Source organism: Atractosteus spatula, unplaced genomic scaffold (assembly GCF_055471065.1).
Source record: "Atractosteus spatula isolate fAtrSpa1 unplaced genomic scaffold, fAtrSpa1.hap1 Scaffold_56, whole genome shotgun sequence".
NCBI lineage: Eukaryota > Metazoa > Chordata > Actinopteri > Semionotiformes > Lepisosteidae > Atractosteus > Atractosteus spatula.
The window spans coordinates 1-218,712 of NW_028296886.1; the positions used below are offsets into that span (position 1 = coordinate 1).

General features: G+C 56.3%; 100 non-coding genes and 4 pseudogenes across 100 annotated transcripts; all 104 read right to left on the reverse strand.

The window, feature by feature from the left end:
- Window positions 1-160: 160 nt before the first annotated feature.
- LOC148806163 (U2 spliceosomal RNA) lies at window positions 161-351 on the reverse strand. The gene has a single exon (XR_016089683.1). It is a non-coding gene; the product is annotated as a U2 spliceosomal RNA (small nuclear RNA).
- A 6,367-nt stretch (window positions 352-6,718) lies between these two features.
- LOC148806164 (U2 spliceosomal RNA) lies at window positions 6,719-6,902 on the reverse strand. The gene has a single exon (XR_016089681.1). It is a non-coding gene; the product is annotated as a U2 spliceosomal RNA (small nuclear RNA).
- Window positions 6,903-13,290: 6,388 nt separating this feature from the next.
- LOC148806165 (U2 spliceosomal RNA) lies at window positions 13,291-13,481 on the reverse strand. Its single transcript, XR_016089638.1, has one exon. It is a non-coding gene; the product is annotated as a U2 spliceosomal RNA (small nuclear RNA).
- Window positions 13,482-14,270: 789 nt separating this feature from the next.
- Window positions 14,271-14,461, reverse strand: LOC148806166 (U2 spliceosomal RNA). The gene has a single exon (XR_016089699.1). It is a non-coding gene; the product is annotated as a U2 spliceosomal RNA (small nuclear RNA).
- A 785-nt stretch (window positions 14,462-15,246) lies between these two features.
- LOC148806167 (U2 spliceosomal RNA) lies at window positions 15,247-15,437 on the reverse strand. The gene has a single exon (XR_016089710.1). It is a non-coding gene; the product is annotated as a U2 spliceosomal RNA (small nuclear RNA).
- Window positions 15,438-16,210: 773 nt separating this feature from the next.
- On the reverse strand, window positions 16,211-16,401 carry LOC148806168 (U2 spliceosomal RNA). Its single transcript, XR_016089721.1, has one exon. It is a non-coding gene; the product is annotated as a U2 spliceosomal RNA (small nuclear RNA).
- Window positions 16,402-17,174: 773 nt separating this feature from the next.
- Window positions 17,175-17,365, reverse strand: LOC148806169 (U2 spliceosomal RNA). Its single transcript, XR_016089732.1, has one exon. It is a non-coding gene; the product is annotated as a U2 spliceosomal RNA (small nuclear RNA).
- Window positions 17,366-18,138: 773 nt separating this feature from the next.
- LOC148806170 (U2 spliceosomal RNA) lies at window positions 18,139-18,329 on the reverse strand. The gene has a single exon (XR_016089644.1). It is a non-coding gene; the product is annotated as a U2 spliceosomal RNA (small nuclear RNA).
- A 783-nt stretch (window positions 18,330-19,112) lies between these two features.
- On the reverse strand, window positions 19,113-19,303 carry LOC148806171 (U2 spliceosomal RNA). Its single transcript, XR_016089655.1, has one exon. It is a non-coding gene; the product is annotated as a U2 spliceosomal RNA (small nuclear RNA).
- Window positions 19,304-20,076: 773 nt separating this feature from the next.
- On the reverse strand, window positions 20,077-20,267 carry LOC148806172 (U2 spliceosomal RNA). Its single transcript, XR_016089666.1, has one exon. It is a non-coding gene; the product is annotated as a U2 spliceosomal RNA (small nuclear RNA).
- A 783-nt stretch (window positions 20,268-21,050) lies between these two features.
- Window positions 21,051-21,241, reverse strand: LOC148806173 (U2 spliceosomal RNA). The gene has a single exon (XR_016089677.1). It is a non-coding gene; the product is annotated as a U2 spliceosomal RNA (small nuclear RNA).
- Window positions 21,242-22,014: 773 nt separating this feature from the next.
- Window positions 22,015-22,205, reverse strand: LOC148806174 (U2 spliceosomal RNA). The gene has a single exon (XR_016089686.1). It is a non-coding gene; the product is annotated as a U2 spliceosomal RNA (small nuclear RNA).
- A 771-nt stretch (window positions 22,206-22,976) lies between these two features.
- LOC148806175 (U2 spliceosomal RNA) lies at window positions 22,977-23,167 on the reverse strand. Its single transcript, XR_016089694.1, has one exon. It is a non-coding gene; the product is annotated as a U2 spliceosomal RNA (small nuclear RNA).
- A 771-nt stretch (window positions 23,168-23,938) lies between these two features.
- Window positions 23,939-24,129, reverse strand: LOC148806176 (U2 spliceosomal RNA). The gene has a single exon (XR_016089695.1). It is a non-coding gene; the product is annotated as a U2 spliceosomal RNA (small nuclear RNA).
- Window positions 24,130-24,902: 773 nt separating this feature from the next.
- Window positions 24,903-25,093, reverse strand: LOC148806177 (U2 spliceosomal RNA). The gene has a single exon (XR_016089696.1). It is a non-coding gene; the product is annotated as a U2 spliceosomal RNA (small nuclear RNA).
- Window positions 25,094-25,875: 782 nt separating this feature from the next.
- LOC148806178 (U2 spliceosomal RNA) lies at window positions 25,876-26,066 on the reverse strand. The gene has a single exon (XR_016089697.1). It is a non-coding gene; the product is annotated as a U2 spliceosomal RNA (small nuclear RNA).
- Window positions 26,067-26,837: 771 nt separating this feature from the next.
- LOC148806179 (U2 spliceosomal RNA) lies at window positions 26,838-27,028 on the reverse strand. The gene has a single exon (XR_016089698.1). It is a non-coding gene; the product is annotated as a U2 spliceosomal RNA (small nuclear RNA).
- Window positions 27,029-27,797: 769 nt separating this feature from the next.
- Window positions 27,798-27,988, reverse strand: LOC148806180 (U2 spliceosomal RNA). The gene has a single exon (XR_016089700.1). It is a non-coding gene; the product is annotated as a U2 spliceosomal RNA (small nuclear RNA).
- Window positions 27,989-28,761: 773 nt separating this feature from the next.
- On the reverse strand, window positions 28,762-28,952 carry LOC148806181 (U2 spliceosomal RNA). The gene has a single exon (XR_016089701.1). It is a non-coding gene; the product is annotated as a U2 spliceosomal RNA (small nuclear RNA).
- Window positions 28,953-29,737: 785 nt separating this feature from the next.
- Window positions 29,738-29,928, reverse strand: LOC148806182 (U2 spliceosomal RNA). Its single transcript, XR_016089702.1, has one exon. It is a non-coding gene; the product is annotated as a U2 spliceosomal RNA (small nuclear RNA).
- Window positions 29,929-30,701: 773 nt separating this feature from the next.
- Window positions 30,702-30,892, reverse strand: LOC148806183 (U2 spliceosomal RNA). Its single transcript, XR_016089703.1, has one exon. It is a non-coding gene; the product is annotated as a U2 spliceosomal RNA (small nuclear RNA).
- Window positions 30,893-31,679: 787 nt separating this feature from the next.
- Window positions 31,680-31,870, reverse strand: LOC148806184 (U2 spliceosomal RNA). The gene has a single exon (XR_016089704.1). It is a non-coding gene; the product is annotated as a U2 spliceosomal RNA (small nuclear RNA).
- Window positions 31,871-32,643: 773 nt separating this feature from the next.
- Window positions 32,644-32,834, reverse strand: LOC148806185 (U2 spliceosomal RNA). Its single transcript, XR_016089705.1, has one exon. It is a non-coding gene; the product is annotated as a U2 spliceosomal RNA (small nuclear RNA).
- Window positions 32,835-33,617: 783 nt separating this feature from the next.
- On the reverse strand, window positions 33,618-33,808 carry LOC148806186 (U2 spliceosomal RNA). The gene has a single exon (XR_016089706.1). It is a non-coding gene; the product is annotated as a U2 spliceosomal RNA (small nuclear RNA).
- Window positions 33,809-34,583: 775 nt separating this feature from the next.
- On the reverse strand, window positions 34,584-34,774 carry LOC148806187 (U2 spliceosomal RNA). Its single transcript, XR_016089707.1, has one exon. It is a non-coding gene; the product is annotated as a U2 spliceosomal RNA (small nuclear RNA).
- A 787-nt stretch (window positions 34,775-35,561) lies between these two features.
- LOC148806188 (U2 spliceosomal RNA) lies at window positions 35,562-35,755 on the reverse strand. Its single transcript, XR_016089691.1, has one exon. It is a non-coding gene; the product is annotated as a U2 spliceosomal RNA (small nuclear RNA).
- Window positions 35,756-38,983: 3,228 nt separating this feature from the next.
- On the reverse strand, window positions 38,984-39,174 carry LOC148806189 (U2 spliceosomal RNA). The gene has a single exon (XR_016089708.1). It is a non-coding gene; the product is annotated as a U2 spliceosomal RNA (small nuclear RNA).
- A 773-nt stretch (window positions 39,175-39,947) lies between these two features.
- LOC148806190 (U2 spliceosomal RNA) lies at window positions 39,948-40,138 on the reverse strand. The gene has a single exon (XR_016089709.1). It is a non-coding gene; the product is annotated as a U2 spliceosomal RNA (small nuclear RNA).
- A 781-nt stretch (window positions 40,139-40,919) lies between these two features.
- On the reverse strand, window positions 40,920-41,110 carry LOC148806191 (U2 spliceosomal RNA). Its single transcript, XR_016089711.1, has one exon. It is a non-coding gene; the product is annotated as a U2 spliceosomal RNA (small nuclear RNA).
- A 773-nt stretch (window positions 41,111-41,883) lies between these two features.
- Window positions 41,884-42,074, reverse strand: LOC148806192 (U2 spliceosomal RNA). Its single transcript, XR_016089712.1, has one exon. It is a non-coding gene; the product is annotated as a U2 spliceosomal RNA (small nuclear RNA).
- Window positions 42,075-42,855: 781 nt separating this feature from the next.
- LOC148806193 (U2 spliceosomal RNA) lies at window positions 42,856-43,046 on the reverse strand. Its single transcript, XR_016089713.1, has one exon. It is a non-coding gene; the product is annotated as a U2 spliceosomal RNA (small nuclear RNA).
- A 773-nt stretch (window positions 43,047-43,819) lies between these two features.
- On the reverse strand, window positions 43,820-44,010 carry LOC148806194 (U2 spliceosomal RNA). The gene has a single exon (XR_016089714.1). It is a non-coding gene; the product is annotated as a U2 spliceosomal RNA (small nuclear RNA).
- Window positions 44,011-44,783: 773 nt separating this feature from the next.
- Window positions 44,784-44,974, reverse strand: LOC148806195 (U2 spliceosomal RNA). Its single transcript, XR_016089715.1, has one exon. It is a non-coding gene; the product is annotated as a U2 spliceosomal RNA (small nuclear RNA).
- Window positions 44,975-45,748: 774 nt separating this feature from the next.
- Window positions 45,749-45,939, reverse strand: LOC148806196 (U2 spliceosomal RNA). The gene has a single exon (XR_016089716.1). It is a non-coding gene; the product is annotated as a U2 spliceosomal RNA (small nuclear RNA).
- Window positions 45,940-46,716: 777 nt separating this feature from the next.
- On the reverse strand, window positions 46,717-46,907 carry LOC148806197 (U2 spliceosomal RNA). Its single transcript, XR_016089717.1, has one exon. It is a non-coding gene; the product is annotated as a U2 spliceosomal RNA (small nuclear RNA).
- Window positions 46,908-47,680: 773 nt separating this feature from the next.
- Window positions 47,681-47,871, reverse strand: LOC148806198 (U2 spliceosomal RNA). The gene has a single exon (XR_016089718.1). It is a non-coding gene; the product is annotated as a U2 spliceosomal RNA (small nuclear RNA).
- A 769-nt stretch (window positions 47,872-48,640) lies between these two features.
- On the reverse strand, window positions 48,641-48,831 carry LOC148806199 (U2 spliceosomal RNA). Its single transcript, XR_016089719.1, has one exon. It is a non-coding gene; the product is annotated as a U2 spliceosomal RNA (small nuclear RNA).
- A 775-nt stretch (window positions 48,832-49,606) lies between these two features.
- Window positions 49,607-49,797, reverse strand: LOC148806200 (U2 spliceosomal RNA). The gene has a single exon (XR_016089720.1). It is a non-coding gene; the product is annotated as a U2 spliceosomal RNA (small nuclear RNA).
- Window positions 49,798-50,570: 773 nt separating this feature from the next.
- Window positions 50,571-50,761, reverse strand: LOC148806201 (U2 spliceosomal RNA). Its single transcript, XR_016089722.1, has one exon. It is a non-coding gene; the product is annotated as a U2 spliceosomal RNA (small nuclear RNA).
- A 773-nt stretch (window positions 50,762-51,534) lies between these two features.
- Window positions 51,535-51,727, reverse strand: LOC148806202 (U2 spliceosomal RNA). The gene has a single exon (XR_016089670.1). It is a non-coding gene; the product is annotated as a U2 spliceosomal RNA (small nuclear RNA).
- Window positions 51,728-52,497: 770 nt separating this feature from the next.
- Window positions 52,498-52,688, reverse strand: LOC148806203 (U2 spliceosomal RNA). Its single transcript, XR_016089723.1, has one exon. It is a non-coding gene; the product is annotated as a U2 spliceosomal RNA (small nuclear RNA).
- Window positions 52,689-53,461: 773 nt separating this feature from the next.
- LOC148806204 (U2 spliceosomal RNA) lies at window positions 53,462-53,652 on the reverse strand. Its single transcript, XR_016089724.1, has one exon. It is a non-coding gene; the product is annotated as a U2 spliceosomal RNA (small nuclear RNA).
- Window positions 53,653-54,427: 775 nt separating this feature from the next.
- LOC148806205 (U2 spliceosomal RNA) lies at window positions 54,428-54,618 on the reverse strand. The gene has a single exon (XR_016089725.1). It is a non-coding gene; the product is annotated as a U2 spliceosomal RNA (small nuclear RNA).
- A 781-nt stretch (window positions 54,619-55,399) lies between these two features.
- On the reverse strand, window positions 55,400-55,590 carry LOC148806206 (U2 spliceosomal RNA). The gene has a single exon (XR_016089726.1). It is a non-coding gene; the product is annotated as a U2 spliceosomal RNA (small nuclear RNA).
- Window positions 55,591-56,364: 774 nt separating this feature from the next.
- LOC148806207 (U2 spliceosomal RNA) lies at window positions 56,365-56,555 on the reverse strand. The gene has a single exon (XR_016089727.1). It is a non-coding gene; the product is annotated as a U2 spliceosomal RNA (small nuclear RNA).
- A 783-nt stretch (window positions 56,556-57,338) lies between these two features.
- Window positions 57,339-57,529, reverse strand: LOC148806208 (U2 spliceosomal RNA). Its single transcript, XR_016089728.1, has one exon. It is a non-coding gene; the product is annotated as a U2 spliceosomal RNA (small nuclear RNA).
- Window positions 57,530-58,314: 785 nt separating this feature from the next.
- LOC148806209 (U2 spliceosomal RNA) lies at window positions 58,315-58,505 on the reverse strand. The gene has a single exon (XR_016089729.1). It is a non-coding gene; the product is annotated as a U2 spliceosomal RNA (small nuclear RNA).
- Window positions 58,506-59,278: 773 nt separating this feature from the next.
- On the reverse strand, window positions 59,279-59,469 carry LOC148806210 (U2 spliceosomal RNA). The gene has a single exon (XR_016089730.1). It is a non-coding gene; the product is annotated as a U2 spliceosomal RNA (small nuclear RNA).
- A 773-nt stretch (window positions 59,470-60,242) lies between these two features.
- Window positions 60,243-60,433, reverse strand: LOC148806211 (U2 spliceosomal RNA). Its single transcript, XR_016089731.1, has one exon. It is a non-coding gene; the product is annotated as a U2 spliceosomal RNA (small nuclear RNA).
- Window positions 60,434-61,216: 783 nt separating this feature from the next.
- LOC148806212 (U2 spliceosomal RNA) lies at window positions 61,217-61,407 on the reverse strand. The gene has a single exon (XR_016089733.1). It is a non-coding gene; the product is annotated as a U2 spliceosomal RNA (small nuclear RNA).
- Window positions 61,408-62,170: 763 nt separating this feature from the next.
- Window positions 62,171-62,361, reverse strand: LOC148806213 (U2 spliceosomal RNA). Its single transcript, XR_016089734.1, has one exon. It is a non-coding gene; the product is annotated as a U2 spliceosomal RNA (small nuclear RNA).
- A 763-nt stretch (window positions 62,362-63,124) lies between these two features.
- Window positions 63,125-63,315, reverse strand: LOC148806214 (U2 spliceosomal RNA). Its single transcript, XR_016089735.1, has one exon. It is a non-coding gene; the product is annotated as a U2 spliceosomal RNA (small nuclear RNA).
- Window positions 63,316-64,078: 763 nt separating this feature from the next.
- Window positions 64,079-64,269, reverse strand: LOC148806215 (U2 spliceosomal RNA). Its single transcript, XR_016089736.1, has one exon. It is a non-coding gene; the product is annotated as a U2 spliceosomal RNA (small nuclear RNA).
- A 763-nt stretch (window positions 64,270-65,032) lies between these two features.
- Window positions 65,033-65,223, reverse strand: LOC148806216 (U2 spliceosomal RNA). Its single transcript, XR_016089737.1, has one exon. It is a non-coding gene; the product is annotated as a U2 spliceosomal RNA (small nuclear RNA).
- A 763-nt stretch (window positions 65,224-65,986) lies between these two features.
- On the reverse strand, window positions 65,987-66,177 carry LOC148806217 (U2 spliceosomal RNA). Its single transcript, XR_016089639.1, has one exon. It is a non-coding gene; the product is annotated as a U2 spliceosomal RNA (small nuclear RNA).
- Window positions 66,178-66,940: 763 nt separating this feature from the next.
- Window positions 66,941-67,113, reverse strand: LOC148806218 (U2 spliceosomal RNA; annotated as a pseudogene).
- Window positions 67,114-73,195: 6,082 nt separating this feature from the next.
- On the reverse strand, window positions 73,196-73,386 carry LOC148806219 (U2 spliceosomal RNA). The gene has a single exon (XR_016089640.1). It is a non-coding gene; the product is annotated as a U2 spliceosomal RNA (small nuclear RNA).
- A 763-nt stretch (window positions 73,387-74,149) lies between these two features.
- Window positions 74,150-74,340, reverse strand: LOC148806220 (U2 spliceosomal RNA). Its single transcript, XR_016089641.1, has one exon. It is a non-coding gene; the product is annotated as a U2 spliceosomal RNA (small nuclear RNA).
- Window positions 74,341-75,103: 763 nt separating this feature from the next.
- On the reverse strand, window positions 75,104-75,294 carry LOC148806221 (U2 spliceosomal RNA). The gene has a single exon (XR_016089642.1). It is a non-coding gene; the product is annotated as a U2 spliceosomal RNA (small nuclear RNA).
- Window positions 75,295-76,057: 763 nt separating this feature from the next.
- On the reverse strand, window positions 76,058-76,248 carry LOC148806222 (U2 spliceosomal RNA). Its single transcript, XR_016089643.1, has one exon. It is a non-coding gene; the product is annotated as a U2 spliceosomal RNA (small nuclear RNA).
- A 763-nt stretch (window positions 76,249-77,011) lies between these two features.
- Window positions 77,012-77,202, reverse strand: LOC148806223 (U2 spliceosomal RNA). Its single transcript, XR_016089645.1, has one exon. It is a non-coding gene; the product is annotated as a U2 spliceosomal RNA (small nuclear RNA).
- Window positions 77,203-77,965: 763 nt separating this feature from the next.
- Window positions 77,966-78,156, reverse strand: LOC148806224 (U2 spliceosomal RNA). The gene has a single exon (XR_016089646.1). It is a non-coding gene; the product is annotated as a U2 spliceosomal RNA (small nuclear RNA).
- A 763-nt stretch (window positions 78,157-78,919) lies between these two features.
- LOC148806225 (U2 spliceosomal RNA) lies at window positions 78,920-79,110 on the reverse strand. The gene has a single exon (XR_016089647.1). It is a non-coding gene; the product is annotated as a U2 spliceosomal RNA (small nuclear RNA).
- A 763-nt stretch (window positions 79,111-79,873) lies between these two features.
- On the reverse strand, window positions 79,874-80,064 carry LOC148806226 (U2 spliceosomal RNA). The gene has a single exon (XR_016089648.1). It is a non-coding gene; the product is annotated as a U2 spliceosomal RNA (small nuclear RNA).
- Window positions 80,065-80,827: 763 nt separating this feature from the next.
- On the reverse strand, window positions 80,828-81,018 carry LOC148806227 (U2 spliceosomal RNA). Its single transcript, XR_016089649.1, has one exon. It is a non-coding gene; the product is annotated as a U2 spliceosomal RNA (small nuclear RNA).
- A 763-nt stretch (window positions 81,019-81,781) lies between these two features.
- Window positions 81,782-81,972, reverse strand: LOC148806228 (U2 spliceosomal RNA). Its single transcript, XR_016089650.1, has one exon. It is a non-coding gene; the product is annotated as a U2 spliceosomal RNA (small nuclear RNA).
- A 763-nt stretch (window positions 81,973-82,735) lies between these two features.
- On the reverse strand, window positions 82,736-82,926 carry LOC148806229 (U2 spliceosomal RNA). Its single transcript, XR_016089651.1, has one exon. It is a non-coding gene; the product is annotated as a U2 spliceosomal RNA (small nuclear RNA).
- A 763-nt stretch (window positions 82,927-83,689) lies between these two features.
- On the reverse strand, window positions 83,690-83,880 carry LOC148806230 (U2 spliceosomal RNA). Its single transcript, XR_016089652.1, has one exon. It is a non-coding gene; the product is annotated as a U2 spliceosomal RNA (small nuclear RNA).
- Window positions 83,881-84,643: 763 nt separating this feature from the next.
- Window positions 84,644-84,834, reverse strand: LOC148806231 (U2 spliceosomal RNA). The gene has a single exon (XR_016089653.1). It is a non-coding gene; the product is annotated as a U2 spliceosomal RNA (small nuclear RNA).
- Window positions 84,835-85,597: 763 nt separating this feature from the next.
- LOC148806232 (U2 spliceosomal RNA) lies at window positions 85,598-85,788 on the reverse strand. The gene has a single exon (XR_016089654.1). It is a non-coding gene; the product is annotated as a U2 spliceosomal RNA (small nuclear RNA).
- A 763-nt stretch (window positions 85,789-86,551) lies between these two features.
- On the reverse strand, window positions 86,552-86,727 carry LOC148806233 (U2 spliceosomal RNA; annotated as a pseudogene).
- Window positions 86,728-92,811: 6,084 nt separating this feature from the next.
- LOC148806234 (U2 spliceosomal RNA) lies at window positions 92,812-93,002 on the reverse strand. Its single transcript, XR_016089656.1, has one exon. It is a non-coding gene; the product is annotated as a U2 spliceosomal RNA (small nuclear RNA).
- A 791-nt stretch (window positions 93,003-93,793) lies between these two features.
- LOC148806235 (U2 spliceosomal RNA) lies at window positions 93,794-93,975 on the reverse strand. Its single transcript, XR_016089678.1, has one exon. It is a non-coding gene; the product is annotated as a U2 spliceosomal RNA (small nuclear RNA).
- A 6,228-nt stretch (window positions 93,976-100,203) lies between these two features.
- Window positions 100,204-100,397, reverse strand: LOC148806236 (U2 spliceosomal RNA). Its single transcript, XR_016089675.1, has one exon. It is a non-coding gene; the product is annotated as a U2 spliceosomal RNA (small nuclear RNA).
- A 3,282-nt stretch (window positions 100,398-103,679) lies between these two features.
- LOC148806237 (U2 spliceosomal RNA) lies at window positions 103,680-103,870 on the reverse strand. The gene has a single exon (XR_016089657.1). It is a non-coding gene; the product is annotated as a U2 spliceosomal RNA (small nuclear RNA).
- Window positions 103,871-104,689: 819 nt separating this feature from the next.
- On the reverse strand, window positions 104,690-104,880 carry LOC148806238 (U2 spliceosomal RNA). The gene has a single exon (XR_016089658.1). It is a non-coding gene; the product is annotated as a U2 spliceosomal RNA (small nuclear RNA).
- Window positions 104,881-105,697: 817 nt separating this feature from the next.
- LOC148806239 (U2 spliceosomal RNA) lies at window positions 105,698-105,890 on the reverse strand. The gene has a single exon (XR_016089688.1). It is a non-coding gene; the product is annotated as a U2 spliceosomal RNA (small nuclear RNA).
- Window positions 105,891-112,314: 6,424 nt separating this feature from the next.
- On the reverse strand, window positions 112,315-112,499 carry LOC148806240 (U2 spliceosomal RNA). Its single transcript, XR_016089682.1, has one exon. It is a non-coding gene; the product is annotated as a U2 spliceosomal RNA (small nuclear RNA).
- A 6,424-nt stretch (window positions 112,500-118,923) lies between these two features.
- Window positions 118,924-119,114, reverse strand: LOC148806241 (U2 spliceosomal RNA). The gene has a single exon (XR_016089659.1). It is a non-coding gene; the product is annotated as a U2 spliceosomal RNA (small nuclear RNA).
- Window positions 119,115-119,927: 813 nt separating this feature from the next.
- On the reverse strand, window positions 119,928-120,120 carry LOC148806242 (U2 spliceosomal RNA). Its single transcript, XR_016089672.1, has one exon. It is a non-coding gene; the product is annotated as a U2 spliceosomal RNA (small nuclear RNA).
- Window positions 120,121-126,978: 6,858 nt separating this feature from the next.
- On the reverse strand, window positions 126,979-127,167 carry LOC148806243 (U2 spliceosomal RNA). Its single transcript, XR_016089671.1, has one exon. It is a non-coding gene; the product is annotated as a U2 spliceosomal RNA (small nuclear RNA).
- Window positions 127,168-133,238: 6,071 nt separating this feature from the next.
- Window positions 133,239-133,432, reverse strand: LOC148806244 (U2 spliceosomal RNA). Its single transcript, XR_016089676.1, has one exon. It is a non-coding gene; the product is annotated as a U2 spliceosomal RNA (small nuclear RNA).
- Window positions 133,433-136,714: 3,282 nt separating this feature from the next.
- Window positions 136,715-136,905, reverse strand: LOC148806245 (U2 spliceosomal RNA). The gene has a single exon (XR_016089660.1). It is a non-coding gene; the product is annotated as a U2 spliceosomal RNA (small nuclear RNA).
- An 819-nt stretch (window positions 136,906-137,724) lies between these two features.
- LOC148806246 (U2 spliceosomal RNA) lies at window positions 137,725-137,915 on the reverse strand. The gene has a single exon (XR_016089661.1). It is a non-coding gene; the product is annotated as a U2 spliceosomal RNA (small nuclear RNA).
- An 817-nt stretch (window positions 137,916-138,732) lies between these two features.
- On the reverse strand, window positions 138,733-138,925 carry LOC148806247 (U2 spliceosomal RNA). Its single transcript, XR_016089689.1, has one exon. It is a non-coding gene; the product is annotated as a U2 spliceosomal RNA (small nuclear RNA).
- A 6,424-nt stretch (window positions 138,926-145,349) lies between these two features.
- Window positions 145,350-145,540, reverse strand: LOC148806248 (U2 spliceosomal RNA). Its single transcript, XR_016089662.1, has one exon. It is a non-coding gene; the product is annotated as a U2 spliceosomal RNA (small nuclear RNA).
- Window positions 145,541-146,353: 813 nt separating this feature from the next.
- Window positions 146,354-146,544, reverse strand: LOC148806249 (U2 spliceosomal RNA). Its single transcript, XR_016089684.1, has one exon. It is a non-coding gene; the product is annotated as a U2 spliceosomal RNA (small nuclear RNA).
- Window positions 146,545-152,947: 6,403 nt separating this feature from the next.
- On the reverse strand, window positions 152,948-153,141 carry LOC148806250 (U2 spliceosomal RNA). Its single transcript, XR_016089690.1, has one exon. It is a non-coding gene; the product is annotated as a U2 spliceosomal RNA (small nuclear RNA).
- A 2,580-nt stretch (window positions 153,142-155,721) lies between these two features.
- Window positions 155,722-155,912, reverse strand: LOC148806251 (U2 spliceosomal RNA). The gene has a single exon (XR_016089663.1). It is a non-coding gene; the product is annotated as a U2 spliceosomal RNA (small nuclear RNA).
- Window positions 155,913-156,729: 817 nt separating this feature from the next.
- LOC148806252 (U2 spliceosomal RNA) lies at window positions 156,730-156,920 on the reverse strand. The gene has a single exon (XR_016089664.1). It is a non-coding gene; the product is annotated as a U2 spliceosomal RNA (small nuclear RNA).
- An 817-nt stretch (window positions 156,921-157,737) lies between these two features.
- LOC148806253 (U2 spliceosomal RNA) lies at window positions 157,738-157,940 on the reverse strand (annotated as a pseudogene).
- Window positions 157,941-164,002: 6,062 nt separating this feature from the next.
- LOC148806254 (U2 spliceosomal RNA) lies at window positions 164,003-164,194 on the reverse strand. The gene has a single exon (XR_016089674.1). It is a non-coding gene; the product is annotated as a U2 spliceosomal RNA (small nuclear RNA).
- Window positions 164,195-170,872: 6,678 nt separating this feature from the next.
- On the reverse strand, window positions 170,873-171,063 carry LOC148806255 (U2 spliceosomal RNA). The gene has a single exon (XR_016089665.1). It is a non-coding gene; the product is annotated as a U2 spliceosomal RNA (small nuclear RNA).
- Window positions 171,064-171,876: 813 nt separating this feature from the next.
- Window positions 171,877-172,060, reverse strand: LOC148806256 (U2 spliceosomal RNA). Its single transcript, XR_016089693.1, has one exon. It is a non-coding gene; the product is annotated as a U2 spliceosomal RNA (small nuclear RNA).
- Window positions 172,061-177,917: 5,857 nt separating this feature from the next.
- Window positions 177,918-178,108, reverse strand: LOC148806257 (U2 spliceosomal RNA). The gene has a single exon (XR_016089667.1). It is a non-coding gene; the product is annotated as a U2 spliceosomal RNA (small nuclear RNA).
- An 817-nt stretch (window positions 178,109-178,925) lies between these two features.
- LOC148806258 (U2 spliceosomal RNA) lies at window positions 178,926-179,120 on the reverse strand. The gene has a single exon (XR_016089685.1). It is a non-coding gene; the product is annotated as a U2 spliceosomal RNA (small nuclear RNA).
- A 6,379-nt stretch (window positions 179,121-185,499) lies between these two features.
- LOC148806259 (U2 spliceosomal RNA) lies at window positions 185,500-185,690 on the reverse strand. The gene has a single exon (XR_016089668.1). It is a non-coding gene; the product is annotated as a U2 spliceosomal RNA (small nuclear RNA).
- An 817-nt stretch (window positions 185,691-186,507) lies between these two features.
- On the reverse strand, window positions 186,508-186,693 carry LOC148806260 (U2 spliceosomal RNA). Its single transcript, XR_016089687.1, has one exon. It is a non-coding gene; the product is annotated as a U2 spliceosomal RNA (small nuclear RNA).
- A 6,286-nt stretch (window positions 186,694-192,979) lies between these two features.
- LOC148806261 (U2 spliceosomal RNA) lies at window positions 192,980-193,175 on the reverse strand. The gene has a single exon (XR_016089692.1). It is a non-coding gene; the product is annotated as a U2 spliceosomal RNA (small nuclear RNA).
- Window positions 193,176-199,582: 6,407 nt separating this feature from the next.
- LOC148806262 (U2 spliceosomal RNA) lies at window positions 199,583-199,767 on the reverse strand. Its single transcript, XR_016089673.1, has one exon. It is a non-coding gene; the product is annotated as a U2 spliceosomal RNA (small nuclear RNA).
- A 6,379-nt stretch (window positions 199,768-206,146) lies between these two features.
- LOC148806263 (U2 spliceosomal RNA) lies at window positions 206,147-206,339 on the reverse strand. Its single transcript, XR_016089680.1, has one exon. It is a non-coding gene; the product is annotated as a U2 spliceosomal RNA (small nuclear RNA).
- A 6,381-nt stretch (window positions 206,340-212,720) lies between these two features.
- LOC148806264 (U2 spliceosomal RNA) lies at window positions 212,721-212,912 on the reverse strand. Its single transcript, XR_016089679.1, has one exon. It is a non-coding gene; the product is annotated as a U2 spliceosomal RNA (small nuclear RNA).
- Window positions 212,913-215,984: 3,072 nt separating this feature from the next.
- LOC148806265 (U2 spliceosomal RNA) lies at window positions 215,985-216,175 on the reverse strand. Its single transcript, XR_016089669.1, has one exon. It is a non-coding gene; the product is annotated as a U2 spliceosomal RNA (small nuclear RNA).
- An 817-nt stretch (window positions 216,176-216,992) lies between these two features.
- On the reverse strand, window positions 216,993-217,195 carry LOC148806266 (U2 spliceosomal RNA; annotated as a pseudogene).
- Window positions 217,196-218,712: the final 1,517 nt, after the last annotated feature.

A 218,712-nucleotide genomic window follows, 5' to 3' on the forward strand; every position in this document is an offset into this window, starting at 1 on the left:
CGAGGCGCGGGAAAGTGCACGGAGGGAGCACGGGAACGGGGAGGGGGAGAGAGAGAGACACAGAGACGCACAGATGGACGAGAGACGAGACCGGAGAGGAAGGAGCTCCGGTCCACCTCGCTTGCTTGCTAGCTACGTCTGTCTTTTCACCGCTGAGAGAAGGTAGTGCACCGTTCCCGGAGGCGCTGCAATACCGGGCCGATGCGTGGAGAGGACGGAGCAAGCTCCTGATCCAGCTCCCTGTTCCAAAAATCCGTTTAATATGTGGTCCCCCGATGGGGGACGTATCAGATATTAAACTGATAAGAACAGATTTTTTTTTTTTTATGTTTTTATTACAAAAATAACAAACTACAACACACCAAGGTAAGACAACAACAACATTTCCACCATTCAAACAAAAAGAACAAATCAGCCCCCCCTTGGAACAATAGCAACACCCCATATGATATTACACTCCACAGTCAAGATCAAAAATCAGAAAGCCACAAAGTATAAATAAGACAATATTCATATGAGTTCAAACAGAAACCCTCCAAAACACAGTCACCGAAAATATTTACACAAATTCCTTACATTACCATAATCCCGCCCAGTATGCAAAATTAATCCCTCCTCCATCCCCAACATTTCCATTATTATTATAAAACCAAGAAATACAGAAACAAAACCATACACAGAAAAACAATTCAACACCCCAAAGAAATTAACCCCTTCCACCTTTCTTTTGCCGCTGCAAAACCCCACCTCAGGATGTCCCACCGGACACGTCTGCTGACATCGTTTTTGACTTTACAAATTACCGACACGGCTGTAACACTACCGCCGTGCTCCACCAGCTCCTTCCTAGCTGCCCATATATAAAACTTAACTAAACTTAGTATAAACCATAACAAAAATTCTTTGTTCCATTTCCTCGCTCCCTTTATTCCTCGAATCACCACCCGGCTCGTTAAAACAAAATCAAGGGCGACTTTCTGCAAGAGCTCCTCGCAGTGACCCCACACCCTTTGGGCGAAAACACAACCCCAGAATACATGTAGTAGGGTCTCCACCTCAGAACAGTCGGGATGCGGGCACTTGTCCTGCCTGGACAATCCATGCCTGTGGAGCGTGTCCCTCACGGGCAACCTGTTCCAGAGCAACCGCCAGTTGAGGTCCTTGAGTCTGTGTTCTAGACCCACCGGCTGGATCTGCCTCCACTCCTCCTCCGACACCCCCACGACCGCAGGTTCCCCCTTCTCCATAATAACCCTATACATTTGCCTATGGTCCGTTGAACCCAAGCCCTTCCTGAACTCCGGATGTTTCTGGAGCCACACCACAGCATGCCTATAATGCCAAGGCAGCTTTTGTGCCTTCGGCGTTGTGTTCGTCCACACTACCAGGTGTTTCATCGTAGCTGCGAACCACAAACGAATAAAACAAACACAGAGGTGATCCGGGTCTTCGTATAGGGTTTTACACAGATTTGCAATGAAAATAGTGTCTAACTTCAACGGGAAGTCCGGAACAGCCCTACCACCCCCCTCCACTGGCCTGCACATGTCCGCCCTCCTTATATACTCATGCGTTCCACTCCAAACGAAGTGGAAGACCGCCCTCACCAGGTCTCGGCGGAGCCGAGCAGGCAGGGGGAACACGCAGGCCAAGTGAAGCAGCAGTGGCAGTACGTCCACCTTTAAAACTAGCACTTTCCCCGTGTATGTCAGCGACCTATTCAACCACAGGCCCATCTTTTGCTTAACCTTCCCCATCCTCAGGTCCCAATTGATCCTGGCCGAGTCCTGTGTATGGTAGAGAACTCCCAAAATCTTCACCGGCCCCGTCACCAAGGTAAGACCACCCGCCACATCTTGTCGTTCTTTCCACTTGCCAAAATATTTAACAGTACATTTTGACGTGTTCAAAAAAGCACCTGTCCCTCTGGTCTGACTCTCTACTATCTGTAGTACTTGTGAAAGACTGCTGTCAGTGGTAAGAAACAACGAAATATCGTCCGCATAGGCAGCTATTTTTGCCTGTGCTCCCCCACTCCCCGGGACCACCACCCCTTCCACCCGGGGATCACCTCGAATCAGATGTAGAAAGGGTTCTATGTAGAGCACGTACAATAAGGGGGACAGAGGGCATCCTTGCCTCACCCCGCACCTGACTGGAATACCCATGCCTAGCTTACCATTAATGCATACCCTTGAGATGACATTGTTATACAAAACCTTGATCCATCTAATGAAGCCTTCGTCCAACCCCACTCTTTCCATCACCTCCCAAAGGAAAGTGTGATGTACCCGATCGAAAGCCTTGTTCTGATCAAGGTTCACAAGCATCATCTCAAGGTTCCTGTCTTCCACCCATTCTATCACGTCTCTGATCAACTGCAGGTTCCACTTTACGTTTCTGCCCTCCACACTGCAGGTTTGATCCCTACTCACCAGATCCGGCATCACCTTCCTCAGCCGTCTCCCCAATACTCTGGCCAAGATCTTATAATCGGTGCAGAGTAATTGGATCGGCCTCCAGTTCTCCAGATCTTCTTTATCCCCTTTCTTATAAACCAGAGACATGATACCAGTCCTCATCGTTCTTCCTAACTCACCCTCCTTCAGGACTTCATTATAGACCTCCAACAGCACCGGTAGTAACCTGTCCCGGAAGGTGACATAAAAATCTGTAGGAAGCCCGTCAATCCCAGGGGTAGTACCTTTTCGCAGGCCACCAATGGCTTCTCCTATCTCCGTCAGTGTTAGATCCCCACACACACCTTCCACACCAACCGTCTTCCTGTCGAAACCCACCAACCACTCATCCCACAAGCTCGCATCCACTGGTTTCTCTGAAAATAAAAACCTGTAAAAATTAGTTGCACACCTCACCATGCCTTCTATATCTCTGACAATGGACCCATCTTCTCTCCTCAGACCCTCAAAGAGAGTCTTCTTCTGTCTGGCTCGGACCGAGCCGAAGAACTGAGCTGAGCACTTCTCCTCGCCCTCCATCAGGGTGCCCTTAAGCCTAAACAAAAAATCCTTCGCTCGCTCTAACCAAAGTTCTTTCAGCCTGAGCTTGAGCTCTGAAACTTTTGCCATATCAAAAGCACCGCCCTGGTTGGAAGCCACATACAGATCTTCAAGTTCCTGCTGCAATCTCTCAAGCTCTCTTCTCTCTGCTACTTTCTTTTGGCAACAGTAGGAAATAGAAGCTTTGGAGATAGCCCTTTTACAGGCCTCCCACCAAAGAACCGCTGTCGGGTACCTCCCCCTCTGTAACTGGAAGCGTTCCAAAAGCGCAACTATCATGCTCTGATAATCGGCTTCCAATAACACTTTCGTGTTCAGCTTCCAGTAATTTGATTTAGGGTCCATACCATCTGGTATCAGATCAACCGACAGCAACAGATGATCTGAAAACCAAACCGGGGTAACCTGTGCCGCCTGTGTCAACCCACGCAGGGTGGTGAAGATATAATCCAGTCTTCTAAAAACACCCCTTCCGTTACTCCATGTGTGCATTCTCCCTCTCTGACTAAGATCTTTATGACCGTCCTTTAAATGAAACCGTGATATTAATTCCTTAAAACTACCCACACTCGCACCACTCACGTCACACACATCCATATTAAAATCCCCTCCCATCACCACCACCCTATTAGTAAACAGATGTGGCTCAAGATCTCTTAAAAACGCCGCCTGGAGCCGCCTTTCGGCAGGCCCGTAGACAGCTATCAGACGGACCTGCAGTCCGTCCCATACACCATCTACGACCATAAGCCTTCCCGGGACTATGATATTGACATCGTTAGCCGTGAAATTCGGGGTTCCACAAAGGATCCCAATTCCAGACGAGTGCACTCCCCCTACGCTCCACCAAGACTCCCCTTTAACCCAATCTCTCTTAAAGGTGGCAATATCACCTCTCGTGCCTAAATGTACCTCCTGCAGGAAACAAAAGCCGAATTGGCGCGCTTCTAAATATTTAAAGACGCCAATCCGCTTAACATGATTTTTAAGCCCTCTGGCGTTAACCGTACATACTGTGCGACTCATGTTGGATCAAAAGGAGTCCGCAGCTGTAACCCGTCTCCCAAACTAAAGTCACTTTGTATTCCGATAGGGCTAAGGACATTCTCCATCCCACTTGGAACCTGCGGGGACCCCTCCCCCAGGGATGATGGACTTACCCCAGGATCATCGGAGGTCAGAAGGTGGGTACCGCCGTCTTTCCCGGACTGTTCTGAGGTCTCCGAAACAGAAACTTCCTGTTCCACCACTATGTCCCCTTGGCCCGGGGGTATGGGGTCATCGAGCGTACTAACCGCGGCTGAGGCTTCCAAGGGGTCAGCCTCCTTACCCAGCTCTTCACCCCCCTCCCTCTGTTCCCCTTCCTCCCCACCCCCCCCTTCCCTGCCCCCTTCCCCTTCCCCTTCCCCCTCTACACCCTCCTCCACCCCTTCCTCCTTCCTACCCCCTTTCTTACCCTCCCCCCTCGCCCTCTTTACAGCAATCGCCTTTTTACGTCTCGGCCTTCTCTGTCCACTCTCTCCATCTTCTACCTTCTGGACCTCGACGTCGCTGGTTTCCGAGTCCTCCTCGGAATCTAGGACCTGGAAACGATTGGTCACCGTCTCAAACAAGCACACGTCAGACCTCATTCTTCTCTTTTCAGCCGCCGACTTCCTCTTTGTGGCCCTGCTCGGCTGGATGGACCACTCCGGCGACCCCGATTCTGCCTCCTCCACCTGTTCGGCCCATGATGAGGTCCCCGGACGCGCCTCTTCAGGTACCTCGGTCGCCGTTGCTGGCTCCTCTGGTCTATCGCCTCTGTCCTCTCTTACGTCTGCACAAGGCCTCTGGGTGGTCGCAGCCTTCTGCGGTGGTCTGGTCTCGTCTCCCCTCGAGCCCTCCGCCGAGGTCCGCACCACATCTGCAAAACTCCGGCTCTTCCTCGGACAGACCCTGTAAACATGGCCTTCTGCCCCACATAGGTCACATGTCAAAACCTTGGTGCAATCCTTTGTGTCATGAGTTGTGGCCTTACACTTTCGACACACACCACCGGGACAGTTCATAGCCACATGTCCTCTCTGAAAACATTTCTTACATGTCACAGGTTGGCCCGGGTAAAAGAGGTAACCCCTATTAGGCCCTATTGAAAAATAAGCCGGGGGGTGAACCACACCCTCGCCCTCAGACGGCTTAGGTCTCAGCCTCACCGTATAGCGCCTCTTACCAGTCCACACTCTGAGGACGTCTAAATCTTTCTGGCCTTCTCCCTGGACATCCACGAACCTGGATAAAAAGGTAATTATGTCCCTTTCTGGTACCCGGTGGTTAAACAAATGAATTGTCAAAGTCCTGAGTTCCCTGGCGAACAACGGCTCTATCAGGAACTCATTAAGTGGAGCCACCTCCTTTCCCTCGCACACTCTCTCCCAAGCCTTCTCACAAAGTTCGTCGCTCGCGAGAGACAGGTCGTAAATCCCTCGAACCGGGAAGTCTTGCAAACAATCGATGTCCTTCAACTCGATCCCCAAAGCCTTCATCAGGACCACTCGTTCAAACCGCTCACGGTTCATCCAGTCCTTCTTCCTCTCCGCATCCTTCACCACAAAGCGCACTGTGCACCGCATCAGCCCCTCACGGGACAGAGGGTGCACAGCCGCCGGACCGCGGGCCCGCTCACCACCGCCGACCGCCGTCATCTTGGAGGCCCCACTTCGCCCCCTGGGCTCAACCCAGGGCGACTACCCGTGGTGACCTTTGGTGGACGTCTGCTCCGGTCTTCTGGTGGTAAGGATCCGCCCGTCTGGTCTGGTCTGGTTCCGCCGTTCGTCGTCTTCTCCTTCTCCTCCTCGCCTTCGTCGTCTTCACCTTTTGACAAGTCCTCGGACCGCGGTCATGCCACGTATCGTCGGAACTTGGCCAAAAGGCCGAGAAGCGATGCCCGACGCCGGCCTTGGGCGGGCGCGCGGGCGTCCGGCTGGCGCGCAGCGGCGCAGGCCGACGCCTCTGGAGCCCGGTCCGCACGCGGCTGCCGGCCGCCCGGACTCCGCTCTCCCCCTCTCTTGCCTGCCTGCTTGCTCGCCTGCCTGCCCGCCAGTCCCGGGCGGGGGCCCTGCTCTTTGATCTCCTGTCAACGGCCCGACAACGACCGCAGCCGCGGGGGGCGCCAGCCGGCCGGCCTCCTTAGCTTAGGCCCCTCCCACCAGCAGCAGCCGTGCCGAGTGAGCTGCAAGCGAAAGCGGACCGTCGGCACCTGCGGGCAGAGGCAAGGGGCAGCGCTCTCTCGGGAGGGACGGGGACACACACACACCTGCCTGCCTGCCGAAAAAAAGAAAGAAAAGGTGTATATACTAAGTTTTTTGGAGGGAAAACGGCCGGCTGTCGAAAGGGGCCCGCCTGCAAGGACGGGGACACACACACACACACACACACACACACACACACACACACACACAAGCCACGCCTGCCTCCCTGGAAAAAGGAGGAAAAAACTAAGTTTTTTGGAGGGAAAACGCACGGGAGCCGAAAAGGGGGCCGGCCTGCTTGCCGAGAGAGTCGAGGCGCGGGAAAGTGCACGGAGGGAGCACGGGAACGGGGAGGGGGAGAGAGAGAGACACAGAGACGCACAGATGGACGAGAGACGAGACCGGAGAGGAAGGAGCTCCGGTCCACCTCGCTTGCTTGCTAGCTACGTCTGTCTTTTCACCGCTGAGAGAAGGTAGTGCACCGTTCCCGGAGGCGCTGCAATACCGGGCCGATGCGTGGAGAGGACGGAGCAAGCTCCTGATCCAGCTCCCTGTTCCAAAAATCCGTTTAATATGTGGTCCCCCGATGGGGGACGTATCAGATATTAAACTGATAAGAACAGATTTTTTTTTTTTTTTTTTATTACAAAAGTATAAAACTTACATCAAAAATACATATACAGAGTCCAAGACATTAAACATTACCATCGTACATCATTGAAACAGAAAAACAGGGTTCAACACAAAATTACATACATATTCTTACAACAAAACTAAACCCTTCCACCTCTCCCGGGCAGCGTGATATCCCCACCTCTGTGTATCTCTTTTTATTCGGCATTTTATTTCATGTAGTACTTTCTGATAGACGCTGTGCACCGTTATTACTTTCCCCTTTTTAATCAGAATGTCCCGAGCCGTCCACATCTCTGCTTTAATCATACTTATTATCAACCATAGTAAAAAGTTGACGCTGCCCACTTTGCCCCCCCCCTTTATTCCATACAGCACTACTGCCATTGAGATACTAAAAGATTCGTCCAACAGCCTGAAGAAGCGATTACATTTCTTCCAAACTTTTTGTGCAAAACCACACTCCATTAAAGCATGTTTAATTGTCTCAGGGCTCTTACATCCCTCTCTTGGACATGTTGCAGACCTTGTCAATTTGTGCTTATAGAGCACTTCTCTAACCGGCAATCTTCCCCACACAATTCTCCAATTAAGATCAATAAACTTATGGTCCAAACCCCGTGGCTGGATTCGGGACCACACAGCTTCTTTTCCTCTCCGCTCTGCCGGAACCTTGGTTGTCTCTATTATTTGCTGGTATAGACATCTGTGTTTCAGTAATATCGAGGCGTCCCCCTTGTCCCAATATTTCCTCATCCACCCTGTTGCATGTTTATAATACCAGGGGAGGTCTCCCCCGTGCGGCACAGCGTTCGACCATGTCACCACCATTCTCATATGCTGCGCCAGCCAAAATCTCACAAAATACTGATAAGCATGATTCACAGGTGAGTTCAAAGCAACACACAGGTTAGACACATAGATACAGTCCAACTTCATTGGAAAGTCAGGGACTTCTCTGCCACCCTGTTCTATTTGTCGAACCATATCCACTCTTTTAATGTATTCGTATTTCCCTCCCCATATAAAACGAAACACCTCACCAACTAAAAGGCGTCTGTACCTTGCCGGCAGTGGGTACACGTATACCAAATACACTAAAAGCGGTAAAATGTCGACTTTCAAGATTAAAACCTTCCCAACTAGGGTCAGCTTTAACTTGCTCCATAATCCCAGCTTCCTTCTGACTTCCTTGATTCTAGAGGCCCAGTTGCATTGCCCCGATCCCCTCCGTAAAAAGTCAAGACCCAAGATCTTGATGGGTCCTGTACATAATCTAAAACCACTGGCCCACTGCTGTGATATCTCGCTAGAACCAAAAGCCTTCACCGTACTTTTCTCTGCATTTAGACAGGCGCCCGATGCTCTCGCAAAGACTTTAAAAACATCCAAAGCGAAGGTCAAACTAGATGTTGTGCCTGCTAATAAAGTTACATCATCTGCATACATGGTTAATTTAACTCTTTCGCCTCCGCTCCCAGGCAAGATCAAGCCATCTATTTTGTCCTCTCTTCTAATTGCACATGCGAAAGGCTCTATGTAGATCGCAAATAACAAAGGCGAGAGAGGGCAACCTTGCCTCACTCCGGCTTTCTGGTTGATAAAATCTCCTATCCAACCATTCACTGCCGCTCTGCTCCCCACGTCGTTGTATAGGGTTCTGATCCAGCTGATCACCGTTGGTCCAAAACCTAAGTTCTCCAAAACCAGCCATAAGAATTTGTGCGAGACCCTGTCAAAAGCCTTCTCCAGATCTAAGTTGGCTAATAATAGAGGAACCTTCCTCTGTTCAGCCCATGATACAGCATCCCTTAATAACTGCAGGGTCCATTTTCCCGACCTCCCTTTCACTCCACTAGTCTGGTCCTTGCCTATTATGCTCGGCATCACCTGAGCTACACGATAGACAAGCGCTTTTGCCATTATCTTATAATCAGCGCATAAAAGCGTTAGGGGCCTCCAGTTTTTCAAGGACGTACGGTCTCCTTTCTTAAAAATCAGGGTTAAAATGCCTTCCCTCATGGACTTACCCATACGTTCCTTGCTAAAAATCTCTTTTATTAGTTCCAAAAGAAAAGGGCCTAAAATTCTCCAGAAAGTGCCATAGAACTCTACTGGAATTCCATCGACCCCCGGCACCTTCCCCCTTTTCAGAGACTTCATCGCCTCTTCCAGCTCAAGCAGTTCAAAAGGTTTTTCCAAATCAGCTTTCTGTTCTTCTGACAGGGTTGTCTGCAAGTTCTGAAGTATCGCTCCCGCTGCTTCCCTTTCACTTACCTTTTCTGAAAAAAGGTTCCCATAAAAACTAGATACTTCTCGCAGCATTCCCTCTTGATCTGTAATCTGTCCACCACCAGAGTCAGAGACAGCTTGTAATACTCTCTTCTCCTGCCTCTTTCGAATCTTGTTAAAGAAAAAGGTAGAACATGTCTCATATTTTTCTAGAAACTCCACCCTCGCTCTGAACAGAAAATCTCTTGCCCTCTTCTCATAATACTCCTTTATCTGTTTGACAAGAGTTGTAACTTTTTTCTCACTAGAGGGCGCTGTACCATTTCCACTGTTATAGGCTTTCTCCAAATCTCTCTCGAGATTCTCTAATTCCTCCTTCTCCTCCTTCCTCCTCTCCCTACAGTATTTCCTGGAGATCTTTCCTATCACCATCTTGGCTTCTTCCCAGATCTCTACTAGAGATCTGTCGTCCGGTCTTTTATTCAGAAACCTTGTTAAAAACCTTTCCATCTTCTTTATGTACTTCGTTTCTTCCAGAACCGAACAATTTAATCTCCAGACCCCTCTTCCAAAATTAATTCCAAAATCCACTATCCCAACATTCACAACACAATGGTCAGAGAACCAAACTGGAGTGACTTTAACGGTTCCCACCTTGATTGTGCTAGATACGAAAACATAGTCTAGTTTTCTGCACACACCCCTCGTGTTGCTCCAGGTACATCCCACTTGGGGTGGGATACTCATTTTATGACTGTCCTTCAAACTGTACATTCTCAAAATATTCTTTACCTTTCGGGCATCCCCATCCTTCTCATTATCAATATCAATATTAAAATCCCCGCCAATCACTACAGCCTTGTTTGTCACACATAAAGGACCCAAATTAGTCAAGAAATCCCTCCTTTCCCTAATTGCAGCTGGAGCATACACACACACAAACCTACCGTCTATCCCGTTGACCCTCGCATCCACACACAACAACCTTCCCGGCTCACTCACCCTCACCTCTCCGCATTCCGTTTGAGGGTTCCCGAACAGGATCCCTACCCCGGTAGAGTTTACCTTTCCAATGCTCCACCTTGAGGGGCCACGGTCCCACAAGGCGGACAGCGTCTCCTTATCTCTTTCATCCTTGATATGTACCTCCTGTAAAAAACACACAGTCGGTTTCAAATCTCTGATATATTCAAAAACAGCCACTCTCTTAGCCCTATCACGCAGCCCTCGCACATTAATTGTCAAGATGCTGCTCATTGAAAAAAAGGGTTAAGTCCAGGCTTTTTGGGCTCTCCCCTCACCCTCTTTGATATATGCCTGTAATTCTGATCCGCATCTAATCACGTCCTCCTTCTTTTTACCTTCAAGGCTCATCCCCAGCACTTCCCTTCCACTATGATCAAAAGTGATCTTAACACTGCTGAACTGCCTGAGGATGTCCTTAATTTTCTCAAACCCTTTCGGGTATCTCACCCCCTCCCTGTACCATGTAGTTTGCTTAAGGAAAGCACTGGTGGTCTCGATATCAAGCCTCCAGAGGCTTCCTGTCTGCCACACCTTCCGGCGTAACTCCTCATACCTCCGCTGGCGGTCTTTCCTAGCTAAATCCCCAGCCTTTTGGGCCTCCCTATCCTTAATTAGGTCCACCAGAACCTGCTGCGCAGCCATAGCGGACTTCTGTTCCCTACTTGTGATCCTAATTAGGTTTTTGCCCTCTACTTCAAAGACCACGCCCTCTTGTACTAATTTAACCAAATTTGGGACAGATGTAAAATCAATCTGCCCCTCCTCATTTATTTTCTGCTCAGACAGAAAGTCCTCTGTCGCAGCCACTATCAGTCCAACTAAGCCACAGGGTCGTTTACTGTGGCCCAAAAAACTTTCTGTCTGTTTTTCAGGTTCCATACTTGTCTGAGGAGCCGTGTCAGCAACCACCTCAGGGGTTGAGACCTCCTCGCTACTTCCTCCCATTTCTAATTTCCTTTTTGCAGTTCCACCAGTTCGTTCCACCTCTTCTCTGACCCCTATGGTTTGCTCAATGTTGCTCATTATGTCCTGCATGGCCTCAAGGTTTTTGGCCGTCCGAGCAGCAATGTCCTCTACTGTTGCTGAACCATCTTCCGCGTCTACCTCTGGATCCGGGGTGGGACTTCTGCTCTCTAGCTCCCGATCTTCCACCGATTTCTGCCTCCCCCCGTCTGCTGCTTCTCTCCCTGTATCCTCCTCTGTTTCTTCTGACACTCCAGTCGCCTCCTCTCCCTTCTCTGTACCTGAAACAGAAAGGGACAAAGAAGGCCCAGCAACCCCAGACACGCCCCCTGCTGCCTCCCTGCTTACCGAGATATGGCTCAGAGGGCAGTCCTTATACAAATGGCCATTCTCCCCGCACAGGTTGCATGTCTTTGTCGCCTTGCAGTCTGCTCCCAGATGTCCCGTTTTCCCGCAGCGTTTGCACATCAGCTCCCTGCAATTAGCTGCGAAATGTCCCTCACCTCCACACCTCCTGCATGTCAGTGGTTGTCCCGGGTAACTGAGGTATCCACGATTCGCTCCAATAAAAAACATCGCAGGGGGATGCAAAAAACCGTCTTCTTGAGTGCTGGCAGTCCTCAAACGGGCAAAAAACCTAATCTTCCCTGTCCAATACCTATTTCTGTCCATTATTTTGGTTCCTTTGGCTGTTAAGTCCACAAAACGCTTCAGAAATACCTCAATGTCTTCTTCGGGCACATAGGGATTAAACATCTGGACAATCAGAGGTCTGTTTTCTCTTATAAACAAAGGTTCCACAATATAATCACATAATGGCTTCTCCTCTTTTTTAGTTTTGGCTGTCTCCCAGACTTTTTGGCAAACCGCTCTGCTGGTCAAGAACAGGTCATAGGTCTTTTTCCCCAAAAAATCTTGAAAACAATACACATCAGTGGGACTCAGACCAAAGACACCACGAATGATATCATCCCCAAAAATTTCTCTGTCCCTCAAAACTCTTTCTCCAGCTTCTTCCTTCTGCACAAACCTAATTGTGTGTCTCAACTGACCTTCACGACTGCCAGCGCCCTCTAGTGGTCTTCCCGCCGAACTTCTAGATGAAGCCGCAGCTGCTGCATAACTTCTTCCTCCCTCCTTCGCAGGTCCTTTTCCAGTTCTTCCACGGTCTTCTCCGGCCAGGGTCCTCCCTGCCGTATCAAAAGCGCCTTCAGGAGCCGGCTCCATCCCTCCGTCCTCTCCGCTCCGCCGCTCCATCTGGTGGGTTGTAGAAATCGTCCGCCGCCGCTGCCGCCGCCGCCGATGCTCTCCTCTCTCCTCTCCGCCGCTGCTCTCTCGGTCTCCCAGCTAAGTCCTCAGACCGCGGTCATGCCACGTATCTTCAGATCTTAGCCAAAAGGCCGAGAAGCGATGCCCGACGCCGGCCTTGGGCGGGCGCGCGGGCGTCCGGCTGGCGCGCAGCGGCGCAGGCCGACGCCTCTGGAGCCCGGTCCGCACGCGGCTGCCGGCCGCCCGGACTCCGCTCTCCCCCTCTCTTGCCTGCCTGCTTGCTCGCCTGCCTGCCCGCCAGTCCCGGGCGGGGGCCCTGCTCTTTGATCTCCTGTCAACGGCCCGACAACGACCGCAGCCGCGGGGGGCGCCAGCCGGCCGGCCTCCTTAGCTTAGGCCCCTCCCACCAGCAGCAGCCGTGCCGAGTGAGCTGCAAGCGAAAGCGGACCGTCGGCACCTGCGGGCAGAGGCAAGGGGCAGCGCTCTCTCGGGAGGGACGGGGACACACACACACCTGCCTGCCTGCCGAAAAAAAGAAAGAAAAGGTGTATATACTAAGTTTTTTGGAGGGAAAACGGCCGGCTGTCGAAAGGGGCCCGCCTGCAAGGACGGGGACACACACACACACACACACACACACACACACACACACACACACAAGCCACGCCTGCCTCCCTGGAAAAAGGAGGAAAAAACTAAGTTTTTTGGAGGGAAAACGCACGGGAGCCGAAAAGGGGGCCGGCCTGCTTGCCGAGAGAGTCGAGGCGCGGGAAAGTGCACGGAGGGAGCACGGGAACGGGGAGGGGGAGAGAGAGAGACACAGAGACGCACAGATGGACGAGAGACGAGACCGGAGAGGAAGGAGCTCCGGTCCACCTCGCTTGCTTGCTAGCTACGTCTGTCTTTTCACCGCTGAGAGAAGGTAGTGCACCGTTCCCGGAGGCGCTGCAATACCGGGCCGATGCGTGGAGAGGACGGAGCAAGCTCCTGATCCAGCTCCCTGTTCCAAAAATCCGTTTAATATGTGGTCCCCCGATGGGGGACGTATCAGATATTAAACTGATAAGAACAGATACTACACTTGATCTTAGCCAAAAGGCCGAGAAGCGATGCCCGACGCCGGCCTTGGGCGGGCGCGCGGGCGTCCGGCTGGCGCGCAGCGGCGCAGGCCGACGCCTCTGGAGCCCGGTCCGCACGCGGCTGCCGGCCGCCCGGACTCCGCTCTCCCCCTCTCTTGCCTGCCTGCTTGCTCGCCTGCCTGCCCGCCAGTCCCGGGCGGGGGCCCTGCTCTTTGATCTCCTGTCAACGGCCCGACAACGACCGCAGCCGCGGGGGGCGCCAGCCGGCCGGCCTCCTTAGCTTAGGCCCCTCCCACCAGCAGCAGCCGTGCCGAGTGAGCTGCAAGCGAAAGCGGACCGTCGGCACCTGCGGGCAGAGGCAAGGGGCAGCGCTCTCTCGGGAGGGACGGGGACACACACACACCTGCCTGCCTGCCGAAAAAAAGAAAGAAAAGGTGTATATACTAAGTTTTTTGGAGGGAAAACGGCCGGCTGTCGAAAGGGGCCCGCCTGCAAGGACGGGGACACACACACACACACACACACACACACACACACACACACACACACACACACACACAAGCCACGCCTGCCTCCCTGGAAAAAGGAGGAAAAAACTAAGTTTTTTGGAGGGAAAACGCACGGGAGCCGAAAAGGGGGCCGGCCTGCTTGCCGAGAGAGTCGAGGCGCGGGAAAGTGCACGGAGGGAGCACGGGAACGGGGAGGGGGAGAGAGAGAGACACAGAGACGCACAGATGGACGAGAGACGAGACCGGAGAGGAAGGAGCTCCGGTCCACCTCGCTTGCTTGCTAGCTACGTCTGTCTTTTCACCGCTGAGAGAAGGTAGTGCACCGTTCCCGGAGGCGCTGCAATACCGGGCCGATGCGTGGAGAGGACGGAGCAAGCTCCTGATCCAGCTCCCTGTTCCAAAAATCCGTTTAATATGTGGTCCCCCGATGGGGGACGTATCAGATATTAAACTGATAAGAACAGATACTACACTTGATCTTAGCCAAAAGGCCGAGAAGCGATGCCCGACGCCGGCCTTGGGCGGGCGCGCGGGCGTCCGGCTGGCGCGCAGCGGCGCAGGCCGACGCCTCTGGAGCCCGGTCCGCACGCGGCTGCCGGCCGCCCGGACTCCGCTCTCCCCCTCTCTTGCCTGCCTGCTTGCTCGCCTGCCTGCCCGCCAGTCCCGGGCGGGGGCCCTGCTCTTTGATCTCCTGTCAACGGCCCGACAACGACCGCAGCCGCGGGGGGCGCCAGCCGGCCGGCCTCCTTAGCTTAGGCCCCTCCCACCAGCAGCAGCCGTGCCGAGTGAGCTGCAAGCGAAAGCGGACCGTCGGCACCTGCGGGCAGAGGCAAGGGGCAGCGCTCTCTCGGGAGGGACGGGGACACACACACACCTGCCTGCCTGCCGAAAAAAAGAAAGAAAAGGTGTATATACTAAGTTTTTTGGAGGGAAAACGGCCGGCTGTCGAAAGGGGCCCGCCTGCAAGGACGGGGACACACACACACACACACACACACACACACACACACACACACACACACACACAAGCCACGCCTGCCTCCCTGGAAAAAGGAGGAAAAAACTAAGTTTTTTGGAGGGAAAACGCACGGGAGCCGAAAAGGGGGCCGGCCTGCTTGCCGAGAGAGTCGAGGCGCGGGAAAGTGCACGGAGGGAGCACGGGAACGGGGAGGGGGAGAGAGAGAGACACAGAGACGCACAGATGGACGAGAGACGAGACCGGAGAGGAAGGAGCTCCGGTCCACCTCGCTTGCTTGCTAGCTACGTCTGTCTTTTCACCGCTGAGAGAAGGTAGTGCACCGTTCCCGGAGGCGCTGCAATACCGGGCCGATGCGTGGAGAGGACGGAGCAAGCTCCTGATCCAGCTCCCTGTTCCAAAAATCCGTTTAATATGTGGTCCCCCGATGGGGGACGTATCAGATATTAAACTGATAAGAACAGATACTACACTTGATCTTAGCCAAAAGGCCGAGAAGCGATGCCCGACGCCGGCCTTGGGCGGGCGCGCGGGCGTCCGGCTGGCGCGCAGCGGCGCAGGCCGACGCCTCTGGAGCCCGGTCCGCACGCGGCTGCCGGCCGCCCGGACTCCGCTCTCCCCCTCTCTTGCCTGCCTGCTTGCTCGCCTGCCTGCCCGCCAGTCCCGGGCGGGGGCCCTGCTCTTTGATCTCCTGTCAACGGCCCGACAACGACCGCAGCCGCGGGGGGCGCCAGCCGGCCGGCCTCCTTAGCTTAGGCCCCTCCCACCAGCAGCAGCCGTGCCGAGTGAGCTGCAAGCGAAAGCGGACCGTCGGCACCTGCGGGCAGAGGCAAGGGGCAGCGCTCTCTCGGGAGGGACGGGGACACACACACACCTGCCTGCCTGCCGAAAAAAAGAAAGAAAAGGTGTATATACTAAGTTTTTTGGAGGGAAAACGGCCGGCTGTCGAAAGGGGCCCGCCTGCAAGGACGGGGACACACACACACACACACACACACACACACACACACACACAAGCCACGCCTGCCTCCCTGGAAAAAGGAGGAAAAAACTAAGTTTTTGGGAGGGAAAACGCACGGGAGCCGAAAAGGGGGCCGGCCTGCTTGCCGAGAGAGTCGAGGCGCGGGAAAGTGCACGGAGGGAGCACGGGAACGGGGAGGGGGAGAGAGAGAGACACAGAGACACACAGATGGACGAGAGACGAGACCGGAGAGGAAGGAGCTCCGGTCCACCTCGCTTGCTTGCTAGCTACGTCTGTCTTTTCACCGCTGAGAGAAGGTAGTGCACCGTTCCCGGAGGCGCTGCAATACCGGGCCGATGCGTGGAGAGGACGGAGCAAGCTCCTGATCCAGCTCCCTGTTCCAAAAATCCGTTTAATATGTGGTCCCCCGATGGGGGACGTATCAGATATTAAACTGATAAGAACAGATACTACACTTGATCTTAGCCAAAAGGCCGAGAAGCGATGCCCGACGCCGGCCTTGGGCGGGCGCGCGGGCGTCCGGCTGGCGCGCAGCGGCGCAGGCCGACGCCTCTGGAGCCCGGTCCGCACGCGGCTGCCGGCCGCCCGGACTCCGCTCTCCCCCTCTCTTGCCTGCCTGCTTGCTCGCCTGCCTGCCCGCCAGTCCCGGGCGGGGGCCCTGCTCTTTGATCTCCTGTCAACGGCCCGACAACGACCGCAGCCGCGGGGGGCGCCAGCCGGCCGGCCTCCTTAGCTTAGGCCCCTCCCACCAGCAGCAGCCGTGCCGAGTGAGCTGCAAGCGAAAGCGGACCGTCGGCACCTGCGGGCAGAGGCAAGGGGCAGCGCTCTCTCGGGAGGGACGGGGACACACACACACCTGCCTGCCTGCCGAAAAAAAGAAAGAAAAGGTGTATATACTAAGTTTTTTGGAGGGAAAACGGCCGGCTGTCGAAAGGGGCCCGCCTGCAAGGACGGGGACACACACACACACACACACACACACACACACACACACACAAGCCACGCCTGCCTCCCTGGAAAAAGGAGGAAAAAACTAAGTTTTTGGGAGGGAAAACGCACGGGAGCCGAAAAGGGGGCCGGCCTGCTTGCCGAGAGAGTCGAGGCGCGGGAAAGTGCACGGAGGGAGCACGGGAACGGGGAGGGGGAGAGAGAGAGACACAGAGACGCACAGATGGACGAGAGACGAGACCGGAGAGGAAGGAGCTCCGGTCCACCTCGCTTGCTTGCTAGCTACGTCTGTCTTTTCACCGCTGAGAGAAGGTAGTGCACCGTTCCCGGAGGCGCTGCAATACCGGGCCGATGCGTGGAGAGGACGGAGCAAGCTCCTGATCCAGCTCCCTGTTCCAAAAATCCGTTTAATATGTGGTCCCCCGATGGGGGACGTATCAGATATTAAACTGATAAGAACAGATACTACACTTGATCTTAGCCAAAAGGCCGAGAAGCGATGCCCGACGCCGGCCTTGGGCGGGCGCGCGGGCGTCCGGCTGGCGCGCAGCGGCGCAGGCCGACGCCTCTGGAGCCCGGTCCGCACGCGGCTGCCGGCCGCCCGGACTCCGCTCTCCCCCTCTCTTGCCTGCCTGCTTGCTCGCCTGCCTGCCCGCCAGTCCCGGGCGGGGGCCCTGCTCTTTGATCTCCTGTCAACGGCCCGACAACGACCGCAGCCGCGGGGGGCGCCAGCCGGCCGGCCTCCTTAGCTTAGGCCCCTCCCACCAGCAGCAGCCGTGCCGAGTGAGCTGCAAGCGAAAGCGGACCGTCGGCACCTGCGGGCAGAGGCAAGGGGCAGCGCTCTCTCGGGAGGGACGGGGACACACACACACCTGCCTGCCTGCCGAAAAAAAGAAAGAAAAGGTGTATATACTAAGTTTTTTGGAGGGAAAACGGCCGGCTGTCGAAAGGGGCCCGCCTGCAAGGACGGGGACACACACACACACACACACACACACACACACACACACACAAGCCACGCCTGCCTCCCTGGAAAAAGGAGGAAAAAACTAAGTTTTTGGGAGGGAAAACGCACGGGAGCCGAAAAGGGGGCCGGCCTGCTTGCCGAGAGAGTCGAGGCGCGGGAAAGTGCACGGAGGGAGCACGGGAACGGGGAGGGGGAGAGAGAGAGACACAGAGACACACAGATGGACGAGAGACGAGACCGGAGAGGAAGGAGCTCCGGTCCACCTCGCTTGCTTGCTAGCTACGTCTGTCTTTTCACCGCTGAGAGAAGGTAGTGCACCGTTCCCGGAGGCGCTGCAATACCGGGCCGATGCGTGGAGAGGACGGAGCAAGCTCCTGATCCAGCTCCCTGTTCCAAAAATCCGTTTAATATGTGGTCCCCCGATGGGGGACGTATCAGATATTAAACTGATAAGAACAGATACTACACTTGATCTTAGCCAAAAGGCCGAGAAGCGATGCCCGACGCCGGCCTTGGGCGGGCGCGCGGGCGTCCGGCTGGCGCGCAGCGGCGCAGGCCGACGCCTCTGGAGCCCGGTCCGCACGCGGCTGCCGGCCGCCCGGACTCCGCTCTCCCCCTCTCTTGCCTGCCTGCTTGCTCGCCTGCCTGCCCGCCAGTCCCGGGCGGGGGCCCTGCTCTTTGATCTCCTGTCAACGGCCCGACAACGACCGCAGCCGCGGGGGGCGCCAGCCGGCCGGCCTCCTTAGCTTAGGCCCCTCCCACCAGCAGCAGCCGTGCCGAGTGAGCTGCAAGCGAAAGCGGACCGTCGGCACCTGCGGGCAGAGGCAAGGGGCAGCGCTCTCTCGGGAGGGACGGGGACACACACACACCTGCCTGCCTGCCGAAAAAAAGAAAGAAAAGGTGTATATACTAAGTTTTTTGGAGGGAAAACGGCCGGCTGTCGAAAGGGGCCCGCCTGCAAGGACGGGGACACACACACACACACACACACACACACACACACACACACACACACACACAAGCCACGCCTGCCTCCCTGGAAAAAGGAGGAAAAAACTAAGTTTTTGGGAGGGAAAACGCACGGGAGCCGAAAAGGGGGCCGGCCTGCTTGCCGAGAGAGTCGAGGCGCGGGAAAGTGCACGGAGGGAGCACGGGAACGGGGAGGGGGAGAGAGAGAGACACAGAGACACACAGATGGACGAGAGACGAGACCGGAGAGGAAGGAGCTCCGGTCCACCTCGCTTGCTTGCTAGCTACGTCTGTCTTTTCACCGCTGAGAGAAGGTAGTGCACCGTTCCCGGAGGCGCTGCAATACCGGGCCGATGCGTGGAGAGGACGGAGCAAGCTCCTGATCCAGCTCCCTGTTCCAAAAATCCGTTTAATATGTGGTCCCCCGATGGGGGACGTATCAGATATTAAACTGATAAGAACAGATACTACACTTGATCTTAGCCAAAAGGCCGAGAAGCGATGCCCGACGCCGGCCTTGGGCGGGCGCGCGGGCGTCCGGCTGGCGCGCAGCGGCGCAGGCCGACGCCTCTGGAGCCCGGTCCGCACGCGGCTGCCGGCCGCCCGGACTCCGCTCTCCCCCTCTCTTGCCTGCCTGCTTGCTCGCCTGCCTGCCCGCCAGTCCCGGGCGGGGGCCCTGCTCTTTGATCTCCTGTCAACGGCCCGACAACGACCGCAGCCGCGGGGGGCGCCAGCCGGCCGGCCTCCTTAGCTTAGGCCCCTCCCACCAGCAGCAGCCGTGCCGAGTGAGCTGCAAGCGAAAGCGGACCGTCGGCACCTGCGGGCAGAGGCAAGGGGCAGCGCTCTCTCGGGAGGGACGGGGACACACACACACCTGCCTGCCTGCCGAAAAAAAGAAAGAAAAGGTGTATATACTAAGTTTTTTGGAGGGAAAACGGCCGGCTGTCGAAAGGGGCCCGCCTGCAAGGACGGGGACACACACACACACACACACACACACACACACACACACACAAGCCACGCCTGCCTCCCTGGAAAAAGGAGGAAAAAACTAAGTTTTTGGGAGGGAAAACGCACGGGAGCCGAAAAGGGGGCCGGCCTGCTTGCCGAGAGAGTCGAGGCGCGGGAAAGTGCACGGAGGGAGCACGGGAACGGGGAGGGGGAGAGAGAGAGACACAGAGACACACAGATGGACGAGAGACGAGACCGGAGAGGAAGGAGCTCCGGTCCACCTCGCTTGCTTGCTAGCTACGTCTGTCTTTTCACCGCTGAGAGAAGGTAGTGCACCGTTCCCGGAGGCGCTGCAATACCGGGCCGATGCGTGGAGAGGACGGAGCAAGCTCCTGATCCAGCTCCCTGTTCCAAAAATCCGTTTAATATGTGGTCCCCCGATGGGGGACGTATCAGATATTAAACTGATAAGAACAGATACTACACTTGATCTTAGCCAAAAGGCCGAGAAGCGATGCCCGACGCCGGCCTTGGGCGGGCGCGCGGGCGTCCGGCTGGCGCGCAGCGGCGCAGGCCGACGCCTCTGGAGCCCGGTCCGCACGCGGCTGCCGGCCGCCCGGACTCCGCTCTCCCCCTCTCTTGCCTGCCTGCTTGCTCGCCTGCCTGCCCGCCAGTCCCGGGCGGGGGCCCTGCTCTTTGATCTCCTGTCAACGGCCCGACAACGACCGCAGCCGCGGGGGGCGCCAGCCGGCCGGCCTCCTTAGCTTAGGCCCCTCCCACCAGCAGCAGCCGTGCCGAGTGAGCTGCAAGCGAAAGCGGACCGTCGGCACCTGCGGGCAGAGGCAAGGGGCAGCGCTCTCTCGGGAGGGACGGGGACACACACACACCTGCCTGCCTGCCGAAAAAAAGAAAGAAAAGGTGTATATACTAAGTTTTTTGGAGGGAAAACGGCCGGCTGTCGAAAGGGGCCCGCCTGCAAGGACGGGGACACACACACACACACACACACACACACACACACACACACACACACACACAAGCCACGCCTGCCTCCCTGGAAAAAGGAGGAAAAAACTAAGTTTTTGGGAGGGAAAACGCACGGGAGCCGAAAAGGGGGCCGGCCTGCTTGCCGAGAGAGTCGAGGCGCGGGAAAGTGCACGGAGGGAGCACGGGAACGGGGAGGGGGAGAGAGAGAGACACAGAGACACACAGATGGACGAGAGACGAGACCGGAGAGGAAGGAGCTCCGGTCCACCTCGCTTGCTTGCTAGCTACGTCTGTCTTTTCACCGCTGAGAGAAGGTAGTGCACCGTTCCCGGAGGCGCTGCAATACCGGGCCGATGCGTGGAGAGGACGGAGCAAGCTCCTGATCCAGCTCCCTGTTCCAAAAATCCGTTTAATATGTGGTCCCCCGATGGGGGACGTATCAGATATTAAACTGATAAGAACAGATACTACACTTGATCTTAGCCAAAAGGCCGAGAAGCGATGCCCGACGCCGGCCTTGGGCGGGCGCGCGGGCGTCCGGCTGGCGCGCAGCGGCGCAGGCCGACGCCTCTGGAGCCCGGTCCGCACGCGGCTGCCGGCCGCCCGGACTCCGCTCTCCCCCTCTCTTGCCTGCCTGCTTGCTCGCCTGCCTGCCCGCCAGTCCCGGGCGGGGGCCCTGCTCTTTGATCTCCTGTCAACGGCCCGACAACGACCGCAGCCGCGGGGGGCGCCAGCCGGCCGGCCTCCTTAGCTTAGGCCCCTCCCACCAGCAGCAGCCGTGCCGAGTGAGCTGCAAGCGAAAGCGGACCGTCGGCACCTGCGGGCAGAGGCAAGGGGCAGCGCTCTCTCGGGAGGGACGGGGACACACACACACCTGCCTGCCTGCCGAAAAAAAGAAAGAAAAGGTGTATATACTAAGTTTTTTGGAGGGAAAACGGCCGGCTGTCGAAAGGGGCCCGCCTGCAAGGACGGGGACACACACACACACACACACACACACACACACACACACAAGCCACGCCTGCCTCCCTGGAAAAAGGAGGAAAAAACTAAGTTTTTGGGAGGGAAAACGCACGGGAGCCGAAAAGGGGGCCGGCCTGCTTGCCGAGAGAGTCGAGGCGCGGGAAAGTGCACACGGAGGGAGCACGGGAACGGGGAGGGGGAGAGAGAGAGACACAGAGACGCACAGATGGACGAGAGACGAGACCGGAGAGGAAGGAGCTCCGGTCCACCTCGCTTGCTTGCTAGCTACGTCTGTCTTTTCACCGCTGAGAGAAGGTAGTGCACCGTTCCCGGAGGCGCTGCAATACCGGGCCGATGCGTGGAGAGGACGGAGCAAGCTCCTGATCCAGCTCCCTGTTCCAAAAATCCGTTTAATATGTGGTCCCCCGATGGGGGACGTATCAGATATTAAACTGATAAGAACAGATACTACACTTGATCTTAGCCAAAAGGCCGAGAAGCGATGCCCGACGCCGGCCTTGGGCGGGCGCGCGGGCGTCCGGCTGGCGCGCAGCGGCGCAGGCCGACGCCTCTGGAGCCCGGTCCGCACGCGGCTGCCGGCCGCCCGGACTCCGCTCTCCCCCTCTCTTGCCTGCCTGCTTGCTCGCCTGCCTGCCCGCCAGTCCCGGGCGGGGGCCCTGCTCTTTGATCTCCTGTCAACGGCCCGACAACGACCGCAGCCGCGGGGGGCGCCAGCCGGCCGGCCTCCTTAGCTTAGGCCCCTCCCACCAGCAGCAGCCGTGCCGAGTGAGCTGCAAGCGAAAGCGGACCGTCGGCACCTGCGGGCAGAGGCAAGGGGCAGCGCTCTCTCGGGAGGGACGGGGACACACACACACCTGCCTGCCTGCCGAAAAAAAGAAAGAAAAGGTGTATATACTAAGTTTTTTGGAGGGAAAACGGCCGGCTGTCGAAAGGGGCCCGCCTGCAAGGACGGGGACACACACACACACACACACACACACACACACACACACAAGCCACGCCTGCCTCCCTGGAAAAAGGAGGAAAAAACTAAGTTTTTGGGAGGGAAAACGCACGGGAGCCGAAAAGGGGGCCGGCCTGCTTGCCGAGAGAGTCGAGGCGCGGGAAAGTGCACGGAGGGAGCACGGGAACGGGGAGGGGGAGAGAGAGAGACACAGAGACACACAGATGGACGAGAGACGAGACCGGAGAGGAAGGAGCTCCGGTCCACCTCGCTTGCTTGCTAGCTACGTCTGTCTTTTCACCGCTGAGAGAAGGTAGTGCACCGTTCCCGGAGGCGCTGCAATACCGGGCCGATGCGTGGAGAGGACGGAGCAAGCTCCTGATCCAGCTCCCTGTTCCAAAAATCCGTTTAATATGTGGTCCCCCGATGGGGGACGTATCAGATATTAAACTGATAAGAACAGATACTACACTTGATCTTAGCCAAAAGGCCGAGAAGCGATGCCCGACGCCGGCCTTGGGCGGGCGCGCGGGCGTCCGGCTGGCGCGCAGCGGCGCAGGCCGACGCCTCTGGAGCCCGGTCCGCACGCGGCTGCCGGCCGCCCGGACTCCGCTCTCCCCCTCTCTTGCCTGCCTGCTTGCTCGCCTGCCTGCCCGCCAGTCCCGGGCGGGGGCCCTGCTCTTTGATCTCCTGTCAACGGCCCGACAACGACCGCAGCCGCGGGGGGCGCCAGCCGGCCGGCCTCCTTAGCTTAGGCCCCTCCCACCAGCAGCAGCCGTGCCGAGTGAGCTGCAAGCGAAAGCGGACCGTCGGCACCTGCGGGCAGAGGCAAGGGGCAGCGCTCTCTCGGGAGGGACGGGGACACACACACACCTGCCTGCCTGCCGAAAAAAAGAAAGAAAAGGTGTATATACTAAGTTTTTTGGAGGGAAAACGGCCGGCTGTCGAAAGGGGCCCGCCTGCAAGGACGGGGACACACACACACACACACACACACACACACACACACACAAGCCACGCCTGCCTCCCTGGAAAAAGGAGGAAAAAACTAAGTTTTTGGGAGGGAAAACGCACGGGAGCCGAAAAGGGGGCCGGCCTGCTTGCCGAGAGAGTCGAGGCGCGGGAAAGTGCACGGAGGGAGCACGGGAACGGGGAGGGGGAGAGAGAGAGACACAGAGACACACAGATGGACGAGAGACGAGACCGGAGAGGAAGGAGCTCCGGTCCACCTCGCTTGCTTGCTAGCTACGTCTGTCTTTTCACCGCTGAGAGAAGGTAGTGCACCGTTCCCGGAGGCGCTGCAATACCGGGCCGATGCGTGGAGAGGACGGAGCAAGCTCCTGATCCAGCTCCCTGTTCCAAAAATCCGTTTAATATGTGGTCCCCCGATGGGGGACGTATCAGATATTAAACTGATAAGAACAGATACTACACTTGATCTTAGCCAAAAGGCCGAGAAGCGATGCCCGACGCCGGCCTTGGGCGGGCGCGCGGGCGTCCGGCTGGCGCGCAGCGGCGCAGGCCGACGCCTCTGGAGCCCGGTCCGCACGCGGCTGCCGGCCGCCCGGACTCCGCTCTCCCCCTCTCTTGCCTGCCTGCTTGCTCGCCTGCCTGCCCGCCAGTCCCGGGCGGGGGCCCTGCTCTTTGATCTCCTGTCAACGGCCCGACAACGACCGCAGCCGCGGGGGGCGCCAGCCGGCCGGCCTCCTTAGCTTAGGCCCCTCCCACCAGCAGCAGCCGTGCCGAGTGAGCTGCAAGCGAAAGCGGACCGTCGGCACCTGCGGGCAGAGGCAAGGGGCAGCGCTCTCTCGGGAGGGACGGGGACACACACACACCTGCCTGCCTGCCGAAAAAAAGAAAGAAAAGGTGTATATACTAAGTTTTTTGGAGGGAAAACGGCCGGCTGTCGAAAGGGGCCCGCCTGCAAGGACGGGGACACACACACACACACACACACACACACACACACACACACAAGCCACGCCTGCCTCCCTGGAAAAAGGAGGAAAAAACTAAGTTTTTGGGAGGGAAAACGCACGGGAGCCGAAAAGGGGGCCGGCCTGCTTGCCGAGAGAGTCGAGGCGCGGGAAAGTGCACGGAGGGAGCACGGGAACGGGGAGGGGGAGAGAGAGAGACACAGAGACGCACAGATGGACGAGAGACGAGACCGGAGAGGAAGGAGCTCCGGTCCACCTCGCTTGCTTGCTAGCTACGTCTGTCTTTTCACCGCTGAGAGAAGGTAGTGCACCGTTCCCGGAGGCGCTGCAATACCGGGCCGATGCGTGGAGAGGACGGAGCAAGCTCCTGATCCAGCTCCCTGTTCCAAAAATCCGTTTAATATGTGGTCCCCCGATGGGGGACGTATCAGATATTAAACTGATAAGAACAGATACTACACTTGATCTTAGCCAAAAGGCCGAGAAGCGATGCCCGACGCCGGCCTTGGGCGGGCGCGCGGGCGTCCGGCTGGCGCGCAGCGGCGCAGGCCGACGCCTCTGGAGCCCGGTCCGCACGCGGCTGCCGGCCGCCCGGACTCCGCTCTCCCCCTCTCTTGCCTGCCTGCTTGCTCGCCTGCCTGCCCGCCAGTCCCGGGCGGGGGCCCTGCTCTTTGATCTCCTGTCAACGGCCCGACAACGACCGCAGCCGCGGGGGGCGCCAGCCGGCCGGCCTCCTTAGCTTAGGCCCCTCCCACCAGCAGCAGCCGTGCCGAGTGAGCTGCAAGCGAAAGCGGACCGTCGGCACCTGCGGGCAGAGGCAAGGGGCAGCGCTCTCTCGGGAGGGACGGGGACACACACACACCTGCCTGCCTGCCGAAAAAAAGAAAGAAAAGGTGTATATACTAAGTTTTTTGGAGGGAAAACGGCCGGCTGTCGAAAGGGGCCCGCCTGCAAGGACGGGGACACACACACACACACACACACACACACACACACACACACACACACACACAGCCACGCCTGCCTCCCTGGAAAAAGGAGGAAAAAACTAAGTTTTTGGGAGGGAAAACGCACGGGAGCCGAAAAGGGGGCCGGCCTGCTTGCCGAGAGAGTCGAGGCGCGGGAAAGTGCACGGAGGGAGCACGGGAACGGGGAGGGGGAGAGAGAGAGACACAGAGACACACAGATGGACGAGAGACGAGACCGGAGAGGAAGGAGCTCCGGTCCACCTCGCTTGCTTGCTAGCTACGTCTGTCTTTTCACCGCTGAGAGAAGGTAGTGCACCGTTCCCGGAGGCGCTGCAATACCGGGCCGATGCGTGGAGAGGACGGAGCAAGCTCCTGATCCAGCTCCCTGTTCCAAAAATCCGTTTAATATGTGGTCCCCCGATGGGGGACGTATCAGATATTAAACTGATAAGAACAGATACTACACTTGATCTTAGCCAAAAGGCCGAGAAGCGATGCCCGACGCCGGCCTTGGGCGGGCGCGCGGGCGTCCGGCTGGCGCGCAGCGGCGCAGGCCGACGCCTCTGGAGCCCGGTCCGCACGCGGCTGCCGGCCGCCCGGACTCCGCTCTCCCCCTCTCTTGCCTGCCTGCTTGCTCGCCTGCCTGCCCGCCAGTCCCGGGCGGGGGCCCTGCTCTTTGATCTCCTGTCAACGGCCCGACAACGACCGCAGCCGCGGGGGGCGCCAGCCGGCCGGCCTCCTTAGCTTAGGCCCCTCCCACCAGCAGCAGCCGTGCCGAGTGAGCTGCAAGCGAAAGCGGACCGTCGGCACCTGCGGGCAGAGGCAAGGGGCAGCGCTCTCTCGGGAGGGACGGGGACACACACACACCTGCCTGCCTGCCGAAAAAAAGAAAGAAAAGGTGTATATACTAAGTTTTTTGGAGGGAAAACGGCCGGCTGTCGAAAGGGGCCCGCCTGCAAGGACGGGGACACACACACACACACACACACACACACACACACACACAAGCCACGCCTGCCTCCCTGGAAAAAGGAGGAAAAAACTAAGTTTTTGGGAGGGAAAACGCACGGGAGCCGAAAAGGGGGCCGGCCTGCTTGCCGAGAGAGTCGAGGCGCGGGAAAGTGCACGGAGGGAGCACGGGAACGGGGAGGGGGAGAGAGAGAGACACAGAGACACACAGATGGACGAGAGACGAGACCGGAGAGGAAGGAGCTCCGGTCCACCTCGCTTGCTTGCTAGCTACGTCTGTCTTTTCACCGCTGAGAGAAGGTAGTGCACCGTTCCCGGAGGCGCTGCAATACCGGGCCGATGCGTGGAGAGGACGGAGCAAGCTCCTGATCCAGCTCCCTGTTCCAAAAATCCGTTTAATATGTGGTCCCCCGATGGGGGACGTATCAGATATTAAACTGATAAGAACAGATACTACACTTGATCTTAGCCAAAAGGCCGAGAAGCGATGCCCGACGCCGGCCTTGGGCGGGCGCGCGGGCGTCCGGCTGGCGCGCAGCGGCGCAGGCCGACGCCTCTGGAGCCCGGTCCGCACGCGGCTGCCGGCCGCCCGGACTCCGCTCTCCCCCTCTCTTGCCTGCCTGCTTGCTCGCCTGCCTGCCCGCCAGTCCCGGGCGGGGGCCCTGCTCTTTGATCTCCTGTCAACGGCCCGACAACGACCGCAGCCGCGGGGGGCGCCAGCCGGCCGGCCTCCTTAGCTTAGGCCCCTCCCACCAGCAGCAGCCGTGCCGAGTGAGCTGCAAGCGAAAGCGGACCGTCGGCACCTGCGGGCAGAGGCAAGGGGCAGCGCTCTCTCGGGAGGGACGGGGACACACACACACCTGCCTGCCTGCCGAAAAAAAGAAAGAAAAGGTGTATATACTAAGTTTTTTGGAGGGAAAACGGCCGGCTGTCGAAAGGGGCCCGCCTGCAAGGACGGGGACACACACACACACACACACACACACACACACACACAAGCCACGCCTGCCTCCCTGGAAAAAGGAGGAAAAAACTAAGTTTTTGGGAGGGAAAACGCACGGGAGCCGAAAAGGGGGCCGGCCTGCTTGCCGAGAGAGTCGAGGCGCGGGAAAGTGCACGGAGGGAGCACGGGAACGGGGAGGGGGAGAGAGAGAGACACAGAGACACACAGATGGACGAGAGACGAGACCGGAGAGGAAGGAGCTCCGGTCCACCTCGCTTGCTTGCTAGCTACGTCTGTCTTTTCACCGCTGAGAGAAGGTAGTGCACCGTTCCCGGAGGCGCTGCAATACCGGGCCGATGCGTGGAGAGGACGGAGCAAGCTCCTGATCCAGCTCCCTGTTCCAAAAATCCGTTTAATATGTGGTCCCCCGATGGGGGACGTATCAGATATTAAACTGATAAGAACAGATACTACACTTGATCTTAGCCAAAAGGCCGAGAAGCGATGCCCGACGCCGGCCTTGGGCGGGCGCGCGGGCGTCCGGCTGGCGCGCAGCGGCGCAGGCCGACGCCTCTGGAGCCCGGTCCGCACGCGGCTGCCGGCCGCCCGGACTCCGCTCTCCCCCTCTCTTGCCTGCCTGCTTGCTCGCCTGCCTGCCCGCCAGTCCCGGGCGGGGGCCCTGCTCTTTGATCTCCTGTCAACGGCCCGACAACGACCGCAGCCGCGGGGGGCGCCAGCCGGCCGGCCTCCTTAGCTTAGGCCCCTCCCACCAGCAGCAGCCGTGCCGAGTGAGCTGCAAGCGAAAGCGGACCGTCGGCACCTGCGGGCAGAGGCAAGGGGCAGCGCTCTCTCGGGAGGGACGGGGACACACACACACCTGCCTGCCTGCCGAAAAAAAGAAAGAAAAGGTGTATATACTAAGTTTTTTGGAGGGAAAACGGCCGGCTGTCGAAAGGGGCCCGCCTGCAAGGACGGGGACACACACACACACACACACACACACACACACACACACACAAGCCACGCCTGCCTCCCTGGAAAAAGGAGGAAAAAACTAAGTTTTTGGGAGGGAAAACGCACGGGAGCCGAAAAGGGGGCCGGCCTGCTTGCCGAGAGAGTCGAGGCGCGGGAAAGTGCACGGAGGGAGCACGGGAACGGGGAGGGGGAGAGAGAGAGACACAGAGACGCACAGATGGACGAGAGACGAGACCGGAGAGGAAGGAGCTCCGGTCCACCTCGCTTGCTTGCTAGCTACGTCTGTCTTTTCACCGCTGAGAGAAGGTAGTGCACCGTTCCCGGAGGCGCTGCAATACCGGGCCGATGCGTGGAGAGGACGGAGCAAGCTCCTGATCCAGCTCCCTGTTCCAAAAATCCGTTTAATATGTGGTCCCCCGATGGGGGACGTATCAGATATTAAACTGATAAGAACAGATACTACACTTGATCTTAGCCAAAAGGCCGAGAAGCGATGCCCGACGCCGGCCTTGGGCGGGCGCGCGGGCGTCCGGCTGGCGCGCAGCGGCGCAGGCCGACGCCTCTGGAGCCCGGTCCGCACGCGGCTGCCGGCCGCCCGGACTCCGCTCTCCCCCTCTCTTGCCTGCCTGCTTGCTCGCCTGCCTGCCCGCCAGTCCCGGGCGGGGGCCCTGCTCTTTGATCTCCTGTCAACGGCCCGACAACGACCGCAGCCGCGGGGGGCGCCAGCCGGCCGGCCTCCTTAGCTTAGGCCCCTCCCACCAGCAGCAGCCGTGCCGAGTGAGCTGCAAGCGAAAGCGGACCGTCGGCACCTGCGGGCAGAGGCAAGGGGCAGCGCTCTCTCGGGAGGGACGGGGACACACACACACCTGCCTGCCTGCCGAAAAAAAGAAAGAAAAGGTGTATATACTAAGTTTTTTGGAGGGAAAACGGCCGGCTGTCGAAAGGGGCCCGCCTGCAAGGACGGGGACACACACACACACACACACACACACACACACACACACACACACACACACACAAGCCACGCCTGCCTCCCTGGAAAAAGGAGGAAAAAACTAAGTTTTTGGGAGGGAAAACGCACGGGAGCCGAAAAGGGGGCCGGCCTGCTTGCCGAGAGAGTCGAGGCGCGGGAAAGTGCACGGAGGGAGCACGGGAACGGGGAGGGGGAGAGAGAGAGACACAGAGACACACAGATGGACGAGAGACGAGACCGGAGAGGAAGGAGCTCCGGTCCACCTCGCTTGCTTGCTAGCTACGTCTGTCTTTTCACCGCTGAGAGAAGGTAGTGCACCGTTCCCGGAGGCGCTGCAATACCGGGCCGATGCGTGGAGAGGACGGAGCAAGCTCCTGATCCAGCTCCCTGTTCCAAAAATCCGTTTAATATGTGGTCCCCCGATGGGGGACGTATCAGATATTAAACTGATAAGAACAGATACTACACTTGATCTTAGCCAAAAGGCCGAGAAGCGATGCCCGACGCCGGCCTTGGGCGGGCGCGCGGGCGTCCGGCTGGCGCGCAGCGGCGCAGGCCGACGCCTCTGGAGCCCGGTCCGCACGCGGCTGCCGGCCGCCCGGACTCCGCTCTCCCCCTCTCTTGCCTGCCTGCTTGCTCGCCTGCCTGCCCGCCAGTCCCGGGCGGGGGCCCTGCTCTTTGATCTCCTGTCAACGGCCCGACAACGACCGCAGCCGCGGGGGGCGCCAGCCGGCCGGCCTCCTTAGCTTAGGCCCCTCCCACCAGCAGCAGCCGTGCCGAGTGAGCTGCAAGCGAAAGCGGACCGTCGGCACCTGCGGGCAGAGGCAAGGGGCAGCGCTCTCTCGGGAGGGACGGGGACACACACACACCTGCCTGCCTGCCGAAAAAAAGAAAGAAAAGGTGTATATACTAAGTTTTTTGGAGGGAAAACGGCCGGCTGTCGAAAGGGGCCCGCCTGCAAGGACGGGGACACACACACACACACACACACACACACACACACACACACAAGCCACGCCTGCCTCCCTGGAAAAAGGAGGAAAAAACTAAGTTTTTGGGAGGGAAAACGCACGGGAGCCGAAAAGGGGGCCGGCCTGCTTGCCGAGAGAGTCGAGGCGCGGGAAAGTGCACGGAGGGAGCACGGGAACGGGGAGGGGGAGAGAGAGAGACACAGAGACGCACAGATGGACGAGAGACGAGACCGGAGAGGAAGGAGCTCCGGTCCACCTCGCTTGCTTGCTAGCTACGTCTGTCTTTTCACCGCTGAGAGAAGGTAGTGCACCGTTCCCGGAGGCGCTGCAATACCGGGCCGATGCGTGGAGAGGACGGAGCAAGCTCCTGATCCAGCTCCCTGTTCCAAAAATCCGTTTAATATGTGGTCCCCCGATGGGGGACGTATCAGATATTAAACTGATAAGAACAGATACTACACTTGATCTTAGCCAAAAGGCCGAGAAGCGATGCCCGACGCCGGCCTTGGGCGGGCGCGCGGGCGTCCGGCTGGCGCGCAGCGGCGCAGGCCGACGCCTCTGGAGCCCGGTCCGCACGCGGCTGCCGGCCGCCCGGACTCCGCTCTCCCCCTCTCTTGCCTGCCTGCTTGCTCGCCTGCCTGCCCGCCAGTCCCGGGCGGGGGCCCTGCTCTTTGATCTCCTGTCAACGGCCCGACAACGACCGCAGCCGCGGGGGGCGCCAGCCGGCCGGCCTCCTTAGCTTAGGCCCCTCCCACCAGCAGCAGCCGTGCCGAGTGAGCTGCAAGCGAAAGCGGACCGTCGGCACCTGCGGGCAGAGGCAAGGGGCAGCGCTCTCTCGGGAGGGACGGGGACACACACACACCTGCCTGCCTGCCGAAAAAAAGAAAGAAAAGGTGTATATACTAAGTTTTTTGGAGGGAAAACGGCCGGCTGTCGAAAGGGGCCCGCCTGCAAGGACGGGGACACACACACACACACACACACACACACACACACACACACACACACACACACACAAGCCACGCCTGCCTCCCTGGAAAAAGGAGGAAAAAACTAAGTTTTTGGGAGGGAAAACGCACGGGAGCCGAAAAGGGGGCCGGCCTGCTTGCCGAGAGAGTCGAGGCGCGGGAAAGTGCACGGAGGGAGCACGGGAACGGGGAGGGGGAGAGAGAGAGACACAGAGACACACAGATGGACGAGAGACGAGACCGGAGAGGAAGGAGCTCCGGTCCACCTCGCTTGCTTGCTAGCTACGTCTGTCTTTTCACCGCTGAGAGAAGGTAGTGCACCGTTCCCGGAGGCGCTGCAATACCGGGCCGATGCGTGGAGAGGACGGAGCAAGCTCCTGATCCAGCTCCCTGTTCCAAAAATCCGTTTAATATGTGGTCCCCCGATGGGGGACGTATCAGATATTAAACTGATAAGAACAGATACTACACTTGATCTTAGCCAAAAGGCCGAGAAGCGATGCCCGACGCCGGCCTTGGGCGGGCGCGCGGGCGTCCGGCTGGCGCGCAGCGGCGCAGGCCGACGCCTCTGGAGCCCGGTCCGCACGCGGCTGCCGGCCGCCCGGACTCCGCTCTCCCCCTCTCTTGCCTGCCTGCTTGCTCGCCTGCCTGCCCGCCAGTCCCGGGCGGGGGCCCTGCTCTTTGATCTCCTGTCAACGGCCCGACAACGACCGCAGCCGCGGGGGGCGCCAGCCGGCCGGCCTCCTTAGCTTAGGCCCCTCCCACCAGCAGCAGCCGTGCCGAGTGAGCTGCAAGCGAAAGCGGACCGTCGGCACCTGCGGGCAGAGGCAAGGGGCAGCGCTCTCTCGGGAGGGACGGGGACACACACACACCTGCCTGCCTGCCGAAAAAAAGAAAGAAAAGGTGTATATACTAAGTTTTTTGGAGGGAAAACGGCCGGCTGTCGAAAGGGGCCCGCCTGCAAGGACGGGGACACACACACACACACACACACACACACACACACACACACAAGCCACGCCTGCCTCCCTGGAAAAAGGAGGAAAAAACTAAGTTTTTGGGAGGGAAAACGCACGGGAGCCGAAAAGGGGGCCGGCCTGCTTGCCGAGAGAGTCGAGGCGCGGGAAAGTGCACGGAGGGAGCACGGGAACGGGGAGGGGGAGAGAGAGAGACACAGAGACACACAGATGGACGAGAGACGAGACCGGAGAGGAAGGAGCTCCGGTCCACCTCGCTTGCTTGCTAGCTACGTCTGTCTTTTCACCGCTGAGAGAAGGTAGTGCACCGTTCCCGGAGGCGCTGCAATACCGGGCCGATGCGTGGAGAGGACGGAGCAAGCTCCTGATCCAGCTCCCTGTTCCAAAAATCCGTTTAATATGTGGTCCCCCGATGGGGGACGTATCAGATATTAAACTGATAAGAACAGATACTACACTTGATCTTAGCCAAAAGGCCGAGAAGCGATGCCCGACGCCGGCCTTGGGCGGGCGCGCGGGCGTCCGGCTGGCGCGCAGCGGCGCAGGCCGACGCCTCTGGAGCCCGGTCCGCACGCGGCTGCCGGCCGCCCGGACTCCGCTCTCCCCCTCTCTTGCCTGCCTGCTTGCTCGCCTGCCTGCCCGCCAGTCCCGGGCGGGGGCCCTGCTCTTTGATCTCCTGTCAACGGCCCGACAACGACCGCAGCCGCGGGGGGCGCCAGCCGGCCGGCCTCCTTAGCTTAGGCCCCTCCCACCAGCAGCAGCCGTGCCGAGTGAGCTGCAAGCGAAAGCGGACCGTCGGCACCTGCGGGCAGAGGCAAGGGGCAGCGCTCTCTCGGGAGGGACGGGGACACACACACACCTGCCTGCCTGCCGAAAAAAAGAAAGAAAAGGTGTATATACTAAGTTTTTTGGAGGGAAAACGGCCGGCTGTCGAAAGGGGCCCGCCTGCAAGGACGGGGACACACACACACACACACACACACACACACACACACACACACACACACACAAGCCACGCCTGCCTCCCTGGAAAAAGGAGGAAAAAACTAAGTTTTTGGGAGGGAAAACGCACGGGAGCCGAAAAGGGGGCCGGCCTGCTTGCCGAGAGAGTCGAGGCGCGGGAAAGTGCACGGAGGGAGCACGGGAACGGGGAGGGGGAGAGAGAGAGACACAGAGACACACAGATGGACGAGAGACGAGACCGGAGAGGAAGGAGCTCCGGTCCACCTCGCTTGCTTGCTAGCTACGTCTGTCTTTTCACCGCTGAGAGAAGGTAGTGCACCGTTCCCGGAGGCGCTGCAATACCGGGCCGATGCGTGGAGAGGACGGAGCAAGCTCCTGATCCAGCTCCCTGTTCCAAAAATCCGTTTAATATGTGGTCCCCCGATGGGGGACGTATCAGATATTAAACTGATAAGAACAGATACTACACTTGATCTTAGCCAAAAGGCCGAGAAGCGATGCCCGACGCCGGCCTTGGGCGGGCGCGCGGGCGTCCGGCTGGCGCGCAGCGGCGCAGGCCGACGCCTCTGGAGCCCGGTCCGCACGCGGCTGCCGGCCGCCCGGACTCCGCTCTCCCCCTCTCTTGCCTGCCTGCTTGCTCGCCTGCCTGCCCGCCAGTCCCGGGCGGGGGCCCTGCTCTTTGATCTCCTGTCAACGGCCCGACAACGACCGCAGCCGCGGGGGGCGCCAGCCGGCCGGCCTCCTTAGCTTAGGCCCCTCCCACCAGCAGCAGCCGTGCCGAGTGAGCTGCAAGCGAAAGCGGACCGTCGGCACCTGCGGGCAGAGGCAAGGGGCAGCGCTCTCTCGGGAGGGACGGGGACACACACACACCTGCCTGCCTGCCGAAAAAAAGAAAGAAAAGGTGTATATACTAAGTTTTTTGGAGGGAAAACGGCCGGCTGTCGAAAGGGGCCCGCCTGCAAGGACGGGGACACACACACACACACACACACACACACACACACACACACACAAGCCACGCCTGCCTCCCTGGAAAAAGGAGGAAAAAACTAAGTTTTTGGGAGGGAAAACGCACGGGAGCCGAAAAGGGGGCCGGCCTGCTTGCCGAGAGAGTCGAGGCGCGGGAAAGTGCACGGAGGGAGCACGGGAACGGGGAGGGGGAGAGAGAGAGACACAGAGACACACAGATGGACGAGAGACGAGACCGGAGAGGAAGGAGCTCCGGTCCACCTCGCTTGCTTGCTAGCTACGTCTGTCTTTTCACCGCTGAGAGAAGGTAGTGCACCGTTCCCGGAGGCGCTGCAATACCGGGCCGATGCGTGGAGAGGACGGAGCAAGCTCCTGATCCAGCTCCCTGTTCCAAAAATCCGTTTAATATGTGGTCCCCCGATGGGGGACGTATCAGATATTAAACTGATAAGAACAGATACTACACTTGATCTTAGCCAAAAGGCCGAGAAGCGATGCCCGACGCCGGCCTTGGGCGGGCGCGCGGGCGTCCGGCTGGCGCGCAGCGGCGCAGGCCGACGCCTCTGGAGCCCGGTCCGCACGCGGCTGCCGGCCGCCCGGACTCCGCTCTCCCCCTCTCTTGCCTGCCTGCTTGCTCGCCTGCCTGCCCGCCAGTCCCGGGCGGGGGCCCTGCTCTTTGATCTCCTGTCAACGGCCCGACAACGACCGCAGCCGCGGGGGGCGCCAGCCGGCCGGCCTCCTTAGCTTAGGCCCCTCCCACCAGCAGCAGCCGTGCCGAGTGAGCTGCAAGCGAAAGCGGACCGTCGGCACCTGCGGGCAGAGGCAAGGGGCAGCGCTCTCTCGGGAGGGACGGGGACACACACACACCTGCCTGCCTGCCGAAAAAAAGAAAGAAAAGGTGTATATACTAAGTTTTTTGGAGGGAAAACGGCCGGCTGTCGAAAGGGGCCCGCCTGCAAGGACGGGGACACACACACACACACACACACACACACACACACACACACACACACACACACACAAGCCACGCCTGCCTCCCTGGAAAAAGGAGGAAAAAACTAAGTTTTTGGGAGGGAAAACGCACGGGAGCCGAAAAGGGGGCCGGCCTGCTTGCCGAGAGAGTCGAGGCGCGGGAAAGTGCACGGAGGGAGCACGGGAACGGGGAGGGGGAGAGAGAGAGACACAGAGACACACAGATGGACGAGAGACGAGACCGGAGAGGAAGGAGCTCCGGTCCACCTCGCTTGCTTGCTAGCTACGTCTGTCTTTTCACCGCTGAGAGAAGGTAGTGCACCGTTCCCGGAGGCGCTGCAATACCGGGCCGATGCGTGGAGAGGACGGAGCAAGCTCCTGATCCAGCTCCCTGTTCCAAAAATCCGTTTAATATGTGGTCCCCCGATGGGGGACGTATCAGATATTAAACTGATAAGAACAGATTTTTTTTTTTTTTTTTTTTTTTTTTTATTGAAAAACAGGTCATATATAAACAAACATCAATATTACAACCATACAATTCCATGAACAACCACAGAATTTAACATCCCTAAAAAGGACCTTAACAAAACCAAACACACCGTAAAGACAACCACACTAACAACCACAACTAACCAAGTCAGGGTGCCAAAAACCCCTCGCAACCAAAAAAAAAAACTTACATCGGATCCCCATATTGCACAAAACGAAACATTGTAATTCAACCAAGGAAAATACGTAACAAAAACAAGGGAAAGACTTTAAAAATCCCATAACCCGTAGGCATAACCCCCCAACTTAGAGCCCTCCACCCAACATTACCATAACCCCGCCCCTTCCTCAATCCATCCTCACCCCATCACTTCCTAACCAACCCCTCCGACAATTCCCGTGTCGCTGCCTCACATTCCTCCTTAGTCAAACTTAACAGTCGCACAGCAACCATCGCAACCCCCGATACCATATACTCAAATCTCATCGTCGGATGACGCCGCTCAAGATAATCAGTCAACCTTATCCACCCTTCATCCTGGACACTACACTGAAAACCCACCTCACAAACGAGTGAGAAATTCTTAACAGCCGGCCAGTCACCTAAAGCATACTCCCATCTGCCATCCCCTGAAACCTGAACCCGACCCCGCCTACGCTCTCCCCATTCCCCCAAAACCGAAACCTCTTTGCTAATCCCCGACCCCTCCCCAGTACTCCGTAGCGCCTCCTTATGCTTAGTTCCTTGCACCACTCCCGAATCACTAACCCCAGAAACTTCTACCCCACTTCCCAGCACTACTCCCACAGAGGAGAGACTACCGCTCTCCACTATCTCCCCTGTCTCCCCTCCAATACTCTCACCGACACTCCCTCCCTGACTCATCCCATCACTACCAGCCCCCCCCACCTCACTTCCCCCCTCCAAGGACCCGGGGTCCAACACCCCAAAGGGGTTGGGGTCCCCCCCAACTGTCCTACCTCCTTTAGCCTTGCACTGTTCAGCTACTGCCACTAATTTCCTCTTACTCTTCTGCTTCCGCTTCGCAAGGACGTCCCGTGCCCCCCTCTTTTCCTCATCAGACACCACCTCTCCCCAATCCATCCTCTCTCTCCCCTCCTCCCCCACCACCAGCTGTTTCTGCTTCCCCTCACCCTCCTTAATCACCCCCCCTGATGCTTCTGCCAAACCCACGACCATCGCCAAAGTCCGCGATAAACCCCCCTCACCCGACTCCCCCCCCAGTGTTCCAACTGTCTCTGGTACGACGTCCATTCCCTCACTCCCCGAATCACCGGCCCGGTCTATCACCTTCACCTCATCCAAGACCCGTTCCCTAGAAACCCGTGAACCCCTCCCACCCAAAGGCTCTGCTACACTCACTGCCCTCCGCTCAACCCGTCCCGACTGTTCCTCGAAAGACACTGGCTTTGTGGACACAGCCTGTGCATATGTCCTAACCCTCCCAGGGCACTTGCTATACATGTGCCCCCGTTCCCCACACAAGTTACACGCAGGCTCTGCCGTACAGCTTGCCACCACGTGCCCCTCTTCCCCACACCGACGACAAACCATACTCGGACAATTTACAGCAACATGCCCCTCCTTGCCACATCTGTGACAACCTCCTGGCTGGCCAGGGTAAAACAAATACCCATTATTAGCCCCTATCGCAAAGGTTGCAGGGGGGTGCACCACAGCCCCTCCCAAGGCCGCACTGGTCCGGAAGCGCACCAGGTACCTCCGCCTGCCATTCCAATACCTGCCCGGGTCCAAAACTCTTTGCCCCGTGCCCTGAACATCAACAAAACGTCTCAAAAAGAAGACAACCTCTTCGTCTGGCACAAAGGGGTTGAACAAATGTACTTGCAATGGTCTCAGTTCCCGTTCAAACAAAGGTTCCACAAAAAACACATCCAAAGGCGCACTATCTTTACTTGCCAAGACCTTTTCCCACACTCTCCGGCAAATAGCCTCCGATGCCAGTGTCACGTCCAGTGTCCCTTTGCCCACAAAGTCCTGAAAACAAAACACCTCTTCAACTTTCAAGGAAAAAAACTCCACCAAAATCCGGCGCTCAAAAACAGCCCGATCCAAAAACTCTCTTCCGACATCCATCCTCCTCAGCACGAAGCGCACAGAATCTCGCATCCGTCCCTCTCGAGACCGAAGGTCCTCCGCCGCCATTCCGCCCCTCTGCTCGCCCGCCATCGCCGTCGCAAAAGGAGATCCGCCAACCAAGTAACCTCCACGCCCTCCGCCTCCACCGCTCTCCTTGCTCAGCAGTCCTCCGGCCCAGGTCCTCCGCAAAGAAAACTCCTCGCCAGCTCCTCGCCAACTCCCCGGCAGCAAACAGTCCGCTCCTCCCGTCGCCTTCCCGACCCCCTGGACTAAGACCTCGGAATTGCGGGCTTGCCGGCTTAAACCTTGATCTTAGCCAAAAGGCCGAGAAGCGATGCCCGACGCCGGCCTTGGGCGGGCGCGCGGGCGTCCGGCTGGCGCGCAGCGGCGCAGGCCGACGCCTCTGGAGCCCGGTCCGCACGCGGCTGCCGGCCGCCCGGACTCCGCTCTCCCCCTCTCTTGCCTGCCTGCTTGCTCGCCTGCCTGCCCGCCAGTCCCGGGCGGGGGCCCTGCTCTTTGATCTCCTGTCAACGGCCCGACAACGACCGCAGCCGCGGGGGGCGCCAGCCGGCCGGCCTCCTTAGCTTAGGCCCCTCCCACCAGCAGCAGCCGTGCCGAGTGAGCTGCAAGCGAAAGCGGACCGTCGGCACCTGCGGGCAGAGGCAAGGGGCAGCGCTCTCTCGGGAGGGACGGGGACACACACACACCTGCCTGCCTGCCGAAAAAAAGAAAGAAAAGGTGTATATACTAAGTTTTTTGGAGGGAAAACGGCCGGCTGTCGAAAGGGGCCCGCCTGCAAGGACGGGGACACACACACACACACACACACACACACACACACACACACACACACACACAAGCCACGCCTGCCTCCCTGGAAAAAGGAGGAAAAAACTAAGTTTTTGGGAGGGAAAACGCACGGGAGCCGAAAAGGGGGCCGGCCTGCTTGCCGAGAGAGTCGAGGCGCGGGAAAGTGCACGGAGGGAGCACGGGAACGGGGAGGGGGAGAGAGAGAGACACAGAGACACACAGATGGACGAGAGACGAGACCGGAGAGGAAGGAGCTCCGGTCCACCTCGCTTGCTTGCTAGCTACGTCTGTCTTTTCACCGCTGAGAGAAGGTAGTGCACCGTTCCCGGAGGCGCTGCAATACCGGGCCGATGCGTGGAGAGGACGGAGCAAGCTCCTGATCCAGCTCCCTGTTCCAAAAATCCGTTTAATATGTGGTCCCCCGATGGGGGACGTATCAGATATTAAACTGATAAGAACAGATACTACACTTGATCTTAGCCAAAAGGCCGAGAAGCGATGCCCGACGCCGGCCTTGGGCGGGCGCGCGGGCGTCCGGCTGGCGCGCAGCGGCGCAGGCCGACGCCTCTGGAGCCCGGTCCGCACGCGGCTGCCGGCCGCCCGGACTCCGCTCTCCCCCTCTCTTGCCTGCCTGCTTGCTCGCCTGCCTGCCCGCCAGTCCCGGGCGGGGGCCCTGCTCTTTGATCTCCTGTCAACGGCCCGACAACGACCGCAGCCGCGGGGGGCGCCAGCCGGCCGGCCTCCTTAGCTTAGGCCCCTCCCACCAGCAGCAGCCGTGCCGAGTGAGCTGCAAGCGAAAGCGGACCGTCGGCACCTGCGGGCAGAGGCAAGGGGCAGCGCTCTCTCGGGAGGGACGGGGACACACACACACCTGCCTGCCTGCCGAAAAAAAGAAAGAAAAGGTGTATATACTAAGTTTTTTGGAGGGAAAACGGCCGGCTGTCGAAAGGGGCCCGCCTGCAAGGACGGGGACACACACACACACACACACACACACACACACACACACACAAGCCACGCCTGCCTCCCTGGAAAAAGGAGGAAAAAACTAAGTTTTTGGGAGGGAAAACGCACGGGAGCCGAAAAGGGGGCCGGCCTGCTTGCCGAGAGAGTCGAGGCGCGGGAAAGTGCACGGAGGGAGCACGGGAACGGGGAGGGGGAGAGAGAGAGACACAGAGACACACAGATGGACGAGAGACGAGACCGGAGAGGAAGGAGCTCCGGTCCACCTCGCTTGCTTGCTAGCTACGTCTGTCTTTTCACCGCTGAGAGAAGGTAGTGCACCGTTCCCGGAGGCGCTGCAATACCGGGCCGATGCGTGGAGAGGACGGAGCAAGCTCCTGATCCAGCTCCCTGTTCCAAAAATCCGTTTAATATGTGGTCCCCCGATGGGGGACGTATCAGATATTAAACTGATAAGAACAGATACTACACTTGATCTTAGCCAAAAGGCCGAGAAGCGATGCCCGACGCCGGCCTTGGGCGGGCGCGCGGGCGTCCGGCTGGCGCGCAGCGGCGCAGGCCGACGCCTCTGGAGCCCGGTCCGCACGCGGCTGCCGGCCGCCCGGACTCCGCTCTCCCCCTCTCTTGCCTGCCTGCTTGCTCGCCTGCCTGCCCGCCAGTCCCGGGCGGGGGCCCTGCTCTTTGATCTCCTGTCAACGGCCCGACAACGACCGCAGCCGCGGGGGGCGCCAGCCGGCCGGCCTCCTTAGCTTAGGCCCCTCCCACCAGCAGCAGCCGTGCCGAGTGAGCTGCAAGCGAAAGCGGACCGTCGGCACCTGCGGGCAGAGGCAAGGGGCAGCGCTCTCTCGGGAGGGACGGGGACACACACACACCTGCCTGCCTGCCGAAAAAAAGAAAGAAAAGGTGTATATACTAAGTTTTTTGGAGGGAAAACGGCCGGCTGTCGAAAGGGGCCCGCCTGCAAGGACGGGGACACACACACACACACACACACACACACACACACACACACACACACACAAGCCACGCCTGCCTCCCTGGAAAAAGGAGGAAAAAACTAAGTTTTTGGGAGGGAAAACGCACGGGAGCCGAAAAGGGGGCCGGCCTGCTTGCCGAGAGAGTCGAGGCGCGGGAAAGTGCACGGAGGGAGCACGGGAACGGGGAGGGGGAGAGAGAGAGACACAGAGACACACAGATGGACGAGAGACGAGACCGGAGAGGAAGGAGCTCCGGTCCACCTCGCTTGCTTGCTAGCTACGTCTGTCTTTTCACCGCTGAGAGAAGGTAGTGCACCGTTCCCGGAGGCGCTGCAATACCGGGCCGATGCGTGGAGAGGACGGAGCAAGCTCCTGATCCAGCTCCCTGTTCCAAAAATCCGTTTAATATGTGGTCCCCCGATGGGGGACGTATCAGATATTAAACTGATAAGAACAGATACTACACTTGATCTTAGCCAAAAGGCCGAGAAGCGATGCCCGACGCCGGCCTTGGGCGGGCGCGCGGGCGTCCGGCTGGCGCGCAGCGGCGCAGGCCGACGCCTCTGGAGCCCGGTCCGCACGCGGCTGCCGGCCGCCCGGACTCCGCTCTCCCCCTCTCTTGCCTGCCTGCTTGCTCGCCTGCCTGCCCGCCAGTCCCGGGCGGGGGCCCTGCTCTTTGATCTCCTGTCAACGGCCCGACAACGACCGCAGCCGCGGGGGGCGCCAGCCGGCCGGCCTCCTTAGCTTAGGCCCCTCCCACCAGCAGCAGCCGTGCCGAGTGAGCTGCAAGCGAAAGCGGACCGTCGGCACCTGCGGGCAGAGGCAAGGGGCAGCGCTCTCTCGGGAGGGACGGGGACACACACACACCTGCCTGCCTGCCGAAAAAAAGAAAGAAAAGGTGTATATACTAAGTTTTTTGGAGGGAAAACGGCCGGCTGTCGAAAGGGGCCCGCCTGCAAGGACGGGGACACACACACACACACACACACACACACACACACACACACAAGCCACGCCTGCCTCCCTGGAAAAAGGAGGAAAAAACTAAGTTTTTGGGAGGGAAAACGCACGGGAGCCGAAAAGGGGGCCGGCCTGCTTGCCGAGAGAGTCGAGGCGCGGGAAAGTGCACGGAGGGAGCACGGGAACGGGGAGGGGGAGAGAGAGAGACACAGAGACACACAGATGGACGAGAGACGAGACCGGAGAGGAAGGAGCTCCGGTCCACCTCGCTTGCTTGCTAGCTACGTCTGTCTTTTCACCGCTGAGAGAAGGTAGTGCACCGTTCCCGGAGGCGCTGCAATACCGGGCCGATGCGTGGAGAGGACGGAGCAAGCTCCTGATCCAGCTCCCTGTTCCAAAAATCCGTTTAATATGTGGTCCCCCGATGGGGGACGTATCAGATATTAAACTGATAAGAACAGATACTACACTTGATCTTAGCCAAAAGGCCGAGAAGCGATGCCCGACGCCGGCCTTGGGCGGGCGCGCGGGCGTCCGGCTGGCGCGCAGCGGCGCAGGCCGACGCCTCTGGAGCCCGGTCCGCACGCGGCTGCCGGCCGCCCGGACTCCGCTCTCCCCCTCTCTTGCCTGCCTGCTTGCTCGCCTGCCTGCCCGCCAGTCCCGGGCGGGGGCCCTGCTCTTTGATCTCCTGTCAACGGCCCGACAACGACCGCAGCCGCGGGGGGCGCCAGCCGGCCGGCCTCCTTAGCTTAGGCCCCTCCCACCAGCAGCAGCCGTGCCGAGTGAGCTGCAAGCGAAAGCGGACCGTCGGCACCTGCGGGCAGAGGCAAGGGGCAGCGCTCTCTCGGGAGGGACGGGGACACACACACACCTGCCTGCCTGCCGAAAAAAAGAAAGAAAAGGTGTATATACTAAGTTTTTTGGAGGGAAAACGGCCGGCTGTCGAAAGGGGCCCGCCTGCAAGGACGGGGACACACACACACACACACACACACACACACACACACACACACACACACAAGCCACGCCTGCCTCCCTGGAAAAAGGAGGAAAAAACTAAGTTTTTGGGAGGGAAAACGCACGGGAGCCGAAAAGGGGGCCGGCCTGCTTGCCGAGAGAGTCGAGGCGCGGGAAAGTGCACGGAGGGAGCACGGGAACGGGGAGGGGGAGAGAGAGAGACACAGAGACACACAGATGGACGAGAGACGAGACCGGAGAGGAAGGAGCTCCGGTCCACCTCGCTTGCTTGCTAGCTACGTCTGTCTTTTCACCGCTGAGAGAAGGTAGTGCACCGTTCCCGGAGGCGCTGCAATACCGGGCCGATGCGTGGAGAGGACGGAGCAAGCTCCTGATCCAGCTCCCTGTTCCAAAAATCCGTTTAATATGTGGTCCCCCGATGGGGGACGTATCAGATATTAAACTGATAAGAACAGATACTACACTTGATCTTAGCCAAAAGGCCGAGAAGCGATGCCCGACGCCGGCCTTGGGCGGGCGCGCGGGCGTCCGGCTGGCGCGCAGCGGCGCAGGCCGACGCCTCTGGAGCCCGGTCCGCACGCGGCTGCCGGCCGCCCGGACTCCGCTCTCCCCCTCTCTTGCCTGCCTGCTTGCTCGCCTGCCTGCCCGCCAGTCCCGGGCGGGGGCCCTGCTCTTTGATCTCCTGTCAACGGCCCGACAACGACCGCAGCCGCGGGGGGCGCCAGCCGGCCGGCCTCCTTAGCTTAGGCCCCTCCCACCAGCAGCAGCCGTGCCGAGTGAGCTGCAAGCGAAAGCGGACCGTCGGCACCTGCGGGCAGAGGCAAGGGGCAGCGCTCTCTCGGGAGGGACGGGGACACACACACACCTGCCTGCCTGCCGAAAAAAAGAAAGAAAAGGTGTATATACTAAGTTTTTTGGAGGGAAAACGGCCGGCTGTCGAAAGGGGCCCGCCTGCAAGGACGGGGACACACACACACACACACACACACACACACACACACACACAAGCCACGCCTGCCTCCCTGGAAAAAGGAGGAAAAAACTAAGTTTTTGGGAGGGAAAACGCACGGGAGCCGAAAAGGGGGCCGGCCTGCTTGCCGAGAGAGTCGAGGCGCGGGAAAGTGCACGGAGGGAGCACGGGAACGGGGAGGGGGAGAGAGAGAGACACAGAGACACACAGATGGACGAGAGACGAGACCGGAGAGGAAGGAGCTCCGGTCCACCTCGCTTGCTTGCTAGCTACGTCTGTCTTTTCACCGCTGAGAGAAGGTAGTGCACCGTTCCCGGAGGCGCTGCAATACCGGGCCGATGCGTGGAGAGGACGGAGCAAGCTCCTGATCCAGCTCCCTGTTCCAAAAATCCGTTTAATATGTGGTCCCCCGATGGGGGACGTATCAGATATTAAACTGATAAGAACAGATACTACACTTGATCTTAGCCAAAAGGCCGAGAAGCGATGCCCGACGCCGGCCTTGGGCGGGCGCGCGGGCGTCCGGCTGGCGCGCAGCGGCGCAGGCCGACGCCTCTGGAGCCCGGTCCGCACGCGGCTGCCGGCCGCCCGGACTCCGCTCTCCCCCTCTCTTGCCTGCCTGCTTGCTCGCCTGCCTGCCCGCCAGTCCCGGGCGGGGGCCCTGCTCTTTGATCTCCTGTCAACGGCCCGACAACGACCGCAGCCGCGGGGGGCGCCAGCCGGCCGGCCTCCTTAGCTTAGGCCCCTCCCACCAGCAGCAGCCGTGCCGAGTGAGCTGCAAGCGAAAGCGGACCGTCGGCACCTGCGGGCAGAGGCAAGGGGCAGCGCTCTCTCGGGAGGGACGGGGACACACACACACCTGCCTGCCTGCCGAAAAAAAGAAAGAAAAGGTGTATATACTAAGTTTTTTGGAGGGAAAACGGCCGGCTGTCGAAAGGGGCCCGCCTGCAAGGACGGGGACACACACACACACACACACACACACACACACACACACACAAGCCACGCCTGCCTCCCTGGAAAAAGGAGGAAAAAACTAAGTTTTTGGGAGGGAAAACGCACGGGAGCCGAAAAGGGGGCCGGCCTGCTTGCCGAGAGAGTCGAGGCGCGGGAAAGTGCACGGAGGGAGCACGGGAACGGGGAGGGGGAGAGAGAGAGACACAGAGACACACAGATGGACGAGAGACGAGACCGGAGAGGAAGGAGCTCCGGTCCACCTCGCTTGCTTGCTAGCTACGTCTGTCTTTTCACCGCTGAGAGAAGGTAGTGCACCGTTCCCGGAGGCGCTGCAATACCGGGCCGATGCGTGGAGAGGACGGAGCAAGCTCCTGATCCAGCTCCCTGTTCCAAAAATCCGTTTAATATGTGGTCCCCCGATGGGGGACGTATCAGATATTAAACTGATAAGAACAGATACTACACTTGATCTTAGCCAAAAGGCCGAGAAGCGATGCCCGACGCCGGCCTTGGGCGGGCGCGCGGGCGTCCGGCTGGCGCGCAGCGGCGCAGGCCGACGCCTCTGGAGCCCGGTCCGCACGCGGCTGCCGGCCGCCCGGACTCCGCTCTCCCCCTCTCTTGCCTGCCTGCTTGCTCGCCTGCCTGCCCGCCAGTCCCGGGCGGGGGCCCTGCTCTTTGATCTCCTGTCAACGGCCCGACAACGACCGCAGCCGCGGGGGGCGCCAGCCGGCCGGCCTCCTTAGCTTAGGCCCCTCCCACCAGCAGCAGCCGTGCCGAGTGAGCTGCAAGCGAAAGCGGACCGTCGGCACCTGCGGGCAGAGGCAAGGGGCAGCGCTCTCTCGGGAGGGACGGGGACACACACACACCTGCCTGCCTGCCGAAAAAAAGAAAGAAAAGGTGTATATACTAAGTTTTTTGGAGGGAAAACGGCCGGCTGTCGAAAGGGGCCCGCCTGCAAGGACGGGGCACACACACACACACACACACACACACACACACACACACACAAGCCACGCCTGCCTCCCTGGAAAAAGGAGGAAAAAACTAAGTTTTTGGGAGGGAAAACGCACGGGAGCCGAAAAGGGGGCCGGCCTGCTTGCCGAGAGAGTCGAGGCGCGGGAAAGTGCACGGAGGGAGCACGGGAACGGGGAGGGGGAGAGAGAGAGACACAGAGACACACAGATGGACGAGAGACGAGACCGGAGAGGAAGGAGCTCCGGTCCACCTCGCTTGCTTGCTAGCTACGTCTGTCTTTTCACCGCTGAGAGAAGGTAGTGCACCGTTCCCGGAGGCGCTGCAATACCGGGCCGATGCGTGGAGAGGACGGAGCAAGCTCCTGATCCAGCTCCCTGTTCCAAAAATCCGTTTAATATGTGGTCCCCCGATGGGGGACGTATCAGATATTAAACTGATAAGAACAGATACTACACTTGATCTTAGCCAAAAGGCCGAGAAGCGATGCCCGACGCCGGCCTTGGGCGGGCGCGCGGGCGTCCGGCTGGCGCGCAGCGGCGCAGGCCGACGCCTCTGGAGCCCGGTCCGCACGCGGCTGCCGGCCGCCCGGACTCCGCTCTCCCCCTCTCTTGCCTGCCTGCTTGCTCGCCTGCCTGCCCGCCAGTCCCGGGCGGGGGCCCTGCTCTTTGATCTCCTGTCAACGGCCCGACAACGACCGCAGCCGCGGGGGGCGCCAGCCGGCCGGCCTCCTTAGCTTAGGCCCCTCCCACCAGCAGCAGCCGTGCCGAGTGAGCTGCAAGCGAAAGCGGACCGTCGGCACCTGCGGGCAGAGGCAAGGGGCAGCGCTCTCTCGGGAGGGACGGGGACACACACACACCTGCCTGCCTGCCGAAAAAAAGAAAGAAAAGGTGTATATACTAAGTTTTTTGGAGGGAAAACGGCCGGCTGTCGAAAGGGGCCCGCCTGCAAGGACGGGGACACACACACACACACACACACACACACACACACACACACACACAAGCCACGCCTGCCTCCCTGGAAAAAGGAGGAAAAAACTAAGTTTTTGGGAGGGAAAACGCACGGGAGCCGAAAAGGGGGCCGGCCTGCTTGCCGAGAGAGTCGAGGCGCGGGAAAGTGCACGGAGGGAGCACGGGAACGGGGAGGGGGAGAGAGAGAGACACAGAGACACACAGATGGACGAGAGACGAGACCGGAGAGGAAGGAGCTCCGGTCCACCTCGCTTGCTTGCTAGCTACGTCTGTCTTTTCACCGCTGAGAGAAGGTAGTGCACCGTTCCCGGAGGCGCTGCAATACCGGGCCGATGCGTGGAGAGGACGGAGCAAGCTCCTGATCCAGCTCCCTGTTCCAAAAATCCGTTTAATATGTGGTCCCCCGATGGGGGACGTATCAGATATTAAACTGATAAGAACAGATACTACACTTGATCTTAGCCAAAAGGCCGAGAAGCGATGCCCGACGCCGGCCTTGGGCGGGCGCGCGGGCGTCCGGCTGGCGCGCAGCGGCGCAGGCCGACGCCTCTGGAGCCCGGTCCGCACGCGGCTGCCGGCCGCCCGGACTCCGCTCTCCCCCTCTCTTGCCTGCCTGCTTGCTCGCCTGCCTGCCCGCCAGTCCCGGGCGGGGGCCCTGCTCTTTGATCTCCTGTCAACGGCCCGACAACGACCGCAGCCGCGGGGGGCGCCAGCCGGCCGGCCTCCTTAGCTTAGGCCCCTCCCACCAGCAGCAGCCGTGCCGAGTGAGCTGCAAGCGAAAGCGGACCGTCGGCACCTGCGGGCAGAGGCAAGGGGCAGCGCTCTCTCGGGAGGGACGGGGACACACACACACCTGCCTGCCTGCCGAAAAAAAGAAAGAAAAGGTGTATATACTAAGTTTTTTGGAGGGAAAACGGCCGGCTGTCGAAAGGGGCCCGCCTGCAAGGACGGGGACACACACACACACACACACACACACACACACACACACACAAGCCACGCCTGCCTCCCTGGAAAAAGGAGGAAAAAACTAAGTTTTTGGGAGGGAAAACGCACGGGAGCCGAAAAGGGGGCCGGCCTGCTTGCCGAGAGAGTCGAGGCGCGGGAAAGTGCACGGAGGGAGCACGGGAACGGGGAGGGGGAGAGAGAGAGACACAGAGACACACAGATGGACGAGAGACGAGACCGGAGAGGAAGGAGCTCCGGTCCACCTCGCTTGCTTGCTAGCTACGTCTGTCTTTTCACCGCTGAGAGAAGGTAGTGCACCGTTCCCGGAGGCGCTGCAATACCGGGCCGATGCGTGGAGAGGACGGAGCAAGCTCCTGATCCAGCTCCCTGTTCCAAAAATCCGTTTAATATGTGGTCCCCCGATGGGGGACGTATCAGATATTAAACTGATAAGAACAGATACTACACTTGATCTTAGCCAAAAGGCCGAGAAGCGATGCCCGACGCCGGCCTTGGGCGGGCGCGCGGGCGTCCGGCTGGCGCGCAGCGGCGCAGGCCGACGCCTCTGGAGCCCGGTCCGCACGCGGCTGCCGGCCGCCCGGACTCCGCTCTCCCCCTCTCTTGCCTGCCTGCTTGCTCGCCTGCCTGCCCGCCAGTCCCGGGCGGGGGCCCTGCTCTTTGATCTCCTGTCAACGGCCCGACAACGACCGCAGCCGCGGGGGGCGCCAGCCGGCCGGCCTCCTTAGCTTAGGCCCCTCCCACCAGCAGCAGCCGTGCCGAGTGAGCTGCAAGCGAAAGCGGACCGTCGGCACCTGCGGGCAGAGGCAAGGGGCAGCGCTCTCTCGGGAGGGACGGGGACACACACACACCTGCCTGCCTGCCGAAAAAAAGAAAGAAAAGGTGTATATACTAAGTTTTTTGGAGGGAAAACGGCCGGCTGTCGAAAGGGGCCCGCCTGCAAGGACGGGGACACACACACACACACACACACACACACACACACACAAGCCACGCCTGCCTCCCTGGAAAAAGGAGGAAAAAACTAAGTTTTTGGGAGGGAAAACGCACGGGAGCCGAAAAGGGGGCCGGCCTGCTTGCCGAGAGAGTCGAGGCGCGGGAAAGTGCACGGAGGGAGCACGGGAACGGGGAGGGGGAGAGAGAGAGACACAGAGACACACAGATGGACGAGAGACGAGACCGGAGAGGAAGGAGCTCCGGTCCACCTCGCTTGCTTGCTAGCTACGTCTGTCTTTTCACCGCTGAGAGAAGGTAGTGCACCGTTCCCGGAGGCGCTGCAATACCGGGCCGATGCGTGGAGAGGACGGAGCAAGCTCCTGATCCAGCTCCCTGTTCCAAAAATCCGTTTAATATGTGGTCCCCCGATGGGGGACGTATCAGATATTAAACTGATAAGAACAGATACTACACTTGATCTTAGCCAAAAGGCCGAGAAGCGATGCCCGACGCCGGCCTTGGGCGGGCGCGCGGGCGTCCGGCTGGCGCGCAGCGGCGCAGGCCGACGCCTCTGGAGCCCGGTCCGCACGCGGCTGCCGGCCGCCCGGACTCCGCTCTCCCCCTCTCTTGCCTGCCTGCTTGCTCGCCTGCCTGCCCGCCAGTCCCGGGCGGGGGCCCTGCTCTTTGATCTCCTGTCAACGGCCCGACAACGACCGCAGCCGCGGGGGGCGCCAGCCGGCCGGCCTCCTTAGCTTAGGCCCCTCCCACCAGCAGCAGCCGTGCCGAGTGAGCTGCAAGCGAAAGCGGACCGTCGGCACCTGCGGGCAGAGGCAAGGGGCAGCGCTCTCTCGGGAGGGACGGGGACACACACACACCTGCCTGCCTGCCGAAAAAAAGAAAGAAAAGGTGTATATACTAAGTTTTTTGGAGGGAAAACGGCCGGCTGTCGAAAGGGGCCCGCCTGCAAGGACGGGGACACACACACACACACACACACACACACACACACACACACACAAGCCACGCCTGCCTCCCTGGAAAAAGGAGGAAAAAACTAAGTTTTTGGGAGGGAAAACGCACGGGAGCCGAAAAGGGGGCCGGCCTGCTTGCCGAGAGAGTCGAGGCGCGGGAAAGTGCACGGAGGGAGCACGGGAACGGGGAGGGGGAGAGAGAGAGACACAGAGACACACAGATGGACGAGAGACGAGACCGGAGAGGAAGGAGCTCCGGTCCACCTCGCTTGCTTGCTAGCTACGTCTGTCTTTTCACCGCTGAGAGAAGGTAGTGCACCGTTCCCGGAGGCGCTGCAATACCGGGCCGATGCGTGGAGAGGACGGAGCAAGCTCCTGATCCAGCTCCCTGTTCCAAAAATCCGTTTAATATGTGGTCCCCCGATGGGGGACGTATCAGATATTAAACTGATAAGAACAGATACTACACTTGATCTTAGCCAAAAGGCCGAGAAGCGATGCCCGACGCCGGCCTTGGGCGGGCGCGCGGGCGTCCGGCTGGCGCGCAGCGGCGCAGGCCGACGCCTCTGGAGCCCGGTCCGCACGCGGCTGCCGGCCGCCCGGACTCCGCTCTCCCCCTCTCTTGCCTGCCTGCTTGCTCGCCTGCCTGCCCGCCAGTCCCGGGCGGGGGCCCTGCTCTTTGATCTCCTGTCAACGGCCCGACAACGACCGCAGCCGCGGGGGGCGCCAGCCGGCCGGCCTCCTTAGCTTAGGCCCCTCCCACCAGCAGCAGCCGTGCCGAGTGAGCTGCAAGCGAAAGCGGACCGTCGGCACCTGCGGGCAGAGGCAAGGGGCAGCGCTCTCTCGGGAGGGACGGGGACACACACACACCTGCCTGCCTGCCGAAAAAAAGAAAGAAAAGGTGTATATACTAAGTTTTTTGGAGGGAAAACGGCCGGCTGTCGAAAGGGGCCCGCCTGCAAGGACGGGGACACACACACACACACACACACACACACACACACACACACAAGCCACGCCTGCCTCCCTGGAAAAAGGAGGAAAAAACTAAGTTTTTGGGAGGGAAAACGCACGGGAGCCGAAAAGGGGGCCGGCCTGCTTGCCGAGAGAGTCGAGGCGCGGGAAAGTGCACGGAGGGAGCACGGGAACGGGGAGGGGGAGAGAGAGAGACACAGAGACACACAGATGGACGAGAGACGAGACCGGAGAGGAAGGAGCTCCGGTCCACCTCGCTTGCTTGCTAGCTACGTCTGTCTTTTCACCGCTGAGAGAAGGTAGTGCACCGTTCCCGGAGGCGCTGCAATACCGGGCCGATGCGTGGAGAGGACGGAGCAAGCTCCTGATCCAGCTCCCTGTTCCAAAAATCCGTTTAATATGTGGTCCCCCGATGGGGGACGTATCAGATATTAAACTGATAAGAACAGATACTACACTTGATCTTAGCCAAAAGGCCGAGAAGCGATGCCCGACGCCGGCCTTGGGCGGGCGCGCGGGCGTCCGGCTGGCGCGCAGCGGCGCAGGCCGACGCCTCTGGAGCCCGGTCCGCACGCGGCTGCCGGCCGCCCGGACTCCGCTCTCCCCCTCTCTTGCCTGCCTGCTTGCTCGCCTGCCTGCCCGCCAGTCCCGGGCGGGGGCCCTGCTCTTTGATCTCCTGTCAACGGCCCGACAACGACCGCAGCCGCGGGGGGCGCCAGCCGGCCGGCCTCCTTAGCTTAGGCCCCTCCCACCAGCAGCAGCCGTGCCGAGTGAGCTGCAAGCGAAAGCGGACCGTCGGCACCTGCGGGCAGAGGCAAGGGGCAGCGCTCTCTCGGGAGGGACGGGGACACACACACACCTGCCTGCCTGCCGAAAAAAAGAAAGAAAAGGTGTATATACTAAGTTTTTTGGAGGGAAAACGGCCGGCTGTCGAAAGGGGCCCGCCTGCAAGGACGGGGACACACACACACACACACACACACACACACACACACACACAAGCCACGCCTGCCTCCCTGGAAAAAGGAGGAAAAAACTAAGTTTTTGGGAGGGAAAACGCACGGGAGCCGAAAAGGGGGCCGGCCTGCTTGCCGAGAGAGTCGAGGCGCGGGAAAGTGCACGGAGGGAGCACGGGAACGGGGAGGGGGAGAGAGAGAGACACAGAGACACACAGATGGACGAGAGACGAGACCGGAGAGGAAGGAGCTCCGGTCCACCTCGCTTGCTTGCTAGCTACGTCTGTCTTTTCACCGCTGAGAGAAGGTAGTGCACCGTTCCCGGAGGCGCTGCAATACCGGGCCGATGCGTGGAGAGGACGGAGCAAGCTCCTGATCCAGCTCCCTGTTCCAAAAATCCGTTTAATATGTGGTCCCCCGATGGGGGACGTATCAGATATTAAACTGATAAGAACAGATACTACACACTTGATCTTAGCCAAAAGGCCGAGAAGCGATGCCCGACGCCGGCCTTGGGCGGGCGCGCGGGCGTCCGGCTGGCGCGCAGCGGCGCAGGCCGACGCCTCTGGAGCCCGGTCCGCACGCGGCTGCCGGCCGCCCGGACTCCGCTCTCCCCCTCTCTTTGCCTGCTTGCTCGCCTGCCTGCCCGCCAGTCCCGGGCGGGGGCCCTGCTCTTTGATCTCCTGTCAACGGCCCGACAACGACCGCAGCCGCGGGGGGCGCCAGCCGGCCGGCCTCCTTAGCTTAGGCCCCTCCCACCAGCAGCAGCCGTGCCGAGTGAGCTGCAAGCGAAAGCGGACCGTCGGCACCTGCGGGCAGAGGCAAGGGGCAGCGCTCTCTCGGGAGGGACGGGGACACACACACACCTGCCTGCCTGCCGAAAAAAAGAAAGAAAAGGTGTATATACTAAGTTTTTTGGAGGGAAAACGGCCGGCTGTCGAAAGGGGCCCGCCTGCAAGGACGGGGACACACACACACACACACACACACACACACACACACACACAAGCCACGCCTGCCTCCCTGGAAAAAGGAGGAAAAAACTAAGTTTTTGGGAGGGAAAACGCACGGGAGCCGAAAAGGGGGCCGGCCTGCTTGCCGAGAGAGTCGAGGCGCGGGAAAGTGCACGGAGGGAGCACGGGAACGGGGAGGGGGAGAGAGAGAGACACAGAGACACACAGATGGACGAGAGACGAGACCGGAGAGGAAGGAGCTCCGGTCCACCTCGCTTGCTTGCTAGCTACGTCTGTCTTTTCACCGCTGAGAGAAGGTAGTGCACCGTTCCCGGAGGCGCTGCAATACCGGGCCGATGCGTGGAGAGGACGGAGCAAGCTCCTGATCCAGCTCCCTGTTCCAAAAATCCGTTTAATATGTGGTCCCCCGATGGGGGACGTATCAGATATTAAACTGATAAGAACAGATACTACACTTGATCTTAGCCAAAAGGCCGAGAAGCGATGCCCGACGCCGGCCTTGGGCGGGCGCGCGGGCGTCCGGCTGGCGCGCAGCGGCGCAGGCCGACGCCTCTGGAGCCCGGTCCGCACGCGGCTGCCGGCCGCCCGGACTCCGCTCTCCCCCTCTCTTGCCTGCCTGCTTGCTCGCCTGCCTGCCCGCCAGTCCCGGGCGGGGGCCCTGCTCTTTGATCTCCTGTCAACGGCCCGACAACGACCGCAGCCGCGGGGGGCGCCAGCCGGCCGGCCTCCTTAGCTTAGGCCCCTCCCACCAGCAGCAGCCGTGCCGAGTGAGCTGCAAGCGAAAGCGGACCGTCGGCACCTGCGGGCAGAGGCAAGGGGCAGCGCTCTCTCGGGAGGGACGGGGACACACACACACCTGCCTGCCTGCCGAAAAAAAGAAAGAAAAGGTGTATATACTAAGTTTTTTGGAGGGAAAACGGCCGGCTGTCGAAAGGGGCCCGCCTGCAAGGACGGGGACACACACACACACACACACACACACACACACACACACACAAGCCACGCCTGCCTCCCTGGAAAAAGGAGGAAAAAACTAAGTTTTTGGGAGGGAAAACGCACGGGAGCCGAAAAGGGGGCCGGCCTGCTTGCCGAGAGAGTCGAGGCGCGGGAAAGTGCACGGAGGGAGCACGGGAACGGGGAGGGGGAGAGAGAGAGACACAGAGACACACAGATGGACGAGAGACGAGACCGGAGAGGAAGGAGCTCCGGTCCACCTCGCTTGCTTGCTAGCTACGTCTGTCTTTTCACCGCTGAGAGAAGGTAGTGCACCGTTCCCGGAGGCGCTGCAATACCGGGCCGATGCGTGGAGAGGACGGAGCAAGCTCCTGATCCAGCTCCCTGTTCCAAAAATCCGTTTAATATGTGGTCCCCCGATGGGGGACGTATCAGATATTAAACTGATAAGAACAGATACTACACTTGATCTTAGCCAAAAGGCCGAGAAGCGATGCCCGACGCCGGCCTTGGGCGGGCGCGCGGGCGTCCGGCTGGCGCGCAGCGGCGCAGGCCGACGCCTCTGGAGCCCGGTCCGCACGCGGCTGCCGGCCGCCCGGACTCCGCTCTCCCCCTCTCTTGCCTGCCTGCTTGCTCGCCTGCCTGCCCGCCAGTCCCGGGCGGGGGCCCTGCTCTTTGATCTCCTGTCAACGGCCCGACAACGACCGCAGCCGCGGGGGGCGCCAGCCGGCCGGCCTCCTTAGCTTAGGCCCCTCCCACCAGCAGCAGCCGTGCCGAGTGAGCTGCAAGCGAAAGCGGACCGTCGGCACCTGCGGGCAGAGGCAAGGGGCAGCGCTCTCTCGGGAGGGACGGGGACACACACACACCTGCCTGCCTGCCGAAAAAAAGAAAGAAAAGGTGTATATACTAAGTTTTTTGGAGGGAAAACGGCCGGCTGTCGAAAGGGGCCCGCCTGCAAGGACGGGGACACACACACACACACACACACACACACACACACACACACACAAGCCACGCCTGCCTCCCTGGAAAAAGGAGGAAAAAACTAAGTTTTTGGGAGGGAAAACGCACGGGAGCCGAAAAGGGGGCCGGCCTGCTTGCCGAGAGAGTCGAGGCGCGGGAAAGTGCACGGAGGGAGCACGGGAACGGGGAGGGGGAGAGAGAGAGACACAGAGACACACAGATGGACGAGAGACGAGACCGGAGAGGAAGGAGCTCCGGTCCACCTCGCTTGCTTGCTAGCTACGTCTGTCTTTTCACCGCTGAGAGAAGGTAGTGCACCGTTCCCGGAGGCGCTGCAATACCGGGCCGATGCGTGGAGAGGACGGAGCAAGCTCCTGATCCAGCTCCCTGTTCCAAAAATCCGTTTAATATGTGGTCCCCCGATGGGGGACGTATCAGATATTAAACTGATAAGAACAGATACTACACTTGATCTTAGCCAAAAGGCCGAGAAGCGATGCCCGACGCCGGCCTTGGGCGGGCGCGCGGGCGTCCGGCTGGCGCGCAGCGGCGCAGGCCGACGCCTCTGGAGCCCGGTCCGCACGCGGCTGCCGGCCGCCCGGACTCCGCTCTCCCCCTCTCTTGCCTGCCTGCTTGCTCGCCTGCCTGCCCGCCAGTCCCGGGCGGGGGCCCTGCTCTTTGATCTCCTGTCAACGGCCCGACAACGACCGCAGCCGCGGGGGGCGCCAGCCGGCCGGCCTCCTTAGCTTAGGCCCCTCCCACCAGCAGCAGCCGTGCCGAGTGAGCTGCAAGCGAAAGCGGACCGTCGGCACCTGCGGGCAGAGGCAAGGGGCAGCGCTCTCTCGGGAGGGACGGGGACACACACACACCTGCCTGCCTGCCGAAAAAAAGAAAGAAAAGGTGTATATACTAAGTTTTTTGGAGGGAAAACGGCCGGCTGTCGAAAGGGGCCCGCCTGCAAGGACGGGGACACACACACACACACACACACACACACACACACACACACACACACACAAGCCACGCCTGCCTCCCTGGAAAAAGGAGGAAAAAACTAAGTTTTTGGGAGGGAAAACGCACGGGAGCCGAAAAGGGGGCCGGCCTGCTTGCCGAGAGAGTCGAGGCGCGGGAAAGTGCACGGAGGGAGCACGGGAACGGGGAGGGGGAGAGAGAGAGACACAGAGACACACAGATGGACGAGAGACGAGACCGGAGAGGAAGGAGCTCCGGTCCACCTCGCTTGCTTGCTAGCTACGTCTGTCTTTTCACCGCTGAGAGAAGGTAGTGCACCGTTCCCGGAGGCGCTGCAATACCGGGCCGATGCGTGGAGAGGACGGAGCAAGCTCCTGATCCAGCTCCCTGTTCCAAAAATCCGTTTAATATGTGGTCCCCCGATGGGGGACGTATCAGATATTAAACTGATAAGAACAGATACTACACTTGATCTTAGCCAAAAGGCCGAGAAGCGATGCCCGACGCCGGCCTTGGGCGGGCGCGCGGGCGTCCGGCTGGCGCGCAGCGGCGCAGGCCGACGCCTCTGGAGCCCGGTCCGCACGCGGCTGCCGGCCGCCCGGACTCCGCTCTCCCCCTCTCTTGCCTGCCTGCTTGCTCGCCTGCCTGCCCGCCAGTCCCGGGCGGGGGCCCTGCTCTTTGATCTCCTGTCAACGGCCCGACAACGACCGCAGCCGCGGGGGGCGCCAGCCGGCCGGCCTCCTTAGCTTAGGCCCCTCCCACCAGCAGCAGCCGTGCCGAGTGAGCTGCAAGCGAAAGCGGACCGTCGGCACCTGCGGGCAGAGGCAAGGGGCAGCGCTCTCTCGGGAGGGACGGGGACACACACACACCTGCCTGCCTGCCGAAAAAAAGAAAGAAAAGGTGTATATACTAAGTTTTTTGGAGGGAAAACGGCCGGCTGTCGAAAGGGGCCCGCCTGCAAGGACGGGGACACACACACACACACACACACACACACACACACACACACACAGCCACGCCTGCCTCCCTGGAAAAAGGAGGAAAAAACTAAGTTTTTGGGAGGGAAAACGCACGGGAGCCGAAAAGGGGGCCGGCCTGCTTGCCGAGAGAGTCGAGGCGCGGGAAAGTGCACGGAGGGAGCACGGGAACGGGGAGGGGGAGAGAGAGAGACACAGAGACACACAGATGGACGAGAGACGAGACCGGAGAGGAAGGAGCTCCGGTCCACCTCGCTTGCTTGCTAGCTACGTCTGTCTTTTCACCGCTGAGAGAAGGTAGTGCACCGTTCCCGGAGGCGCTGCAATACCGGGCCGATGCGTGGAGAGGACGGAGCAAGCTCCTGATCCAGCTCCCTGTTCCAAAAATCCGTTTAATATGTGGTCCCCCGATGGGGGACGTATCAGATATTAAACTGATAAGAACAGATACTACACTTGATCTTAGCCAAAAGGCCGAGAAGCGATGCCCGACGCCGGCCTTGGGCGGGCGCGCGGGCGTCCGGCTGGCGCGCAGCGGCGCAGGCCGACGCCTCTGGAGCCCGGTCCGCACGCGGCTGCCGGCCGCCCGGACTCCGCTCTCCCCCTCTCTTGCCTGCCTGCTTGCTCGCCTGCCTGCCCGCCAGTCCCGGGCGGGGGCCCTGCTCTTTGATCTCCTGTCAACGGCCCGACAACGACCGCAGCCGCGGGGGGCGCCAGCCGGCCGGCCTCCTTAGCTTAGGCCCCTCCCACCAGCAGCAGCCGTGCCGAGTGAGCTGCAAGCGAAAGCGGACCGTCGGCACCTGCGGGCAGAGGCAAGGGGCAGCGCTCTCTCGGGAGGGACGGGGACACACACACACCTGCCTGCCTGCCGAAAAAAAGAAAGAAAAGGTGTATATACTAAGTTTTTTGGAGGGAAAACGGCCGGCTGTCGAAAGGGGCCCGCCTGCAAGGACGGGGACACACACACACACACACACACACACACACACACACACACACACACACACAAGCCACGCCTGCCTCCCTGGAAAAAGGAGGAAAAAACTAAGTTTTTGGGAGGGAAAACGCACGGGAGCCGAAAAGGGGGCCGGCCTGCTTGCCGAGAGAGTCGAGGCGCGGGAAAGTGCACGGAGGGAGCACGGGAACGGGGAGGGGGAGAGAGAGAGACACAGAGACACACAGATGGACGAGAGACGAGACCGGAGAGGAAGGAGCTCCGGTCCACCTCGCTTGCTTGCTAGCTACGTCTGTCTTTTCACCGCTGAGAGAAGGTAGTGCACCGTTCCCGGAGGCGCTGCAATACCGGGCCGATGCGTGGAGAGGACGGAGCAAGCTCCTGATCCAGCTCCCTGTTCCAAAAATCCGTTTAATATGTGGTCCCCCGATGGGGGACGTATCAGATATTAAACTGATAAGAACAGATACTACACTTGATCTTAGCCAAAAGGCCGAGAAGCGATGCCCGACGCCGGCCTTGGGCGGGCGCGCGGGCGTCCGGCTGGCGCGCAGCGGCGCAGGCCGACGCCTCTGGAGCCCGGTCCGCACGCGGCTGCCGGCCGCCCGGACTCCGCTCTCCCCCTCTCTTGCCTGCCTGCTTGCTCGCCTGCCTGCCCGCCAGTCCCGGGCGGGGGCCCTGCTCTTTGATCTCCTGTCAACGGCCCGACAACGACCGCAGCCGCGGGGGGCGCCAGCCGGCCGGCCTCCTTAGCTTAGGCCCCTCCCACCAGCAGCAGCCGTGCCGAGTGAGCTGCAAGCGAAAGCGGACCGTCGGCACCTGCGGGCAGAGGCAAGGGGCAGCGCTCTCTCGGGAGGGACGGGGACACACACACACCTGCCTGCCTGCCGAAAAAAAGAAAGAAAAGGTGTATATACTAAGTTTTTTGGAGGGAAAACGGCCGGCTGTCGAAAGGGGCCCGCCTGCAAGGACGGGGACACACACACACACACACACACACACACACACACACACACACACACACACACAAGCCACGCCTGCCTCCCTGGAAAAAGGAGGAAAAAACTAAGTTTTTGGGAGGGAAAACGCACGGGAGCCGAAAAGGGGGCCGGCCTGCTTGCCGAGAGAGTCGAGGCGCGGGAAAGTGCACGGAGGGAGCACGGGAACGGGGAGGGGGAGAGAGAGAGACACAGAGACACACAGATGGACGAGAGACGAGACCGGAGAGGAAGGAGCTCCGGTCCACCTCGCTTGCTTGCTAGCTACGTCTGTCTTTTCACCGCTGAGAGAAGGTAGTGCACCGTTCCCGGAGGCGCTGCAATACCGGGCCGATGCGTGGAGAGGACGGAGCAAGCTCCTGATCCAGCTCCCTGTTCCAAAAATCCGTTTAATATGTGGTCCCCCGATGGGGGACGTATCAGATATTAAACTGATAAGAACAGATACTACACTTGATCTTAGCCAAAAGGCCGAGAAGCGATGCCCGACGCCGGCCTTGGGCGGGCGCGCGGGCGTCCGGCTGGCGCGCAGCGGCGCAGGCCGACGCCTCTGGAGCCCGGTCCGCACGCGGCTGCCGGCCGCCCGGACTCCGCTCTCCCCCTCTCTTGCCTGCCTGCTTGCTCGCCTGCCTGCCCGCCAGTCCCGGGCGGGGGCCCTGCTCTTTGATCTCCTGTCAACGGCCCGACAACGACCGCAGCCGCGGGGGGCGCCAGCCGGCCGGCCTCCTTAGCTTAGGCCCCTCCCACCAGCAGCAGCCGTGCCGAGTGAGCTGCAAGCGAAAGCGGACCGTCGGCACCTGCGGGCAGAGGCAAGGGGCAGCGCTCTCTCGGGAGGGACGGGGACACACACACACCTGCCTGCCTGCCGAAAAAAAGAAAGAAAAGGTGTATATACTAAGTTTTTTGGAGGGAAAACGGCCGGCTGTCGAAAGGGGCCCGCCTGCAAGGACGGGGACACACACACACACACACACACACACACACACACACACACAAGCCACGCCTGCCTCCCTGGAAAAAGGAGGAAAAAACTAAGTTTTTGGGAGGGAAAACGCACGGGAGCCGAAAAGGGGGCCGGCCTGCTTGCCGAGAGAGTCGAGGCGCGGGAAAGTGCACGGAGGGAGCACGGGAACGGGGAGGGGGAGAGAGAGAGACACAGAGACACACAGATGGACGAGAGACGAGACCGGAGAGGAAGGAGCTCCGGTCCACCTCGCTTGCTTGCTAGCTACGTCTGTCTTTTCACCGCTGAGAGAAGGTAGTGCACCGTTCCCGGAGGCGCTGCAATACCGGGCCGATGCGTGGAGAGGACGGAGCAAGCTCCTGATCCAGCTCCCTGTTCCAAAAATCCGTTTAATATGTGGTCCCCCGATGGGGGACGTATCAGATATTAAACTGATAAGAACAGATACTACACTTGATCTTAGCCAAAAGGCCGAGAAGCGATGCCCGACGCCGGCCTTGGGCGGGCGCGCGGGCGTCCGGCTGGCGCGCAGCGGCGCAGGCCGACGCCTCTGGAGCCCGGTCCGCACGCGGCTGCCGGCCGCCCGGACTCCGCTCTCCCCCTCTCTTGCCTGCCTGCTTGCTCGCCTGCCTGCCCGCCAGTCCCGGGCGGGGGCCCTGCTCTTTGATCTCCTGTCAACGGCCCGACAACGACCGCAGCCGCGGGGGGCGCCAGCCGGCCGGCCTCCTTAGCTTAGGCCCCTCCCACCAGCAGCAGCCGTGCCGAGTGAGCTGCAAGCGAAAGCGGACCGTCGGCACCTGCGGGCAGAGGCAAGGGGCAGCGCTCTCTCGGGAGGGACGGGGACACACACACACCTGCCTGCCTGCCGAAAAAAAGAAAGAAAAGGTGTATATACTAAGTTTTTTGGAGGGAAAACGGCCGGCTGTCGAAAGGGGCCCGCCTGCAAGGACGGGGACACACACACACACACACACACACACACACACACACACACAAGCCACGCCTGCCTCCCTGGAAAAAGGAGGAAAAAACTAAGTTTTTGGGAGGGAAAACGCACGGGAGCCGAAAAGGGGGCCGGCCTGCTTGCCGAGAGAGTCGAGGCGCGGGAAAGTGCACGGAGGGAGCACGGGAACGGGGAGGGGGAGAGAGAGAGACACAGAGACACACAGATGGACGAGAGACGAGACCGGAGAGGAAGGAGCTCCGGTCCACCTCGCTTGCTTGCTAGCTACGTCTGTCTTTTCACCGCTGAGAGAAGGTAGTGCACCGTTCCCGGAGGCGCTGCAATACCGGGCCGATGCGTGGAGAGGACGGAGCAAGCTCCTGATCCAGCTCCCTGTTCCAAAAATCCGTTTAATATGTGGTCCCCCGATGGGGGACGTATCAGATATTAAACTGATAAGAACAGATACTACACTTGATCTTAGCCAAAAGGCCGAGAAGCGATGCCCGACGCCGGCCTTGGGCGGGCGCGCGGGCGTCCGGCTGGCGCGCAGCGGCGCAGGCCGACGCCTCTGGAGCCCGGTCCGCACGCGGCTGCCGGCCGCCCGGACTCCGCTCTCCCCCTCTCTTGCCTGCCTGCTTGCTCGCCTGCCTGCCCGCCAGTCCCGGGCGGGGGCCCTGCTCTTTGATCTCCTGTCAACGGCCCGACAACGACCGCAGCCGCGGGGGGCGCCAGCCGGCCGGCCTCCTTAGCTTAGGCCCCTCCCACCAGCAGCAGCCGTGCCGAGTGAGCTGCAAGCGAAAGCGGACCGTCGGCACCTGCGGGCAGAGGCAAGGGGCAGCGCTCTCTCGGGAGGGACGGGGACACACACACACCTGCCTGCCTGCCGAAAAAAAGAAAGAAAAGGTGTATATACTAAGTTTTTTGGAGGGAAAACGGCCGGCTGTCGAAAGGGGCCCGCCTGCAAGGACGGGGACACACACACACACACACACACACACACACACACACACACACACACACACAAGCCACGCCTGCCTCCCTGGAAAAAGGAGGAAAAAACTAAGTTTTTGGGAGGGAAAACGCACGGGAGCCGAAAAGGGGGCCGGCCTGCTTGCCGAGAGAGTCGAGGCGCGGGAAAGTGCACGGAGGGAGCACGGGAACGGGGAGGGGGAGAGAGAGAGACACAGAGACACACAGATGGACGAGAGACGAGACCGGAGAGGAAGGAGCTCCGGTCCACCTCGCTTGCTTGCTAGCTACGTCTGTCTTTTCACCGCTGAGAGAAGGTAGTGCACCGTTCCCGGAGGCGCTGCAATACCGGGCCGATGCGTGGAGAGGACGGAGCAAGCTCCTGATCCAGCTCCCTGTTCCAAAAATCCGTTTAATATGTGGTCCCCCGATGGGGGACGTATCAGATATTAAACTGATAAGAACAGATACTACACTTGATCTTAGCCAAAAGGCCGAGAAGCGATGCCCGACGCCGGCCTTGGGCGGGCGCGCGGGCGTCCGGCTGGCGCGCAGCGGCGCAGGCCGACGCCTCTGGAGCCCGGTCCGCACGCGGCTGCCGGCCGCCCGGACTCCGCTCTCCCCCTCTCTTGCCTGCCTGCTTGCTCGCCTGCCTGCCCGCCAGTCCCGGGCGGGGGCCCTGCTCTTTGATCTCCTGTCAACGGCCCGACAACGACCGCAGCCGCGGGGGGCGCCAGCCGGCCGGCCTCCTTAGCTTAGGCCCCTCCCACCAGCAGCAGCCGTGCCGAGTGAGCTGCAAGCGAAAGCGGACCGTCGGCACCTGCGGGCAGAGGCAAGGGGCAGCGCTCTCTCGGGAGGGACGGGGACACACACACACCTGCCTGCCTGCCGAAAAAAAGAAAGAAAAGGTGTATATACTAAGTTTTTTGGAGGGAAAACGGCCGGCTGTCGAAAGGGGCCCGCCTGCAAGGACGGGGACACACACACACACACACACACACACACACAAGCCACGCCTGCCTCCCTGGAAAAAGGAGGAAAAAACTAAGTTTTTTGGAGGGAAAACGCACGGGAGCCGAAAAGGGGGCCGGCCTGCTTGCCGAGAGAGTCGAGGCGCGGGAAAGTGCACGGAGGGAGCACGGGAACGGGGAGGGGGAGAGAGAGAGACACAGAGACACACAGATGGACGAGAGACGAGACCGGAGAGGAAGGAGCTCCGGTCCACCTCGCTTGCTTGCTAGCTACGTCTGTCTTTTCACCGCTGAGAGAAGGTAGTGCACCGTTCCCGGAGGCGCTGCAATACCGGGCCGATGCGTGGAGAGGACGGAGCAAGCTCCTGATCCAGCTCCCTGTTCCAAAAATCCGTTTAATATGTGGTCCCCCGATGGGGGACGTATCAGATATTAAACTGATAAGAACAGATACTACACTTGATCTTAGCCAAAAGGCCGAGAAGCGATGCCCGACGCCGGCCTTGGGCGGGCGCGCGGGCGTCCGGCTGGCGCGCAGCGGCGCAGGCCGACGCCTCTGGAGCCCGGTCCGCACGCGGCTGCCGGCCGCCCGGACTCCGCTCTCCCCCTCTCTTGCCTGCCTGCTTGCTCGCCTGCCTGCCCGCCAGTCCCGGGCGGGGGCCCTGCTCTTTGATCTCCTGTCAACGGCCCGACAACGACCGCAGCCGCGGGGGGCGCCAGCCGGCCGGCCTCCTTAGCTTAGGCCCCTCCCACCAGCAGCAGCCGTGCCGAGTGAGCTGCAAGCGAAAGCGGACCGTCGGCACCTGCGGGCAGAGGCAAGGGGCAGCGCTCTCTCGGGAGGGACGGGGACACACACACACCTGCCTGCCTGCCGAAAAAAAGAAAGAAAAGGTGTATATACTAAGTTTTTTGGAGGGAAAACGGCCGGCTGTCGAAAGGGGCCCGCCTGCAAGGACGGGGACACACACACACACACACACACACACACACAAGCCACGCCTGCCTCCCTGGAAAAAGGAGGAAAAAACTAAGTTTTTTGGAGGGAAAACGCACGGGAGCCGAAAAGGGGGCCGGCCTGCTTGCCGAGAGAGTCGAGGCGCGGGAAAGTGCACGGAGGGAGCACGGGAACGGGGAGGGGGAGAGAGAGAGACACAGAGACACACAGATGGACGAGAGACGAGACCGGAGAGGAAGGAGCTCCGGTCCACCTCGCTTGCTTGCTAGCTACGTCTGTCTTTTCACCGCTGAGAGAAGGTAGTGCACCGTTCCCGGAGGCGCTGCAATACCGGGCCGATGCGTGGAGAGGACGGAGCAAGCTCCTGATCCAGCTCCCTGTTCCAAAAATCCGTTTAATATGTGGTCCCCCGATGGGGGACGTATCAGATATTAAACTGATAAGAACAGATACTACACTTGATCTTAGCCAAAAGGCCGAGAAGCGATGCCCGACGCCGGCCTTGGGCGGGCGCGCGGGCGTCCGGCTGGCGCGCAGCGGCGCAGGCCGACGCCTCTGGAGCCCGGTCCGCACGCGGCTGCCGGCCGCCCGGACTCCGCTCTCCCCCTCTCTTGCCTGCCTGCTTGCTCGCCTGCCTGCCCGCCAGTCCCGGGCGGGGGCCCTGCTCTTTGATCTCCTGTCAACGGCCCGACAACGACCGCAGCCGCGGGGGGCGCCAGCCGGCCGGCCTCCTTAGCTTAGGCCCCTCCCACCAGCAGCAGCCGTGCCGAGTGAGCTGCAAGCGAAAGCGGACCGTCGGCACCTGCGGGCAGAGGCAAGGGGCAGCGCTCTCTCGGGAGGGACGGGGACACACACACACCTGCCTGCCTGCCGAAAAAAAGAAAGAAAAGGTGTATATACTAAGTTTTTTGGAGGGAAAACGGCCGGCTGTCGAAAGGGGCCCGCCTGCAAGGACGGGGACACACACACACACACACACACACACACACAAGCCACGCCTGCCTCCCTGGAAAAAGGAGGAAAAAACTAAGTTTTTTGGAGGGAAAACGCACGGGAGCCGAAAAGGGGGCCGGCCTGCTTGCCGAGAGAGTCGAGGCGCGGGAAAGTGCACGGAGGGAGCACGGGAACGGGGAGGGGGAGAGAGAGAGACACAGAGACACACAGATGGACGAGAGACGAGACCGGAGAGGAAGGAGCTCCGGTCCACCTCGCTTGCTTGCTAGCTACGTCTGTCTTTTCACCGCTGAGAGAAGGTAGTGCACCGTTCCCGGAGGCGCTGCAATACCGGGCCGATGCGTGGAGAGGACGGAGCAAGCTCCTGATCCAGCTCCCTGTTCCAAAAATCCGTTTAATATGTGGTCCCCCGATGGGGGACGTATCAGATATTAAACTGATAAGAACAGATACTACACTTGATCTTAGCCAAAAGGCCGAGAAGCGATGCCCGACGCCGGCCTTGGGCGGGCGCGCGGGCGTCCGGCTGGCGCGCAGCGGCGCAGGCCGACGCCTCTGGAGCCCGGTCCGCACGCGGCTGCCGGCCGCCCGGACTCCGCTCTCCCCCTCTCTTGCCTGCCTGCTTGCTCGCCTGCCTGCCCGCCAGTCCCGGGCGGGGGCCCTGCTCTTTGATCTCCTGTCAACGGCCCGACAACGACCGCAGCCGCGGGGGGCGCCAGCCGGCCGGCCTCCTTAGCTTAGGCCCCTCCCACCAGCAGCAGCCGTGCCGAGTGAGCTGCAAGCGAAAGCGGACCGTCGGCACCTGCGGGCAGAGGCAAGGGGCAGCGCTCTCTCGGGAGGGACGGGGACACACACACACCTGCCTGCCTGCCGAAAAAAAGAAAGAAAAGGTGTATATACTAAGTTTTTTGGAGGGAAAACGGCCGGCTGTCGAAAGGGGCCCGCCTGCAAGGACGGGGACACACACACACACACACACACACACACACAAGCCACGCCTGCCTCCCTGGAAAAAGGAGGAAAAAACTAAGTTTTTTGGAGGGAAAACGCACGGGAGCCGAAAAGGGGGCCGGCCTGCTTGCCGAGAGAGTCGAGGCGCGGGAAAGTGCACGGAGGGAGCACGGGAACGGGGAGGGGGAGAGAGAGAGACACAGAGACACACAGATGGACGAGAGACGAGACCGGAGAGGAAGGAGCTCCGGTCCACCTCGCTTGCTTGCTAGCTACGTCTGTCTTTTCACCGCTGAGAGAAGGTAGTGCACCGTTCCCGGAGGCGCTGCAATACCGGGCCGATGCGTGGAGAGGACGGAGCAAGCTCCTGATCCAGCTCCCTGTTCCAAAAATCCGTTTAATATGTGGTCCCCCGATGGGGGACGTATCAGATATTAAACTGATAAGAACAGATACTACACTTGATCTTAGCCAAAAGGCCGAGAAGCGATGCCCGACGCCGGCCTTGGGCGGGCGCGCGGGCGTCCGGCTGGCGCGCAGCGGCGCAGGCCGACGCCTCTGGAGCCCGGTCCGCACGCGGCTGCCGGCCGCCCGGACTCCGCTCTCCCCCTCTCTTGCCTGCCTGCTTGCTCGCCTGCCTGCCCGCCAGTCCCGGGCGGGGGCCCTGCTCTTTGATCTCCTGTCAACGGCCCGACAACGACCGCAGCCGCGGGGGGCGCCAGCCGGCCGGCCTCCTTAGCTTAGGCCCCTCCCACCAGCAGCAGCCGTGCCGAGTGAGCTGCAAGCGAAAGCGGACCGTCGGCACCTGCGGGCAGAGGCAAGGGGCAGCGCTCTCTCGGGAGGGACGGGGACACACACACACCTGCCTGCCTGCCGAAAAAAAGAAAGAAAAGGTGTATATACTAAGTTTTTTGGAGGGAAAACGGCCGGCTGTCGAAAGGGGCCCGCCTGCAAGGACGGGGACACACACACACACACACACACACACACACAAGCCACGCCTGCCTCCCTGGAAAAAGGAGGAAAAAACTAAGTTTTTTGGAGGGAAAACGCACGGGAGCCGAAAAGGGGGCCGGCCTGCTTGCCGAGAGAGTCGAGGCGCGGGAAAGTGCACGGAGGGAGCACGGGAACGGGGAGGGGGAGAGAGAGAGACACAGAGACACACAGATGGACGAGAGACGAGACCGGAGAGGAAGGAGCTCCGGTCCACCTCGCTTGCTTGCTAGCTACGTCTGTCTTTTCACCGCTGAGAGAAGGTAGTGCACCGTTCCCGGAGGCGCTGCAATACCGGGCCGATGCGTGGAGAGGACGGAGCAAGCTCCTGATCCAGCTCCCTGTTCCAAAAATCCGTTTAATATGTGGTCCCCCGATGGGGGACGTATCAGATATTAAACTGATAAGAACAGATACTACACTTGATCTTAGCCAAAAGGCCGAGAAGCGATGCCCGACGCCGGCCTTGGGCGGGCGCGCGGGCGTCCGGCTGGCGCGCAGCGGCGCAGGCCGACGCCTCTGGAGCCCGGTCCGCACGCGGCTGCCGGCCGCCCGGACTCCGCTCTCCCCCTCTCTTGCCTGCCTGCTTGCTCGCCTGCCTGCCCGCCAGTCCCGGGCGGGGGCCCTGCTCTTTGATCTCCTGTCAACGGCCCGACAACGACCGCAGCCGCGGGGGGCGCCAGCCGGCCGGCCTCCTTAGCTTAGGCCCCTCCCACCAGCAGCAGCCGTGCCGAGTGAGCTGCAAGCGAAAGCGGACCGTCGGCACCTGCGGGCAGAGGCAAGGGGCAGCGCTCTCTCGGGAGGGACGGGGACACACACACACCTGCCTGCCTGCCGAAAAAAAGAAAGAAAAGGTGTATATACTAAGTTTTTTGGAGGGAAAACGGCCGGCTGTCGAAAGGGGCCCGCCTGCAAGGACGGGGACACACACACACACACACACACACACACACAAGCCACGCCTGCCTCCCTGGAAAAAGGAGGAAAAAACTAAGTTTTTTGGAGGGAAAACGCACGGGAGCCGAAAAGGGGGCCGGCCTGCTTGCCGAGAGAGTCGAGGCGCGGGAAAGTGCACGGAGGGAGCACGGGAACGGGGAGGGGGAGAGAGAGAGACACAGAGACACACAGATGGACGAGAGACGAGACCGGAGAGGAAGGAGCTCCGGTCCACCTCGCTTGCTTGCTAGCTACGTCTGTCTTTTCACCGCTGAGAGAAGGTAGTGCACCGTTCCCGGAGGCGCTGCAATACCGGGCCGATGCGTGGAGAGGACGGAGCAAGCTCCTGATCCAGCTCCCTGTTCCAAAAATCCGTTTAATATGTGGTCCCCCGATGGGGGACGTATCAGATATTAAACTGATAAGAACAGATTTTTTTTAACAAAATTTATTTCACACACAGCAAATCAACACACCAACAGTACAACACTATACAGAAACAAAGGTCCACCTATTAGAATTCAAAAAGGCTTTTCCACTTCTCCCTGGCAGCAAAATAGCCATATTTCTGCACATCCCTCAAAACCCTCCCTCGCACCAACCCCTTTACCCTCCCTACTGCCCTCCCCACCGACCACTCGACATTCCTCTTGACTGTGTCTTCACGGGAGTCCCAAACCACCTGTTTAACTAGGCTTACAAGCAGCCAGCCCAGAAATCTTGTTGTCAATGAAACATTAGTGCACACGAACCCCCATCTTATAACATCAAATGACAAAACAAAAAGAGGACACAGTTGTAACAGTACATCTTGACATTCCCCCCATAGTCCCCGAACAAAAACACATTCCCAAAAAGTGTGCCGCACTGTTTCCTCTGCAGAACACCCCTCCCTTGGACAAGTTCTAGTTTTAGACAGCTTATGCCTATAAAGCACCTGCCGCACTGGCAATCTGTCATGGACGATCCTCCAGTTCAGATCCATCAAGCCGTGATCTAACCCCTTAGGCTGAACACGGGTCCACACCTCCGTCCGTATACCCAATACTACCGGAGTAACCTTCCGAGTCTCCATCACCAATGTATACAGTTTCCTATGGTCCTGGCAGACATCCTTGTCCCCAAAAGGAAACGTTTCTTTCCTCAACTCTCTCGCTCTCCTATAATGAGCGGGAGCTGACGCTGCATGCGGCCTCGCATTCGACCACCCATACACTGTCCTCATACACTCTTCAAACCACAGACACACAAAACTCTTGCACCGCCCCCCAGCACCTCCACCAAGAACCCTACACAACCCTGAAAAAAACACACAGTCTAGTTTGAGGGAGAAGTTGGGGACCCCCCTCCCACCTTCACTGACCTCCATATACATGATGTCCCTCCTGACGTATTCATATTTCCCTCCCCACATGAACTCAAAGACCATCCGTGTCAACAGTCTCCTAAAGGTCTTTGGCAGTGGATATACATAAGCCAGATACATTAAAGCTGGCAAAACGTCGGCTTTCAAAACAATCACCTTCCCCAAGAAGGACAACCGCCGTGACTTCCACAACCCAAACTTCACCCTCACTCGTGCAAACACCAAGTTCCAATTAAGCAACTCGTTCCCTTTCTTTTGAAAAACTACCCCTAAAATCTTTACCCCATTCTCAGATTCTTGTAGCCCGCCCGGCACCGACCACACTGTACTCCACCCGCCACACCCCATTGCCACCGACTTCTGCACATTAAGCTTGGACCCAGAGGCAGCTGCGAACTGCCCGAACCTGTGCAGCGCTTGCCTCACACCACTCTCAGATGTCAAAAACAGTGTGGCGTCGTCTGCGTACTGCAGGATTTTAAGTACCTCACCTCCGCTCCCTGGTAGCCACAACCCATGCACCGCCGGGTCTGCCCTCAAGCAACATGCCAAAGCCTCTACAAACAGCACATACAACAAGGGGGACAGAGGGCACCCTTGCCTCACCCCAGAAGACTGCAAAAACCACTCCCCCCTATGCCCATTAACCACCACCCTGCTACCTACCTCTGTGTACAAAATCCTTAACCAACGCAAAAAAAAATCCCCAAACCCTAAATGTGCCAAAATCCTAAATAAAAACCCGTGATGAACTCTATCAAAAGCCTTCTCCTGATCCACGTTCACCAGCAACAAAGGGATCCTCTGAGCTTCCACCCATGCGATCACATCTCTGACCAGAACTAGGTTCCAAAAAATCGATCGCCCCGGGACTCCGCAGGTTTGGTCCGAATGTACCAAATCCGGCATCACAGTCCTCAAACGGCTCACGAGGACCTTAGCAACCAGCTTGTAATCCGTGGACAACAAGGTGATTGGTCTCCAGTTCTTTAAGTCCGTCATATCCCCCTTTTTAAACAAAAGCACTATCGAACCATCCCTCATAGTCCTACTCAACTTGCCATCCCTGTAGATCTCATTCAGGACAGCAAGGAGCTCTGGTCCCAGCAGATCCCAAAAGGCGGCATAGAACTCCCTAGGGAGCCCATCCACCCCTGGGACCTTCCCATCCTTGAGAGACTTTAGAGCACTTTCCAATTCCTCTAAAGTGAGGGGCTTCTCCAAGGTCTCCTTCACACTGCTAGACAACCGGTTTCTCAGAAAACTCAAGAAATAATTCCCCAGTCCTTCATCAACCACTTTCTCCTCAAACAGCTTGGAATAAAATTCTGTTGCACACTCCACCATCTCTGTGTTCGTATGCACCACATCACCGTCCCTAGTGCGCAATGCTTTAATCACTGTCCCCCTCTGTCTCACCCTCACCTGCTGAAAGAAGAAGGCAGAACACGTCTCATGCTGGTCAATATAATTCTGGCACCTACGTACCAAAAATCGCCGAGCTTTGTCTTCAAAAAGGGTTCTCAAACGGGCTTTTAAGGCCCTCAATAAACCGTGATCCATGGCTTGCCCTGCATTCTCCCTAGTATACAACATCTCGATCCTCTTCACAGCTTTCTCCACCTCTTTCATATCCTTCCTCCTAACACTTCTACAAAAATCCCCAACAAACACCCTGATCTTTCCTTTAACACATTCCCACCAATCAACCAAAGATGAAAAACAACCTTGCAACCCAACCCATTCCCTGAACCATGCCCGAAACTGCCTCCTGAAATTCTCATCCTGCAAAACTGTCACATCCATCCTCCACACATCTCTTCCGAAGCTCAACGTGCCGAGCTCCAACTCACACAGCACCCCATCGTGATCAGAGAACCACGATGGGCGCAAGACCATGCCCACCACCCGCACCCCCTGGGGCACAAACCAGTAATCTAATCGGCTCCTGACACCCCGCGAGTTCCTCCACGTACATCCCTGCTGGTTAGGGAAAAGACACCTATACGCGTCTTTCAGGCCAAACTCCCTCACTACCCTCCCCCAAAACTGTCCTGTAAAATCCACCTCACGCCCCTTATCCAAACACACATTAAAATCTCCCCCCAACAACACCACACGGTTTGTATAAAGCAGTGGCGTTATGGCTTCAAAACATTCCTTCCTCTCCTTAAGGTTCACTGGGGCATAAACATTGATTAACCGCAAGCACACGCCCATCCACTCCGCATCCACACACAGCACTCGGCCTGGCCACACAGACATTGCATCGCCCACCGCCCACCCCCTCCCATTAAACACCATCCCCACTCCCGACGAACGGACCCCACCCACACTCCATCTGGCTTCCCCCTCCTTCCATTCCTCAGAAAAAAACCCTATATCTCTCCTATCCTGTAAATGAACCTCCTGTAAGAATGCAACCGAAAAAACCACGGACTTCAAAGATATAAAAAACGCCGTCCTTTTCACCTTATCCTGCAACCCTCTCACATTTGCAGTAAAGGCAAAAAAACCCATTGTTGCATTATTAACTAAAATCCGCACTACTCAAAAATTCCTCTATATTAGCCGTGTCGTGTGTTGGACCCTCATAACTGCCTACGCTACTCGGAGAGCTAGCAGACCAGATATGACCTATCTGGCTTCCGCCCCACTCCCCCAACCTATCTTCTGTATTACCCCAACTCTCGCCCCCTACAGCTGGGGCCTCCATAGCAACACCTCCACCCTCACCCGCTTCCTCCCTTCCTATAACTTTCGTTATTGACCTGGGAGGCGAGAGCGACTCCCCTCCAGGCTTGTCCTTCTGTTTCCGCTTCCTTTTTTTCTTTTTCCCCACCACTGTTTCAAAGTCATCTCCCCCGCTTCCCTCTTCTGCTGTACTGTCACCATCACTCATCTCCATATCCTGCAGATCCCCAGAACCCACCCCCCCCCCCACCTCTCCCAAATCTCCCCTGTCCCCAGATTCCCCAGTGCCCTCTACCCTATCGCTCACCAAACCACTACCCCCCGCCCCATCCCCCTTATCTTCAGCTACTTCTCTCTCAACCTCACTCCTCTCTCCCCCCTCCACCGGTAACCCAGCTCCCTTATCTCTATCCTCCCCCACTGTAACCCCTTCCCCACCCCTTCTAAACCCGTCCCCCTCTTCCCTCGCCCTCCCCCTACCCTTTTTCTTTTTCTTGCCCCTCCCTGCGCCCCCTACCTTCCTAACTTCCTCCTCTGTACCACCCAATTCCATATCCCCACCTTCCTGCACTCCCTCCTCCTCCTCCTCGCTCGTCCCTTCGTCTTCCTGGAACCCTGCTAGTCCGGTGCGAAGAGCTATTACCCTCTCCGGCTGCCGTTCAAAACAATCTTTAAACAAATGTCCCGCCTCATTACACAAGGAGCACCTCGGCCTCTCCTCGCAATCCCTCACCTCGTGTCCCTCCTTCCCACACCTCCGACAAATCATCTTAGTGCAATTTGCCACCAAGTGACCCTCCCCCCCACATCTTCTACACAGTTTCGGTTGCCCTGCATAAAACAAATAACCCTGATTGGAACCCAAGAAAAAATTAGCCGGTGGATGCCTGAAACCATCCTTCGACGAATTGTCCGGCTGAAACCGGACTCTATACTGCCACCGACCCGTCCATACCCGCACCCCATCCCTCAACATCCACCCATCGTTCAAGATTTCCACATACCGACTCAGAAAAGCATAAATGTCCGTTTCCAACACAAAAGGGTTGTGCATGTGCACCGTCACCACTCTGTCCTCTTGTGCCCAAAGTCCCACCACTTCAAAGTTCTCCAATTGTCCAGCATCCTTTTTTTCTCTGGCCGCCCGAAACACATTCCAGTACATCGTTGCAGATTCAAAGGTCACATTGAAAAATCGCAGAGAGACATAACTCTGCACGCAAAACACATCCTTCAAATCCACGCTCAAAACTCGCATCAACACATGCCGGGAGAAGTCCTCTCTCCCCGGCATCAGGCCAACATCACCCAACCACCGGAACTGGATGGTGTTCTTCAGTCCAGGCCCTGCTGCAGGCTGACCCCTCCAGTTCCTAGCCTCCATGTCGCCGGCAAAAGAAAGTCACAAAAGCCCCGGGAAATCGCCTGGCTCCCCAGCACAGGGTAACCCCTGAGCTGAGGAGAACCCAGGCCGCGCTGCAAGGTGACGATCGCCTTCACCAGTCCTTGGAGACGCCCGATCCTTCCAAAAGAAAAAAGACTCCGACCCTCCTCCTGGCTCGTCTGTATCCCGGACTTCAAAAAAGGTTCCGCCGCGCCTTCTCTCCTCTTCCTCTTCTCCGCCGTCGCCCTTCTCGTCCCCCAGCCAAGTCCTCAAGCCGCGGGCCTGCCACGTACTTTTTGGATCTTGGCCAAAAGGCCGAGAAGCGATGCCCGACGCCGGCCTTGGGCGGGCGCGCGGGCGTCCGGCTGGCGCGCAGCGGCGCAGGCCGACGCCTCTGGAGCCCGGTCCGCACGCGGCTGCCGGCCGCCCGGACTCCGCTCTCCCCCTCTCTTGCCTGCCTGCTTGCTCGCCTGCCTGCCCGCCAGTCCCGGGCGGGGGCCCTGCTCTTTGATCTCCTGTCAACGGCCCGACAACGACCGCAGCCGCGGGGGGCGCCAGCCGGCCGGCCTCCTTAGCTTAGGCCCCTCCCACCAGCAGCAGCCGTGCCGAGTGAGCTGCAAGCGAAAGCGGACCGTCGGCACCTGCGGGCAGAGGCAAGGGGCAGCGCTCTCTCGGGAGGGACGGGGACACACACACACCTGCCTGCCTGCCGAAAAAAAGAAAGAAAAGGTGTATATACTAAGTTTTTTGGAGGGAAAACGGCCGGCTGTCGAAAGGGGCCCGCCTGCAAGGACGGGGACACACACACACACACACACACACACACACAAGCCACGCCTGCCTCCCTGGAAAAAGGAGGAAAAAACTAAGTTTTTTGGAGGGAAAACGCACGGGAGCCGAAAAGGGGGCCGGCCTGCTTGCCGAGAGAGTCGAGGCGCGGGAAAGTGCACGGAGGGAGCACGGGAACGGGGAGGGGGAGAGAGAGAGACACAGAGACACACAGATGGACGAGAGACGAGACCGGAGAGGAAGGAGCTCCGGTCCACCTCGCTTGCTTGCTAGCTACGTCTGTCTTTTCACCGCTGAGAGAAGGTAGTGCACCGTTCCCGGAGGCGCTGCAATACCGGGCCGATGCGTGGAGAGGACGGAGCAAGCTCCTGATCCAGCTCCCTGTTCCAAAAATCCGTTTAATATGTGGTCCCCCGATGGGGGACGTATCAGATATTAAACTGATAAGAACAGATACTACACTTGATCTTAGCCAAAAGGCCGAGAAGCGATGCCCGACGCCGGCCTTGGGCGGGCGCGCGGGCGTCCGGCTGGCGCGCAGCGGCGCAGGCCGACGCCTCTGGAGCCCGGTCCGCACGCGGCTGCCGGCCGCCCGGACTCCGCTCTCCCCCTCTCTTGCCTGCCTGCTTGCTCGCCTGCCTGCCCGCCAGTCCCGGGCGGGGGCCCTGCTCTTTGATCTCCTGTCAACGGCCCGACAACGACCGCAGCCGCGGGGGGCGCCAGCCGGCCGGCCTCCTTAGCTTAGGCCCCTCCCACCAGCAGCAGCCGTGCCGAGTGAGCTGCAAGCGAAAGCGGACCGTCGGCACCTGCGGGCAGAGGCAAGGGGCAGCGCTCTCTCGGGAGGGACGGGGACACACACACACCTGCCTGCCTGCCGAAAAAAAGAAAGAAAAGGTGTATATACTAAGTTTTTTGGAGGGAAAACGGCCGGCTGTCGAAAGGGGCCCGCCTGCAAGGACGGGGACACACACACACACACACACACACACACACAAGCCACGCCTGCCTCCCTGGAAAAAGGAGGAAAAAACTAAGTTTTTTGGAGGGAAAACGCACGGGAGCCGAAAAGGGGGCCGGCCTGCTTGCCGAGAGAGTCGAGGCGCGGGAAAGTGCACGGAGGGAGCACGGGAACGGGGAGGGGGAGAGAGAGAGACACAGAGACACACAGATGGACGAGAGACGAGACCGGAGAGGAAGGAGCTCCGGTCCACCTCGCTTGCTTGCTAGCTACGTCTGTCTTTTCACCGCTGAGAGAAGGTAGTGCACCGTTCCCGGAGGCGCTGCAATACCGGGCCGATGCGTGGAGAGGACGGAGCAAGCTCCTGATCCAGCTCCCTGTTCCAAAAATCCGTTTAATATGTGGTCCCCCGATGGGGGACGTATCAGATATTAAACTGATAAGAACAGATACTACACTTGATCTTAGCCAAAAGGCCGAGAAGCGATGCCCGACGCCGGCCTTGGGCGGGCGCGCGGGCGTCCGGCTGGCGCGCAGCGGCGCAGGCCGACGCCTCTGGAGCCCGGTCCGCACGCGGCTGCCGGCCGCCCGGACTCCGCTCTCCCCCTCTCTTGCCTGCCTGCTTGCTCGCCTGCCTGCCCGCCAGTCCCGGGCGGGGGCCCTGCTCTTTGATCTCCTGTCAACGGCCCGACAACGACCGCAGCCGCGGGGGGCGCCAGCCGGCCGGCCTCCTTAGCTTAGGCCCCTCCCACCAGCAGCAGCCGTGCCGAGTGAGCTGCAAGCGAAAGCGGACCGTCGGCACCTGCGGGCAGAGGCAAGGGGCAGCGCTCTCTCGGGAGGGACGGGGACACACACACACCTGCCTGCCTGCCGAAAAAAAGAAAGAAAAGGTGTATATACTAAGTTTTTTGGAGGGAAAACGGCCGGCTGTCGAAAGGGGCCCGCCTGCAAGGACGGGGACACACACACACACACACACACACACACACAAGCCACGCCTGCCTCCCTGGAAAAAGGAGGAAAAAACTAAGTTTTTTGGAGGGAAAACGCACGGGAGCCGAAAAGGGGGCCGGCCTGCTTGCCGAGAGAGTCGAGGCGCGGGAAAGTGCACGGAGGGAGCACGGGAACGGGGAGGGGGAGAGAGAGAGACACAGAGACACACAGATGGACGAGAGACGAGACCGGAGAGGAAGGAGCTCCGGTCCACCTCGCTTGCTTGCTAGCTACGTCTGTCTTTTCACCGCTGAGAGAAGGTAGTGCACCGTTCCCGGAGGCGCTGCAATACCGGGCCGATGCGTGGAGAGGACGGAGCAAGCTCCTGATCCAGCTCCCTGTTCCAAAAATCCGTTTAATATGTGGTCCCCCGATGGGGGACGTATCAGATATTAAACTGATAAGAACAGATACTACACTTGATCTTAGCCAAAAGGCCGAGAAGCGATGCCCGACGCCGGCCTTGGGCGGGCGCGCGGGCGTCCGGCTGGCGCGCAGCGGCGCAGGCCGACGCCTCTGGAGCCCGGTCCGCACGCGGCTGCCGGCCGCCCGGACTCCGCTCTCCCCCTCTCTTGCCTGCCTGCTTGCTCGCCTGCCTGCCCGCCAGTCCCGGGCGGGGGCCCTGCTCTTTGATCTCCTGTCAACGGCCCGACAACGACCGCAGCCGCGGGGGGCGCCAGCCGGCCGGCCTCCTTAGCTTAGGCCCCTCCCACCAGCAGCAGCCGTGCCGAGTGAGCTGCAAGCGAAAGCGGACCGTCGGCACCTGCGGGCAGAGGCAAGGGGCAGCGCTCTCTCGGGAGGGACGGGGACACACACACACCTGCCTGCCTGCCGAAAAAAAGAAAGAAAAGGTGTATATACTAAGTTTTTTGGAGGGAAAACGGCCGGCTGTCGAAAGGGGCCCGCCTGCAAGGACGGGGACACACACACACACACACACACACACACACAAGCCACGCCTGCCTCCCTGGAAAAAGGAGGAAAAAACTAAGTTTTTTGGAGGGAAAACGCACGGGAGCCGAAAAGGGGGCCGGCCTGCTTGCCGAGAGAGTCGAGGCGCGGGAAAGTGCACGGAGGGAGCACGGGAACGGGGAGGGGGAGAGAGAGAGACACAGAGACACACAGATGGACGAGAGACGAGACCGGAGAGGAAGGAGCTCCGGTCCACCTCGCTTGCTTGCTAGCTACGTCTGTCTTTTCACCGCTGAGAGAAGGTAGTGCACCGTTCCCGGAGGCGCTGCAATACCGGGCCGATGCGTGGAGAGGACGGAGCAAGCTCCTGATCCAGCTCCCTGTTCCAAAAATCCGTTTAATATGTGGTCCCCCGATGGGGGACGTATCAGATATTAAACTGATAAGAACAGATACTACACTTGATCTTAGCCAAAAGGCCGAGAAGCGATGCCCGACGCCGGCCTTGGGCGGGCGCGCGGGCGTCCGGCTGGCGCGCAGCGGCGCAGGCCGACGCCTCTGGAGCCCGGTCCGCACGCGGCTGCCGGCCGCCCGGACTCCGCTCTCCCCCTCTCTTGCCTGCCTGCTTGCTCGCCTGCCTGCCCGCCAGTCCCGGGCGGGGGCCCTGCTCTTTGATCTCCTGTCAACGGCCCGACAACGACCGCAGCCGCGGGGGGCGCCAGCCGGCCGGCCTCCTTAGCTTAGGCCCCTCCCACCAGCAGCAGCCGTGCCGAGTGAGCTGCAAGCGAAAGCGGACCGTCGGCACCTGCGGGCAGAGGCAAGGGGCAGCGCTCTCTCGGGAGGGACGGGGACACACACACACCTGCCTGCCTGCCGAAAAAAAGAAAGAAAAGGTGTATATACTAAGTTTTTTGGAGGGAAAACGGCCGGCTGTCGAAAGGGGCCCGCCTGCAAGGACGGGGACACACACACACACACACACACACACACACAAGCCACGCCTGCCTCCCTGGAAAAAGGAGGAAAAAACTAAGTTTTTTGGAGGGAAAACGCACGGGAGCCGAAAAGGGGGCCGGCCTGCTTGCCGAGAGAGTCGAGGCGCGGGAAAGTGCACGGAGGGAGCACGGGAACGGGGAGGGGGAGAGAGAGAGACACAGAGACACACAGATGGACGAGAGACGAGACCGGAGAGGAAGGAGCTCCGGTCCACCTCGCTTGCTTGCTAGCTACGTCTGTCTTTTCACCGCTGAGAGAAGGTAGTGCACCGTTCCCGGAGGCGCTGCAATACCGGGCCGATGCGTGGAGAGGACGGAGCAAGCTCCTGATCCAGCTCCCTGTTCCAAAAATCCGTTTAATATGTGGTCCCCCGATGGGGGACGTATCAGATATTAAACTGATAAGAACAGATACTACACTTGATCTTAGCCAAAAGGCCGAGAAGCGATGCCCGACGCCGGCCTTGGGCGGGCGCGCGGGCGTCCGGCTGGCGCGCAGCGGCGCAGGCCGACGCCTCTGGAGCCCGGTCCGCACGCGGCTGCCGGCCGCCCGGACTCCGCTCTCCCCCTCTCTTGCCTGCCTGCTTGCTCGCCTGCCTGCCCGCCAGTCCCGGGCGGGGGCCCTGCTCTTTGATCTCCTGTCAACGGCCCGACAACGACCGCAGCCGCGGGGGGCGCCAGCCGGCCGGCCTCCTTAGCTTAGGCCCCTCCCACCAGCAGCAGCCGTGCCGAGTGAGCTGCAAGCGAAAGCGGACCGTCGGCACCTGCGGGCAGAGGCAAGGGGCAGCGCTCTCTCGGGAGGGACGGGGACACACACACACCTGCCTGCCTGCCGAAAAAAAGAAAGAAAAGGTGTATATACTAAGTTTTTTGGAGGGAAAACGGCCGGCTGTCGAAAGGGGCCCGCCTGCAAGGACGGGGACACACACACACACACACACACACACACACAAGCCACGCCTGCCTCCCTGGAAAAAGGAGGAAAAAACTAAGTTTTTTGGAGGGAAAACGCACGGGAGCCGAAAAGGGGGCCGGCCTGCTTGCCGAGAGAGTCGAGGCGCGGGAAAGTGCACGGAGGGAGCACGGGAACGGGGAGGGGGAGAGAGAGAGACACAGAGACACACAGATGGACGAGAGACGAGACCGGAGAGGAAGGAGCTCCGGTCCACCTCGCTTGCTTGCTAGCTACGTCTGTCTTTTCACCGCTGAGAGAAGGTAGTGCACCGTTCCCGGAGGCGCTGCAATACCGGGCCGATGCGTGGAGAGGACGGAGCAAGCTCCTGATCCAGCTCCCTGTTCCAAAAATCCGTTTAATATGTGGTCCCCCGATGGGGGACGTATCAGATATTAAACTGATAAGAACAGATACTACACTTGATCTTAGCCAAAAGGCCGAGAAGCGATGCCCGACGCCGGCCTTGGGCGGGCGCGCGGGCGTCCGGCTGGCGCGCAGCGGCGCAGGCCGACGCCTCTGGAGCCCGGTCCGCACGCGGCTGCCGGCCGCCCGGACTCCGCTCTCCCCCTCTCTTGCCTGCCTGCTTGCTCGCCTGCCTGCCCGCCAGTCCCGGGCGGGGGCCCTGCTCTTTGATCTCCTGTCAACGGCCCGACAACGACCGCAGCCGCGGGGGGCGCCAGCCGGCCGGCCTCCTTAGCTTAGGCCCCTCCCACCAGCAGCAGCCGTGCCGAGTGAGCTGCAAGCGAAAGCGGACCGTCGGCACCTGCGGGCAGAGGCAAGGGGCAGCGCTCTCTCGGGAGGGACGGGGACACACACACACCTGCCTGCCTGCCGAAAAAAAGAAAGAAAAGGTGTATATACTAAGTTTTTTGGAGGGAAAACGGCCGGCTGTCGAAAGGGGCCCGCCTGCAAGGACGGGGACACACACACACACACACACACACACACACAAGCCACGCCTGCCTCCCTGGAAAAAGGAGGAAAAAACTAAGTTTTTTGGAGGGAAAACGCACGGGAGCCGAAAAGGGGGCCGGCCTGCTTGCCGAGAGAGTCGAGGCGCGGGAAAGTGCACGGAGGGAGCACGGGAACGGGGAGGGGGAGAGAGAGAGACACAGAGACACACAGATGGACGAGAGACGAGACCGGAGAGGAAGGAGCTCCGGTCCACCTCGCTTGCTTGCTAGCTACGTCTGTCTTTTCACCGCTGAGAGAAGGTAGTGCACCGTTCCCGGAGGCGCTGCAATACCGGGCCGATGCGTGGAGAGGACGGAGCAAGCTCCTGATCCAGCTCCCTGTTCCAAAAATCCGTTTAATATGTGGTCCCCCGATGGGGGACGTATCAGATATTAAACTGATAAGAACAGATACTACACTTGATCTTAGCCAAAAGGCCGAGAAGCGATGCCCGACGCCGGCCTTGGGCGGGCGCGCGGGCGTCCGGCTGGCGCGCAGCGGCGCAGGCCGACGCCTCTGGAGCCCGGTCCGCACGCGGCTGCCGGCCGCCCGGACTCCGCTCTCCCCCTCTCTTGCCTGCCTGCTTGCTCGCCTGCCTGCCCGCCAGTCCCGGGCGGGGGCCCTGCTCTTTGATCTCCTGTCAACGGCCCGACAACGACCGCAGCCGCGGGGGGCGCCAGCCGGCCGGCCTCCTTAGCTTAGGCCCCTCCCACCAGCAGCAGCCGTGCCGAGTGAGCTGCAAGCGAAAGCGGACCGTCGGCACCTGCGGGCAGAGGCAAGGGGCAGCGCTCTCTCGGGAGGGACGGGGACACACACACACCTGCCTGCCTGCCGAAAAAAAGAAAGAAAAGGTGTATATACTAAGTTTTTTGGAGGGAAAACGGCCGGCTGTCGAAAGGGGCCCGCCTGCAAGGACGGGGACACACACACACACACACACACACACACACAAGCCACGCCTGCCTCCCTGGAAAAAGGAGGAAAAAACTAAGTTTTTTGGAGGGAAAACGCACGGGAGCCGAAAAGGGGGCCGGCCTGCTTGCCGAGAGAGTCGAGGCGCGGGAAAGTGCACGGAGGGAGCACGGGAACGGGGAGGGGGAGAGAGAGAGACACAGAGACACACAGATGGACGAGAGACGAGACCGGAGAGGAAGGAGCTCCGGTCCACCTCGCTTGCTTGCTAGCTACGTCTGTCTTTTCACCGCTGAGAGAAGGTAGTGCACCGTTCCCGGAGGCGCTGCAATACCGGGCCGATGCGTGGAGAGGACGGAGCAAGCTCCTGATCCAGCTCCCTGTTCCAAAAATCCGTTTAATATGTGGTCCCCCGATGGGGGACGTATCAGATATTAAACTGATAAGAACAGATACTACACTTGATCTTAGCCAAAAGGCCGAGAAGCGATGCCCGACGCCGGCCTTGGGCGGGCGCGCGGGCGTCCGGCTGGCGCGCAGCGGCGCAGGCCGACGCCTCTGGAGCCCGGTCCGCACGCGGCTGCCGGCCGCCCGGACTCCGCTCTCCCCCTCTCTTGCCTGCCTGCTTGCTCGCCTGCCTGCCCGCCAGTCCCGGGCGGGGGCCCTGCTCTTTGATCTCCTGTCAACGGCCCGACAACGACCGCAGCCGCGGGGGGCGCCAGCCGGCCGGCCTCCTTAGCTTAGGCCCCTCCCACCAGCAGCAGCCGTGCCGAGTGAGCTGCAAGCGAAAGCGGACCGTCGGCACCTGCGGGCAGAGGCAAGGGGCAGCGCTCTCTCGGGAGGGACGGGGACACACACACACCTGCCTGCCTGCCGAAAAAAAGAAAGAAAAGGTGTATATACTAAGTTTTTTGGAGGGAAAACGGCCGGCTGTCGAAAGGGGCCCGCCTGCAAGGACGGGGACACACACACACACACACACACACACACACAAGCCACGCCTGCCTCCCTGGAAAAAGGAGGAAAAAACTAAGTTTTTTGGAGGGAAAACGCACGGGAGCCGAAAAGGGGGCCGGCCTGCTTGCCGAGAGAGTCGAGGCGCGGGAAAGTGCACGGAGGGAGCACGGGAACGGGGAGGGGGAGAGAGAGAGACACAGAGACACACAGATGGACGAGAGACGAGACCGGAGAGGAAGGAGCTCCGGTCCACCTCGCTTGCTTGCTAGCTACGTCTGTCTTTTCACCGCTGAGAGAAGGTAGTGCACCGTTCCCGGAGGCGCTGCAATACCGGGCCGATGCGTGGAGAGGACGGAGCAAGCTCCTGATCCAGCTCCCTGTTCCAAAAATCCGTTTAATATGTGGTCCCCCGATGGGGGACGTATCAGATATTAAACTGATAAGAACAGATACTACACTTGATCTTAGCCAAAAGGCCGAGAAGCGATGCCCGACGCCGGCCTTGGGCGGGCGCGCGGGCGTCCGGCTGGCGCGCAGCGGCGCAGGCCGACGCCTCTGGAGCCCGGTCCGCACGCGGCTGCCGGCCGCCCGGACTCCGCTCTCCCCCTCTCTTGCCTGCCTGCTTGCTCGCCTGCCTGCCCGCCAGTCCCGGGCGGGGGCCCTGCTCTTTGATCTCCTGTCAACGGCCCGACAACGACCGCAGCCGCGGGGGGCGCCAGCCGGCCGGCCTCCTTAGCTTAGGCCCCTCCCACCAGCAGCAGCCGTGCCGAGTGAGCTGCAAGCGAAAGCGGACCGTCGGCACCTGCGGGCAGAGGCAAGGGGCAGCGCTCTCTCGGGAGGGACGGGGACACACACACACCTGCCTGCCTGCCGAAAAAAAGAAAGAAAAGGTGTATATACTAAGTTTTTTGGAGGGAAAACGGCCGGCTGTCGAAAGGGGCCCGCCTGCAAGGACGGGGACACACACACACACACACACACACACACACAAGCCACGCCTGCCTCCCTGGAAAAAGGAGGAAAAAACTAAGTTTTTTGGAGGGAAAACGCACGGGAGCCGAAAAGGGGGCCGGCCTGCTTGCCGAGAGAGTCGAGGCGCGGGAAAGTGCACGGAGGGAGCACGGGAACGGGGAGGGGGAGAGAGAGAGACACAGAGACACACAGATGGACGAGAGACGAGACCGGAGAGGAAGGAGCTCCGGTCCACCTCGCTTGCTTGCTAGCTACGTCTGTCTTTTCACCGCTGAGAGAAGGTAGTGCACCGTTCCCGGAGGCGCTGCAATACCGGGCCGATGCGTGGAGAGGACGGAGCAAGCTCCTGATCCAGCTCCCTGTTCCAAAAATCCGTTTAATATGTGGTCCCCCGATGGGGGACGTATCAGATATTAAACTGATAAGAACAGATACTACACTTGATCTTAGCCAAAAGGCCGAGAAGCGATGCCCGACGCCGGCCTTGGGCGGGCGCGCGGGCGTCCGGCTGGCGCGCAGCGGCGCAGGCCGACGCCTCTGGAGCCCGGTCCGCACGCGGCTGCCGGCCGCCCGGACTCCGCTCTCCCCCTCTCTTGCCTGCCTGCTTGCTCGCCTGCCTGCCCGCCAGTCCCGGGCGGGGGCCCTGCTCTTTGATCTCCTGTCAACGGCCCGACAACGACCGCAGCCGCGGGGGGCGCCAGCCGGCCGGCCTCCTTAGCTTAGGCCCCTCCCACCAGCAGCAGCCGTGCCGAGTGAGCTGCAAGCGAAAGCGGACCGTCGGCACCTGCGGGCAGAGGCAAGGGGCAGCGCTCTCTCGGGAGGGACGGGGACACACACACACCTGCCTGCCTGCCGAAAAAAAGAAAGAAAAGGTGTATATACTAAGTTTTTTGGAGGGAAAACGGCCGGCTGTCGAAAGGGGCCCGCCTGCAAGGACGGGGACACACACACACACACACACACACACACACAAGCCACGCCTGCCTCCCTGGAAAAAGGAGGAAAAAACTAAGTTTTTTGGAGGGAAAACGCACGGGAGCCGAAAAGGGGGCCGGCCTGCTTGCCGAGAGAGTCGAGGCGCGGGAAAGTGCACGGAGGGAGCACGGGAACGGGGAGGGGGAGAGAGAGAGACACAGAGACACACAGATGGACGAGAGACGAGACCGGAGAGGAAGGAGCTCCGGTCCACCTCGCTTGCTTGCTAGCTACGTCTGTCTTTTCACCGCTGAGAGAAGGTAGTGCACCGTTCCCGGAGGCGCTGCAATACCGGGCCGATGCGTGGAGAGGACGGAGCAAGCTCCTGATCCAGCTCCCTGTTCCAAAAATCCGTTTAATATGTGGTCCCCCGATGGGGGACGTATCAGATATTAAACTGATAAGAACAGATACTACACTTGATCTTAGCCAAAAGGCCGAGAAGCGATGCCCGACGCCGGCCTTGGGCGGGCGCGCGGGCGTCCGGCTGGCGCGCAGCGGCGCAGGCCGACGCCTCTGGAGCCCGGTCCGCACGCGGCTGCCGGCCGCCCGGACTCCGCTCTCCCCCTCTCTTGCCTGCCTGCTTGCTCGCCTGCCTGCCCGCCAGTCCCGGGCGGGGGCCCTGCTCTTTGATCTCCTGTCAACGGCCCGACAACGACCGCAGCCGCGGGGGGCGCCAGCCGGCCGGCCTCCTTAGCTTAGGCCCCTCCCACCAGCAGCAGCCGTGCCGAGTGAGCTGCAAGCGAAAGCGGACCGTCGGCACCTGCGGGCAGAGGCAAGGGGCAGCGCTCTCTCGGGAGGGACGGGGACACACACACACCTGCCTGCCTGCCGAAAAAAAGAAAGAAAAGGTGTATATACTAAGTTTTTTGGAGGGAAAACGGCCGGCTGTCGAAAGGGGCCCGCCTGCAAGGACGGGGACACACACACACACACACACACACACACACAAGCCACGCCTGCCTCCCTGGAAAAAGGAGGAAAAAACTAAGTTTTTTGGAGGGAAAACGCACGGGAGCCGAAAAGGGGGCCGGCCTGCTTGCCGAGAGAGTCGAGGCGCGGGAAAGTGCACGGAGGGAGCACGGGAACGGGGAGGGGGAGAGAGAGAGACACAGAGACACACAGATGGACGAGAGACGAGACCGGAGAGGAAGGAGCTCCGGTCCACCTCGCTTGCTTGCTAGCTACGTCTGTCTTTTCACCGCTGAGAGAAGGTAGTGCACCGTTCCCGGAGGCGCTGCAATACCGGGCCGATGCGTGGAGAGGACGGAGCAAGCTCCTGATCCAGCTCCCTGTTCCAAAAATCCGTTTAATATGTGGTCCCCCGATGGGGGACGTATCAGATATTAAACTGATAAGAACAGATACTACACTTGATCTTAGCCAAAAGGCCGAGAAGCGATGCCCGACGCCGGCCTTGGGCGGGCGCGCGGGCGTCCGGCTGGCGCGCAGCGGCGCAGGCCGACGCCTCTGGAGCCCGGTCCGCACGCGGCTGCCGGCCGCCCGGACTCCGCTCTCCCCCTCTCTTGCCTGCCTGCTTGCTCGCCTGCCTGCCCGCCAGTCCCGGGCGGGGGCCCTGCTCTTTGATCTCCTGTCAACGGCCCGACAACGACCGCAGCCGCGGGGGGCGCCAGCCGGCCGGCCTCCTTAGCTTAGGCCCCTCCCACCAGCAGCAGCCGTGCCGAGTGAGCTGCAAGCGAAAGCGGACCGTCGGCACCTGCGGGCAGAGGCAAGGGGCAGCGCTCTCTCGGGAGGGACGGGGACACACACACACCTGCCTGCCTGCCGAAAAAAAGAAAGAAAAGGTGTATATACTAAGTTTTTTGGAGGGAAAACGGCCGGCTGTCGAAAGGGGCCCGCCTGCAAGGACGGGGACACACACACACACACACACACACACACACAAGCCACGCCTGCCTCCCTGGAAAAAGGAGGAAAAAACTAAGTTTTTTGGAGGGAAAACGCACGGGAGCCGAAAAGGGGGCCGGCCTGCTTGCCGAGAGAGTCGAGGCGCGGGAAAGTGCACGGAGGGAGCACGGGAACGGGGAGGGGGAGAGAGAGAGACACAGAGACACACAGATGGACGAGAGACGAGACCGGAGAGGAAGGAGCTCCGGTCCACCTCGCTTGCTTGCTAGCTACGTCTGTCTTTTCACCGCTGAGAGAAGGTAGTGCACCGTTCCCGGAGGCGCTGCAATACCGGGCCGATGCGTGGAGAGGACGGAGCAAGCTCCTGATCCAGCTCCCTGTTCCAAAAATCCGTTTAATATGTGGTCCCCCGATGGGGGACGTATCAGATATTAAACTGATAAGAACAGATACTACACTTGATCTTAGCCAAAAGGCCGAGAAGCGATGCCCGACGCCGGCCTTGGGCGGGCGCGCGGGCGTCCGGCTGGCGCGCAGCGGCGCAGGCCGACGCCTCTGGAGCCCGGTCCGCACGCGGCTGCCGGCCGCCCGGACTCCGCTCTCCCCCTCTCTTGCCTGCCTGCTTGCTCGCCTGCCTGCCCGCCAGTCCCGGGCGGGGGCCCTGCTCTTTGATCTCCTGTCAACGGCCCGACAACGACCGCAGCCGCGGGGGGCGCCAGCCGGCCGGCCTCCTTAGCTTAGGCCCCTCCCACCAGCAGCAGCCGTGCCGAGTGAGCTGCAAGCGAAAGCGGACCGTCGGCACCTGCGGGCAGAGGCAAGGGGCAGCGCTCTCTCGGGAGGGACGGGGACACACACACACCTGCCTGCCTGCCGAAAAAAAGAAAGAAAAGGTGTATATACTAAGTTTTTTGGAGGGAAAACGGCCGGCTGTCGAAAGGGGCCCGCCTGCAAGGACGGGGACACACACACACACACACACACACACACACAAGCCACGCCTGCCTCCCTGGAAAAAGGAGGAAAAAACTAAGTTTTTTGGAGGGAAAACGCACGGGAGCCGAAAAGGGGGCCGGCCTGCTTGCCGAGAGAGTCGAGGCGCGGGAAAGTGCACGGAGGGAGCACGGGAACGGGGAGGGGGAGAGAGAGAGACACAGAGACACACAGATGGACGAGAGACGAGACCGGAGAGGAAGGAGCTCCGGTCCACCTCGCTTGCTTGCTAGCTACGTCTGTCTTTTCACCGCTGAGAGAAGGTAGTGCACCGTTCCCGGAGGCGCTGCAATACCGGGCCGATGCGTGGAGAGGACGGAGCAAGCTCCTGATCCAGCTCCCTGTTCCAAAAATCCGTTTAATATGTGGTCCCCCGATGGGGGACGTATCAGATATTAAACTGATAAGAACAGATACTACACTTGATCTTAGCCAAAAGGCCGAGAAGCGATGCCCGACGCCGGCCTTGGGCGGGCGCGCGGGCGTCCGGCTGGCGCGCAGCGGCGCAGGCCGACGCCTCTGGAGCCCGGTCCGCACGCGGCTGCCGGCCGCCCGGACTCCGCTCTCCCCCTCTCTTGCCTGCCTGCTTGCTCGCCTGCCTGCCCGCCAGTCCCGGGCGGGGGCCCTGCTCTTTGATCTCCTGTCAACGGCCCGACAACGACCGCAGCCGCGGGGGGCGCCAGCCGGCCGGCCTCCTTAGCTTAGGCCCCTCCCACCAGCAGCAGCCGTGCCGAGTGAGCTGCAAGCGAAAGCGGACCGTCGGCACCTGCGGGCAGAGGCAAGGGGCAGCGCTCTCTCGGGAGGGACGGGGACACACACACACCTGCCTGCCTGCCGAAAAAAAGAAAGAAAAGGTGTATATACTAAGTTTTTTGGAGGGAAAACGGCCGGCTGTCGAAAGGGGCCCGCCTGCAAGGACGGGGACACACACACACACACACACACACACACACAAGCCACGCCTGCCTCCCTGGAAAAAGGAGGAAAAAACTAAGTTTTTTGGAGGGAAAACGCACGGGAGCCGAAAAGGGGGCCGGCCTGCTTGCCGAGAGAGTCGAGGCGCGGGAAAGTGCACGGAGGGAGCACGGGAACGGGGAGGGGGAGAGAGAGAGACACAGAGACACACAGATGGACGAGAGACGAGACCGGAGAGGAAGGAGCTCCGGTCCACCTCGCTTGCTTGCTAGCTACGTCTGTCTTTTCACCGCTGAGAGAAGGTAGTGCACCGTTCCCGGAGGCGCTGCAATACCGGGCCGATGCGTGGAGAGGACGGAGCAAGCTCCTGATCCAGCTCCCTGTTCCAAAAATCCGTTTAATATGTGGTCCCCCGATGGGGGACGTATCAGATATTAAACTGATAAGAACAGATTTTTTTTTTTAACAAAATTTATTTCACACACAGCAAATCAACACACCAACAGTACAACACTATACAGAAACAAAGGTCCACCTATTAGAATTCAAAAAGGCTTTTCCACTTCTCCCTGGCAGCAAAATAGCCATATTTCTGCACATCCCTCAAAACCCTCCCTCGCACCAACCCCTTTACCCTCCCTACTGCCCTCCCCACCGACCACTCGACATTCCTCTTGACTGTGTCTTCACGGGAGTCCCAAACCACCTGTTTAACTAGGCTTACAAGCAGCCAGCCCAGAAATCTTGTTGTCAATGAAACATTAGTGCACACGAACCCCCATCTTATAACATCAAATGACAAAACAAAAAGAGGACACAGTTGTAACAGTACATCTTGACATTCCCCCCATAGTCCCCGAACAAAAACACATTCCCAAAAAGTGTGCCGCACTGTTTCCTCTGCAGAACACCCCTCCCTTGGACAAGTTCTAGTTTTAGACAGCTTATGCCTATAAAGCACCTGCCGCACTGGCAATCTGTCATGGACGATCCTCCAGTTCAGATCCATCAAGCCGTGATCTAACCCCTTAGGCTGAACACGGGTCCACACCTCCGTCCGTATACCCAATACTACCGGAGTAACCTTCCGAGTCTCCATCACCAATGTATACAGTTTCCTATGGTCCTGGCAGACATCCTTGTCCCCAAAAGGAAACGTTTCTTTCCTCAACTCTCTCGCTCTCCTATAATGAGCGGGAGCTGACGCTGCATGCGGCCTCGCATTCGACCACCCATACACTGTCCTCATACACTCTTCAAACCACAGACACACAAAACTCTTGCACCGCCCCCCAGCACCTCCACCAAGAACCCTACACAACCCTGAAAAAAACACACAGTCTAGTTTGAGGGAGAAGTTGGGGACCCCCCTCCCACCTTCACTGACCTCCATATACATGATGTCCCTCCTGACGTATTCATATTTCCCTCCCCACATGAACTCAAAGACCATCCGTGTCAACAGTCTCCTAAAGGTCTTTGGCAGTGGATATACATAAGCCAGATACATTAAAGCTGGCAAAACGTCGGCTTTCAAAACAATCACCTTCCCCAAGAAGGACAACCGCCGTGACTTCCACAACCCAAACTTCACCCTCACTCGTGCAAACACCAAGTTCCAATTAAGCAACTCGTTCCCTTTCTTTTGAAAAACTACCCCTAAAATCTTTACCCCATTCTCAGATTCTTGTAGCCCGCCCGGCACCGACCACACTGTACTCCACCCGCCACACCCCATTGCCACCGACTTCTGCACATTAAGCTTGGACCCAGAGGCAGCTGCGAACTGCCCGAACCTGTGCAGCGCTTGCCTCACACCACTCTCAGATGTCAAAAACAGTGTGGCGTCGTCTGCGTACTGCAGGATTTTAAGTACCTCACCTCCGCTCCCTGGTAGCCACAACCCATGCACCGCCGGGTCTGCCCTCAAGCAACATGCCAAAGCCTCTACAAACAGCACATACAACAAGGGGGACAGAGGGCACCCTTGCCTCACCCCAGAAGACTGCAAAAACCACTCCCCCCTATGCCCATTAACCACCACCCTGCTACCTACCTCTGTGTACAAAATCCTTAACCAACGCAAAAAAAAATCCCCAAACCCTAAATGTGCCAAAATCCTAAATAAAAACCCGTGATGAACTCTATCAAAAGCCTTCTCCTGATCCACGTTCACCAGCAACAAAGGGATCCTCTGAGCTTCCACCCATGCGATCACATCTCTGACCAGAACTAGGTTCCAAAAAATCGATCGCCCCGGGACTCCGCAGGTTTGGTCCGAATGTACCAAATCCGGCATCACCGTCCTCAAACGGCTCACGAGGACCTTAGCAACCAGCTTGTAATCCGTGGACAACAAGGTGATTGGTCTCCAGTTCTTTAAGTCCGTCATATCCCCCTTTTTAAACAAAAGCACTATCGAACCATCCCTCATAGTCCTACTCAACTTGCCATCCCTGTAGATCTCATTCAGGACAGCAAGGAGCTCTGGTCCCAGCAGATCCCAAAAGGCGGCATAGAACTCCCTAGGGAGCCCATCCACCCCTGGGACCTTCCCATCCTTGAGAGACTTTAGAGCACTTTCCAATTCCTCTAAAGTGAGGGGCTTCTCCAAGGTCTCCTTCACACTGCTAGACAACCGGTTTCTCAGAAAACTCAAGAAATAATTCCCCAGTCCTTCATCAACCACTTTCTCCTCAAACAGCTTGGAATAAAATTCTGTTGCACACTCCACCATCTCTGTGTTCGTATGCACCACATCACCGTCCCTAGTGCGCAATGCTTTAATCACTGTCCCCCTCTGTCTCACCCTCACCTGCTGAAAGAAGAAGGCAGAACACGTCTCATGCTGGTCAATATAATTCTGGCACCTACGTACCAAAAATCGCCGAGCTTTGTCTTCAAAAAGGGTTCTCAAACGGGCTTTTAAGGCCCTCAATAAACCGTGATCCATGGCTTGCCCTGCATTCTCCCTAGTATACAACATCTCGATCCTCTTCACAGCTTTCTCCACCTCTTTCATATCCTTCCTCCTAACACTTCTACAAAAATCCCCAACAAACACCCTGATCTTTCCTTTAACACATTCCCACCAATCAACCAAAGATGAAAAACAACCTTGCAACCCAACCCATTCCCTGAACCATGCCCGAAACTGCCTCCTGAAATTCTCATCCTGCAAAACTGTCACATCCATCCTCCACACATCTCTTCCGAAGCTCAACGTGCCGAGCTCCAACTCACACAGCACCCCATCGTGATCAGAGAACCACGATGGGCGCAAGACCATGCCCACCACCCGCACCCCCTGGGGCACAAACCAGTAATCTAATCGGCTCCTGACACCCCGCGAGTTCCTCCACGTACATCCCTGCTGGTTAGGGAAAAGACACCTATACGCGTCTTTCAGGCCAAACTCCCTCACTACCCTCCCCCAAAACTGTCCTGTAAAATCCACCTCACGCCCCTTATCCAAACACACATTAAAATCTCCCCCCAACAACACCACACGGTTTGTATAAAGCAGTGGCGTTATGGCTTCAAAACATTCCTTCCTCTCCTTAAGGTTCACTGGGGCATAAACATTGATTAACCGCAAGCACACGCCCATCCACTCCGCATCCACACACAGCACTCGGCCTGGCCACACAGACATTGCATCGCCCACCGCCCACCCCCTCCCATTAAACACCATCCCCACTCCCGACGAACGGACCCCACCCACACTCCATCTGGCTTCCCCCTCCTTCCATTCCTCAGAAAAAAACCCTATATCTCTCCTATCCTTTAAATGAACCTCCTGTAAGAATGCAACCGAAAAAACCACGGACTTCAAAGATATAAAAAACGCCGTCCTTTTCACCTTATCCTGCAACCCTCTCACATTTGCAGTAAAGGCAAAAAAACCCATTGTTGCATTATTAACTAAAATCCGCACTACTCAAAAATTCCTCTATATTAGCCGTGTCGTGTGTTGGACCCTCATAACTGCCTACGCTACTCGGAGAGCTAGCAGACCAGATATGACCTATCTGGCTTCCGCCCCACTCCCCCAACCTATCTTCTGTATTACCCCAACTCTCGCCCCCTACAGCTGGGGCCTCCATAGCAACACCTCCACCCTCACCCGCTTCCTCCCTTCCTATAACTTTCGTTATTGACCTGGGAGGCGAGAGCGACTCCCCTCCAGGCTTGTCCTTCTGTTTCCGCTTCCTTTTTTTCTTTTTCCCCACCACTGTTTCAAAGTCATCTCCCCCGCTTCCCTCTTCTGCTGTACTGTCACCATCACTCATCTCCATATCCTGCAGATCCCCAGAACCCACCCCCCCCCCCACCTCTCCCAAATCTCCCCTGTCCCCAGATTCCCCAGTGCCCTCTACCCTATCGCTCACCAAACCACTACCCCCCGCCCCATCCCCCTTATCTTCAGCTACTTCTCTCTCAACCTCACTCCTCTCTCCCCCCTCCACCGGTAACCCAGCTCCCTTATCTCTATCCTCCCCCACTGTAACCCCTTCCCCACCCCTTCTAAACCCGTCCCCCTCTTCCCTCGCCCTCCCCCTACCCTTTTTCTTTTTCTTGCCCCTCCCTGCGCCCCCTACCTTCCTAACTTCCTCCTCTGTACCACCCAATTCCATATCCCCACCTTCCTGCACTCCCTCCTCCTCCTCCTCGCTCGTCCCTTCGTCTTCCTGGAACCCTGCTAGTCCGGTGCGAAGAGCTATTACCCTCTCCGGCTGCCGTTCAAAACAATCTTTAAACAAATGTCCCGCCTCATTACACAAGGAGCACCTCGGCCTCTCCTCGCAATCCCTCACCTCGTGTCCCTCCTTCCCACACCTCCGACAAATCATCTTAGTGCAATTTGCCACCAAGTGACCCTCCCCCCCACATCTTCTACACAGTTTCGGTTGCCCTGCATAAAACAAATAACCCTGATTGGAACCCAAGAAAAAATTAGCCGGTGGATGCCTGAAACCATCCTTCGACGAATTGTCCGGCTGAAACCGGACTCTATACTGCCACCGACCCGTCCATACCCGCACCCCATCCCTCAACATCCACCCATCGTTCAAGATTTCCACATACCGACTCAGAAAAGCATAAATGTCCGTTTCCAACACAAAAGGGTTGTGCATGTGCACCGTCACCACTCTGTCCTCTTGTGCCCAAAGTCCCACCACTTCAAAGTTCTCCAATTGTCCAGCATCCTTTTTTTCTCTGGCCGCCCGAAACACATTCCAGTACATCGTTGCAGATTCAAAGGTCACATTGAAAAATCGCAGAGAGACATAACTCTGCACGCAAAACACATCCTTCAAATCCACGCTCAAAACTCGCATCAACACATGCCGGGAGAAGTCCTCTCTCCCCGGCATCAGGCCAACATCACCCAACCACCGGAACTGGATGGTGTTCTTCAGTCCAGGCCCTGCTGCAGGCTGACCCCTCCAGTTCCTAGCCTCCATGTCGCCGGCAAAAGAAAGTCACAAAAGCCCCGGGAAATCGCCTGGCTCCCCAGCACAGGGTAACCCCTGAGCTGAGGAGAACCCAGGCCGCGCTGCAAGGTGACGATCGCCTTCACCAGTCCTTGGAGACGCCCGATCCTTCCAAAAGAAAAAAAGGACTCCGACCCTCCTCCTGGCTCGTCTGTATCCCGGACTTCAAAAAAGGTTCCGCCGCGCCTTCTCTCCTCTTCCTCTTCTCCGCCGTCGCCCTTCTCGTCCCCCAGCCAAGTCCTCAAGCCGCGGGCCTGCCACGTACTTTTTGGATCTTGGCCAAAAGGCCGAGAAGCGATGCCCGACGCCGGCCTTGGGCGGGCGCGCGGGCGTCCGGCTGGCGCGCAGCGGCGCAGGCCGACGCCTCTGGAGCCCGGTCCGCACGCGGCTGCCGGCCGCCCGGACTCCGCTCTCCCCCTCTCTTGCCTGCCTGCTTGCTCGCCTGCCTGCCCGCCAGTCCCGGGCGGGGGCCCTGCTCTTTGATCTCCTGTCAACGGCCCGACAACGACCGCAGCCGCGGGGGGCGCCAGCCGGCCGGCCTCCTTAGCTTAGGCCCCTCCCACCAGCAGCAGCCGTGCCGAGTGAGCTGCAAGCGAAAGCGGACCGTCGGCACCTGCGGGCAGAGGCAAGGGGCAGCGCTCTCTCGGGAGGGACGGGGACACACACACACCTGCCTGCCTGCCGAAAAAAAGAAAGAAAAGGTGTATATACTAAGTTTTTTGGAGGGAAAACGGCCGGCTGTCGAAAGGGGCCCGCCTGCAAGGACGGGGACACACACACACACACACACACACACACACAAGCCACGCCTGCCTCCCTGGAAAAAGGAGGAAAAAACTAAGTTTTTTGGAGGGAAAACGCACGGGAGCCGAAAAGGGGGCCGGCCTGCTTGCCGAGAGAGTCGAGGCGCGGGAAAGTGCACGGAGGGAGCACGGGAACGGGGAGGGGGAGAGAGAGAGACACAGAGACACACAGATGGACGAGAGACGAGACCGGAGAGGAAGGAGCTCCGGTCCACCTCGCTTGCTTGCTAGCTACGTCTGTCTTTTCACCGCTGAGAGAAGGTAGTGCACCGTTCCCGGAGGCGCTGCAATACCGGGCCGATGCGTGGAGAGGACGGAGCAAGCTCCTGATCCAGCTCCCTGTTCCAAAAATCCGTTTAATATGTGGTCCCCCGATGGGGGACGTATCAGATATTAAACTGATAAGAACAGATACTACACTTGATCTTAGCCAAAAGGCCGAGAAGCGATGCCCGACGCCGGCCTTGGGCGGGCGCGCGGGCGTCCGGCTGGCGCGCAGCGGCGCAGGCCGACGCCTCTGGAGCCCGGTCCGCACGCGGCTGCCGGCCGCCCGGACTCCGCTCTCCCCCTCTCTTGCCTGCCTGCTTGCTCGCCTGCCTGCCCGCCAGTCCCGGGCGGGGGCCCTGCTCTTTGATCTCCTGTCAACGGCCCGACAACGACCGCAGCCGCGGGGGGCGCCAGCCGGCCGGCCTCCTTAGCTTAGGCCCCTCCCACCAGCAGCAGCCGTGCCGAGTGAGCTGCAAGCGAAAGCGGACCGTCGGCACCTGCGGGCAGAGGCAAGGGGCAGCGCTCTCTCGGGAGGGACGGGGACACACACACACCTGCCTGCCTGCCGAAAAAAAGAAAGAAAAGGTGTATATACTAAGTTTTTTGGAGGGAAAACGGCCGGCTGTCGAAAGGGGCCCGCCTGCAAGGACGGGGACACACACACACACACACACACACACACACACACACACACACACACACACACACACACAAGCCACGCCTGCCTCCCTGGAAAAAGGAGGAAAAAACTAAGTTTTTTGGAGGGAAAACGCACGGGAGCCGAAAAGGGGGCCGGCCTGCTTGCCGAGAGAGTCGAGGCGCGGGAAAGTGCACGGAGGGAGCACGGGAACGGGGAGGGGGAGAGAGAGAGGCACAGAGACACACGGATGGACGAGAGACGAGACCGGAGAGGAAGGAGCTCCGGTCCACCTCGCTTGCTTGCTAGCTACGTCTGTCTTTTCACCGCTGAGAGAAGGTAGTGCACCGTTCCCGGAGGCGCTGCAATACCGGGCCGATGCGTGGAGAGGACGGAGCAAGCTCCTGATCCAGCTCCCTGTTCCAAAAATCCGTTTAATATGTGGTCCCCCGATGGGGGACGTATCAGATATTAAACTGATAAGAACAGATTTTTTTATATTTTTATTAGAAAAAAGTTCGTTAACAAATCATAAAACAGTCCCACACCAACACCCCCCTAATGTCCCGTGCACAAATCCTTCCAGCGCTCTTTTGCTGCGGCAAACCCCCATCTATGAATGTCCCACTGGACCCTCCTGGCCACCTCCTCCTTCACCCTCCGCAGGATCCCAAAAGCAGGCTTCTCCACGCCGTGCTTCACCAGGTCTGTCCGGGCATCCCAGATGAAGGCCTTGACCAGGCTGACCAGTAGCCACAGCAGGAATTTCCGGTTCCGGCCCCGGATGCCGGCGATCCCTCTCAGGACGGACGCTGGCGTGATGGGGGAATCGGGGCTTACCTGTGCAAAGAGGGTCCCGCACGATCTCCACACCCTCTGGGCGAAGGCACACTCCCAGAAGACGTGACCCACCGTCTCTTCGCCCGCGCAGCCGTGTCGCGGGCACAGGCTCTGTCTGGAGAGCCCGTGCGCATGCATGACGGCCCTGACCGTCAGCCGACCCCACACGCAGAGCCAGTTCAGGTCCTTCAACTTGTTATCCAGCCCCTCCGGCTGGACCCGCTGCCAGATGATCCGGGACACACCCGGGATCGCCGGCCGTTCTTCCGCCTTCACCATCCTGTACATGGTCCTGTGATTCAAACAGTTCGTCCCTTCCTTGATCCCCGGGTGTGCCCGCAGCCACCGCACTGCGTGGCGGTAGTGCAGCGGGAGCCGCTCTGCTTTGGGGGTCGTGTTGGTCCAGACCGTCAGGTGCCGCATGCTCGCCGCCAGCCAGAGACTGACAAACCGGCTGCACAGGTGGGCCGGGTTGTCGTGCAGGACCGTGCACAGGCTCGCTATGAAGGCGCAGTCCAACTTCGCCGGGAAGTCCAAGATCCCCCGACCCCCATCGGCCAGGGGTCTGTACATATCACACCTCTTCACCCGTTCGTAGGTGTGACCCCAGACGAAGTTGAAGATGCTCCTCACCAGATCTCTCCGCTTCCGGACCGGCAGGGGGTACACTACCGCCAGGTGGAGAAGCAGAGGCAGGACTTCCGCCTTCAGTACCAGCGCCTTCCCGATCCAGGTTAGCGATCGTTGCTGCCACAGGCCTAGCTTCCGGTTGACTTTCCGGAACCCGGCCTCCCAGTTGACACCTCCAGGATCTGTGGAGTGAAAGCTCACCCCCAGGATCTTCAGCGGCCCAGTCGTCCGTGACAGACCGCCAAAGTCCCGCGGCTCGCTCGGCCAGGTCCCGAAGACCTTCACTAAGCTCTTGGCCCTGTTCAGTCGGGCGCCGGTACCTCTTGAGAAATCCTCGACAATGCTGAGCGCCCTCCCCAGGCCGCCTTCAGAGCCCAGGAAGAGCGTGACGTCGTCTGCATATGCCGCGATCTTCGCCATCTGCCCTCCTCCACCTGGCACCAGGATCCCATCCACTCCCGGATCCCTCCTGAGCTGGTCCAGGAGGATCTCTAGGAAAAGCACATACAGCAGGGGCGAGAGAGGACAGCCCTGTCGCACACCACACCGCACTGGAATATGCCCGCCCAACGCTCCGTTGACGCATACCCGGGATGCCACCCCGTTGTACAAGGTCCGGACCCACCTGACAAACCCGTCCGGCAGACCCTTCCTCTTCAGGAGTGCCCACAGAATCTCGTGATGGACCCGGTCAAAGGCCTTGGTCTGGTCGAGGCTCACCAGCAGGAGCGGCAGGCCTCTATCTTCCACCCACGCGATGACGTCGCGGATCAGCTGCAGGGTCCAGCTGATCTTGCGGCCTGCCACACCACACGTCTGGTCAGCCTGCACCAAGGCCGGCATCACTGTTCTCAGGCGGCCGCCCAGCACCCTGGCCAAGATCTTATAGTCAGTGCACAGGAGCTGGATTGGCCGCCAATTCCCCAGGTCTGCCTTGTCACCTCCCTTATGGACGAGGGAGATGACACCGATCTTCATGGTGGCACCGAGCCCATCACGATCCAGCACCTCGTTGAATACCTGCACCAAGAGCGGCTCCAGCTGGTCAAAAAAGGTGAGGTAAAACTCGGTCGGTAGACCGTCTATGCCAGGGACAGTGCCCTTCTTCATCCCCATCAGGGCAGATCGGATCTCTGCCCCTGACACTGCCCCGCCCAGAGCAGCGGGGTCGTCTACCGCCGGCTCCACTCCGTCCAGGAGCCTGCTCCTGATACCGGCGTCGGTCTCCTTCTCAGCAAACAGGGTGCTGTAATATTCTGTGGCACACTCCAACATCCCGGGTATGGAAGTGGCTACAGACCCGTCCGTCCTCCGAACGCCGTCAAAGAAGCCTCGCTCTTGTTGCCTCCTCACGGCGCCGAAGAACTGGGACGAGCAGCTTTCGTCATTCTCCCTCCAGACTCCACGGAGCCTGAAAAGAAAGTCCTTAGCCCACTGCAGCCACTTACCCCTAAGCAGGCTCTTGATGTGGGCGATCTTCTCCCCCTCGTAAGCGCCCCCTTGGTTCAGCTGCGCATACAGTGCCTCGAGCTCCTCCTGGAGCTTGGTGCACTGGCGGTCCTCCAAGCTGCGGCGGATCCTGCAGTACTTCTTCGTCACCACCGCGATGGTGCGCTTACAGGACTCCCACCAGTGCACCGCCGAACTGAAGGCGTCCCTCCTCTCCGCACATGCCCTCAGCACTGTAGCGATCTTCCTCTGGTATCTCGCCTCCTGCAGGACTTGCCTGTTCAGCTTCCAGTATCCGGCCTGGAAACGAGGGTCCTCAACACCAAAGGAAGCCGTCAGCATGTGATGGTCGGAAAACCAAGTAGGGGTCGCTTGCCTGCTTAGGGTCGTCCAGTTCGCCGAAGTGAAGACATAATCCAGCCGCCTGAAGGTCCCCCTTCCGTTGTCCCAGGTGTGATGTGCGACATTCTGAAATCCGTCCCGCAGGCCAAAATCTGCAATCAGAGACCGTAACCCATGGGCACCCTCACCTTGTGAGTCCCCCAGGTCGATGTTAAAATCCCCGCCGATGATCAGCTCTCTGTTTGTGTACAGCAGGGGCTCCAGATCTTTCAGGAAGGAGCCCTGCTGCCGCCGGTCCGCCGGGACATACACACCGATCAGCCGGGTCCGCACCCCGTGCCGGGTCCCGTCGACCACCAGCAGGCGCCCGGGGACCACAGAGCTGACCACCTGTGCCGCAAACCCTGGGGAACCACACAGGATGCCCACGCCAGAGGAGTTCACCCCCCCAACGCTCCACCACGAGGGCCCCTTTGTCCACTCCTTCTGGTAAGCGAGCACATCGTCGTGGTCTTTCAGATGGGTCTCCTGCAAAAAGCAAATATCCAAAAGCCTTTGGGACAAATATCGGAAAACTCCAGCTCGTTTCTCCCGGTTCCGCAGACCCCTCACATTAGCCGTGGCCACTGTGAAGGTCATGGCTGCTCCGGGGGGCTGTCACTCTCCATACCGTCGCTGGAGCTAGAGCTGAGTGGATGCTCTGCCCCTGCTGCACTGACCGAACTGTCGGTGTCTGTCCCCTCGATGTAGGTGACCGAAGGGACTGGGCTCACGCCCACCTCCATGTCAGAGACGGGGTCGGGCCCGGGATCGAGAACAAATCCGGGGCTGGGACCGAGGCCGGGGTCGGGGCCCCGGTCAGGGTGGGGGTCGGGGTCGGGATCGGGGGGAGGGGGGTCGGGAGAGGGGTTGGGGCTGGAGCCCGGGTCAGGGTCAGGCCGGCGCGAGTACTCGCGGTCCGGGGTGTCGACCTGGCACGTCACCACAGGGCTCCCCTCACCTGAAAGGCACTGCGCCACAGAGAAGGGGCCCCGTGCCATGACTCTGTCTCCCTGCCCAGGGGGGAGGGAGCCTGCGGTGTCCCCCAGCTCCTGACCGTCCTGCGTTGACGCTGGCGCTGCCCCCTCCTCCATCTCCTCCTGGTCTGCCATCACCTCCCGGTCTGCCATCACCTCCTGCTCTGGCGCCGTCACCAGAGCTGCTACCGTCTCCGGGACGAGCTCCGCCTCCCCGTAGTACTCCCTGGATGTCTTCTTCTTCTTGTCGCCCGTCTCCATCTGTCCCTTGCCAGCCTGCGACCGCTTCCTAGGCTTCTTCCTCAACACAGGCATGTGGTGCATCTCCTCCTCCTCCTCACCTGCCCCCCGTGCTGCGGTTGGTCCTGCGTCTGCTCGGGCGGGGGGGGGGGCCTTCACCACATCCGCCCAGCTCCCGACCACCCCGTCCTCGACCCGAGATGGTCCCTCCTGCGGATCGTCGCCGTCCTCCTCATGCTGCCTCCCCTTCCCCTTCCCTTTCCGTCTCGGCCGCACCACCACCGTCCATCCGGCATCCTTCCCGGCTCCCCCAGGGACCGCTCCACCACCATCCTGATGTTCGTCCTCGGTGTCCCCAGCCTCACTGCCGTCCGACTCCGTTTCTCCCACCGCCAGGCCGGATCCGTCATGGACAGCTCTGGCATACTCGGCGTTCCTAAGGAGGCAGTTGCGATACAAATGGCCAGTGTTGCCACACAAGGAACACTCTTTAACGGGGCAGTTCCGGGCCTGATGACCCCGCCGGTGGCACTTCCCACACTCCGCCGCGTTACACTCGGCCTCCCGGTGCCCGGACTCCCGACACTTCCGACAGAACGGCGGCTGATTCCCGTAGAACAAGTACCCCCTACCTGGACCAATGGCGAAAGTGGCAGGCGGGTGGGCGAAACCATCCTTACTTCTGTCGTCTGGCCTCAGCTCAACGTGATACTGCCTCTTCCCGGTCCAGACCTTGTAGGGGTCCATGATGATACGAGGGGGGTCCAACACGTCGACGTAACGACGGAGGAAGGTCGTGACGTCACTATCGGGAACAAAGGGGTCAAACATGTGCAGAATCACTGACCTTTCATTGTTGCTCTGGAGCCCCAGACACACGTAATTCTCCAGCCTGCCACTTTCCTTAGCCTTCATGATCTTCTCGGAAGCGCCGCGATGTCCTTTCTCCTCCACGAACGAGAGATCCATATAGCGCTGCGCCCGATTCCCCTGCAAGCACTTGATATCCGCCACGTCCAAACCCAGGATCCCAAAAAGGATCTCCTCTTCGAAGACGTCCCTCCCCGGCATCTCTCCATCCGGCTTCCAGATGAAGCGGATGGTCTTCCGGATCTTGGGACCCTCCTCAGCCGTCCTCGCCGCCCCGGGATCCGCAGCCATCGTTCCGCAGCCTTTGCGGCTGCCGAAGCAGCCTTCTCACCAAAACCGAAGTCTTCTGGTGTCCAAGCGTCCAATCCAGGAAACGAAAATCCGAAGCGCAGTCCAGGCCAATCCAAAGTCCAAATCCGGCAAATCCAGCAGCGTAGTCTCCTCCAGGCGGTGTCCTCTCCGGTCTTCTCTCCCCGGTCTTTTGGTGTTACCTCAGCCGCGGGCCTGCCACGTACTAAGGATCGCAGCCAAAAGGCCGAGAAGCGATACCCCCAAAGGCGCGGACCGACGCGCGGGCGTTCCGCTGGCGCACAGTGGCGCAGGCCGACTCTCCTCTGGAGCCCGGGACCCGCGCAGCTGCCGGCCTCCCTGCAGCCAGAGGCCTGCCGCCGGACTCTGCTCCCCCTCTCTCTTGCCTGCCTGCCTTCCTGCCAGTCCCGGGCGGGGGCCCTGCTCTTTGATCTTCTGTCAACGGCCCGACAACGACCGCAGCCGCGGGGGGCGCCAGCCGCCCGGCCTCCTTAGCTTAGGCCCCTCCCACCGGCAGCAGCTGTGCCCAACCAGCTGCAAGCGAAAGCGGACCGCCAGCACCTGCGGGCAGAGGCAAGGGGCAGCTCTCTCTCTCGGGAGGGACGGGGACGCGCGCGCACACACACACGCCTGCCTGCCTGCCTGCCTGCCTGCGGAAAAAAAAGAAAGAAAAGGTGTATATACTAAGTTTTTTGGAGGGAAAACGCCCGGCTGTCGAAAGGGGCCCGCCTGCAAGGACGGGGACACACACACACACACACACACACACACACACACACACACAAGCCACGCCTGCCTCCCAGGGAAAAGGAGGAAAAAACTAAGTTTTTTGGAGGGAAAACGCACGGGAGCCGAAAAGGGGGCCGGCCTGCTGGCCGAGAGAGTCGAGGCGCGGGAAAGCGCACCGAGGGAGCACGGGAACGGGGAGGGGGAGAGAGAGACACAGAGGCACAGAGACACACGGATGGACGAGAGACGAGACCGGAGAGGAAGGAGCTCCGGTCCACCTCGCTTGCTTGCTAGCTACGTCTGTCTTTTCACCGCTGAGAGAAGGTAGTGCACCGTTCCCGGAGGCGCTGCAATACCGGGCCGATGCGTGGAGAGGACGGAGCAAGCTCCTGATCCAGCTCCCTGTTCCAAAAATCCGTTTAATATGTGGTCCCCCGATGGGGGACGTATCAGATATTAAACTGATAAGAACAGATTTTTTTTTTTTTTTTTTTATTACAAAATACAAAAATCCATAAATCCAAACTCGGTATAACCAGAAAACCCCAAATATCAAACCCAAATCACAAATACACCAAACTTAAATCAACCAGTCATTAGCATAACCCCGCCCTGTATACAAATTAATCACTCCCCTAAATCTAAATTATTCCCATACTCAAACCACATAAACCCACAAAACCCATTATTCACATCTTCAAGCTTTTGCATAATGCTCCATACAACATCTTGCTAATCAGTTTACATTCCTCCCTCGTCTCCCCACCTATTCGAAACCCACCCGGAGTATCCCCTTCCTTCACAAGTTCTATGCAGCACCCTGGAAACTTCCGTTCCACTTCTTGCACTGTGGCCAAACATGTCTTCTGTTTAACCTTTATCTGTTTCTGCCACTCCTGGTTTAAGTCAACCTTCTTCCACTCTTTGCAGACATTGCTCTCCTTCCCCGGTTGTTGTCCCGCTATACGCCCTCTTCCACTTACATGCCCACCCTTGCTCTCATCTTTCCCAATACCCTCTACTGCAGCTAGTCCCGTCCTCATACCTTTCCTCCCCCCCCCGGCCCCTGCGGACCCCAAGGGTGGAAAGTTCTCCTCATTTAATTCCACTTCTGGCACCCTCTCTGCAGGTAAAAAGCCCCACTGGACACCCGGCAACGGTACATCGATGTACCCTTCCTTCTCCCATTCTCTTTTATATTGTGTCACACATTCTGCAAACTCTCTCTCCACGTCGCTGTCTGTAAGCTCCCCGGTATGCCTTCTTCCCTCTTCGGTACTGCTACTTCTTCCTGTCACACCTGCCGTTGTAACTGCTCCTCTCACCTCCTCTGCCCGCACGCTCCTCTCCATTTGTACGGTTTCCGTACCTGCCTCCCTAATCTCTCCATCTCTGGATACCACCTCTTCCTCGTTTTTCCCTTTTCCCTTTTCAACATTCTCGCCCGCACCCCCCACACATCCTTCAACTTCCATACTTTCCACAACATCTCCTTCCAACATCTCCACTTGCACACCGTCCGTCAGCACCTCCACGTGTTTACCCTTAACTCCCACAGTGCCCCCTCCCACACCCTCCTTATCTAGGTCCCTAACCACACTAGCCTCCTTACCCGTACTCGTCTTCCCTACATCCTGTACCGCCGGTGTCGTGGCTTGTGCACCCTCCTTCACCTCCACCACCAGCTCACAAGTACCCCTCACCACCCTCTCATCCCCACCCTTCTTGTCTGATTCCTTGACAACACTGCCCCCTACTGTTTCCTCTACACCTGACTCTTCATTCAATTTACTCTCTTCCCCCACACCATTAACATCTACACCTATTCCTCCCTCTTCGTTTCCCCTCAATCCCCCCCCACACTCTCCTTCACACATCCTCCCCACCTCCTCCACTTGCACACAGTTCATGTTATTCAACACTCCTGTCCCGTCAACTACCCTTTCCTTTTCGTCTAACCTATCCTGTTCAGCCCTAACCCTCCTTCTCCCCACACAGTTTTTATATGCATGGCCTATATCCCCACATGAGAAACATCGGACCTCTTTCTTGCAATCCTTCGTCACATGTCCCCGTTCCTTACACCGACTACACACCACCATCCCACATTTTGCAGCATAGTGACCTAAAACCCCACATTTCCTACATGCAAGGGGCTGCCCTGGATAAACCAGGTATCCCCTCTCTGTCCCGATCTCAAAAAACGCAGGGGGATGCAACACCCCCCCATCTTCCATACCCCCAAACCGTAACCTCATCCAATAAACCCGCTTGCCCGTCCAAACCCCCTCAGAATCTCGTTCCCTCTCCCCCTTCCCCTGCAACAACACAAAACTATTCAAAAAAACATCAATGTCCTCTTCTGGAACAAATGGATCAAAAACAAAAACCGTCATCTTCCGTAACCCTCCAGCAAACATAGGACTTGCACGGAAAAGGCTCAACGGAGCCTCTCCCTTTCTCTCTGAAATCCTCTTCCATAAGTCAAAACAAAGTTCACTCGAAATCAAAGTTAACTCAAAAATCCCCCGATCGCAGTAATCCTGTAAACATAAAATGTCCGACAGCTGCACATCCAGAACCCTTTTCAAAACAAAGGTCTTGAACTTATCTCTAGTCCAAGTCTTGGGTTCTCCTCGGTCCCGCAAGGTGAAACGGATGGAATCCTTCCGCTGCTCCTTCCTCGCCCAAGGATGACCCGCCTCCATCTCCAGCCACCGATCCGAACCGCACTTCCAAGTCACAGGAACGCTCCGCCACCGTCTCCAGTTCGCATCCACTGGCCAGCAATTCCGCTCGTCGCCTCCGCCGCCTCGGTCCTCCAAACTCCAGCCCAACACTCCGCCGCTCCAGCCAATCCTTCTCCTGTTGCGTCGCTCCTTCCAGTCCTCCCGCCGCCTTCCCGACCCTCTGACTAAGACCTTGGAATTGCGGGCTTGCCGGCTTAAACCTTGATCTTAGCCAAAAGGCCGAGAAGCGATACCCCCAAAGGCGCGGACCGACGCGCGGGCGTTCCGCTGGCGCACAGTGGCGCAGGCCGACTCTCCTCTGGAGCCCGGGACCCGCGCAGCTGCCGGCCTCCCTGCAGCCAGAGGCCTGCCGCCGGACTCTGCTCCCCCTCTCTCTTGCCTGCCTGCCTTCCTGCCAGTCCCGGGCGGGGGCCCTGCTCTTTGATCTTCTGTCAACGGCCCGACAACGACCGCAGCCGCGGGGGGCGCCAGCCGCCCGGCCTCCTTAGCTTAGGCCCCTCCCACCGGCAGCAGCTGTGCCCAACCAGCTGCAAGCGAAAGCGGACCGCCAGCACCTGCGGGCAGAGGCAAGGGGCAGCTCTCTCTCTCGGGAGGGACGGGGACGCGCGCGCACACACACACGCCTGCCTGCCTGCCTGCCTGCCTGCCTGCGGAAAAAAAAGAAAGAAAAGGTGTATATACTAAGTTTTTTGGAGGGAAAACGCCCGGCTGTCGAAAGGGGCCCGCCTGCAAGGACGGGGACACACACACACACACACACACACACACACACACACACACAAGCCACGCCTGCCTCCCAGGGAAAAGGAGGAAAAAACTAAGTTTTTTGGAGGGAAAACGCACGGGAGCCGAAAAGGGGGCCGGCCTGCTGGCCGAGAGAGTCGAGGCGCGGGAAAGCGCACCGAGGGAGCACGGGAACGGGGAGGGGGAGAGAGAGACACAGAGGCACAGAGACACACGGATGGACGAGAGACGAGACCGGAGAGGAAGGAGCTCCGGTCCACCTCGCTTGCTTGCTAGCTACGTCTGTCTTTTCACCGCTGAGAGAAGGTAGTGCACCGTTCCCGGAGGCGCTGCAATACCGGGCCGATGCGTGGAGAGGACGGAGCAAGCTCCTGATCCAGCTCCCTGTTCCAAAAATCCGTTTAATATGTGGTCCCCCGATGGGGGACGTATCAGATATTAAACTGATAAGAACAGATACTACACTTGATCTTAGCCAAAAGGCCGAGAAGCGATACCCCCAAAGGCGCGGACCGACGCGCGGGCGTTCCGCTGGCGCACAGTGGCGCAGGCCGACTCTCCTCTGGAGCCCGGGACCCGCGCAGCTGCCGGCCTCCCTGCAGCCAGAGGCCTGCCGCCGGACTCTGCTCCCCCTCTCTCTTGCCTGCCTGCCTTCCTGCCAGTCCCGGGCGGGGGCCCTGCTCTTTGATCTTCTGTCAACGGCCCGACAACGACCGCAGCCGCGGGGGGCGCCAGCCGCCCGGCCTCCTTAGCTTAGGCCCCTCCCACCGGCAGCAGCTGTGCCCAACCAGCTGCAAGCGAAAGCGGACCGCCAGCACCTGCGGGCAGAGGCAAGGGGCAGCTCTCTCTCTCGGGAGGGACGGGGACGCGCGCGCACACACACACGCCTGCCTGCCTGCCTGCCTGCCTGCCTGCGGAAAAAAAAGAAAGAAAAGGTGTATATACTAAGTTTTTTGGAGGGAAAACGCCCGGCTGTCGAAAGGGGCCCGCCTGCAAGGACGGGGACACACACACACACACACACACACACACACACACACACACACAAGCCACGCCTGCCTCCCAGGGAAAAGGAGGAAAAAACTAAGTTTTTTGGAGGGAAAACGCACGGGAGCCGAAAAGGGGGCCGGCCTGCTGGCCGAGAGAGTCGAGGCGCGGGAAAGCGCACCGAGGGAGCACGGGAACGGGGAGGGGGAGAGAGAGACACAGAGGCACAGAGACACACGGATGGACGAGAGACGAGACCGGAGAGGAAGGAGCTCCGGTCCACCTCGCTTGCTTGCTAGCTACGTCTGTCTTTTCACCGCTGAGAGAAGGTAGTGCACCGTTCCCGGAGGCGCTGCAATACCGGGCCGATGCGTGGAGAGGACGGAGCAAGCTCCTGATCCAGCTCCCTGTTCCAAAAATCCGTTTAATATGTGGTCCCCCGATGGGGGACGTATCAGATATTAAACTGATAAGAACAGATACTACACTTGATCTTAGCCAAAAGGCCGAGAAGCGATACCCCCAAAGGCGCGGACCGACGCGCGGGCGTTCCGCTGGCGCACAGTGGCGCAGGCCGACTCTCCTCTGGAGCCCGGGACCCGCGCAGCTGCCGGCCTCCCTGCAGCCAGAGGCCTGCCGCCGGACTCTGCTCCCCCTCTCTCTTGCCTGCCTGCCTTCCTGCCAGTCCCGGGCGGGGGCCCTGCTCTTTGATCTTCTGTCAACGGCCCGACAACGACCGCAGCCGCGGGGGGCGCCAGCCGCCCGGCCTCCTTAGCTTAGGCCCCTCCCACCGGCAGCAGCTGTGCCCAACCAGCTGCAAGCGAAAGCGGACCGCCAGCACCTGCGGGCAGAGGCAAGGGGCAGCTCTCTCTCTCGGGAGGGACGGGGACGCGCGCGCACACACACACGCCTGCCTGCCTGCCTGCCTGCCTGCCTGCGGAAAAAAAAGAAAGAAAAGGTGTATATACTAAGTTTTTTGGAGGGAAAACGCCCGGCTGTCGAAAGGGGCCCGCCTGCAAGGACGGGGACACACACACACACACACACACACACACACACACACACACAAGCCACGCCTGCCTCCCAGGGAAAAGGAGGAAAAAACTAAGTTTTTTGGAGGGAAAACGCACGGGAGCCGAAAAGGGGGCCGGCCTGCTGGCCGAGAGAGTCGAGGCGCGGGAAAGCGCACCGAGGGAGCACGGGAACGGGGAGGGGGAGAGAGAGACACAGAGGCACAGAGACACACGGATGGACGAGAGACGAGACCGGAGAGGAAGGAGCTCCGGTCCACCTCGCTTGCTTGCTAGCTACGTCTGTCTTTTCACCGCTGAGAGAAGGTAGTGCACCGTTCCCGGAGGCGCTGCAATACCGGGCCGATGCGTGGAGAGGACGGAGCAAGCTCCTGATCCAGCTCCCTGTTCCAAAAATCCGTTTAATATGTGGTCCCCCGATGGGGGACGTATCAGATATTAAACTGATAAGAACAGATTTTTTTTTTTTTTTTTTTTTTTTTTTATTACAAAAGTATAAAACTTACATCAAAAATACATAAACAGAGTCCAAGACATTAAACATTACCATCGTACATCATTGAAACAGAAAAACAGGGTTCAACACAAAATTACATACATATTCTTACAACAAAACTAAACCCTTCCACCTCTCCCGGGCAGCGTGATATCCCCACCTCTGTGTATCTCTTTTTATTCGGCATTTTATTTCATGTAGTACTTTCTGATAGACGCTGTGCACCGTTATTACTTTCCCCTTTTTAATCAGAATGTCCCGAGCCGTCCACATCTCTGCTTTAATCATACTTATTATCAACCATAGTAAAAAGTTGACGCTGCCCACTTTGCCCCCCCCCTTTATTCCATACAGCACTACTGCCATTGAGATACTAAAAGATTCGTCCAACAGCCTGAAGAAGCGATTACATTTCTTCCAAACTTTTTGTGCAAAACCACACTCCATTAAAGCATGTTTAATTGTCTCAGGGCTCTTACATCCCTCTCTTGGACATGTTGCAGACCTTGTCAATTTGTGCTTATAGAGCACTTCTCTAACCGGCAATCTTCCCCACACAATTCTCCAATTAAGATCAATAAACTTATGGTCCAAACCCCGTGGCTGGATTCGGGACCACACAGCTTCTTTTCCTCTCCGCTCTGCCGGAACCTTGGTTGTCTCTATTATTTGCTGGTATAGACATCTGTGTTTCAGTAATATCGAGGCGTCCCCCTTGTCCCAATATTTCCTCATCCACCCTGTTGCATGTTTATAATACCAGGGGAGGTCTCCCCCGTGCGGCACAGCGTTCGACCATGTCACCACCATTCTCATATGCTGCGCCAGCCAAAATCTCACAAAATACTGATAAGCATGATTCACAGGTGAGTTCAAAGCAACACACAGGTTAGACACATAGATACAGTCCAACTTCATTGGAAAGTCAGGGACTTCTCTGCCACCCTGTTCTATTTGTCGAACCATATCCACTCTTTTAATGTATTCGTATTTCCCTCCCCATATAAAACGAAACACCTCACCAACTAAAAGGCGTCTGTACCTTGCCGGCAGTGGGTACACGTATACCAAATATACTAAAAGCGGTAAAATGTCGACTTTCAAGATTAAAACCTTCCCAACTAGGGTCAGCTTTAACTTGCTCCATAATCCCAGCTTCCTTCTGACTTCCTTGATTCTAGAGGCCCAGTTGCATTGCCCCGATCCCCTCCGTAAAAAGTCAAGACCCAAGATCTTGATGGGTCCTGTACATAATCTAAAACCACTGGCCCACTGCTGTGATATCTCGCTAGAACCAAAAGCCTTCACCGTACTTTTCTCTGCATTTAGACAGGCGCCCGATGCTCTCGCAAAGACTTTAAAAACATCCAAAGCGAAGGTCAAACTAGATGTTGTGCCTGCTAATAAAGTTACATCATCTGCATACATGGTTAATTTAACTCTTTCGCCTCCGCTCCCAGGCAAGATCAAGCCATCTATTTTGTCCTCTCTTCTAATTGCACATGCGAAAGGCTCTATGTAGATCGCAAATAACAAAGGCGAGAGAGGGCAACCTTGCCTCACTCCGGCTTTCTGGTTGATAAAATCTCCTATCCAACCATTCACTGCCGCTCTGCTCCCCACGTCGTTGTATAGGGTTCTGATCCAGCTGATCACCGTTGGTCCAAAACCTAAGTTCTCCAAAACCAGCCATAAGAATTTGTGCGAGACCCTGTCAAAAGCCTTCTCCAGATCTAAGTTGGCTAATAATAGAGGAACCTTCCTCTGTTCAGCCCATGATACAGCATCCCTTAATAACTGCAGGGTCCATTTTCCCGACCTCCCTTTCACTCCACTAGTCTGGTCCTTGCCTATTATGCTCGGCATCACCTGAGCTACACGATAGACAAGCGCTTTTGCCATTATCTTATAATCAGCGCATAAAAGCGTTAGGGGCCTCCAGTTTTTCAAGGACGTACGGTCTCCTTTCTTAAAAATCAGGGTTAAAATGCCTTCCCTCATGGACTTACCCATACGTTCCTTGCTAAAAATCTCTTTTATTAGTTCCAAAAGAAAAGGGCCTAAAATTCTCCAGAAAGTGCCATAGAACTCTACTGGAATTCCATCGACCCCCGGCACCTTCCCCCTTTTCAGAGACTTCATCGCCTCTTCCAGCTCAAGCAGTTCAAAAGGTTTTTCCAAATCAGCTTTCTGTTCTTCTGACAGGGTTGTCTGCAAGTTCTGAAGTATCGCTCCCGCTGCTTCCCTTTCACTTACCTTTTCTGAAAAAAGGTTCCCATAAAAACTAGATACTTCTCGCAGCATTCCCTCTTGATCTGTAATCTGTCCACCACCAGAGTCAGAGACAGCTTGTAATACTCTCTTCTCCTGCCTCTTTCGAATCTTGTTAAAGAAAAAGGTAGAACATGTCTCATATTTTTCTAGAAACTCCACCCTCGCTCTGAACAGAAAATCTCTTGCCCTCTTCTCATAATACTCCTTTATCTGTTTGACAAGAGTTGTAACTTTTTTCTCACTAGAGGGCGCTGTACCATTTCCACTGTTATAGGCTTTCTCCAAATCTCTCTCGAGATTCTCTAATTCCTCCTTCTCCTCCTTCCTCCTCTCCCTACAGTATTTCCTGGAGATCTTTCCTATCACCATCTTGGCTTCTTCCCAGATCTCTACTAGAGATCTGTCGTCCGGTCTTTTATTCAGAAACCTTGTTAAAAACCTTTCCATCTTCTTTATGTACTTCGTTTCTTCCAGAACCGAACAATTTAATCTCCAGACCCCTCTTCCAAAATTAATTCCAAAATCCACTATCCCAACATTCACAACACAATGGTCAGAGAACCAAACTGGAGTGACTTTAACGGTTCCCACCTTGATTGTGCTAGATACGAAAACATAGTCTAGTTTTCTGCACACACCCCTCGTGTTGCTCCAGGTACATCCCACTTGGGGTGGGATACTCATTTTATGACTGTCCTTCAAACTGTACATTCTCAAAATATTCTTTACCTTTCGGGCATCCCCATCCTTCTCATTATCAATATCAATATTAAAATCCCCGCCAATCACTACAGCCTTGTTTGTCACACATAAAGGACCCAAATTAGTCAAGAAATCCCTCCTTTCCCTAATTGCAGCTGGAGCATACACACACACAAACCTACCGTCTATCCCGTTGACCCTCGCATCCACACACAACAACCTTCCCGGCTCACTCACCCTCACCTCTCCGCATTCCGTTTGAGGGTTCCCGAACAGGATCCCTACCCCGGTAGAGTTTACCTTTCCAATGCTCCACCTTGAGGGGCCACGGTCCCACAAGGCGGACAGCGTCTCCTTATCTCTTTCATCCTTGATATGTACCTCCTGTAAAAAACACACAGTCGGTTTCAAATCTCTGATATATTCAAAAACAGCCACTCTCTTAGCCCTATCACGCAGCCCTCGCACATTAATTGTCAAGATGCTGCTCATTGAAAAAAAGGGTTAAGTCCAGGCTTTTTGGGCTCTCCCCTCACCCTCTTTGATATATGCCTGTAATTCTGATCCGCATCTAATCACGTCCTCCTTCTTTTTACCTTCAAGGCTCATCCCCAGCACTTCCCTTCCACTATGATCAAAAGTGATCTTAACACTGCTGAACTGCCTGAGGATGTCCTTAATTTTCTCAAACCCTTTCGGGTATCTCACCCCCTCCCTGTACCATGTAGTTTGCTTAAGGAAAGCACTGGTGGTCTCGATATCAAGCCTCCAGAGGCTTCCTGTCTGCCACACCTTCCGGCGTAACTCCTCATACCTCCGCTGGCGGTCTTTCCTAGCTAAATCCCCAGCCTTTTGGGCCTCCCTATCCTTAATTAGGTCCACCAGAACCTGCTGCGCAGCCATAGCGGACTTCTGTTCCCTACTTGTGATCCTAATTAGGTTTTTGCCCTCTACTTCAAAGACCACGCCCTCTTGTACTAATTTAACCAAATTTGGGACAGATGTAAAATCAATCTGCCCCTCCTCATTTATTTTCTGCTCAGACAGAAAGTCCTCTGTCGCAGCCACTATCAGTCCAACTAAGCCACAGGGTCGTTTACTGTGGCCCAAAAAACTTTCTGTCTGTTTTTCAGGTTCCATACTTGTCTGAGGAGCCGTGTCAGCAACCACCTCAGGGGTTGAGACCTCCTCGCTACTTCCTCCCATTTCTAATTTCCTTTTTGCAGTTCCACCAGTTCGTTCCACCTCTTCTCTGACCCCTATGGTTTGCTCAATGTTGCTCATTATGTCCTGCATGGCCTCAAGGTTTTTGGCCGTCCGAGCAGCAATGTCCTCTACTGTTGCTGAACCATCTTCCGCGTCTACCTCTGGATCCGGGGTGGGACTTCTGCTCTCTAGCTCCCGATCTTCCACCGATTTCTGCCTCCCCCCGTCTGCTGCTTCTCTCCCTGTATCCTCCTCTGTTTCTTCTGACACTCCAGTCGCCTCCTCTCCCTTCTCTGTACCTGAAACAGAAAGGGACAAAGAAGGCCCAGCAACCCCAGACACGCCCCCTGCTGCCTCCCTGCTTACCGAGATATGGCTCAGAGGGCAGTCCTTATACAAATGGCCATTCTCCCCGCACAGGTTGCATGTCTTTGTCGCCTTGCAGTCTGCTCCCAGATGTCCCGTTTTCCCGCAGCGTTTGCACATCAGCTCCCTGCAATTAGCTGCGAAATGTCCCTCACCTCCACACCTCCTGCATGTCAGTGGTTGTCCCGGGTAACTGAGGTATCCACGATTCGCTCCAATAAAAAACATCGCAGGGGGATGCAAAAAACCGTCTTCTTGAGTGCTGGCAGTCCTCAAACGGGCAAAAAACCTAATCTTCCCTGTCCAATACCTATTTCTGTCCATTATTTTGGTTCCTTTGGCTGTTAAGTCCACAAAACGCTTCAGAAATACCTCAATGTCTTCTTCGGGCACATAGGGATTAAACATCTGGACAATCAGAGGTCTGTTTTCTCTTATAAACAAAGGTTCCACAATATAATCACATAATGGCTTCTCCTCTTTTTTAGTTTTGGCTGTCTCCCAGACTTTTTGGCAAACCGCTCTGCTGGTCAAGAACAGGTCATAGGTCTTTTTCCCCAAAAAATCTTGAAAACAATACACATCAGTGGGACTCAGACCAAAGACACCACGAATGATATCATCCCCAAAAATTTCTCTGTCCCTCAAAACTCTTTCTCCAGCTTCTTCCTTCTGCACAAACCTAATTGTGTGTCTCAACTGGCCTTCACGACTGCCAGCGCCCTCTAGTGGTCTTCCCGCCGAGCTTCTAGATGAAGCCGCAGCTGCTGCATAACTTCTTCCTCCCTCCTTCGCAGGTCCTTTTCCAGTTCTTCCACGGTCTTCTCCGGCCAGGGTCCTCCCTGCCGTATCAAAAGCGCCTTCAGGAGCCGGCTCCATCCCTCCGTCCTCTCCGCTCCGCCGCTCCATCTGGTGGGTTGTAGAAATCGTCCGCCGCCGCTGCCGCCGCCGCCGATGCTCTCCTCTCTCCTCTCCGCCGCTGCTCTCTCGGTCTCCCAGCTAAGTCCTCAGACCGCGGTCATGCCACGTATCTTCAGATCTTAGCCAAAAGGCCGAGAAGCGATACCCCCAAAGGCGCGGACCGACGCGCGGGCGTTCCGCTGGCGCACAGTGGCGCAGGCCGACTCTCCTCTGGAGCCCGGGACCCGCGCAGCTGCCGGCCTCCCTGCAGCCAGAGGCCTGCCGCCGGACTCTGCTCCCCCTCTCTCTTGCCTGCCTGCCTTCCTGCCAGTCCCGGGCGGGGGCCCTGCTCTTTGATCTTCTGTCAACGGCCCGACAACGACCGCAGCCGCGGGGGGCGCCAGCCGCCCGGCCTCCTTAGCTTAGGCCCCTCCCACCGGCAGCAGCTGTGCCCAACCAGCTGCAAGCGAAAGCGGACCGCCAGCACCTGCGGGCAGAGGCAAGGGGCAGCTCTCTCTCTCGGGAGGGACGGGGACGCGCGCGCACACACACACGCCTGCCTGCCTGCCTGCCTGCCTGCGGAAAAAAAAGAAAGAAAAGGTGTATATACTAAGTTTTTTGGAGGGAAAACGCCCGGCTGTCGAAAGGGGCCCGCCTGCAAGGACGGGGACACACACACACACACACACACACACACACACACACACACAAGCCACGCCTGCCTCCCAGGGAAAAGGAGGAAAAAACTAAGTTTTTTGGAGGGAAAACGCACGGGAGCCGAAAAGGGGGCCGGCCTGCTGGCCGAGAGAGTCGAGGCGCGGGAAAGCGCACCGAGGGAGCACGGGAACGGGGAGGGGGAGAGAGAGACACAGAGGCACAGAGACACACGGATGGACGAGAGACGAGACCGGAGAGGAAGGAGCTCCGGTCCACCTCGCTTGCTTGCTAGCTACGTCTGTCTTTTCACCGCTGAGAGAAGGTAGTGCACCGTTCCCGGAGGCGCTGCAATACCGGGCCGATGCGTGGAGAGGACGGAGCAAGCTCCTGATCCAGCTCCCTGTTCCAAAAATCCGTTTAATATGTGGTCCCCCGATGGGGGACGTATCAGATATTAAACTGATAAGAACAGATTTTTTTTTTTTTTTTTTTATTACAAAAGTATAAAACTTACATCAAAAATACATAAACAGAGTCCAAGACATTAAACATTACCATCGTACATCATTGAAACAGAAAAACAGGGTTCAACACAAAATTACATACATATTCTTACAACAAAACTAAACCCTTCCACCTCTCCCGGGCAGCGTGATATCCCCACCTCTGTGTATCTCTTTTTATTCGGCATTTTATTTCATGTAGTACTTTCTGATAGACGCTGTGCACCGTTATTACTTTCCCCTTTTTAATCAGAATGTCCCGAGCCGTCCACATCTCTGCTTTAATCATACTTATTATCAACCATAGTAAAAAGTTGACGCTGCCCACTTTGCCCCCCCCCTTTATTCCATACAGCACTACTGCCATTGAGATACTAAAAGATTCGTCCAACAGCCTGAAGAAGCGGTTACATTTCTTCCAAACTTTTTGTGCAAAACCACACTCCATTAAAGCATGTTTAATTGTCTCAGGGCTCTTACATCCCTCTCTTGGACATGTTGCAGACTTTGTCAATTTGTGCTTATAGAGCACTTCTCTAACCGGCAATCTTCCCCACACAATTCTCCAATTAAGATCAATAAACTTATGGTCCAAACCCCGTGGCTGGATTCGGGACCACACAGCTTCTTTTCCTCTCCGCTCTGCCGGAACCTTGGTTGTCTCTATTATTTGCTGGTATAGACATCTGTGTTTCAGTAATATCGAGGCGTCCCCCTTGTCCCAATATTTCCTCATCCACCCTGTTGCATGTTTATAATACCAGGGGAGGTCTCCCCCGTGCGGCACAGCGTTCGACCATGTCACCACCATTCTCATATGCTGCGCCAGCCAAAATCTCACAAAATACTGATAAGCATGATTCACAGGTGAGTTCAAAGCAACACACAGGTTAGACACATAGATACAGTCCAACTTCATTGGAAAGTCAGGGACTTCTCTGCCACCCTGTTCTATTTGTCGAACCATATCCACTCTTTTAATGTATTCGTATTTCCCTCCCCATATAAAACGAAACACCTCACCAACTAAAAGGCGTCTGTACCTTGCCGGCAGTGGGTACACGTATACCAAATACACTAAAAGCGGTAAAATGTCGACTTTCAAGATTAAAACCTTCCCAACTAGGGTCAGCTTTAACTTGCTCCATAATCCCAGCTTCCTTCTGACTTCCTTGATTCTAGAGGCCCAGTTGCATTGCCCCGATCCCCTCCGTAAAAAGTCAAGACCCAAGATCTTGATGGGTCCTGTACATAATCTAAAACCACTGGCCCACTGCTGTGATATCTCGCTAGAACCAAAAGCCTTCACCGTACTTTTCTCTGCATTTAGACAGGCGCCCGATGCTCTCGCAAAGACTTTAAAAACATCCAAAGCGAAGGTCAAACTAGATGTTGTGCCTGCTAATAAAGTTACATCATCTGCATACATGGTTAATTTAACTCTTTCGCCTCCGCTCCCAGGCAAGATCAAGCCATCTATTTTGTCCTCTCTTCTAATTGCACATGCGAAAGGCTCTATGTAGATCGCAAATAACAAAGGCGAGAGAGGGCAACCTTGCCTCACTCCGGCTTTCTGGTTGATAAAATCTCCTATCCAACCATTCACTGCCGCTCTGCTCCCCACGTCGTTGTATAGGGTTCTGATCCAGCTGATCACCGTTGGTCCAAAACCTAAGTTCTCCAAAACCAGCCATAAGAATTTGTGCGAGACCCTGTCAAAAGCCTTCTCCAGATCTAAGTTGGCTAATAATAGAGGAACCTTCCTCTGTTCAGCCCATGATACAGCATCCCTTAATAACTGCAGGGTCCATTTTCCCGACCTCCCTTTCACTCCACTAGTCTGGTCCTTGCCTATTATGCTCGGCATCACCTGAGCTACACGATAGACAAGCGCTTTTGCCATTATCTTATAATCAGCGCATAAAAGCGTTAGGGGCCTCCAGTTTTTCAAGGACGTACGGTCTCCTTTCTTAAAAATCAGGGTTAAAATGCCTTCCCTCATGGACTTACCCATACGTTCCTTGCTAAAAATCTCTTTTATTAGTTCCAAAAGAAAAGGACCTAAAATTCTCCAGAAAGTGCCATAGAACTCTACTGGAATTCCATCGACCCCCGGCACCTTCCCCCTTTTCAGAGACTTCATCGCCTCTTCCAGCTCAAGCAGTTCAAAAGGTTTTTCCAAATCAGCTTTCTGTTCTTCTGACAGGGTTGTCTGCAAGTTCTGAAGTATCGCTCCCGCTGCTTCCCTTTCACTTACCTTTTCTGAAAAAAGGTTCCCATAAAAACTAGATACTTCTCGCAGCATTCCCTCTTGGTCTGTAATCTGTCCACCACCAGAGTCAGAGACAGCTTGTAATACTCTCTTCTCCTGCCTCTTTCGAATCTTGTTAAAGAAAAAGGTAGAACATGTCTCATATTTTTCTAGAAACTCCACCCTCGCTCTGAACAGAAAATCTCTTGCCCTCTTCTCATAATACTCCTTTATCTGTTTGACAAGAGTTGTAACTTTTTTCTCACTAGAGGGCGCTGTACCATTTCCACTGTTATAGGCTTTCTCCAAATCTCTCTCGAGATTCTCTAATTCCTCCTTCTCCTCCTTCCTCCTCTCCCTACAGTATTTCCTGGAGATCTTTCCTATCACCATCTTGGCTTCTTCCCAGATCTCTACTAGAGATCTGTCGTCCGGTCTTTTATTCAGAAACCTTGTTAAAAACCTTTCCATCTTCTTTATGTACTTCGTTTCTTCCAGAACCGAACAATTTAGTCTCCAGACCCCTCTTCCAAAATTAATTCCAAAATCCACTATCCCAACATTCACAACACAATGGTCAGAGAACCAAACTGGAGTGACTTTAACGGTTCCCACCTTGATTGTGCTAGATACGAAAACATAGTCTAGTTTTCTGCACACACCCCTCGTGTTGCTCCAGGTACATCCCACTTGGGGTGGGATACTCATTTTATGACTGTCCTTCAAACTGTACATTCTCAAAATATTCTTTACCTTTCGGGCATCCCCATCCTTCTCATTATCAATATCAATATTAAAATCCCCGCCAATCACTACAGCCTTGTTTGTCACACATAAAGGACCCAAATTAGTCAAGAAATCCCTCCTTTCCCTAATTGCAGCTGGAGCATACACACACACAAACCTACCGTCTATCCCGTTGACCCTCGCATCCACACACAACAACCTTCCCGGCTCACTCACCCTCACCTCTCCGCATTCCGTTTGAGGGTTCCCGAACAGGATCCCTACCCCGGTAGAGTTTACCTTTCCAATGCTCCACCTTGAGGGGCCACGGTCCCACAAGGCGGACAGCGTCTCCTTATCTCTTTCATCCTTGATATGTACCTCCTGTAAAAAACACACAGTCGGTTTCAAATCTCTGATATATTCAAAAACAGCCACTCTCTTAGCCCTATCACGCAGCCCTCGCACATTAATTGTCAAGATGCTGCTCATTGAAAAAAAGGGTTAAGTCCAGGCTTTTTGGGCTCTCCCCTCACCCTCTTTGATATATGCCTGTAATTCTGATCCGCATCTAATCACGTCCTCCTTCTTTTTACCTTCAAGGCTCATCCCCAGCACTTCCCTTCCACTATGATCAAAAGTGATCTTAACACTGCTGAACTGCCTGAGGATGTCCTTAATTTTCTCAAACCCTTTCGGGTATCTCACCCCCTCCCTGTACCATGTAGTTTGCTTAAGGAAAGCACTGGTGGTCTCGATATCAAGCCTCCAGAGGCTTCCTGTCTGCCACACCTTCCGGCGTAACTCCTCATACCTCCGCTGGCGGTCTTTCCTAGCTAAATCCCCAGCCTTTTGGGCCTCCCTATCCTTAATTAGGTCCACCAGAACCTGCTGCGCAGCCATAGCGGACTTCTGTTCCCTACTTGTGATCCTAATTAGGTTTTTGCCCTCTACTTCAAAGACCACGCCCTCTTGTACTAATTTAACCAAATTTGGGACAGATGTAAAATCAATCTGCCCCTCCTCATTTATTTTCTGCTCAGACAGAAAGTCCTCTGTCGCAGCCACTATCAGTCCAACTAAGCCACAGGGTCGTTTACTGTGGCCCAAAAAACTTTCTGTCTGTTTTTCAGGTTCCATACTTGTCTGAGGAGCCGTGTCAGCAACCACCTCAGGGGTTGAGACCTCCTCGCTACTTCCTCCCATTTCTAATTTCCTTTTTGCAGTTCCACCAGTTCGTTCCACCTCTTCTCTGACCCCTATGGTTTGCTCAATGTTGCTCATTATGTCCTGCATGGCCTCAAGGTTTTTGGCCGTCCGAGCAGCAATGTCCTCTACTGTTGCTGAACCATCTTCCGCGTCTACCTCTGGATCCGGGGTGGGACTTCTGCTCTCTAGCTCCCGATCTTCCACCGATTTCTGCCTCCCCCCGTCTGCTGCTTCTCTCCCTGTATCCTCCTCTGTTTCTTCTGACACTCCAGTCGCCTCCTCTCCCTTCTCTGTACCTGAAACAGAAAGGGACAAAGAAGGCCCAGCAACCCCAGACACGCCCCCTGCTGCCTCCCTGCTTACCGAGATATGGCTCAGAGGGCAGTCCTTATACAAATGGCCATTCTCCCCGCACAGGTTGCATGTCTTTGTCGCCTTGCAGTCTGCTCCCAGATGTCCCGTTTTCCCGCAGCGTTTGCACATCAGCTCCCTGCAATTAGCTGCGAAATGTCCCTCACCTCCACACCTCCTGCATGTCAGTGGTTGTCCCGGGTAACTGAGGTATCCACGATTCGCTCCAATAAAAAACATCGCAGGGGGATGCAAAAAACCGTCTTCTTGAGTGCTGGCAGTCCTCAAACGGGCAAAAAACCTAATCTTCCCTGTCCAATACCTATTTCTGTCCATTATTTTGGTTCCTTTGGCTGTTAAGTCCACAAAACGCTTCAGAAATACCTCAATGTCTTCTTCGGGCACATAGGGATTAAACATCTGGACAATCAGAGGTCTGTTTTCTCTTATAAACAAAGGTTCCACAATATAATCACATAATGGCTTCTCCTCTTTTTTAGTTTTGGCTGTCTCCCAGACTTTTTGGCAAACCGCTCTGCTGGTCAAGAACAGGTCATAGGTCTTTTTCCCCAAAAAATCTTGAAAACAATACACATCAGTGGGACTCAGACCAAAGACACCACGAATGATATCATCCCCAAAAATTTCTCTGTCCCTCAAAACTCTTTCTCCAGCTTCTTCCTTCTGCACAAACCTAATTGTGTGTCTCAACTGACCTTCACGACTGCCAGCGCCCTCTAGTGGTCTTCCCGCCGAGCTTCTAGATGAAGCCGCAGCTGCTGCATAACTTCTTCCTCCCTCCTTCGCAGGTCCTTTTCCAGTTCTTCCACGGTCTTCTCCGGCCAGGGTCCTCCCTGCCGTATCAAAAGCGCCTTCAGGAGCCGGCTCCATCCCTCCGTCCTCTCCGCTCCGCCGCTCCATCTGGTGGGTTGTAGAAATCGTCCGCCGCCGCTGCCGCCGCCGCCGATGCTCTCCTCTCTCCTCTCCGCCGCTGCTCTCTCGGTCTCCCAGCTAAGTCCTCAGACCGCGGTCATGCCACGTATCTTCAGATCTTAGCCAAAAGGCCGAGAAGCGATACCCCCAAAGGCGCGGACCGACGCGCGGGCGTTCCGCTGGCGCACAGTGGCGCAGGCCGACTCTCCTCTGGAGCCCGGGACCCGCGCAGCTGCCGGCCTCCCTGCAGCCAGAGGCCTGCCGCCGGACTCTGCTCCCCCTCTCTCTTGCCTGCCTGCCTTCCTGCCAGTCCCGGGCGGGGGCCCTGCTCTTTGATCTTCTGTCAACGGCCCGACAACGACCGCAGCCGCGGGGGGCGCCAGCCGCCCGGCCTCCTTAGCTTAGGCCCCTCCCACCGGCAGCAGCTGTGCCCAACCAGCTGCAAGCGAAAGCGGACCGCCAGCACCTGCGGGCAGAGGCAAGGGGCAGCTCTCTCTCTCGGGAGGGACGGGGACGCGCGCGCACACACACACGCCTGCCTGCCTGCCTGCCTGCCTGCGGAAAAAAAAGAAAGAAAAGGTGTATATACTAAGTTTTTTGGAGGGAAAACGCCCGGCTGTCGAAAGGGGCCCGCCTGCAAGGACGGGGACACACACACACACACACACACACACACACACACACACACAAGCCACGCCTGCCTCCCAGGGAAAAGGAGGAAAAAACTAAGTTTTTTGGAGGGAAAACGCACGGGAGCCGAAAAGGGGGCCGGCCTGCTGGCCGAGAGAGTCGAGGCGCGGGAAAGCGCACCGAGGGAGCACGGGAACGGGGAGGGGGAGAGAGAGACACAGAGGCACAGAGACACACGGATGGACGAGAGACGAGACCGGAGAGGAAGGAGCTCCGGTCCACCTCGCTTGCTTGCTAGCTACGTCTGTCTTTTCACCGCTGAGAGAAGGTAGTGCACCGTTCCCGGAGGCGCTGCAATACCGGGCCGATGCGTGGAGAGGACGGAGCAAGCTCCTGATCCAGCTCCCTGTTCCAAAAATCCGTTTAATATGTGGTCCCCCGATGGGGGACGTATCAGATATTAAACTGATAAGAACAGATACTACACTTGATCTTAGCCAAAAGGCCGAGAAGCGATACCCCCAAAGGCGCGGACCGACGCGCGGGCGTTCCGCTGGCGCACAGTGGCGCAGGCCGACTCTCCTCTGGAGCCCGGGACCCGCGCAGCTGCCGGCCTCCCTGCAGCCAGAGGCCTGCCGCCGGACTCTGCTCCCCCTCTCTCTTGCCTGCCTGCCTTCCTGCCAGTCCCGGGCGGGGGCCCTGCTCTTTGATCTTCTGTCAACGGCCCGACAACGACCGCAGCCGCGGGGGGCGCCAGCCGCCCGGCCTCCTTAGCTTAGGCCCCTCCCACCGGCAGCAGCTGTGCCCAACCAGCTGCAAGCGAAAGCGGACCGCCAGCACCTGCGGGCAGAGGCAAGGGGCAGCTCTCTCTCTCGGGAGGGACGGGGACGCGCGCGCACACACACACGCCTGCCTGCCTGCCTGCCTGCCTGCGGAAAAAAAAGAAAGAAAAGGTGTATATACTAAGTTTTTTGGAGGGAAAACGCCCGGCTGTCGAAAGGGGCCCGCCTGCAAGGACGGGGACACACACACACACACACACACACACACACACACACACACAAGCCACGCCTGCCTCCCAGGGAAAAGGAGGAAAAAACTAAGTTTTTTGGAGGGAAAACGCACGGGAGCCGAAAAGGGGGCCGGCCTGCTGGCCGAGAGAGTCGAGGCGCGGGAAAGCGCACCGAGGGAGCACGGGAACGGGGAGGGGGAGAGAGAGACACAGAGGCACAGAGACACACGGATGGACGAGAGACGAGACCGGAGAGGAAGGAGCTCCGGTCCACCTCGCTTGCTTGCTAGCTACGTCTGTCTTTTCACCGCTGAGAGAAGGTAGTGCACCGTTCCCGGAGGCGCTGCAATACCGGGCCGATGCGTGGAGAGGACGGAGCAAGCTCCTGATCCAGCTCCCTGTTCCAAAAATCCGTTTAATATGTGGTCCCCCGATGGGGGACGTATCAGATATTAAACTGATAAGAACAGATTTTTTTTTTTGTTTTTTATTACAAAAATACAAAATACAACAAACCAAAAAACACATGGACATCCGAAAAACAAAATCCAAAACCAAAAAGTCACAAAACATGTCAAACTAACAGAAACCATTCATTATCATAATCCCGCCCCTTATGCAAAAACCAGTCCCTCCCCAATCCTCAAATTACTCCCGCATCCTCAGAAAAGACAAAAAATACAAACACAAAAAACCTTCAATACAGAAACTGCACACCAAAAAACACCCCAATGAAAAACAACCCCTCCCGATGGTCTTTCGCCGCTGCGGAACCCCTCCTCTGAACGACCCATTGGATGGGTCTTGCGCTGTCCTGCCACACCTTCCAGGCGATGCCTTCTACCGTGTCGCCCCTTCTGTGGCTGACCAAGTCCTCCCGGGAAGCCCAAAGATGAAACCTGACAAGGCTAATAGTCCATCTTCAAAAGAGTTCACAGAAACCTTGTCAAACAGCAAAATCAAACATACAGAAACACAAATAACAAAAACAAAACCCCGCGAGAAGCCTATCAAATCATGAAATAACAAAACAGCAGTAGTCAGGCATCGGCCAATACCTTCCACTTTTCCTTAACAGCGTGGAAACTCCACTTCCTTTTATCTGCAGCCACCATACATCTAACATCCCAGAGGACCTTGCTCCACACCCCCCCCACATCACATGTCACTCCCTTCTTCACCAGCAAATTTCTTGCGGCCCACAGTTCAATTTTCACAAAACTCATTAATAACCACAACAAAAAACACACACCTTTCGTTCTTCCCCCCCTCCTCACACCAAACATTACTGTTGCGAGGTTCACTGCAAAAGTGCCATCTATGGCTCCCAAAAGAGCGCTGCTCTTCCCCCACACTTTTTGAGCAAAATTACACGACCAAAAAACATGCTCGATACTCTCCGCACAATGACATCCGGTTCGGGGGCACCCGACCTGTTTGGTCAACTTATGCTTATATAACACAGTTCTTACAGGAAGCCTCTTCCATACCGTTAACCAATTAAGGTCCAGACAGTCCAGACGCAAACCCTTAGGCTGCACCCTTCCCCAGATCTCGTTTGCGACGCCCCCCACAACCCTGGCTTCTGCTCTTTCTATTATAGCGCAATACAGTGCCCTGTGGTCCAGCAGCTCCGACTCATCCACCGACTCCAGATGCTTTCTCGTCCAGGACACTGCATGCCTGTAATGCCAGGGCAGATCTTCTCCGTGAGGGACGTCGTTCTTCCAGCTGGCGAGTCTGCGCATGCTGTTCGATAACCAAAATCTCACAAAATACTGGTAATCATGTGACACAGGCTGTTTCAAAGCAGCACACAAACCAGACACAAACAGACAGTTCAGCTTAATCGGCATGTTTGGTACTGATCTGCCCCCCGCTTCTATGGGTCTATACATATCAATCCGTCTCACATATTCATATTTTTTGTTCCACACAAAACGAAAAACTTCTCTGACCAGATACCGATTATACCTAGCCGGCATGGGGTACACATGTGCTAAATACGTGAGGGCAGGCAACACATCTGTTTTTAATACAATCACCTTCTCGATGTAAGTAAGCCTCCTGTCGCCCCATCGGAGTAGTCTTTTCCTGACCACCTCCAAAGCCTCTTGCCAGCTGCTATGAACAGTACTTTGGTCATGAAAAGAAACCCCCAAAACCTTCAGAGGACCTCTGCAGCACTCCAGGTCGCAGGGACTCCCTTTTTCGCCCCTCCAACACCCGAAATATTTTATTTCGCTTTTCTGTCTATTTAACTTTGCTCCAGACATCCGGGCAAAGCTATCAAAAATCCCCAGAGCCTCCTGCAAACTTTCCTTCGACCCTACCATCAAAGTGATGTCATCAGCGTACAAAGTCATCTTCACTCGCCCCCCGCCACTCCCAGGCAACATTATGCCTTCCACACGCGGGCTCGCGTTAACCATCCTCACAAAGGGTTCCAAGTACAGCACAAATAATAGCGGCGACAACGGGCATCCTTGTCTCACGCCCACCTTCTGTTCTACCAGTTTCCCCAGGAATCCATTCACCACCACCCTACTCCCTACTTGCTTATACAAGGTCTTTAGCCACCCAATAAAAAGCACGCCGAAACCCATCCTTTCCATCACAGCCCACAAAAACTGATGCGACACTCTATCAAAGGCCTTCTCCAAATCAAGGCTCACCAGTGCAAGGGGGATGTTTCTCTGCTCGGACCACGCTATTGTGTCCCTAACCAGCTGCAATGACCAGGTAATTTTCCTCCCCTGGACCCCACACGTCTGATCTTTCCCAATCACTTTGTCCAACACTCCTTTCATCCTATTAACTAACACCTTTGCAAATAGTTTATAGTCCGAGCAGAGCATTGTTAAAGGCCTCCAATTCGCAAGCTCTGTCGGTTGGCCTTTTTTATACAACAGAGTCAAAACCCCTTCACTCATCGATCTTCCCAGGACGCCCATGCAAAAAACCTCCCTCATTACCTCGAGCAAGATCGGCCCCAATATACCCCAGAAAGTCCTATAAAATTCTGATGGCAGACCATCAATTCCAGGCACTTTCCCATCTTTTGTGTCAGCTAAGGCCAACCTAAGCTCCTCTAATGTGAAAGGGCTTTCTAAGAGGGCCCTACTCTCCTCCGGCAGCCGTGAAACAATACAATCCAGGGAGGTGAGATCTATCTCCCTTCCCATCTCTTTTCCAGAAAAGAGACACTGATAATAATCAAACACCGCCTCCAACATACCGTCTATGCCTGCTACTATCGTGTTCTCACCCACTCGAACCCCATCCAGCCGTCTTTTAGCCTGCTGCTTTCTCACCTGTCTGAAAAGATAAGAGACGCAGGTCCCTTGCTGCAGGGATGAGTCTACCCGGGTCTTAAAAATGAAACTCTTTGCCCTCTCCTCGTGATACGCCCTTAACTGCCTCTTAGAAGCTGCCACCTCAGTCATGTCCACTGACACCCCATCATTAAGAAGAGCATAAAGCTTATTCAGCCCTTCCTGGAGCAGCCTCCCCTCTTTCCTCACTTTTTTCTGACGTTCCAGACAATAGAACCTCGTTTCACTTTTAACTTTCTTCTTAGTCTGCTCCCACCAGTCCAACACAGAGACACGCTGCTGCCTTCCTGCCCACCACCTGTTCAAATTCAGACTCATACGATCCACATACTCTCTCTCTCCCAAAACCGCAACATTCATTCTCCACACACCCTTCCCATACATCCCGCCTGCCAGGCTCAAATCCACTTCTACAATATCGTGATCCGAAAGCCAGGCCGGGCGAGTGGTGATTCCTCCAACTGCCACCTCCCTAGATACAAAAACATAATCAAGACGTTTTGCCACACCTGACGCGTTCCTCCAGGTAGGCACCACCCCTTTTCCTTGAAAACGCACTGCACTATCAACTAAATTGAAACGCGTCAGCAGTGTGCGCAGCTGCTTTGCCCCCGCCTCTTCCTTGTTAACGAGGTCGACATTAAAATCACCACCGACGACCAGAAGCCTATTTGTGGCGCACAAAGGGAACAGCTCTTTAAAAAAATCTGCCCTCATGGACCCTACAGCCGGAGCATAGACACACACGACTCTAAAACGACACTCACCAACACTCAAATCAACACTCAAAGCTCTGCCCGGCACCACTACAGCACTCCCTTCGACTAAAACATCCCGATTCCCAATCAACACACCCACACCCGACGAGTGAACCCCGCCCACACTCCACCTAGAATCCCCTCTATCCCACTCACACGCAAAACCCACCACATCCTTATGATCCTTCAAATGAACCTCCTGTAAAAGACAGACATCAAAATTAAAAGGCCTCAAAGACTGGAAAACTGCAGTCCTTTTCACTTTGTTCCTCAGTCCCCTGGTATTTAAAGTGAGAACCTTAATGGCCATGAATAGTCACTTCACAGTTTTTCTTCCCACCTATCGATGATAGCCATCGCCGCTATATAAGCGTCCCGCACATCCGCTTCCTGACAGCCACTCACAGCCAATCTTGTGATTCTCCTAGCCGATCCATCGTTCTCGAGCTTCACTCCCGGAAATCTTTTGGGTATGTTTTTAAGCCCACCCGCCCTGCTCGGGAACCTCACAGTCCCGTTCTGCCATTCACACTTCTTTAAAAAAAAAGACGAGGCATCCAACTTTTTCACATACCGGCCATCCTTCCTATAAACCCCCGCAGCAAAGGCTTCCTTTGCCTTCCCAGCACTGTTCCTCCACTGCTTCACAAGATCAGAGAAAAGATATTTTTTCGCGATTATCTCTGAGTGGTTTCTACCATATACTTGAATGCGCCTCACTTCTTTGCCAACGCACTCACACTTGTACTTAATTCCTTTCTTCTGCAGATCCTGCTCTTCAAACCCGGCTGGCCAATTGACCTCTCTGTTCTTCTCATGCCATTTGCAGAGGTCAATGAAGTCCCTGGGGAGGTCCGAGTCCAGCCAAAGGCCTTCCTCGCTCCCCAGCTTCTGCTCAGCCTGGACGCCCTCATCCGTCCCAGGTATGCAAGAAACATCGGATGACACTGAGCATTCTCCGGATTGGGGCAGGACAGGCCCCTCATCACGGACTTCACCCTCCTCAGGTGTGTAAGCTGCCACCAGGGCCTCTGAGACAGATGTTTCACTCAGTGTCAGATCCTCAGCACCTCTATCAGCTTTCTTGGCCACTAGAGCATCCGACCCTTGCGCCTTCCTCTTTATGGATTTCTTCGACACTGACGGCCCTTCTTCTCCCCCTTCCTCCATCCTCTCATCCCAACTCACGCCCGGGGCACAGTGCACCTCCTGTCCGACTTCTATCACTGCCGCCTTCAAAAGGTCTAGTCCTGGCGTCTCTGAAACCTCTGAAAAGCCGTCAGTCTCCGAAAAATTTCCATCTGCTGGCTCGATTTGCATATGCAAATTTGACTCCGCCCCTGCCTCTGCTTCTCCCACCACTTCTCCGGTCTCCTCTCCTTCCTGGCCTTCCATTAAGAAGCCTCCGTCTTTTAAAAACCTTCGGCTTCCCTCTTTACCAGGCTCCCTATTTTCAGCCTCCTCACCACTGACACGGCCCGCACCTTCCGAAACTTCATCCACCTTCCTTCGTCTCTCCTCCTCATTCGCAGCACCTGGTCTCACACCTGCAGCACCACTAACGACTTCAGAAAAAGTCCTCTTCCGCAACGCACAGTCTTTAAACACATGCCCTGCACCGCCGCACAAATTACATCTTCTTTCCTCCTTGCATTCGGAAGATAAGTGGCCAACCCCCTCACATCGTCTGCAAATTCGCTCCCTGCAATCCACTACGTGGTGTCCCTCCTTTCTGCATCTCCTGCAGACCGAGGGCTGTCCATAATAAAATAAGTACCCCCTGTTGGAGCCTATCTCAAACGACGCCGGCGGGTGCAAAAGGCCGTCCGGAGACGACCCATCTGCTCTGAAGCGCACTCTGTAACGCCTCCGCCCTGTCCAATAATTCTTCCTGTCTATGAGCTTCACCCCTATGCCCTGAATGTCCACGAAGCGCTTCAAGAAACAAACTATGTCCTCTTCTGGCACATAGGGGTTAAACATTGTCACTGTCAAAGTTCTTAGCTCCCTGGCAAACAAAGGCTCCACATAGTAGTCGACAAAGGGCTTTTCCTCTCTCCTTCTGTTCACCACTGCCCAAACATTCCTGACAAGATCCTCCGAGATGAGCGAAAGGTCAAAACATCGCTTACCCGGGAAGTCTTGCAGGCAGAAAACGTCCTCGGGCTCCAAGCGCAAGGCAGCGCCGATCACCTCGTCCTCGAACTTGTCCCTCGAAACAAAATCCGTCTTCTCCCCGTCGTCTCGCTGCACAAACCGAACGGCATGCCGCACTCTCCCTTCTCTCGAAAAGGCTCCTCCTTCCATCGTCTCAAAAAAATGGCCGGAAAAAAAACCGCCACGCAAAAAAAGCTTCGAGTCTCCTCGAAAAAAAGCGATCCGTCTCTTCCTCTTTCTTCTGGCCAAGATGCAAGCTGCGGACAGGCCACACACTTGATCTTAGCCAAAAGGCCGAGAAGCGATACCCCCAAAGGCGCGGACCGACGCGCGGGCGTTCCGCTGGCGCACAGTGGCGCAGGCCGACTCTCCTCTGGAGCCCGGGACCCGCGCAGCTGCCGGCCTCCCTGCAGCCAGAGGCCTGCCGCCGGACTCTGCTCCCCCTCTCTCTTGCCTGCCTGCCTTCCTGCCAGTCCCGGGCGGGGGCCCTGCTCTTTGATCTTCTGTCAACGGCCCGACAACGACCGCAGCCGCGGGGGGCGCCAGCCGCCCGGCCTCCTTAGCTTAGGCCCCTCCCACCGGCAGCAGCTGTGCCCAACCAGCTGCAAGCGAAAGCGGACCGCCAGCACCTGCGGGCAGAGGCAAGGGGCAGCTCTCTCTCTCGGGAGGGACGGGGACGCGCGCGCACACACACACGCCTGCCTGCCTGCCTGCCTGCCTGCGGAAAAAAAAGAAAGAAAAGGTGTATATACTAAGTTTTTTGGAGGGAAAACGCCCGGCTGTCGAAAGGGGCCCGCCTGCAAGGACGGGGACACACACACACACACACACACACACACACACACACACACAAGCCACGCCTGCCTCCCAGGGAAAAGGAGGAAAAAACTAAGTTTTTTGGAGGGAAAACGCACGGGAGCCGAAAAGGGGGCCGGCCTGCTGGCCGAGAGAGTCGAGGCGCGGGAAAGCGCACCGAGGGAGCACGGGAACGGGGAGGGGGAGAGAGAGACACAGAGGCACAGAGACACACGGATGGACGAGAGACGAGACCGGAGAGGAAGGAGCTCCGGTCCACCTCGCTTGCTTGCTAGCTACGTCTGTCTTTTCACCGCTGAGAGAAGGTAGTGCACCGTTCCCGGAGGCGCTGCAATACCGGGCCGATGCGTGGAGAGGACGGAGCAAGCTCCTGATCCAGCTCCCTGTTCCAAAAATCCGTTTAATATGTGGTCCCCCGATGGGGGACGTATCAGATATTAAACTGATAAGAACAGATTTTTTTTTTTATATTTTATATAAAAACAAAACGATACACAAAACTCAATCACGCCACACTCTCACAGCCCTACACCTAACTCAGTTCCCTAACACATACAGATCCTTCCACCGCTCTTTCGCCGCAGCAAATCCCCACTTTCGCACATCCCATTTCACTCTGTTCCCTATGTTATTCCTCACCCTCCACACCACAGCACCCACAGATCCATGCACACCATGCTTCACCAACTCATTCCTGTCCTGCCATACATACGCTTTGACTAAACTAATCAACAGCCACACCAGAAATCTCTCATTCCATTTCCTAACACCCACCACACCCCTTAACACCATTGAATAAGTCAAACATTCCGAAGTGAAAAATGAAGGCATCCACCGTGCAGACTCCCCCCACACCCGTTGCGCAAAGTCACACTCCCAAAACACGTGTTTCACTGTCTCCTCCTTGTGGCACTGATCACGGGGGCAACTCTTCTGCTTAGTCAAGCCGTGTTTGTACAAAATCTCTCGTACAGCCAGTCTATTCCACACGCACAGCCAGTTCAAGTCACGTAACCTATTGTCCAGATGCTCCGGCTGTGTGCGCACCCAGACCTCGCGAGGCACTCCCACTACTGCGGCACTGCTGTCTGTTCTCAGAAGACGGTACATTAGCCTGTGGTCCAAAGAAGTAAGTCCCACCTTCACCGCCAGGTGTACTTTGATCCAGTGCGCAGCGTGTCTGTAGTGCCACGGCAACTTCTCAGCTTTGGGCGTAGAATTCGTCCACTGCACCAAGTGTCTCATGGTATGCGAAAACCACAGACGCACAAAGAAAAAACAGACATGCATCGGGTCTCCTTGCAATGCCACACAGAGACTGGCAACAAAGACACAGTCCAACTTCAGGGGCAAGTCCAAAACCCCTCTACCCCCTTCTTCTATCGGCCTGTACATGTCAGTACGTTTTACGTACTCGTACTTCTGTCCCCATACAAAAACAAAGACAGACCGCACCAAATCCTTCCTCATTCTTGCCGGCATGGGGTAGACCACCGCTAAATGGAGTAGTAACGGCAGGACGTCAATCTTTAAAACCACCACCTTCCCGAGAAAGGACAAAGATCTGTGCTGCCACAAACCCAGCTTTTGCTTCACCTTTCTCATCCTTTCCTCCCAGTTGAGACGGACCGCGTCTTCTGGGTGAAACAGGATGCCCAGGATCTTGATCGGGTCCCTCACCACCGTCAGACCCCCAAACGCATCTTCCTTGGTCTGCCAAGTGCCCCAGTACTTTATGGAGCTCTTGCTCCGGTTCAGCTTGGTCCCCAGTCCGTCTTCATGCTCTTGAACTATATTGAGCACATGCTGCAAACTGACCTCTGAGCTCAGAAACAAAGTAACATCATCAGCATAGGCGATTACCTTGACCTGCCTGCCCTTGCTTCCAGGCACCACAACACCCTCCACCCGAGGATCCTCCCGGATCTGATCCAAAAAAGGCTCTACATAGAGAACATAAAGCAAGGGGGACAAAGGGCACCCTTGCCGTACGCCGCACGCCACTGGGATGGCTCTACCTACCCATCCATTGATGTTGACTCGTGTTTCCACGTTCCTGTACAGGGTCCGGATCCATTCTATAAAACGCACACTGACGCCCATTCTGGCTAGGATCTCCCACAAGGCAGCGTGGTGGACCCTGTCAAACGCCTTGTTCTGGTCCAGGTTCACCATCATCAACGGCAGCCTCCTGTCCCTGGCCCATTCCGTGATGTCCCTTATAAGTTGCAGATTCCAGGCCAGCCTCCTGCCAGCCACAGCACATGTCTGCTCTTCCTTCACCAAACGGGCCATGATGTCCCTGAGCCTCATACCCAGAACCCTGGCGAGGATCTTGTAGTCTGTACACAACAACTGCAGGGGCCTCCAATTGTCCAGGTCGGCCTTATCCCCCTTTTTCTTGTAGATCAGCGTTAGCAAACCCGTCTTCATCGAGGGACTCATCTCGCCAAGTTCGAGGATCTCTGTAAAAACTGTACACAAAATGGGTTCCAAATGCTTCCAAAAAACCCTATAAAATTCAACAGGTAGGCCGTCCACCCCTGGGACTGTCCCCTTCTTTAGGCCTAGCATGGCAGTCTTGATTTCCTTGGCTGTAATCGGGCCATCCAAGCCATTAGTTTCGCCGCGTCGGAAACGTACCTGGGCCATCAGCCTGCTCCGCACTTCCTTGTCCACCGCCTTTTCTGCAAAAAGATCTTCATAATACTCAGTAGCACAACCAAGCATATCTGTTATGTCCTCCACCACCCTCCCATCCTTCTTCACTAACCTTTCGATGCAGACTTTCTCCTGTTGCGTCCTGACCAGGCTGAAAAACTGTGAGGAGCACTGCTCGTCCTTCTCCATCTGGATACCCCTTAATCTGAATAGAAAATCCTTGGCACGTTGCAGCCATTGAGTGCGCAAACATGCCCTTATCCTGTTAGCCTGTCGCAGATCGAAATCTCCTCCACAGTTGGCCTCCTCATACATGAACTCCAGACACTTTTGGAATCTAGACAGTTCTTCCCGCTCAGCTTGCCGTCTAGAAACACAATAGTCAATTGACACCGTAGATATTACCTGTTTACTGTGCTCCCACCATTCTACAGCTGTCCGGAACTTCCCACGCATCTGAGAAAGGTGTCCCAACAGGCGGCCGATTCGCACCTGGTATTCTCTGTCCTCCAGTACAGACCTATTTAGCTTCCAATATCCATGTCTGAAGCGTCGTTCTTTAACTTTAAAGGACACAGATACCCAAAAGTGGTCTGAAAACCACGTCGGCACCACCTTTCTGCTCAGGATCTCCAACTCCAAATTATGAAAGATATAATCCAGTCGTCTTGTGACTCCACGACTATTTTCCCACGTGTGATGCTTTAAACCAACAAGCCCATCTTTTAATTTAAAATCTTTAATAATTTTCACCAGTGCACTCGTCCCACCACCCTGAGCTCCCTCCATATCAATGTTAAAATCACCCCCCAACACCACACTTCTATTTGTGTAGAGCACTGGCTCCAGGTCCTTAAAAAAGTCCTCCTGCATTCTCCTGTCAGCCGGCACATACACACCCACTATTCTCAATGGGATATCCCCCCATCGACCATCAACTAAAAAGAGTCTGCCTGGAACTACAGATCGGACTTCATGCGGCACAAACAAAGGGGAACCGCAGAGAATGCCTATCCCAGAGGAGTGGACTCCACCTGCGCTCCACCAAGACCGACCCTTCTTCCATTCCTGCTGAAACACCTCAGCGTCCTTACTTCCCGCCAAGTGCACCTCCTGGAGGACACAAAAGTCAAAATTCCTTTCGGCTAATTCTTCAAAAACCGCGTGTCGCTTTTCTCTACTCTTTAAGCCCCTGACATTCATGGTAGCAAATGTGAGGGTCATGATGGACCTCCAAAGTTTTCACTGTCCATAACCTCTCCAGTCACAGGTGACACAGGTTCTATATTCCAGAAATAAGGTGGAAACATACCATCCTCCTCCAGCCCGCGCATCACGGCCCGGCCTGCGTCTTCTTGCTCCATTCCAACCTCGGCAGCCCGTCCTGGGGTAGGCGAAATGCAGGAAGTGCTGGGGCTCGCGTCAGTTTCACCACTCACCAGTACTGAACAGATGCCATATGGTTGTGACAGTGCCACCTGCTGCCCAGGCGGCAGTGTTCCTTCCGACCCTTCTGACCCTTCTGAAATCTCCTGGCCTTCTAAGACAGGCCCTGGATCTTCTGAAAGGCCTGTCTCCTCCACTTCGCTGCCGCCCCCTCCCTCCGTCAACGGAGCCCTTTCTTTCTTTTTGGGTTTACTCCCTTCCAACATTGCCCGTTCGTCACTTTCTACCCTCTGCCTCTTAGGGGGGGCATTGGAACCCCTCGGCACCACATCATCTACCTCCTGATTCCCCACTTCTACGTCACCCTGCTCCGTACTGCCAGGATCCACTGGCGCCTCCTCCGGTTGGTCCTCCACCTGCATCCCAGACTGAACCTCATGCTGTTCCTCCGGCTGTCCTGCTGCCTGTTCACCCTGAGGTGTATCCTTCTCCGCTCTCTCCGTACCCCCAGACTGTCCTCTGCCTCCGCCTCCTGCCACCTCCTGGACTACCACACCCCTTCTGCGGTTTTTCCGTCTAATTTTCCGGGCCTCTGCACGTCCCAGTTCCCAGCCAGATTCCTCTTCATTTAGAACCTCATCCTCCTCCACTTCTACAAAATCCTCACCACACCCCTTCGTTGCCGCTACATAAGTCAGGTCCCTCCTCAGACAATTCCTGTACATATGGTCATCCTCCCCACACAAAGAACAGACTTTTTTCCTACAAATCCTTTTCGTGTGGCCCTCCTCCCCACACCTTGTGCACCGCGACGTGCGACAGTCTTTCTCCAGGTGACCGATTTCCAGACATTTCTTACAGAAAGGGGGCTGATCTCGATAGAACAAGTACCCACGGCTTGCCCCAAGGGCAAACATTGCTGGGGGGTGCGAAAAGCCCCCTTCATAATTCATGTTGACCTTTAAGGTCACCTGGTACTGCCGTTTCCCTGTCCAATAACCATATCTGTCGTTTATCCTTTTAGGTCTGCCAGCTGATTCCACATGCATCTCCAGAAAAGCTGTAATATCATCATCCGTAATAAAAGGGTCATACATATTAACAATTACCCAACGGGTATCGTCAGAGGCTAATCCTAGCAACTCAAAATCTCTCAGACATACTTCATCCTGCTTCTGCACACAAATTTCAGACACCTTCTTGTATATGCGCTCTTCACAAAAGGATACATCAAAATATTTCTCCTGCCAATTCCCCTGCACACATAAAACCTCAAGGGGTGTTACCTCCAGGATCTTCATCAACACACGACTCACAAACAGCTCCCGACCAGGCATGTCGGTATCCTTCCTCCATCCGAAACGAATTGTCCACTTGATGCTTGGCCCTTGCCGCGGCCTAGCTGCTGGGCCCGTCGCCCCGGCCATCCTGAGGACGACCCGGGCCGGAAGCCCCCGCCGCTCTCCGCTCCTTACGCTCCCTCCGCTCCTTCAAAAAATCTCCGCTCCTTCTCCGAAAAAAAACGCCCTCTGGTCTTCCTTCTGGCAGTCGTTCTCCGGTCCTCCAAAGAAAAAAAAGGTTGGCCTCGCTCGCCGCCGCTCTCCAGTCCCTCCGCCGTCGCCCTTCTCGTCCCCCAGCCAAGTCTTCAAGCCGCGGGCCTGCCACGTGCTTTTCCGATCTTGGCCAAAAGGCCGAGAAGCGATACCCCCAAAGGCGCGGACCGACGCGCGGGCGTTCCGCTGGCGCACAGTGGCGCAGGCCGACTCTCCTCTGGAGCCCGGGACCCGCGCAGCTGCCGGCCTCCCTGCAGCCAGAGGCCTGCCGCCGGACTCTGCTCCCCCTCTCTCTTGCCTGCCTGCCTTCCTGCCAGTCCCGGGCGGGGGCCCTGCTCTTTGATCTTCTGTCAACGGCCCGACAACGACCGCAGCCGCGGGGGGCGCCAGCCGCCCGGCCTCCTTAGCTTAGGCCCCTCCCACCGGCAGCAGCTGTGCCCAACCAGCTGCAAGCGAAAGCGGACCGCCAGCACCTGCGGGCAGAGGCAAGGGGCAGCTCTCTCTCTCGGGAGGGACGGGGACGCGCGCGCACACACACACGCCTGCCTGCCTGCCTGCCTGCCTGCGGAAAAAAAAGAAAGAAAAGGTGTATATACTAAGTTTTTTGGAGGGAAAACGCCCGGCTGTCGAAAGGGGCCCGCCTGCAAGGACGGGGACACACACACACACACACACACACACACACACACACACACAAGCCACGCCTGCCTCCCAGGGAAAAGGAGGAAAAAACTAAGTTTTTTGGAGGGAAAACGCACGGGAGCCGAAAAGGGGGCCGGCCTGCTGGCCGAGAGAGTCGAGGCGCGGGAAAGCGCACCGAGGGAGCACGGGAACGGGGAGGGGGAGAGAGAGACACAGAGGCACAGAGACACACGGATGGACGAGAGACGAGACCGGAGAGGAAGGAGCTCCGGTCCACCTCGCTTGCTTGCTAGCTACGTCTGTCTTTTCACCGCTGAGAGAAGGTAGTGCACCGTTCCCGGAGGCGCTGCAATACCGGGCCGATGCGTGGAGAGGACGGAGCAAGCTCCTGATCCAGCTCCCTGTTCCAAAAATCCGTTTAATATGTGGTCCCCCGATGGGGGACGTATCAGATATTAAACTGATAAGAACAGATTTTTTTTTTTTTTTTTTTATTACAAAATACAAAAATCCATAAATCCAAACTCGGTATAACCAGAAAACCCCAAATATCAAACCCAAATCACAAATACACCAAACTTAAATCAACCAGTCATTAGCATAACCCCGCCCTGTATACAAATTAATCACTCCCCTAAATCTAAATTATTCCCATACTCAAACCACATAAACCCACAAAACCCATTATTCACATCTTCAAGCTTTTGCATAATGCTCCATACAACATCTTGCTAATCAGTTTACATTCCTCCCTCGTCTCCCCACCTATTCGAAACCCACCCGGAGTATCCCCTTCCTTCACAAGTTCTATGCAGCACCCTGGAAACTTCCGTTCCACTTCTTGCACTGTGGCCAAACATGTCTTCTGTTTAACCTTTATCTGTTTCTGCCACTCCTGGTTTAAGTCAACCTTCTTCCACTCTTTGCAGACATTGCTCTCCTTCCCCGGTTGTTGTCCCGCTATACGCCCTCTTCCACTTACATGCCCACCCTTGCTCTCATCTTTCCCAATACCCTCTACTGCAGCTAGTCCCGTCCTCATACCTTTCCTCCCCCCCCCGGCCCCTGCGGACCCCAAGGGTGGAAAGTTCTCCTCATTTAATTCCACTTCTGGCACCCTCTCTGCAGGTAAAAAGCCCCACTGGACACCCGGCAACGGTACATCGATGTACCCTTCCTTCTCCCATTCTCTTTTATATTGTGTCACACATTCTGCAAACTCTCTCTCCACGTCGCTGTCTGTAAGCTCCCCGGTATGCCTTCTTCCCTCTTCGGTACTGCTACTTCTTCCTGTCACACCTGCCGTTGTAACTGCTCCTCTCACCTCCTCTGCCCGCACGCTCCTCTCCATTTGTACGGTTTCCGTACCTGCCTCCCTAATCTCTCCATCTCTGGATACCACCTCTTCCTCGTTTTTCCCTTTTCCCTTTTCAACATTCTCGCCCGCACCCCCCACACATCCTTCAACTTCCATACTTTCCACAACATCTCCTTCCAACATCTCCACTTGCACACCGTCCGTCAGCACCTCCACGTGTTTACCCTTAACTCCCACAGTGCCCCCTCCCACACCCTCCTTATCTAGGTCCCTAACCACACTAGCCTCCTTACCCGTACTCGTCTTCCCTACATCCTGTACCGCCGGTGTCGTGGCTTGTGCACCCTCCTTCACCTCCACCACCAGCTCACAAGTACCCCTCACCACCCTCTCATCCCCACCCTTCTTGTCTGATTCCTTGACAACACTGCCCCCTACTGTTTCCTCTACACCTGACTCTTCATTCAATTTACTCTCTTCCCCCACACCATTAACATCTACACCTATTCCTCCCTCTTCGTTTCCCCTCAATCCCCCCCCACACTCTCCTTCACACATCCTCCCCACCTCCTCCACTTGCACACAGTTCATGTTATTCAACACTCCTGTCCCGTCAACTACCCTTTCCTTTTCGTCTAACCTATCCTGTTCAGCCCTAACCCTCCTTCTCCCCACACAGTTTTTATATGCATGGCCTATATCCCCACATGAGAAACATCGGACCTCTTTCTTGCAATCCTTCGTCACATGTCCCCGTTCCTTACACCGACTACACACCACCATCCCACATTTTGCAGCATAGTGACCTAAAACCCCACATTTCCTACATGCAAGGGGCTGCCCTGGATAAACCAGGTATCCCCTCTCTGTCCCGATCTCAAAAAACGCAGGGGGATGCAACACCCCCCCATCTTCCATACCCCCAAACCGTAACCTCATCCAATAAACCCGCTTGCCCGTCCAAACCCCCTCAGAATCTCGTTCCCTCTCCCCCTTCCCCTGCAACAACACAAAACTATTCAAAAAAACATCAATGTCCTCTTCTGGAACAAATGGATCAAAAACAAAAACCGTCATCTTCCGTAACCCTCCAGCAAACATAGGACTTGCACGGAAAAGGCTCAACGGAGCCTCTCCCTTTCTCTCTGAAATCCTCTTCCATAAGTCAAAACAAAGTTCACTCGAAATCAAAGTTAACTCAAAAATCCCCCGATCGCAGTAATCCTGTAAACATAAAATGTCCGACAGCTGCACATCCAGAACCCTTTTCAAAACAAAGGTCTTGAACTTATCTCTAGTCCAAGTCTTGGGTTCTCCTCGGTCCCGCAAGGTGAAACGGATGGAATCCTTCCGCTGCTCCTTCCTCGCCCAAGGATGACCCGCCTCCATCTCCAGCCACCGATCCGAACCGCACTTCCAAGTCACAGGAACGCTCCGCCACCGTCTCCAGTTCGCATCCACTGGCCAGCAATTCCGCTCGTCGCCTCCGCCGCCTCGGTCCTCCAAACTCCAGCCCAACACTCCGCCGCTCCAGCCAATCCTTCTCCTGTTGCGTCGCTCCTTCCAGTCCTCCCGCCGCCTTCCCGACCCTCTGACTAAGACCTTGGAATTGCGGGCTTGCCGGCTTAAACCTTGATCTTAGCCAAAAGGCCGAGAAGCGATACCCCCAAAGGCGCGGACCGACGCGCGGGCGTTCCGCTGGCGCACAGTGGCGCAGGCCGACTCTCCTCTGGAGCCCGGGACCCGCGCAGCTGCCGGCCTCCCTGCAGCCAGAGGCCTGCCGCCGGACTCTGCTCCCCCTCTCTCTTGCCTGCCTGCCTTCCTGCCAGTCCCGGGCGGGGGCCCTGCTCTTTGATCTTCTGTCAACGGCCCGACAACGACCGCAGCCGCGGGGGGCGCCAGCCGCCCGGCCTCCTTAGCTTAGGCCCCTCCCACCGGCAGCAGCTGTGCCCAACCAGCTGCAAGCGAAAGCGGACCGCCAGCACCTGCGGGCAGAGGCAAGGGGCAGCTCTCTCTCTCGGGAGGGACGGGGACGCGCGCGCACACACACACGCCTGCCTGCCTGCCTGCCTGCCTGCCTGCGGAAAAAAAAGAAAGAAAAGGTGTATATACTAAGTTTTTTGGAGGGAAAACGCCCGGCTGTCGAAAGGGGCCCGCCTGCAAGGACGGGGACACACACACACACACACACACACACACACACACACACACAAGCCACGCCTGCCTCCCAGGGAAAAGGAGGAAAAAACTAAGTTTTTTGGAGGGAAAACGCACGGGAGCCGAAAAGGGGGCCGGCCTGCTGGCCGAGAGAGTCGAGGCGCGGGAAAGCGCACCGAGGGAGCACGGGAACGGGGAGGGGGAGAGAGAGACACAGAGGCACAGAGACACACGGATGGACGAGAGACGAGACCGGAGAGGAAGGAGCTCCGGTCCACCTCGCTTGCTTGCTAGCTACGTCTGTCTTTTCACCGCTGAGAGAAGGTAGTGCACCGTTCCCGGAGGCGCTGCAATACCGGGCCGATGCGTGGAGAGGACGGAGCAAGCTCCTGATCCAGCTCCCTGTTCCAAAAATCCGTTTAATATGTGGTCCCCCGATGGGGGACGTATCAGATATTAAACTGATAAGAACAGATACTACACTTGATCTTAGCCAAAAGGCCGAGAAGCGATACCCCCAAAGGCGCGGACCGACGCGCGGGCGTTCCGCTGGCGCACAGTGGCGCAGGCCGACTCTCCTCTGGAGCCCGGGACCCGCGCAGCTGCCGGCCTCCCTGCAGCCAGAGGCCTGCCGCCGGACTCTGCTCCCCCTCTCTCTTGCCTGCCTGCCTTCCTGCCAGTCCCGGGCGGGGGCCCTGCTCTTTGATCTTCTGTCAACGGCCCGACAACGACCGCAGCCGCGGGGGGCGCCAGCCGCCCGGCCTCCTTAGCTTAGGCCCCTCCCACCGGCAGCAGCTGTGCCCAACCAGCTGCAAGCGAAAGCGGACCGCCAGCACCTGCGGGCAGAGGCAAGGGGCAGCTCTCTCTCTCGGGAGGGACGGGGACGCGCGCGCACACACACACGCCTGCCTGCCTGCCTGCCTGCCTGCCTGCGGAAAAAAAAGAAAGAAAAGGTGTATATACTAAGTTTTTTGGAGGGAAAACGCCCGGCTGTCGAAAGGGGCCCGCCTGCAAGGACGGGGACACACACACACACACACACACACACACACACACACACACACAAGCCACGCCTGCCTCCCAGGGAAAAGGAGGAAAAAACTAAGTTTTTTGGAGGGAAAACGCACGGGAGCCGAAAAGGGGGCCGGCCTGCTGGCCGAGAGAGTCGAGGCGCGGGAAAGCGCACCGAGGGAGCACGGGAACGGGGAGGGGGAGAGAGAGACACAGAGGCACAGAGACACACGGATGGACGAGAGACGAGACCGGAGAGGAAGGAGCTCCGGTCCACCTCGCTTGCTTGCTAGCTACGTCTGTCTTTTCACCGCTGAGAGAAGGTAGTGCACCGTTCCCGGAGGCGCTGCAATACCGGGCCGATGCGTGGAGAGGACGGAGCAAGCTCCTGATCCAGCTCCCTGTTCCAAAAATCCGTTTAATATGTGGTCCCCCGATGGGGGACGTATCAGATATTAAACTGATAAGAACAGATACTACACTTGATCTTAGCCAAAAGGCCGAGAAGCGATACCCCCAAAGGCGCGGACCGACGCGCGGGCGTTCCGCTGGCGCACAGTGGCGCAGGCCGACTCTCCTCTGGAGCCCGGGACCCGCGCAGCTGCCGGCCTCCCTGCAGCCAGAGGCCTGCCGCCGGACTCTGCTCCCCCTCTCTCTTGCCTGCCTGCCTTCCTGCCAGTCCCGGGCGGGGGCCCTGCTCTTTGATCTTCTGTCAACGGCCCGACAACGACCGCAGCCGCGGGGGGCGCCAGCCGCCCGGCCTCCTTAGCTTAGGCCCCTCCCACCGGCAGCAGCTGTGCCCAACCAGCTGCAAGCGAAAGCGGACCGCCAGCACCTGCGGGCAGAGGCAAGGGGCAGCTCTCTCTCTCGGGAGGGACGGGGACGCGCGCGCACACACACACGCCTGCCTGCCTGCCTGCCTGCCTGCCTGCGGAAAAAAAAGAAAGAAAAGGTGTATATACTAAGTTTTTTGGAGGGAAAACGCCCGGCTGTCGAAAGGGGCCCGCCTGCAAGGACGGGGACACACACACACACACACACACACACACACACACACACACAAGCCACGCCTGCCTCCCAGGGAAAAGGAGGAAAAAACTAAGTTTTTTGGAGGGAAAACGCACGGGAGCCGAAAAGGGGGCCGGCCTGCTGGCCGAGAGAGTCGAGGCGCGGGAAAGCGCACCGAGGGAGCACGGGAACGGGGAGGGGGAGAGAGAGACACAGAGGCACAGAGACACACGGATGGACGAGAGACGAGACCGGAGAGGAAGGAGCTCCGGTCCACCTCGCTTGCTTGCTAGCTACGTCTGTCTTTTCACCGCTGAGAGAAGGTAGTGCACCGTTCCCGGAGGCGCTGCAATACCGGGCCGATGCGTGGAGAGGACGGAGCAAGCTCCTGATCCAGCTCCCTGTTCCAAAAATCCGTTTAATATGTGGTCCCCCGATGGGGGACGTATCAGATATTAAACTGATAAGAACAGATTTTTTTTTTTTTTTTTTTTTTTTTTTATTACAAAAGTATAAAACTTACATCAAAAATACATAAACAGAGTCCAAGACATTAAACATTACCATCGTACATCATTGAAACAGAAAAACAGGGTTCAACACAAAATTACATACATATTCTTACAACAAAACTAAACCCTTCCACCTCTCCCGGGCAGCGTGATATCCCCACCTCTGTGTATCTCTTTTTATTCGGCATTTTATTTCATGTAGTACTTTCTGATAGACGCTGTGCACCGTTATTACTTTCCCCTTTTTAATCAGAATGTCCCGAGCCGTCCACATCTCTGCTTTAATCATACTTATTATCAACCATAGTAAAAAGTTGACGCTGCCCACTTTGCCCCCCCCCTTTATTCCATACAGCACTACTGCCATTGAGATACTAAAAGATTCGTCCAACAGCCTGAAGAAGCGATTACATTTCTTCCAAACTTTTTGTGCAAAACCACACTCCATTAAAGCATGTTTAATTGTCTCAGGGCTCTTACATCCCTCTCTTGGACATGTTGCAGACCTTGTCAATTTGTGCTTATAGAGCACTTCTCTAACCGGCAATCTTCCCCACACAATTCTCCAATTAAGATCAATAAACTTATGGTCCAAACCCCGTGGCTGGATTCGGGACCACACAGCTTCTTTTCCTCTCCGCTCTGCCGGAACCTTGGTTGTCTCTATTATTTGCTGGTATAGACATCTGTGTTTCAGTAATATCGAGGCGTCCCCCTTGTCCCAATATTTCCTCATCCACCCTGTTGCATGTTTATAATACCAGGGGAGGTCTCCCCCGTGCGGCACAGCGTTCGACCATGTCACCACCATTCTCATATGCTGCGCCAGCCAAAATCTCACAAAATACTGATAAGCATGATTCACAGGTGAGTTCAAAGCAACACACAGGTTAGACACATAGATACAGTCCAACTTCATTGGAAAGTCAGGGACTTCTCTGCCACCCTGTTCTATTTGTCGAACCATATCCACTCTTTTAATGTATTCGTATTTCCCTCCCCATATAAAACGAAACACCTCACCAACTAAAAGGCGTCTGTACCTTGCCGGCAGTGGGTACACGTATACCAAATATACTAAAAGCGGTAAAATGTCGACTTTCAAGATTAAAACCTTCCCAACTAGGGTCAGCTTTAACTTGCTCCATAATCCCAGCTTCCTTCTGACTTCCTTGATTCTAGAGGCCCAGTTGCATTGCCCCGATCCCCTCCGTAAAAAGTCAAGACCCAAGATCTTGATGGGTCCTGTACATAATCTAAAACCACTGGCCCACTGCTGTGATATCTCGCTAGAACCAAAAGCCTTCACCGTACTTTTCTCTGCATTTAGACAGGCGCCCGATGCTCTCGCAAAGACTTTAAAAACATCCAAAGCGAAGGTCAAACTAGATGTTGTGCCTGCTAATAAAGTTACATCATCTGCATACATGGTTAATTTAACTCTTTCGCCTCCGCTCCCAGGCAAGATCAAGCCATCTATTTTGTCCTCTCTTCTAATTGCACATGCGAAAGGCTCTATGTAGATCGCAAATAACAAAGGCGAGAGAGGGCAACCTTGCCTCACTCCGGCTTTCTGGTTGATAAAATCTCCTATCCAACCATTCACTGCCGCTCTGCTCCCCACGTCGTTGTATAGGGTTCTGATCCAGCTGATCACCGTTGGTCCAAAACCTAAGTTCTCCAAAACCAGCCATAAGAATTTGTGCGAGACCCTGTCAAAAGCCTTCTCCAGATCTAAGTTGGCTAATAATAGAGGAACCTTCCTCTGTTCAGCCCATGATACAGCATCCCTTAATAACTGCAGGGTCCATTTTCCCGACCTCCCTTTCACTCCACTAGTCTGGTCCTTGCCTATTATGCTCGGCATCACCTGAGCTACACGATAGACAAGCGCTTTTGCCATTATCTTATAATCAGCGCATAAAAGCGTTAGGGGCCTCCAGTTTTTCAAGGACGTACGGTCTCCTTTCTTAAAAATCAGGGTTAAAATGCCTTCCCTCATGGACTTACCCATACGTTCCTTGCTAAAAATCTCTTTTATTAGTTCCAAAAGAAAAGGGCCTAAAATTCTCCAGAAAGTGCCATAGAACTCTACTGGAATTCCATCGACCCCCGGCACCTTCCCCCTTTTCAGAGACTTCATCGCCTCTTCCAGCTCAAGCAGTTCAAAAGGTTTTTCCAAATCAGCTTTCTGTTCTTCTGACAGGGTTGTCTGCAAGTTCTGAAGTATCGCTCCCGCTGCTTCCCTTTCACTTACCTTTTCTGAAAAAAGGTTCCCATAAAAACTAGATACTTCTCGCAGCATTCCCTCTTGATCTGTAATCTGTCCACCACCAGAGTCAGAGACAGCTTGTAATACTCTCTTCTCCTGCCTCTTTCGAATCTTGTTAAAGAAAAAGGTAGAACATGTCTCATATTTTTCTAGAAACTCCACCCTCGCTCTGAACAGAAAATCTCTTGCCCTCTTCTCATAATACTCCTTTATCTGTTTGACAAGAGTTGTAACTTTTTTCTCACTAGAGGGCGCTGTACCATTTCCACTGTTATAGGCTTTCTCCAAATCTCTCTCGAGATTCTCTAATTCCTCCTTCTCCTCCTTCCTCCTCTCCCTACAGTATTTCCTGGAGATCTTTCCTATCACCATCTTGGCTTCTTCCCAGATCTCTACTAGAGATCTGTCGTCCGGTCTTTTATTCAGAAACCTTGTTAAAAACCTTTCCATCTTCTTTATGTACTTCGTTTCTTCCAGAACCGAACAATTTAATCTCCAGACCCCTCTTCCAAAATTAATTCCAAAATCCACTATCCCAACATTCACAACACAATGGTCAGAGAACCAAACTGGAGTGACTTTAACGGTTCCCACCTTGATTGTGCTAGATACGAAAACATAGTCTAGTTTTCTGCACACACCCCTCGTGTTGCTCCAGGTACATCCCACTTGGGGTGGGATACTCATTTTATGACTGTCCTTCAAACTGTACATTCTCAAAATATTCTTTACCTTTCGGGCATCCCCATCCTTCTCATTATCAATATCAATATTAAAATCCCCGCCAATCACTACAGCCTTGTTTGTCACACATAAAGGACCCAAATTAGTCAAGAAATCCCTCCTTTCCCTAATTGCAGCTGGAGCATACACACACACAAACCTACCGTCTATCCCGTTGACCCTCGCATCCACACACAACAACCTTCCCGGCTCACTCACCCTCACCTCTCCGCATTCCGTTTGAGGGTTCCCGAACAGGATCCCTACCCCGGTAGAGTTTACCTTTCCAATGCTCCACCTTGAGGGGCCACGGTCCCACAAGGCGGACAGCGTCTCCTTATCTCTTTCATCCTTGATATGTACCTCCTGTAAAAAACACACAGTCGGTTTCAAATCTCTGATATATTCAAAAACAGCCACTCTCTTAGCCCTATCACGCAGCCCTCGCACATTAATTGTCAAGATGCTGCTCATTGAAAAAAAGGGTTAAGTCCAGGCTTTTTGGGCTCTCCCCTCACCCTCTTTGATATATGCCTGTAATTCTGATCCGCATCTAATCACGTCCTCCTTCTTTTTACCTTCAAGGCTCATCCCCAGCACTTCCCTTCCACTATGATCAAAAGTGATCTTAACACTGCTGAACTGCCTGAGGATGTCCTTAATTTTCTCAAACCCTTTCGGGTATCTCACCCCCTCCCTGTACCATGTAGTTTGCTTAAGGAAAGCACTGGTGGTCTCGATATCAAGCCTCCAGAGGCTTCCTGTCTGCCACACCTTCCGGCGTAACTCCTCATACCTCCGCTGGCGGTCTTTCCTAGCTAAATCCCCAGCCTTTTGGGCCTCCCTATCCTTAATTAGGTCCACCAGAACCTGCTGCGCAGCCATAGCGGACTTCTGTTCCCTACTTGTGATCCTAATTAGGTTTTTGCCCTCTACTTCAAAGACCACGCCCTCTTGTACTAATTTAACCAAATTTGGGACAGATGTAAAATCAATCTGCCCCTCCTCATTTATTTTCTGCTCAGACAGAAAGTCCTCTGTCGCAGCCACTATCAGTCCAACTAAGCCACAGGGTCGTTTACTGTGGCCCAAAAAACTTTCTGTCTGTTTTTCAGGTTCCATACTTGTCTGAGGAGCCGTGTCAGCAACCACCTCAGGGGTTGAGACCTCCTCGCTACTTCCTCCCATTTCTAATTTCCTTTTTGCAGTTCCACCAGTTCGTTCCACCTCTTCTCTGACCCCTATGGTTTGCTCAATGTTGCTCATTATGTCCTGCATGGCCTCAAGGTTTTTGGCCGTCCGAGCAGCAATGTCCTCTACTGTTGCTGAACCATCTTCCGCGTCTACCTCTGGATCCGGGGTGGGACTTCTGCTCTCTAGCTCCCGATCTTCCACCGATTTCTGCCTCCCCCCGTCTGCTGCTTCTCTCCCTGTATCCTCCTCTGTTTCTTCTGACACTCCAGTCGCCTCCTCTCCCTTCTCTGTACCTGAAACAGAAAGGGACAAAGAAGGCCCAGCAACCCCAGACACGCCCCCTGCTGCCTCCCTGCTTACCGAGATATGGCTCAGAGGGCAGTCCTTATACAAATGGCCATTCTCCCCGCACAGGTTGCATGTCTTTGTCGCCTTGCAGTCTGCTCCCAGATGTCCCGTTTTCCCGCAGCGTTTGCACATCAGCTCCCTGCAATTAGCTGCGAAATGTCCCTCACCTCCACACCTCCTGCATGTCAGTGGTTGTCCCGGGTAACTGAGGTATCCACGATTCGCTCCAATAAAAAACATCGCAGGGGGATGCAAAAAACCGTCTTCTTGAGTGCTGGCAGTCCTCAAACGGGCAAAAAACCTAATCTTCCCTGTCCAATACCTATTTCTGTCCATTATTTTGGTTCCTTTGGCTGTTAAGTCCACAAAACGCTTCAGAAATACCTCAATGTCTTCTTCGGGCACATAGGGATTAAACATCTGGACAATCAGAGGTCTGTTTTCTCTTATAAACAAAGGTTCCACAATATAATCACATAATGGCTTCTCCTCTTTTTTAGTTTTGGCTGTCTCCCAGACTTTTTGGCAAACCGCTCTGCTGGTCAAGAACAGGTCATAGGTCTTTTTCCCCAAAAAATCTTGAAAACAATACACATCAGTGGGACTCAGACCAAAGACACCACGAATGATATCATCCCCAAAAATTTCTCTGTCCCTCAAAACTCTTTCTCCAGCTTCTTCCTTCTGCACAAACCTAATTGTGTGTCTCAACTGACCTTCACGACTGCCAGCGCCCTCTAGTGGTCTTCCCGCCGAACTTCTAGATGAAGCCGCAGCTGCTGCATAACTTCTTCCTCCCTCCTTCGCAGGTCCTTTTCCAGTTCTTCCACGGTCTTCTCCGGCCAGGGTCCTCCCTGCCGTATCAAAAGCGCCTTCAGGAGCCGGCTCCATCCCTCCGTCCTCTCCGCTCCGCCGCTCCATCTGGTGGGTTGTAGAAATCGTCCGCCGCCGCTGCCGCCGCCGCCGATGCTCTCCTCTCTCCTCTCCGCCGCTGCTCTCTCGGTCTCCCAGCTAAGTCCTCAGACCGCGGTCATGCCACGTATCTTCAGATCTTAGCCAAAAGGCCGAGAAGCGATACCCCCAAAGGCGCGGACCGACGCGCGGGCGTTCCGCTGGCGCACAGTGGCGCAGGCCGACTCTCCTCTGGAGCCCGGGACCCGCGCAGCTGCCGGCCTCCCTGCAGCCAGAGGCCTGCCGCCGGACTCTGCTCCCCCTCTCTCTTGCCTGCCTGCCTTCCTGCCAGTCCCGGGCGGGGGCCCTGCTCTTTGATCTTCTGTCAACGGCCCGACAACGACCGCAGCCGCGGGGGGCGCCAGCCGCCCGGCCTCCTTAGCTTAGGCCCCTCCCACCGGCAGCAGCTGTGCCCAACCAGCTGCAAGCGAAAGCGGACCGCCAGCACCTGCGGGCAGAGGCAAGGGGCAGCTCTCTCTCTCGGGAGGGACGGGGACGCGCGCGCACACACACACGCCTGCCTGCCTGCCTGCCTGCCTGCGGAAAAAAAAGAAAGAAAAGGTGTATATACTAAGTTTTTTGGAGGGAAAACGCCCGGCTGTCGAAAGGGGCCCGCCTGCAAGGACGGGGACACACACACACACACACACACACACACACACACACACACAAGCCACGCCTGCCTCCCAGGGAAAAGGAGGAAAAAACTAAGTTTTTTGGAGGGAAAACGCACGGGAGCCGAAAAGGGGGCCGGCCTGCTGGCCGAGAGAGTCGAGGCGCGGGAAAGCGCACCGAGGGAGCACGGGAACGGGGAGGGGGAGAGAGAGACACAGAGGCACAGAGACACACGGATGGACGAGAGACGAGACCGGAGAGGAAGGAGCTCCGGTCCACCTCGCTTGCTTGCTAGCTACGTCTGTCTTTTCACCGCTGAGAGAAGGTAGTGCACCGTTCCCGGAGGCGCTGCAATACCGGGCCGATGCGTGGAGAGGACGGAGCAAGCTCCTGATCCAGCTCCCTGTTCCAAAAATCCGTTTAATATGTGGTCCCCCGATGGGGGACGTATCAGATATTAAACTGATAAGAACAGATACTACACTTGATCTTAGCCAAAAGGCCGAGAAGCGATACCCCCAAAGGCGCGGACCGACGCGCGGGCGTTCCGCTGGCGCACAGTGGCGCAGGCCGACTCTCCTCTGGAGCCCGGGACCCGCGCAGCTGCCGGCCTCCCTGCAGCCAGAGGCCTGCCGCCGGACTCTGCTCCCCCTCTCTCTTGCCTGCCTGCCTTCCTGCCAGTCCCGGGCGGGGGCCCTGCTCTTTGATCTTCTGTCAACGGCCCGACAACGACCGCAGCCGCGGGGGGCGCCAGCCGCCCGGCCTCCTTAGCTTAGGCCCCTCCCACCGGCAGCAGCTGTGCCCAACCAGCTGCAAGCGAAAGCGGACCGCCAGCACCTGCGGGCAGAGGCAAGGGGCAGCTCTCTCTCTCGGGAGGGACGGGGACGCGCGCGCACACACACACGCCTGCCTGCCTGCCTGCCTGCCTGCGGAAAAAAAAGAAAGAAAAGGTGTATATACTAAGTTTTTTGGAGGGAAAACGCCCGGCTGTCGAAAGGGGCCCGCCTGCAAGGACGGGGACACACACACACACACACACACACACACACACACACACACAAGCCACGCCTGCCTCCCAGGGAAAAGGAGGAAAAAACTAAGTTTTTTGGAGGGAAAACGCACGGGAGCCGAAAAGGGGGCCGGCCTGCTGGCCGAGAGAGTCGAGGCGCGGGAAAGCGCACCGAGGGAGCACGGGAACGGGGAGGGGGAGAGAGAGACACAGAGGCACAGAGACACACGGATGGACGAGAGACGAGACCGGAGAGGAAGGAGCTCCGGTCCACCTCGCTTGCTTGCTAGCTACGTCTGTCTTTTCACCGCTGAGAGAAGGTAGTGCACCGTTCCCGGAGGCGCTGCAATACCGGGCCGATGCGTGGAGAGGACGGAGCAAGCTCCTGATCCAGCTCCCTGTTCCAAAAATCCGTTTAATATGTGGTCCCCCGATGGGGGACGTATCAGATATTAAACTGATAAGAACAGATTTTTTTTTTTTTATGTTTTTATTACAAAAATAACAAACTACAACACACCAAGGTAAGACAACAACAACATTTCCACCATTCAAACAAAAAGAACAAATCAGCCCCCCCTTGGAACAATAGCAACACCCCATATGATATTACACTCCACAGTCAAAATCAAAAATCAGAAAGCCAAAAAGTATAAATAAGACAATATTCATATGAGTTCAAACAGAAAACCTCCAAAACACAGTCACCGAAAATATTTACACAAATTCCTTACATTACCATAATCCCGCCCAGTATGCAAAATTAATCCCTCCTCCATCCCCAACATTTCCATTATTATTATAAAACCAAGAAATACAGAAACAAAACCATACACAGAAAAACAATTCAACACCCCAAAGAAATTAACCCCTTCCACCTTTCTTTTGCCGCTGCAAAACCCCACCGCAGGATGTCCCACCGGACACGTCTGCTGACATCGTTTTTGACTTTACGAAATACCGACACGGCTGTAACACTACCGCCGTGCTCCACCAGCTCCTTCCTAGCTGCCCATATATAAAACTTAACTAAACTTAGTATAAACCATAACAAAAATTCTGTATTCCATTTCCTCGCTCCCTTTATTCCTCGAATCACCACCCGGCTCGTTAAAACAAAATCAAGGGCGACTTTCTGCAAGAGCTCCTCGCAGTGACCCCACACCCTTTGGGCGAAAACACAACCCCAGAATACATGTAGTAGGGTCTCCACCTCAGAACAGTCGGGATGCGGGCACTTGTCCTGCCTGGACAATCCATGCCTGTGGAGCGTGTCCCTCACGGGCAACCTGTTCCAGAGCAACCGCCAGTTGAGGTCCTTGAGTCTGTGTTCTAGACCCACCGGCTGGATCTGCCTCCACTCCTCCTCCGACACCCCCACGACCGCAGGTTCCCCCTTCTCCATAATAACCCTATACATTTGCCTATGGTCCGTTGAACCCAAGCCCTTCCTGAACTCCGGATGTTTCTGGAGCCACACCACAGCATGCCTATAATGCCAAGGCAGCTTTTGTGCCTTCGGCGTTGTGTTCGTCCACACTACCAGGTGTTTCATCGTAGCTGCGAACCACAAACGAATAAAACAAACACAGAGGTGATCCGGGTCTTCGTATAGGGTTTTACACAGATTTGCAATGAAAATAGTGTCTAACTTCAACGGGAAGTCCGGAACAGCCCTACCACCCCCCTCCACTGGCCTGCACATGTCCGCCCTCCTTATATACTCATGCGTTCCACTCCAAACGAAGTGGAAGACCGCCCTCACCAGGTCTCGGCGGAGCCGAGCAGGCAGGGGGAACACGCAGGCCAAGTGAAGCAGCAGTGGCAGTACGTCCACCTTTAAAACTAGCACTTTCCCCGTGTATGTCAGCGACCTATTCAACCACAGGCCCATCTTTTGCTTAACCTTCCCCATCCTCAGGTCCCAATTGATCCTGGCCGAGTCCTGTGTATGGTAGAGAACTCCCAGAATCTTCACCGGCCCCGTCACCAAGGTAAGACCACCCGCCACATCTTGTCGTTCTTTCCACTTGCCAAAATATTTAACAGTACATTTTGACGTGTTCAAAAAAGCACCTGTCCCTCTGGTCTGTCTCTCTACTATCTGTAGCACTTGTGAAAGGCTGCTGTCAGTGGTAAGAAACAACGAAATATCGTCCGCATAGGCAGCTATTTTTGCCTGTGCTCCCCCACTCCCCGGGACCACCACCCCTTCCACCCGGGGATCACCTCGAATCAGATGTAGAAAGGGTTCTATGTAGAGCACGTACAATAAGGGGGACAGAGGGCATCCTTGCCTCACCCCGCACCTGACTGGAATACCCATGCCTAGCTTACCATTAATGCATACCCTTGAGATGACATTGTTATACAAAACCTTGATCCATCTAATGAAGCCTTCGTCCAACCCCACTCTGTTCATCACCTCCCAAAGGAAAGTGTGATGTACCCGATCGAAAGCCTTGTTCTGATCAAGGTTCACAAGCATCATCTCAAGGTTCCTGTCTTCCACCCATTCTATCACGTCTCTGATCAACTGCAGGTTCCACTTTACGTTTCTGCCCTCCACACTGCAGGTTTGATCCCTACTCACCAGATCCGGCATCACCTTCCTCAGCCGTCTCCCCAATACTCTGGCCAAGATCTTATAATCGGTGCAGAGTAATTGGATCGGCCTCCAGTTCTCCAGATCTTCTTTATCCCCTTTCTTATAAACCAGAGACATGATACCAGTCCTCATCGTTCTTCCTAACTCACCCTCCTTCAGGACTTCATTATAGACCTCCAACAGCACCGGTAGTAACCTGTCCCGGAAGGTGACATAAAAATCTGTAGGAAGCCCGTCAATCCCAGGGGTAGTACCTTTTCGCAGGCCACCAATGGCTTCTCCTATCTCCGTCAGTGTTAGATCCCCACACACACCTTCCACACCAACCGTCTTCCTGTCGAAACCCACCAACCACTCATCCCACAAGCTCGCATCCACTGGTTTCTCTGAAAATAAAAACCTGTAAAAATTAGTTGCACACCTCACCATGCCTTCTATATCTCTGACAATGGACCCATCTTCTCTCCTCAGACCCTCAAAGAGAGTCTTCTTCTGTCTGGCTCGGACCGAGCCGAAGAACTGAGCTGAGCACTTCTCCTCGCCCTCCATCAGGGTGCCCTTAAGCCTAAACAAAAAATCCTTCGCTCGCTCTAACCAAAGTTCTTTCAGCCTGAGCTTGAGCTCTGAAACTTTTGCCATATCAAAAGCACCGCCCTGGTTGGAAGCCACATACAGATCTTCAAGTTCCTGCTGCAATCTCTCAAGCTCTCTTCTCTCTGCTACTTTCTTTTGGCAACAGTAGGAAATAGAAGCTTTGGAGATAGCCCTTTTACAGGCCTCCCACCAAAGAACCGCTGTCGGGTACCTCCCCCTCTGTAACTGGAAGCGTTCCAAAAGCGCAACTATCATGCTCTGATAATCGGCTTCCAATAACACTTTCGTGTTCAGCTTCCAGTAATTTGATTTAGGGTCCATACCATCTGGTATCAGATCAACCGACAGCAACAGATGATCTGAAAACCAAACCGGGGTAACCTGTGCCGCCTGTGTCAACCCACGCAGGGTGGTGAAGATATAATCCAGTCTTCTAAAAACACCCCTTCCGTTACTCCATGTGTGCATTCTCCCTCTCTGACTGAGATCTTTATGACCGTCCTTTAAATAAAACCGTGATATTAATTCCTTAAAACTACCCACACTCGCACCACTCACGTCACACACATCCATATTAAAATCCCCTCCCATCACCACCACCCTATTAGTAAACAGATGTGGCTCAAGATCTCTTAAAAACGCCGCCTGGAGCCGCCTTTCGGCAGGCCCGTAGACAGCTATCAGACGGACCTGCAGTCCGTCCCATACACCATCTACGACCATAAGCCTTCCCGGGACTATGATATTGACATCGTTAGCCGTGAAATTCGGGGTTCCACAAAGGATCCCAATTCCAGACGAGTGCACTCCCCCTACGCTCCACCAAGACTCCCCTTTAACCCAATCTCTCTTAAAGGTGGCAATATCACCTCTCGTGCCTAAATGTACCTCCTGCAGGAAACAAAAGCCGAATTGGCGCGCTTCTAAATATTTAAAGACGCCAATCCGCTTAACATGATTTTTAAGCCCTCTGGCGTTAACCGTACATACTGTGCGACTCATGTTGGATCAAAAGGAGTCCGCAGCTGTAACCCGTCTCCCAAACTAAAGTCACTTTGTATTCCGATAGGGCTAAGGACATTCTCCATCCCACTTGGAACCTGCGGGGACCCCTCCCCCAGGGATGATGGACTTACCCCAGGATCATCGGAGGTCAGAAGGTGGGTACCGCCGTCTTTCCCGGACTGTTCTGAGGTCTCCAAAACAGAATCTTCCTGTTCCACCACTATGTCCCCTTGGCCCGGGGGTATGGGGTCATCGAGCGTACTAACCGCGGCGGAGGCTTCCAAGGGGTCAGCCTCCTCACCCAGCTCTTCACCCCCCTCCCTCTGTTCCCCTTCCTCCCCACCCCCCCCTTCCCTGCCCCCTTCCCCTTCCCCTTCCCCCTCTACACCCTCCTCCACCCCTTCCTCCTTCCTACCCCCTTTCTTACCCTCCCCCCTCGCCCTCTTTACAGCAATCGCCTTTTTACGTCTCGGCCTTCTCTGTCCACTCTCTCCATCTTCTACCTTCTGGACCTCGACGTCGCTGGTTTCCGAGTCCTCCTCGGAATCTAGGACCTGGAAACGATTGGTCACCGTCTCAAACAAGCACTCGTCAGCCCTCATTCTTCTCTTTTCAGCCGCCGACTTCCTCTTTGTGGCCCTGCTCGGCTGGATGGACCACTCCGGCGACCCCGATTCTGCCTCCTCCACCTGTTCGGCCCATGATGAGGTCCCCGGACGCGCCTCTTCAGGTACCTCGGTCGCCGTTGCTGGCTCCTCTGGTCTATCGCCTCTGTCCTCTCTTACGTCTGCACAGGGCCTCTGGGTGGTCGCAGCCTTCTGCGGTGGTCTGGTCTCGTCTCCCCTCGAGCCCTCCGCCGAGGTCCGCACCACATCAGCAAAACTCCGGCTCTTCCTCGGACAGACCCTGTAAACATGGCCTTCTGCCCCACATAGGTCACATGTCAAAACCTTGGTGCAATCCTTTGTGTCATGAGTTGTGGCCTTACACTTTCGACACACACCACCGGGACAGTTCATAGCCACATGTCCTCTCTGAAAACATTTCTTACATGTCACAGGTTGGCCCGGGTAAAAGAGGTAACCCCTATTAGGCCCTATTGAAAAATAAGCCGGGGGGTGAACCACACCCTCGCCCTCAGACGGCTTAGGTCTCAGCCTCACCGTATAGCGCCTCTTACCAGTCCACACTCTGAGGACGTCTAAATCTTTCTGGCCTTCTCCCTGGACATCCACGAACCTGGATAAAAAGGTAATTATGTCCCTTTCTGGTACCCGGTGGTTAAACAAATGAATTGTCAAAGTCCTGAGTTCCCTGGCGAACAACGGCTCTATCAGGAACTCATTAAGTGGAGCCACCTCCTTTCCCTCGCACACTCTCTCCCAAGCCTTCTCACAAAGTTCGTCGCTCGCGAGAGACAGGTCGTAAATCCCTCGAACCGGGAAGTCTTGCAAACAATCGATGTCCTTCAACTCGATCCCCAAAGCCTTCATCAGGACCACTCGTTCGAACCGCTCACGGTTCATCCAGTCCTTCTTCCTCTCCGCATCCTTCACCACAAAGCGCACTGTGCACCGCATCAGCCCCTCACGGGACAGAGGGTGCACAGCCGCCGGACCGCGGGCCCGCTCACCACCGCCGACCGCCGTCATCTTGGAGGCCCCACTTCGCCCCCTGGGCTCAACCCAGGGCGACTACCCGTGGTGACCTTTGGTGGACGTCTGCTCCGGTCTTCTGGTGGTAAGGATCCGCCCGTCTGGTCTGGTCTGGTTCCGCCGTTCGTCGTCTTCTCCTTCTCCTCCTCGCCTTCGTCGTCTTCACCTTTTGACAAGTCCTCGGACCGCGGTCATGCCACGTATCGTCGGAACTTGGCCAAAAGGCCGAGAAGCGATACCCCCAAAGGCGCGGACCGACGCGCGGGCGTTCCGCTGGCGCACAGTGGCGCAGGCCGACTCTCCTCTGGAGCCCGGGACCCGCGCAGCTGCCGGCCTCCCTGCAGCCAGAGGCCTGCCGCCGGACTCTGCTCCCCCTCTCTCTTGCCTGCCTGCCTTCCTGCCAGTCCCGGGCGGGGGCCCTGCTCTTTGATCTTCTGTCAACGGCCCGACAACGACCGCAGCCGCGGGGGGCGCCAGCCGCCCGGCCTCCTTAGCTTAGGCCCCTCCCACCGGCAGCAGCTGTGCCCAACCAGCTGCAAGCGAAAGCGGACCGCCAGCACCTGCGGGCAGAGGCAAGGGGCAGCTCTCTCTCTCGGGAGGGACGGGGACGCGCGCGCACACACACACGCCTGCCTGCCTGCCTGCCTGCCTGCCTGCGGAAAAAAAAGAAAGAAAAGGTGTATATACTAAGTTTTTTGGAGGGAAAACGCCCGGCTGTCGAAAGGGGCCCGCCTGCAAGGACGGGGACACACACACACACACACACACACACACACACACACACACACAAGCCACGCCTGCCTCCCAGGGAAAAGGAGGAAAAAACTAAGTTTTTTGGAGGGAAAACGCACGGGAGCCGAAAAGGGGGCCGGCCTGCTTGCCGAGAGAGTCGAGGCGCGGGAAAGTGCACGGAGGGAGCACGGGAACGGGGAGGGGGAGAGAGAGAGACACAGAGACACACAGATGGACGAGAGACGAGACCGGAGAGGAAGGAGCTCCGGTCCACCTCGCTTGCTTGCTAGCTACGTCTGTCTTTTCACCGCTGAGAGAAGGTAGTGCACCGTTCCCGGAGGCGCTGCAATACCGGGCCGATGCGTGGAGAGGACGGAGCAAGCTCCTGATCCAGCTCCCTGTTCCAAAAATCCGTTTAATATGTGGTCCCCCGATGGGGGACGTATCAGATATTAAACTGATAAGAACAGATTTTTTTTTTTTTTTTTTTTATTGCAAAATACAAAGGTCGTAAATCAAAACTCATTATAACCAAAAAAACCCCAAATATCATACCCAAATCTCAAATCCATTATCACATTCACATAAATTTCAACCAAAGTTACAAGTACCACGTACTGAATTCTAATAAACATAAAACAATACATACCCAACCCAGAATAACATACCCGTACAACAAGTCATGGTAACATAACATACTGAAAACTTGTCACAAACCAAACATTGTCTTTTTGCAAACAAAACATTACTATTCAAACTTAAAACCCAAAATCCCAACCCTATACCTCTTACACGTTTTAACCTGCCAAAAACCTTCATCCCCACAACCCACACAATCTCATTTCCATAATCCCACCCTTTACGCAAATCACCTCTTCCTCACTCTTATTCCTTTACGCTATCCTTCTCCACTCGCTTCCCTTTCTTCCAATCTGCCCACCACACCTTTCCCATTCTCTACAACTTTCTTCCTCCGCTTCTTTACTACCGCAACATCCCCACTCAACTTCGCCGTTGCGTCTATCTTTACCGTCTCAGCATACTGACCACTCTCACTCGCATTATTTTTCCTTTGCTCCCCATTCTCCCTTATTTCCGTACACACTTCCTTAGCCCAACGCTCTCTAACAACACTCGCACTCCGAAAGCTTTCCACACCTTTTACCTCTCTCTCACTCATTACAACTCCACCCTCCACACTACTCCCACTATCCTGTCCTACTTCACTCCCTTCCTCACTCAACGAGGCATTACACTCTGTCTTCTGGTCCATAAACTCGGAACTTCCCTTTCTCTCCCCACAAGCTCTATAACTATGCCCATATTCCCCACAGAAAAAACATCGCACACAATCCTTTTCCATGTGAGTCTGCAATCCACATTGAGCACAAACCTTACATTCACACTCTCTCGCATAATGTCCCATACCCCAACACCTTCTACATGTTATGGGTTGACCTGGATAAACCAGGGACCCCATTTCCGACCCTATTCTGAAATACCCGGGCGGATGCGACAACCCATCCGCAAAACGCATATCCCGGAACAGGCTTATCCAATAAGTCCGCTTTCCAGTCCAAACCCCTTCCCAATCCAGTTCTTTCTTCCCCGGTCCGTGTAAAATCCCGTACTTCTGCAAAAAACCAGCAATGTCTTCCTCCGACACAAAAGGGTCCGGCACAAAGACTGTCAAACGCTGCACATTGTCCGCAAACCAAGGTTCAAATCTGAAGAGGCTCAAAGGAGCCTCTCCTTTCCGTGCTTGCATCTTCTCCCATACATCACGTACCAAAGTCTCGGAAACCAATGTCACGTCAAAAATACCCTTATCACAAAAATCCTGCAAACAAAAAACCTCAGACATTTTTAAACCCAAACACTGCTTCAAAATCAAATCCTTAAACTCATCTCTTTTCCAGATTCCCAGTTCTCCTCGTCGTTGGAGTAAGAAACGGATAGAGTTCTTCCTCCGCTCCTTCCTCAGTCCAAAACGCCCAGCCATTGCTCCAGCCAACTCCAGCCAACGCTCTCAACACTCCGTCCAGGTAAACCGCCGTCGTCGTCGCCGTCTCGTTCTTTCTCCGCACACCGATTCTCCTCGTCAGCACTGCATCAGATCCTCAGCTCCACGCTCCACGATCCTGCTTCAATCCATCCAATCCATCCGGCCTCTCCTCGCCTTCCCGACCCCCTGGACTAAGACCTCGGAATTGCGGGCTTGCCGGCTTAAACCTTGATCTTAGCCAAAAGGCCGAGAAGCGATACCCCCAAAGGCGCGGACCGACGCGCGGGCGTTCCGCTGGCGCACAGTGGCGCAGGCCGACTCTCCTCTGGAGCCCGGGACCCGCGCAGCTGCCGGCCTCCCTGCAGCCAGAGGCCTGCCGCCGGACTCTGCTCCCCCTCTCTCTTGCCTGCCTGCCTTCCTGCCAGTCCCGGGCGGGGGCCCTGCTCTTTGATCTTCTGTCAACGGCCCGACAACGACCGCAGCCGCGGGGGGCGCCAGCCGCCCGGCCTCCTTAGCTTAGGCCCCTCCCACCGGCAGCAGCTGTGCCCAACCAGCTGCAAGCGAAAGCGGACCGCCAGCACCTGCGGGCAGAGGCAAGGGGCAGCTCTCTCTCTCGGGAGGGACGGGGACGCGCGCGCACACACACACGCCTGCCTGCCTGCCTGCCTGCCTGCCTGCCTGCCTGCCTGCGGAAAAAAAAGAAAGAAAAGGTGTATATACTAAGTTTTTTGGAGGGAAAACGCCCGGCTGTCGAAAGGGGCCCGCCTGCAAGGACGGGGACACACACACACACACACACACACACACACACACACACACAAGCCACGCCTGCCTCCCAGGGAAAAGGAGGAAAAAACTAAGTTTTTTGGAGGGAAAACGCACGGGAGCCGAAAAGGGGGCCGGCCTGCTGGCCGAGAGAGTCGAGGCGCGGGAAAGCGCACCGAGGGAGCACGGGAACGGGGAGGGGGAGAGAGAGACACAGAGGCACAGAGACACACGGATGGACGAGAGACGAGACCGGAGAGGAAGGAGCTCCGGTCCACCTCGCTTGCTTGCTAGCTACGTCTGTCTTTTCACCGCTGAGAGAAGGTAGTGCACCGTTCCCGGAGGCGCTGCAATACCGGGCCGATGCGTGGAGAGGACGGAGCAAGCTCCTGATCCAGCTCCCTGTTCCAAAAATCCGTTTAATATGTGGTCCCCCGATGGGGGACGTATCAGATATTAAACTGATAAGAACAGATACTACACTTGATCTTAGCCAAAAGGCCGAGAAGCGATACCCCCAAAGGCGCGGACCGACGCGCGGGCGTTCCGCTGGCGCACAGTGGCGCAGGCCGACTCTCCTCTGGAGCCCGGGACCCGCGCAGCTGCCGGCCTCCCTGCAGCCAGAGGCCTGCCGCCGGACTCTGCTCCCCCTCTCTCTTGCCTGCCTGCCTTCCTGCCAGTCCCGGGCGGGGGCCCTGCTCTTTGATCTTCTGTCAACGGCCCGACAACGACCGCAGCCGCGGGGGGCGCCAGCCGCCCGGCCTCCTTAGCTTAGGCCCCTCCCACCGGCAGCAGCTGTGCCCAACCAGCTGCAAGCGAAAGCGGACCGCCAGCACCTGCGGGCAGAGGCAAGGGGCAGCTCTCTCTCTCGGGAGGGACGGGGACGCGCGCGCACACACACACGCCTGCCTGCCTGCCTGCCTGCCTGCCTGCGGAAAAAAAAGAAAGAAAAGGTGTATATACTAAGTTTTTTGGAGGGAAAACGCCCGGCTGTCGAAAGGGGCCCGCCTGCAAGGACGGGGACACACACACACACACACACACACACACACACACACACACAAGCCACGCCTGCCTCCCAGGGAAAAGGAGGAAAAAACTAAGTTTTTTGGAGGGAAAACGCACGGGAGCCGAAAAGGGGGCCGGCCTGCTGGCCGAGAGAGTCGAGGCGCGGGAAAGCGCACCGAGGGAGCACGGGAACGGGGAGGGGGAGAGAGAGACACAGAGGCACAGAGACACACGGATGGACGAGAGACGAGACCGGAGAGGAAGGAGCTCCGGTCCACCTCGCTTGCTTGCTAGCTACGTCTGTCTTTTCACCGCTGAGAGAAGGTAGTGCACCGTTCCCGGAGGCGCTGCAATACCGGGCCGATGCGTGGAGAGGACGGAGCAAGCTCCTGATCCAGCTCCCTGTTCCAAAAATCCGTTTAATATGTGGTCCCCCGATGGGGGACGTATCAGATATTAAACTGATAAGAACAGATACTACACTTGATCTTAGCCAAAAGGCCGAGAAGCGATACCCCCAAAGGCGCGGACCGACGCGCGGGCGTTCCGCTGGCGCACAGTGGCGCAGGCCGACTCTCCTCTGGAGCCCGGGACCCGCGCAGCTGCCGGCCTCCCTGCAGCCAGAGGCCTGCCGCCGGACTCTGCTCCCCCTCTCTCTTGCCTGCCTGCCTTCCTGCCAGTCCCGGGCGGGGGCCCTGCTCTTTGATCTTCTGTCAACGGCCCGACAACGACCGCAGCCGCGGGGGGCGCCAGCCGCCCGGCCTCCTTAGCTTAGGCCCCTCCCACCGGCAGCAGCTGTGCCCAACCAGCTGCAAGCGAAAGCGGACCGCCAGCACCTGCGGGCAGAGGCAAGGGGCAGCTCTCTCTCTCGGGAGGGACGGGGACGCGCGCGCACACACACACGCCTGCCTGCCTGCCTGCCTGCCTGCCTGCGGAAAAAAAAGAAAGAAAAGGTGTATATACTAAGTTTTTTGGAGGGAAAACGCCCGGCTGTCGAAAGGGGCCCGCCTGCAAGGACGGGGACACACACACACACACACACACACACACACACACACACACAAGCCACGCCTGCCTCCCAGGGAAAAGGAGGAAAAAACTAAGTTTTTTGGAGGGAAAACGCACGGGAGCCGAAAAGGGGGCCGGCCTGCTGGCCGAGAGAGTCGAGGCGCGGGAAAGCGCACCGAGGGAGCACGGGAACGGGGAGGGGGAGAGAGAGACACAGAGGCACAGAGACACACGGATGGACGAGAGACGAGACCGGAGAGGAAGGAGCTCCGGTCCACCTCGCTTGCTTGCTAGCTACGTCTGTCTTTTCACCGCTGAGAGAAGGTAGTGCACCGTTCCCGGAGGCGCTGCAATACCGGGCCGATGCGTGGAGAGGACGGAGCAAGCTCCTGATCCAGCTCCCTGTTCCAAAAATCCGTTTAATATGTGGTCCCCCGATGGGGGACGTATCAGATATTAAACTGATAAGAACAGATTTTTTTTTTTTTTTTTTTTATGTTTTATTAGAAATCAGTAAAAAACAGTGCTTTCAAAAGTTTACTCTACCCTCCACCTTTACACCCATGTGATCAAGTCCTTCCATCTTTCGCGTGCTGCGGCGAATCCCCATCGGAGGACGTCCCACCGGATCTTCCGTGAGACGTCCCTCTTGACTCTCCTCAAGATGGCCGGCACTGACCTCTCCACGCCGTGTTTGACCAGCTCTGACCTCGCGTCCCACACGTGGAGCTTGGTCAGGCTGATCAGGAGCCACAGGAGAAACGCCGCATTCCATTTTCGGGAACCAGCCACGCCCTTCATCACCGTGTTCAGAGTCAGGAGGGACCCCAGGCCTACCTGTGCGTAGAGGTGCTGGCTGGACTTCCACACCCTCTGCACGAACCCGCACTCCCAAAAGACATGATTTACTGTTTCTTCCCCTGTGCAGCCGTGCCTCGGGCACTGGCTCTTCTTTGACAAGCCATGCGAGCACATGACGGCCCTGACCGCCATTCGACCCCACACGCCGAGCCAGTTCAGGTCCTTTAGTCTGTTATCCAGGCCCTTTGGCTGGGCCTGCTGCCAGATGTCACTGGGCACACCCAGGAGCGCTGGCCTGTCCAGTGCTGTGACCACCTGGTACATCTTCCTATGGCTCAGCGCGATGTCTTTGTCCCGTACCTCTGGATGTGCCCTCAGCCACTGCACTGCGTGTCGGTAGTGCAGTGGGAGCCGCTCGGCCTTCGGGGTCGTGTTGCTCCATGCGGCCAGGTGTCTCATGCTCGCTGCCAGCCAGAGGCTCACGAACCGGCCACACAGGTGGGGCGGGTTTCCGTGCAGGATGACGCACAGGTTGGCAACGAAAACACAGTCCAACTTCACTGGGAAGTTTGGGATCCCTCTGCCTCCTTCCATGGTAGGTCTGCACATGTCTATCCGGCGAATCCGTTCGTATGAGTGGCCCCAAACGAATGCAAAGACTGTTCTTACCAGTTCCTTCCTTTTCCTTTTAGGTAGGGGGTACACTACTGCCAGGTGGAGAAGCAAGGGCAGGATCTCCACCTTCAGCACCAGCGCCTTCCCTATCCATGTCAGGGATCGATGCTGCCAAAGGCCCAGCTTCTGCCTGATCTTCCGGAACCTGGCCTCCCAGTTCAGCCCTGAGGGGTCCAGGGTGTGAAATAGGACCCCCAGGATTTTCACCGGGCCGGCTGTCTCTTTCAGTCCTCCGGTGATCTCCGGTGCATACGGCCAGGTTCCAAAAAGCTTCACCAGGCTCTTGGCGCGATTCAGTTGGGCGCCGGTGCCTCTGGAGTAGGCCTCCACGATGTCCAACACTCTCCCCAGACTCCTGTCAGAACTGAGGAAGAGTGTCACGTCATCCGCGTAGGCCGCGGTTTTAGCTTCCTGCCCACCTCCACCTGGCACTTTAATTCCCTCCACTCCGGGATCCTTCCGTAAGGGATCCAGCAGCAGCTCAAGAAAGATGACATACAGCAGGGGCGAGAGTGGACATCCCTGTCGCACACCACACCTTACCGGAATCCTCCTCCCTACTGCTCCGTTGACTCTTACCCGGGACGTGGCGCCGTTGTAGAGCGCTTCGATCCACCTGACGAAAGCGTCAGGCAGACCCTTCCTCCTTAGGAGTGCCCACAGGGTCTCATGGTGGACCCGGTCGAACGCCTTCGCCTGATCTAGGCTCACCAGCATGAGCGGCAGGCCTCTGTCCTCCACCCAGGCGATGGTGTCCCGGATCAGCTGCAGGTTCCAGCTGATCTTCCGGCCTGCCACGCCACATGTCTGGTCCGCCCCGACCAGCTCCGGCATCACCGTTCTCAGACGGCCGCCCAGCACCCTGGCCAAGATCTTATAGTCCGTGCACAGGAGCTGGATCGGCCTCCAGTTTCCCAGGTCCGCCTTGTCTCCTCCCTTGTAGATCAGGGTCACGACGCCGGTCTTCATAGAGAGGCCCAGTTCATTGCTGCCCAGGGCCTCATTAAAGACCTGCACCAGAAAGGGCTCTAGCTGGTCCCAGAAGGTGCGGTAGAACTCCGCTGGTAGGCCGTCGACTCCGGGGACGGTCCCCTTCTTCAAACCAAACAATGCTGTCTTGATTTCCGCCCCCGTCACAGGCCCGACCAGCGAGGCGGGATCGTCCACCGCCTTCTCAACACCCTCCAGGAGCCTCTCCTTGGTGCTGGCGTCGATCTCCTTCTCCTGGAACAAGGTAGCGTAAAACCCTGTGGCACACTCCAGCATCCCGGGTAAGTCCGTGACTGCAGTCCCATCTTCGCGCCGCAAGCTTTCGAAGCAGCAGCGCTCCTGCTGCCTCCTCACGGCGCTGAAGAATTGGGGAGAGCACTGTTCTTCTCCCTCCTTCCAAACTCCCCGCAGCCTGAAAAGAAAGTTCTTTGCTCTCTGCAGCCACGTGTCTCTCAGCAGGCTCCTGACGATGGCAATCTTCTCGCCGTTGAAGGCGCCCCCCTGGTTCAGCTGCTCGTACAGTGCTTCTAGCTCCTCTTGGAGCTGGGCGCACTGGCGTTCCTCCAGACTCCGCCGGATCCAGCAGTATCGCCTGGTGACCGTCGCGAGAGTCTGTTTACACGATTCCCACCAGTGCACCGCCGAGCTAAAGAGCTCTCTTCTCCTCCCTAGGTCTTTCAGCACTGTCCCAATCTTCCTCCGGTATCTCTCCTCTTGTAGAACTTGTTTGTTCAGCTTCCAGTACCCAGCCTGGAAGCGCGGGTCCTCAACACCGAAGGAGATCGTGAGCAGCTGGTGATCCGAGAACCAGGTAGGGGTCACTTGCCTGCTCAATGTTGTCCACTTCACAGTAGAGAGGATGTAGTCGAGGCGTCGAAAACTTCCTCTCCCGTTGTCCCAGGTGTGGTGTGCAACGTTCTGAAACCCGTCTCGAAGGCCGAAATCTGCGATCAAGGACCTCAACAGATGAACTCCCTGGCCGTGCGGGTCTCCCAGGTCGATGTTGAAGTCGCCGCCGACAATCAGCTCCCTGTTGGTATACAGCACGGGCTCCAGGTCTTTCAAAAGGGAGCCCTGCTGTCTTCTGTCTGCTGGGGCGTACACGCTGACTAACCTTATCTTCACTCCCCTCCAGGTTCCGTCCACCACCAGCAGACGTCCGGGAATCACTGAGCTGACTGTTTGGGCGGCGAACCCTGGCAAGCCGCACAGGATACCCACGCCAGAAGAGTTCACCCCTCCGACGCTCCACCACGAGGGACCCCTCCTCCACTCCCTCTGAAGGGTCCTCACGTCGTCGAGGTCCTTGAGATGGACTTCCTGCAGAAAGGTCACATCCAACTTCCTTCGAGACAGGTAGGAAAACACTGCCACTCTCTTCTCCTGCTTCCTCAGACCCCTCACGTTAGCTGTTGCAACTGTGAGGGTCATGGCGGGTCTTGAGGGAGACTGTCACTCTCCATTCCCTCCGAGCGGCTGGAATCCGGAGAGCTCGCCGTCCCTGCTGTACTTCCTGAGCTGCCATCCTCCGTGTCCATGAACTGGACTGGGGTATCCGGGGCCTCTTGCTCGGGAGTAAGCGGTGCAGGCAGGCAGGCGACTACAGGGCTGCCTTCGTCTGTCACGTTGCCCGACACTGAAAAGACGGCCATCGGTACCGCCCCTGACCCCTGCCCTGGGGGGAGAGATTCCGAGGTGCTTTCGGCCTCAGAGTCGCTCAAGGCCGACGAGACTCCCTCCTCCTCTTCCATCCCCTCAGAGTCTGCGAGGTCTCCCGGGTCTTCCTCCTGGCCTTCCTCCTCGACCGTCTTCTTCTTCTTCTCCTGCGTCTCTTGCCGGCGTTTTCCTGCCCGCAGCCTCTTCGTCTTCCTCTTCTGCCCCGCGCTCTGCAGGGCCACCATCCCCTCCTCCTCTGCTGGCGCCGGTGCAGGCGCAGTTCTTCCCCCGCCCATCAGGGGGCGCCCCTTCTTCACCACTTCCGCCCAGGTTCCAGCCCTTCCGTCCGCTCCCCGCGATGTTCCCGGTCGTTCGCTGTCCGATCCCCGGGCTGCTTCCCGCTGCTCCATGTCTGAGCCCCATGATGTTCCTGGACCCTCACCATCCTCCGCTCCCTGGCTCTCCTCCTCCTCCTGTTCCCGTCCCTGTTTCCGTCCTCCCCTCTTCTCTCCCTTACCGAGGGGCCTGCTGCTCGTCGGCCGGCCTTCCCTCTCGCTGTCCTCGTCCGCCTGCCTGATCCACTCCTTAACCGCCTTCTCCGTGGCCGCCTTCTCCGTGGCCGTTCTCTCCTTGGCCGTCTTCTCCGTGGTCGCGCCCCTCTTGCTGCACTGCCGGAAAAGGTGGCCTCTGTCCCCGCACAGGGAGCACTCCTTCACCTGGCAGTCTCGGGTATGGTGTCCCGGGCGGCCGCACTTCCCACATTTCTCCGCCGTACATGCCCCCTCACGGTGCCCGGTGGTCCGACACTTCCTGCAAAATTCAGGCTGGTCCCAGTAAAACATGTACCCCCTACCTCCTCCGATTGCGAACGTAGCCGGTGGGTGGCTGTATCCATCCTTTGTTGTTGGGTCCCGTCGCAGTTCCACCAGGTACCGACGCTTTCCCGTCCACACAGTGCGTGTGTCGCTGAGCACCAAAGGCCCAGTTCTCACATCCACATACCTGCTTAGGAAGGTAGTCACGTCGGCATCCGTCACAAAGGGATCAAACATGTGCAAAACCACCCACCTCTTACTGTCGCTCTGCAATCCACCACACTCATACTCCCGGAATCCGCCGCTCTTAATGATATCGTTGCATTTTCCTACCATTTTCTTGTGGATGTCCGCACTGATGAAGGTGGTGTCGATGAACTTCTGTGGCTGGTTCCCCTGCACGCACTTGATATCCGCCGCCTTTAGCCCCAAAGCACCGAACAGAACATCGTCCTCAAACTGCTCCCTTCCCGGTGGTGCCGTCTCCGGTTTCCAATGGAAGCGGAGGGTCCACTTGATGCTGGGGTCCTTCCCAGCCCTCCTCGCCTCTCCTGGCTCTGCAGCCATGGTTGGTGCAGCCTTTCGGCCGCCAAACAGCCAGGGAATGCAAAGCCGGGTAAAAGAAAATCAAAAGTTCCGACGTCCAAAGGCAAAAAACGTAATCCAAAGGCAATCCGGGTCAATCCAAGGCAATCCAAAACGCGTCTCCGCAGTGCTGTCCTCTCGGTCTCCTCTCACGGTCTCTCCGCCGCCGCCCTTCTCGTCCCCCAGCCAAGTCTTCAAGCCGCGGGCCTGCCACGTACTTTTCCGATCTTAGCCGAAAGGCCGAGAAGCGATACCCCCAAAGGCGCGGACCGACGCGCGGGCGTTCCGCTGGCGCACAGTGGCGCAGGCCGACTCTCCTCTGGAGCCCGGGACCCGCGCAGCTGCCGGCCTCCCTGCAGCCAGAGGCCTGCCGCCGGACTCTGCTCCCCCTCTCTCTTGCCTGCCTGCCTTCCTGCCAGTCCCGGGCGGGGGCCCTGCTCTTTGATCTTCTGTCAACGGCCCGACAACGACCGCAGCCGCGGGGGGCGCCAGCCGCCCGGCCTCCTTAGCTTAGGCCCCTCCCACCGGCAGCAGCTGTGCCCAACCAGCTGCAAGCGAAAGCGGACCGCCAGCACCTGCGGGCAGAGGCAAGGGGCAGCTCTCTCTCTCGGGAGGGACGGGGACGCGCGCGCACACACACACGCCTGCCTGCCTGCCTGCCTGCCTGCGGAAAAAAAAGAAAGAAAAGGTGTATATACTAAGTTTTTTGGAGGGAAAACGCCCGGCTGTCGAAAGGGGCCCGCCTGCAAGGACGGGGACACACACACACACACACACACACACACACACACACACACAAGCCACGCCTGCCTCCCAGGGAAAAGGAGGAAAAAACTAAGTTTTTTGGAGGGAAAACGCACGGGAGCCGAAAAGGGGGCCGGCCTGCTGGCCGAGAGAGTCGAGGCGCGGGAAAGCGCACCGAGGGAGCACGGGAACGGGGAGGGGGAGAGAGAGACACAGAGGCACAGAGACACACGGATGGACGAGAGACGAGACCGGAGAGGAAGGAGCTCCGGTCCACCTCGCTTGCTTGCTAGCTACGTCTGTCTTTTCACCGCTGAGAGAAGGTAGTGCACCGTTCCCGGAGGCGCTGCAATACCGGGCCGATGCGTGGAGAGGACGGAGCAAGCTCCTGATCCAGCTCCCTGTTCCAAAAATCCGTTTAATATGTGGTCCCCCGATGGGGGACGTATCAGATATTAAACTGATAAGAACAGATTTTTTTTTTTTTTTTATTATACAAAATACAAAAGAAAACACCGAAACTTCAAATACATCAATTCACAAACACAAGACGAAAATAAAACAATTACACAGCTAAATCAAAAAGGTATCATAATCCCACCCTTATACAAACACAAACCACCCTTTTACTATTCTTCCCACTCAAAAGCAACCCCAAAATCAAATTCAAAACAGATATTCGTACAGAAAATGAGCGACATACTTGGAAATACACAAAACCACAATTTACAGCCCAAACCCTATTTACATGATCCCGCCCTCTATGCAAATTAACCACCCGCCCACCAAATCTCCCAAACAGTCTATTTACAAATTTACAAGGAAACTAGAGGCTCAAAAAATTATTTCCAGTCCCAAATATCTACTATGGATTTCCATTTCTCCTTTGCGGCGTGAAAACCCCATCTCCTTATGTCCCCTTCTACCAACCCTCTTAAGTTCCACAAAAGCCGTCTGTATAACCCATCTACTGTACAAACAGTTCCCCTTTTAACTAACAAATTCCGAGAATTCCACAACTCAAACTTAATTAAACTAACAAGCAACCATAACACAAAACCCATGGTGTTTGTCCTGCTTCCCACCTTCAACCCACGCAAAATAACCCCAGGAAGTATACGGAACGTGGATGACAGACTAGCAAACAAAGGTTCACATTTGTTCCAAGTTCGCTGAGCGAAATTACAGTCCCAGAACACGTGGCTGATGGATTCCACGGCGTGACACCCGGCTCTTGGACACTCCTGCTGCTTCGTCAGCTTGTGTTTGAACAAGACCTCACGGACTGCCAGACGACCCCAAGCAGACAGCCAGTTCAAGTCCATCAGGTGGTGCTGTAGCCCCCTGGGCTGGACTCTCCGCCAGACATCGTTGGGGACGCCTCCTACGAGGCTGGCCTCCTCAGCTTGGGTTACTGCAAAGTAGAGCCGTCTGTGGTTGAGCAGGATCTGGTGGTCTGTTAGCTCAGGGTGCTGCTTCAACCAGTGTGTCGCATGCCGGTAGTGCCACGGGAGGTCGTTCCCATGGGGCAGACTGTTGGACCACTGGGCCAGGCCACGCACGTGTCTTGCTAGCCAGAACCTGACAAAATACTGAAAGGGGTGTGAGACTGGGGAATGCAGAGCAATACACAGGCCAGACACATATATGCAGTTGAGTTTTGCGGGGAAGTTAGGAACCCCCCGTCCGCCTTCTTCCACCGGGCGATACATGTCGACTCTGCGCACGTACTCGTATCTCCCCCCCCACATGAACTTGAAAACCTCCCTTACCAGGTATCTGTTGAAGCGCGCAGGCATGGGATACACGGACGCCAGGTAAACCAGCACGGGCAAGTACACCACTTTCAGGATCAGGACTTTACCCACAAAGGACAGCTGCTTGTTCTTCCAGTGCGTCAGCTGCAGCCGAGCCTTCTCAAGCCTCTGGGACCAATTGCACCGGGCAGCATCCTGAGCCGTGAACAGCACCCCCAGAATCTTAAGGGGGCCTTGACAGATGTCTAGTCCATGCGCCGGTCCGAGTTGTTCTTTCCAAGGCCCGAAGAGCTTAATCTGGCTTTTCCCCTTGTTTAGCCGAGCACCTGACGCGAGGGAGAAGTTCTCGAAGACGTCCAAGGCTGCCTGCAAACTGAGGTAAGAGCTGAGGAATAAGGTCACATCGTCAGCGTATAATGCCACCTTAACTCTGTTCCCTCCACTCCCAGGTACCAGGATCCCGTCGATGGATGGCTCCTTCTGGACTGCCCGCGCATAAGGCTCCATGTACAGCGCAAAAAGTAACGGGGACAGGGGGCAGCCCTGACGCACCCCGGACTCTTGGTGGACCAGCCCTCCCAGGTGCCCGTTCACCAGTACTCTGCTGCCAACCTGTGAGTACAGTATTTTTAGCCAGCCCAGCATGACGGGGCCGAAACCCATCTTCTCCATTACCTGCCAGACAAAAGTGTGTGAGACATTGTCAAATGCTTTTTCGAGGTCCAGGCTGGCGATCAGCAACGGGACGTTCCTGTTTCCGGACCACGCAATCACATCCCGCACTAGCTGGAGGGTCCAGCTGGCACGACGACCTCGAACCCCGCAGGTTTGGTCCCAACCGATCACATGGGCCAGGACCCCCTTCAAGCGATTTACCAGCACTTTGGCAATCAGCTTATAGTCCACACACAACATTTGCAGCGGCCTCCAGTTTCTAAGGTCCGTTGCAGGCCCTTTTTTATACAGCAGTGTAAGGATCCCCTCCCTCATGGACTCGCACATGGTCCTCCTGCGAAAGATTTCCTCCGCCACCTGTAGTACAATTGGGCCTAAGATGTCCCAGAACGTCCGATAAAATTCAGCTGGTAGCCCGTCTTTACCTGGTACCTTGCCAGTCTTCATGCCGAGCAAGGCGTCGCCAAGTTCCTGTAAGCTTATAGGCGCCTCAAGCTGATCTTGGGCTTCGACAGGAATCTGTGCTGTAATATTGCTCAGCAGCCTTGCCCCCATGGCCTCGTCCACTGTCTTTAGGGAGAAAAGACATTGGTAAAAACGCCTCACAGTTTCCAGCATCTCCTCACTGCTAGTTGCTATTTTCCCTTCCGGGGTCTGAATGCCAGCCATCACGCTGCGCTTCTGCCTCTGGCGTATCTGTCGGAAGAAAAAACTGGAACATGTTTCGTGGGTTTGTATGAACTGCGCGTGGGCTCTGAACAGGTAGCTCTTCGCCTTTTGCTCGTGGTAGGCGCGCAGTTCAGCTTTAGCTGCTGAAATCTCTTCAAGGCACACAGACATATCCTTATTACACTGGGAGAACAAGGTGTTTAACCTTTCCTGTAACTCCCTGCCTTTCTGTCGCTCGCGTTTGAGTCTTGCTCGGCAATAAGCTCTGGACTCTGTTCTAATTCTCTTCTTTAGATGTTCCCACCAATCAATCAGGGGGGTGCTCAGATTCCTCTCCTTCCACCAGGTTTGCAGTTTGAACCTCATTGCCCTGATGTACTCGTCCTCTTTTAGGCTCTCCGTATTTAATTTCCACACCCCACACCCAAACTGGCTCTTTAGGTGTGGAAAATGGGCCTCTACGAGAGCATGATCAGAGAAACCTACCGGCTGCACCACCACCATCTCAACAGGTACGTCCAGTGAGGCGAAGACGTAATCGAGGCGCTTTACAGTACCTTGGGCGTTCCTCCACGTGGCCTCTGCTTTCTCCCTTTGGATCCGGTAGGCGCAGTCGTAGAGCCCGAACTGTGTTAGTAGAAGATTGAGCTGCTTTGCTCCTGGGTCCTTCTTATCTCGGAGGTCCACGTTAAAATCACCTCCCATGATGATCCGTTTGTTGGTAAGGCAAACAGGATAAAGTTCTTTAAAAAAATCCGCCCGCAAAGCCATCATTGCCGGGGCGTACACGCACACGCACCGAAAGCAACTCTCACCCAAACAGATATCCAGATAAAAAACTCTTCCAGGCACTACATTCACACACTTCTCCACTATAAAATCATGATTACCAAATAAAATGCCGACTCCCGAGGAGTGGACGCCTCCGATATTCCATCTAGAGTCCCCTCTGTCCCACTCACGAGTGAACTGTATGACGTCCCTTTCATCTCTTAGATGGACTTCCTGTACCAGACAGATATCGAAAACTATGGTTTTCAGGAAAGAAAAAAAGGCCGTCCTCTTTACCAAATTCCTTAAACCCCGAATGTTCAGAGTTAGTATTTTCAACATTGGGGGCCGTTACGGAGAGTCATAGTGCCGGCACACCGACTGCATCAGTTCCATGTATGCGCGACGCACTGGCTCCTCGTCTTTCCCCTGCAAGAATAAGGTGTTAATTTTATCTCCTGTCCGTGTACTGCTCATTGTCACTCCAGTCTGCCTCCCAGTCCGCGACTTCAGCGAACGCCGGAAGCCTGATGGCTGGGGTGGGTACTGCACGTTTCCGTTCTTCCAGGCGCAGCGCTCCATGAACATCACCGGAAAATCCAGATTCACCACCACGTTGCCTGGGCGTCTTTCCACCTCCCTCTCGTACCTCTCTTTCAGATCTCCGTCGCCCGCAAACCATTCCTTAACCAGGTTGTTTAGCGCTATCTTCTTAGCGACTGCGTCCATCTGGTTACAGCCTCTTACCTCCAGAGTTGTGATCTCCTCACCAAAGTGCCCACACCGCACCACGATCCCTGCCGGGGATAGCTGCTGCTTGTTAAAGGTCGAAGGCCAGATCAGTTTGCTGGCCTTTTCGTCCCATTTACAAAATACCTTGAATTTCAAGGGTACCTCTGCGAAAATAAAGACGTCCTGTTCTTTCCTCTGCAGGGCGACACGTGGCTGCATGCATTCCTCAGGGGCTCCTGCCGGGGTCGGGGTCAGCTCAGTCTCTGGAATGACACAGCTCGAAGACATTCCTGGTTCCGCCGTGAGGGGGGGGACTCCCACACCACTTACCTCACCCTCCGTTCCTAATGGCGTGGATTCAGTCTGGGCCAACGAATCTGTGGCCATCGACTCGAGGTAGTCCAGAGGGTCCATGCCCGGTTTTTTCACCAGGAAGGGCGCATAGTGTTCCGCCTTCCTTTTCCCACCCTTCTTGGCCAGGGCAGTGTCCATGGCCTCCGCAGTATCCACTATCTCTCCCCAATCTGACATTTCTTTCTCCGCAGGGGGCACGCTTGAGCCCTCCGCCAACTCTCTCAGTTGCTCAAGCGAGGCGAGCGAGACCCCATCTTCCTCCTCTGCACTCACCGGGACCCCCTCTGCGCTCACCGGGATCTCCGCTTCTTCCTGGCCGTGGCGATCATCTGCTGAGGTAAGTGCTGTTGTCGTCTGCCCGTGATCCGTTTCTTTATGCCCTTGTTCCACCCCCTCAGGTTCCATCTCCTCCTCAGCAGCGTCCGGGACCAGTGACACCGGTGTCGATCTCTCTGCTGGCGCAGCTGCCCTGTCTTCCGTAAGAGGAGCTGCGGTTGCACGCACTGCCAAGGAGCCACCCGTCACTGCTGCGAAACTCCGTGCTTTTATCGGGCATACCTTGTAGATGTGTCCAGAAGCCCCGCACAGATTGCACTTTGGCTCGGCTCTGCACATCAAGGTGCTGTGTCCCACGGTGTCGCATCTTCGGCAGACCTCCGCTTCACAGTCGGCAGCGTAGTGGCCTCTCTGGTTACACCGTCTGCATGCGAAAGGCTGGTCTGGATAGTTCAGGTAACCTGTGTAAGCTCCAATTGAAAAGTGTGCAGGGGGGTGCAAAAGCCCATCCTCTGCGCTGGGGTCTGCTCTGAAACGCACAAGAAACCTTCTTTTGCCGTTCCAGACTCTCTTCCTGTCCATTACTTTTGTCCCTGTATCTTGCACGTCAACAAATCTTTTAAGAAAGTTGACGATGTCTGCTTCCGGGGTGAAAGGATTATTCATATGGACCCATATGGGTCTCGACTCGCGAGCAAACAAAGGTTCGAGATAAAAATGAACAAAAGGTTCCTCCTGTCTGCGAGCAGCCAATGTGGACCATATTTTCGTGCACTGTACCGCAGAAAATAGTGACAAATCAAAAATCCTTTTACCTGGAAAGTTCTGCAGGCAATAGATGTCTTCAGGCTGCAAGGCCAGGTGCTTGAAAAGGACGACGTCCTCGAAAGCGTCTCTCTTGGCAAAATCCTTGTCCGAAGCCTCCTCTCGCAACACGAAACGTACAGTGTGCCTTGGTCTTGCGGTCCTGCTGGAAATCTTCTCCATTCTCAAAGTGGCCGGAGTCCCTTCCGCCACGGAAAAAAATCGCCGTCGCTTAAAAAAGCTGCGCCGTCCGTCTCTTCCCTCCTTTGGCTTCAGAACCCGAGCCGCGGTCAGGCCACGCACACGGGATCTTAGGCCAAAAGGCCGAGAAGCGATACCCCCAAAGGCGCGGACCGACGCGCGGGCGTTCCGCTGGCGCACAGTGGCGCAGGCCGACTCTCCTCTGGAGCCCGGGACCCGCGCAGCTGCCGGCCTCCCTGCAGCCAGAGGCCTGCCGCCGGACTCTGCTCCCCCTCTCTCTTGCCTGCCTGCCTTCCTGCCAGTCCCGGGCGGGGGCCCTGCTCTTTGATCTTCTGTCAACGGCCCGACAACGACCGCAGCCGCGGGGGGCGCCAGCCGCCCGGCCTCCTTAGCTTAGGCCCCTCCCACCGGCAGCAGCTGTGCCCAACCAGCTGCAAGCGAAAGCGGACCGCCAGCACCTGCGGGCAGAGGCAAGGGGCAGCTCTCTCTCTCGGGAGGGACGGGGACGCGCGCGCACACACACACGCCTGCCTGCCTGCCTGCCTGCCTGCCTGCGGAAAAAAAAGAAAGAAAAGGTGTATATACTAAGTTTTTTGGAGGGAAAACGCCCGGCTGTCGAAAGGGGCCCGCCTGCAAGGACGGGGACACACACACACACACACACACACACACACACACACACACAAGCCACGCCTGCCTCCCAGGGAAAAGGAGGAAAAAACTAAGTTTTTTGGAGGGAAAACGCACGGGAGCCGAAAAGGGGGCCGGCCTGCTGGCCGAGAGAGTCGAGGCGCGGGAAAGCGCACCGAGGGAGCACGGGAACGGGGAGGGGGAGAGAGAGACACAGAGGCACAGAGACACACGGATGGACGAGAGACGAGACCGGAGAGGAAGGAGCTCCGGTCCACCTCGCTTGCTTGCTAGCTACGTCTGTCTTTTCACCGCTGAGAGAAGGTAGTGCACCGTTCCCGGAGGCGCTGCAATACCGGGCCGATGCGTGGAGAGGACGGAGCAAGCTCCTGATCCAGCTCCCTGTTCCAAAAATCCGTTTAATATGTGGTCCCCCGATGGGGGACGTATCAGATATTAAACTGATAAGAACAGATACTACACTTGATCTTAGCCAAAAGGCCGAGAAGCGATACCCCCAAAGGCGCGGACCGACGCGCGGGCGTTCCGCTGGCGCACAGTGGCGCAGGCCGACTCTCCTCTGGAGCCCGGGACCCGCGCAGCTGCCGGCCTCCCTGCAGCCAGAGGCCTGCCGCCGGACTCTGCTCCCCCTCTCTCTTGCCTGCCTGCCTTCCTGCCAGTCCCGGGCGGGGGCCCTGCTCTTTGATCTTCTGTCAACGGCCCGACAACGACCGCAGCCGCGGGGGGCGCCAGCCGCCCGGCCTCCTTAGCTTAGGCCCCTCCCACCGGCAGCAGCTGTGCCCAACCAGCTGCAAGCGAAAGCGGACCGCCAGCACCTGCGGGCAGAGGCAAGGGGCAGCTCTCTCTCTCGGGAGGGACGGGGACGCGCGCGCACACACACACGCCTGCCTGCCTGCCTGCCTGCCTGCGGAAAAAAAAGAAAGAAAAGGTGTATATACTAAGTTTTTTGGAGGGAAAACGCCCGGCTGTCGAAAGGGGCCCGCCTGCAAGGACGGGGACACACACACACACACACACACACACACACACACACACACAAGCCACGCCTGCCTCCCAGGGAAAAGGAGGAAAAAACTAAGTTTTTTGGAGGGAAAACGCACGGGAGCCGAAAAGGGGGCCGGCCTGCTGGCCGAGAGAGTCGAGGCGCGGGAAAGCGCACCGAGGGAGCACGGGAACGGGGAGGGGGAGAGAGAGACACAGAGGCACAGAGACACACGGATGGACGAGAGACGAGACCGGAGAGGAAGGAGCTCCGGTCCACCTCGCTTGCTTGCTAGCTACGTCTGTCTTTTCACCGCTGAGAGAAGGTAGTGCACCGTTCCCGGAGGCGCTGCAATACCGGGCCGATGCGTGGAGAGGACGGAGCAAGCTCCTGATCCAGCTCCCTGTTCCAAAAATCCGTTTAATATGTGGTCCCCCGATGGGGGACGTATCAGATATTAAACTGATAAGAACAGATTTTTTTTTTTTTTACATTTATTATAACAATACAAGACAAAATCACAGAACATAAATCACAATCCACCAACGGCAAAACTTATTCCATTAGTCCAACAGCGGTTTCCATTTTTCTTTTGCTGCGTGAAAACCCCACCTACGCACCTCTACTGACAACATCTTATGCAGCTCAAAACGAACCCTCCCACATATTGCCCCAGCCCCTTCCACATGACCATGTTTGACCAGATTGTTTCTCGATCCCCATAACACAAATTTTACTATACTGATTAAAAACCAGATTACAAGGTCACGTCTCACAGATCTTGAAGACCTGCTCCACCGTCTCAGGATTTTATCTCCAGATAGAACAAACCCCGGTTCCAATTTATCAAAAAGGTCCGACATCTGCCCCCACACTGCTTTTGCAATCCTGCAACCCCAGAACACATGAGTGATTGACTCCACCTCTGCACATTGCGGTCTTGGGCAAGTCGCTGAACGAGCCAGCTTATGTCTGTGCATCACCTCCCTTACTGGCAGACGTCCCCACACACACATCCAATTTAAATCTTTGAGCCTGTTATCCAGGCTCTTAGGTTGCACCCTTTTCCATACATCAGTGGGAACCACAACATTGGATCCCTTTTCACTGCTCTTAGCTGTCTTATATAAGAGCCTGTGGGAGATAATCACTGGCCTGTCCGCATCTTTTGCGTACTTCCTTAACCATACGGCCGCATGTTCGTAGAACCATGGTAGGATTTCAGCCTTGGGAACGTCATTCCTCCACACTTCTGAAGGCCTGACGACCCAGGCGAACCAGAGCCGAACAAAGAACTGATGTTTGTATAAGATCTTGTCATCTACCGCTTTACACAGATCGGCCACAAATATGGCGTCTAGTTTAATGGGTAAATCTGGGACTTCTCTGCCTCCCTCACTGATGTCCCTGTACATATCTAGACGCTTCACATACTCATAACCACCCCCCCATACAAAATCAAAAACCATCTTAGTTAAGGAGCGTCTGAAACAAGCAGGCATAGGAAAGACCTTTGCAATGTGCACGAGACTTGGTAAGATGTCACCTTTGAGAACCAAAACCTTCCCTGAATAGGACAGTGATCTTTTTTTCCATAGGCCGAGTTTGCTACTCACCTGGGATAACCGAGTCTCCCAATTCCTTCTTCCAGCCCCTTCCCTATCAAAACACACCCCTAGTATCTTCAAGGAATTCATTTCTAGAGACAGACCTCCTACCACCTCATCCCTGTTACTCCATGGGCCGAAATACTGCACACTGCTCTTATTTCTGTTCAGTCTTGCACCTGTGCATTGGTTAAAGACTTCTATCAGCTCCAGTGCGACTAAAAGGCTTCTGTCTGAGCTCAAAGTTAGGACAACATCATCCGCGTAGGCCAACACTTTAGTTTGGAGGCCTCCGCTTCCCGGGATCACTATACCCTCAACCCTTCTATCTCGTCTTATCATCTCCAGTAGTGGCTCTACGTAGACCACATATAAGATTGGGGACAAAGGACAGCCTTGTCTGACACCCTTGCTTACATCAAAGGGTTCACTCATAAAGCCATTTATGTTGACTCTGGTGGAAGCACCTCCATACAGGGCCTTCAGCCAAGAGATGAAACTGCTGCTGACTCCATAACGATCTAACACATCCCATAAGCATTGATGATCCACCCTATCGAATGCCTTTTCTTGGTCAAGACTGGCTATCAACAGACACTGATGTCTGTCTTCTGCCCAAGCAATAGTATCTCTGAGCAGGCCAAGGTTCCAGTGTAGGGACCTACCCGCCACGCCACAGGTCTGATCCGGCTGTATTACTGATGGCAGGACTTTCTTTAACCTATCACACAATATTTTTGCCAAAATTTTGTATTCGACACACAATAATTGGATAGGCCTCCAATTTTCTAGCCTCTTAGGATCCCCTTTCTTAAATAACAGAGACAAAACTCCCTGTGCCATTGTGTCTCCCAAATCTCCACCATCTAGAATTGCTTGAAAGACTTCAAGCAGCGATGAGCCTATCAAATCCCAGAAAGTCAGGTAAAATTCTACCGGGATGCCATCAACCCCCGGAACTTTCCCAGTTTTCATTCTCCGAGTCGCCCCCTCAGCTTCGGCTAGCTCAATGCGTGTCGCTAAAGCCCTATTTTCCTCCGCACTGACCTTCTTCTCAATGTGCTCCAAACCACCAACCCCCTTTACTGACTCCCCCTCCCTCTTATTAAAGTAAGTAGTAAAGTACTTTACGGCTTCATCCAACATTCCATGCGGAGTACTTACCACCTCCCCCTCTGCAGTAAACAAACTCCCGAATGCTCTTTTAACCCGCTTGGCTTTAACTGATTTAAAAAGCAGACCTGAGACCTCTTCTTGTCCATCCAGAAAGCCGATGCCAGCTCTAATTAAAAGCTCTCTGGGTTGTCTAAGGTAAAGTTCTCTAAGTCGCGCCTTCAGCTCCTGGGCTTTCGAGAAATTAAAATCTACACCTTTGTTTGTCTCCTCATACATGTTTTCCAACTCTTTTTGAAGCCTTCTCACTTCAAAGTTCTTTCTTTGGTTTCGGCGCTTACAATACCGAATTGAGATTTGCTTCACCTGCCACTTAACATACTCCCACCATTGAATTAATGACGGCCACTCTTGTTTCTGTCCTAGCCAAAAGGACCATTTGTCTCTAATTAGCTCCTTGTAACCGTCCTCACTCAGCACGGCTGTGTTTAATTTCCAGTAACCTGGACCAAACTTAACCCCCACACCTTCCACCTCCACCACCAGCAGTTCGTGATCGGAAAAATAAAAGGGTATGACCGAGGCTTTAGCAATCGCCAACCCTCGAGACAAGAACACGTAATCCAATCTTTTGGCGGCCCCTGCTGCATTCCTCCAAGTAACTGGGGGAATCAACCCTACTGCTGCGGGCCCTTTAAAACTAAAACTATCAAAAAGGTCAAAATCCCTCAACAATTTGTTAATTTCTAGGGATCCTGCTGTTCTTTTAATTAGATCTTCATTAAAATCACCGGCAATCACTAGTTTTCTATTAGTCACACACCAGGGGACTAAGTCTGCAAAGAAACCCCCCCTTGATGTCCTATCCGCCGGTGCATAAACGACTATAAATCTCATTTTTGTGTTTAAGTATACCCCATCCACCACAAGAATTCTCCCTGGCCGCACAAAGTAAGTTTCTGTAACATCAATGCGGTTATTCCCAAATAATATACCAACCCCAGAAGAGTGTACTCCCCCCACACACCAAAAGGACTTCCCCGATTCCCAATCTTTAGAGAACCGCTTCACATCTGTATCACCACCCAAATGCACTTCCTGTAAAAAACATATATCAAACTTATTTTCACGCAAAATTTTAAACACAGCAATCCTTTTCGACCTATTTTTCAATCCCCTAACATTTACAGTTAGGATTTTGAAGGTCATCTCGACCTCCCATCATCTCTCCCCCCAGGATCCACATCTGGTTCTGCAGAGCTGTCCGTCTCCGAAGAACTTGTGTCACTTGTCCTATAAGGGGTTGAGCCTTCCTCCTCAGAAGTGGACTGCACCACGCTCGGAGCCACCGAAACGCAGCGCAGGTAAGGCGACTCCGGTACTCTTTCTCTTGACAGGTGCCCCTTCTGACCCCAATGCGACACTGCAGCCTCCTCCCGCTCAGGGGAGGACTCCATCACCATGCCTTCCTCTACACCCTCCTCTGCGTGAACGTCCTCCTTGGCCTTCTTCTCCTCCCCCGCAGGCAGCTCTTCTTCGGAATCCTCCCTTGGCCTTTTCTGGACTGCCACATTCCCCTCCAGGTCGAAGTCACCCAGGTCCATCGCCAGGTCATCTTGCGGCAGGTGCTCGAACAGGTCCACGGCTCTAGCCACCTGACCAGCAGGTAAGCTACCGCTGCTGTCCAAACCGGTGTCTGATGCTTCACTCACATCCACCTCTGCTCTCTCTTCACCCTCGATCTCTTTGCCGTCACCTGTTTCGACGTTTTCATTCCTGTTCCCCTCTGTCTTCTCAGTTCCTTTGCCTTCCTCTCTTCTTTCGTCTTCCTCATCTCCTTCTTGCTCCGAGTCAGATTCCACCGGTGCGGCATCTGGGAAGCCTCTCTCTTGTTCCCTGGCCATCTCCGGGTCTCTCCATACGCATTCTCTGTACAGATGGTTTGTATCCCCACACAGAGAGCAAGTTTTCTGGAAACATCTCCCTTTAGTGTGGTCCCGTGCTCCACACCTCGAACAGGAGGTGGCAGTGCAGTCTTTGTCCATGTGGCCGAAGGAACAACACTTTCTGCAGTAGGACGGCTGGTTCTGATAATAAATGTAGCCTTTGCTTTGACCCAGGAAGAAGGCCGACGGGGGGTGCGAAAACCCGTCCGCGCGCCCAACATTCCGCCTGAGGCGCACCTGGTATCTGCGCCTCCCATTCCAGACCCGGAATCTGTCACCAATTATCTGGGGACCTGCCAGGACATCCACATGCATCCACAGGTAAGCAGTAATAATGTCGTCCTCAATGAAGGGGTCATGCATGTTTACAATTATAAATCGCACATCGTCCTGAGCCAGACCCAAAACGTCAAAGTCCCGTAACAGTTCGTCATTCACCATCTCCTCACACATCCCAGAGACTCTCTTGTAAATCTGGTCGCTGTTAAAGGTAGCATCAAAAAAGCCAAAAGGCCTGTTTCCTTGCAGACATTTCACTTCACTCGGTAAAACTTTCAAAATTCCAAACAAAATTTTGCATTCAAACTCATATCTACCCATCATTTCTTTCTCTCTCACCCATTTAAAGCGCAAGGTCCATTTCAGCCGAGGAGCCTGGCTGGCCCACCCGGGGGGGGCCTGGCCCTCGGCCATTGCGGGAAAACAGCCTTCCGACGCTCTTCGCAAAGGTCTTCAAAGTATCCTCCTTGCAAAAAAAAGGCAACTCTCCGGAAAACAGGAACCAGCAACACGAAAATTCCCTCTGGATCCAAACGTCTGCAGGCACTGGTAGCAGTCCAACGATCTCTCCCCTGGTCTTGGCCAAAAGGCCGAGAAGCGATACCCCCAAAGGCGCGGACCGACGCGCGGGCGTTCCGCTGGCGCACAGTGGCGCAGGCCGACTCTCCTCTGGAGCCCGGGACCCGCGCAGCTGCCGGCCTCCCTGCAGCCAGAGGCCTGCCGCCGGACTCTGCTCCCCCTCTCTCTTGCCTGCCTGCCTTCCTGCCAGTCCCGGGCGGGGGCCCTGCTCTTTGATCTTCTGTCAACGGCCCGACAACGACCGCAGCCGCGGGGGGCGCCAGCCGCCCGGCCTCCTTAGCTTAGGCCCCTCCCACCGGCAGCAGCTGTGCCCAACCAGCTGCAAGCGAAAGCGGACCGCCAGCACCTGCGGGCAGAGGCAAGGGGCAGCTCTCTCTCTCGGGAGGGACGGGGACGCGCGCGCACACACACACGCCTGCCTGCCTGCCTGCCTGCCTGCCTGCGGAAAAAAAAGAAAGAAAAGGTGTATATACTAAGTTTTTTGGAGGGAAAACGCCCGGCTGTCGAAAGGGGCCCGCCTGCAAGGACGGGGACACACACACACACACACACACACACACACACACACACACAAGCCACGCCTGCCTCCCAGGGAAAAGGAGGAAAAAACTAAGTTTTTTGGAGGGAAAACGCACGGGAGCCGAAAAGGGGGCCGGCCTGCTGGCCGAGAGAGTCGAGGCGCGGGAAAGCGCACCGAGGGAGCACGGGAACGGGGAGGGGGAGAGAGAGACACAGAGGCACAGAGACACACGGATGGACGAGAGACGAGACCGGAGAGGAAGGAGCTCCGGTCCACCTCGCTTGCTTGCTAGCTACGTCTGTCTTTTCACCGCTGAGAGAAGGTAGTGCACCGTTCCCGGAGGCGCTGCAATACCGGGCCGATGCGTGGAGAGGACGGAGCAAGCTCCTGATCCAGCTCCCTGTTCCAAAAATCCGTTTAATATGTGGTCCCCCGATGGGGGACGTATCAGATATTAAACTGATAAGAACAGATACTACACTTGATCTTAGCCAAAAGGCCGAGAAGCGATACCCCCAAAGGCGCGGACCGACGCGCGGGCGTTCCGCTGGCGCACAGTGGCGCAGGCCGACTCTCCTCTGGAGCCCGGGACCCGCGCAGCTGCCGGCCTCCCTGCAGCCAGAGGCCTGCCGCCGGACTCTGCTCCCCCTCTCTCTTGCCTGCCTGCCTTCCTGCCAGTCCCGGGCGGGGGCCCTGCTCTTTGATCTTCTGTCAACGGCCCGACAACGACCGCAGCCGCGGGGGGCGCCAGCCGCCCGGCCTCCTTAGCTTAGGCCCCTCCCACCGGCAGCAGCTGTGCCCAACCAGCTGCAAGCGAAAGCGGACCGCCAGCACCTGCGGGCAGAGGCAAGGGGCAGCTCTCTCTCTCGGGAGGGACGGGGACGCGCGCGCACACACACACGCCTGCCTGCCTGCCTGCCTGCCTGCCTGCGGAAAAAAAAGAAAGAAAAGGTGTATATACTAAGTTTTTTGGAGGGAAAACGCCCGGCTGTCGAAAGGGGCCCGCCTGCAAGGACGGGGACACACACACACACACACACACACACACACACACACACACAAGCCACGCCTGCCTCCCAGGGAAAAGGAGGAAAAAACTAAGTTTTTTGGAGGGAAAACGCACGGGAGCCGAAAAGGGGGCCGGCCTGCTGGCCGAGAGAGTCGAGGCGCGGGAAAGCGCACCGAGGGAGCACGGGAACGGGGAGGGGGAGAGAGAGACACAGAGGCACAGAGACACACGGATGGACGAGAGACGAGACCGGAGAGGAAGGAGCTCCGGTCCACCTCGCTTGCTTGCTAGCTACGTCTGTCTTTTCACCGCTGAGAGAAGGTAGTGCACCGTTCCCGGAGGCGCTGCAATACCGGGCCGATGCGTGGAGAGGACGGAGCAAGCTCCTGATCCAGCTCCCTGTTCCAAAAATCCGTTTAATATGTGGTCCCCCGATGGGGGACGTATCAGATATTAAACTGATAAGAACAGATTTTTTTTTTTTTTTTTTTTTTTATTACAAAATACAAAATATTACAAGACATACATCAAGCACTTTCAAAATACAGCAAGAAACCACAAAACAATAGTTCGTAATACATCAGGTACAAAATACAGAGCACAGCATTAGCATAACTCCTCCCCCTATTCAAAATCAAGACTTTCCAACCAGGGTTTCACCCGTTTCTTTAAATTGATCCCATCAAACCCATATCACACAAGCCGCACCTCCCTCTCCCACCCTGTAAGAAAAACAACATTCCACCCATCGTATAATACATAACAAGACAAAAGTCAAACAATCCCAAAGACCATGAAAAACACAAACATTAATCCACAAGTCATCTTGTACAAAATACAATACAACATATTAGCATGACTCCTCCCCTTATTCAAAACAGGGCCTTCCCCCCACCAAAGCTTCAACCAAAACCCCTTTTTTCTTACAACACAGTGCAACCCATTCAACAAAACCTGAAAGGCAAACAGACATTAAAGATCAACAAGACCCTTCCACTTTTCCCGGGCGGCATGGAAACCCCATCTTCGCATTTCACCCGACATCTTTTGACGGAATAAAGCAATCAGTCTATCATAAATCCCCTTAGCGGTAGGCTGAATACCAGTCTTACACAGTCCCTGCCTTGTTTCCCATAAACAAAACTTACACATACTAATAACATACCACAGTAAGAAAAGATTCCCAGAGGTAAGATTTTTGCGCTTAAACCCCAGGAGCATCGTATTACAATCCAGAACAAAACCAGGGGTGACTTTATCAAACAAACATGAACATAAAACCCATACAGACTTAGCAAGTTTACAATCCCAAAAGGTGTGCCGGATGGTTTCTTCTTTCCCACAGCCTGCCACAGGACATGCAGCAGATCGAGCCAACCGATGACTGTGGAGTACGGCCCGGACAGGAAGTCTTCCCCAAACGCACAGCCAGTTCAGGTCCGCCAGCCGATTCTCCAGGCCCTTAGGCTGGATGCCCAGCCAGACGTCCGCACTCACGCCGCACACCGCAGGACCAGTAAAACCTTTTTCAATGACAGTGCTATACAGCTGCTTATGACTCACTGCAACAGCACCATCCTTACCTTCAGGGTGCAGCTTGACCCAATGAACAGCGTGTCTGTAATGCCAGGGCAAATTTTCACCTCGGGGTACAGAATTATCCCAAGTCACCAAATGTCTCATCGTAAAAGAAAACCAAAAACGTACAAAATACTGACTGTCATGTTCTATGGGACTAGAAATCGCTAGGACAAGTTGAGATACAAATAAACAATCAAGCTTGAGGGGAATATGAGGAACCCCCCTTCCCCCCGCATCAACACCCCGATACATGTCAAGACGCTTTATATATTCATATCTCCCTCCCCACATGAAGGAAAAAACCTCCCGTACAAAATCTCTTCTCAATCTTGCCGGTAGAGGATAAACATAGGCAAGGTACAATAAACGAGGCAAAATGTCCACTTTTAACACCAAGACTTTTCCTGGAAAGGAAAGGCGACGCACTTTCCATAGACCCAACTGTTGACGTACCGAACTCAGCTTCTTAACCCAGTTCGTGCTGGCAGGCATCCCGGCTTCAAATAGGACACCTAGGATCTTCAAGGGACCATCACAGACCACCAAGCCACAGGAATTTCTATCACCCACCCTCCATGCCCCGAAAAATTTCACAGAGGACTTCTCTTTATTTACCTTAGACCCAGAAACCTGGGAGAAAGACTCGACAACCTCCAAGGCTACAGCCAGGCTGTAAGTGCTGCTAAGAAAAAGAGTGATGTCATCGGCATATAACAAGACTTTCAAATGCCTACCACCGCTCCCGGGGATAAGAATCCCGTCTATCCTTGGGTCACCTCTGAACGCTACTGCCAGTGGCTCGATGTACAACACATACAGTAGAGGAGAGAGGGGGCAGCCTTGCCGCACCCCTGCTTCCTGCTTCACACCCTTCCCCAGGTACCCATTAACACAAGCTCTGCTCAAGACCTTGAAATATAACAACCGAATAAGGGAGATGAGCAAAGGGTCAATACCAAAACTGGACAACACAGTAAACAAAAAGTGGTGGTCTACCCGGTCGAAAGCTTTCTCTTGATCTAACCCTACGACCAGCAGGGGAAGTCCCCTATCTTCTGACCACGCTAGAACATCTCTGACTAATTGCAAATTCTTCATACAACTGCGGCCGGGGATGCTACAAGCCTGCTCCCGACCTACTATGTCGGCTAGGATCTTCTGCACCCTATTAGCAAGGCATTTAGCCAGTATCTTATAATCGACCGTGAGCATTGTAAGGGGTCTCCAATTTGCCAGATTGGCTGCGTCCCCTTTCTTGAACAGGAGCACTAACACTCCTGTCCTCATGGACTCACTTAGCTCACCGGAACAAAAGGCCTCAGTATAAACTTCCAACAAAGCTGGACCTAAGAGGTCCCAAAAGGCAACATAAAATTCTTTAGAGAGGCCATCAATCCCTGGCACCTTCCCGTTTTTCATACCTCTCAGGGCTAATTCCATCTCTGCTAAAGAGACTGGAACGGACAACTCTCCCGTCTCTGGCACCTTGGGAAGACCACTACAGAAGTCCGAAGACTCTGACCTCGTCACTCGTTTCTGAAACAGCAAAGTATAATACGCTTCAACCACATCAATTAAACCCTCGGGTGATCTCACCCGCTGACCATCGGCCGCATACAACACAGAGATTGCCCTCTTTTTCTGCTGCTGCTTCACCTGGTTAAAAAAGTAAGCAGAGCACGTCTCCGTCTCCTCCCTATACCTATCTTGGAGGCGGATCAGGTACTTCTTTGCATCTGCAATATAAAAATCTTTCAGCCTGGCTTTTGCCAGAGCCGCACCTGTGATATCAAAGGCCTTCCCCTTATTGAACTGAACGTAGTACCGTTCTAAATTACGCTGCAATCTACGGTGCTCTCTCCTCCTCAGACTGCTTTTACGTTTACAATAAGCTATGGTGAAGGTCTTAATCTTTCCCTTGAGGTCGTCCCACCATGCTCTCAGACTGGGATAAAGCGGTTTCAGAGCAAACCAACTTTGGATCAGGGCTCTCACTGCAGAGCAAAAGTCAGCATCTGCCAGGATAGACACGTTCAATTTCCAGTACCCCGGCCCGAAGGAGGGGTTACCATCATTAACCTTTACCCAAAGCATGTCATGGTCAGTAAGGAAAGAGGGGACAATACCTGCATCTGCCACGACTAGAGAGCTCTCCAAAAATACATAATCCAGGCGCCTCACACACCCTCGGCTATTCCTCCACGTCGCCCCAGAAGCCCTGGGAAAAAGGGATCTGAAGCCATCTACCAAACTAAAGTGCTTCACCAGATCCCGCAAAGCGGTGGCGCCGAAATCAGTATCAGTGTCCAGGTCGACGTTACAATCACCGCAAAGAAAAACAGAACGATTAGTAACACACAAAGGTTCGAGAGAGGCAAAGAAATCTTTCCGCTCTAATCGCTGCGAGGGAGCATAAACACAAATAAACCTATATTTCTTATCAAACCTGTCAGCATCGAGCACCAACACCCTCCCCGGTACCCCGACAAAACTATTTACCACACAAAGGCTGTTGTCGTTTAACAAAATACCCACCCCCGCAGAATGCGCACTCCCAATCCCCCACACAGACTGACCACAATGCCAGTCATTTGAAAAATGTTCAGAGTCCACACTGTCCCGCACATGCACTTCCTGTAGGAAGAAAACAGAGCAACGAAGGCTGCGTAGAGATTGAAAAACAGCCAATCTCTTAACACGATTTCTCAAACCCCTGACATTCACCGAGCAGACGGTGAGAGTCATGTGTCCATGTTGGTGTTGTCAGCAACCGGGGATCCTGCAAAAGGCACCTCGTTCTGCAGCTTGTCCATCAAGAAGTCCGGGCCATAATAATCAGGACTCTGCAACGGAGAGAAGAGAGAGTCCGGCAACAAACCTGGAGACATTACCTGACCACCACTGCACTCAGACCACTGGTAACTGGTGCCAGGCGGAGTGTCGACACCAGACTCAACAGGCCCACTCTGCTCAGTTTCCATGGCGCCAGCTCTCTTAGAGTCCTCCTCATCCGTCGAAAGAATGCCTCCGGCTCCAGACTCCTCCTGCTGCCCTCTTCCCTTTCTCCTCCTCTTCTCCTTCTTCTTCCGCTTTCTAGGCTCCAGTTGCTCATCTCCACTGGCCTCAGCGGGAGGCTGGTCTGCAGCGGGGTCTGCAGGAACCGGCCTCTTACCTTGCACCTGGCCCCGAGATCCATCAGCCTCAGGCCCAGAGGCAACCGGGAGTTCCTCTCCCACGCCTCCAGATGGCGCCGGACTGACGTCCTCAGGTGCTCCAGGCTCCTGCAATGCAGTCCCTTCATCTGCCGTGCCGGCCGTCTCTGCAACAGTGTCTTTCACGGGTTCAGAGGTGTCGTCCTCCTCCCCGTCAACGATTATGTTCACATAGTTCGTTTTCATGGCCTGGACTCTATCAAAGGACCGGGCGTAACAGTTCTTCCACACATGGCCCTCGTCGCCACATAAAGTGCACATAACCCCTTTTTTGCAGTCTCTCATGAGATGCCCAAGCTCATTGCAGTTACGGCATCTTACCTGCGAGCATGACTCTGCAGTATGGCCAGGCTCCTGACATCTCCGGCAAGTTTTGGGCTGGCCCGCGTAAAAGAGGTAGCCCCGATCGGCCCCAAGGGCAAAAGACGCAGGAGGGTGCTTGAATCCATCCACGGAAGTAGGATCAGGCCGGAGCTTCACGGCGAACTGCCTCCGACCTGTCCACACCCCCAACCTGTCCACCACCCGGGTGCAGTCAGAAACAACGTCCACATAGCGGCTCAAAAAAAGATAAAGATCGTCATTCCGCACAAAGGGGTTATAAACGTGAACCGTGATCACCCGACGGGCTTTAGCCCAGAGCCCTTCAATGTCATAATGTATGAGGGGAACAACCTTCTCCCTTTCTCTACAACGCCGCAAAACTGAAAAATACTGGGTTTCCGTCGCAAAAGTAACATCCACTGACTTAGATGCGGTATATCCCTGAACACAAAGTAAGTCCCGAACTGAAAGATCAAGTCCCTTGAACAACACTGACTCGATGAAAGAAATCCTACTAGGCAACTCCAAATCCAAATCCTCCCGCAACTTAAACCTAATCGTATTCGGCAGCCCGGTCAAAGTGGCCGGCTGAGTAGATCTCCAAAAATAGTCCATCCTGACGCCGAAAAAATAAGGAAAACACTCCCAAAGGAGGCTCCTCACCGCCCGACGCCTGATGGACCCTCAAGGCAGCCCTGGCTTCACCCCCCAGGCTTCACCTGGAGCGATTCCACCAGTGGCTGTTTCTTTGTCTTCTTGGTCTTCCTTCTCGGCAGCCCTGGCTTCACCCCCCAGGCTTCACCTGGAGCGATTCCACCAGTGGCTGTTTCTTTGTCTTCGGTTCGCCCTCCTCCTCCTGGTCGTCGTCTTCGTCACTAGCCCGACCCCCTGAACTAAGATCTCGGAACTGCGGTCATGCCACTTGAGCCTTGATCTTAGCCAAAAGGCCGAGAAGCGATACCCCCAAAGGCGCGGACCGACGCGCGGGCGTTCCGCTGGCGCACAGTGGCGCAGGCCGACTCTCCTCTGGAGCCCGGGACCCGCGCAGCTGCCGGCCTCCCTGCAGCCAGAGGCCTGCCGCCGGACTCTGCTCCCCCTCTCTCTTGCCTGCCTGCCTTCCTGCCAGTCCCGGGCGGGGGCCCTGCTCTTTGATCTTCTGTCAACGGCCCGACAACGACCGCAGCCGCGGGGGGCGCCAGCCGCCCGGCCTCCTTAGCTTAGGCCCCTCCCACCGGCAGCAGCTGTGCCCAACCAGCTGCAAGCGAAAGCGGACCGCCAGCACCTGCGGGCAGAGGCAAGGGGCAGCTCTCTCTCTCGGGAGGGACGGGGACGCGCGCGCACACACACACGCCTGCCTGCCTGCCTGCCTGCCTGCCTGCGGAAAAAAAAGAAAGAAAAGGTGTATATACTAAGTTTTTTGGAGGGAAAACGCCCGGCTGTCGAAAGGGGCCCGCCTGCAAGGACGGGGACACACACACACACACACACACACACACACACACACACACAAGCCACGCCTGCCTCCCAGGGAAAAGGAGGAAAAAACTAAGTTTTTTGGAGGGAAAACGCACGGGAGCCGAAAAGGGGGCCGGCCTGCTGGCCGAGAGAGTCGAGGCGCGGGAAAGCGCACCGAGGGAGCACGGGAACGGGGAGGGGGAGAGAGAGACACAGAGGCACAGAGACACACGGATGGACGAGAGACGAGACCGGAGAGGAAGGAGCTCCGGTCCACCTCGCTTGCTTGCTAGCTACGTCTGTCTTTTCACCGCTGAGAGAAGGTAGTGCACCGTTCCCGGAGGCGCTGCAATACCGGGCCGATGCGTGGAGAGGACGGAGCAAGCTCCTGATCCAGCTCCCTGTTCCAAAAATCCGTTTAATATGTGGTCCCCCGATGGGGGACGTATCAGATATTAAACTGATAAGAACAGATACTACACTTGATCTTAGCCAAAAGGCCGAGAAGCGATACCCCCAAAGGCGCGGACCGACGCGCGGGCGTTCCGCTGGCGCACAGTGGCGCAGGCCGACTCTCCTCTGGAGCCCGGGACCCGCGCAGCTGCCGGCCTCCCTGCAGCCAGAGGCCTGCCGCCGGACTCTGCTCCCCCTCTCTCTTGCCTGCCTGCCTTCCTGCCAGTCCCGGGCGGGGGCCCTGCTCTTTGATCTTCTGTCAACGGCCCGACAACGACCGCAGCCGCGGGGGGCGCCAGCCGCCCGGCCTCCTTAGCTTAGGCCCCTCCCACCGGCAGCAGCTGTGCCCAACCAGCTGCAAGCGAAAGCGGACCGCCAGCACCTGCGGGCAGAGGCAAGGGGCAGCTCTCTCTCTCGGGAGGGACGGGGACGCGCGCGCACACACACACGCCTGCCTGCCTGCCTGCCTGCCTGCCTGCGGAAAAAAAAGAAAGAAAAGGTGTATATACTAAGTTTTTTGGAGGGAAAACGCCCGGCTGTCGAAAGGGGCCCGCCTGCAAGGACGGGGACACACACACACACACACACACACACACACACACACACACAAGCCACGCCTGCCTCCCAGGGAAAAGGAGGAAAAAACTAAGTTTTTTGGAGGGAAAACGCACGGGAGCCGAAAAGGGGGCCGGCCTGCTGGCCGAGAGAGTCGAGGCGCGGGAAAGCGCACCGAGGGAGCACGGGAACGGGGAGGGGGAGAGAGAGACACAGAGGCACAGAGACACACGGATGGACGAGAGACGAGACCGGAGAGGAAGGAGCTCCGGTCCACCTCGCTTGCTTGCTAGCTACGTCTGTCTTTTCACCGCTGAGAGAAGGTAGTGCACCGTTCCCGGAGGCGCTGCAATACCGGGCCGATGCGTGGAGAGGACGGAGCAAGCTCCTGATCCAGCTCCCTGTTCCAAAAATCCGTTTAATATGTGGTCCCCCGATGGGGGACGTATCAGATATTAAACTGATAAGAACAGATTTTTTTTTTTTTTTTTTTTATTAGAAACGTATAAAACATACAAAACAGCAAAAAAGACCCATCACACAAAAAATCAACCCACATGTTACTCAAAAAACACAGAAAACAACATTCAAAAACCCACACCTCTGAAAACCCAAGCAAAATACAATTTCCTTAACCCCGCCTCAAATGCAAATCAAAACCCACCCCCACATCTGAAAAAACAAAACATTCACCAAAACCATACCGACTTTTACTATACAAAACATAATAATCACCCCAACGAAAATAGCCCCTTCCACCTCTCCTTGGCTGCCGCAAAACCCCACCTCAGAATATCCCATTTTACCCGACATGCTATATCATATTTCACTTTATGCACGACAGCGGCTGGTGCTCCACTGACCCCATACTCAGTGAGGTCTTTGCGTGATGCCCACAGATGATATTTTACAAAACTGATCACCAGCCATAACAAAAAATTGATCCCCCATCTCCTTGTTTTTGGGATTCCACGCAGTATAACTTGTCTGGACACCACAAAGTCTAGTTTCACCTGCGTTAAAAGGCCCCCACACTGGTCCCATACCCTCTGTGCAAACCCACAATCCCATAAAACGTGTGCGATGGACTCGGTTTCTTGGCAGTCAGTGCGTGGGCACTTGTCCTGCCTGGAGAGACCATGTCTGTGTAAAGTCTCTCGGACTGGAAGTCTGTTCCACACCACCAACCAATTGAGGTCCTTCAGCTTATTTTCCAGCCCTACCGATTGCGTCTGCCTCCACACCTCTCCCGGAACTCCCACAATAGCCGGCTCCTCCTTTGCAGTAGCCAGCTGGTACAGTGCCTTGTGGTCCAGCAGTGCTGTACCTCCCTTAGCATCCGGGTGCTTTTTTAGCCATTGTACCGCATGTTTATAATACCATGGCAGCCTTTCTGCCTTGGGTGTTGTGTTTGTCCACACTACCAAATGTTTTACTGCAGAGGCAAACCACAAGTGTGCAAAGGGGACGCACAGGTGGTCCGGACTCTCCTTCAGAAGTCTGCACAGCCCCGAGATGAAAAGTGAGTCCAATTTCACCGGCAGGTCCGGCACCGCCCGACCTCCTTCCTCCACCGGCCTGTGCATGTCCACCCGCTTGATGTACTCATATCCTCCGCCCCAAATGAAGCGGAAGATGGTCCTCACCAGCTCTCTACGGAACCTGGGAGGCAGCGGGAAAACACAGGCCAGATGGATGAGCAACGGCAATATATCCACCTTCACTACCAGGACTTTTCCTACCAGTGTCAAATGCCTACTCTGCCACAAACCTAACTTCTGATTCACTTTTGAGATCTTACTCCTCCAGTTAATTGTGGCAGAGTCAGCAGTATGGAAACTGACCCCCAAGATCTTCACGGGCCCTGTCTCTAGTTTGAGACCTCCTACCACATCCTGCCTGTTCTTCCATCTGCCAAAATATTTGACGGTGCACTTGCTGAGATTAAGCAGTGCACCCGTTCCTGCAGCCATGGCGTCCGCTATCTGCAGAACCCGAGTGAGAGACCTGTCAGTGGTAAGAAACAAAGTTACATCGTCTGCGTAAGCCATCAACTTTGCCTGTGCTCCACCGCTACCCGGGACTAGTACACCCTCCACCCAAGGGTCACTCTGGATTCGTCGCAAAAAGGGCTCCAGGTATAGCACGTAGAGGAGAGGGGACAAGGGACACCCCTGCCTCACCCCACGGCTAACCACGAACCCCATCCCCAACCTTCCATTCACACATACCCTTGAGATGACCCCGTTATATAAAATCCTGAGCCATCGGATAAAAGTTCCACCAATCCCTAGTCTCTTTAAAACCTCCCAAAGGAAGGGATGACACACTCTGTCAAAGGCTTTACTTTGATCTAAGCTTACCAGAATGAGCTCCAAGCCCCTTTCCTCCACCCATTCAATGATGTCTCTCACCAACTGGAGATTCCAGGCTAGTTTCCTTCCTTCCACACTGCAGGTCTGATCCCTGCAGACCAGACCCGGCATCACCTTCCTCAGCCGCCTACTCAGCACCCTGGCCAGGATCTTATAGTCAGTGCAGAGCAATTGGATCGGCCTCCAGTTTTCCAGGTCCTCCTTGTCCCCTTTCTTAAAAATCAAAGACAGAACTCCAGTTTTCATAGTTCCCGTTAACTCCCCTGACTCTAAGATTTCGTTAAAAACTTCGAGCAGGATAGGCTGCAGTTTATCCCAAAACACCACGTAAAAGTCAATGGGCAAGCCATCAATTCCGGGAGCCGTCCCCCTCCGCATCCCTGCCATGGCTTCCCTTAGTTCCTCACCCGAAAGCTCTCCCTCCAGTTCAGGCATGCCCTCCTCTACCGTCACTATTCCCGCCAACCACTCCTCCCACAAGTCAGTGTCCACTGGTTTCCCCGAGAACAGTTCCCTGTAAAAATCCGAGGCACACCTGACCATATCTGCTGGGTCAGAGGTAACGGAACCGTCTTTTTGCTTTAGGCCCTCCACCAAAGTTCTGGCTTGCCGAGAACGCACCGAGCCGAAAAACATAGCCGAGCATTTCTCATCCTTTTCCCTCCAATTTCCCTTCGCTCTAAAGAGAAAATCGTTGGCTCGCGCCAACCACCACTCTTTCATCCGAAGCCTGATCTCCGCCGCCTTCGGTGCGTCAAAAGAGCCTCCCTGATTAAATCCCTCATAGAGGGTCTGTAACTCCTGTTGGAGCTGATCTAAATCCTCCCTCTCCTTCCGTCTCCTGTCTCGGCAATATTTGACCGATTCCTTGCATATAACTCTTTTACACATCTCCCACCAATTGACAGCGGACAGATATTTCCATCTCTGACTGCAGAGACTTTCAATCAGGTCAACTATCCTGCTTCTGAACTCAACCTCGGACAACACCTTAACATTTAGCCTCCAGTAACCTGATCTGGGGCCTGGGTCATCCGAGGTCAGACAGGCAGACAGCAACATGTGGTCAGAAAACCATACAGGAACAATATGTCCTACCGTAGACCGTCCACTTAGGGTAGTGAAGATGTAATCCAGTCTCCTGAAGATATCCTTGCCGTTGCTCCAAGTAAACTGTTTAGAGGCCGGGCCCGAGATGTTAAGGCCGTCCTGCAATTTAAAATGACTCACCAACTCTCTCAGGGCTCGCGCCCCTGCCCTATTTGTGTCACCAATATCGACATTAAAATCCCCGCCCATCACCACCGTTCTGTTGGTAAATAGGAGTGGCTCGATCTTTCTTATAAAATCTGCCTGAAGGCGCCTTTCAGCCGGTCCATACACCGCTATCAGGCGCACTTTCAGGCCATCCCACACCCCATCCACTACCAATAAACGCCCCGGAACAACCACACAAACCTCACCCCCCACAAAATTTGACACCCCACATAAAATCCCGATGCCTGAAGAGTGCACCCCTCCAATGCTCCACCAGGACTCTCCTTTTTGCCATTCTTTCTTAAAATCCGCTACATCCTTCTGTGACCCCAAATGAACCTCCTGAACAAAACAAAAGCCGAACTGGCGACTCGCAAGGTCTTTGAAGACGCCAGTCCGCTTCGCAGGGTTCCTCAAACCCCTCACATTTACCGTACAAATAATACGACTCATGGCGGGTCATGAGAAGTTTGTACCCTAGTCTCCTCTTCCTGGCTAACCTCTGAGTTATCTGTCTCAGCTGATGTTGAATCGCTCTCCCCCTCCCCGGAGTGCTGCAAGCTCCCCTCCCCCGAGGAAGATGACTCGCTCTCGGGATCCCCGGGTACCTGCGGGTGAGCCGGCTGTTCTATCTCTTTTAAACTCCCTACCTCCATCTCACTTCCCTCACTAGCCACTACCGGCTCACCTTGACCTGGAGGAAGTGGCTCCTCGCTCACCTCCACCTCCTCTGATTCCTCAGGGGTGACTGAAACGGCAGAAAGAGTACCCCCCTCCACCTCCAATCCCTCCCCTGACCTTTCCCCCCTTGCGTTTCCCCTCCCCGCCACCTCCTCTCCTTTCTTTCCCGTCGCTCCACCCGCACCCTCCACCTTTTCGAAACCAGGCTCGAGGGATTTCCCGGATGCTACCCCCTCCCGGCTACTGTCTTCCTCCACTCCATCTGAATCGCTGCCTAAAGTCTCAATAGGCAGCCCCCGGAAACGATTTTGCAACCCCAACTTGGCGCGTCGCAAATCAGGGCCCTTCGGCCCTCTCCCTCCCTTCCTCTTTGTAGACCTACTTAAAACCGGGGACCAGCTCGGGGACTCTGGTCGGCCTTCTGGGACCATATCAGCCCAGGACCTGGACTCTGGGTGTTCGTCACCCGCTTCACCCGCCCCCTCTGCTGCTTGCCCTGGTCCACCCTTATCCCCCTCCTTAGTTTTCCCCACAGTCCCGAAAAACATAAACGGACCACCGGAGGGTCCTGGTAATTCCAGTCTCGGATCTTTCGGGGGAGCCTTCACAATGTCCGCAAAGCTCTTCTGCTTTCTGGGACACGAGCGATACACGTGACCCGCTGACCCACACAGATCACATGTCAGTACCTGTCCGCAGTTCTTCGCCTCGTGTCCCTCCGCACCGCACCTCCTGCAGAAACCTCCTGGGCAGTTCGCTGCAATGTGTCCCTGTTGCAAACACTTTTTACATGTCAGGGGCTGCCCTGGGTAGAAAAGGTAGCCCCTGTTTGACCCGATATTAAAGTAGGCAGGGGGATGCAAAACGCCCTCCTCTCCAGACGGCTGAGGTCGGAGCCTGACCAAATACCTCCTCCTCCCGGTCCAGACCCCCGCCTCGTCCACCACTTTGCTGCCGGCCCCTTGAATGTCCACAAACCTGGTTAAATACATCACAATGTCTCGCTCAGGCAACAACGTGTTAAACAGGTGGACGGTAAGCGTCCTCAGCTCCCTCGCAAAGAGAGGCTCCATCAAAAACAAAGACATCGGAAAAGAATTTTTCCCGGATTGCGCCTTCTGCCACACAGTCTCGCACAACTTGTCCGACTCCATTGTCAAATCAAAAATACCTTTCCCCGGGAAATCCTGCAAACTAGTGATATCCTTGACCTTAATCCCAAGTCCATGAAACAAAATGTCTCTTTCAAACTTGTCCCTCTTCATCCAGGTAGCCTTATCTTCCGCCGTCTTCACCACGAAGCGCACTGTGCGCCGCATCTGTCCCTCACGGGACAGAGGGTGCCCAGCCGCCAGGTCGCGGGTCCACTCACCCGCCGCCGCCGTCGTCGCCGCCGCCGCCGCCATCAGGAAGCCCCACTTCGCCCCCTGGGCTCAACCCAGGGCGACTACCCGTGGTAGCTTGGAATCCGCGGCCTCCGTCCTCCTCCGGCAGGTTGGTTCTCCTCCCTCTGGTTGGTCCTCGATCTCCCTCCTCTCCGCCGCCGTCGCCGCCGTCGTCTTCTCCGTCTTCTCCGTCGTCGTCTTCTCGTCCCCCAGCCAAGTCATCAAGCCGCGGGCCTGCCACGTACTTTCCGATCTTAGCCAGAAGGCCGAGAAGCGATACCCCCAAAGGCGCGGACCGACGCGCGGGCGTTCCGCTGGCGCACAGTGGCGCAGGCCGACTCTCCTCTGGAGCCCGGGACCCGCGCAGCTGCCGGCCTCCCTGCAGCCAGAGGCCTGCCGCCGGACTCTGCTCCCCCTCTCTCTTGCCTGCCTGCCTTCCTGCCAGTCCCGGGCGGGGGCCCTGCTCTTTGATCTTCTGTCAACGGCCCGACAACGACCGCAGCCGCGGGGGGCGCCAGCCGCCCGGCCTCCTTAGCTTAGGCCCCTCCCACCGGCAGCAGCTGTGCCCAACCAGCTGCAAGCGAAAGCGGACCGCCAGCACCTGCGGGCAGAGGCAAGGGGCAGCTCTCTCTCTCGGGAGGGACGGGGACGCGCGCGCACACACACACGCCTGCCTGCCTGCCTGCCTGCCTGCCTGCGGAAAAAAAAGAAAGAAAAGGTGTATATACTAAGTTTTTTGGAGGGAAAACGCCCGGCTGTCGAAAGGGGCCCGCCTGCAAGGACGGGGACACACACACACACACACACACACACACACACACACACACAAGCCACGCCTGCCTCCCAGGGAAAAGGAGGAAAAAACTAAGTTTTTTGGAGGGAAAACGCACGGGAGCCGAAAAGGGGGCCGGCCTGCTGGCCGAGAGAGTCGAGGCGCGGGAAAGCGCACCGAGGGAGCACGGGAACGGGGAGGGGGAGAGAGAGACACAGAGGCACAGAGACACACGGATGGACGAGAGACGAGACCGGAGAGGAAGGAGCTCCGGTCCACCTCGCTTGCTTGCTAGCTACGTCTGTCTTTTCACCGCTGAGAGAAGGTAGTGCACCGTTCCCGGAGGCGCTGCAATACCGGGCCGATGCGTGGAGAGGACGGAGCAAGCTCCTGATCCAGCTCCCTGTTCCAAAAATCCGTTTAATATGTGGTCCCCCGATGGGGGACGTATCAGATATTAAACTGATAAGAACAGATTTTTTTTTTTTTTTTTTATGTTTTTATTACAAAAATAACAAACTACAACACACCAAGGTAAGACAACAACAACATTTCCACCATTCAAACAAAAAGAACAAATCAGCCCCCCCTTGGAACAATAGCAACACCCCATATGATATTACACTCCACAGTCAAGATCAAAAATCAGAAAGCCACAAAGTATAAATAAGACAATATTCATATGAGTTCAAACAGAAAACCTCCAAAACACAGTCACCGAAAATATTTACACAAATTCCTTACATTACCATAATCCCGCCCAGTATGCAAAATTAATCCCTCCTCCATCCCCAACATTTCCATTATTATTATAAAACCAAGAAATACAGAAACAAAACCATACACAGAAAACCAATTCAACACCCCAAAGAAATTAACCCCTTCCACCTTTCTTTTGCCGCTGCAAAACCCCACCGCAGGATGTCCCACCGGACACGTCTGCTGACATCGTTTTTGACTTTACGTAATACCGACACGGCTGTAACACTACCGCCGTGCTCCACCAGCTCCTTCCTAGCTGCCCATATATAAAACTTAACTAAACTTAGTATAAACCATAACAAAAATTCTGTATTCCATTTCCTCGCTCCCTTTATTCCTCGAATCACCACCCGGCTCGTTAAAACAAAATCAAGGGCGACTTTCTGCAAGAGCTCCTCGCAGTGACCCCACACCCTTTGGGCGAAAACACAACCCCAGAATACATGTAGTAGGGTCTCCACCTCAGAACAGTCGGGATGCGGGCACCTGTCCTGCCTGGACAATCCGTGCCTGTGGAGCGTGTCCCTCACGGGCAACCTGTTCCAGAGCAACCGCCAGTTGAGGTCCTTGAGTCTGTGTTCTAGACCCACCGGCTGGATCTGCCTCCACTCCTCCTCCGACACCCCCACGACCGCAGGTTCCCCCTTCTCCATAATAACCCTATACATTCGCCTATGATCCGTTGAACCCAAGCCCTTCCTGAACTCCGGATGTTTCTGGAGCCACACCACAGCATGCCTATAATGCCAAGGCAGCTTTTGTGCCTTCGGCGTTGTGTTCGTCCACACTACCAGGTGTTTCATCGTAGCTGCGAACCACAAACGAATAAAACAAACACAGAGGTGATCCGGGTCTTCGTATAGGGTTTTACACAGATTTGCAATGAAAATAGTGTCTAACTTCAACGGGAAGTCCGGAACAGCCCTACCACCCCCCTCCACTGGCCTGCACATGTCCGCCCTCCTTATATACTCATGCGTTCCACTCCAAACGAAGTGGAAGACCGCCCTCACCAGGTCTCGGCGGAGCCGAGCAGGCAGGGGGAACACGCAGGCCAAGTGAAGCAGCAGTGGCAGTACGTCCACCTTTAAAACTAGCACTTTCCCCGTGTATGTCAGCGACCTATTCAACCACAGGCCCATCTTTTGCTTAACCTTCCCCATCCTCAGGTCCCAATTGATCCTGGCCGAGTCCTGTGTATGGTAGAGAACTCCCAGAATCTTCACCGGCCCCGTCACCAAGGTAAGACCACCCGCCACATCTTGTCGTTCTTTCCACTTGCCAAAATATTTAACAGTACATTTTGACGTGTTCAAAAAAGCACCTGTCCCTCTGGTCTGACTCTCTACTATCTGTAGCACTTGTGAAAGGCTGCTGTCAGTGGTAAGAAACAACGAAATATCGTCCGCATAGGCAGCTATTTTTGCCTGTGCTCCCCCACTCCCCGGGACCACCACCCCTTCCACCCGGGGATCACCTCGAATCAGATGTAGAAAGGGTTCTATGTAGAGCACGTACAATAAGGGGGACAGAGGGCATCCTTGCCTCACCCCGCACCTGACTGGAATACCCATGCCTAGCTTACCATTAATGCATACCCTTGAGATGACATTGTTATACAAAACCTTGATCCATCTAATGAAGCCTTCGTCCAACCCCACTCTTTTCATCACCTCCCAAAGGAAAGTGTGATGTACCCGATCGAAAGCCTTGTTCTGATCAAGGTTCACAAGCATCATCTCAAGGTTCCTGTCTTCCACCCATTCTATCACGTCTCTGATCAACTGCAGGTTCCACTTTACGTTTCTGCCCTCCACACTGCAGGTTTGATCCCTACTCACCAGATCCGGCATCACCTTCCTCAGCCGTCTCCCCAATACTCTGGCCAAGATCTTATAATCGGTGCAGAGTAATTGGATCGGCCTCCAGTTCTCCAGATCTTCTTTATCCCCTTTCTTATAAACCAGAGACATGATACCAGTCCTCATCGTTCTTCCTAACTCACCCTCCTTCAGGACTTCATTATAGACCTCCAACAGCACCGGTAGTAACCTGTCCCGGAAGGTGACATAAAAATCTGTAGGAAGCCCGTCAATCCCAGGGGTAGTACCTTTTCGCAGGCCACCAATGGCTTCTCCTATCTCCGTCAGTGTTAGATCCCCACACACACCTTCCACACCAACCGTCTTCCTGTCGAAACCCACCAACCACTCATCCCACAAGCTCGCATCCACTGGTTTCTCTGAAAATAAAAACCTGTAAAAATTAGTTGCACACCTCACCATGCCTTCTATATCTCTGACAATGGACCCATCTTCTCTCCTCAGACCCTCAAAGAGAGTCTTCTTCTGTCTGGCTCGGACCGAGCCGAAGAACTGAGCTGAGCACTTCTCCTCGCCCTCCATCAGGGTGCCCTTAAGCCTAAACAAAAAATCCTTCGCTCGCTCTAACCAAAGTTCTTTCAGCCTGAGCTTGAGCTCTGAAACTTTTGCCATATCAAAAGCACCGCCCTGGTTGGAAGCCACATACAGATCTTCAAGTTCCTGCTGCAATCTCTCAAGCTCTCTTCTCTCTGCTACTTTCTTTTGGCAACAGTAGGAAATAGAAGCTTTGGAGATAGCCCTTTTACAGGCCTCCCACCAAAGAACCGCTGTCGGGTACCTCCCCCTCTGTAACTGGAAGCGTTCCAAAAGCGCAACTATCATGCTCTGATAATCGGCTTCCAATAACACTTTCGTGTTCAGCTTCCAGTAATTTGATTTAGGGTCCATACCATCTGGTATCAGATCAACCGACAGCAACAGATGATCTGAAAACCAAACCGGGGTAACCTGTGCCGCCTGTGTCAACCCACGCAGGGTGGTGAAGATATAATCCAGTCTTCTAAAAACACCCCTTCCGTTACTCCATGTGTGCATTCTCCCTCTCTGACTAAGATCTTTATGACCGTCCTTTAAATGAAACCGTGATATTAATTCCTTAAAACTACCCACACTCGCACCACTCACGTCACACACATCCATATTAAAATCCCCTCCCATCACCACCACCCTATTAGTAAACAGATGTGGCTCAAGATCTCTTAAAAACGCCGCCTGGAGCCGCCTTTCGGCAGGCCCGTAGACAGCTATCAGACGGACCTGCAGTCCGTCCCATACACCATCTACGACCATAAGCCTTCCCGGGACTATGATATTGACATCGTTAGCCGTGAAATTCGGGGTTCCACAAAGGATCCCAATTCCAGACGAGTGCACTCCCCCTACGCTCCACCAAGACTCCCCTTTAACCCAATCTCTCTTAAAGGTGGCAATATCACCTCTCGTGCCTAAATGTACCTCCTGCAGGAAACAAAAGCCGAATTGGCGCGCTTCTAAATATTTAAAGACGCCAATCCGCTTAACATGATTTTTAAGCCCTCTGGCGTTAACCGTACATACTGTGCGACTCATGTTGGATCAAAAGGAGTCCGCAGCTGTAACCCGTCTCCCAAACTAAAGTCACTTTGTATTCCGATAGGGCTAAGGACATTCTCCATCCCACTTGGAACCTGCGGGGACCCCTCCCCCAGGGATGATGGACTTACCCCAGGATCATCGGAGGTCAGAAGGTGGGTACCGCCGTCTTTCCCGGACTGTTCTGAGGTCTCCGAAACAGAAACTTCCTGTTCCACCACTATGTCCCCTTGGCCCGGGGGTATGGGGTCATCGAGCGTACTAACCGCGGCTGAGGCTTCCAAGGGGTCAGCCTCCTTACCCAGCTCTTCACCCCCCTCCCTCTGTTCCCCTTCCTCCCCACCCCCCCCTTCCCTGCCCCCTTCCCCTTCCCCTTCCCCCTCTACACCCTCCTCCACCCCTTCCTCCTTCCTACCCCCTTTCTTACCCTCCCCCCTCGCCCTCTTTACAGCAATCGCCTTTTTACGTCTCGGCCTTCTCTGTCCACTCTCTCCATCTTCTACCTTCTGGACCTCGACGTCGCTGGTTTCCGAGTCCTCCTCGGAATCTAGGACCTGGAAACGATTGGTCACCGTCTCAAACAAGCACACGTCAGACCTCATTCTTCTCTTTTCAGCCGCCGACTTCCTCTTTGTGGCCCTGCTCGGCTGGATGGACCACTCCGGCGACCCCGATTCTGCCTCCTCCACCTGTTCGGCCCATGATGAGGTCCCCGGACGCGCCTCTTCAGGTACCTCGGTCGCCGTTGCTGGCTCCTCTGGTCTATCGCCTCTGTCCTCTCTTACGTCTGCACAAGGCCTCTGGGTGGTCGCAGCCTTCTGCGGTGGTCTGGTCTCGTCTCCCCTCGAGCCCTCCGCCGAGGTCCGCACCACATCTGCAAAACTCCGGCTCTTCCTCGGACAGACCCTGTAAACATGGCCTTCTGCCCCACATAGGTCACATGTCAAAACCTTGGTGCAATCCTTTGTGTCATGAGTTGTGGCCTTACACTTTCGACACACACCACCGGGACAGTTCATAGCCACATGTCCTCTCTGAAAACATTTCTTACATGTCACAGGTTGGCCCGGGTAAAAGAGGTAACCCCTATTAGGCCCTATTGAAAAATAAGCCGGGGGGTGAACCACACCCTCGCCCTCAGACGGCTTAGGTCTCAGCCTCACCGTATAGCGCCTCTTACCAGTCCACACTCTGAGGACGTCTAAATCTTTCTGGCCTTCTCCCTGGACATCCACGAACCTGGATAAAAAGGTAATTATGTCCCTTTCTGGTACCCGGTGGTTAAACAAATGAATTGTCAAAGTCCTGAGTTCCCTGGCGAACAACGGCTCTATCAGGAACTCATTAAGTGGAGCCACCTCCTTTCCCTCGCACACTCTCTCCCAAGCCTTCTCACAAAGTTCGTCGCTCGCGAGAGACAGGTCGTAAATCCCTCGAACCGGGAAGTCTTGCAAACAATCGATGTCCTTCAACTCGATCCCCAAAGCCTTCATCAGGACCACTCGTTCAAACCGCTCACGGTTCATCCAGTCCTTCTTCCTCTCCGCATCCTTCACCACAAAGCGCACTGTGCACCGCATCAGCCCCTCACGGGACAGAGGGTGCACAGCCGCCGGACCGCGGGCCCGCTCACCACCGCCGACCGCCGTCATCTTGGAGGCCCCACTTCGCCCCCTGGGCTCAACCCAGGGCGACTACCCGTGGTGACCTTTGGTGGACGTCTGCTCCGGTCTTCTGGTGGTAAGGATCCGCCCGTCTGGTCTGGTCTGGTTCCGCCGTTCGTCGTCTTCTCCTTCTCCTCCTCGCCTTCGTCGTCTTCACCTTTTGACAAGTCCTCGGACCGCGGTCATGCCACGTATCGTCGGAACTTGGCCAAAAGGCCGAGAAGCGATACCCCCAAAGGCGCGGACCGACGCGCGGGCGTTCCGCTGGCGCACAGTGGCGCAGGCCGACTCTCCTCTGGAGCCCGGGACCCGCGCAGCTGCCGGCCTCCCTGCAGCCAGAGGCCTGCCGCCGGACTCTGCTCCCCCTCTCTCTTGCCTGCCTGCCTTCCTGCCAGTCCCGGGCGGGGGCCCTGCTCTTTGATCTTCTGTCAACGGCCCGACAACGACCGCAGCCGCGGGGGGCGCCAGCCGCCCGGCCTCCTTAGCTTAGGCCCCTCCCACCGGCAGCAGCTGTGCCCAACCAGCTGCAAGCGAAAGCGGACCGCCAGCACCTGCGGGCAGAGGCAAGGGGCAGCTCTCTCTCTCGGGAGGGACGGGGACGCGCGCGCACACACACACGCCTGCCTGCCTGCCTGCCTGCCTGCCTGCGGAAAAAAAAGAAAGAAAAGGTGTATATACTAAGTTTTTTGGAGGGAAAACGCCCGGCTGTCGAAAGGGGCCCGCCTGCAAGGACGGGGACACACACACACACACACACACACACACACACACACACACAAGCCACGCCTGCCTCCCAGGGAAAAGGAGGAAAAAACTAAGTTTTTTGGAGGGAAAACGCACGGGAGCCGAAAAGGGGGCCGGCCTGCTGGCCGAGAGAGTCGAGGCGCGGGAAAGCGCACCGAGGGAGCACGGGAACGGGGAGGGGGAGAGAGAGACACAGAGGCACAGAGACACACGGATGGACGAGAGACGAGACCGGAGAGGAAGGAGCTCCGGTCCACCTCGCTTGCTTGCTAGCTACGTCTGTCTTTTCACCGCTGAGAGAAGGTAGTGCACCGTTCCCGGAGGCGCTGCAATACCGGGCCGATGCGTGGAGAGGACGGAGCAAGCTCCTGATCCAGCTCCCTGTTCCAAAAATCCGTTTAATATGTGGTCCCCCGATGGGGGACGTATCAGATATTAAACTGATAAGAACAGATTTTTTTTTTTTTATTACAAAATACAAAATATTACAAGACATACATCAAGCACTTTCAAAATACAGCAAGAAACCACAAAACAATAGTTCGTAATACATCAGGTACAAAATACAGAGCACAGCATTAGCATAACTCCTCCCCCTATTCAAAATCAAGACTTTCCAACCAGGGTTTCACCCGTTTCTTTAAATTGATCCCATCAAACCCATATCACACAAGCCGCACCTCCCTCTCCCACCCTGTAAGAAAAACAACATTCCACCCATCGTATAATACATAACAAGACAAAAGTCAAACAATCCCAAAGACCATGAAAAACACAAACATTAATCCACAAGTCATCTTGTACAAAATACAATACAACATATTAGCATGACTCCTCCCCTTATTCAAAACAGGGCCTTCCCCCCACCAAAGCTTCAACCAAAACCCCTTTTTTCTTACAACACAGTGCAACCCATTCAACAAAACCTGAAAGGCAAACAGACATTAAAGATCAACAAGACCCTTCCACTTTTCCCGGGCGGCATGGAAACCCCATCTTCGCATTTCACCCGACATCTTTTGACGGAATAAAGCAATCAGTCTATCATAAATCCCCTTAGCGGTAGGCTGAATACCAGTCTTACACAGTCCCTGCCTTGTTTCCCATAAACAAAACTTACACATACTAATAACATACCACAGTAAGAAAAGATTCCCAGAGGTAAGATTTTTGCGCTTAAACCCCAGGAGCATCGTATTACAATCCAGAACAAAACCAGGGGTGACTTTATCAAACAAACATGAACATAAAACCCATACAGACTTAGCAAGTTTACAATCCCAAAAGGTGTGCCGGATGGTTTCTTCTTTCCCACAGCCTGCCACAGGACATGCAGCAGATCGAGCCAACCGATGACTGTGGAGTACGGCCCGGACAGGAAGTCTTCCCCAAACGCACAGCCAGTTCAGGTCCGCCAGCCGATTCTCCAGGCCCTTAGGCTGGATGCCCAGCCAGACGTCCGCACTCACGCCGCACACCGCAGGACCAGTAAAACCTTTTTCAATGACAGTGCTATACAGCTGCTTATGACTCACTGCAACAGCACCATCCTTACCTTCAGGGTGCAGCTTGACCCAATGAACAGCGTGTCTGTAATGCCAGGGCAAATTTTCACCTCGGGGTACAGAATTATCCCAAGTCACCAAATGTCTCATCGTAAAAGAAAACCAAAAACGTACAAAATACTGACTGTCATGTTCTATGGGACTAGAAATCGCTAGGACAAGTTGAGATACAAATAAACAATCAAGCTTGAGGGGAATATGAGGAACCCCCCTTCCCCCCGCATCAACACCCCGATACATGTCAAGACGCTTTATATATTCATATCTCCCTCCCCACATGAAGGAAAAAACCTCCCGTACAAAATCTCTTCTCAATCTTGCCGGTAGAGGATAAACATAGGCAAGGTACAATAAACGAGGCAAAATGTCCACTTTTAACACCAAGACTTTTCCTGGAAAGGAAAGGCGACGCACTTTCCATAGACCCAACTGTTGACGTACCGAACTCAGCTTCTTAACCCAGTTCGTGCTGGCAGGCATCCCGGCTTCAAATAGGACACCTAGGATCTTCAAGGGACCATCACAGACCACCAAGCCACAGGAATTTCTATCACCCACCCTCCATGCCCCGAAAAATTTCACAGAGGACTTCTCTTTATTTACCTTAGACCCAGAAACCTGGGAGAAAGACTCGACAACCTCCAAGGCTACAGCCAGGCTGTAAGTGCTGCTAAGAAAAAGAGTGATGTCATCGGCATATAACAAGACTTTCAAATGCCTACCACCGCTCCCGGGGATAAGAATCCCGTCTATCCTTGGGTCACCTCTGAACGCTACTGCCAGTGGCTCGATGTACAACACATACAGTAGAGGAGAGAGGGGGCAGCCTTGCCGCACCCCTGCTTCCTGCTTCACACCCTTCCCCAGGTACCCATTAACACAAGCTCTGCTCAAGACCTTGAAATATAACAACCGAATAAGGGAGATGAGCAAAGGGTCAATACCAAAACTGGACAACACAGTAAACAAAAAGTGGTGGTCTACCCGGTCGAAAGCTTTCTCTTGATCTAACCCTACGACCAGCAGGGGAAGTCCCCTATCTTCTGACCACGCTAGAACATCTCTGACTAATTGCAAATTCTTCATACAACTGCGGCCGGGGATGCTACAAGCCTGCTCCCGACCTACTATGTCGGCTAGGATCTTCTGCACCCTATTAGCAAGGCATTTAGCCAGTATCTTATAATCGACCGTGAGCATTGTAAGGGGTCTCCAATTTGCCAGATTGGCTGCGTCCCCTTTCTTGAACAGGAGCACTAACACTCCTGTCCTCATGGACTCACTTAGCTCACCGGAACAAAAGGCCTCAGTATAAACTTCCAACAAAGCTGGACCTAAGAGGTCCCAAAAGGCAACATAAAATTCTTTAGAGAGGCCATCAATCCCTGGCACCTTCCCGTTTTTCATACCTCTCAGGGCTAATTCCATCTCTGCTAAAGAGACTGGAACGGACAACTCTCCCGTCTCTGGCACCTTGGGAAGACCACTACAGAAGTCCGAAGACTCTGACCTCGTCACTCGTTTCTGAAACAGCAAAGTATAATACGCTTCAACCACATCAATTAAACCCTCGGGTGATCTCACCCGCTGACCATCGGCCGCATACAACACAGAGATTGCCCTCTTTTTCTGCTGCTGCTTCACCTGGTTAAAAAAGTAAGCAGAGCACGTCTCCGTCTCCTCCCTATACCTATCTTGGAGGCGGATCAGGTACTTCTTTGCATCTGCAATATAAAAATCTTTCAGCCTGGCTTTTGCCAGAGCCGCACCTGTGATATCAAAGGCCTTCCCCTTATTGAACTGAACGTAGTACCGTTCTAAATTACGCTGCAATCTACGGTGCTCTCTCCTCCTCAGACTGCTTTTACGTTTACAATAAGCTATGGTGAAGGTCTTAATCTTTCCCTTGAGGTCGTCCCACCATGCTCTCAGACTGGGATAAAGCGGTTTCAGAGCAAACCAACTTTGGATCAGGGCTCTCACTGCAGAGCAAAAGTCAGCATCTGCCAGGATAGACACGTTCAATTTCCAGTACCCCGGCCCGAAGGAGGGGTTACCATCATTAACCTTTACCCAAAGCATGTCATGGTCAGTAAGGAAAGAGGGGACAATACCTGCATCTGCCACGACTAGAGAGCTCTCCAAAAATACATAATCCAGGCGCCTCACACACCCTCGGCTATTCCTCCACGTCGCCCCAGAAGCCCTGGGAAAAAGGGATCTGAAGCCATCTACCAAACTAAAGTGCTTCACCAGATCCCGCAAAGCGGTGGCGCCGAAATCAGTATCAGTGTCCAGGTCGACGTTACAATCACCGCAAAGAAAAACAGAACGATTAGTAACACACAAAGGTTCGAGAGAGGCAAAGAAATCTTTCCGCTCTAATCGCTGCGAGGGAGCATAAACACAAATAAACCTATATTTCTTATCAAACCTGTCAGCATCGAGCACCAACACCCTCCCCGGTACCCCGACAAAACTATTTACCACACAAAGGCTGTTGTCGTTTAACAAAATACCCACCCCCGCAGAATGCGCACTCCCAATCCCCCACACAGACTGACCACAATGCCAGTCATTTGAAAAATGTTCAGAGTCCACACTGTCCCGCACATGCACTTCCTGTAGGAAGAAAACAGAGCAACGAAGGCTGCGTAGAGATTGAAAAACAGCCAATCTCTTAACACGATTTCTCAAACCCCTGACATTCACCGAGCAGACGGTGAGAGTCATGTGTCCATGTTGGTGTTGTCAGCAACCGGGGATCCTGCAAAAGGCACCTCGTTCTGCAGCTTGTCCATCAAGAAGTCCGGGCCATAATAATCAGGACTCTGCAACGGAGAGAAGAGAGAGTCCGGCAACAAACCTGGAGACATTACCTGACCACCACTGCACTCAGACCACTGGTAACTGGTGCCAGGCGGAGTGTCGACACCAGACTCAACAGGCCCACTCTGCTCAGTTTCCATGGCGCCAGCTCTCTTAGAGTCCTCCTCATCCGTCGAAAGAATGCCTCCGGCTCCAGACTCCTCCTGCTGCCCTCTTCCCTTTCTCCTCCTCTTCTCCTTCTTCTTCCGCTTTCTAGGCTCCAGTTGCTCATCTCCACTGGCCTCAGCGGGAGGCTGGTCTGCAGCGGGGTCTGCAGGAACCGGCCTCTTACCTTGCACCTGGCCCCGAGATCCATCAGCCTCAGGCCCAGAGGCAACCGGGAGTTCCTCTCCCACGCCTCCAGATGGCGCCGGACTGACGTCCTCAGGTGCTCCAGGCTCCTGCAATGCAGTCCCTTCATCTGCCGTGCCGGCCGTCTCTGCAACAGTGTCTTTCACGGGTTCAGAGGTGTCGTCCTCCTCCCCGTCAACGATTATGTTCACATAGTTCGTTTTCATGGCCTGGACTCTATCAAAGGACCGGGCGTAACAGTTCTTCCACACATGGCCCTCGTCGCCACATAAAGTGCACATAACCCCTTTTTTGCAGTCTCTCATGAGATGCCCAAGCTCATTGCAGTTACGGCATCTTACCTGCGAGCATGACTCTGCAGTATGGCCAGGCTCCTGACATCTCCGGCAAGTTTTGGGCTGGCCCGCGTAAAAGAGGTAGCCCCGATCGGCCCCAAGGGCAAAAGACGCAGGAGGGTGCTTGAATCCATCCACGGAAGTAGGATCAGGCCGGAGCTTCACGGCGAACTGCCTCCGACCTGTCCACACCCCCAACCTGTCCACCACCCGGGTGCAGTCAGAAACAACGTCCACATAGCGGCTCAAAAAAAGATAAAGATCGTCATTCCGCACAAAGGGGTTATAAACGTGAACCGTGATCACCCGACGGGCTTTAGCCCAGAGCCCTTCAATGTCATAATGTATGAGGGGAACAACCTTCTCCCTTTCTCTACAACGCCGCAAAACTGAAAAATACTGGGTTTCCGTCGCAAAAGTAACATCCACTGACTTAGATGCGGTATATCCCTGAACACAAAGTAAGTCCCGAACTGAAAGATCAAGTCCCTTGAACAACACTGACTCGATGAAAGAAATCCTACTAGGCAACTCCAAATCCAAATCCTCCCGCAACTTAAACCTAATCGTATTCGGCAGCCCGGTCAAAGTGGCCGGCTGAGTAGATCTCCAAAAATAGTCCATCCTGACGCCGAAAAAATAAGGAAAACACTCCCAAAGGAGGCTCCTCACCGCCCGACGCCTGATGGACCCTCAAGGCAGCCCTGGCTTCACCCCCCAGGCTTCACCTGGAGCGATTCCACCAGTGGCTGTTTCTTTGTCTTCTTGGTCTTCCTTCTCGGCAGCCCTGGCTTCACCCCCCAGGCTTCACCTGGAGCGATTCCACCAGTGGCTGTTTCTTTGTCTTCGGTTCGCCCTCCTCCTCCTGGTCGTCGTCTTCGTCACTAGCCCGACCCCCTGAACTAAGATCTCGGAACTGCGGTCATGCCACTTGAGCCTTGATCTTAGCCAAAAGGCCGAGAAGCGATACCCCCAAAGGCGCGGACCGACGCGCGGGCGTTCCGCTGGCGCACAGTGGCGCAGGCCGACTCTCCTCTGGAGCCCGGGACCCGCGCAGCTGCCGGCCTCCCTGCAGCCAGAGGCCTGCCGCCGGACTCTGCTCCCCCTCTCTCTTGCCTGCCTGCCTTCCTGCCAGTCCCGGGCGGGGGCCCTGCTCTTTGATCTTCTGTCAACGGCCCGACAACGACCGCAGCCGCGGGGGGCGCCAGCCGCCCGGCCTCCTTAGCTTAGGCCCCTCCCACCGGCAGCAGCTGTGCCCAACCAGCTGCAAGCGAAAGCGGACCGCCAGCACCTGCGGGCAGAGGCAAGGGGCAGCTCTCTCTCTCGGGAGGGACGGGGACGCGCGCGCACACACACACGCCTGCCTGCCTGCCTGCCTGCCTGCCTGCGGAAAAAAAAGAAAGAAAAGGTGTATATACTAAGTTTTTTGGAGGGAAAACGCCCGGCTGTCGAAAGGGGCCCGCCTGCAAGGACGGGGACACACACACACACACACACACACACACACACACACACACAAGCCACGCCTGCCTCCCAGGGAAAAGGAGGAAAAAACTAAGTTTTTTGGAGGGAAAACGCACGGGAGCCGAAAAGGGGGCCGGCCTGCTGGCCGAGAGAGTCGAGGCGCGGGAAAGCGCACCGAGGGAGCACGGGAACGGGGAGGGGGAGAGAGAGACACAGAGGCACAGAGACACACGGATGGACGAGAGACGAGACCGGAGAGGAAGGAGCTCCGGTCCACCTCGCTTGCTTGCTAGCTACGTCTGTCTTTTCACCGCTGAGAGAAGGTAGTGCACCGTTCCCGGAGGCGCTGCAATACCGGGCCGATGCGTGGAGAGGACGGAGCAAGCTCCTGATCCAGCTCCCTGTTCCAAAAATCCGTTTAATATGTGGTCCCCCGATGGGGGACGTATCAGATATTAAACTGATAAGAACAGATTTTTTTTTTTTTTTTTTTTTATTACAAAATACAAAATATTACAAGACATACATCAAGCACTTTCAAAATACAGCAAGAAACCACAAAACAATAGTTCGTAATACATCAGGTACAAAATACAGAGCACAGCATTAGCATAACTCCTCCCCCTATTCAAAATCAAGACTTTCCAACCAGGGTTTCACCCGTTTCTTTAAATTGATCCCATCAAACCCATATCACACAAGCCGCACCTCCCTCTCCCACCCTGTAAGAAAAACAACATTCCACCCATCGTATAATACATAACAAGACAAAAGTCAAACAATCCCAAAGACCATGAAAAACACAAACATTAATCCACAAGTCATCTTGTACAAAATACAATACAACATATTAGCATGACTCCTCCCCTTATTCAAAACAGGGCCTTCCCCCCACCAAAGCTTCAACCAAAACCCCTTTTTTCTTACAACACAGTGCAACCCATTCAACAAAACCTGAAAGGCAAACAGACATTAAAGATCAACAAGACCCTTCCACTTTTCCCGGGCGGCATGGAAACCCCATCTTCGCATTTCACCCGACATCTTTTGACGGAATAAAGCAATCAGTCTATCATAAATCCCCTTAGCGGTAGGCTGAATACCAGTCTTACACAGTCCCTGCCTTGTTTCCCATAAACAAAACTTACACATACTAATAACATACCACAGTAAGAAAAGATTCCCAGAGGTAAGATTTTTGCGCTTAAACCCCAGGAGCATCGTATTACAATCCAGAACAAAACCAGGGGTGACTTTATCAAACAAACATGAACATAAAACCCATACAGACTTAGCAAGTTTACAATCCCAAAAGGTGTGCCGGATGGTTTCTTCTTTCCCACAGCCTGCCACAGGACATGCAGCAGATCGAGCCAACCGATGACTGTGGAGTACGGCCCGGACAGGAAGTCTTCCCCAAACGCACAGCCAGTTCAGGTCCGCCAGCCGATTCTCCAGGCCCTTAGGCTGGATGCCCAGCCAGACGTCCGCACTCACGCCGCACACCGCAGGACCAGTAAAACCTTTTTCAATGACAGTGCTATACAGCTGCTTATGACTCACTGCAACAGCACCATCCTTACCTTCAGGGTGCAGCTTGACCCAATGAACAGCGTGTCTGTAATGCCAGGGCAAATTTTCACCTCGGGGTACAGAATTATCCCAAGTCACCAAATGTCTCATCGTAAAAGAAAACCAAAAACGTACAAAATACTGACTGTCATGTTCTATGGGACTAGAAATCGCTAGGACAAGTTGAGATACAAATAAACAATCAAGCTTGAGGGGAATATGAGGAACCCCCCTTCCCCCCGCATCAACACCCCGATACATGTCAAGACGCTTTATATATTCATATCTCCCTCCCCACATGAAGGAAAAAACCTCCCGTACAAAATCTCTTCTCAATCTTGCCGGTAGAGGATAAACATAGGCAAGGTACAATAAACGAGGCAAAATGTCCACTTTTAACACCAAGACTTTTCCTGGAAAGGAAAGGCGACGCACTTTCCATAGACCCAACTGTTGACGTACCGAACTCAGCTTCTTAACCCAGTTCGTGCTGGCAGGCATCCCGGCTTCAAATAGGACACCTAGGATCTTCAAGGGACCATCACAGACCACCAAGCCACAGGAATTTCTATCACCCACCCTCCATGCCCCGAAAAATTTCACAGAGGACTTCTCTTTATTTACCTTAGACCCAGAAACCTGGGAGAAAGACTCGACAACCTCCAAGGCTACAGCCAGGCTGTAAGTGCTGCTAAGAAAAAGAGTGATGTCATCGGCATATAACAAGACTTTCAAATGCCTACCACCGCTCCCGGGGATAAGAATCCCGTCTATCCTTGGGTCACCTCTGAACGCTACTGCCAGTGGCTCGATGTACAACACATACAGTAGAGGAGAGAGGGGGCAGCCTTGCCGCACCCCTGCTTCCTGCTTCACACCCTTCCCCAGGTACCCATTAACACAAGCTCTGCTCAAGACCTTGAAATATAACAACCGAATAAGGGAGATGAGCAAAGGGTCAATACCAAAACTGGACAACACAGTAAACAAAAAGTGGTGGTCTACCCGGTCGAAAGCTTTCTCTTGATCTAACCCTACGACCAGCAGGGGAAGTCCCCTATCTTCTGACCACGCTAGAACATCTCTGACTAATTGCAAATTCTTCATACAACTGCGGCCGGGGATGCTACAAGCCTGCTCCCGACCTACTATGTCGGCTAGGATCTTCTGCACCCTATTAGCAAGGCATTTAGCCAGTATCTTATAATCGACCGTGAGCATTGTAAGGGGTCTCCAATTTGCCAGATTGGCTGCGTCCCCTTTCTTGAACAGGAGCACTAACACTCCTGTCCTCATGGACTCACTTAGCTCACCGGAACAAAAGGCCTCAGTATAAACTTCCAACAAAGCTGGACCTAAGAGGTCCCAAAAGGCAACATAAAATTCTTTAGAGAGGCCATCAATCCCTGGCACCTTCCCGTTTTTCATACCTCTCAGGGCTAATTCCATCTCTGCTAAAGAGACTGGAACGGACAACTCTCCCGTCTCTGGCACCTTGGGAAGACCACTACAGAAGTCCGAAGACTCTGACCTCGTCACTCGTTTCTGAAACAGCAAAGTATAATACGCTTCAACCACATCAATTAAACCCTCGGGTGATCTCACCCGCTGACCATCGGCCGCATACAACACAGAGATTGCCCTCTTTTTCTGCTGCTGCTTCACCTGGTTAAAAAAGTAAGCAGAGCACGTCTCCGTCTCCTCCCTATACCTATCTTGGAGGCGGATCAGGTACTTCTTTGCATCTGCAATATAAAAATCTTTCAGCCTGGCTTTTGCCAGAGCCGCACCTGTGATATCAAAGGCCTTCCCCTTATTGAACTGAACGTAGTACCGTTCTAAATTACGCTGCAATCTACGGTGCTCTCTCCTCCTCAGACTGCTTTTACGTTTACAATAAGCTATGGTGAAGGTCTTAATCTTTCCCTTGAGGTCGTCCCACCATGCTCTCAGACTGGGATAAAGCGGTTTCAGAGCAAACCAACTTTGGATCAGGGCTCTCACTGCAGAGCAAAAGTCAGCATCTGCCAGGATAGACACGTTCAATTTCCAGTACCCCGGCCCGAAGGAGGGGTTACCATCATTAACCTTTACCCAAAGCATGTCATGGTCAGTAAGGAAAGAGGGGACAATACCTGCATCTGCCACGACTAGAGAGCTCTCCAAAAATACATAATCCAGGCGCCTCACACACCCTCGGCTATTCCTCCACGTCGCCCCAGAAGCCCTGGGAAAAAGGGATCTGAAGCCATCTACCAAACTAAAGTGCTTCACCAGATCCCGCAAAGCGGTGGCGCCGAAATCAGTATCAGTGTCCAGGTCGACGTTACAATCACCGCAAAGAAAAACAGAACGATTAGTAACACACAAAGGTTCGAGAGAGGCAAAGAAATCTTTCCGCTCTAATCGCTGCGAGGGAGCATAAACACAAATAAACCTATATTTCTTATCAAACCTGTCAGCATCGAGCACCAACACCCTCCCCGGTACCCCGACAAAACTATTTACCACACAAAGGCTGTTGTCGTTTAACAAAATACCCACCCCCGCAGAATGCGCACTCCCAATCCCCCACACAGACTGACCACAATGCCAGTCATTTGAAAAATGTTCAGAGTCCACACTGTCCCGCACATGCACTTCCTGTAGGAAGAAAACAGAGCAACGAAGGCTGCGTAGAGATTGAAAAACAGCCAATCTCTTAACACGATTTCTCAAACCCCTGACATTCACCGAGCAGACGGTGAGAGTCATGTGTCCATGTTGGTGTTGTCAGCAACCGGGGATCCTGCAAAAGGCACCTCGTTCTGCAGCTTGTCCATCAAGAAGTCCGGGCCATAATAATCAGGACTCTGCAACGGAGAGAAGAGAGAGTCCGGCAACAAACCTGGAGACATTACCTGACCACCACTGCACTCAGACCACTGGTAACTGGTGCCAGGCGGAGTGTCGACACCAGACTCAACAGGCCCACTCTGCTCAGTTTCCATGGCGCCAGCTCTCTTAGAGTCCTCCTCATCCGTCGAAAGAATGCCTCCGGCTCCAGACTCCTCCTGCTGCCCTCTTCCCTTTCTCCTCCTCTTCTCCTTCTTCTTCCGCTTTCTAGGCTCCAGTTGCTCATCTCCACTGGCCTCAGCGGGAGGCTGGTCTGCAGCGGGGTCTGCAGGAACCGGCCTCTTACCTTGCACCTGGCCCCGAGATCCATCAGCCTCAGGCCCAGAGGCAACCGGGAGTTCCTCTCCCACGCCTCCAGATGGCGCCGGACTGACGTCCTCAGGTGCTCCAGGCTCCTGCAATGCAGTCCCTTCATCTGCCGTGCCGGCCGTCTCTGCAACAGTGTCTTTCACGGGTTCAGAGGTGTCGTCCTCCTCCCCGTCAACGATTATGTTCACATAGTTCGTTTTCATGGCCTGGACTCTATCAAAGGACCGGGCGTAACAGTTCTTCCACACATGGCCCTCGTCGCCACATAAAGTGCACATAACCCCTTTTTTGCAGTCTCTCATGAGATGCCCAAGCTCATTGCAGTTACGGCATCTTACCTGCGAGCATGACTCTGCAGTATGGCCAGGCTCCTGACATCTCCGGCAAGTTTTGGGCTGGCCCGCGTAAAAGAGGTAGCCCCGATCGGCCCCAAGGGCAAAAGACGCAGGAGGGTGCTTGAATCCATCCACGGAAGTAGGATCAGGCCGGAGCTTCACGGCGAACTGCCTCCGACCTGTCCACACCCCCAACCTGTCCACCACCCGGGTGCAGTCAGAAACAACGTCCACATAGCGGCTCAAAAAAAGATAAAGATCGTCATTCCGCACAAAGGGGTTATAAACGTGAACCGTGATCACCCGACGGGCTTTAGCCCAGAGCCCTTCAATGTCATAATGTATGAGGGGAACAACCTTCTCCCTTTCTCTACAACGCCGCAAAACTGAAAAATACTGGGTTTCCGTCGCAAAAGTAACATCCACTGACTTAGATGCGGTATATCCCTGAACACAAAGTAAGTCCCGAACTGAAAGATCAAGTCCCTTGAACAACACTGACTCGATGAAAGAAATCCTACTAGGCAACTCCAAATCCAAATCCTCCCGCAACTTAAACCTAATCGTATTCGGCAGCCCGGTCAAAGTGGCCGGCTGAGTAGATCTCCAAAAATAGTCCATCCTGACGCCGAAAAAATAAGGAAAACACTCCCAAAGGAGGCTCCTCACCGCCCGACGCCTGATGGACCCTCAAGGCAGCCCTGGCTTCACCCCCCAGGCTTCACCTGGAGCGATTCCACCAGTGGCTGTTTCTTTGTCTTCTTGGTCTTCCTTCTCGGCAGCCCTGGCTTCACCCCCCAGGCTTCACCTGGAGCGATTCCACCAGTGGCTGTTTCTTTGTCTTCGGTTCGCCCTCCTCCTCCTGGTCGTCGTCTTCGTCACTAGCCCGACCCCCTGAACTAAGATCTCGGAACTGCGGTCATGCCACTTGAGCCTTGATCTTAGCCAAAAGGCCGAGAAGCGATACCCCCAAAGGCGCGGACCGACGCGCGGGCGTTCCGCTGGCGCACAGTGGCGCAGGCCGACTCTCCTCTGGAGCCCGGGACCCGCGCAGCTGCCGGCCTCCCTGCAGCCAGAGGCCTGCCGCCGGACTCTGCTCCCCCTCTCTCTTGCCTGCCTGCCTTCCTGCCAGTCCCGGGCGGGGGCCCTGCTCTTTGATCTTCTGTCAACGGCCCGACAACGACCGCAGCCGCGGGGGGCGCCAGCCGCCCGGCCTCCTTAGCTTAGGCCCCTCCCACCGGCAGCAGCTGTGCCCAACCAGCTGCAAGCGAAAGCGGACCGCCAGCACCTGCGGGCAGAGGCAAGGGGCAGCTCTCTCTCTCGGGAGGGACGGGGACGCGCGCGCACACACACACGCCTGCCTGCCTGCCTGCCTGCCTGCCTGCGGAAAAAAAAGAAAGAAAAGGTGTATATACTAAGTTTTTTGGAGGGAAAACGCCCGGCTGTCGAAAGGGGCCCGCCTGCAAGGACGGGGACACACACACACACACACACACACACACACACACACACACACAAGCCACGCCTGCCTCCCAGGGAAAAGGAGGAAAAAACTAAGTTTTTTGGAGGGAAAACGCACGGGAGCCGAAAAGGGGGCCGGCCTGCTGGCCGAGAGAGTCGAGGCGCGGGAAAGCGCACCGAGGGAGCACGGGAACGGGGAGGGGGAGAGAGAGACACAGAGGCACAGAGACACACGGATGGACGAGAGACGAGACCGGAGAGGAAGGAGCTCCGGTCCACCTCGCTTGCTTGCTAGCTACGTCTGTCTTTTCACCGCTGAGAGAAGGTAGTGCACCGTTCCCGGAGGCGCTGCAATACCGGGCCGATGCGTGGAGAGGACGGAGCAAGCTCCTGATCCAGCTCCCTGTTCCAAAAATCCGTTTAATATGTGGTCCCCCGATGGGGGACGTATCAGATATTAAACTGATAAGAACAGATTTTTTTTTATATTTATTTGAAAACAGTTCATAAACATTCCATTTCATATTCACAGAATTCCATCCAAAGGTAACTCGCATACACCAGAAATTACATACAACCCAAACCCAAAATAACAACCCGTATGACAACCCGGGGTAGCATAAGGCATACTTAACCAACATAAACCAAGCGTCAACTTATTCGACAACACAGCCGTTCCTTTCCAACAAACCCAATATACAACAAAAAAACAAACCCCAAACCCTATCTATATCCTTACCTAGTAATTTCAATCTGCCAAACCATTCACGTCCGCAAACCATATAGATCTCATTTCCATAATCCCGCCCCCTTTGCAAATCAACCTTTCCCTTTCTTTTGCTCTTTCCTCTCTTTCCTCTGTCTTAAATCCTCCTGAAGCTCGCATATCGCGTCCAAACATTCTGACGCCGTCGGTCCATGCACCCTCATAACCATCACCCTAGTCCCATTAATTTGATACTCAAATCTCAAGGACGGGTGAGCCTGCTCTACTCTATCTGTTATTGCTATAATCTCCTCATCACACACATTACAGTCCACATCGCGAGACATCTGAGTAAATTCGACCGCTTCATACTCCTCCTCAAAACCCGGTCTCCATGAGTTCCCCCTCCCCGTACACCTTTGGAACCTGCCCCGTCGTCGTTTACCCCAAGATCCTATTACTTTCAACATTTCCCGCTCCACTGAGATGTCCTCCAGCCCCTTGCCCTGAGCTGCCTCTGTTCCGTCCTCCTCAGAGGTCCCCTTTCCCTCCTCTCCGCACATTGATGCCTCTCCTTCTGTACTGCCCTCCTCACTGTCAGATGAATCCCCACTCTCTCCCTCACTTGTACCCTCCATCTGAGATTCGCCCCACTCTTTCTCTTCCTCTATTACTATTTCCTCCACTGTGAGGGCAGTAAAAGAGTTTTCACTCTCCTCTGCCCTCCCCACCCTTTCCTTCTCTTTTACCGGTTTCCGCTTCCCTCCCTTCCCTCCCTTCACCACCGTCCAACCTCCACCTTCCCCCTCCCCGCTCCTTTGTCCTGTCCGTGATGTTCCACTCGAGTCCTCTGTCCCCTCTGAGTCCTCTAGGTCATCTGCAGCCGCTCTCTTCCCAAGAGACACTGCAGGGACGGAAGCCTTCCGACGAACTGAAGGCCCCTCGTCACCACTTGTCTCTGTCCTTCCCCCCGCTATTCCCCCGTCCACACTCCGCACTGTCTCGCTTGCCTCTGTTCCAGTGGCTACTGCCGCATAAGATCTAGGACGTTTCGGGCATCTGTTATACAGGTGCCCTACCTCCCCGCACAAATTACATGACACCTCTACCGTGCAGTCTGATGTCACATGCCCCTCCACCCCACACCTTCTACATATCACCCTTTGACATTTTGCCGCAAAGTGACCCTGCTGTCCGCACTTGCGGCAACCCGTCGGCTGTCCCGGATAAAACAAGTACCCCCGATTCGCTCCGATCATAAAGTTAGCGGGCGGATGCACCACGTCCCCCCCCACGGCCGGACTGGCCCGGAAACGGACCAGGTACTTCCACCTTCCTGTCCAGTATCTGCCAATATCCAACACCTTGTATCCAGCACCTTGTACATCCACAAACCTCTTCAAAAAAACCAAAATTTCTTCTTCAGGCATAAAGGGGTTGAACATGTGCACCTGTAACGTCCGTAACTCCCTCTCAAATAATGGCTCCACAAAAAACAATTTCAGCGGTCCCATTTCTTTACATGCCAACACTTTGTTCCACACTTTGCGGCAAATGCCGTCCGAGGCCAGAGTCAAATCCATAATTCCTTTAGCAGGGAAATCCTGTAGGCAAAAAACATCTTCTAGTTTCAAAGCAAAAAACTCAACCAAAACCCGCTGTTCAAACAAGGCTCTGTCCAAAAATTCTCGTCCTACATCTGCTTCCTTTAAAACAAAGCGCAACGAGTCTCTCATCCGTCCCTCTCGGGACAGGGGATCCCCGGCCGCCAGAAACACTCTGCGCTCACCCATCGTCGTCCTCCGGAACAAACTGTCGTCCACTGGTCCCCTCCTTCCAGCTCCACTCTCTCCAGGCAACTCCAGTCTCCAAGCTCCGAAATCCAAAAACCTCCAGGCTCCAAGCAAAGCTCCAAACGCCAATTTCTGGTCCACAGCTCCGTCCGTCCCTCCGGTCCACCTTCCGCCTTCCGCCCTCCGCCTTCCCGACCCCCTGGACTAAGACCTCGGAATTGCGGGCTTGCCGGCTTAAACCTTGATCTTAGCCAAAAGGCCGAGAAGCGATACCCCCAAAGGCGCGGACCGACGCGCGGGCGTTCCGCTGGCGCACAGTGGCGCAGGCCGACTCTCCTCTGGAGCCCGGGACCCGCGCAGCTGCCGGCCTCCCTGCAGCCAGAGGCCTGCCGCCGGACTCTGCTCCCCCTCTCTCTTGCCTGCCTGCCTTCCTGCCAGTCCCGGGCGGGGGCCCTGCTCTTTGATCTTCTGTCAACGGCCCGACAACGACCGCAGCCGCGGGGGGCGCCAGCCGCCCGGCCTCCTTAGCTTAGGCCCCTCCCACCGGCAGCAGCTGTGCCCAACCAGCTGCAAGCGAAAGCGGACCGCCAGCACCTGCGGGCAGAGGCAAGGGGCAGCTCTCTCTCTCGGGAGGGACGGGGACGCGCGCGCACACACACACGCCTGCCTGCCTGCCTGCCTGCCTGCCTGCGGAAAAAAAAGAAAGAAAAGGTGTATATACTAAGTTTTTTGGAGGGAAAACGCCCGGCTGTCGAAAGGGGCCCGCCTGCAAGGACGGGGACACACACACACACACACACACACACACACACACACACACAAGCCACGCCTGCCTCCCAGGGAAAAGGAGGAAAAAACTAAGTTTTTTGGAGGGAAAACGCACGGGAGCCGAAAAGGGGGCCGGCCTGCTGGCCGAGAGAGTCGAGGCGCGGGAAAGCGCACCGAGGGAGCACGGGAACGGGGAGGGGGAGAGAGAGACACAGAGGCACAGAGACACACGGATGGACGAGAGACGAGACCGGAGAGGAAGGAGCTCCGGTCCACCTCGCTTGCTTGCTAGCTACGTCTGTCTTTTCACCGCTGAGAGAAGGTAGTGCACCGTTCCCGGAGGCGCTGCAATACCGGGCCGATGCGTGGAGAGGACGGAGCAAGCTCCTGATCCAGCTCCCTGTTCCAAAAATCCGTTTAATATGTGGTCCCCCGATGGGGGACGTATCAGATATTAAACTGATAAGAACAGATACTACACTTGATCTTAGCCAAAAGGCCGAGAAGCGATACCCCCAAAGGCGCGGACCGACGCGCGGGCGTTCCGCTGGCGCACAGTGGCGCAGGCCGACTCTCCTCTGGAGCCCGGGACCCGCGCAGCTGCCGGCCTCCCTGCAGCCAGAGGCCTGCCGCCGGACTCTGCTCCCCCTCTCTCTTGCCTGCCTGCCTTCCTGCCAGTCCCGGGCGGGGGCCCTGCTCTTTGATCTTCTGTCAACGGCCCGACAACGACCGCAGCCGCGGGGGGCGCCAGCCGCCCGGCCTCCTTAGCTTAGGCCCCTCCCACCGGCAGCAGCTGTGCCCAACCAGCTGCAAGCGAAAGCGGACCGCCAGCACCTGCGGGCAGAGGCAAGGGGCAGCTCTCTCTCTCGGGAGGGACGGGGACGCGCGCGCACACACACACGCCTGCCTGCCTGCCTGCCTGCCTGCCTGCGGAAAAAAAAGAAAGAAAAGGTGTATATACTAAGTTTTTTGGAGGGAAAACGCCCGGCTGTCGAAAGGGGCCCGCCTGCAAGGACGGGGACACACACACACACACACACACACACACACACACACACACAAGCCACGCCTGCCTCCCAGGGAAAAGGAGGAAAAAACTAAGTTTTTTGGAGGGAAAACGCACGGGAGCCGAAAAGGGGGCCGGCCTGCTGGCCGAGAGAGTCGAGGCGCGGGAAAGCGCACCGAGGGAGCACGGGAACGGGGAGGGGGAGAGAGAGACACAGAGGCACAGAGACACACGGATGGACGAGAGACGAGACCGGAGAGGAAGGAGCTCCGGTCCACCTCGCTTGCTTGCTAGCTACGTCTGTCTTTTCACCGCTGAGAGAAGGTAGTGCACCGTTCCCGGAGGCGCTGCAATACCGGGCCGATGCGTGGAGAGGACGGAGCAAGCTCCTGATCCAGCTCCCTGTTCCAAAAATCCGTTTAATATGTGGTCCCCCGATGGGGGACGTATCAGATATTAAACTGATAAGAACAGATTTTTTTTTTTTTTTTTTATGTTTTTATTAGAAAACAGTACAAAAGTGCTTAAATCTTTAAACTACCCACCACCTTAACACCACGTGATCAAGTCCTTCCAGCGCTCCTTAGCCGCTGCGAATCCCCAGCGCTTGACGTCCCATCGGATTCTCCGCACCACATCCCTTTTCACCTTCTGGAGGATGCCTGGGACTGTTCCTTCACTGTTATGCCTAATCAGCTCCGTCCGTGCGTCCCAAATGCTGAGCTTGATTAAGCTGATTAGCAGCCACAGAAGAAAGCGTGTGTTCCATCTTCGAGAACCGGGCACACCTTTCATCACCAGGCTGAGTGACAAGGGGAACTCCAGACCCACCTGCACGAAGAGGCGCCGGCTAGACCTCCACACCTGCTGCGCAAACCCGCACTCCCAGAAGACATGGTTCACTGTTTCTTCCTCCGTGCAGCCTTGTCTCGGGCACTGGCTCTGTCTGGACAGGCCATGCGAATGCATAACTGCCCTGACCGCCAGTCGACCCCATACACCGAGCCAGTTCATGTCTTTCAGTTTATTATCCAGGCCCTTAGGTTGGGCCTGCTGCCAGATGTTCCGGGGCACACCCAGGATCGCTGGCCTGTCTTCTGCCATGATGGTCCTGTACATTCCTCTATGGCTCAGCGTTGCCGTTCCGTCCCGAACCTCTGGGTGTGCCCGCAGCCACTGCACTGCGTGGCGGTAGTGCAGTGGGAGTCGCTCGGCCTTCGGGGTCGTGTTCGTCCAGGCGGCCAGGTGTCGCATGTGCGCCGAGAGCCAGAGGCTCACGAAACGGCTGCACAGGTGAGGCGGGTTGCTGTACAAGATGGTACACAGGTTTGCAACAAAGGCGCAGTCCAGTTTAGTTGGAAAGTCCAGAATCCCCCTGCCACCGTCTTCGACGGGCCTGCACATATCCTTCCTTCTAATGCGCTCGTACGAGTTCCCCCACACGAAGACGAAGATGGCTCGCGTGAGCTCTTTCCTCTTCCTTGCAGGTAGGGGGTAAACGACCGCCAGGTGGAGCAGGAGGGGCAGAATTTCTACCTTCAGCACCAGCGCCTTTCCGATCCATGTTAATGAACGCCGCCGCCAAAGGCCCAGCTTCTGGTTGACCTTCCGGAACCTGGCCGCCCAGTTCAAGCCTGAGGAGTCCGCGGTGTGAAAAAGGACCCCCAGGACTTTAACCGGGCCCGTTGTTGTTGTCAATCCCCCAACGATCTCCGGCTCATATGCCCAGGTCCCGAACAGCTTCACTAGGCTCTTGGCGTGGTTCAAACGGGCGCCGGTGCCTCTGGAGTATGCCTCTATGGTGTCCAACACTCTCCCCAAGCTTCTGTCAGAGCTCAGGAAGAGCGTGATGTCATCCGCATAGGCGGCGATCTTCGCCTCCTGCCCGCCTCCACCTGGTACTCGTATTCCAGCCACCGCAGGATCCCTCCTCAGTTGGTCCAGCAGGAGTTCGAGATAGATCACGTACAGCAGGGGCGACAGAGGACAGCCCTGTCGCACACCACATCTTACTGGGATACTCCTCCCTACTGCTCCGTTCA